General features: G+C 37.5%; 4 protein-coding genes and 1 long non-coding RNA gene across 11 annotated transcripts; 3 read left to right on the forward strand and 2 right to left on the reverse strand.

The window, feature by feature from the left end:
* Positions 1-45529: 45529 nt before the first annotated feature.
* Positions 45530-47464, reverse strand: LOC129059490 (uncharacterized). Its single transcript, XM_054555793.2, is given in 2 exon segments — positions 45530-47311; positions 47314-47464. Coding segments are annotated over 2 exon segments (354 nt in total). The 3' UTR covers positions 45530-47108.
* Positions 47121-226070, forward strand: MAN2A1 (mannosidase alpha class 2A member 1). 3 transcript variants are annotated; one of them, XM_054555791.2, is made up of 23 exons: positions 47642-48285; positions 49554-49661; positions 71420-71674; positions 74033-74177; positions 87284-87455; positions 108848-108975; positions 122884-123057; positions 125702-125888; positions 130126-130303; positions 136991-137193; positions 140378-140560; positions 144611-144725; positions 145136-145203; positions 172952-173117; positions 175322-175540; positions 175872-175994; positions 179387-179501; positions 196350-196483; positions 201428-201569; positions 204090-204223; positions 211561-211755; positions 221492-221602; positions 223300-226070. In XM_054555791.2, exons 3-23 carry the CDS (start codon positions 71432-71434, stop codon positions 223450-223452), a joined length of 3288 nt encoding a protein of 1095 aa, XP_054411766.1. In that variant the 5' UTR covers positions 47642-48285; positions 49554-49661; positions 71420-71431; the 3' UTR covers positions 223453-226070. The 3 variants fall into 3 exon arrangements, with proteins under 3 accessions (XP_002815820.1, XP_054411766.1, XP_054411767.1); XM_002815774.5 differs by lacking the exon at positions 49554-49661 and having other exon boundaries at positions 47121-48285; XM_054555792.2 differs by lacking the exons at positions 47642-48285; positions 49554-49661 and having other exon boundaries at positions 71546-71674; positions 74073-74177.
* Positions 49673-57574, forward strand: LOC129059491 (uncharacterized). 3 transcript variants are annotated; one of them, XR_008525425.2, is made up of 4 exons: positions 49673-52223; positions 55769-55958; positions 56387-56556; positions 57364-57574. It is a non-coding gene; the product is annotated as an uncharacterized LOC129059491 (long non-coding RNA). The 3 variants fall into 3 exon arrangements; XR_008525423.2 differs by having other exon boundaries at positions 49675-54149; positions 55769-55928; XR_008525424.2 differs by having other exon boundaries at positions 49675-52223; positions 55769-55928.
* LOC103890688 (cancer/testis antigen family 45 member A10-like) lies at positions 194237-194716 on the reverse strand. The gene has a single exon (XM_024247243.2). The coding sequence runs from the start codon at positions 194714-194716 to the stop codon at positions 194237-194239; it is 480 nt and encodes a 159-aa protein (XP_024103011.2).
* A 13911-nt stretch (positions 226071-239981) lies between the features above and the next one.
* On the forward strand, positions 239982-249226 carry LOC100458283 (uncharacterized). 3 transcript variants are annotated; one of them, XR_008525427.1, is made up of 4 exons: positions 239982-241240; positions 242385-242965; positions 243516-243735; positions 248993-249226. XR_008525427.1 is itself a non-coding variant. In XM_054555794.1 (2 exons), exon 2 carries the CDS (start codon positions 242961-242963, stop codon positions 243507-243509), a length of 549 nt encoding a protein of 182 aa, XP_054411769.1. In that variant the 5' UTR covers positions 239982-241240; positions 242385-242960; the 3' UTR covers positions 243510-244036. The 3 variants fall into 3 exon arrangements, 1 of the variants encoding a protein (XP_054411769.1); XR_008525426.1 differs by having other exon boundaries at positions 242385-243735; positions 248993-249157; XM_054555794.1 differs by lacking the exon at positions 248993-249226 and having other exon boundaries at positions 242385-244036.
* The last annotated feature ends 39132 nt before the right edge of the window (positions 249227-288358 follow it).

Raw genomic sequence — 288358 nt, forward strand, 5'->3', positions numbered from 1 at the left:
ATAGTGTTTATGTAAATATAAGGAATTTATCAAGATGACTGCAACAGGGATCCTGCCCTTAGGAATCTTATGTCTATACCTTCAACTACATAGAAATTAATATTTGCCATAAAAGGTACAGATACTATGAAATTTTATAAGAGAGATTGATTTTTACTTACACCAATTCCTAGTTTAGTAGCTTTCTGATGTTTCCTTTCCAAAATGATATTATTCTTAAATGTCTAAACTTCCTAGAGTCAATCTATTATGCATAAAAGGAAATAACTCATTATTCTAAAGTAATAACTCCAGATTTTTACTAAGGTGCTTCTCAATTCTTCAGTTCCACAAAATTGTCATTAAATAGTGTTTTTAGGGGCCAAATATATATGTTATAGCTCTAGATTAGACTCTTAAACAGGCACAGACTGTGGCCTTAACAAGCGGAAAATCTCAGTAGGACATCAAATAATTTATGTATATACATATAAATGGTATGGTGGAACTCCCTGATTATTTATAACAATGAAGTAAGAACTGACATAGACATCTTTAGAGGCTCTTCCATTACCGGGACCAATTAATTGGAGTATAATAAAGGGGAGATAGAGCCAGACTTGATACCAGGGAAAATATAAGAGTTGGGATTTTGGTTAATGCAAAGGGTAGAATAGAGCTAGCTTCAAAATGCGATTCAAGTGGGTACTCTGTCACTTTAAGCTAGCTCTAATGAAATAAGATGAATAGGTTCGTGTTTGGGGGGCATGGAAGAGAAAGATCCCTTTTTTTAAAACCTAGATTGAAATGCTCTGACATACTTGTAGTATGCACAGTTTTGCCACTTTATGATTAATGATGGATTTGGAAAGGGCTTCTCTCGGTACATCTTAAGAATGCATTAAGAGAACCTAATGGGAACTGACAACCCTGAGGTATGCCAATCATCTCTCCTCATACTCTGAAGAAATAGAACTCTATGACTAGTCCAATAGGAAAACACTGATTCCGAAGAGGAAAGGGCCAGGCCAAAGGTCTTAAACTTGTCAGATTCTATGCTTTGATACTTGTTTGATGTTCACTTGGTTTTCAAATGAAAAAATTCCCTTTGGAAAAAAAAAGTGTTAATTCTGTTTCAGTGAACCAATGGCCTGGGAATTGATTGATCCTCATTTCAGTCAGTGCAGTCAAGGAACATGATGGTGCTCAAGGGACAGGTAGTCATGGCAGCAGTAGCTGAAGCTTCCTTGGCTCAGACTCTATCTAGGATCCTTGGAGGCTTCGGTGAAACTGGAAGCAAAAATGCCAGATAAATGGGCTAGGAGGCGACGACAGACTTTTCTTCACCTGGGTATGTCCTTTACCAAGCAGCCAACATTCAACTGATCTGGGCTAAGAGAATGAGGAAAGGCTAAAGAAGAACAAGTAAAGGTGATTAGTTCATCAGAGCATCTTTGTCGAGAACTCAAGACTGATGCACTAAGAAGGTGTGGGTGGACTCTAGGGAGCTGCTAAGGAGAAAGCAACATGGTCAAGGCGGGGCAGAGAACTCCTCTAGGCAGCAGCATGAGCGTTTAGCATAAACCCTTTTCTCCTCGCATTTTTTTAAGGCAGGGCGAGGAAATCCTGTGGACTGCTGCTGTGAATCTGGCTGAGTTGGTTTCTAACACTTCATATTGTACATGTCATTGTCAATTTGGTAAACCAGGCAGTGACTGTAACCACCATTTCAGGAGTCTCATAAAGTGAAACTGCGTTATAATTTCAGCAGTGTTAAGAGAAACTGAAGTTTTCAACAAAATGAAACCCTGTAACTATAGATATCAAATTCTATGTTCTCTGAAAGTAGCTTTACATCATATAAAACCAACCTTCCTTTCTGCAATTAAACCAGAACAAGATAGATGTGTCTCATTCCTTGACGTAATGGCCTTGAGGCATCTTAATGGAAACACTCTAATAAAAGTTTATCTCAAATACTGACCAATAGTTTATCACTGGCTGCAGTGAGAATGGTGGGCAGCAGCCTTCAGCATTCAGCCTTATTGAAAAAGAAGCTTCAGTGTCAAAATGTGGCAATGAAGAAATCAGGATGAACTGTGAGAACCATGAGCACAAGAAAAACACAATTACTTCTGGCCTAAGCTGCTCACCTCACGATTTCAGAGAAGCAATATGTGATCTCTCAGCCAAAAGGTCTTCTGAAGACCTCCTGATACCATTGTCAAACCATCTATGGTGGCCAGAAGATGAATAGAATATTCTCCAATTTCTGCATTCTCTGAGAGGCATGTGAAAGAGAACAGGGCATTGCTGTGCTTCTTACACTGGAACTGAGCCATTTGAAAAGCAGATCTCTTTTTAATCTCTAAAAGAAAGGAAAAGAAAGGGAAATCTTTGAGCAGCTATAAAGAAAATCCTAAGAAGTGTTCAGAGGGAAAAGCACTCCCAGGAAATGCACTCGCTTGCCACCTCTTCGCATTAATATGACACCTTCAGCATGGATGGAAACCTGAATTTCATTTCCCTCGCAGCGTTTCCAAGCTTTGCCTCCCATAATGACTGCATTCCACAAACTTCAGGCCCAATTCACACATACATATTCTACTCTCCAAGTCTGTCCCCTCAGCGGGAGACTAGGGTTTGATTGATCCTCATTTCCTGTCAGTGCAGTCAGGGGACAAGATGGTGCTCAAGGTACAGAAACCAGCAATAATCAAGACGCCTTTATCTTAAAGGAAACCATGAGGTTTGGGATATGTTCCGTAGTTATTTTCATGTCCAAAATGATTGCTTAATATCTTTAGCTTTATTTACTGAAGGGGAAAGCAGACACGATGTACACTGAAATTTAGCAGCCCAAAATGAAATTCAATCACTAAATTCATTTTCTGTTGTTTATTTTTGTTTGGAAATACCATCTTTTAGTGCTGTGATCTGACCAGAAAAGCTATCTCTATTTAAATGACAGTCACTATTACTGGACTTTAGAAACTCACTCAGTTGTGGGTCAGGGCCTTCGAATTTTGAGTAAGTCCTTGTTTGAGTTGGTCTCAGTTTGGGTCTGTTTTACAAGCTACTGGCTATGCAACCTTGGCCAACTTATGCACCTCCCTAAATCTCAGGTTTTTCAGCTCTAAAATGGCAGCTATGGCAGCTACTCTACAAGCATATTGGGAAGATAAATTCAGACAATTGTTATAAACAGTGATGCCTGATTATCTAGTAAGTGCTCCATAAATGGTAGGTGTTATTATTAGCAGCAGTAGTATTCAGCTTCTCAGGCAAAGGATGTATAAACTAGGCAGGATAGGCTGAGACTAAAATATTCAATGTGTCTTCTGTTTCCTTTTGTTGTGTTCCACTTTCTGGCAATGAAAGGACATCAGTGAGCCTTTCAAAAAAGAAACAGACCCAATGTTTTTTTGTTTTTTTTTTTTTCTGTATTCAACTGGTGCCCTCTTTGTTTGGCCATGCACACACTGTGTCAGTGAATAATAAAAATTCTATAATGTTTTCACTCGACTTCTGCCTCTTGGCAGCCATGACCAAAATCACCCTGCAGCTGTCATTTACAACAGGGATCCCCAGAAAGTCACTTGGAGCCACCCTGCTGTGAGGGGCAGCTGCTCAAAAGTATTTCAAGCAGGAAAGTGACAGAGCCAGATGCTATCAGGAATCCCTCAATGAGTTTCAGGCATTAGGAAACAGTAAGCCTCACTCCCCAAAAGGATGGGGACTCCTGCTTCCAACCCATGCCAGGCAGCTAACCATATGATCTTTCTGAGATCTTGTTAATTACAACAGTGAAAACAATGAAAGAAAAAGGCCCAGATAGTTTACAGTGCCCAGAGCCCTCAAAATTAGGAGAAAACCACTGAAGCACAGTCATACAGTTTCAGGGAAAGGTAGTCTGTTATGACATCCTTTAAACCTTCCTAACAGGAGTTTAGAAATTTTAAATGCAAATATATTTGTGATAATAATGCATAACTTGAACATATATACAATGTTCTCAAATATATAACACATTCTCTCTTTAAAACACTCTGAATTCAATAACCTATTTAGGAAATCTAGGATCCTAGAGTTTTCCTCAAATTCTTCTTCCACTAGAATGGCCAAGATATCCAGAAAAGAGTTTTGAGAAATACTAGTTCTTGGACTGTCAACAGGTGTTACTCAAAAGGTATGCCTAAACTTATCTGGGTGAAATCAAATTAAATACTATATGATCCTTTATCTCCAGACACTCAGAGCTTTTAATATGCGAATGTGCCCTGTGTATAGCATTTCCTAAATATGTTTGAGCATGTAGTGTGTATGTGTGTGTGTGGCAATGGTAGGAACATGTTTTCTTTGCAGTGCACTTCAGGAAATGCAGCCCTATACTACAAGCAGCTTGAAGGCAAGGGCAAAATTTTATTTTTCCTCATTATTACTAGACTCTAGCACAATGCTTGTCATGGATTAGGTATTTAATAACATTTGTTGAATGAATTAATGAATGCTAAGGTGATTTCTCAAATCTACTGATAGATACTTATGCAGCATTGGGGAGAAAATAGCTGCTGGCCAGGCCAAAATAGTGGATGCTAAGACATGTCAACTAATGGAGAGCATAATTAATCGTACAGTAAAATTTAGAATAATTTTTAAAAAAGAACTTGATATTATGTCAGGAAACAAGAGCATAGTGAGCTACATTCTAGTAAAACAGAAATTATTTTATTATAAGAAATTCAATAGATGAGGCTATGCAAATGAGTTGTGTAGAATATCATCTTCTATCTGCCTATACACCGGCAATAGGAATTACCTAAAGGCCTATCCTGCCCCAAGGTAGGGTATCTCCTTGTTTGTCATCTCTCATTTCACCAGGATCACACGACAGGTTCTCAGGCATGATTGTCCTGTTAATTCCTAATGAATAGATGCTGGTGCAAGGAGAGTGAACAGCCTGAAGAAATTACATTTCTGCACTTGAGCTTCCCTTTCATGGCCTTGACACCCACAAGGACCACACCACACACCAGCCACTGCTGCCCCCGGCTCAGCCCTTCCCTAACCCACAGGCAGTATAAAGACCATCTGGACCACTGTTTGAAGGCTGTGTGGATGATGAGTGTCCCACCAAGTCACTGCAGATGTGATAAGGAATCCCACATGAGCTTCCAGGATACCAGTTGCCAAGCCTAGCCCCTTTCTCCGATGAAGATTTATGAGGGTGCTGGAGAGGAAAGCTGAGGACCTGTTCACACCTGGCAGGGTGGTTGATACAAGGAGATATAATATTTTCCCCATGTGATGGGAGAACATCAAACAACTGGATAGTTGACTGTGCTGGAGAGAATGTGGGGCTATAGGCACTCATGCATTTTTAGTAGAAGTGTGTCTTGGTAATGAGAAGTGATACATCAGTTTATGTTGTCCTGGGCACTGTTTTAAGCACATTACATGCATTTACACTTTTAATACTAAGAACAACTCATGAGGTAGATACTAATCACCCTCATTTTAGAGATGTGGAAACTGAGGCACAGAAAAGGGAAGTAACTATCTCAAAGACACATGGCTAGTAAGTTGTAATATAATCTCTTCAGAGGGCATTCTACAAATTTTAAATTTTTAAATGCTCCTACCACTTCCATATAGCTAGCTTAGGGAAACACTAGCAAATATGTATAAGGAAGCATGTAAGGATGTTAACTGTAGTAAAACTGGAAACAATCTAAATGTTTATCTATAATGGAATGACCAATTAAAAGCTATTATATTCATATAATGGAGTACCACAGAATAATTCAAAGGGATGAAATATATATGAACAAGGAATGATCTAAAAATTTTTGTTGAGTGAATAAAGCAAGTTTAAGTATGATGCACATTGTATAGTTCCATTTACATAAAGCCCAACCAAAAAAAAGTAATATATATTATCTGTGTGTGGAAAAACATATGCCAATCTTGTTAGTGGGGCAGGAGCAGACACCAAAATTAATAGTAGTAGTCAATGGAGATATTACCTTTCAAATTAATGTTCTGTTTATTTTTGAAAAGAATATATAAATATATTACTTGTATAATTAAAAACCCATACAGGCCAGGTGCAGTGGCTCATGCCTGTAATCCCAGCACTTTGGGAGGCCGAGGTGGGTGGATCACGAGGTCAGGAGATCGAGACCAGCCTGGCTAACACGGTGAAATCCAGTCTCTACTAAAAATACAAAAATTTAGCCGAGTGTGGTGGCACGTTCCTGTAGTCGCAGCTACTTGGAAGGCTGAAGCGGGAGAATTGCTTGAACCTGGGAGGTGGAGGTTGCAGTGAGCCGATATCACGCCACTGCACTCCAGTCTGGGTGACAGCACAAGACTCTGTCTCAAAAAAATAATAAAAAATAAATAAATAAACCATACAAAGTAAAAAACAATCAAGTGGCTCGTTAGGAAAAATTAAACAAAACACAAAACAAACCAAATAAACAAGAAGACAAACCAAATAGAGCAGCTGAGCTTAGCTTTCCATCACCATAATTTTTGGACTTGCCTAATGTACACATAAAGGAGCTCCTTCAAGTTTTATCCTTTCACTCATTTTCTGGAAACTTCATATTTTTATGAAGTTTTCACTCGTTTTCTTAAAATCTTATATTATTTATTTTCATCACTCATTTTCTTAAAATCTTATATTATTTATTCCAAGAGTAGGCTGGTTAAGAATTGTTGGTAGACTGGTAAATTAACTACATCTTGTGTTGAAGGCAAAGAAGGTGTTATTTGCATAAAGTCAGATAATTCAGTTGCAATTTTTCAGTATACTTTTAAATCTCTGGCAGAATATCTATAATCAAGCAAGTCTCCTCTTCCATGCCAGCAGTTGCTGCATTTTAAGTGCTTTCCTAGGGATTCTATGTTGCCAAAAAATACCATTACTTTTCAGTTACTTCAGAAAACTTTTAAACAAGCTCTAAGAAAATGTCAGAATCCGAAATAAGAATCTGCAAAGAAACCTGTTTCAATCACATCCATTTTGGCTGCGAGGTGCAAGCTTGGTGATTCCATCTTGATAGATTGTGTTTCATTTGCCTTGTAAGCACCATGTAATTTATGTCTGGAGTTGAATTCTCTCAGAGGAAATCTGAGCTCTGCAGGATTTGCTGTCGGGCTTCTCTTTGTGTAAGTTACCCCGTGAAGGCCTAGGATCTGTCTTTTGGTTGAGTCTTGGATCAGCTGCACACATGCTATAAATACAATGAATCTCCAAACTGATCTCACATAATTACAAAGAGGCAGTGGGCATTAGAGACTTCTAACAAACTTTCAAAATTTCTGAAATGGCCGTAGACTTCTATTTTCTATGATGATTTTCAAACTAGAAGATCACTCTCTCTAACAGAGCATAGGAAGATGGACAGGAAACCATATTATTCCCAGGGCCTTAGCTGATCTCTGGAAATGTGGAGAAAACTGAGACTGAGTGCCTACTGTGTGCTACTAATGCTACTTCAAAGTATCACATATGTTATCTTATTTAACAAACTTCTACAGTGTTGGCATTCTTCTTTCCATTTTCCAAGGTGGGACACTGAGGTACCAAGAAATTTAGTCATATGACATAATACAATGTATTATGTGTCAGAGACAGAATATGAACCTGGATTGGTCTAAATCCTAACTCCAGACTCTTTCCACAAAATAACCACGAAGTATTATATTAATTTAGTCAGTCTGTTCAGATGGTATTTGAGATACTATTGAGCTATTCTGTTCAATAGACAGTGATCAGAATAATTTACTGACTTTCTTAATATGCACAACCCTAATTGAGGACCAGGCAAGGGGAGAAAGTATACAGGACTGTTCTTGTGCCTGTGATTTCAATACGCTCATACACCTTACAAGGTAGTACGCTGAATTCAGGCAGCCGCCACAGGAAACCACCTGAAGCAGAGAGTTACGTTGGCATTGGGAAAGTGTGGCCCATTCAGGTGAAGCCCATGTTCATTTTTCATGCTGCACCACACTGAAGTGGGATGGATTTCTTTCAGCCCCAACAGTCCTCATTATCACCTGCCACTCCTATCAACTGTCCCTGTTTGCTCCCACTAGGACCAATTGCCCAGAGTGTGGGCTGCTTGATCTCATTATCAGAGGAAAGCAAACAGTAGTTGCAAAGGAAGAATGTGTCCTCCTTGTCCCCTTAAAGCCATGACAATCAATGGCAGGCATATTCTTCAATAACAAGCCCAAGGCCACACTGGCAGAACCTGAAGCTCTTATCAGGCCTGAGGCTGCTGCATCCTGCCAGAGGAGAGACTTGAAACAGCTCAGAAGAAAGTGCAAAGGATGGAGTGATTCATTAACTCACTCTTTCTCAGTAGCGACTGTGGCTCTGCTCTGCCTGGAATCTGAGGGCATTCAGTTTAGCATAAAACTGAACATCCTTTTAGGAGCTTCTGGGCACTTTAACATTCCAGCCATCTTTTATTAAAGTATTTATTTATGACATTTACAACGTGCCAGGTACTGTTTTAGGTACTTAATGGATATTCACCAAGGGGAAAATAAAAACAGTGAATAACCACTAAAAGGCATTCATGAAAATAATCAAAGTAATATACATTTGAGTTTGTGCTACAATTGTGACTATATAAGATATGTATGCACCAGGCTCAAGAATGCAATAGCAGATACACAACGGAAAATAATTATATTGGTATCCAGAAAGACAGTTGATTTTTTTCAACTTTTCAACAATTTTCCTTGATGTTGATTTTATATTGATTTTATAATTTAAAGAAAACAAACAAAAATAGTAGTCAAATTAGGCTCTCCAGGTAACTTGTTTGAACTGTATGTTGGGAGGGTCTCTGATTTTTTGATATAGTGGGGTGTAATTTTTTTATAATTTTAATTAGGAACTTGGATTATCTGAGTATTGGAACTTAGTGTCATTTGGAATAACAGCTGGGCGTGATTGTAGTAATAAATATATAAAGAAGAGAAAAATCTAGCTTCTGAAAGAAGCATCTATTGAATTTTGATGTTCATTTGTTATATTGTCAAATACTAATTTCTAATTATGGGGGGGATAAGTGGATACTGTAGCCAAGAATTACAAAATAGGGCTATGCATTGAAGTATATCCTCATATACTGTTGTCTAATTGAATTTATTATTTGAGACATTGTTGTAGAAACCATCCCAGGTTGCCCAAAATTTACATTAATGTATTGTTTCTGAAGAGCCTTTATGCATATGTTAGTTATGCTATTTAACCAGTCAAACATTATGTGAGTGTTATTGGCAAATAGATGATGATAAACTACTATATTCGAGTTTTGTGCTTTCTCTCCTTTACCATCATCTTTTCATCTGTGTGAACAGCAGCAGATATGGGATCATCCTTGAGGCTAAGTGCCATCTCATCTAGGTTGTTGGTTTTGTGTGTCATTTATTTAACAAGCAAAGATCCTGTACTGTTTTATTTATATATTTTGTATTAATGAAAGAATTAATATATTATCACCACCAACTCATTTGACCAATTTCTCGTTATGAATTTGCAACGTTTCTGAATATTAAATGCCTTCAAGCATTACATAAACGATTTCCAATTGAGCAGGTCTTCAGGAACTTTTATGTAGTACCAAACATCACTTTTAATGTTTTTCAGTTAAGTGTGTAGAGGTTTTTGTGCTATCCCTGAAAACAATCTGCTGGTTCATTTTACTGCATCTAGAAAGAATTCAGTCTCATACTATGGTTAAAAAAATAAATAAAATGCACAAAATGAGAAGCATTTCCATGAGTAATTTCACACATGCTGCTAAGTACCGCAGAGTATTGCCAAGCCTAGCCTTTAATCTCTATGGGAAGCCATACAGCTGTAAACTCTTATTTGCTGTCACATGTCTTTTGCAAGGTTATTAGAAAAGATAGGAGACCAGAAATCCTTCCATGTTACCTTACTTTATTTTTTGACCAGGTTTTATTATCATTATCCCTTTATATCTGTTGATAGCTCAACATGTGCATATTTCACCAGCCTCAGGCAAAATTATGAAGTAGGATTCATGAGGCTTTGGTGTTCTCCCCACTCTGCCTTCTGGGTCCTCGCTTGCATTCTCTCCCTGGAAGTTTCTCACTTTCTGAACCCAGCCCCTGCTCTCTGTCCAATCTACTTATTGACAATTTTAAGGGTGTACTTTCAGCCAAATGCAGACCAACGTGGTCCATTCATGGATCACCGTGTTTTGTCTCCCAGGTAAGAATCTCATGTGATAAAACTCGGGCTTGCTGAAGTGGTCCATCTCTTGGAGTGGGGATGCATACTTGTAGATCTTCAGCAGGCTCTAAATTTGCTTCAGCCTGTCTTCTTGCAAGACTCAACAGATATGCTTTCGAGTATTACTGAATTCCTTTGCCCTGACTTCTGTCACTCTGGGCTAAAACTCAAACTGCTGTGCAGTTTCTCAGCTTTGATGTTCCCCTCCTAGTACTGGAAACCGTTCCTGAAATCCTTTAGAACTTATAAGAAATAATAATTTCCACTGTTAACTATGTGAGGAGGGTAGGGTGAGTGGGGTAGGGGATGGTTTCAGCAGTGGGCTGAGCCTGGAGAACTGATTGTTAAATTTTCAGGAATTTTGTGAGCCAATTCCCATCACCTTGATAGCTTACAATCAGCCACAGGTGGGAGAATTTACACCACGAACTGGCAAACTAGCTACACAAACTAGCTGTCCCCCACCTCTAGCCAGTGTGGGAAGAGCCAAGATTGGCATGAAAAGTAGTGGTACTGCTTCCTCTCCACACCGTGCGCTCGGTGTGTCTAGCTGGCCTGCATCCATATTTCTCACTCTTGGACCCCCCCCTTGCTTCACACATGTTAAGCATTCATTAAGAATTTATTGAATGAATGAATCAGTTTGAGACAGAGGATATTTTTTTACACAGTGTGTGCTAGTTGTTCTGATCTTTGCCAAAATGTCAAAAACTCAAGGCCTCTTCCCTCCTTGCTCCTATTTGCCTATTTAGAAGTTCCCATGGTTAATTGCCTCCTTGCCTATGACTTCTATCGTTCTTTTATTCCTGGAATTAGAGTTCACTATCCACTGTATTTCCCCCTTGCTCACTCATATCCTATAGGATATATTCTAATAAGGTTAGGAAGAAAGAATAAAGGAATCTTAGCTTTTCAGAAAACCTGGTTTCTAGTCTCAATTCAGCCATATGATATCCTTGTGACCTCAGAGAGCACACGGCCTCTCAGATCCACAGTGCCTTCATGTGTAAGTGAAAATGTTGTTACTGCTATGCCCACCTCAGGTGGGCTCCTGAGGATCAAAGGAGTTGGTGCATGTGACAGGGCTTTGTAGACTATAAAGTGCTCCAGAAATGTTAGTTCTTGTTAAAAGTAGACAGACGCAATGAAGTATCATTGACTTCAGAAACAACAAGAGTTAGTTGAAATCCACCTCTATGATTGTAAGCAAAACTCACCTTTCCTGAGTTTCTGTTTCTTCATCCTCAAAACAGGAATAATACCCACTAACACTCAGGATTGTGACAGTTCAGAGAGACAATGTCAACAAAGGGCCTGACTAGCACAGTTTCCCAGTAACCTCTTCTCTTCTCTGATTTCCTGGCTCAAATGTCTTTGGGATGATATTATCATCATTGTTATTGGTCCATCCTTAAGTTTCCCCTGTCCTCAAGAAAGAACATTTATATATTATTATTGGTTATGTGCAGACTCTGGAGTAGGACTACCTGGCTTTAATCCTGGCTCTGCACTTGCTAATGCTGTGTTCTTGAGCAAGTCACTGTGCTTCTCTTGGCCTCCGTTACCTTTTATAGGGAACAGTACCTCCCTGAAGTGACAAACCATCCCAGTTTGTCTGTGACAGGACTTTCAGTGCTGAAATCAGGAAAGTCCTAAGCAAACAGGGATGAGCTGGTGACCCTATTACCTACCTCACAGGTTTTTTAATGAGGATGAAAGGAGTTACAAATGTGAAGTGCTTAGAACAACACCTGCAGTTAGTATTACGTCTCACTATTGTTTCTCTAGAAACAGTCCTTTGGTCCAAAAATTGAATAGTGGGTTTAAGAGCACAGGGACAAATCACAGTAGAGACAGAGAGGCCTCCTCAGAACCACTCATCCAAGCCCAGGCACAGCCACCTCCCCGGGGCCTGCTGCTGACACTCTTCTGAATCATCCTCTGCTTTCCGGGGTTATACGCAGAGGGGAACCACCGCAACTGCCATCCTTGTCTACGGCTATGACTGTCCTTCTGGTCACTTTGAACCTGCTGCCCAAAGGGAAGAGAGGGGGTGAAGAAAAAAAAAAAACTACCCGATTGTTTGATACTTCTTGTGAGGATTGACCAAGCCCTAGAGGGTGAGGGGAGGTGAGGCCAGGGTTGAGCTTCAACTCCCTGACTTCCCTATCCTGCCTCTGAACAGGCTCCAATGGGGGCCATGAAGTATATTTCTGATGCTGTATATTGGACATGATTGAGGGAACTTGACATATTAATTCTGTGCTTCTCCCTGGGTCTGAAATAGCACTGCCTGGAGTCCAGTCCTGCATCTGCCTCTGCTAGGTAGGTGACCTTGGAATTGTTATTTAACTTCTCAGTTCTTTCATCTGTAACACAGGGAATAGTAAAAACAGGACCAACACCATAAAAGTGTTGTGTTATATGAGATAATTTATGTCAGGAAATTTTCTCAGAGCCTGGCCTAGTATGGTAAACTAGGTAAAACTATGGTAAACTATAGTAAACCATATATAGGTACCGAGGGGAAATGAATATGTGTTTTGTTGGTATGCCTACATTTCCAAATATTAACATCTTCCTTTTAGATAACTTACATATAAAATTTATTCACTCATTTTTACCATCCCTTTGAAATTAGAATGTTAAAATTATGACAATTTTTTCCAGGCCTAATGTTGAAATGGAAATCCTGTGTGGTTTCTATGCTTTGTTAAGAGTTTGCTCATTGTCAATAACCAATAAGAATTTAAAATCTGAGCTTTCAAAAACTGGTTCCAGAAATTAGGTTTTAGTGTGTCATCAATTCTACCAGAAAGAATGCCAGGAATAAACATCAAACAATAAAGTTATATCTTGCATGTTTAATTGCTTGCATGTTTACCAAAATCACTCTTTTCATAACAATAAAATTCTTGCTCTTCTCCCTTATTAGTGTTTCCAAAGCAGTTTTAATTGTGACAAGGCAATCAAACAATGTCCTAAGTTCCTCGTTCTATTTTCCCCACCTTAGTGCTCCTCTGGGTTTGATTCCTTCATACTCTCTGGTATATTTCCATGCAGATGATCTTATGTTTGGAAGCACAACACAAGGCAAGGCTTTTGCCTTTAGACATGCTGTTGCTGCCAGAATCCCCTGTGAGCTCCCTTTTCCATTGTTTCCAAGCATAATAACAGGATCACCCAAGGGTCTTTGTTAAAGCATTGGGGCCAAGATTGTACCACCAAGAACAGCCCTCTGGACTCACTTTTTTATACAATCTGGTTCCTCTATAACAAGCTTTCAGGTTATGTCGGTGGTATGACTCACAAAGGGAAAAAATCTTCTGGCCTCCTGATGCATTGTCTTCCCAGAGTTAACTGATGTGCAGTGTGAATCCCGTGTTTCAGCATACATAACCTAAAATGAAAAGGATTATATATAGTGACCCTTGCCAAACTGTACTGTCTGAGTAAGTGCAGGCCTTTAAAGGTAAATACCCTTTAAAGGTAATTTGAACAATTATTTCCATTTCTGCTAGATCTCTGAATTTCCTCTATCCTTATAGAATTCAGCTTGCAAATTGAAGGTCAAAGAATGTTCATCTCTGAATTTTATGGCATCTAGGTTTAAAAAACTGCACCCGTTCATCAAACTTTAGACCAAAAATCTATGTGTACTACCCCGTGTAAATTAAACATCATTTTAAAAATGGGGTGAGGTGTTGATGGGGAGGAATGCCCAAAGATCAAGTAATTCAGAACCTCTTGGTGGTGGGGCCTGGATATGGGTATATTTTCAAAATTCTCCAGGTGACTCTAGTACACAATCGGCAGGAATACCCTATGATTAAGGAAAATTGAGAGTGGTTTAGGTTCAGGGTTTGGACACTCCTGCAATATCTGGACATATCTATGTCTCCTAGCACTGAGCTCCTACCCTCAACCTCAATTAGTATGCTACAGAAACTTCAGTAGTGCCATTGCCTTTTAAGCTGGTTGCCATCTTTCTAACCCTTTCCATCTAGACCGTCTAAAAATTTTATTAGGTATGCTTTTGTGAAGGGTATTTATAAAGTGGCAATGACCCCAGACTCTCTCCTCCTTTCATGGCCAGAATAAACACTGGCCTTACTATAAAAAGAAATGCATGAAAAAACTGAGCTTACTCAGGGAGTAAAATTATTATTTGAATTACAGCAAAACAAGTTTGACTCTTTTTCTTGCCTTGCTTCTCTTTTCCTGTCGCCACGGGACCACTTCCACATGACACATTTAGACCTAAGAAGGAACTGCTAGTTTCACACAAGAAGGAATGAACATGTTCACTGCAAACCACAGGAAGCATGACTGGCAGCTTCCTGGGCTAACCCAGAAATGTGGCTTGCACCAGGAATGATGGAATAGTTTGTATCTCTTCCCTCTGTCATGCTTTTTCTACTGGCAGAATTTTTTTGAAAAATGACATTCTTTGTCCCATGTCCTTGATCAGAATGTTCCAGTGGAACTGCTGGTTGCAGAAAAAAGTGTAATCTTCACAGTTCACCACTAAATGGTCTTACTCCTCGAGCCCAAAGCTACTAGTTCTAGCCTGATTTTCCACTATTTGTCTGCACTATTTCTTGCTGTTCCTTAAGTGAGTTCTTCTCTCTCCCATCCCAATTCTTTCCCTGTGCCTTATTCCTGGAATACCTTCTCTCCAAACCTCACTTCTCTTTCTAGCCTTGGTGTCCCTGACCACATCAGCATAGGCCTTCTCCTTTCCTGAAAGTTTAAGCCTGTATTCCTGCTAGACTGAGCATGAGCTTTGGACTCAGAGAGATCCACTTTAAAATCCTATGACCTTCAGGAAGTTCTTTCATTTTTTTATCTTTAAAAAAAGGGGATGATAATAATACTCCTGGGGGTGGGTTGCTGTAAGCATTATATGAGATCACATGTGAATGCACTTAGATGATCAATACATATTTGCCTTCCCTTTACCACTCAAATAGCATTGCTTTCTACTGTGGGTTTTTGAAAGCACATCTTACTGTCTCTATAAAAGCCTAGGGTCCTTGAAAGCAAGGGTTTTTTTTTTTTAATAACTTATTTGAATACTCTCTAACACTAAGAAGAGTACCTTGCATGTAGAAAGTACTCTACAAATATTTTTGATGGCTGAATAAATAAATAAATGAATTTTCTGGCTCTCTGTTGGATAAAAGATAATGGCATGGAGGGGGATATGATGGAGAGAGCCAGTTTACTTAAAATATAGTGCCTTGACAAAATGTTGTAATGATTAGCATCAATTATAATTATGGAAAACATATTAAATAACTTATCCAGTCATATACTAACCTATTTAGGCTTCCTGGGCAAAAAGAAATGTTGAATGTTCCATACAACAGCAAAGAGGTACTCAGGATCACACAAAAATAAATTCATTGACATTTGATGTTCTTATGCTTACAATGTAAAGAATAAAATGGGCTCTTGTCATTTCCTTTTTAAAAACTTCCCTTTAATAAACTGCCCACTACTGTGTGGTCCAGATGGCTGTTTGGTATATCAATGCGAAATAATGCTTTACATTCTGTGAGAATAGAGAGGAAGCACACAAAGGGATGCCTTATGGACAATCCAGGCAGAGATAGTGCCTCTCTCACAATAGGGACACACTTTTTTTTTTTTTTTTTAAAGATTCTGTATATAGAAAGGTTATTGCTTCATTATGAGGTGAACTGTTTGACAAAGAGATGATGCCAGAGAGTTCATATTCCTTAGGAGGAGACATCTTAGTCCTCTCTGAAGAGAGAAAGAAAAAAGAACTAGATGAGATGTTTTTGAGTATTCACTGCCAATGCTGCTAAAAAAGCACTCATAGTCTTATTAGATGACACAAGAATAGACTCAGTTTTATATTGCAAGGTAGAAATGGGTCATTTATTGATGTTTAAGATCCATCAAGACTTGCAGGTAAATTGAGACTCTTGACAGATGACCTTGAAACAAAACAGTGCAATATGATATTTCTCTACCACCAGAAAAAAAGACATTTTTGACAGCTGAGAAACAGTGGCCAGATCTTGAAGTCATTTTTATCCATCTTAGAGGAATTTGAAATATAAAACTTAGGACAGAGGTCACGTCTTTGCTAGGCTCTTCAAGAGCTTAAAGTAATATCAAGATCCCACAGATAAACAATGACTTCTAATCATTACCTTTTTAAGGAAAAATATGTGATAGGATTTAGTGAGAAGTAAATTTATACCATGTTTTAACAAATGCCTCATCATTTTGTATGTTTACTCAGTTGTGCCTACATTTTCATATCTAATACTGATGGAAAAATATAGGTTAATGTAAAAGTAGTTGATGTAAGTGCATGATAATAGTACCATAGTTATCTCCTCACCTAATAGTCTTTTGGGTAATAAGTATGACCAAAATTAAACAATGCTACAGTTTATTAGCACCTTCAGAAATTTTAAAATCTGGAGTATTCTTTCAGGCCTCATAAAACTATTTCAAAAGAGAGAAAATAACTTTTATATTAATAGTATATTAGAGCTAATGGACAATCAATTACACATTTTTCTTTTTTTTTCTTCTAGTAGGTTAGATTTGCAGCAGGAAGAAAATTTGAAGGGAAACAAAAGAATAAAATTCTAGGACCTATCACTCTCACCAAGATACAAAACATTTACCAAGAATCAACTGATGTAATGTTATTGTTACCCTCTTTACCAAATATGGATACTAATGCTAGAGATTTTTTCCCAGTTTCTTTCTAATCTAAGTCTGACTTTAAAACATAAATGAAGAAAAATATATCACAATGTGTTATTTTACTCTCTTACTGGAGGAAGGCTTTTGCTGACACCCTATCTGAAATGGATACCTTTTGCAGCATAAGCTGTGCTTCTGAACTTTTGTCTCATGATGTGCAAGCATAACAGACAGTCAAAAGACAGAGGATACAAAAATGGGGATTCATAGTTTAATGTATGCCCTTTTTCATATTTTTCTTCAATCACACACTGTCATTTTGAACCACATTGCTTCCCTAATCAATGATAGTGTAGATGGAAGAATTTTCAAAAAATGTTATACCTAAAACTGATAAAAATGTATTAGTCCATGTTTCTCCCTAATTATCCTAAATCAACACTGTTTTCTAGAAGTTTTCCTTTCTTTATTTCTTTCCTTTTAATCTCCAAGATACTCTAATTGCTTCCATATTATAAAGATTGTGAATACTGTCATGACAACTAAGGAAACTTTGCCACCAGAAGTTATTCAAAATACAATGAAATACTTACTGTGGGGTTTTCTAGTGTTGACTGAGATTATAAAAATGTGCTTTGTGCTTCCCACCTCAATCTAGATCAAAGTGTTTTGGACTAATTTGTCTGCTTACGTCAGGAAAAAGTGTTTGCTTTTAATCATTGTGTGGGTTTGGTTGAATATATTTTAGCTGTAGTAATGATACACTGAAGGAAAGAATGTTTAAGGCAATAAAACCTAATTACTTTTCACGGATAGGAAAGGTAGTGAACATTCAATACGATAAACATGCAGCCTGTCTTAAGGGATATGGAGCTTCAGAAACATATACCAAGATTTTAAAAAATGTGCGAGGCTAAACCATCAAATCTAGGTTTGCAAGCTTGGATAATAAAACTATAAAGCAAAGCAAGATGGAATAATTATAAAGATCAGGTGTGTGGCTGCTTTTCTGGGAAGGGAATAGCTGTGGTTGAGACAGTTCGCATGGAGAGGCTTTTGAGGTGACCTAGGAGGTGGTTAAAAGGACGTTTGTCTTATAATAAATTGTTAAGCTATGCATTCATCTAGCCTGCTCTATCTGCATTTATTTTACAATAAAGTGATTTTTAAAATGTTAAGGCTATGCAGCTTCAGATTCTGCGCATAACTCTGTAGGCTATTTATAATCTGGAGGAGGTTTCTTGGACTTTAAGCAATGCCTCTGCCTTCGTATGTCTCAATATTGTACTGACAGGGTTAGAGATCAGAGAAAGATTAAGAATTGCCATAAAGACAAAGACAAAATAATTTGAAAGTAAAATTTCAATTTAAAATTGTTTTAAAATTATTATTAAAATATTTGATGTAGGCCAGGCGCGGTGGCTCACGCCTATAATCCCAGCACTTTGGGAGGCTGAGGTGGGTGGATCATGAGGTCAGATCGAGACCATCCTGGCTAACACGGTGAAACCACGTCTCTACTAAAAATACAAAAAATTAGCCAGGCGCGGTGGCGGGCGCCTGTAGTCCCAGCTACTTGAGAGGCTGAGGCAGGAGAATGGCGTGAACCTGAGAGGCAGTGAGCCGAGATCATGCCACTGCACTCAAGCCTGGGTGACAGAGCAAAACTCTGTCTCAAAAAAAAAAAAAATTTGATGTAATAATTATACTTTTTCCTAACAGACACATGCTGAAGTATTTATAAATGAAATGAAATAATATAGTATCTGAGCTTTGCTTCAATAATAATTTAGTCAGGGTATGTACACAATGGAATACTGTCAAGCCTTAAAAAAGAAGGAAATCCTGTCATTTGCAACAACATGGATGAACTTGAAGGACATCATGTTAAGAGAAACAAGCCAGGTACAGAAAGGCAAGTGCTGCATGACCTTACCTACACATGAAATCCTAAAAAATTGAACTTACAAATTGAGAGTAGAATTACGGTTACCAAGGGTCGGGGAGGAGCGCACTGGGGTGAAAGTCAAGAGATACAAAATTAAAAAAAAAAAAAAAAGAATTGAGCTTATAGTTGAAACCATGTTGATAACCGGTGAAGCTGCATTATAGGTTCATGAGAGTTCATTATTTGATGCTCTCTACTTTTGTATATGTTTGAACACTTCCATAATAAAATAGTTTTAAAAGTAAAGTCTAAAGTATACAGTAGGAACATACATATTTTAAAGGTTGCCTTAGGATACTATAGTCTACATGGGGTTTGTGGCATTTCAATCAATTTTATATACTTGAATATGACTATTTGTAAAAATTCTAACTGAACAATCTTAGAGATTAGTCCTTCGTTTGGGACTAGTTCAATTACAAATTAGTGGCTTAACATAATTACAATAAAATAATCCTAAAACTGAAATAAAATAAATCTAAGTGGATGAGCACGTGGGCGTGTTTGCAGTTCCTGGCATTCAGAGAATTTTGCATTATTGTTAACCCACAATGAGGAAAGGAGACACAAGGAAAGACACAATTAAAATGGAGTAGAGAATTGGATTAATTTCTTAGGTAACTCACAGAGGAAAATACAAGAAGACAGTGACTGTTTCTAAAGAAGCATTGTAATTTTTGCTTTTTGTCTTCTCAAGATATATCTGTACCATGGAACGTGAAGTAGTTTGTTTATTCTCACATATCATCATTTATTTAACATAAAATGTTGAAGCTATATATAAATGTGCTGTAATTCACAATCTTATGTCCTTCCTGTTAAAATTTTGTTCATTCTTGAGCTGAGCTAACTCCTCAATGTAAGAAAATATCTGTCATCTATCTCCACATAGTGTGTGTATGTGTCTGCATATACATATTTTTTCCTAAACAATTTGAGATTACACATCATGCTCTTTACCCCCTGAATATTTTAATGTATATCTCATAATAATAGACACTTTTATATATATAACTGCAATATGATGTTCAACTTCAGTAAATATAACAATGAATTTTATCCTAGTCTACCATCTAGATCTCTGTTTTACCCATTAACATAATAACTAACATCTTTACAGCATTTTTTCTTGCAGTAGGTGGGGGTGGAGTTCAGTCTAGGATCAAATATTGCATTGAATTATTAACCTTTCATTAAAATATTTTCACAGGTTTTCTTTGTCTTCCGTGATATTGATGTTTTGAAGTACACAAAAATATACAATATTCCTTATTTGGAGTTGTTTGACATTTCCTCATGATTTAACTCAAATTATAAACTCCTGGCTAGAATATCACATAAGCAGTATTGTGTCTTTTTCAATGTATCACATCTGGAAGCAAATGATGTCTATTTGTCCTTCATTAGTGATATTAATTTTGATGACACAGTGAAGGTGTTACACTATTTGTTAACTATATAATTATTTTTTTCCTTGTAACTAATAAGAAACCCAAGGATTGCTTGAAAAACATCCTGCTCCCCATCAAAATTTCCCCTATGTTTAGCATTCATTGGTGACTTTTGCCTGAATCAATCTTTGCAAACAAATAATTATTCAACTCCAGCCTTTCTTCTACATTTGCCACTTGACACAATAGTCCACTGTAAGCAAGAGGCCTCGCTTTTTACTTGTGGATTTATCTATTAATATTTATTAGTAGTATGAATGCATGGACTTCAATCTTATAATTTAGTTTATAATTCATTACTATACTCACTTATTTTGTCATTAAAAATTTTCCAGATTTGGCCAGTATCAGCTCCTTCAAGCTGGTCTCCATTTTTTTTTTCCTAGTACTTTATTTTTGTTATAACAAAACATTGTAGGCTCATCTTGTACCTATCCCACTTCAATCTTGTAATCAATCATTTCTCTGAGAAGCCCTAGTTCCTTTTAGGGAGAAATATTAGATACGAAAATAGGCATGATAAGTGTGCTAATTGCTACTGTGGTGGCGTTATTTCTAGGTGCTTTCAGTGGCCAGAGCTAGGAAATATGTGCATGTAGGTAGACACAGTCATGCACACCTCTACATATACATATACATACACATGGGTACTTATATATGCCTATACACATATATGCATATTTTAGAAGTCATAAATTCACACTGATCCTTTTCATTTTAATTCATTCCCATAGAATTGTTTATTGTCTTTTTCAATTCTATATTTGTAAGTTCCTTCTTCCACAGTGAGAACTCTGGATCTCAACAACATCAGCACATTTATTCATTTGCTTAATTCTGTAATGCACCTAAAATGATCCCCAAATTGCTCTGCCCATATCACTACAAAATAAATAAATAAACCTACTAAACAGAATTCAGGATTTGTTTTTAGTATTTATTCCATTACATCCCCAAAGAAGACTGACAATACATAGTCAAATACTGTGTTTATAAATTACTTGAATTAGTTCTTTTGCCTGCTTCAGTTTAGCTATGGCATACATTTGAATTAAAATTGCAGTTTAATTTTTGTTTTAGTTTTCCCCTTCTCATCTTGGTTGATTTAATTTTATTTTTGATTAGTAAAACATTAACATGCTTCCAAAAGTTAAAACTACGTAAAGAGTATATCTGTATCCCTACTGTATCACTTCCAACCTATTTTCTGATCCCATTGTAGGTAACCAACTTGATTGCCTTCGTAGTCTTGAAAATTATTAAACTGTGTGACCTCTCTGAGCTCTTTTTTTAAACAGCGTTATGATAATTTGGAAAATATGTGCAGTTTGGTTGGTATGGTTCTTGACATGTACTAGGTTGCCAATAAGTGGTTATAAGAATCATCATTGGTAATAATATTTACCAGTAAACACACAAAATCTTTTATATAAGGAAGAGATCTTTTTCTTATGCCAGTGTGGAACTTGGCAGAAAAGGACATGAGAGAAGATTCAAATGGGACTAGCTCAAGGCTTCCTTTGGTGAAGGATTTGGGGGTTATGGTTGGAACCATACTATATGATATTTGTAGGTCTAATTATCTATTTGTGATTCTGCATATTCATTCCCCAGTGTGGATTCAGGCATTCTTATTTTCTTCTTTCCATTGTTATAACAAAGTTAGGCATTTTGATAATCTCCTGTGGTTTTCAACATGAATGCTGAAAGGAGTGAAACAGTTGACACATCTGATGATAACAGGCACAGTTTGGCCCAGTGCGGGTAAAGCAATGGAAGAGCTTCTCTCACCCTGAAGCCTGTCTATCCTTTTGCACATGTCACATGTTAAATGACCATTTGACATGCCACAAAAAATGTATATGTTCATTTGAAGTGTTTCTTTACCTTGTAAGAGTATGGTTGCAGCAGCTATTCCAATGAAAAGAATGTCTACATTTAGATGTCGATATTTTAGGTGGGTCATGAAATTAAATTTCTCTTCAGGAGTGAGCATATGTTGATAGTGCATGGCAGAGCTGTGTGTGCGTGAGTGTGGTTAGGAAGAAGGAAAAGAGGCCTTCTGTTTTTTAGATGCATATTCATAGGGAAACTCATAAAGTTCTTTGAGAAAAGTTCCATTTATATATTTGATTCTTGACAATTAAAGCAAATCGACTGAAAGGCAACCATTCGCTTCATAGTTTTGTTTGTAGTTTAATACTGCTAACACATGGCAACTTACGTGTTTAATGTATTGTTTAGCATTTATATTCTGGTTGTTTTAGAGTCATACGACATTTCTTCTTATTGAAAATTATCTCTTTTTTTGGACTAAATAATTATTTCACTTTCTTAAGCCTTCATTTTTTTCTTTGATATATTTGATATTTGCCGTTCACTGCATTTACAGATTTTGTATTAATTTTTTTCAGTTTTAAAATAGTTTATATTATGGTAATTCATGCTCATGGTTAAAAACCTCAAAGACATGAAAGTATATAAACTGAAAAGCACAAACATACTCCTTACCATGGTCTTACTCCTAGAGATTGTCACTGTTTATAATTTCTTGTGTATCCTTCCAGAAATAATCATACATATATGTATTTTCCTTTTATTAATTTAATTTTTTCTTTAGAGACAGAGTTTTACACTGTTGCTCCAGCTAGAGTATAGTAGCATGATCATAGCTCACTATAACCTCGAACTTCTGTGCTCAAGGAATCCTCCTGCCTCAGCCTCCGAAGTAGCTAGGACTACAGGTACATGCCAGCACATTCAGCTAATTATTATTTTTTTTTTTCAGAGCTGGTATTTTTCTTTGTTACCCAGGCTGGTCTCGAACTCCTGGCCTCAAGTGATCTTCCCACCTTGGCCTCTCAAAGTGCTGGGATTATAGGCATGAGCCACAATGGTTGGCCTGTATTTTTCTTTTAGAAAAGAGTATCAAACTATGCATATGATACAATAGTATAACTAGAATTTTAACATTTAATACCTATCTTGAATATCTTTCCATATCTGTGAGATGTATATATACATATATATATACTAATTATTCATGTGATTCCCATAACATTTTTAAATACATTTGTGTGTGTCTGTGTTATTTTAACAGCTGATTTGTATTCCATTGCATTGGAATTATAATTTTTAGTGTTCAATTTATGAAGATTTAAGATAGTTTAAGGGGCATTTTTTGCAAGATTACTTTCAATAAAAATGATTGACATTAATTAAATTGTCCCTCCTATTAGTGAGTAATGGACATCAACTGACCAGAAGAAAGACTTAACATTCACCAATACTCAACCTATGCCACCCTCTGTCCCAACAATAATTCATATGCTGCTTCTCTAGCAGTGTTAGGTAATCATCTAAGTAAGGCAAGTAAAATACATTTACTCTCTCATTTCTGGGTGACAGTTTGCTAAGATCTAAGAAGGTTAATTATTTTGATGATCAATTGTACCATTTCTTTTTGATGAGAACGAATGCTTCTCAGAAAGACATGGATCAGTAAGATCTCAGTGTAGCCTGTGTACATTGTAATTGTTCATGTCATTTCCGTAAGAAATGCAATAGCAGCAAGACAATTCAAAGTAAAAAAGAGGATTCGAAAATTATCTTACAAAATGTGCAAAAAGCTTCCCACTTATTTATTTTTAGGGAGTTTTTGTTGTTATTTTGTTTGGGCATTTAACAATTTTTAAAAAATTGTTAATTGTATTCTTCCCATTCTGTTAATGGACAGATTTCCCTTTTTTGGTTGACACTTCCCATTTTGCGATACCTATCAACATTAAAGTAATAGTAAATAGAAATGATTTTAAGTTTTTGAGCTTCTTTTCCTTTTCTTTCATTTCCTTAAGGCCTCAATTTCATAAATAGTCCTTTTTTCATATTTTTATTGTCTCTTTATTTCTGTTTATTTCTAAGACATCACTATTGCTGATATCCCATGATGCACTGGATAGCACAATATGTTACATGAACCACTTTTATTCTTCTTCTTTTAATAGTATTATTCTTACCTTTACCTTTTCTGTAATATAAATAATTCCTAATGCCCCTTACAGTGGGCCCCGCTAGTATACATAAATTGGTCAGCCCTTCTTTAGTCACTTCTGTTATTTTACTACCAGCCCTGAAATAGGCATTACCTTATGTTTCTTAACTATTCCTCTAATTCTGTAGCAGTATGTGAAAATCCTTACACTGTGAAAAAAAAAAAGACATGCTAGCAAAACAAAAAACAATATTTTATTTAGATTGACTATACATTTTTCAAGGTGTTCATTCTCACCACCTAGAGTGCAGTGGTGTGTTCCTGTTTCCTTAGGATAGGGCCTGATACTTAGCAGGCAGTCAACACTTGCTCATCAGGGGACTATTTGCTTTTTGGATGAATCCAAACTGTTCTAAGAGCAACTGCAAAATTATGGTTGAATATAGACAACGTCGATAAAGAATATAGAAAAATAATGGTTGATTTGTTAGGTGGGGGAGTAGTAAGTACTTTACTGCCATTTTTGTCTTTTGGTATTGTTATAGTGCTGATTGAAAAATAAAAAGTTCTCTTAGAGCTTGTCTGTTACAGGTCCATGCCTATGGATGACTGAAGTCAGCATGCTCCCTCTGTTTTACTATTGGCTGATCACATTGTAGCCTTCCTCTGACTTACAAAATTTTTTTAATATAGTAAAATTGAACTAAAATGAATATCCAGATTAAGATTAAGAACAATGATGAAAATAAAAGCCAATATTGCATATTCACTCATGGGCCAAGTACAATATTTAGCACTTTGCTTGTATTACTTCATTTAATCCTCCCAACATCGTTAGGAGGTAGGATTATTATTGTCTCTATTTAGAGATGAGGAAGGACAGACTCTGAGAGGCTAAATAACTTATTTAGAAAAACACAACGTCTTGAGTCTGTCTCCAAAGTTCTTGAAAGTAACTGTAACAGAGCCTGAGATAGTGGGTTAGAACTGAGGGCAGGCAGGCACATCTACTTTGCTCCCACAGGGATTAATGATTTGACTGACCACTATTTTTTTTTCAGAGATGGTGGCTGTAGCCTGTGCTTTGTTTACCCAAGACTCAGACAAGTCAGAATATAACTGAAGAACAAATAGGTGTACCCATCAGGAAAATTATTTGCATAAAAGACCAAGGTACTATCTGGGGAGATGAAAAATAAGGAAAACAACAAAAAATAACAAAAATCACATTTCACTCACAGGAATGAGAGAGTGAAGACTACGGATTTGATCTGAGGCTAATCACTCAGGATCACGGGAAAGGTCTGTTCAGATTCACAACAGTCCCTGAGTCGAAGGTCCTGGTGCTACAAGCAAGAAATGATGGGGCTCACTCATGCCATTTCTCCAAGACTTTGGGAACACTGCTTTTAAGACACATAACAACAGACCCCAGGTGGACTAAAGAATAGAGCGTGGGGAGAGGAATCCTTTACACTGCAGCCTCAAGAGTCATGGTCACAGAAAGCCAAAACAGGTGAGGAAAAAAACAGGTGAGGAAAAAAAAAAGAAAAGATTGGTTGAAGTCACAGGGTATCTGGGATGGATCTGCTCATGGGGTTCACGTGAGATAACCCTAGTGTTCACTATTCAGAGCTACCATGTTTCCTTCCTGGCCTTCTGACTGCTTCCCTGAGTCATGCCGCACAGGATAGGGGTCAGCCCTACCAGAATTCACTATACCCGAGGGACAGCAACATTTTATTGTTTTTGTCATTAAATATTGTTGTTCCAAGAAATGGTGAAGTCTTCAAGGGCAAAGACCATATTATTTTTCATATGTCTGGTAGGGCTTAGCACAATGTTGGGTATAGAGCAAGAAGTTGCTAATTCTTCTTTAACCTGATTTGACATTAATTTGGTTCTTATTGTTAGCCATTCAAAACTACAAGGTTGCAAAAAGGTATAAATGAAAAAAAAAAAATCCCTCCTTCCTGGCTATCACCAAGGACAACATTGCTTGGAAAGGATTGAAACATTTTATATCTCTACCAACCATTTCCCTGGGAAGCAAAGCCAAGCCTGTAATGCTGATTAACAATGTTAATGTTCTCCTGTAGGCGGACAGGCAACTCAGAGGCTTGCTTCTCACCTTCCCCCTATTCCTTAGATAGAATGACTTAACTCCTCTAATTTTTTAGAGAGAGAATGAGACAGAGAGAGACACACACACAGAAAGAGACTTATTTACAGTTGTGCAGTCTCTACTTGGTATAACATATATCCTACAGGAATTTAGAAAGCAGTGAACTTTAAACTGCAACAACACAAATACCTCGTTTACCATATCAGAATAAATTAGGAACCAAGAACTGAGAAGGCAACTGATGCTTTAGGCCATTCTAGGGTCTTCTTGCCAAAGCCAATGAGGCTTCAGTATCAGAAAAAGCTGCAGCCCATAGATTTCAGTGACTGTGGAAAGAGATAAAGTACCACAACACACCTGGCAGATTATAGTGTTTCAGCTCAGTTGTTTACTTACATTTGACCGTACACTTATTTGACTCAGAGACTCTGTTACTCTCACAAATTTTACTGCCAGACCTTATGCATTGCCAGGATTTCCCTGATGATGACTGGATATTTGTGAGTTTGTTCATCCTTTGACAGAATTTAAATGGTGGGATGATTTGTGGTTACAAATAAATTTGATAAAGTGTGTTTATCCATGGCATTAAAGAGTGAGCACTGGTCTAGAGGTCAATACATTTTAGCCTAATTCCATTCTGACCTTTGGCAAGAACCTCACCTCTCTGGGCCCCGTTTCCTTCCCTGTAAATTAGCAGGTTACACTAGCTTGTTTAGAGGATCTTTGCCAACTCTAATATGCTGTGCTCTTGTTTATAAGATGGGGTGTAACAGAGAGATGTCCAAACGAAATCAAGAAGACATGACTTGAAGTCCCTGCATTTGCCATTTACCAACTCATTAAATCTCTCTGAGCCTTGGTTTCTTTCATCTGTTAAGTTTCATTCCAGTTCTAAATTCTACGATTTTATGACATTGCTTATTGAGTCTGGAAATATCACAAACATAAGGTCTCAGAAATTACCTTTAAGATTTTCGTACTGCACAGATTGTACCACATTAACAACCCAATTTGATCGTCAGCCACCAGCATTTTTGTACAAACAAATGGTTTATCTGCACAACTGTGCAGGGGTGAGAAGATGTGTATTTTGCAAATACCATTCAGTAGTGGTGGTTTTACTTTCCCCATCATAACTGAGTTTTAAATCACCATTAATATTTAGCATCAATTACCACCACACGCTGTTGTTTTCATGAGGTTAAACGCCATGTCAAGTTGATAAATTCTATATTTTTAACACTGTGGATTGCCTGTTCTCTAGGATGGTGCTATTGGCAAATAGCCAAACAAACACAGATTGGTGCCTTCATACAATTGGCCCTAAGAAAATTGCATGCCTGTTGATGTGCTTTTGGAGTCTGCATCCTGCAGTAGGTTCCACTTTAGGGTTTAACCAATTCAGATCCTTCCTCCTCCGGAAAATAAATTGTCTCTTTTTTCTTGTATTAGCTTGAGTATGGCTAGGCTGATGTCTGAGATGTGAGTGTGCACTGAGCAAAGAATGGCTGTTTTTTTTTTTTTCTTGTTATTATTATTATTATTATTATACTTTAGGCTCTATGGTACATGTGCGCAACGTGCAGGTAAGTTACATATGTATACATGTGCCATGCACATGCACACGTATGTTTATTGCAGAATGGCTGTTTTTAAAGGAATATTGGTAAAATGCAGAGGGAGCTTACATTGTTTTAGGGTGTGACTCTGTGCTCATTATTTTCCATTCTATCTTATTGGCTTTCCTCTGAAAGCCAGAAACAGAAGCGTTGGCTGCCAAAGATGGTTTTAATCCTTGTCCGGCAGCTGCCAAAGTCAAAGAAGGAGGGAGAGATGGAAAGTAACATTTATTGAGCATCTCTTGTATTGCCAGATGGTTTAACTCATTCAGTGCTCATGAGGTTACATCAGATATGACAGAATTTAGGGACCTGGACAATGCACTCAGTACTCTGATTTTCTCCATCTCTCAGTTCTGCTTTTTCCTACTTGATTTCTTCTCAACAGGCTCTCTCCATAGGGTGGCAAGGCCACCACCAGCAAATCTACTCTCACATTCACCAAGTTGAGTAAGCCCAGAGATGGAGAACCATTCCATGCCTGTATTAGCAACCCCAAGGAAGATTCAGGTTGGCCTTGCTGCATCACATGTTGATGATGGAATCAGTCACTCTGCCAGGTCAGGCAAGCCTGTTCAGGAGTCAGGGTATGACGCACAGTCGGGGGGAGCCCCTTTGTGGAGTGGGGGAGGAGTTTCTTCAAGGAACTAAAGGAAGAGGGTGGCAACCCTTCTTAGACACAAATTCTTACCATACTCCATGGCAATGGACTACTTAAGAATACTGTTGATTTGAGTTGTCAGTTTGAATGTCTTCTCTGGTAGAACTGAATCAAGAACCCAAAAAGTAAAGTTAAGGGTAGTTTACCAAGTCTCAGTGGACATATACATTAACATATATTTGTCAGACAAGCTACATAAATCTGTCTTTTTTTCATCTTTCAATGACTCTTGCTGTGCAGTAGTGGCAGTTAGGTTTCTCTTGGATATGTATGCAGTCATCTAGATTTAAAGGCATATGGTCTGTCTTGGATCACTTACAGATTGCAAGATGGCTCTGAAGCCAAACTTGCTGCTTATTTCATGCCCTGCACATTTAATTACTGCTTGATGTGAATGAAGTGTTTTATCTGAAGATATGCGCCACTGAAATTTTAGCTGGGTAGAATCGTAAAACAGTTTTCAGCAGATTGAGGCAATCTTAGAGGGGACTTTGTAAAGAAAGTTTGCTTGAAGTAGCTCATTGTAGGTCATAAATGTTTTGAGTCAGTTTGATCATTGCTAGATACGACAACGAGTACAAGTGTTCCTAGTTTCCTAATTTCCTGGAAAACTCTAGGGATAAGACAAAATTCTTCTATTGGGGTTAAACAAATGGTAAATTGTTGATCATTATTCAGGTGGCTTCTGAAAGAAAGGTAGGGCATTTTCCCTAGGCACTTGTTTCTTTTGATTACACTTACCTGGTGCAAACGAATTTCTCTGCAATACAAGTTTTCTTAGTTTTTCTCTTTGGCTTACCTGCTGTGTCTTTATGTCAGTTAAACCAATTCTCTAGCTGGTCACGATAGGTAGTACTAGCCAGGGCTAGGGCAGTAACAATAACCTAGAAGCCTGTATAGCCTGGTATTTAAGCAGATAGACAAAGAGCTCAAAAGTTCAGGTTGCTCTATCTCATGGGTTTCTCTAGCAATTTCCAATTATGCAAATGTGAATGTCGGGAAATAGGTAGGCTTGTGGTGAGGATTGTACTAAATAATGCTAGTAAATTACCCAGCATATGTCCTTTATCCAAGGTGACTGCTGTGTTGTAATCAATCCAAGGCTACTGTCCATGCATATTCTTCACACTGAAGCATGTGGGAAGGTGGGAGGCTATAGTAGTTATTAGCCACATCTGGCTCCAAGTGATCCTTTGTTTTTTCCTTCCCTACTGCCTTCCCTTCTGTGCTAAGTAACTTGGTTAAAATGTTAAAACAATGATCAAAACTCTAATCTCAAGAGATGGAATGGATGAAGAAAGTAATTTTACCGACTTCTTTAAATTCTTCCAACGCATGGCATGCTCTCTCACCTTTCTGAGTCTTCACACAGACTCTTCCTTAATTCAAAAACACTTTTCCTCTTTTTTTGTTAATGAGGCTTCTCACAGTCAAGGCCCTAGTTTACATTTTCCCTCTCCAGAAAGCCTTGCCTCACCTCTGCCCCGAAGTCGGGGTTAGGTGTCCCGTCTTCTAGGTTTTTTATGCCTCCTACTAGTTGAACCTCTCTTACCAAAGGAGTGTTCTCACTGGAGCCTGGCTTGGCAGGACTATGAGCTCCAAAAGGGGTGGAAATCGTGCATACCTCATTGATCCTTATTGATCATCACCCCCAGCACCTAGCACCATGCCTAGCTCAGAGCAGGCACTCAATAAATATCCTTCCTTGGAAATATATGTGAGATCCTTTTCTGAGGGGGCTCAAGGATCATTTGCTTTGTTGTATTTACTCAGTTATCTGTTTCCTAGAGCAACAATGCTGTTATGGTGGAAATGTCACATAGCTCTGCTGGCAGTAGAGTAGCCACTAGCCACGTGCCACTATTGAGTGGTTGGAATGTGGCTAGTACAACTGAGGGGTTACATTAATTTAATTTAATTTAATAACCATATGTGGTGCCAGTGGCTGTCATATCAGCCAGCACAGTTCAAGGGCCTGAGGTTTAAATTTTTTTTTTTCAGGAGCCATAACTCTAGGAACTTTTGTGTTTTCAAGGAAATAGAATTGCCACAAAATCCAGAAGATTGTCAGTAATACTCATGTAGTTAATGTTTGGAACTGGGTTCCCAAATGACACGTATATCATGTCACTTGTTGGGTGATGCTGAGCATCTCAGTTTTAGGCAATGGAGGGCAGTGCCTTGGTTAGCATGTCTGCTCTGGCACCTTCTGGTATGTGCCCTTAACATTTTGTGTCTCAGTTTTTTCAAGTATAAAATGGAGCTGATAATAGTTTGTACCTCAAATAATTGTGTTAAATGGGAATGTGTGTGTGTGTGTGTGTCTATGTGTGTGTGATAAAGTACTTAGTACAGTGCCTGGTGCGTAGTATGCTCTCAAACATGCTAACTGCCATGATTAATCATTCCATTCTTCCATGTTTCTTCATCAGCATGGCATTTGGATACATGTGCATACATCCCAGTATACCCAGTAAATATACTTCACAAGTTTTGGTCAGGCAAAGTGAAAGTGAATGTGAGTGTAAAGTACTATGAAAAGGTCAAAAGATAGGTGTAATAGACTGTTAAAGTGGACCATTATTAGGGAAGATAACTAATTTTACAAAGATAAAGTATCTTGAAATGTTATTTTTAAAAAGCAACCATATTTGAAATGGGAAGTGGAGTTCCTGCTTGCAGGAAGACTTTGCTGCAAACATTTCTATACCTCTTTTCTATTTGTGTCACCTGTCCAGGATGCTCTTTTGCCATCCTTTCAATAGGCAAAATGTTTAGGTGCCAAGCACCACAGGGTGTGCCAAGCACCACAGGGGCTGATATGGGCTGAAGCAAGGAGTCTAAAATCAACCTTTGAATTTTACTATTCAAATCAATATGCTGTACAATGTGTGTATTCTTTGTTGCTCCAAAGCCCCATCAGGAAACTGTGCAAGCCAGGGAGGGAGATTGGGAGATGGTTCCCAGAATCAGTAGCTGATTTGCAAGCCTGAGGAGTTTGCATGAAAGGCAGCAGTAAAAGTCAGTCATCAGCTCTGATATTTATAGTGAGAGGGAGGAAAGAAAGAAGAGAAAGCTGTGAAATGTTATTAGGAAGTCAGGTAAATAGAGAGCTACTCAATGTAACTCATACCTTATTACCTGTTTTTCATTTTTTTTAATGTGTGATGTATATGTGGGATCTGTTTTTAGAAATGGAAGCAAGAAACTATCCTCTCTCTGATCAATGGTATAAAGTAAGTTACTATTTTTTTGATACACAAAATTGAAATGAACTAAACAGAAATTCAGGCAGATGAGATCTAAAAAGCAATATGAGGTTTTCTCTTCCCTTTTTTTAATGTCAGAAATTGGGGAATCATACTGCCTATTCCCAATACAAAATGTTGCATATTTTGCAAGTTTAGATACATTTTTAAATTATTTTATAAAATGTATTTGTATAGTGAGAAGATAGAAGAAATAAAGCAATTCTCACATGATATTAGAAGAGTATCTAACGGTTTACATATAAGTAACAATACAATATCGTACAAACAGAAAGCATTGATTTTATTGTGAATACAAATAAAGAAATAGCAGTAACAGTGAGGAACAAACACTGAAAACTATTGGAAATACTGAAATACCACAGAATTAGGGAGTTTTAATGTCCCCTGATGAATTGTCACTATTGTAGATTCAGTATTATCTGGCCATGTAGCTTGTTTCTGTAACTCTGATTTATTATTATCCTGGGAAGATTAGATCATGATGCTTGGAATTCTAATTGACCCTCAAGCTCGGAGATTAATTCCTATACAAACTAGCATCTGGGAGGCAGGACAAGCATTTGGGGGGAGAATAGCTCAAATATATAGTAAAGTGAAAAACGTATCTACGCATACTCCTTCTTTAAAAGTCTTCTTGGGTGTTTGTAAAAGCGTAAGTCCTAGCACTAAAACTACCCCTTGGATTAGAATTAGGATGCTTTAGGAGGGCTTATGAAAGCATTCATCTTTGTGAGACCACTGTGTTTCCACTGCACTGAGTTCACTAAACCAGCAGCAATCACAGAATATGAGAGACTGAACAGCAGCTCTCCTCTCACTCCCCTTATTCTTTAGGTTAGAAAACTGGAGTCCCAGAGATTGATGGCCTTGCCCAGGCTGCACACTGGTCAGAAGTAAGGCTGATTCTAGAGTGGCACCTTTCAAGCCTCATCCAGTGCTCCTCACCACAGCATGCTCCCTGGCAGTCCATGGTGCCTAGCACCTAATCCAATGCCTGGCACATAGTAGGCTCACAATAAATATCTATGGATTGACTGAATGGCATAGGAGCCTTACTATTTTTATAAATGATTTTAAATTAGCTAAAAGCACCAAACAGATCTGGTTTTAGGAGAGGCTAGCCAGTTGTTGACAAGGCCATTATGAACAAGAAAAGAGGTTACTGAATAACATAAACAGAAGGAAAGAATTCAGCTGTAGCCTATACTAAAAACACTGAAACTTATCTCATGGTAAGGGGCTGAAAAAGCTGGTAAAACTGTGACTGTATCAAAAGGGATAAAACATCCTTGGCTATGATGGAAAAAATGTGGTGTGAAATTCCTTTGCTTTCTGCTGCTATTTAAACAGCAGGTGTATGTTCAGAATACTTCTTTTAGAGAAAACGGTGAAATTTTGACATCAAAAGGTCTTGAGATAACCATAGTAATGAGAATGACCACTGGGGGAAAAGCATCCCTTTTTGAAAATACTGATTTAGGATACAGCTATTTTGAGCATTTTTATTCAAAAAAATGGAAATTTTGCTTAATTTCCATTTATCTTGTTCTTAGTCTGCAAAGCAGAGGCATGATTGATCTTAAAATGTCAATCTCTCACCTAAAGAGAGGAAGAAAAGATTTATTTAAAGAATAAAATGTCATAGGGGTTCTTAGGGGAAAAGCTCCGGGCTTGGATTTTCTCTTGACAGCCAGGCTTCTAGGTGAGCTACTCTCCCTTTCCATCCATCTCGTAGTAGCTCCCCAGATAGCTCTGAGCGAGACATCCAGGCTGGCAAATGTTTCCTTGTTTTAGTTTCCTTTTAGGCAGCTCATCTGCCTGAGCACTGGTTAGTTTCAGTAAAGAATTCTTGATACTGAAAGAAAAAAGTCCTCAGTATTTTGACTTTGAGGAGTTGATAAAATCATGCTCCTGGAGACACTCATCCCAACGAAAATGTGTCCACTAGGCTGTTGTCTTTGGATTAGTCCTGGAGGATTCAGGAGGCAGCTGAATTGCACGATTTGGAGAACTTACCTCAGTACAGTTTAATGTATAAGTTGGTACAGAAAATATGAACGGTTTATCAGAAGGTCCCAAGAACTCTCAGCGTCTAGATGCAGTCTGCACACTGCAGGTTTAATAAACGCACTATGCAGTATTTTCAGCATCTACAGCAGGTCCTACCTGGCATGTAATTAGGCATTTGAGAATCATTTGTTAAAATAATTCAGTGTTAAAATAAGAGAAAATCTCCCACTGGCTAAGGTATGAGCATAAATGTATATTGTTTATGAAAGTTTTAGCCATTGTTTTATGACCCTGTGAATTAAAAAACAAAACAAATAAAACATGAATTTAAAGACACCTTGAGGTGTTATCTAAGCTGGCCCCCTGTTTGAAAAAGAATCTTACTCAAATCACCCTAGATAAATGGGATCTATTCTAAAGATCTTCAGATGGAGAATAGCTTTATATAAAAGTCCACTGACTGGTGCCTTGGTTTTCTTCGTATAAGGGTGCATAATCCTTGTTCTTCAGGTTTTCTGTGCTTTTCTGTGGTGGGCAGGATTTATGGGGTTTGTTGCCAATGCTTTTGACTAGCTGGAGGGACTGCTCATCCTCCTGACAAAGAAGGTTTAAAACTCAACCTCTATCTTCACAGTCTTTACACAGGAGCAAAAGGCAGAGAGGAGATTCCCCATAGTTGGAGAAAACTGGACTAAAGAAGAATCACTCTACATAAGCGAATCTGTGGTCTTCCCTCTCACTCAGAGACCTCAGGGGAGCATGAGAAATGAGTCAGTCTCTCTGAGGACCCACCAAGCTGCCAGAGCTAAACAAGAGTCTTGTTTGAACTCTGAAGGGGAGAAGGGACAGAAGGCATGGATGAGAACACAGCTGCAGTTGACTTCCGTGAAACCATCTGGAGAGCATGGCCCAAGAAAGAGAAAAGGGCACGGGGACCAAATTAAGAATGTTCTTAGTTAATTTTCTAAAGAATGAGTCCATTGAAAAACCACCCACTCCTGGGTTCCTGATAATGCAAACTTCATTCATTTGTTTATTCATTCAACAAATGGAGTAGCTCAGACCAATATTATGGATTGGCTTGGAAAATACCTCTGGCTTCTTGGCAGAGAATCAAGCAAGAAACTTACATGTGATTTTGGTCTATTCTAAATAACTTCTCTAGGTTACATACTTACACGCTGATGGTTCACATATAAGGAGGACAAAAGGAATGCTAACAAAACAAAAATCACCCCTCAAAATTATTTAAAAGGCAGAAGATTTTAAATTGAAGAAATATCTTAGCATCAAGTCAGGGTATGAATGTACCAGAAAGGCTTTGTTTTAGCAAATTTACTTCCCAAAGGGCAGAATAATATATATGAAATGAAAAATGCACAGGCCTTTGGTTCTTTAATGACCTTGGGGGAATATTCTAATTTATTAGGAATCCGCCAAGAAAACAGTTTACCTCTTTAGTTGTCTCATTTTGTGTTTCTAAATTTATTTTATTTTTTCAGCCAGGGTCTCAATCTGTTGTCCAGAATGGAGTGCAGTGATGCAATCATGGCTCACTGTAGCCTCGACCTCCTGGGATCAAGTGATCCTCCCACTATCAGCCTCCTGAGTTGCTGGGACTACAGCTATGTGCCACCATACCCAGCAAATTTTTGTATTTTTTGTAGAGACGAGGTCTCACCATGTTGCCCAGGCTGGTCTTGAACTCCTGAGCTCAAGTAATCTGCCCATTTTGGCCTCTCAAAGTGCTGGGATTACAGGTGTGAGCCACTGTGCCCGGCCCATGTTTCTGAATTTTTAATACATTTTATTAATTCTTGCTGATCATTTTTCTGTGAAACACTAAGAAAAGTAAATTGTTTTATAATTTTGCCTCTTAATATCCTCCAAAAAATTAATTCTATTGCTTTTTCTTTGCATACTTCTTGGATACTATTTTCCTCCCTTTGTGTCAGTGACTTATCACAGGAAGAAAAAAAAAGTTTCCCCATCCATTCCTTACTTAGTATCTATAGGGCGGTAAGTGAAGACATTGGCTTTATCTACATACTGCTGCAGTCAGATTGTTATGGAAATAAGAATTAATTATTGTAGAAGCAGTATAATGATCTTCTTGGGAATCAGAGAATTAAAACCAGGATTCAAAGCAATACCCGTAAGGGAAAGTGGTTGGGGTTTATATCGGAATCATGGGGGTATATTATATTAAGGTTAAAGAGGGAGGATGAGATGGAAAGACAGAAAATCTCACCACAGCGTGTGGAAGTTTCTCCTTAGGAGAGCCTTGTGGCTCATTGTGCCTGTCAAGTAGGCTAATGTGCCTGTAAATTTCCTCTGACAGAAAACATATCACAGCAGCAGCACCAGAAAACAACACAACCAAACTGTGGAAGACTGAAAGCCCAGCGCTTTCAAGGGTGATCAGAATATGCCAGAGTAAAAAAGAAAAACAAAAACAAAAACCAAAAAAAAGCAAGGCATTGAAAATAAACAAAAGCTGGGAAGAAATGAGATCACTTTCCAAGAAATAAGCATTTATCATTCATAGGCAAAAGGAAATGCTTCTCCCACAGTCCTTTTTTAATGTATTATTGGGCAGTCTCAGTTCAAGGTCAAAAATGTCAGAGGGCAAAAGGAATAGGACTCAAGATTTAATGCTGTATTTATCATAACTGGCTTTGTAATTGCATAAATATTAAATATGTAGAAATAATTGTAAGCACATTATCTCCATATCTCCACACATTGCTTTAATTTTTAATGTAATCTTTTATCTGCCTTTTCCTGAGCTGGCTGTGGGTTTGTAATTTGCATAGCTAGAATGATCTGGTGCCATCAATTTAGTAATGAAGTCACTCATTGAGCAGAAGAGTTTTCTAAAGATTATACAAAGCTGTAGGAAAGAAAAGAACAGAAATGAAATTTTATGTTTCAAATAAATGGGAAGTTTATTTTAGAACATATTTTCCATTGTAAATTTAATGCAATCACTTCATAACAAACTTGGAAAACAGAGAAGATTGGGAAAAAGCACCCATATTTCATTATCCTAACTTATCAGTGTTTTGTGGTCTTTTATACCTAGGCACATATATTTTTAACATCGATGTAATCATAATTATGTGTGTATATATGTGTGTAATTTTACATCCTATTTTTTCTATTATTAATATGGTTTTCATAACTATAACTTTTATGACTATAAAATACTAATAAAAAGAGGTGTCTATAATTTTCTCACTTACTAAATTTCTTGTGGCTAGCCGAGCAGAGGGGTGGAATCAGATGGATTAAATTTCAGCTCTGCTATTGAACTGTGTGGATTTGGGCAAGTTAGTAAAAAGCTGGGCCTTAGTCTTCTCATCTACAAAATGAGGATAGTGATAATGCTTCTATTAGAGTGTTCTTGTTAGAGTTAAAGGAAGTAATCCAGCATTTAGCCTGGCTCTGTCATATAATAGGTACTAAAACTAAGTATTAGTAAAGGCAAAAATGTCAAATACATTACATTGGGTTTCAAAACTTAGGAAAAAAACTTAAGTCCTACAAAACTAAATTTGCTGGGATATTTCCATCACCCCCTTTAGAATTTTTTTTTAAATTTCTTTTTAAAGATGGGGTCTTGCTCTATTTCTCAAGCTGGACTCAAATTTTTGGGCTCCAGTGATTCTCCTGCCTCAGCCTCCCATGCAGCTGGGACTACAGGCATGCATAAGTGAGCCCTGCTTGCCCTCACCCTTGAAGTCTCCATGTGCCCTTTCCCAGTCACAACTCCTTTCTTCCACCATGAACTAGACATTGATGCTTAGTGCTTTGTTGCTTTCCTTTATGCTTTACATGTAAGTATGCTTCTCTAAAGATACAGCTTATTCCCTGTTATTGAACTTGATATAAGTGGAGTCACACACACACACATGCACACACACACATCATTCTGTATTTAGATAGCATGCAATCTAAGGCTTGGTTTTGTGATGAAAAAGCTTTAGACATGGAACCAGAGAACTGGGCTTCTAGTCTAGTCTCCTTGAGACCTCGGACAAATCTTTTTACCTTTCTCCATGTAAAATGTTTGGATGTTCTAAGTGTCTTTGAAGCTTTAGAGTACAGAGTTGTTAAGCCTTTCCTATTTGAGTATTGTGTGGCATATGAAAATCAGAGTCAAAGAGAATCCAGAGAAAGGCCTAGGTCTGGCTGGAAATAGACCTCCTCTTCCCCCAAATTAGGCCAATTGTAGTGACGGCAAACAAAGGGTTGTAGAAAAATGAAAGTGATGATCCCACATCACAAATAATTTTCTCATCTCTGATAAGTGCACATTTAGACATATTATTGGCCCTAATTATACTGTACATAGAAGATATTTTCCCCAGGATAAATCATAGCCATAAAGATTGTAATTTCAAGAGTTCAGAGTTCAAATAAGTAATCATATATTAGATATTATAGGTTTTTCTGGAAAGAAACAGTTTTAAACATTTTATTCCATTCTCTCTGTAGATATATTTGTATTTCTACAAATACTGCCTGTGGTAAGTACTGCAGGCTGGCTCACTCACTATCCATTCCCCACTCTTCTTATGGTGGCTTTTGTATTGCAGAGGCTGGAAACTTAAAACATTTCCTAGACTTCTTTGCACATAGAGCTGTGATATGAATTAGGTCTACAATTCGATACACTTATGCAAAACTTAACAAAAAAGAAGTTAAGACATCCTCCTGACCACTTCTGGTGGCATTTCTCTTAGAATGAAGGTCATAGAAACATTTTTCTGCAGCAGTGTTCCATGGTCCATTATTCAGCCTCCTGGAAGACAATATGCAGCTGAGGCCGTTGACAGCAGTAGGTTTTTGACTCCACCTTCTGTCATAGGGTTATGTTCTTGAACTCAGTGTTCCAGTAGTCTTCAGAGGTACTAGCTTCACTGACAGGTCGCTTGGTATTATACTGGGAATCACTTTTGGAAGCTTGGTCTAGAGCCCACTTCTTCAATCCTGACGTGGACTTTTGTAAGCATCCTCTATTAAATAACTTCTTGCTTAAAATACCTAGCATGATTTCTAATTTTTATACTTAATCTGAGCAATACACTTCCTAAATGTTATTTTCAAAAGTCTATTCGTTGTAATGCAAGGTATAAAGTATCATAATTCTATAGAATACTGCATCAAAAGAGGAGTTTTGAAACCAGAAAAACGAAGCTATACCATTTAGTAGCTAACTATTCTAAAGCAAGTTATTTAACTTCTCTGTATCTAAGTTTCTTTATATGTAAAATAGATGTTAATATACTAGTCTTGCAGAGTTATGATAATTAAATGAGGCAACATAAGTAAAGCACTGAGCATAGGTGCATTATATGGTGTTCATTTCTTTCTATCCCTATATTGGACTTCTTTTAGTGATCAAAATGATTAGTAAAATAATTTGGGGGAGAAATTATCTTTAAAGGGCTTTTTATTAAAGAAACGCTCACTTTATAGGAATATAAAGATTTAGTGCTGACTCACAAAGACAAAAGGAATAGCTTTAAATGTAGCTCAAGAGCCAACAGACATCTGTGACGAGCCAGAGCAACTCATAATGGGCACCACCAATCCACATCAACTGGTAGCTCAGGACCAAGATTAGTATTCACTCATTCAACAAATATTTATTAGGCCTCAATATTGCTAGACACTATTTTACTCACTAAGATACAATGTTGAATCACAAGGTCTCTGACTTGTAGCAGCTTGCATTCTATTGGGAGGATAGACATAAAATAAGTCAATACATAATTTCAAATAGTGAGAAGGGTTATAAAGAATAAAGTCCTTCTCCAACTCTCCTTCCCTTACCTTCTTATGTTTCTCTCAGCAGTGTATTATGCTACTTGACTCATCCTCTCTTGCAGCTTCCTTTCATGGGAAGAAAGGCACAGAAAGGTAAAGGTTATGTAGACAATATCAAGAGTCTCTGAGGTAGGTGGGTAATTTCAAGATCTGTAAAAGGTCGAGGGCTCACTACTGTTTCGTGGATGTCAGTGGAAAACACAAGACACCCCGATTAGAGACAAAGGAAGATGTTAAAGAGACAAAGGAAGATGTTGAGCCTGATGTCGGTGCTAGTTTCTCATGTCTCCCAGATCCCACAGGGTCTGAGGGAAAGGGTCCAGGTGGATGCAACATACACAGTGGATTTGTCACAGCAAAGGAATATTGAGCTTGAGGAATTTACTGCTTTACAGTGTGTGGTAAGTCAGTCTGCTCATTGTTTGGGAGAAGACATTACTCGGTTGCTCAAGGCTGCTCCCTGCAAACACAACCCTGAGAGGACACAAGTAAATAATGGTCAGGGCCTTGCATTCTTAGCATACCCAGAAAGAATGTGTAAGGATGCTCAGGGCTTTGACAGACTGATTTTCACAACAGGTTGAGTGGAGAAAAGGATTAAACCCTCATTCATTTATAGTTTTATGCAACCACAATTACAAAATTTTCTCAAGTTTTTAGGATTTAGAACTTTGTCCTACTCCTTTCCAATTTTTCCCCATTAGATATGATCTATTTAGGTCTTTGAGGAGCTCAGACAGACTTAGAGTATCAGTTGACAGAAAAGATAGATTTTCCTATTGTTAGCAAATATAAGCTGAGGCTCTTGTGCACATATAGACTTATCACCAGAAGCATGGTGCTAGACCTCATGCCTTCCAGAAACCTCACCCCAAGCACTCCTTCGAGACCTTTCCTATTCAAAATTACATTGAGTGCTCACTTTAACTTAATCTTCACTGCAAAAATGTATTTCAGTGGGTAGGAAAAATGACAGATATCTATGATATGCTCCCAACCTGGAGCATTCCTTGGGTGGCCGTTGTTCTTGCATCCTGGTAGAAGGGGTTCTTCCTGGATTATCCTCACAGTACACTTTTGTTGAGCTCTCAAGCCATAGATCAATGACAAGGGAGAAAATGGTGAACTTGCTCCATGACAAATCAATGCTGTCCAATTATCTACATGGACTTCCTTCTCCATGCCCCATAGCAGCTGTTTCAAATGTTCTCTCCCCTACTCACCTCTCAATTGCACCCATCTTTCTCTTTCCCAGAGTAAATGGAAGTATCTGGTGAATGCTCTCCCAATATGTCACTACCTGTGGTAATCATACAGCAAGGCTGAAAGATCACTGTTACTACCCCAATATAATATGTTGGAAAATGGAGGCTTAGAGATATTATGTAACTTTCCCAAAGTCACAAAAGCTTTATGTACTGGAGAAGCAATCAGATTTGAACCTCTATGATATGGGTTCTGCCCTCATGTACCTTCCCTTCCCTCTATTTTCAGTGTTCCTACAAAAAGCTCTAGCCTCCTGAGCCCCAGAAACACGTACACTATAGAGAATGTTTGCTTTCACTTTTGGTAGAAAATTTTGTCATAGCGTAAGGATGAAATCTGTAGCAATTTGTTTCCCTAATGACAGAGATAATTGCTCTGATCCAAAGGGAGGATAAAATTTCTCATATCTTTCCCAAATGAAAAGATTGTATCCCAGGATAAGCACCTAGGTTTGTTCTGAAGGTCCTGGGGAAACCAGAATGTCTGTCTGTCTGTCTGTCTATCTATCTATCTATCTATCTATCTATCATCTATCTATCTTTCTAACTATCTGTCATCTATCTCATCTCATCTATTTATCTATCCATCCTATGTATTTATCTAATTTATCTGTATATCTCTATCATCAATTTATCAATTATCTGTCAATCTATTTTCCAGCTTTATTGAGGTATTATTGACAAATAAAAATTGTATATATTTATGGTGTACAACATGAAGTTCTGATACATGTATCCATTATAAAGTGATTACCACAAGTAAGCTTATTAACTGATCCATCACCTCACATAATTACCATTATTTTGTGGATGATGAGAACACTTAAGATCTACCCTCTTAGCAAATTTTCAGTACACAATACAGTATCATTAACTATAGTCACCATGCTGTTTGTTAGCTCTCCAGAATTTATTCAACTAATAATTGAAGGTTTATACCCTTAGACCAAAATCCCCCCATTTCCTCCACTTCCCAGCCTCTGGCAACCACCATACAACTTTCTATTTCTATGAGTTTGACTTCTTTAGATTCCACATACCAGTATAAGTGAGATCATGAGGTATTTGTCTTCCTGAGTCTGGCTTATGTCACTTAACATAGTGTTCCTCAGGTTCATCTAAGTTGTTGTACGTAATAGGATTTCCTTCCTTTTTAAAGGCTGAATAGTATTCCATTGTTTATATATACCACATTTTCTTTATTCATTTATCTGTTGATGGACACCTAGGTTTATTCCATATCTTGGCTATTGTGAATAATTCTGCAATGAAAATGGGAGTGCAGCTATCTAATGAGATACCACTTCACATCTCTTGGAATGGCTATTATCAGCTTTTGGAGACATAAAGACTCATATGTTAGTAACAATAGGCAAACATACAGCTTTTTCATAAGTGATAGTAAAATCTTATTTCAGTAAAGTAAATAAGTGATCAAGATTATCCAAATTAATTTTCTGAAAAAGAGAAGTTGCTTTGGATATATACACAGGAGTGGGATTGCTGGATAATGTGGTAGTTCTATTTTTAAGTTTTTAAGAACTTCATACTGTTTTCCACAATGGCTTACCAGTCTATAATCCTATAAATAGTGCACAAGGGTTCCTTTTCTCCATTTCTTGGTCAACTCTTATTATTATTTGACATGTTTCTAGTAGCCATCCTAACAGGTATGAGGTAATATCTCATTGTGGCTTTCATTTACATTTGCCTGATGATTAGAAAACTTTTTTTTTTTTTTTTTTTTTTTTTCAGATGGAGTCTTGCTCTGTCACCCAAGCTGGAGGGCAGTGGTGCAACCTCTGCTCGCTGCAACTTCCGCTTCCTGGCTTCAAGCGATTCTCCTGCCTCAGCCTCCACAGTAGCTGGGATTATACGCACCTCCCACTACACATGGCTAATTTTCATATTTTTAGTAGAGAAGGGATTTCACCAGTGATCTGCCCACCTCAGCCTCTCAAAGTGCTGGGATTACAGGCAGAAGCCACAGTGCCTGACCTAGAGCACCTTTTAATATTAGCTGTGGGCCATTTGTATGTCTTCTTTGAAAAAATGTTTATCCAGGTGATTTGTTCATTTTAAGATTGGGCTATTTATTTATTTACTATTGAATTATGTGGGTTCATTATATATTTTGGATATTAGTCCCTTAACAAATATGTGGTTTGCAAATATTAGGTCGGTGCAAAAGTAATTGCGTTTTTTTTTTTTTTTGCCATTACCTTTAAAAAATCGCAGTTGCCATTACCTGCAAAAACCGCAAATACTTTTGCACCCGCCTAGTATTTTCTATCAGCTGGGTGGTTGCCTTCTGTATTTGTTTGCTAGGGATGGCATAACAAAATACCAAGGACTGGCTAACTTAAACAACAGAAATTTATTTTCTCAGTCTGGAGGCTAGAAGTCCAAGATCAAAGTGTCAGCGGGTTTGGTTTCTCCTGAGGCCTCTCTCCTTGGCTTGCAGATGGCTGCCATCCCAATCTGTCCTCACATGGTCTTTTCTCTGTGTGCATGTATCCCTGGTCTCTCTCTCTTCTCATAAGGACACCAGTCAGATTGGATTAGGGCCTTACTAACAGCTTCATTTTAACTTAATCGCCTTTTTAACTTAATCTCCTCTTTAAAGACCTTATCTCTAAATACTATTACACTCTGAGGTACTGGGGGTTGGGACTTCAACATGTGTATTTTAAAGAGAAACATTCAGCCTGTACCACTTTCCTTCCAGGGCCACATGATTGGTATGACCAGTCCCTGCAACAATCACTTTGCCCCTTTTCCCCCAAATCCTAACCATTGCTAACCCACACCATCTGTTTGGATTCATCTCTCAGTGACTCAGTGGTTTTGTCCTCATATAGCTTATACCATCCTAGAACATATCCCACATCCGAAGTGACCACTTTAGAGTTGTCATCTCATACTCAAGATCATTATCTCCTTCTCTCTAGTTCAAATATATATTATTAAGGCACCTAAAATACTTACTAATTCCTGCTTATCAGGTCCAGTCAGCATAATGATGTCAATGTAGTGGACCAGTGTGTATTTTATGGTATGTCAAGACAATCAACGTCTCTGTGGACTATATTAAGGTGAATTGACATACCCCCAAGACAATACTGTGAAGGTATCCTGTTGGCCCTAACAGGAGAAAGCCAACTGCTTCTGGTGGTTTTACAAATAGATATAGAGAAAACAGCATTAGCCACATCAGTAGCTATATACCAAGTGCCAAGTGCTGTGTTGATTTTTTTCAGTAAAAATAATACATTTGAGACAGCAGCAGCAATTGGAATCACTTCCTGATTAAGTTTATGAGTCCACAGTTATTCTACTAGATTTATTCTGCACTGGTGAATTAAATGAGAGTAAGTATCACCACCCCTACTCCTTCTAAGACTTTTATGATAGCACTGATTCCTGCAATTCCTCCCAGCCATGCAGTGTTGTGTCTAGTGAGCTAAGTGGAAGCTCCAAGAGCTGGAGCTTCCATTTAGCTCTCCCTAATAATGGCCCTCATTCTATGGCTAAATCCCAATGTGGGGATCCTGTCAGTTGCTAAGTATGTCTATTACAATTACTAGATTGGTACAAAAGTAATTGCTTTTTTTGCCATTAAAATTATGCCGTTAATATGTATTCCAATTACACTGGGAAAGTAGCCACGTAGTTGGTATGTGGATTAACAGTGGTGATTTCTGTCCCCAGGAATTAGCATCAACTCAGAGCCAGTGTTTAGTAAACCTCAAATGATCTGTGTATTTCCTTTTCGCCAATGCAGTGTCACTAGTAAATGGCCACGTCATTTTTGGGAAAGCTTGAAAGAATTTGCCATGTGTACTGTAGCCAAGGTGCAATATCCTTCTTAAAGAGGACACAGATTCTCTTTCAACCAAGGGACTATGGGTCTGTGAATTGACTTAGGTCTGAGAACTGAGAGACTGTGAGTATCCACTGTGGTCACTCAAGTCAGGTTTTGGCTACCTGACCTAGATCTTTTTACCTGTTATAAATATCAAGCAATAATCTATTTCAACTGCCTATTTTGTTCTCAGAGCAGCTCCGTAAGCCAAGGCAGTCTGATTTCCTCCTGCCCTTTAAGGTAGATGTGCCCACCTTGTCTTTGTTGGTTATGTGCTGCCTGGCCTCTGCTATTCTGAGATCGTGTCATCCCCATTGAAATCAGGGAGCCCATCTAGATAGTGGCATCCTCTATAGTCAAGGTTTTCAAGCAAGGCTAGTCTCTTTAGACACTGGAGGGCAACCTACTTCCACTGATAAGAGAAAGAGTTGGAGTGTTTAAGATTGTCGGTTTCATCTGGGTCCAACCCATTTCAAGTATTGAGATTCTATTATTAAAAAATAACACCATTTTACACGAAAAACTCAGAATGTGTGTGAATTTAATAGCAGTTATAATTCAGTAACATGAAAATTAAAATTTTGTTTGATTCTCAGCATAATTCTTGTTGCTACAATAAACCAGAGCTTTTAGAATTCTACAGAATATCTCTGGTTCTCATACCATAACTCTGAGAGTTAAAAAACCTGTGCTTGTCATTTCTCTTTATAACCACTCAAAAGCATGCAAAAGAATGCATCCCACACCAGTCTTTCTAGTCACCTTTATAACCATAGCAGTCAAGTGTAGCAGCCACTTGGGGCCCCAAGGCACAGGCTTCAGTTGGCACTTCATCAGGATCAACCACAGTTAATTGCTTAATTGAGATGCCCAGCATGTCATGAATTACATTTCCCTTTGGCAAGGAGCTCAAGCTCAAAACCTCAATCAAACTGACCTTTAATCCCATCTTTGCAGGTCTATTTCTTGGGACTACTCCCGGGACAGGGAAGGCTTAATAAAAAGAATTGTTAACTATAATAGAGGATTAGAGTAATGAAGGATTCACTAGCAAGAGGAGAACTTTAAAGAATATAGCAACAGCAGCTATAAGGAGTTAATCTTATAACTAACTCTTGGGCTGAAAGACAGAGTGCCCAATGAAGAACCTCCCCAATTCCTCCCAGGGCTAAGATCTAGACCTTTTTGGAGAGGGCATGACCTGGCTCACTGAATGGCAGAGAAGTCACCATTGGGCTACGTCTGCAAAGCTCGTGGAAGATGTGCCCTCTGCAACTTGCTGCAAATGCCTCTAGGGTGCCAGGGAAGTTATTCATGGGGTAGTGTCTTACCTCCTCTACAAAGCTCCTAGAGTTGGGCATGTGAGAGGAAATTGCTTATTACTAAGCACTATAGGACCTTGGCAGTGGAGAAAGCCAGGTATGCTGCAAAAGCCTGTCAATACACAGAAACCAGGAAGCAAAATCCTTTTTTTCCTGTAATGTCTCTTCAGCGCCCTCTACTGATAAAACTTCAGTCCCAGAAGGCAAACAAAAAACTGTTTAAAAGGCTCAGATCCGTTTTTACAGTGCAGTCAAAAAGGGCGAATTTGGAGCTGAGAGGCAATAAATCAATAACTGGCAGAAGCATCACTTCTCAGATTACACTCATGGATTTCGTAGTCAGATGTTTCTACATGTGCCTTGACGGCCCTTTGTCACTCTCCTTTCCCCCAGGTTTTAACAGGCTGTCACCAAAGGAGGAAATAGTGAGCCCGAAGAGAATGTGCAAGCCCTCTTCCTCCAGCCCTTCACTAAGTACTCTTCCAGGCACGCCAGGCCCGAGTGTCCTAGGATAGGAAACCTAGGCAACAAAGGGAAGTGGGGTGTAAGCTCAACCCCTGTTGGACCTGGGGGTGCTGGCGCCTGAACGCCCCCGAAGGCCTCAACTCCCAGAAAGCTGCCTGCCAGCTCACAAGAGCTCTGTGAGGTCTTCCTACCGCCGGGACACTGGGAGGCGGGCGCGGGGCGGGCCCGGCGGGCGACGCGCTGTGATTGGGCGTCGGGGGGCCCGCCCCCTCATCTCGGAGCGTCGGGAGGGGGCGGGGCCAGCTGCCCGCTCGGCTCAGGGGCTGAGGGCGCCTATTGACCCAGCGGCCGCCGCGCCGCCGCTGTCTTCTCCTGCTCGTGGCGGGCGGTGGTGGAGCACCAAGTGGCGCTGGAGAACCGGCGCTTCCTTTCGCCGCTTCCGCCGCCATCTCGGCGTTTGTGGGGCGGGAAAGAGGGAGGGGGCTAGCGGCTGCAGCTGGAGCGGGCTTCTCTCCGGGGACCTTTCCTCCCTGCTCTCCTTTTCCTTCTCCTCGCATTGCCGCCGCCCGCCCCCTGCGTCTCCCCGCGGAGCCTGGGTCCGGGAGGGGGAAGGTAGGGGCGGCGGGGGGCGGGAGAGGCTGGCGAGCGGACGCTAGCTCTGAGGAAACTCATCAATCCGTGAGCCCCGGAGTCCGGGGTGCACACCGGCCCAGCCGCGGCGGCGGCGGCGGCGGCGGCGGCGGCGGCGGCGGCGGCGGCGGCAGCTGCAGGAAGGGGCTCAGTCGCGGTAGGCGGGGGCGGTGCCGCGGGGGCGGGCCCGACCGTCCCGGCTAGAAGTTGTAGGGCTTGGTTCCTCGCGACCCTGTTCCTTTCCCCTCCGCTTCTCTGACCTAGCTGCGCGGCCCCGGCCCGGGAGCTGCCGAACCCGCGCCTCCCCTGGGTGAGGAGGACACGCCTGCCCTCGTCGAGAAAACTTTTCCTGCCGACTCAGTTGGGGCGGCGGTGGCAGGAAGTGCGGGCAGCGACCTCTCCTCCGCCTGCCCCGCGCGCCCTGCCGGAGGTCAGCGCTGAGCTTGCGATCAAGTTTGTGGGGGCCCCCCTTTCCAGTTGCCGGCGATTCTCGCCTCTAGAGGGGCGCCCGACCCCGGGGAGGGCGGCAGGCCAGGGCGAAGGCCAAGGGCGTGTGGTGGCGCCGGTGACTAGGTGCGGAGCAAGGCGGGGACTAGCACCCGCGTCCGAGAGCGCGGAGGTCGCGCAGTCCGGTAGAAGGGAGCCTCCGGCGGCTGCTTCCTAGAGTCCACAGTACGCTGTCTCCTTTGGCTGAGGACAGTGTCCTGGCCCCGAGTCTATCGAGGAAAATGAAGTTAAGCCGCCAGTTCACCGTGTTCGGCAGTGCGATCTTCTGTGTGGTGATTTTCTCGCTCTACCTGATGCTGGACCGGGGTCACTTAGACTACCCCAGGAACCCGCGCCGCGAGGGCTCCTTCCCTCAGGTAAGCACCTGGGAAAGGGGCGCGGGGCTCCGAGGGGCCAGGCGTGCGGGCCCCTGGTTAGCAGCTGCTACCCGACCTCTTCCTCCCGCCGCGGCCCCACACCCGTGCTGGGCGAGGCCAGGCCGGGGGAGGGTCCCAGCCGCCTCCAGCCGGGGCTCTGTAGCTCTCGGACGGCAATGACCACCTCCTGGGAGCCATCTCGCCCGGGCGCGCCGAGTTAACAAAAGTGCTGGGCGGCGTGCGGCGGCGGCGGCGGCGGCATCGCGCTCAGGGAAGTGGCCATGTTCCGGCGTTCGCACCCGGCCTGTTGGGGTGGCTTCGGGCACCTGCTGGCGGGGGAACGGGCGCGGCGTGAGGCGCTCCCCGCCAGCTCGGGTCCCGCGTATCGCGGTGGGGTCGTTCTCGGCTCTCACAGGGTTAAGCTGCCCGCACCAGCCCGGACCCCTGAGCGCACCGAGTCGCGGAAATGGATCAAACCGAACCTACCTAGGCTTTTTTTTTTTTCTTTTTCTTCCCCGCTGCCTCTGAAGAGAGAGAAGTTTATTTCGTGTTGCGGCCCTTTAGGTGTGAATCTCTAGGTTGATTTTAGTGTCGTCATTCTTCAGCTGTTACATCTGGTTTGTTTGTGGCAGACAGGGGGAACCGAGTGGGGAAGCGCGTGTTATACTCCGGCCGAAAGCTGTGGGGCGCTCAGTCCTGCGTCCAGTGGTTAAATTGGTAAATGAGTTGGGAAGACGACCCATCCAAAGTCTTATTTAAAGTTACCAAAAAAAAGCAAAGCGGACACAGTCTGTTCCCTTTGGAAGGGTACCCACCGCGCGGCATGTGCGAGTTCAGTTTCAAGTTATTTGCCAATAACCTGTGCACTTCAGAAATTGCGGTGAAACTGGGTGTTGTGTAGTGTGCTCTGTAACGAATGAACCTGAAGAACTCAAATCCTGACAGGGCAATCTAACTGTTCCTACCTGACTTACGAGAAAGAGAAGCCTAGACGTGAAGTTGATATATATTTTTTTCTCTTTTGTGATAACTTAAATGACCAAAGAATATCCTTGCCATTTTTTTGTGTGTTATGCTAGAGCAAATGGCTTGAATTTAATTGAGATTAAAGTAAAAACTTTACTGGAATTATTTTGAAAGTGAAAAAAGACCCTTTTATGGATGCTGTCATCAATACAGAGCACTCAACATGTTTTGTCGGTGAGAGGTTTTAAAAATCTTGCTGCAGAGAGATGTATCAAAATTTTAAAAGCCTCTGCTTCCCCTAGGTAGTATGACAGAGAAAATAGAAACAAGCACTGTGGGCATCTTTAAATCTTGAGCTCAGAGCTTGTCCAGTGCTTCTTGATGAGGTTGAAGAAAACAGTTGGAAAAAGGTAAGGAGTTTTAAGCTTAGCTTAATATGTTGTGTAATTTTGGGGTTGAAATTACTGTAATTTTATTCCCTCCAGTAACCTCATTTTCAGATTTTCCTCCATTACAGGAAAATCATAAAAAGTGATATATTTCACTTAAAGTGTTTTCTTAAATAATGTCCTTTGGCTTTGGCTTGATGATCACTTGAAAATGATTTATGCAAACATCTGGACCTGGGTTTTCTGGCAACCTTGACATTTTCTCTGTTTCTAAAGACATGAGTGACTCATTCAGTTACTGAGAAATCTTAGGCAAAGCTAATTCCAATATTGTAATATCTGTCCTTAGTCCTCAATGAGAGGCTGAAGTTCTGCTTTAAGTGTAAAGCATTTGATGAAAGGTGAAAGTGGCTGCTGGAGGGGAAGGCTGTTGGTACTCAATTGGGAGGTGGAACATTTTGTATTTAAGATTGCCTTTCTCAGATTTTCTGTACTGGATTTTCACTGCAGAAGGTATTCTTTAAGTGCTTGGAGGGCCACTGAATCCCCAAGCAGATAGACATTCTAAGACCCCTTTGTAAGCTTAACCATTATGTGTGTGACATTAGCCTTCCTATCTTACAGGGTAAAACTTAAGTGGCGAGGGAACTGAGGCACGGAGAGATTAATTAGCTTGCCCAAGATCACACAGCTGCAAGCTGAGAGTTGAACAGGTAGCCTTTGTAGTCCAGGCTCCCAGCCACTATGTTGTATTGCCTCTTAGGAATCTGTTGCCTACTGTTTAGGCTGCCATCTGCTTATGGAAAGATCTGATGTAAAATATAGAGCAGTGATCCTCAACCTTTTTGGTACCAGGGACTAGTTTCCTGGAAGACAGTTTTTCCATAGACAGGGGTGGGGATGGGGGGAGTCGGGGGTTTTGGAGGATGGTTTGGGGATGAAGCTGTTCCACCTCAAATCATCAGGCATTAGATTCTCATAAGGACCATGCAACCTAGATCCCTGGCATGCGCAGTTCACAATAAGGTTCATGCTCCTATGAGAATCTAATGCTGCTGCTGATCTGACAGGAGGCGGAGCTCAGGCGGTAATGCTTGCTGACCTGCTATGCCACTCACCTCCTGCTGTGTGGCCTGGTTCCTAACAGGTCCACGGCCCTGGGGTTGGGTGCCCCTGATATAGAGCATGTTGCTCTCTGGTACCTTAGCTTATGACTAAAGGAACTTTTATTCTGAAGCCATAATGAATATGGTCCTTTTTCTGAAACATTTACTGCTAGAGATTTATACCTTCCCAGAATGTCTTTGAGCTCATTTCAGAGCTAAACGTTATAATGAAAACCGTTAGGTAGTCCAGCATCCAGAACTTGAGTTGATTCTTTTTTTTTTTCACTGCTTCTAACTTATTCTTAATAACACCAAACATAGCAAAAGGAGGTTGCAATACATTTCTTTGGCAAGTTTGGGTATTGAATTCTTGAGTTTTAGTAGAGCCAAGCAGGTTGGTCACTATGTGTCATTTTTTGGTGTCTAGTAGAACGGTTTATTTAGATAGGTATTGGGTTCCTCTAAGTTGCCCATTTAGTTGGTTTCAGTTGATATGGAACCTTCACAAGGCTTTAGGTCTATCTTGTAAACACGATATTTTTAAAGACCATCCTAGATTGAGAGCAATCTGTTTGTTGTTTTTTCGGAGAGGGGCCTTTGTTCTTTTTCTCTTCTCTCACAACTCTGTGTTTTCCACCATTTGGCTGGACTCTGGGGCAAGAGTGGGCTGGCCGAGGGTGCTCCAGTTTCTCTCATCCCGGAGCAGCTGCCTGTTTCTGAGTTGTTCTTTGGGAGTCTATCCTGAAGCACTCCGAAGCCTTCCTTCTGCTTCTGGGAGGAATTCCTTGGAGGACTAGAGGCGACAGGGGGCCTAATCTGTTGAAACTTGTGTGTGTATTTCAGGGTTAATAAATCTCAGCTAAGAAAATTAATAAAAATTCCACTGTGAATGAGAGGTTGGTCAGAGACTAATGTCCTGAAAATGCTTTATGATAACCTGGAAGAATTTGAGCAGATGGAAAGGAGAAACTCTGTTAAGGTCTCCCTGAAATTAGTCATCACTTCTTACAAGCAGATTTCACAAGTTGCTTACTATCTATGGTGTGTATAATAGGGTTGTCTTATTAATTAGTCTGGTGTTCGGATCTACAGAAATAAATTGAGTCAGGTTTTGTATAACAAGTGATCACTCTTTAAATAATTAGTGTAGCGTATGACCGTAGAGATTAATATTAACTCTTAAAATATGGAAATTGAGACTCTGATGGAAGATGTGAAAGTGAAGTTAAAACTATCTTTTTGCCTATGTAACATCTATCAAGTGAGAAAGTGAGAAAGCCTTTAAATAAGCATTTGATTGAAAGCCATTAGAAAGTGAGAACTTGTATACCTTTTTTTTTTTTTTCTTTGGGACAGGGTTTTGCTGTGTCATCCAGGCTGGAGGGCAGTGATGGAATCACAGCTTACTGCAGTGGCCTTGAATTCTTGGGCCCAAGCCATTCTCCCACCTCAGCCTTCTGAGTAGCTGGGACTACAGGTGTGTATGCCACTGTGCCCAGCCAGTTTTAAAATTTTTATTTTGTAGAGACGGGGTCTTACTGTGTTGACCAACTGGTTCCAAATTCTTGGCCTTAAGCTATTCTCTTGCCTCAGCCTTCCAAAGTGCTGGGATTATAGGTGTGATTCACTGCTCCCAGTTGCCCTTTTTTTTTTTTTTTTTTAACTTACTGTAATACACATACAGAAATGTGCTTACATACTTTACATCAGTAGTACTTAAGAGTCCAGCATAGTATATGTTATTAATGAAAGTTGACCCATGGCAATACGTATAACTAGGACTTTGATTCCCCAGTTTTTTTCTTGCTTTCATAAATCTGTAAATCTTACTTAAGAATGACATATAAGGAAAATATGATCTCCTTCCCCTTCCTTGAGTGCAGTGTATTTATAAACAATAGCACTTGGTGCTGGGGTTTGTTCACGTTTGTATGAGGGAGATTGTCTTATTTTCTGGGATATAATGCTGAGATCTGTGCTTTTTGGGAAGTGATGGAACTTTGATAGTGCATCCAGCATTTAGGAATGCAAGAACAAACATTAGAGCCTTTTGAGGATGGTATCCTCTAACTCCTCTTCAGTCCAACAGCCCTGTGGGACTCTTCCTGATCAGCATTTTTTTCGCTAAGACCCAAACTTATTTCCTGTAAACCAGCTGGGCCAGATACTCATGACTGTCTGTGGTCCGAAGATAGTAGTTTATGTTTTTTTTTTTTTTTTTTTTTTAATTGAATTGGGTGTGTTGTTCCCAGATGAACGCTGTTATCAGGGCCTAAACAAATATTTTTGTCAGGGAGATGTCACAATTGTATTACTGGAAGGGGATTTTCTCTCTTAGCTTTTAATTTGCATTAAGAGGTGTCTGGGCTGTGGGCAAAATAGTGGCTAAAATGACCACTTTTATTTGTTTTTGAGTCTGCTATTGCTTTTTGTGATAACTGAAAACTTTAGTTTTTTTTTGAAGGACTGAAGTGTTGAGAGTTTCCTGGAATGAGTGGTTCACTAGCTGTTGCTGATCACCTGGTTTATTCTTAGCTGTTTTTTGCATTCAGGAGTCTTAGTTTTCCCTTGTTCTCCAACTTCTGTAATCTTTAAGAAAATGAAAGGATATTTAGCAGCTCTGATGACCTGTGTTTGCTGGATTGTAAAGTCCTTATTGCATTTTTTATCCCTTCTGTCTTGGTAAAAGTTCCTGATAGCAGCAGCTTTTATAAAAGTTTGAGCAGAACTAAGGCAAGGAGGAAGAACTCTAAAGTAGTGATTTTTGCTTCTCAGTTGTTATTAGTAGGTTAATCAGGAGAGGAAGTAGGACATTTTAATTAAAATGGGTTTCTGTTTCAGTTATCAAGCCAAGCTGCTATTTTTAAGGTTGAAACCATGTTTAAATTCAGACAGGTTTGAGGATTAATTGTACTGAAATGGAGCTCACATCTAGTGCTTTAGTGAGTATAGCTAAATGTGCCTATAATAGAGAGGAAGTAAATCATTTGGTTTGATGAACTCTGTCACTTGAGGTCATATCATAGCTTTTCTGAAAGAGTGCCCTGTTTAAGGTAATTATATTTTATGCAGACAGGTGGATAGTAGGTATCTAGTAAATATCTTTTTTTTTTTTTTTTTTTTTTTTGAGAGGGAGTCTCACTATGTCGCCAGGCTGGAGTGCAGTGGTGCAATCTTGGCTCACTGCAATCTCCACCTCCCGGGTTCAAGCAAGTCTCCTGCCTCAGCCTCCCGAGTAGCTGGGATTACAGGCACACGCCACCACGCCCAGCTAATTTTTGTATTTTTAGTAGAGACGGGGTTTCACCATGTTGGCCAGGATGGTCTCGATCTCCTGACCTCGTGATCTGCCTGCCTCGACCTCCCAACGTGTTGGGATTACAGGCATGAGCCTCTGAGCCTGGTTGGTATCTCTTAAATATCTTACTGTTAAATTTCTAAATCTAACGTACTGTTTTCTAAAGAATAGATCAACTTTAAAGTACTTTAGTTTAAAACTGGACGTACTCTACCATTTGCTGCCTCTATCCAGGCTTTGTAACCTTTTTGCTGTTGACATTTTGGGCCAGAGAATTCTTTCGTGTTAAGGGCTGTCCTGTGCATTGTAGGGTGTCTAGCAGCATCCTTGCTGTCTACCTGATATCTGCCAACATCACCGTTCTCTCTCTGTACCCCTAGTTGTAGGAACCAATAATGTCTCCAGACACTGCTCTCAGTATCCTCTGGGAGTGGGAATCATCCCTGTTGAAACTGTGTTGGCTGTGGCCTATTCTTTATACCTAGTACATGTCGTTAGCACTTCTGTGTTTTAGGAAGGAGTGATCAAAAGACTGAAGCTCAGAAAGCCAATTAGCATTTTTTGATGGGTGAACTCTGTTCTTTCTCAGGATGCCTAAAATTCACTTACACATTTAGGATTCTAAATTGTAATATGTTACAAAAAATTACAAGGATAGATTATGTTCATATGTAAGTTAAAGGAAAAAATGGAAGATTCTTATAATGGAACTTAAAAAAATTCTTTTCCAATTGGACATATGTATTCTGAGAAAAACATTAGGGTCAGGTCATAGTAAATAGATCATCTTTTACTTTCTTCCAGCTGAATTAGAGGTTGGCACTTATCCAGATTTATTCCTCTTGCCTTTTAGCATAGGAAGATAAGATATATTGATTAATAAGGTAATATAAAAATTGTCTGCAAAAATGTTTTGAAATGTCTGCAGTTTTCTCAGGCAGACTGTTTACTTTTCAGTGTATTGTTTTTATTTCTGTTAATTTTGATGATTCTGGTTACAACATTTTAAATATCTTCTTGAGATGGGAAAAAGCAGGGAAAGAAACTGGAAAATAAGGAGAGTGGATAGAGACTTTCCTCCTGATCATTTCATTTTGTCCTCTAAATAGCATTTTTTACGAAAGTGGGATGGAGGTGGGAGGGCAGGGAAAGAATGAAGTTCTTGACAAATAATCTTCCTTCTTTCGTCTGCAAGGCCTCTGGTTTTGAACTCTGCTAAGTCAGCTAACTATGAGTGAAATCTGCCTGCTACCTATCTTTATAGGGCCATGTGCTAAGAATGGTTTTTACATTTTTAAATGGTTTAATAATGTTTCATGACATAGCCATGATCATTCATCTACCAATTGTCTCTGGCCACTTTCACACAACAGTGGCATAGTTTAGTAGTTAAGACAGAAACTGGCTCACAAAACCTAAAATATTTACTATCTGGCCCTTTTCAGAGTTTGCCAATCCCTAGTTTAAAGTATATTTCTCTATTGTTAATATTGGAGGCAAATAGTATTGTTAGATCTGTTAAAGTAGATGTGAGTTAATTAAAGACAAACAAAATTCTCGTAAATTGGTTATTAGATAAGCATTGGTCATACTTTGTGTTTTTAGAGAGTGGTTTAAAACTTGTGTTATCTACATGTTTCATAGATTTCCAGGTATCCTTGGGGAACTTTGATGCTAGAGCGTCGACATGTTTGATGAGTTTGTTTCTCTTCTTTCACCTGCAGGTTTTGCACTAGTCGGACTGCTCTGGGAAGGAAGGTTCTGGGCCATGAACTAGGCAAAATTGATCCATAGCTTCAAGACTGAAAACCATGACTTTATGACTTTTTGGATCTGCTGTAATTCACAGATGGGCCTAATTCTGAGCCCAGTCTGATTGCTTGGGTTAGTTAGTCCTGAGAAGGGAGAGCTCAGGTATAGGTATCTTCTTCATAAGCTGTAAATAGAAGATGAAACTCAGCCAGTCTCTGGGATCCTGAGTGTTGCTCAGCTTGGAGGCAGGGTACTTTCAGGTTGTCAGCAGAGGTACTGGCCTGCTCTTCTGCTTATCAAAGAGCAATTCTTGCTAATTTTCATCATTTTCCTCACTTTTAAAGATTATATGTCACTTTCTTTGCTGTGACACAGGCCAACACCCCATTTGTGTCCTCACAGATTTTAGTATCATCTTTAAATTGCAGTATACTTAGTCTGAACAAAATGGGGGTAATGCGTCTCATTGAGTAGTAGTATGGTTAGTGTTAAGTAGAGTTTTTTAAGTATTTTTTTTTTTTGCCTTTAAAAATGTATGCATTTGTGTGTTTTTCACATGTAAATGGATTTACCACTGGCCTTCTTTGCAGGTGGTGCCTTTGGAAGTCCAGAGAAATTAAATGCTTTTTCCAAGAGCAGAGAAGACTCCAAATTTGACCCTGTCCTATGTTCTTGCTGGTGCACTTCATTGGCTTCAGTGAGGAGTCCAGAGAGCTGGGACTTTACCAATGATTTTTTTTTTCTTTTAAACATGTAAAAGGTATAAATGCACATAGAAATATATCAAATGATATAGAAAGGTACACATTGACAATAGAATCCCGCTCCCTTTTTTCCCCACCTTTAGTCCACTCTTCTCTGAGTCCCACTTCTGACCATTTCTTTATGTTCCATGTGTGGTTCCTTCTTTAAATATATGCATATACCTCTGTTTTGATTTTTGTTTCAATTTTGAGCTATTGTTTCCCTTTATAAGAGATGAAGAATTTAACTCAATACCCCCTGCTCTTCCCAGTTTTTAAAAAAGTTTTGTATTCAATTTCTGTTTGATATACATTAACAACTTTCAATGATGTAATTGCATTTGTTTTCTTGATTCATCAACTTTAGGCCTAAAGCGACTCCCCACTCTGTCAGTCAAGGAATTTGGTACTTCTCAGCCTTCTCCCACTCATTTGTTCTTCCTTCTCATTTCTCACCCTCCCTCAGCTATCAGTTTTTTTACATCAACATACCTTATATCATCTACATTTCATTCTGTGACTGAATGTGTTATGTGCTCTGACTATAGGTTGGTTACAAAAATTGAAAACCAGTAAACAAGGTTACGGAATTTTAGGTAGGAGGAATAAGTTCAAGAGATCTATTGTACAACATACTGATTATAATTAATAATAAAGCATTGTAGTTTTGAAAATTGCAGAGTAGATTTTAAGTGTTCTTACCACAAAAAAGAATAAATAAAGTGATGTAATGCATATGTTAATTAGCTTGATTTAGCATTCCACAATGTATGCATTTTTCAAAATGATATACTTGATAAATATATACAATTTTTATTTGTCAGTTAAAGAGAGCTCGTTTGGAGGTTCCAGCAGGAGAGTGCAGCTCCTTGTATACCCTTGACCGAAGACCAGTCCTCCTGTATCAGGGATAGTCATCCTCTTCGACTGAGCATGCAGCTTTGGGAGGGACTCACATAGAGTGGTGAGGGAGGAAGGGGACACCCGCCTAGCCAGCCAGATCAGCCGAATCAACCCTGGCGATCAATGGGGTGACAGATTTCGCAGCCAGATCGCCCTCCCATCCTATTTGTCAGTTAAAGAAATAAAAAATGTTAAAAAAAGAAAACCAATATATAGTGTTTTCAATTTTATGATGTTAAATACTATGCAATATATGTCAGGTAGTTTGGCTTCATAAGAAGGAGGGATAATCTTGATAATTAAACCTGTGCCACTTGAAGGAAATATTCTGAGCATTAGAGCAAGTGGAGTCTCTCATATTCCAGCTGGTGAGCATCATGCTATATTTCAGTTTCCTTCACTTCTGGACCATGACTTCCTTATAGGTAGTTTTTGTTTTTTTCTGTCTAATTCCTTTCCCTTTTTGTTAGTGTCAGAGGAAATAGAAGTTACTGATTCCTATCTCTTGAATCTCATTATTTAAAAAATCATTTTACAACTCATTATGCACCAACATTTTGATCCCTTGTGCCTACTCAGGATTGAAAGTATGAAGTTTTGTGGGTTTTTTTTTTTTTTTTTTTTGGTTGTTCACAACTACTATTTACTCAAACTGCCATGCTTCTTCTAGAACTGATAGTGCTCACAATTACTATTTACTTATTTACTCAAACTGCCATGCTTCTTCTAGAATTGATAGTGCTTTGTTTCCTTTGTGATGAGAAGCCTTTCCCTTCAGGGTGAGGACTTCGGGGCTGAAGATGTACTTTGCAGCAGTTCCCTTCTGTTTCTTCATACCACAGATGTAGAGGAATGTGGAATTTATGGGTCCTGGCCTTGGTGGTAACATTTTACCTGTAGAGCATCGGAACATTGAAGTCTGAGAATGTGGATCATTCTTAGAATCATTTTCTACATAAAGTCTTGAATTGGTGTTTTTAGAATCCAGTGAAGCAGTCATTTTTTTAACAGTCACCAGCATTCCAGAAAAGTCATACATATGAAAAATTCAGGCACAGAATTGTAGAGTAGGCTGGGTCCTTCCAGTTCAGGTAATTTTTAGTCTTTGATTTTTCAGGTAAGGGCACCAAGTCACACATAAACTAGACCTCAGCAATTTGCCCAGTCACAGGATACCTGGGACATGCATCCTGACTTATAATTCACTGGCCTTCCAGCTGTACTATACCCATATCCAGCATATATTTGAAAATTTACTGCGCTAGGTAATATGGTAATTATGGTGGACATATGTTACTTGTGTTGAAAGAACTTTTTAGTTATTTAGGGAAACAAAACTGCCGTTTGTGAAACTATTAGAGACAGTTAAGTGCTATTATTCATTAGAAGTTAAAGAGGTTAGAATGTTGCCTGGCATATAGTAAGTGCTCAGTAAATGCTAGTTGTTACCAATGGACAGAGATTTGTAGCATACCTATTATGTAGCAGGCACTGTTCTAGGTTCTGGGAATACAGGAGCTAAGACTAAAACAAGAGTCAATGACATTATTTTACATTCTTGATGTAAAGGCAAAGGCCTTAAAGTGAACTCAAAAACAGAAACAAGTTCTGGTGATGGCCTGGCTTAAGTTGACTAAAGGAGAGGGTAAAGAAGCTAAGCTTTTGCTATTGGACAATACTTTGAAGGGAAAAAGAAAATTGCTAGTGTAAAGTACGGTGCTTATGAAGGCTTTGAATCCTGGAGGAGATTGGCTTGATTTAGAATCTTTGGTGCCTGTGAAGAGTAGTTGGGAAAACACTGTAGGTAGTTCAGGATCAGATTGCAAATTGCCCTGAGAGTTTGTCTGAAGAGTTATGAGTTAGATGGTAGTGAACCACTGCAAGTTATTGAATATACCAGGAAGCTGCTTGAGAAAAGCAGTGTGAGAGAATTAATTTTGTAGAAAATTTTAGACCTGGAAAGGAGCTAAGAGAATATTCAATCTAGATTATTCTGGTAGCTGTGTGTAGGAAGACTCAAGTAGGAAGGCAGCTGAGAATCTGTTTGAGGTAATACAGACATAAGGCAGTAAATCCCTGTACCAGTATTGAATTGGCTAGAATTGAGAGGATGAAAAATGTGGAGACATTTTGTAAAGAGAAAGACCAGAGCTTTTTAACAGGCTTGATCAAGGGTAATGATGAGTGGCTTGAATCAGAAAATTTCTCCTACCTTTTTCCATTGGGGTGTTGGAGACTGGTTGTACTATTTGCAGAAGGGGATAGGGACAAGCTGATCTGGAAAGCCAAGTTCATTTTCATTTCTGATGACGTGGCTGTTAGTGGAAATAACCAAGTGGGCTGGAAAGCCAGTGAGAGATCAGGGTAGGGAGGTGCTGATCTGGTAGTCATCAGCATAGCCGAGAACGAATGAGCTCACTTGGGGACTGTGCTTAGTGAGGGCGGGGCCAAGTACATTTCTTATAACCAAAAGCTGCACATCTTACATTAAGAATATTTTGTAGCAGATGTTAATGAAATAAAGCAGCTTGTGTTCAAATTGTCAGAAACCAGCAGCTCATGGATCAGCTTACCTAAGAAAAGATAAGATGATCAGAAGGAAGGATTTCAAAGAAGCATTTTAGTAGGAGTTTAAAAAAGACCCTTCTCATCTTTGGCACAAATGATAGGACTGAATTATTTTTTTCTGGGTTGTTTAAGACAGAACATAAAGTGAGTGTGTGTGTGTGTGTGTGTGTGTTTAAGACAGAACATAAAGTGAGTGAGTGTGTGTGTGTGTGTGTGTGTGTGTGTAGGGAGGATGGGCAGCCAGGTGGTGGAGAGGGAGAGAGAGATTTATTAAGGATCAAAATGCAACACCCCAAATAGGGGGCTGAAGTTTGAAGGTTGTTCTGAAGGTCAGACAGATTTCTGAGAATACCCTCCAAACTGCCTCTTGTTGATAGTAAAGAAAAACCCCCTTCTGTTGGGCTGGTAGGTGACCCCATGAACTGGAGAAGTAAAAACTGTCTTTGACCCCGGGCTACCTCTGGAAAATTTGTAGGGTCAAATAACAACACTTGAGGTATAGGATACTTCTTGCGACTTTTAGGTAGAAGATCCAACCAATAATCGTTTTAAACAAAAGAGATTTGAGAAGAACTCCAGAAATTTGTATCCTTAACTCATCTTTGATAACCAATGGTATGATATTTAGAGGTTTGCTATTATTGTATTGCTATGTATTATGTTATGTCTTCCTACTGCATTTGTTGCTTCTGTGATATTTACTGTGTCTCACCTTGCCCTTGTAGACCAGTTGGTACAGATGGATTTTTATAAAGAAAGGCAATAGGAAAGAATTTGTAAAACTTTAGAGTGTGTAGTGCTTATATAAAGAGTAGTTTGGAAATTCAGAATTTATAATAATTCAGTTGAGACTTGCCTAAATACCTGTCCCCTGTGAATAAGAAATAGAAGGGACTTATTCAGGAAATGATTAGTATAAATAAGGTTGAAGGGGGGTTGATTATCTACTTAATACAACTCTGCCTTCAGAGGCTTTCCAAAACTTTCTGTATGAAAAACGATCTCAGACATGTCAGTTGCATTTATTTTAATAGGCCAACACTGTTTAGGTTGATTACTGACAGTTATTTTCTTTTTGTGTTGAAATTGTTTGTCAAAATTACTTGTTTAAAATTATAAGATGTTGACAGAACTTTTGTTAGCATATCCTAACATACAATACATGGCATTAATTCATGGTAAATGTGTTTAGGTAGTATAAATGGATAGTGCCTAATAACCTTGTGTACAAAGATAAGCATTTGTCAAACATGTAAGACAGATTACCAACATAGACCAGAAACCACTGCCTATATGATGTGTAACAACATGATCCTGTTTAGCTGAGAATTGTTAAGGCCTGAAAGTATATATATCACATGAACCTTCATGCAAGTTCTTGGGTGGGATACACTGTTGGCAGATTCTGTCAGAGTGCTAAGCATAAGAATATAAATTAAAAATAAATTTTAGAATTAAAGTTGGTGTGGTTTTTAAAAAAAAATCCTGCAAAGAATAGTGTTCCATAGAACAGATTGGGAAGTGCTGAATTAAAGAAAGAGTTCTGTTAGTCAACAGTTAATATGTTTAGTGCCACTTAATTGCAGTTATTAAATGGATTTGTAAGTAGTAAACCTGCATTTTATTAAAATTTTATAATCTACACACTTTGCCCTACTTATACACCCTTCTTCCACTCACTTTTAAGTGGTTATCTGTTTTGCATAGTCTCATTTTATGTGATAGCTTGGTGTCTAAAATGTTGCCTCAACAGGAGGTAGTTTCTGTGCAGCCATATTGGGCTGGTGCAGATAGGGCCATATGGTTCTAACCTAAACACACATCTGGAAACTCATAGGGTGGAGCTGGTGCTGTTTCCTGGAACCTGTAGAAAACGTCAACAACTGGAGTCCTGACCACATATTTGGAGGAGGGTGGTGAGGGAATGAGATGCTATTATTTGAGGTCAGGGCTTGGATCCTGTGTAGTGATTCTGGAAGCTACTAAGTTGGTGGCCCAGCTGCAGTAATGAGTCCCTTGAGTGCTCCGCCAGAACAAGGGATGTTGGGCTTGGAGTCCCAGCTTTTCTCTTTACAGTCATTTGGCACTCTTACCTGCATCTGAGCAGCCTCTGTTACTGTCATACCTAGGCAGGTGTGAGATTTATGAAAAGTGATTTGCCTGGGCAAAGAGTATATTGCTCCTGCAATTTGGTAAGGTATTCTGTAGCTACGTATTTTTTGTGCTCACATTGTGAGGGCATTTATTTCTTTGAATGGACAAGTGGCTGCACAAAGACAAATTCCACAATTTGGAAGAAATTCAGGCATGTTAAGCTCTGAGTGTGGAAAATACCATTAAAAGGTTATTTATAACTGGCTTGTGGCTCATTGACAGACAGGTGGAGATACATACAGAATTGTGGCTACAGCCCCAGTTCACACTCTTTTTGGCCTCAGCACTACACATCTTAAGGGGTGGAATGGGCGCTTGGAGGGTTACCTGTCATTTTATCAAACCCAAAAGCCTTCCTGTTAAGTTCCAGAGATCTGACTAAAGGCAGGGTTTTTCTGTAGAGATTGAATAGTGACTGACTGACCAGGGACTGCAACAATAACGATGACACCCCTGCTGGAAATACAGACTCTCTTTTACCAAATCGCAGTTCCTATATTTAGCTTTAATGCGGCGCTTCTTAACTGGAGGTGTGTGAGAATCGCCTGGTGAGCCATATTAAATTATAAAAGGCAGATGTCTGCGCTTTTTCTAGGTAATCCCATTTGTTCCCATTGCTTGAAATTCATATTTATTTTGGCCACTCAAGTTTATATATTTAGCCCTGACTTCTTTCTTGAGTTCCAGACTTGCACGTTCACTGACACCACCATTCAGCTCTCTAATAGTTTCAGAATATAACATTTGCCCTTCTGTCTCCTCCCCAATAACTGGCTTGTGGGCCTGTTCCTCTAAAATGCCACCCATAATCGTCCCCCTTGCCCTAGCAAAAAACTCAATGCCAATTTTTTTCCTTTCCTGCCCCTCCCATTCCTAGCTCATCTTTCTTGTCATTCTTTCATGTTCCTTCCATTCCTGTCCAAGCTACCATGGCTGTTACCTGGCAAACTGCAGTCTTTTACTCCATATGCCCTACTGTGGCTCCAGAAGGGCTTAAAATTTTTTAATTGATTGATTCTAAAACTCAGTCTAAGATAAAGATGTTGATGCTGCTTTTTCTGAAAATTACTTTGAACCATAAAGGGTGACTCTGTCTTTTCTTAACTCCTTTATTCAAAGTTAGGTGTAGAGCCTTGTTAGACCAAATTATGCCCCTGGGAGACAGTTTATGAGGTTGCACGGCCTCACCCTCCATTGCTTGGGCTCACAGCTCCTTAGGGTCATGGCTCTCCAGCTCTGATGATGGAGATTTGGGCAAGAATTTCTCTAAAAAGGACTAAGCATAAAAATATAAGCTTTATTTTTATAGGGCCAACTATTTGCTAAGTATAGTTTCTTATTGCTGCTATCACCACAAACTTAGTGGCGTAAAACAAGAAAAATGTGTTATCATACAGATCTTTAGGTCAGAAGTCTGAAACAGGCCCTACTGGCCTAAAATAAAGATGTCTGCAGAGCTGCATTCCTTCTGGAGCTCCAGGGGAGAATCTGTTTCCCTGCCTTTTCCAGCTTCTGGAGGCTGAGTGCATTCCTTGGCTCAAGGCTGCCTTCCAGCAATAGCATCATTCTGATTTCTTGTGTCCTCACATCTCCCTCTCTGGCCTGACTCTTCCATTTTCCTCTTTTCTCTTATGATTACATTGGGCCTACTCAGATATTCTAGGGTTTTCTTCCCATCTGAAAGCCTTAAAATTAATTACATCAGTGAAATTCCTTTTGTCATGTAAGGTAGGGTATTCACAGATTTCAGGGATTATTAGGACAGGGACATCTTTGACTAAACATTATTCTGCTTACTGCACCAGGCACTATTTAAATTTACTTGCATATACTAACTAATCCACATAACAACCCTATGAATTAGGTATTATTAATTCTCCCCATTTTACAGATGAGGAAACTGTGGCACAGAGAAGTTATGTAACTTTGAACTTGCCCAGAGTTACATAGCCAGTAAGTAGTGGTGCCAGAATTCAAGTTTCGGTTGGCTTCAGAGTCTGTTCTTAATTATGATGCATACTATCTGGAGGTGCATATTGTAGTACCCTTCAAAGTGATTTTTCAAAAGCCATACTTTTACTATGTAGCAGCAGCTGCAATAATACTTTCTTCACTGCTTACTTGTTGGCAGGTCCTGTGCTAAATTCTTGCACAGCCATTCCAAGCAGTGGGTATTAGTATCTGCATTTTGTCCATGAGAAACTGAGGCCCAGGATTAAGTTACTTCCCCAAGATCGCATGGCCAATAAGTGCGGAAACTAGTATTGAAAGCCAGATAGCCTGAACAGGAGCCAATGCTTAGCCATTAAGCTGAATTGCTTTCACCTTTATCTGGTGAAGGATGTCATTAAAGATAAAGGTAATCTTTGCTCTTACATGGTGGGCACATTTGATGACATAATCAGAGTCCAGAAAGAACTTGATGTGTTGGAGTGATATGTTGAATCTAACAGAATTAGATTTGAAGGAAAAAAAAAACATAAAGGTGGTATAGATCCTAAGTTTCAGATACATGCATACACTTTGGGGTAAAGTTTTGTTTCTTTTGAATGCTACTATTGGTGCGTATATTATAAACATATATATCTTCTACAGCTCTTATAACTAGAAACTTGATTTGGTTGAGTGCAGATCTTATATCACTACCATGATAGGAAATAGTCCAGAATTATCTTGGGGTTCTTTTTCCAAACTTCCTTCACTCTCCACAAGAGGTGAAAATAATAGTCTCTTGAGCCAGGTTAGTGATGGTAGTGAAAATGGAAAACTTTTGATTGGACTATACAGAATCCATAATCTTTGCTCTAGAAAGGGAGCCACATACTGTATTCTATTCACCAGGTCATGGTTGAAATCCTGTGGCCAACGTGGGTCACATTCTATATTATTTCCCAGACAGCCCATGAAAACCACCCTATTAATTAGCTCTTTCCTTCCCATTCTTACCTACTTTTTGGGATGCAGTGAAGACTTCTTTTGGATTTTCTTTCTTCAAAAATAGGGTGTTTTGTTTTTATTTGTATTATTTTTGGTGTGGGTTTATATGCCAAAACACTGAATACTTAGAAAAAAAGTTACATGCCATTTTTCTTTCTTTCCTTCCTTTTTTTCTCCCAATAAATACCTAAGGTCCTGCTGTGTGCTAGGTAGGTAGGCATCAGGGTACAGTACATTGAGTAAAACAGCTATGGTGCCTGTTGTCAATATAGGGATTCATTTAGTGAGGGAAAGAGGGAAGCAATACATGAATAAAATAGATAATTGTAATAACACTGTGGAGGAAACAAAAAATAAATTGAGATAAACCATAACATGAGGAGGCCTGTTTTAGACTGGCTGGGGAAGGCTATGCAGAGGTGACGTTTGGCATGAGAGTTGAAGCATTATGTCAACAGGGACCATGTATAAAGGTTTTAGGGTAGGGTGGGGAGGAGCTGGCTTGGAATGGAGATAAGATGAAGGTGAAGCTAAGTTGAGAGAAAGAGATATTCAGTCCTTACTGACTGTGGTGTACAATGTTTTGATTTTGAGGGTGCCTAACTAGAGATTAAAGCCTTTTACTGGAGATCTGAGGACTGTAGGTGTCTTTTTGAGGAGGATGATTTTTGGACTTAAGTTTGAAAGCCAATTTGAGGCATCAGGTAGGCATTTGAATATATGGGTCTGTTTTTTCAGGGGTGAGGTTTCAGCAGGAGATACAAATATGGGAGACATCATGGAATTTAAATCATGGAGTGGATGAGATCATGTAAGAGAGTATAGAGAGATAAGAGGCTCAAGAAGCTAACCTTGAGGTGCTCTAACATTTAGAGGTTAGGAGAGAAGGAGCCAGCAAAGGAGACTGATAAACAGTTGGCAGGAGGAAAACCTAGGGCATGTTGTACTGGAAATGAGTAAAGAAAACGTTTCCAGAGGGAAGGAGTGTTCCATTGTCCCTAATACTCCCTGGGATGATGGATAAGGTAAGGGCAGAGTGCTTTTCATCAGGCTTGAAACATGGGAGTCTTTGGGAACTTTACAAGGTCAGTTTTGGTGGAGTGGTGAGCAGGTGCTGATTGTAATGGGCAGATGAATGAATGGGAGTTTGTAAGGAAGGGGGTTAATGAGTAGAGAGAAACTTTTGATAATCCCGGTACATGAAGTGGTTGGGACCTTGGAGGGGAATGGGAATGTAAGATGTTTTATTCAGGGTTCTCCAGAAAGACAGAACTGATAGGACACACACACACACACACACACACACACACACTGATAGGACACACACACACACACACACACACACACACACACACACACACGGAGTTATTAGGAGAATTGGCTTATTTGATTATGGAGACTGAGAAGTTCCACTATAGGCCATCTGCATCTGCATGCTGGAGAACCAGAGAAGCTGGTAGCAGGACTTAGTCTAAGTCTGAAGGCCTTAGAACCAGAGAAGCCAATAGTGGAGCTCAGTCCAAGGTGGAAGGCCCAAGAGCCCAGGGACCACTGGTGTGAGTTTGGAGTCTAAAGGCTGGAGAACCTGGAGTTCTGACATCCAATGGCAGGAGAGGAAGAGCGGCCAGGCTCTTAGAGAGAGAGGGTGAGAATTTGCCCTTTCTCTGCCTTTTAATTCCATCTGGGCTCCCAGTTGATTGGATGGTGACTGCCACATTTAGGGCACATCTTCTCCACTTAGTTCGCTCACACACCATCTCCTCTGGAAACACTCTCACAGATACACCTGGGGCAGCTCAATAATTCTAATGAATTGCTAAACCACCTGGGTTTCACTTTGAGTCGATAAAGGATGGGCTCAGTGCCTGCTGAAGCGCTGAAGAATAATCAGTGTTTGACCAGCTATCTGGATATTCTTTAATCTAGTCAAGTTGAACCCCAAATTAACCATCACATGGGGTTAAGCACAGGAGGGTGGAAGCACAGGAGTTTGACTTTTTTAGATGTACATAGCATATAATAAATATTAAGTTCAACCTTACGAAATTGGTGATATTTGACTATGTTTTACCTATGAGAATGGCAATTTCGTATAGTTTGATCTAATAGAACATGTTACATTACTGAGAATGAGTTGCTTTTAGAAGTGGAACTTGATTGAGCAATATTGAGAGGGTTTAATCAAAAGGGCAAAGAACAAAGCCTTGGAGCAGTTGAGATAAATGGGATTGTTGCTCGGCAGAGGGTTGGCCTTTGAAGCAGGGAGAAGGAAAGGCACACACTTTTCCAGGAAGGCAGGAGAAGATATACAGATTCAGCCATGCTGGAAGGATCACAGTGAGGCCAATACCCAGCGGGTAGTGTCCTATTTGAGGCAAATAATTATGTAATAAATTTCCGGATTTAGCTGTAGATACACATTGATTGATTTTGTTCATAGGACTGAGTGGGTACTGATCCTGTTCTACCTTGTGGTAGACTGTAAATTTGTTCTCTCAAAGGTCTTTGATTTGTGATTTTTTGCTTGGTTTTTCTCTTTCACTAAAAGCGGAGTAAATCAAATATCATGACCTCCTTCCCCACTCCTGAGCAGTGCAATGCTGTGGCCTCCCTGTAGAACTGATTAGCAAATCACAGAATAAAGTAGTTTTCTCATAAGTGATTTTCTTGCCTTACAGAAAATTGTCTTTTTCAATGTTACTATCAGTATTCTTAGACTTCTCAGCATAATTGAAGCATTATCTATGATTTCTGTTTCTTTAATGCAAACTACAAGTGCATCCTTTTAAGGTCATTCCACTCTTCTCTGTCACATGTACAGAATTTGCTTATGAGGGTGTTCATTTCAAGAATTTCACCTCTTTGGAGGAAGACTTTATTCCACTGCATAATATAATTTTAAAAATGATGTTCTTTAGACCATTGTGTGCGTATATCCCTAGGCCATAATTTTCTCCATGTGCTTAATTCAGTACAGAATTCCAGGTTCTGATCATTAATGATATCTTTAAAGCTAAATGAGATTGAAAATCATCTTTAATGGCTGTAGGATCCTTTTTTCATGAACTATCTCTAATGTTTATTTTGAATAATACTCTTATCCATGGATTATGGGACCAAAGCCATAATAAAAATATTCCCAGGAAGGATTGTCTTCTTATTCAGTGTGTACTTGTTGAGCTATAGGCAGTTTTGCTGTGTATATGGCTCTAAAATGATCTTTTCCTCAAAGTACAGAAAGATCTGGAGAAATGTGGGCACTCATGTATGAAGTTTGTAGTATTGTAATATTGTAAGTATAAGATAAAATGTGGTATCTTTTTTTTTTTTTTTTTTTTTGAGACGGAGTCTCACTCTATCGCCTGGGTTGGAGTGCAGTGATGCGATCTTGGTTCACTGCAACCTCTGCTTCCCAGGTTCAAGCAATTCTTCTGCGTCAGCCTTCCGAGTATCTGGGACTACAGGTGCGTGTCACCACACCCAGCTAATTTTTATTTTTTTATTATTTGTCTATTTTTTTTGAGACGAAGTTTCGCTCTTGTTGCCGAGCATGGGGTGCAATGGCGTGATCTCGGCTCACCACAACTTCCGCCTCCCGAGTTCAAGCGGTTCTCCTAGTAGCTGGGATTATAGGCGCCTGCCACCACGTCTGGCTAATTTTGTATTTTTAGTAGAGACGGGGTTTCTCCATGTTGGCCAGGCTGGTCTCAAACTCCCAACCTCAGGTGATCTGCCCGCCTCGGACTCCCAAAGTGCTGGGATTATGGGCGTGAGCCACCGCGCTCAGCCGCTAATTTTTGTATTTTTAGTAGAGATGGGGTTTCACCATGTTGGCCAGGCTGGTCTGGAACTCCTGACCAGGTGATCCACCCGTCTTGGCCTACCAAAGTGCTGGGATTATAGGCATGAGCCACTGTGCCCGGACAAAATGTGGTATCTTTAAAAGCTCTGTGATGATGGCATTTTAGATTAAGGTAATGTTTTATTTTATGGAGATGTGTAGCTGTACTGCTGGTGAGATGAATCAACATGTTCTAATACTGCTTGTAATAAGAGTAACTTGATTTACCATTACCTGCTGTGGTAAATTTGTATCTTCAGTATTGGAATTATTCAACAGAATCTATCAGAAGGGATTTCAAAAGCTGCAGTCTGTGGTGTTGTGATAAGTGAAGAAAAGCATTTCTCCTATTTCAGACAGCCTTTGATAGCATATGTATTTAGGAAAATATATACAGATTCATCAGCTGTGTACCTGACTCAAATATTTTTAGCTTCTTTGGGTTGAACTTTGGGTTATGCCAAGGGATCCCCTTTGGTCTTTTCATGGAGAATCACTCGTAACCAATGTTGATGTGCACTTAGAAAGAAGAGTGTAAAGGTTTATAGGACGATACTGCTTGACAGCTCTGAGGATCTGGAATCTACATGGTTCAACTAGCTTCTGTATTTGAGCCCTGAACTAGTGTTGCACTCGTCTCTCGTTTCCTTTGCTTTGCCATTTCCAGTTGTAAAGTGATGTGTGCTCCCTCTCTTGCCTTTCACTAGGGCAGTGGGGCTTGTCTTTCAGGATGGGAACTGTGCTAAAACTTTTTCTTGTCTCTGTGTATGCTGATAAACAGGCTTTAGAGTTCTATCTTGTGGTGACATATCACCCCACCCCATCTTAGAGATGACAATTGCCTTTAAAGGACTATAGTTTTAATGTGTAGGGGGCTCTTTCTGTTACGTGCTTCTAAGTAGAGAGGCCTGTGAGACCATCTTTCAGGTCTGAGAAGGCACATGGCTGTCTTGTGCTCCTTTCTTCTCTAACATCAGGCTGTAGATATTCACCCCTAGTGTTGTATTGCCCCCAACCACTGCCACCCCCAGTGATTTGCTGCCAATTTTGGCTACTTTTTTTTTTATTCCAAAATCTGTTGCAGTCTCTTCGGACTTCTGCTAATTCTGGCATAGTTTGCTCAAATGATTGGCCTTTTCTTGGTAGATCTCAGTCTCTTAACTTCTCCCCTTCCGCTTGTTGAATGACCAATAACCTGTGAGTATAACCCTTAAATCTTGTGTGTTATATGGTCTTTCATATTTTTTCCTAAAGCATATCATGCCATACATACTATTTTTAAACTGCCTTTTCACCACTTTATCTTCTGAAAATACCTTTCCTTACTTTATCTTCTGAAAATACCTTTCCTTACATTTCTATTTTAAAACAATTTATATTTCTAAATTTTCAGTGGCCGACATCCCTTCCATGATAATGAATCTATAGTTTGACCAGTCCCCTACTTTTGGGCATTGGATATTTTCTATCCTTTTCTCTTTTCCCTTCTTCCCGCTTTCCTTTTTGCTTTCCTGTTATTTCCTGGTAATGAGTATCCAGAGTTGTTTGTTCACCATGCATATAGTTTTTAAAAACCTTAATGTGGGTTTTTTGAGGCTTTTGCTAGTTATAACATCACCTTGTGTGTTCAGACAGGGCCCATATCTTATGCATGTCTTCCTAGCTTACATGCCTGACACAGTGGCCATTCACTAAAGAATTATTGTTGAGTTTCAGAAATATGAGGGCCATTTGACAAATAAATGAGTACCTTCTATGTACTTGGAACCCAGGATATAGAGGTGAACAAGGTAAAGATTGTCGTTGCTCTCATAAGGTGAGGTATTATTTTGTATAACGAGGTTTATGTTGCAGAGATGGCAACCCTCTTAATGTGAGGATCAATGAAAAAAATTTAAGACACACAGTATAGCAAAAGCAGACTGAATGACTTAGGGTATGGTTACTTGGGAGATGTTCATGCTTATGGCTGAATTGACTAATTGATTTTTCCATAGATGATATTTTTTATTTAGGATTATCCACTAGTGTTAAGGGATTGAGATGGAATGATCTTTTTGAAGTTCATACTTTTTTGACCCTTGTGAGTAACTCCAGTCAATTATACTTAAATTAAAAATTTCATGCCTGAATATAATATGCTGTTGTACAGTGATTCCAGGGACCCAAAGATCTTTTAGGACTGAGTTTGGGGGGAACAGAAATATTTCCCAAAATATTTTTGGTCTTTCTGTTGCACGTCTTAAAATATGATTAAGCAAAGATTGCAGCCGTGGAGAAGATTTTCTGCTGTAAATTGGTGTTTCAACCCTGCCAGCTGTTCATGCTTTCTGCGATCCCACTTATAAAAGTGGAAAGTGAAGGGTGAGTGGCTGCCCTCGTAGGCAACCACATAATTTAAAAAAAAAAAAAATGTGTATGCCTCAGCAGATCTATATTAGTATTTCATATAGCTGCCTTTTTCTTTTTTATTGTAGGGCCAGCTCTCAATGTTGCAAGAAAAAATAGACCATTTGGAGCGTTTGCTAGCTGAGAATAATGAGATCATCTCAAATATTAGAGACTCAGTCATCAATTTGAGTGAGTCTGTGGAGGATGGTCCGAAAAGTTCACAAAGCAATTTCAGCCAAGGTGCTGGCTCACATCTTCTGCCCTCACAATTATCCCTCTCAGTTGACACTGCAGACTGTCTGTTTGCTTCACAAAGTGGAAGTCACAATTCAGATGTGCAGGTAATGTATATATTCGTTAATAATCACTGGCCTTTTTTTTTGTTCTTTTTAAGATTTGACCTGATGTCTGTTCTGACTTGGTAAGTCGCTTAAACTCTTTGTATTCTAGTTTCTCTTTTTGTAAAGTATTTTGATTAGTCACATGAACGTTAATGTTCTGTTTAGTGATAAAATTCCATAATTCTATTTTTCTCAGTTTATCTTACTATTTTACACTTACGTGAATACAGTCTTTTTGTATGCTTTTCAGGTCTTATTTTCTGTAATAGTTGAAAACCTTTAGAGGTTTAAATTTTGCCAGAGATTTTTTTTTACCTTCCTTTGGAGAATACAAGAAAATCCATGTTCTTATTATATATCAGTTGTACATTATAGCTTTTGTACAAAGTAAGGTTAGACTTTTTTTTTTTCTTAATATCCTTTTGCAAGAGGGAAGGGAAATATTCTAGAGCTGTACTTTCCAGTATGGAAGCCCCTGTCTGCATGTGGCTACTGAGCACTTGAAATGTGACTAATGTGGCTTGAGATGTGCTATAAGTGTAATGTCCACACACAGTGTTTCAAACGTAGTGTGCAAGATATCTTAATTCATTTATATATTGATTATGTGTTAAGATAATATTTTGGATATACTGGATTAATGAAATTTTAAAATTAATTTCAACTGCTTTGTTTTACTAGAAAATTAAAATTTGGCTTGTATTATATTTCTCTTAGACAGCGCTATTATAGAGGGCAATGGAGTCGAAAACCAGCGTTAGAAAGGACTTCTGCCTTTCTTAAACTCAGAGCGTTTCACTCACATTGGCTCTGCAAATTAGGGCAAGGCTGTGTTTAACCTTGTGCCTTAGACCAGAAACTGGATTTTGGGGGAAGGATCCTAAGGGGTAAATATTTTAAAGTTGGACAAAATTATTTGGCTTCTGGCCTCGTTTTCGAATATGTACTTTCCACTAACTGCTGAGGGCAGAGAACATGATATGATCTTGAGGTCGTGGCTCATAGGCCAAGCTGGAAGCTGGGGACAGTGGAGCTGGCCAGGTCTTGCACCTGCTACCTCATCAGCTAGAGTAGCCAGATTCTGATAGGATCAGAATCCTGTGCTTACAGGGATAGCTGTTTCTGTGAGGTTTGGCTTTATTTAGTTTTTTGTTGAGTACTTCTTGAGTACCTAGCCTTGTTGTCATCCATGATAAGGGAACAGCAAACAAACAAACAAACAAACAAAAAACAAATTATTTTTGTTGTGTGGTCTAAATCTGGGCTGGACAGAAAGGACTTGCAGAGCAACCATGGAAGTCAGGCAGAGCAAGTCAGGGGGGTACTGGGAGAGCTGCAGGACTGAAGGAAGAAACAGACACTGCTAACACATCCTCCTGCCCAGCTCGTTTCCAAAGATTTGTCAGCTCATCCTTGGGAAGATTTTATTTTATTTATTAAAGTCATATATTCCATAGGGAGAGAAATATTATTGGCTTAAAATACTTTGTATTGACTTTTATATAATTTGTTTGGCCTTTAAATTATTTTTTGTAACTTATTTATATATTTGGATGTGATTTTTGCAGTCGAGTTTTAACATAATTTAAATTTTACAAAAGGTTGTTTGGTTGTGTTGTCACATTTGGTATTATAGAGACAATGAAGAACAAAAGTAAAGTTTTAGTTTTTTTCCCACTGTTTTTTCCTTTGCATCCAAACATTATTAGCCAGAAGGAATACTGCATTGAAAAGCTAGAAAACAATAGGATACATAAAAGCTAAATCTCAATTTAAAAATTTTTCTCAGTATTTAGATGATTATGCCTGGTTGACCCTGTTGTAGTTTTACTTCTAGGATAAGATAGGTAGATATAACATATGCTGCATGGAAGAATAGCTATAGATAGATATATTTTCATTCAGGCATAGATTTTTAATATACATGAGATTTACTATAAAGATAGCTCAAAGTAAAATATCATTTTCAGAACTGTTTTTGAAAATGCTGAAATATCTGGTCATAATCAAATTTCATCAGAAATTTTTTTCTTGGTTCTTTTTCTATGAATTTCTATTAAATTGTTTTGGAAGTAAAGTAGGAGAAGAAGGAATAGAATGAACTTTTTTTTTATTAGAAGCAGATGGGAGGGATTATTTATCAGGGTAGTTTTGTAGCACAAATAGCATTTCAAGCCTTTGAATGGTGATAAAATATTTTCTACTCTAAACTCCTCAATTAATGTCTACAGAAATAGTTTTATTTTATAAAATATATATGCAGAGTATAGCAGTGAATAATTTTGAGCAAATATTTACCAACATTAAATTTAAATTAATAATGGTTAAACTTTAATTTTTTTTCTTTTACATTTTTAGATGTTGGATGTTTACAGTCTAATTTCTTTTGACAATCCAGATGGTGGAGTTTGGAAGCAAGGATTTGACATTACTTATGAATCTAATGAATGGGACACTGAACCCCTTCAAGTCTTTGTGGTGCCTCATTCCCATAATGACCCAGGTAAAATTTGCGCTTCAAAAAAACAGGAGGTTATTACGTTCCTTTAGGCCTAAAGTCTTTTAATGAGAATCTGGTAGAGGCCACTTCTCAAATTTTTGAGACATTATTCTCTGACTTTTAACATTAATATATTCCTTTTATGTGTCATTATGTTTTAGTGTTCTCATTTTATCAGTTTATGTGCCATTCAAGGATAGTATCTGTGCAGTATGAAATGGTAATAAACAAAAAAGAAGGGCTTGCCTTTGGGGACAAAACAGTATACAGTTTTAAGAGACTGCTTGTTCAATTTAGTAACTTTTTAAAAAATATTGCTTAGGAGAATTATTTTATGTCTATGAAGTCTACTTTTAGAAAAGGCAGAATACTCATGGGAAAGTTTGAATCTTTAAAATAGAAAAGCAGTATTAAATGCTTTAAGAACCTTGGTGTTGATTGGTTTCAGGCACATACAAATGTGAGTCTCAGCTCTCTGTATTTGTCAGTGTTAGATGACTTTAGGCAAGTTACTTAATCCCTCTGAGACCAAGTTTTTTTCCTGGTAGAATGAGGATAGTAGTATCTGTTTCAATAGGGTGCAAAGCGAAAGAATCATGTATGGCACAACAGTAGCTGCTATCATTATTGTTTCTACATATGATGGCATTTATTTATTGGGGCCACAGATTCCTCCCTTCCCCACCCCGACCCCACCCCTCCAAGATGAGGGGAAATTGTTTCAATTATAATGGGACATAGGATTTGATATACATATTTGTTGGTTTGAGTACACAGTCACAGAGAATTTAGTTGCAGCATTTTTTTTTGTGGGGATTGGAGAGGGGGGTGTATTTCCGAAGACTTATTTTGAAGGAGTGTGTTACTTTTCTTAATATCTCGATTTCATGATTACTGTCAGAAGCACTGGTAACCTAATAATTTGAAGGTTTTTTTCTTTGCTTCCAACATTCATTTATCTTCTACTTACATTTTTTCCCCATTAGTTTATTGGCAGATATTCCTATTTTTCTATTTTGAAGACAACAAAATATGTTACTTTAGGTCTGGACACATGATTTAGTGAAGCATTTTTTTTGTGCGTGTGTGCTGCTTTTGGATGTGAGAGGTAGTCTGCAAGCTTGGATATTGAAATGCTTGGATTTCTAGACTACTTCAATATTTAGTATGCACTGACATGTAAAATGTATGAAATCAATATTCTGGAAATTTGTGATGAGCAGTTACTACACCTCACCTTCTGACTTGATTTCCCTATCTTTGATCTTAATGTCTTTATCTTTTCCTACATATACCTGTTAGTGTTATGTTTTCCTCATATATATTTTAGATTGTCTTTCTCCTTAATCTTAGCCTGTAGCTTTTAAATAAAAACTCAGGGAAGGCTGGGCATCATGGAAAGACTTCAGGGATTTGGAGCTAGGCAGAATGAGGCGGGTATCTTGGCTCTGCTGTGTATTGCCTGTGTGTCCTTGGGCACATTGATTTGTGTATCTGTAAAATGGAGATCATACAGGTGGAGTAGCATCTTAAGCCAGGGTTAGTTATAAAGTAATTATAAAAGGTGATGAAAATTACATCGAATCCAAATTTCTTTGCTATTTATTCACTTGAGTGCAGATTAGTTAGTATATTTGCATTTAGGGGATGCATATGAAAAACACGTATCTTTGATTACTAGACTCACACTCAGTGAGGTGAGGTGCTCCCACTTAATGTAGGATCTAGATGGCTTATGGCACTGCAGATTTTTTTTCTCTATAAATCTCATAATCACTTGAATATTCAATTATTGAGTGAAATGGTGGCAGAGCCACTTGTAATATCTAAATTGTTCTCCCTTCTCTTTCTGCCAATCATGTTTAGTTTAATTCTTGTTACTTAATTGGGAGAGTGATGTGATTCCATAGTATAATCTTCCTTGTAGGCTTATAAATATACTTCGAAGTGTGTCTTGTGAGTCTTCCTCATATGAAGCCCACTTCTTCCCTTTTCTTGATTTTTTAAAAGACCTTTATTCTTTCCCTTTTTCTGCCACTTTTAATTCTCACCAATCTCATTTCTTGTTATTCCATACATGGGCACTTAACTGTAATAATAAAATCTATGGTTTACCAGGCAGAATGCCAAATGTTTTACAAACATTTAGTGCATACGCATGAAGGTTAGTGCCATGATTCACGATGAAGGTGTTACCAGGTTATACAGCTAACAAGGGGCACCAGAATACTTTCCTGACAATTTACCTGGATCTCCCACTAAAGTAAATTCTAGCGGCAAAGAACATATGCCTCCTATTAAACACACTCTCCTCATGGCCTAGCTGAACACTTGGCATATAGAATAATTGCCAAATAAATAAGACCTCTTTGACCTTTCTCGAAGCCCCTCCACCACATACTCATACTGCACACACACACCTCCACGCTTGCAGGTCTTCGCAGATGTAAACATTTACGGCACTTTTACTTAGTCTCCTCACTAGAATGTTAGCTCATTAAGGGCTAGAACTTTGTTTTATTCACTGCTGCGTTGGGAATGCCTAGAATCATAACTGGCACATAGTACTGAGTCATTAGAGTTTGGTTAAATAAGTTAATGAGCTAATGAATCTGACTCTTCAAACTAGGATGAAACATTTGACTTAATCTTTGGCCTAGGCTTTTCTTTTAAGTTCCCTCCTTCCTGATGGCTACTTATTTCTATTCTTAAAAAAAAAAAAACCAAACAAACTTATTTAAAGTACTCTTTTGTAATTTTATGTACTAAAAACAGGCAATAATAAGCTCTTTGAGGGCAGGGATTGCCCTTGATTTTTAGATTTTTTTTTGTTTGTTTGCATTACTATTCCTGCTTAGTTAGTAGGTCATCTTCTGAGTAGACATCCCTAATAAGTATTCCTGACTATAATCTCTTTTGATATCCTAGTAACTATAGCTGAATCTTTTTGGCTTAGTAAAAGATGTTAATGACCCTGACTCTCAAACCCTTCTGCACTTGGAAAAAATAATTGTCAGAAACAAACCTTTTAAAACTACAGTGATTTTTGCTGTCAAGCAAAATGCTAGAGAGAAGAATCCACTGACTTAATAATTTTCACTATTCCTTAACAAAAGTAAAATATTGACAAACAAATTATTCTGTGAAAAACTGAATTATTCACATCATGAAAAGCCATTCTTTTTAATGGAGGAAAAAGAGAAAAGTGTGTTCACATACACTCCAAGTCAAAATGTGACTCTGTAATGGGAAATCTTTGTATAATACTCCTAAATGAATGTGCAGTTAGGCAGTGTTCTTTCTAAATGAGATTTATAGAGATTTGTTTGCATTTTCTGCAGCAACAATTTAAAACAAGCTTTAGCATAGTCGTTTGTTTCATTGGTGGATTTCTGTCTATTGGGAATAGAAATACTTGAAATAGATTTTAAAAAATTTTCTATATTTAGTTCCCCAACTTTGTGAATTTATGTTGCTGTGTTTTTCTATATATAGATATTTTTCTTTTTGGACTGAGTTGGTAATCTCTCTCAAGAAAAGGTAAATTTCAAAATATGTTTGTATTTTAATAAAATTCCAAATTATGTTACAGTCTGTGAAAAGATGTAACAATTGTCATAAAATATTTAAGTGTTTTACATGAGTAAAAACTGAAATGGAAAAGAATTGTGAAGTAAATGCTGATAACTTTGTACTGTTATGCTTTTGAAAGTTTTGAATCATAGACCATGAAATTAAATGTTAGTTGATTGATACATGTTCATGTTGTATTTAATAAGCTGATTAAAACACAATTACAGCACCTTTGTATCTACAATCTTAATTCTTTGCTTCCCACTAGTTAAACTGCTGAAATATTTGGTTAATTTTACTTCAAAGAAGTCACAGTGTGTGGAGAGAAGATAAGGTATACTAAATGGAAGGTTGGACAGCATATTGTTAGTTAAGCAATTTGTGAAATGAACATTAGAAAATAATCCCCCTTGTGGTATGACTCTAAAATAGTAGGAAGACCTAGGCCCAAGAGTTACACTGGAAAATAATTTTCTTTTGTACATTTGCAATTATTTTGTAGAACTTTCTATTGACTCAGAGGGTGATTAGGACTTTTTGCTTTTTTGTGTGTGTAAAATTAAGAGACAGATGTTTGCATTTAGTATTATGATAATTATGTATCCTCTAAAAAAGTTTGTAAAAAAAGAATAAAAACATGAGGAAATCAGTGTAATATTTTCAAATATTTCTATTCAAATATTTTCAAGTATAGTTAGAATTTGAAAACAGTTCTGGTCAGCCATAGTTGGTTAATGTCTCTATCAGGAGTGTCCAATCTTTTGGCTTCCCTGGGCCACATTGGAAGAAAAATTGTCTTGGGCCACACATAAAATACACTAACACTAACAATAGGTGATGAGCTAAAAAATAAAATCGCAAAAAAATTTCATAATATTTTAAGAAAGTTTACAAATTCATGTTGAGATGCATTCAAAGCCGTCCTGGGCCACATGCAGCCCATGGGCTGCAGGTTGGACAAACTTGATGAGAGGTGGTGGAGACTTAGAAGTCTGGTTGCTAAAGGAACTTTACTGATCAGAATGAGATGGTCATCGGAAGGAGAAGTCGTATGTGAACACTGTTCAGAGAGTACTTTATTTGGTTTAGCTACTGCAGGGTAAAGTGGATTGTTTGATTTTGGCTGCCATGATGGGAAATTTTAGTTTCTGGAGCTAAAATCGTATGCGGAACAACTGAGATCTCGCATTTATTGCCTGTATGGCATCAGGGGAGTTGCAGGTCTTTGTTATTTTTTAGTTTGTGTAATTCTTTAATCCTGAAAAGTGGTAAATTAAGCCACATTTCACAGGTGACGGCAGCGAGGCTAAGTTGGGGTAATTTGTTCAAAGTCAGTTAATTTAATTATAAATTCTCAGAGGTTGGTGAATTGAAGCTCAGGATTGCCTGATTGTAAAATCTGTGTTTTTTCCATTTACCTCTTTTTATTGCCTCTTAAGATACTTTATTGCCTCTTAAGATACTTTATTTAGTTCAAATTATTCTATTTCTTTTCTTCTTGCGTTGTAGGCATTAGCCAATTTAACACATTTATCTGGACTTTGGATTGTTAATAGGGTTGTCAGATTTAGCAAACAAAAATATAGAATGCTCAGTTAAACTTGAATTTTCAATAACAATGAATATTTTGTGTGTGTGTGTGTGTGTGTGTGTGTTTGTGTGTCCCAAATACCACATGCAGCATGCTTATACTAAACATTTATTTGTTGTTTATCTGAAATTCAAATTCAACTTGGCTGTGCATTTTATCTGACAACCTTAATTGTTAAGAAAATTGTAGCACTTAAGAGTTAAATGGCTCTATATGGCTATCTAGAATTCTGTTTTTAGAGATCTCTAAAATGTATGTATTGAGATTCCGTTTTAGAGGAAGAATAGATGGTTTGGTCTCTCATTGGACTTTATTCTTTGAGGAGCACATACGTTAAGCAGCTGCTGAGAAATGTAGATGATCATTAAATAGCTCTTCTTTCTCCTCAGTTTCAGTTACCTTTGTCTGTCTTTCAAGCCTGGGTGCTTCAAAACTCTCCAGTGCCCAGGTAATACAAATAATTACTAACACTTAGGGAATTATGTTCTGTGCACTATTCTAGGCATTTTACATATATCACATCCATTACTCCTTTCAGCAACCTTATGACAGAGTCTGTAATTACCCTCACTTCGTAGATGTGGGAGAAGTGGCAGGAGAGAGCATAAGTGATCTGTTCATGGCAGGGCTAGGTTTGAAATCAAGTGATCTTTTTCCAGAACCAGTACTTGTAACAGTTTTTAATATATTGCCTTTTTTGGATAATTCTTCTGAAACCACAGGCTAAACATACAGGAGGGAAGTCTTTTAAGTATTTCCAAGCCAAATGTCAACTACTTTAGTATTATTAACCATAAAAAAGATTTTTTTCAGCTCTCTTGCAAAAGTGGACATCTCACTGCACTATCTCCTATCCTTCTTTTCCTTCTGATTTTTCTGGTTTATCTTTATTGAAATGAATGTCTCTGTCCCTAAATACTATATTAGTACATGAGATAGTGAGTGGTTTTCCTCATTGCCACATTTTCTACAATTAGAAAGTGATTTACAAGCAATATTTTCCAGCTTTTGTTTTGTTTTGTTTTGTTTTGTTTTTTGAGATGGAGTCTTGCTCTGTTGCCCAGGCTGGAGTGCAGTGGTGCGATCTCAGTTCACTGCAACTTCTGCCTCCCAGGTTCAAACAATTCTCCTGCCTCAGCCACCTGAGTAGCTGGGATTACAGGCACACGCCACAGTGCCTAGCTATTTTTTTTTGTATTTTTAGTAGAGATGGAGTTTCACCATGTTGGCCAGGCTGGTCTTGAACTCCTGACCTCAAGTGATCTGTCCGCCTTGGCCTCCCAAAGTGCTGGGATTACAGACTTAAGCCACTGTACCTAGCAATATTTTCCAGCCTTTAAGTTGGTTTCTTTTAGAGACTTTGATAATTTGCCCAGTATTTGTCTAAAGCTAAGTAGCCCCCTCGTGTACCCTAAGAGTAACCCACCAAAGAAAGTCACTTTTCTTTCTAACAGTGTCTGTCATATTTTAGACAGTTTTCTCATTATTTCAAATAACCAAGCTCTGTTTGGGGAAGACTTACTATGCCTGAAGTACTGTCAGTCAGCGTTAGATGCTCATAGATGGGATCATTAATAAGGGAGGGGAGAAGCTTTAGCACAGATTTAGAAATTATCTTGGAGATTGATCACACAATTGCAGCTATGAGAAAACAAAGTATGCAGGTCTTCTAACGGGCACTTAGAAAAGCAGTATAATAAGGGGTCACAGTTGGACATTGTACGTATACGGCTGCAGGATGAACAAAACGCCTGCTGTCCTAACAATAATGCAAATACGTTCCTCTGGTGTGGGGTAAAATTTCCAGTGACAGCATCTTCATATGGATTAAAAAAATGATCTCTCTCAAACAACTTCATTGAATTAAAGCTGATATGCTTAGAAAACTATTAAATGACACTGAATCAACTGGGAAAAACAGGTTAGATTATTTTGGAAACCTGGGTTCAAAAGCATTTAGAGGCATCAGCAGGTTTCTAGGTTTTCCAAGTCTCATAGATCTCTGGAAGCCTCAGCTTCATCTGTGACTGTCTTCTTACCCTCTCTTGGAAACTTAGTCGATTACTAAGTTCTCTTCATTTTGTCTCCTTGACCTCTTATTTCCCTCTGTTTGTTTCCACTGCAGTCCATAACCATTTTTTACAGAATTTTGCAATGGTCTCATTTTCTTTTTCTCTGCTTCTACTTTGCCTTTTTAGTCTTCACACTTAGTACAGTTATTTTTGAAAGCACAGGTCAGAAATCCCTCACGTCCTCCCTCCAAAGTTCTCTGTAAGAAACAGGAATGGTTTAGAAGGTTTTCAATAATCTGTCTCCCACTTCTATTTTTATATTTATTTCTCACCATATTTGCATCATGTACCCTGCAATGCAGCCATAACCAACTTCCTGTCTTTTCCATATGCTCTTCCCTCTATTTGGAACTACCACCCTTTTTCTCTCTCCAGATGATGACTAATCTAAGAATCTTTCTTCTTTTCTTTTGGTAAGACTTTACCATTTCTTTATTTCCATGGCATTTTGTTCATATTTTCTCTGTAGAATCTGTTTTCATTTAGCTTTGCTTTATTGCTTTGCCCTTATTAGATGCAAGGTACGTGTTTGAATGAATAAATCAGAACGTTAGTTAAAACTCTTTCACAGTTTATCAGGGAGGAAAAGCAAGCTTAACTTATAATAGAAATGTTGGAATTAAAATTAATCAGCAGCATATTTGAGTGATAGTAATACCATTTAAGATTGTATGTTACCCCCTAAGTATATGACTAGAAGTTGCAGTTGAATACTGAAGGATTAACGAGTGATGGAAGAAACCTGTTCGTCATTTTTTCATAGAAAATACCTTAATTACTAGATGAGAACAATAAACACTGAGGATTCTGAAAGGAGGGAGAGAGGGAAGGGGCAAAGGGTTGAAAAACTACCTGTTGGGTACCGTGTTCATTATTTGGGTGATGGGATCAATAGAAGCCCAAACCTCAACATCATGCAATATACCCATGGAACAAACCTAGAAATATACCTCTTGGATCTAAAATTAAAAAAAGAAAATAAATTATTAGATGAAAGAATATTTCTGTTTTTAATGAACTTTATTTTAAAATTTGAGAATATTTATCACATTGAAATGGAAAAAAAATCTTGAGGCTTAAGTTGCATGTGTTAATTGTTTATTACCAATGTATTATTTATCTGGATATAATTATTTTTTATTCAAAAACTTTTCATGTTTTCCTGAAGATTGGTGCTTATTTACCTTTTGAGTGGAATTAATATACTTTAAAAAATCATTATTAATAAAAATAAAAAGAAAAGAAAAAATCATTATTATAGCAATCAAAACCACAGCAGTGTAAACAATGCTTTGTGGAGCGGGGTGCCTTCTTAGGGATGGGTGTTTTAATCATCTTAGGGCTGACAGATCCTCTTAAAATGTAAATATTTTGGAAACTTAAAGATAATGGACAATGATTATTAGGTATAGCATCAGAACAGAGAGTGAACATATTAAAGCTAATAGTGTTGTATTATTTTTAGTTTCATTTCTAGTTGAAGTAATAAATTTGCATTTGTACTTTTTTCCCAGTCCTTTTGGCTATACCTTTCATTCATCTTATCAAGTACTTATTGAACTCTTGCTCTTATATGTTTGCAGTAGATACTAGATTAAGTTTGAGTGGTATGTGTGCTCAGGCCTGCTTCTAAAATTTGCAGGATCTGGGGCAAAGTACACAGAGGCCCACATACCCTGTGTTTAAACATTTAAAAGTTATAAATCAAAGTAATAAATTACTAAAGAAAAATAGGTCTTCTCCTCTTGCCTGGAGAAATAGCTCAGTGATCTAGAAGACCAAATGTAGGTTTAGATTGCTGTAGCTCTAGTTCCCCACTGGAATATGGTGGTGTGTATGGGGAGAGCCAGCCTGTGGGGCAGGCCAGCTGCCTTCTCCTCCCAGGCCTGGCCCTGTCCCAAACCAGGAAGGACGTTGCCTGAAGAGATCCTGGTGCCAGGTCTACACCCCTACGAACTACAGCCTCTTGGCCACTGTTTAGGCTAGAGAGGGTCCCATTTGTTAGGGTTAAGTGCCCTGATGGGGAAAGACTTATAACAGTCCCAGTAGGCTTCCAGTTTGGGGCTGTTTAGACAGATTTCTGGACCCTGGTACTCAGAAGGGCAGGGCAGGCTCTGGGTCAGTTTGTCCTGTGGATTTATCCAGTTGAAAGAGGTGTAGTCAGAAGAATAGGGAAGCCCTTCTAGAGTCCAGGGCTCAGGGCCAGGTAACTCTTGCCCACATCCTCGTGGTGGTGCTGTGTATGCCCTTGAACCAAATAAAACTAAATGTTCCTGAAGAGCATCAGAACTCCACGTAGTCTCTAGATTTCCACCCTATGGCTGAGAGCTCAAAATTTTAAAAATAAATTGTGATTTGTCTGTGAACAGTTACTAGGTGCTTAATTGTTCATGAACATTGAATGTAGACAATAGAGTTTCCAGCTTTATTAGCTTTTTTTATTTTAGAACTTAAAAAAAATTAAATAGTGGTATCGAATTTGGGTTTATGCCTGCTTTGTGGAACTTGTAATTATGCAGTCTTTGTTTTAAATATTTCCCCACTTATTTAAAATAGCTATTAGCTTTTTTATGGGTGGTAATAGTGTTAGAATGGAAAAGAATAAATTGAAAGGTATTCTTAATGCTGTTCTAGCCCTCGTTCAATTTTCAAGTATATTCAACAGAAAGAAAAAAAGCTGTGAATTGACCACTTAAGTAAATCAGTTTGCAACTCAGTGTCCTAAGATTATTAAATCTAGAGGTAGGAATATAATTTTATGTCATGAAAATTCATCCCCTACCACTTTTTATAAAATACTATATTTCTGGTTGGTATCATGTTAATATACAATTGTAGTTTTTACAGTAATTTAGAAAACGAAAGAACCAATTCAATGTAAAAGGGAATACTTGATTATTGTATAAGAGCAATAAAAGCTAATTTACTGTTATATTACTCAGTACTGAAAGCTGCAAGAGGCTATCTTTCAGTTCATTCTTCATTAATTATGCTGTATGGTGGTGATATCAGTATGAATTTTATGGAAAGCTTTCAGGTTGACATCTCTGAGCTTGTATTTTGGCTCACGTGAATGTCTTTACCATATTTTCCTCGTAATTGTTGAGGGGTGAATGAAGTGTTGAAGGCAAAATGGACTAATCAATCACTGTGATTCCTCTGTGAAAACTCCCATGATAAACTCTTTTTTGAAATGGTCTTAGTTCATTCATCACAGATTATAACTGTTGAAAATAAATAGTTGTGCTTAATAAAAAACACACACAAAAAATTTTACTTATCAATTTTCATAAAGACTAACCCTTAAAAATTTGCCTTTTATGCTAGATTGCTGGAGTTTTATTATCAAATTAATTTGGAGGCATTTCACTATTTATAGTTCTTTAGCTAGTAGCCAGATAATTAGGAATTAGCTTGAACCTTTAAATTTAGGTAAAAGATATTATGTGATATCTTAAGGACGATAATTCTAATAGAACCATTTCATTTACATGGTCCTTGTTGCACGTGTATAATAAAAGCATGGTACAGAAATAGATTTACTTAAGTACATTTGAATTTAGCTCAGTTTTGCAATATGTAGGTAGATAAAGTATATTCAGTTAAATATTATGTTGATATTTGATAAAATAAATTCTTCCCACATTGCAATCTTTATTTCTTGGATGGTAAAGACGCTGATTTGTTCTAGGGCTGAATAAGTTTGCTAGGGCTGCCATAGCAAAGTACCAGACTAAGTGGCTTAAACAACAGAAATTTGTTTTTTCACAGTTCTGGAGGCTAGAAGTCCAAGATCAAGGTGTTGGCAAGGTTGATTTCTTTTGAGGTCATCTCTCCTTGGCTTGTTGATGGCTGTCTTCTCCTTGTGTCTTTGCATGGTCTTCCTTGTGTATCTGTGTTCTAATCTCCTTTTGTTATAAGTACATCAATAGTCATGTAGGATTAGGGCCTATCTTCATGACCTCATTTTACCTTAATTACTTCTTTAAAGACCTGTCTCCAAATACAGTCACATTCTGAGGTGGTGAGACTTCAGCATATGACACAGATCTGTCCATAACAAGGGCATAGAGTGAATTCAGTGCAAACTGAAATTTTGGGTAACCAATATATGTTTAAGATGTGGAGCAGTTTATATAATGTTTTAATTGTACACTTTACAAATTGGGTGTTCAGAATATTTTTTATTTCCCCTTTACCTAATTTAATTGTACAGATGTGGGAAAGGGCAGTTAAAGACTGATGATGATATCAGTTCTGAGCACTTGATGTTTTTTAACTTGGCGGTGTTGGTATGGTCATCAGGGAGTTAGGGCATCCGGGTTGGTTGAGGTTTCTGGGCTATTCCCTGGGAATCCAGAGGTGGATCCTGGCTCAGTGCTCTGGGGGCAGTGCTCCAGGTTAGTACTTTGGTGAAGCTAGGTGGGATTCTTTGCAGACCACCATTTCATGAAATATCTTTGAGGTTTTAAAAATAGACACAGGCTTTTTTAGTTAAATGTGGAAAAATTGAAGTATCCAGGAAGTGTTCTTTGGTACCAAATCAGGTTAAAAGTGCCCCAGATCAAGAAAGTCCTATAAAGACTATTTGACATTGTATTTCTATTTGGCCCATAGCTTCATACGTGCCACATTGTGGGTGCTCAGTAAATAATTGTAGGATGAATGAGTAGATTTCAATTAGAGCAAGAGGAATAAATAAGTCATAGCTGCAGTGCTGTTTTCAAAAGCGCATATTCACATTGTCAGAATAGTTTTGTCTTCTCTGCCCTGGCAGACTTTTATTTTTTATTTATTTTTGCCAGCAAATATAGTATACATATTAATTTAACTGTATACAGATAAGAAACAGCCTTTTGGACCCCCTTACTCTTTAATTCCCTCACATGTAAGTTTGGAAACAATAGACCAATAGTTCAGCTTGGATATATAGAAACTTCTCCCTATAAGATTTTTTAGATGGGAATGGGTTATTTTTTAGGGGGTCTACTTTGCCTGCCACCAGTAGATGGAATTGGTGGCTGTGTACGCTTTTGCTTGGCCGTTTTAGTAGTCTGCCTTGTGGCGCTATGTTTGCACCTGTTGGTGTTAAAAATGTTTCTTATAGCCAAATTGCAACTATCTTTAGATAAAATTTCCAGGATATTTGGAAAGTATAGGAAAAAACAGGAGAACCAAGCTGTCAACATCTACAATTATCTTTTTGGAAAATTTTACCTATATGCATTCGCATTTGTTGTTTGATTAGTGTTACTTTGTGCTTCTAAGGAATTGAAGAATGAACAGCTTTTGGGAACAAATGCCTGTATTTTGCAGAATTCTACTTCTCAGTGTTCATATTTATGCTGTAATTACCTTATTGGTCTGCTGCAAGCTTTTAGGTATAGTTTATACTTGCGATCTCTTTTTTCTTAGTTTAACTTATTTAATGGGTGAAGAATTTTAGATGTGGCATGAGAGGATAAAATTTGGATCCCCTATTAGGAGAACAGTACTGCCAACTTATTAACACTGTTTAGATTTTTAAAATTCAAAAAAAATTCCTTAAACTAGAGAGAAAAAATTGAATTAGATACTATAATTATTAAGACATAAATAACTGCTTTTTGGTCTTAGGTCATCTATCTTATTTTTCTCATTTCTATCTGAATTTGTGCAGTTTTCAGAGTGTTTTCATTGTTTTAATGTTAGTGGGTTTCTGAGTCCCATGACAACTAAAATGGAGTTTCATTAATTGAAAACACCTGTTAAATTTAAAAATATGTCTATGAATGAAACTTCTAAGGATGTTCAAAGTAATGCAATGGAATGTGACTGAGTTGAAATTAGCCATACGAATTAGACCTTTGTGGTATATTTGTGTCTTGATTTAGGTTGGTTGAAGACTTTCAATGACTACTTTAGAGACAAGACTCAGTATATTTTTAATAACATGGTCCTAAAGCTGAAAGAAGACTCACGGAGGAAGTTTATTTGGTCTGAGATCTCTTACCTTTCAAAGTGGTGGGATATTATAGATATTCAGAAGAAGGATGCTGTTAAAAGGTTTGTTTTAAAACTTTTTTGGAATTTGGTAATATTAAAGCTTAATTGTACAATGAACTAAGTATTGAATTTTTAGATGGTGAAAATTCTTAGCTTTATATCTGAAACTTAAAATATTTCTTCACATACCATTTTCATTGATTTTGGTTCATCTCTGAAAAAGCCATTTGAAACTTTTCCATTTAAATCCTGTGTTACACTGGAAGCAGTGGCTCACTGCTGTAATCCTAGCACTTTGGGAGGCTGAGGTGGGCGGATCACCTGAGGGCAGGAGTTCAAGATCACTCTGGCCAACATGGTGAAACCTTGTCTCTACTAAAAATACAAAAAAATTAGCCAGATATGGTGCTCACGCCTGTAATTCCAGCTACTCGGGAGGCTCAGGCACGAGAATGCTTGGACCCAGGAGGCAGAGGGTTGTAGTGAGCCAAGATAGTGCCACTGCACTCCAGCCTGGGTGACAGTGCAAGACTCTGCCTTGGGGGAAAAAAATCCTATGTTCCAACTTTGTCCCACAAATGGAATTACTAGGTCAAAGTGGCTTAATAGTTTAAAAGTTTTTTTTTAAGCATATAATTAAAGTGATGCCTGTATAGTTTGTTTCAATGTATATTTCAATCTTCCATATAGAAACTATCAATTTATTTGCTTTTTAGTCAGCAGTATAATTTTTGAAATTGTTAGCCAATTTGATGGTTGAAAAATTTCATTTTCATTTTAATTTTTGATTGGTAGCAGTGTTGCATATTTTCTCATACAGGTTAAGGTTTTTGTGACTTGCTTATTGTACTTTTTTTACTGATTTGTAGGAGTATTTATATACATATACTCCTTTACTCATATCTTTCCTCAAATTTTTATTTTCATCTTTTAGTGTTTGATATACAAAATTTTAACACATTTATCTACTCAAATCTGTTATTCTGTTTTCTTCAGATATTGCTTTTGCTGTCATGTTTTAAAAAGTTTTCTCCAATCTAGAGGTCAAATAAATAGTGCTTTTTTTCTTCCTAATTTCATTTTTTACCATTCACTTTTTAAAAAACTGATTTAAAAAAAAATATGTTACGATGGGAGGTTTTCTGATCTCCATGTATCCCCTGGAGTTAAGAATTATCTTATAATGAATTGTTTTCTTTAATTTATTTAACGTCACTTATATAGCGCTTACTGTATTAGTCCCTGTTCTAAGCACTTTACAAATTGTAACTAATAATCTTCTAAACAATTCTGTGAAATAGGTACAGTTGTTATCCTTATTTTACACATAAGGACACAGTCGTCCAGGGTCACAGGGCAGCCTGGCATTCCATGTGGTCCAGGCTGTCCAGCTCCAGAGGCTGTCTCCTTTGCACACTGCGCCACCTGCCTTCCCAAGATTGAATAAGTCCATCCTTTTCTAGTGATTTGAAGTGCAATCTTTATTATATTTAAATATGCATTAGTTCCTGGGCATTTTGACTTGTTTCATGGACTTTTCTGTTTGACTGTGATTGATGTGCCTTTATAATATATTTCATTAACTGACAGTTGACGTTCCCTCTCGTCTTTTTGTTTTTAATGTTTTTAGTTACTATGGATATATAATAGTTGTACATGTTTACGGGGTACATCTGGTATTTTAATATAGGCATATAATATATAATCAGATCAGGGTCATTGGGATGTCTGTCACCTCAAACATTTATCATTTTCTTGTGTTAGGAACATTGGAATTCTCTTTTAGTTATTTTGAAATATATGATACATTATTATTAACTGTATTAAAAAGTTCTTTCAATGAGTGAACATTTAATTTTCCCAAAGTGCTTTGTAATTAATTTGTTAAATTCTTCGTACTCCATCAAAAAAGTATAATCTTTTTGGATTTTGATGAAAATTGATGTAAACATTTAAAGATAATTTGAGAAGAATTGAATTTTTATAATTTCCATTGGAGTTTTTTTTTTTCCCCCCCTCCTGATAGGAGGCTTAAAATGCTTACAGGTTTGGCTAGGAAGGTACTTTAAGTGAAGGGTGTATTTTCTACCGGTACTGGGATTAATTAACTACCTCATCCAAAGGGGCTAGCCACATCCACTCTAGCCATGTGCTGCCACTGAAACCAGAGTTTTCAGGATATCCCTCCAGTTACTCAAGACAAGCTAGAATTCAAAAATATTATGTAAAATACCTAGAGTTTTTACACTGAAATGTTAGTTATTAATTTAGGTTAATATACCAGGATATGCACACATGTGCATGCATAAACACACACACGCACACACACACGTGCAGACACACACACAGTGCTAAACAGATCACATCAGCATTTCTGAATCTGTAGTTTAGATACACTAGCTTGCAACCTTTTAAACATTAATAACTGTCTTGTAAAACCACATAAGCATTGGTATTTGTTTTATAAAGGCAATTTTTTGATTAAGTTTTAAATTTTTTGCCAAGTTCAGTGGCTAATGGCTATAATCTCAGTGACTTGGGAGGCTGAGGTAGGAGGATCAATTGAGCCCAAGAATTGGAGGCTATAGTGAGCTGTGATCATGCCCCTGCACTCCAGCCTGGGTGACTGAGCAAGACCTCAACTCTAAAAAAAAATGTTTTTTTAGATCTTTAGGTCTTACCTTACTTCTTGAGCATGAATAATATTTTGTATTTTCTAAGAAAATAATTTTATAGATACTCAGATTGTTTCTGATTTTAAGAATTTATCCCATCTGTAGTTATTTTTGCTTTTTTGTTACTTCTTTTGGGAATCTGATTTTTTTCTTCATTTTGATTTACTTAATTTTGTTGGTTTTTGCCCACCTTACCCTCCTAGAACCTATTTATATTTTACCAATTTTTACTTTTGACCTATCTGCTTTCGTCTTTCCTAATTCCTTCTACTCACTTTCACTAATGCTAAATGAGCCAGTCCACTTAATAAGTTCATCTGTGTGTTTACCTTTTAGCAATAGTCTGACTAGCTTTTATGTTTTTATATGCTATTTTCTCATTATTGTATTTTTTCCTAAATATTTAATAACTGTACTATTGTTTTCTTTTTGACTTAAGTATGTTAGAAAAATAATTTTCAATTTGCAAGTGCTATTTTTTCCCAGTTATACTTTATTATAAACTAGCTTTAATGTCTTATGGCCATAGAATATGGACTGTATACTTTTTTTTTTTTTTTTGAGACTAAATCTCGCTCTGTCACCCAGGCTGAAGTGCAGTGGCGTGATCTCAGCTGCAACCTCTGCCTCCCAGGTTCAAGCGGTTCTCCTCCTTCAGTCTCCCAGGTAGCTGGAATTAAGGCACCCGCCACCATGCCTGGCTAATTTTTGTATTTTTAGTAGGGACAGGGTTTCACCATGTTGGCCAGGCTGGTCTTGAACTCCTGACACCTGCCTTGAACTCTGGTCTTGAACTCTTGAACACCTGCCTCGGCCTCCCAAAGTTCTGGGATCACAGGCATGAGCCACTGTCCCTGGCCTGTATACTTTTTATTCTTTAGAGTTTTTTGATTTTTTTTTTTTTGTGACTTAATGTGTAATCAATGTTGATGAAGCTTCTACTGGTGTTTGAAAAGGTGGGATTTGTAGAATATAGAGTTTGGTATCTGCTAATTCAGTATTTTACAACTGCTATTTTTATCTTCGTACAGTCAGTTTTGCTGTCATATTGCATACACGTTCTTAAAAATCATGTTATACAAAATTGTGCAATATTAAACCCAGGGCTCATGAAAAAGTATAGTTAGAGCATAGCACTCTAAAACTTCATTAGTGATGTAGGCACACACAGAACATGGAAACCTAATAAAGATGCTAATCCAGTTTTACCTGTGTTAAATTGGTTAAAAAATGCATAAATAAATATGTCAGTTTACCTTGAAAAATGCCTAAAGTTTGCTTGTGGAAGGGTGTATTGGAAGAAATATAGATTCAAGTTATTACTGAGAAGTGATGGCAAGTAGGTTAGCTGAAATCTGTTGGAAAGTTGAATAGCAGATGTGGATGACTGTGGCTCATAACCCTTGATGAACTAAGGGAGCTGGTAGATATTTGAGGTGTGTGCGTGTGCCTTGTGCATTCCTTATACAGCTTTGTTCAGCTGAGTGAAGTTTTGTACCTTCATCTAATGTTTCTTGGAGACTAAATTGTGCATAAGCAAGGCAAAATTTATTTCCTCATGTAATCAATCACCTGGGAACTCATTCCCATTTTTGAAACAAGTGTTTATGGCAGAACTGACTGTACTTATTGTTTGCTACTGTTCCCCATCAGCTTTTATTTTTTGGGTATTTTATGTTTTTTTTTTTTTCCATTCTTGCCTGATCTTTGTTGGCTTCTGTATTAGCTCATTCATTCATTCAACAGACACTTCCCGAACATCTACTGTGGGGCAGGGACTGCAAGGTGGGCACTCCTAGACTAAGATTTATTTTTCTTCATTGTAAACTGTATGTATCATCATTGACACCATCTTTTCTCCTTTTTATAATTAATATTGTTATACTACCACTCTTTTGTTGTTCGTTTGCTTGAGTTTGCTGTCCTTTTTACTTGAAGGACAGTCAGCTTGGTGGTTCTAAAGGCTGGGAACTGGAACCAGGCCACCTAGGTTCAAATTCTGCCAAGTCCCATCTACTGTGTGGCTTTGAGCAAGTTATTTAACTTCTCTATACCTCAGTTTCTTCATTTGTCAAATGAGGATAATATTGAAACCAATTTTATTTGGTTTTTGTGAGGATTGAATTAATTCAAACACCATGCTTAGCACAATGCCTGGCACATTTTAAAATCCCAATAAACATTAGTGCTTTTTTAACTTTTATTTGAGACTGAGTATTTCTCCTGGATACCATATGTAATTTTTAATGCTGAAGTCTTCTACAATGGGAGACTTTTTAATTTTTAATTTTTATTTTTGAAACAGGGTCCCACTCTGTTCCCAGGCTAGAGTGCAGTGGTACGATCACAGCTCACTGCAGTCTCACCCTCCTGGGCTCGGGTGATCCTCCCGCTTCAGCCTTCCAGTAGCTGGGACTACAGGCGCACACCACCATGGTGGCTCATTTTTGTATTTTTTGTAGAGATGAGATTTTGCCATGTTGCGCAGGTTGGTCTTGAACCCTTGGGCCCAAGTGATCCACCTGCCTCAGCCTCCCAAAGTGCTGGGATTACAGGCATCAGCCACTGTGCTCAGTCCCTGTAATGGGAAGATTTTAACTATAATTCTTTTTTTCTTCTCTCTTAAAGCTTTCTTATATAATGCTTCATTGAAGGTAACTTTTTCCCCGTGCTCACTTACTTTATTTATGAAATTTTAAATTTTCACTAAGTTATATATCTAGGTATGTATAACTTTTCATTAAGATTTCCACCTATCGATTCAAATGTTTCTTTAGCTTATGTGTTCTGTACTTACTAATTTACTACTGCTTTTGTTTCGTTTGTTTTAGAATTCAAGTACTTTGTTATTGTGTCTCTAGTCTCTCTTTTTCATATGCATTTTTAATTTGTTGAATTTACTGTGTTTTGGGAGATTTTTCCCAAGAGTCTTCCCTGCCACCCCCTCAGTTCAGTACTCTGGTATTGAGTCTTTTCTGGCTTTGAGTGTTTGGTTCTAACTTTACTTCTGTGCTTTTTGTATTGTTGTCCATAAGTCCGAGTATTTCCCTCCTTTTTTATTTATCTGTGAGCAACAACAGCTGTATCCACACCTGGAATTTGTCCCAAAACATGGTGTAACTTGCCTTGAATCCCTTTCTTTTCTAACCAAATACTTTCAGCTTCCTTGCTGTGGGTATTAGTTATTACTGGCTGACCAGCATCTACTTCACCTGATTTCCTTTTGGGAAGTGGTCTCTCACCCAAGGAAGTCAGCTCCTCCTCCTTGTTGCCTAGCCCGCACAAGTCGGCTGTGACCTGAGCTCAGTTAATTAGCATATTATTTCCCAGGGCTTTGAATCTTTAGAGAGTGAAGTGAGGGCTGACAGATGGAGGGAGGGAAGCAGACACAGAAGAATGTTTACTGGTCATTCCTCACAGCACCTTGCATTTGCAAGACTCTTCCTGTGGTAAGATCCCTGTGTTCCCTGCAGCATGATTTCTCATTTTCCTCCAGCCCTTTGTTAAGCCTGGACTTTTATCCTGTCTTCAGTTCTGTGTGTTCAAGACAGTATCCAGAGTCAGTTTGTATTGCTTGCAAACCAGAAAGCTAGCTGATAGGAACTTACGATGTCTCCTTAGTTCCTCTGTTGGAGAATTATATCCTGCAAGATTATATGAGAATCAGGGATCAGCAGTTGGGGAAGGTGCCCTGGTTGTAAATAGGATAGAGTGAGAGAAGAGAGGAGCTGGGGCTATGAGAAGATCTGGAAAAGGAGTGCCCCATCTATGAAAGGTTTTCTGTTTCTTTGGTGTAGCTGCTGAGCCTGGGGGCTGGCTTTCTCCATCTAGCTTTGTTTCTGTGTGGCCTGTAAGCCAGGTAGGAGATGTGTGTCTGAAGGTGCTGCTTCACAGAGTCCAGCCACCTCAGAAGGAAACTGGGTCTGCTGCCTGCTGCTTGTGGTCAGGTGAGGCCAGCCATGCTTGGCTCTCTCCCAGCATGGCTTCATTAAGGAGACTGCCTCTGCAACAGTCACAGTGCATGGGCAGAGAGACTTCTGCAGAGGGGGGCTCACACAAGTGCCATGAGGGTGAAGAGTCTGTGATTAGTATCTGTCCCAAGACTCAGCTTTGCCTCAGCCCTTGGCCCTTCAGATTGGGAGCTGTTGACAGAATCTCTCAGAATCTTCTTATTTATGCTGGAATTTCATGCTGATTTTTCATGCAGGGCAGTTGCAGGTCAATACTTGAATTATTTCAGTTTTACTCGTACCATATCTGTCAGAAATGCTGCCAATTTTATGGCCTGTGGATGGCCTCTTTCTCCTGACTCTACCTGGATGCAAGTTTTCCCCCACTATCTCTTTTCTTTGTTCTGTTTGTTATTTTTCTTAGGTTGAACCACATAAAATTGCCAATATTTGACTACTTTTGATATACAAAAGTGGCAATTTCATGAATCAGTCCAATATTAAAGATAAAATATGGTAAGATATTGGAGGGGACTGCAGATTAGAATCTAGTGCTCAATCTTTGTCTCAGATTTGTCTCACTCAGACTCCTTCTGAGTGAGAACAGCTTTTTTGGCATTGGAAAATATTCTGGAATACAGGCTTGATCGTGAACAGTATCATTTTGCTTGAAGGAAAAATGGTTTTATAGCCAGATTAGTGCAGATGAATTCTGTTTCTGGTCAATGTTTGCTAAAGTTCTCTCTCTTCTAGCTATAATAATTCAGTTTTATTCACTTATTACATTTGTTTGTAGAACTAGGGTAATAGCATTCCCCCCCACTTACTTGAACAAAACATTCTTAGTGTTAGTTGCTTAAACGTATGTTTTCGGAGGAAAACTTAGTAGATGTTTAAGTTTGCTCCTGTTATTTAAATTCTAAGCTTGTACTAAGTGGCATTACTAATAGATTTTTTTGTGTGACTTCTAGTGTAATGCTTATGCAGTGGCTTGTTTTTCTCTTTTTGAAGATGAGCTATGGATTAAATATCTGTACCTAAATTTGCAAGCTAGCTGTTGCAGAGCAGAACCTGTTAATTCCAGCAGAGTTCCACATAAGCTTTCATTGTCCCTAAAGAATACCAATTGATTGTGGGAACTTAACAGAAACATAACTCAGATGATCCTTATAATCTATTCTAACAGTGACTTGTTTGATTCTTATCCCCTCCCCCAGCAGCATTATTATTCAACTCTATAAGCTTTTAAAAGTGAAAATCTAGTTAACTAAAGAGAGATCTATGTAAACAACATCTATATTTTCTGTTTTTTTGTGTGATCTGAAATAATTTAATCAATTATAATCATGGTACCTACTGGTAATACATATCCAGTGGATTTAAAAGAAGCTGCCTTCCATTAAATAATCACTGTATTGTCTTCTATGCTTGTTTTATTTTGAAAATGACTGGTGGTGTAATTTTTTAAAACTTTTTAGGCTTCACATTTGAATATTTTTGGCTAAATGCAGTTAAATACTGCATGATGTTTATAATACATCAAAATGTGAACCCTTATTGAGAGGCAGCTGAAACATTAGCCTTAGCGTTTCCTTTGACTAGCACACAGCATGTTACATATTCATTGTTCCTCTCTGGGCTCTGAGATATTAGAACAGCTTTTATATTGCATCTGCTCTTGCTATTGAGACCAGTGTTGAGTGGGGAAACCCATGAGTTATTAGAACCTAAGAACAGTTTGTATATTCACCAAAGTCTTGACCAGTTTCTCTTTGTGGATCTTTTAGTGTGAAAAGGGGCTCCAAATGTGTGCTGAGAAGAAGGTACCGTCAGTTAGTATAGTTTTTTTTATCTTCACCAAATTGGTGGGTTTCATTGCTTTGGCAAGAATGCATACTCTTTATTTATGTAATCTTTGTACTATCTTCTTACAATTTTTCCCCTAGGTTCATATTTAAGTGAACCTTCCACTGTCTTCTCAACTATCTCTGCTTGCTTCTTGAAATCAGAAAAATATTTGATGTTACATTTTAAAATAAGAATCCAAACTTAACTAATGTGCATCTTGGGTTTTCTAAGAAATTTGACTATTAATGTTCCTAAACAGACTAATTCATTATATGTTATATACAGGTTGGATTTTATGGTATTTAACTGAAGGTTGCTGTAAAATTTGTAGAGCAATGGGAAGTTACAGTGTGTCTTGTGATATTCAGAGTCATTTGCAGATATTTGGATTGAGTTTAGAATCTAAAGATATTTAGCATTTCATCAAAGCACTGAAAGCAATGCACCAGGGTCTAAAATAACTTTAGTTCTAATAGTCGAAGCAGTGGTTTACGTTTATTTTAGAAAGCATATGTTCTATCCCTACCTTTTCAATTCTAGTTCGTCTTGAGTGAGATGGCTATCCTTCCACCTCTCATTCCTTTCAACCACTGGCATCTATTTATGTCACAGAGACCTGTAAAAGCCATGAGGGACTTCTCAAGTGCTCCGCCCGTCCCTTGGATACTTTGTCAAGCCTCAGAGAGGATATTTTTTTGCAGCATTGACATCGACCACTCCATTCTCCTCGAAATTCTGTCCTCTTTTGGCTTTGAAGTGACCTTGAGCTCTTTCACTTTCAGGTCTATTCTGGCACTGCTGACCATTCATTTTTCATCACCTCTCTGATTTCCTCTTCTGCTTACTTACCAAATGTTCCTGTTCTCGCCTGTTGGGGAACACTGCTTAGTTTTCTTCATTTTGCATGCTTTTCCACACTGTTGTTTTAATTACCAGGCATTTGGACTACTTCCAGATCTAAAGATCCAACCTGGACTTCTTGTTCTCTAGTTAGTGGCAATAGTAAGAGATAAGCACTCGTTTATTTATTCAGCCAATCCTCTAGCATTCTCTTGAGTTAAGGTTCTTTATCATCTTCATTCTCCTGTTGAGGGATCTGAAGCAGAGGTGTTAAGGGAAGTGCCTAAGGTCACCCAGCTAGTAAGTGTGGAAATAGGACCCAAGCCAGGCAAAATAGGGGCAAGATAGTCTTCACCTCTGTGGTGCTCTGCCTTTCCACCTCCCTTCCCTGTGACATCCAGTTAGTCCCTGAGCTCTGTGACTTCTGCCTCTTCAGTGTCTCCAGACTCTGACCCCTGCTTTTCATCTCCATTGCTCTTGTCTCGTACTATTGTGAAAACCTCCAAATGGTCTTTCCATTTCCAGCTGTGCCACTTCTAAGTGTCTGCCATTTCATCAACAGAGTTAGTTTTCTAATATGTGAGTCCCACCATGTTTGCTTTAAAATGCTTTGTGGTGCTTCGTTCTCAAAAGGCACAGGCCACTATCCTTTGCCTGACACATACTGACTTTTTCTGTCTGATTCCTCCCAACTTGCTCATCCTTATCTCCAATCACTTCCTGCCTCACACTCTACTCTTAGGCATTCTGAGCCACGGGTGTCCTCAGACACATGCTGTTTTGTGCTTCTTAGGAATTTGCCTGTGTTCAGCTTGGATTTTAATTTTTTTCCTTTTGTGCACTGGATAATTTCAGTCTTACTCATTTTTAACACTCAGCTGAAATATTACCTCATTTCTGAAGCCTTCCCTTATTTACTTCTACCATTCATTCAGCAAATATTTATTGTGTTATGCTCCAGAAATGTAGGAGGTAAGCAAGACTGACCTGGTCCCAGCCCTCAGAAAACAGCAGGGAAGACATGTAATTAAACACAGTATAATAATAAAGGGTTTTCTTCTATAGAGGCAAGAAGGGGGTCTTGGAAGGCTTCCTGAAGCAAATGATCTTCAAGCTTAAACCTGAATGATGACTAGAACTAGCCAGTCAAGAAGTGCGTGTCAGAGGGCAGAGAAGGAATTTCAGGTTGTGAGAAGAGAATGGTGATTATGGGCCAGGGATTAACAAGGACATGTTTGAACACCTGAAAGACGTTTATTAGACAGCAGCAGTTGGGGAGGGTGCGCAGCGAGGGTGTGTGTGTAGAAGCTGGGTAAATCGTGGCCATCAGGGAGATACATATCAAAACTTCTAGAAGATACTGTTTCCAACCCTTTTAGAATGGCTAAAATAAAAAAGATGACAACGTCAAAAGTTGGCAAGAATGTGTAGCAACAGAACTCATATATTGCGGGTGGGAATGTAAAATGGGGGCGACTTTCTGAAAAGCCTCCAAAGAGTTTTCCAAACTTAAAATATATACCATGTGATCTGGGGGCTCCACTCCTAGCAGTTTACCCAAGAGAAATGCAAAAATGTTCACAAAAAGACTTGTACAGACATTTTCATACAGGCTTTTTCCTAGTAACTTCTAACTGCAAGCAGTTTAAATGTCCTTCAGCAGGTGATGGATTAAAAAATTGTTGTATATTCATACAACAGAATACCTAGCAGTAAAAAAATGATAAACTACTGAAATACACAGTAATATGGATGAGTCTTACAAATGTTAAGCAGAAGAAGAGAGACAGAAGAGTAAATATTGTTTGATTTCCATTTTATGAATTCTGAGAGGAGACTCAGCTGATCTATTGTGATAGAAATGGAATGTCAGAATGTTTTTTGGGGGCAGGGTGAGGGGGCGAGCATGGATTGGAACGGGGCATGAGGGAACTCTCTGAATTGGTGGAAGTAGTCTACATATTATTTTGGATAGTGATTACAGTTGTCACAATTCATGAGACTGAAAATATGTGTATTGTATATTGTTATATCTCAAAAATATTTTAGAAAATGTAATACAATATAAACATACCATACAATAAATACAATAATATAATACAATACAGTAAACATAATGATATATGTCTCTCTTGATATGGAAAGATGTTCATGGTATAATGTTAAGTAAATTAACTTGGTTAAAAACTCTGGCTACCATATAACCCTTTGTGCATATATATCAAGGTAGTGAGTTTTTAAATTTTATTCTTTAACGTCTTTCACATTTTTCAACTTATTTCGAATGAGTATTTTATGAATAAAGTATTGTTTACTATACAGTGAAAGATTTAAAGTACATCCCCTGCTTATTAAAACTGCAGAAATTATTGAACCGTATGAGAAATTTATTTTTTTTCTATTAAATTAAATTAATTAATTAATTTTAGAGACAGGGTCTTTGTCACTCAGGCTGGAGTGCAGTGGTACTATCATAGCTCACTGCAACCTCAAACTCCGGGCTCAAGTGATACTCTACCTCAGACTCCTGAGTAGCTAGGACCTACAGGTGCATGCCACCATGCCTAGCTAATTTTTATAATTTTGTAGGGATAGGTTTTACTATATTTCCCAGGCTGGTCCTCAAACCCCTGGCCTGAGGTGATCCTCCTGCATTGGTCTCCCAAAGCACAGGGATTATAGGTGTGAGCCACTGCACTTGGCCCCAAGACATTTTTAAATAAATTTTCATGACTATTTTTAAGCTACAGTTCTGTTACTTTTTTTTTTTTTTTGAGACAGAGCTTTACTCTGTTGCCTAGGCTGAGTGCAGTGTTGCAGTCTTGGCTCACTGCCACCTCTGCCTCTCAGGTTTAAGCAGTTCTTATGCCTCAGCCTCTCAAGTAGCTGGGATTACAGGCATGTGCCACCACACCTAGCTAATTTTTGTATTTTTTGTGGAGATGGGGTTTCGCCATGTTGGCCAGGCTGGTCTTGAACTCCTGACCTCAAGTGATCTGGCAGCCTCAGCTTCCCAAAGTGCTGAGATTACAGATGGGAACCACCGTGTCTGGCCTCAGTTTTGTGAGTTTTCAGTGCTTAGGAGACACAGGTTATAGCATTTATAGTTGAGAAAAAAATTTGGTTTAATTTACTTTTTAATATATGCCCCAATATATACAAAGGATGCACAATGAAAAGTAAGGTACTCAGCCACTCCTATCTCCTTGTCATTTTGCTCTTTTCACAGGAGGTAACTACTATGACCAGGCTCTTATTTATTTTATGGATGTATGGGAAAACATATGCACATGTACATAAAGGCATAGGCATGTATATTATACAATGATACCGTGCCATGCACATTGTGCTGGTTCTTTTTTTTTTTTTTGAGTGGGTCTATTTTTTAAATTGTAAATAAGCATAACATAAAATTTACTATTTTAACAATTTTTAAGTGTCCAGTAGCATTACAACATTTACGTCATTGTGCAGCTGTTACTACCATCCATCTCTAGAACTTTATCATCACCCCAAATGCAAACTTTGTACCTATTGAACAGTAATTCCCATTCCTCTTGCTCCTGGCAACCACTGTTCTGTTTTCTGTCTCTACAAGTTTGACTACTCTGTTAGGTGCCTTATATACGTAGAATCATATAATTTTTGTCCTTTTCTGTCTGCCTTATTTCATTTAGCATAGTATCTTCAAGGCTCATTCATGTTGTAGCATGTATCAGAATTTCTTTCCTTTTTAAGGCTACATGATGTTCCCCTGTATGTGTTGAAAGTAGTGACAAAAACCACAGTTACTTTTGCACCAACCTAATACATACCACAGCTTATTTATCCACTCATCCTTTGATGGACATTTGGGTGGTTTCTACCTTTTGGCCACTGTGAATAATGCTGCTATGAATATGGGTGTGCAGATATCTGTCCAGGTCCCTTCTTTCCATCTCCAGAAATGGTACTGCTGGATCACATAGTAATTCTATGTTTAATTTTTTCTTTTAATCACTGTCATTTAGGTGTATTTTTTTGGCAGAGTAAAACATTTAAACATTTTACATAGACATAAATGTGAGCATGATAAGCATTGACATGAAAATGGCAGTAATTCTGTATGTGTGCTTCTTGTATTTTTATCTTTTTATGTGATTTTTTTTGCAAAATACATTATAAACATTTATGAATTTCACTAGTTTTCTGTGATATCATTTTTAATGGCTGAATAATGTTTTGTCACTGTATGGATGAGTCAACTTGACTAATCTCTTACTTTTGGTGATCTAGGTAATTTTTTAACTTTTATCTTTGAAAACATCTGTTTGTATCCATGATCTCTATTTATAATCTAATTTTATACAAAGGTAACACAGAGCTGGGGGGAGAGGGTGGGTACAGCAGTTTCATTTGACTGACAATATAATCAACATTCAGCTGTATGATTTTGTCCTCTTTGTTGCCTAAAACGTTATTCTCTAGGGCTTTCCCCAAATTGGTTTAGAACAAGCAAGTGGACATGCCTTTTCTATAGGGTATACTGCCTGGGAATAATGTGGAATTGCACCAAGGAATCAAAGGGCAGTATAAGGACATGTGTAATACAAGATTCGTGCATAATTTTTTCATCACAATGCTGTTTTCCATACTACTGTACCGTTTTACATCCCACCAGCAATGCACAGATTTCCAGTTTCCTCACATCCTTATCAACACTTATTTGCTGTTTTATTATTTTAAGTAATAGGCATCCCTAATGGGTGTTGTACCAGTGCTTTTTAAACATATATCTTGGAGAATCTTTTAGTAAAGTCTGTTATGTGAATGGGACTTGTTATGTAACTACTCCCAATTTTATTTCTGGCCTCTTGGTAATATATTTAGTGTATCTTTTGTCTTTAGTGCATATAATGCTCTTATTTTAAAATACAATATTTTCTGACTTATTTTTAGTGAGCATGGATGAAAGTACATATACATTTTACAGTTTGATAGTTATTGCCAGCAGTATGTGAGACTACTTATGTCTACATCCTTAACATCACAGTATCATACAACTTTTTGATCTTTCTAATCTGATAGGTGAAAAGTGGCATCTCAATGAAGTTTTAACTTGCATTTCCTTATGAGTGAGATTAAATTTCTTGTCATTTTTATGAGCCAGTTATTTCTGAAATATCTGCATTGCATCTTTTGCCCTTTTTTTTTTGCCTTATTGGTACCCATTTCTTACAATTTTATGCTAATAGGAACAATCAGTGTTAAATGATGAACGAAACTGATGTGATTCCTGTGCTCATGGTACTTACAGCCTGTTGGAATAGAAAGATAGTGGACATACAAATATACAATTAAATTTTGTTGTAAATGTTATGGAAGAAAAGTTAGATTTTCTATAAGATAACAGTTTAGGCTGGATTTGGGTGGGATGTGGTGGCCAGTAACAGCCCCTAATGAACCTGTAAGAACCAATGAGGCAAATATTTGAAGGGAAAACATTCCAGGCAGATAGACAGCATGGACAGCTAGCTGAAAGAAGGGGATGTGGCTGGATTGCAATGAGGAAGAAATGAGAGATGACTAATTTGCCCTCTGTTCCTCATACACTAAATCTGTATAGATATGTATCAACAATGTTCAAAAGTATACAGTGAGTTTCTCCTATCATTATATAAGGGGCTTTAAAACAAATCTTCTTCCCTGCCTACTAGATATTCTCCATGAAAGGAATATGAATCAGACAATCTGATTAGCAGAATGTCTTTAGGGTATAAATTGATTCATTGGGAGTTTCTTCTGTGTTTTTGAATTTTTCATTTAAAATTTTTTTTAAATTTAAGAATGAAACACTGTATGTCATCTTGTATTATTTCCTGTTTCTCCAGATGTGTGATTAGAAATTCAACTGGTTTTCTCATGTGAAATTAATTTGTGATTCTTTGAAGCTTGCTAAATGATGCATTGTTTGCTACTAAGTTGTCTGTAACAATTTCCCCATTAGGGAGAAAAGCTCTTTGAGTGTGTCCTTCTGTGTGTGACCAAATTCCAAATGTCTGATGATTCTATATAGGGGAAAAAGTGACACTCAGAGAAAATGATTTGCAGCTTGTTGTGCTTTGCAGTAAATTCTGCATTTTAGGTATAAAATGAGGAACGACAGATATGCTCGCTTAGTTTTGATCAGTAATTTTCTTAAGCTTTCTGTACCAAATTTCTCATCATTGAAATAGAAACATGGTGGTATTTTAATGTCTTTTACCATTAGTTACAAGTCAACTCAGTGTAAAAAGTGAAAGACAAGTATTGTTAATTTGGAAAATTAGTTCCTGGTTTCTTAGTTTCTGGATTTGTTAGATAAATATATTCCTTTGTTTCCCTTACTTACCCAATATCCTTTCACTTTGGCCTTTAGATTTCATGTTTATTAGGAAATATCATGAAGTGTACATGTAAAATAGACAGAGAATGTCTTGGTAGAAACTAAGCAATAGACCCTATGGTGTGGACACATCTTTTTTTTAATTTTAATTACATTTTAATTTAAATTCTAATGTTTTTAATTAACTTTCTCCACTAATATTCCCCTGCTTGTCAGAGAAATAGTTCAATTGATACCTGTTGAACACTGTGAATGGAAATACTTGGAAGTGCCTGTATTCATGCTAAGTAAATTTTTCTATAGATATGGGTATTTCTCATTACTTTTAAAAAATTGTTAGTCTTGAATGTACAGCTACAATCCACCTTCGTCTTATTTTTATCATCACTAACAACAGTGGCTTTAAGTATGGTACTTTTTTAGGTTAACATAGCTTTTCTGTTATTGCTTGTAAATATTTTTTAAAGTATTTCCAGACATATTGTTTCTGTTATGACTTTTAGTCCTAGGTTTTGTAGTTATCACTAAATGATGATGGTTATTGCTATGCTTCTCAATAATTAGGTCGACAATTTTCTTTGTTTTTTGGGGACTGTTTCTTGTTTTTCTTTCACTCATCAGATGCTTCCTTAAGTGTTTATCATATATGTTCTAGAATTCAGGGCAAATTTGTGTCCTTCTGATGTTTTTGGGTTTTGTTGTTGTTAATGGCAAGTGTTTTTGCTCAACACAGTAAATATTTTATATCAGACCAAACCTTCCTGCTTGTAAGAATCTTCTGGTTTATTATCTGTTTTTCTATTCCTGTGGATGGGTTAGGGGGTAATACCCTAGGAAAAACAGGCAGTTCAATGAAATAGGAGTACTCACTAACCTGATTATTCTATCAGGTATCATACTATTACAATATGGTCCATATTAAAATAATGTTGTCTCTTTGCTTCCATGGGATGTTTGGTCCTATCTTATAAAAGAAACTATGCTAAGAGGAACTAAAACCTATGCGCTTTCTGGCCTACTATTATGATATCATTTATATATGATACGATATATTTGCCTATTTTTGACCTAGTCATGCAATTTTTCTGAAAAACCTGTATGAGCATAGTATTTTGAAATATGAATCCCTTCGCTTCCATGACATAATATCTTGGCATTTTCTTATGAGCTGGTTTTAAGTCACTCTGATTGAGTCTTAAAAAGAAAAAATATAACTCATTCTTTCTTCACTAAATCAATGGCTGTTTTATTGTATTTTTATATTTTTAATTGATGCAAATATTTGTACATATTTATGGGGTATATGTGATATTTTGTTACATGCATGGAATGTGTAATGATCCAGTCAGGGTTGGGGTGTCCATCACCTTGAGTATCATTTGTAAGTGTTGGGAACATTTCCAGTCCTCTGTTAGCTGTTTTGAAATATACAGTACATTGTTGTTAACTATAGTCACTCTACTCTGCTGTCGAACATTAGAACTCACTCCTTTTATCTAACTGCATGTTTGTACCCATTAACCAACCTCTCTTAACCCCTCTTCCCAATCCCTACCCTAAGTCAAATACTCTTCCCAGCCTCTGGTATCTGTCCTTCTACTCTCCACTTCTGTGAGATCAACTTTTTTTTTTTTTTTTTTTAGCTCCCAAATATGAGTGAGAACATAGGATGTTTGTCTTTCTATGCCTGGCTTATTTTGCTTAATAGAATGACCTCCAGTTTCATTCATGTTGCTACAAATGATATGATTTCATACTTTTTTATGACTAAATAGTATTCCATTGTGTATATGTATATACCACATTTTCTTTTTCCATTCATCTAAATCAACACTTAGGTTGATTCCATATCTTTGCTGTTGTGAATAGTGCTGCAATAAACATGAGAGTCCAAGTATCCCTTTGGTGTACTGATTTTTTTCCTTGGTATACTTGAGTTTTTCCCAGTAGTGGGATGGCTGAATCATATGGTAGTTCTATTTTTAGTTTTTTTTTTTTTTAATAAATCTTCAATGCCTATTTTAATAATGTAAATGTTTTTTAAAAATCTATTTTTCAACTTCCTATTCTGACTCACTGATGTGTTTATTTCTAAGTCACAGTTATGGTAGCTTTTTAATGGCTTTTACCAACTGGAAGGACAGATTGCTCTTTATTACTCTTTTCTAGACTGTTTCAGGCTAAATTCAGATTTATTATTTTTGTCCTTTAACATTTCTTATCTCCATTTCTCTTATATTTTCCTTCAGCTTGATCTTTGACTCTCCTTTTGCTTGTATTTTGTTAACTTCTCATCATTCCCTATTTTCTCTTTTGTTAATAGTTCTTTGAAACTTAACTTTTTAATTGGCCCCTTTTCTTAAACTTACTCTTCTTTTTCACTTAACTTCTTTTGGATGTCACACTGTCATCAAAAAGCCCTGTCCAAATTTATATGCATTACTACAAAGCGACTTCCTTTCTCAACACAATTGCACTGTCTGTGTATTAATACTACCATTCCGTTAGACACCTGGAATTAAAACACTAAGTCATATTTGCATTAATCTTTTCATCTATCTTCAGTCATTTTCTAATTACCATTGATACTTTTTCATGTGATGTCTCCCCTGTCTTCCTCCTCCTCCATATTTCATAATTACTACTACCATATTCTAGATCATATCATCTCATACCTAGATAATTGAAACTTCATTCTGACTGACCTTTCTCTATTTTATTTTGCAAATATCTGTGAGCTTCTTCTAATATAAAAACTGCAGATCAATACTAATATTAAACTGATGGCCTTATTCATTAATTCCTCATTTATGTAACAAATATTTGAATGACCATTATCTGCCAAGCAAGCTTCTGAGTGCCGGACATGCCAACGTGAACAAAACACATTCTAGTCCATGCTCTCTTGGAGCTTACATTCTAATGGTGGGTAGAGGTCGGGAGGGAAAGAGTGGAGATCTGACAATGAACAAGGTAATTTTGGTTTCTGATAAAGACTGTGATGGATAGAATGGGGGGTACAGTGGGATTGTTAGTTTAGCTTGGGTACACATGAAGGCCTCTCTGAGCTGAGCTATGAGGGCAGTTGAGACTAGCCAAGACTGGGAAAGATAGGGTAGAAGAAAATAGATAAATGCTGGAAAACATTTTAATAAGTGGGAAGTTTTTCATGCTTCCTCAAAATTAATAGACAGAATAGTCTTTAACCTTTAAGTACGGATAAGAATTCAGTCTTTGATGAAAGTAGCATCCCAGGTATTATGGGGAAGAAATGGATTATTAACAAACGTAGCTGGGAAAATTAGTTACTGTATATACTGTAATTCTTGGCTGGTTGACTTTCTTGAAGACCATTGATGCCTGTGGGACAGGAATTATGTTGTAAATTAAAACTGATATAGATGAAAAAAGAAAAGTTCTATCATTGGAGTAAATTTTTTCCACTTAATTTTTAGTTTTCTTAATCTGTAGTTTTTTTTCTCTATTCGAGATCAGCGAAGAGTTTATTTTTGATTTATATCTGAACTTATATCTGAAATTTTCCAAAAGATCTATTTATTGATATATTGAAATAATGAAGTCAAGTTTCCATATTTGATAATTAGATACTAAATCTCATACTGTCCTGACATCTCAGGCTGCGAAGCATAAGGCATAAGGGGCAGGTTTGGTCCATAGCCTCTAGACTGTGGCTAAATCAGGCAATCACCAGAACGATAAGAAAAAGAACTAATTGTATGCATAGGTCTATTGACAGTAAAGATGGGACCAGTAGCCTTGAATTTAGTTGTGTTCTTAAAGAAGGGCGTTTTTTAGAAATTTCCAGCTTCTTCATTGTAGGTTCTTGATTTGGGCCTTTGAGAAGCTGAAGTTTGATTGGATATTGTGTTTCTTTAGACATTCTAATGAGTCATCATATTCTCCATGTGAAATTATATTAGTTGGTGATCCCCATGGCAACATAAATTTATTTCTTTAATTTTTGCAGGGAATTTATTATTTGATTGTTTTTTAGAAATTATGTCCATTATCCACTCTGTTACTGGTTATATGATCATGCATATGTTTGAATTATATGTTGTGTTAATGTTGTGGCTTCTATCATATGCTTTGTAGGAAAATAGTTATTCATCCTCTGTGCCTCTGGTCTGCTTCAACTAAATTTGGCTTGAGAGTTGGCTGTTAGCTGTAGGCATCCAGTGATGTATGTCCTTTTTAAAGCTGCTTTGCTTCTTTCTGAAATTTTACCCCATTTTCCAAACCATCTTGTTGCAGGCTGGCAAGTCTGTGGCACTTAAGATAGATACTTGCTCAATTTTTTTTTCTTTTCTTTTTTCTTTTTCTTTTTCTTTTTTTTTTTTTGACACAATGTCTCACTCTGTCTCCCAGGCTGGAGTGCAGTGGCGTAATCATAGCTCACTGCAGCCTCAAACTCACAGGCTCAAGCAATCCTCCCACCTCAGCCTTCCAAGTAGCTGGGACTACAGGCATGCACCACCACACCTGGCTAACTTTTTAATTTTATTTTTTAAATATGGGATCTCCTTATGTTGCCCAGGCTGGTCTAGAATTCCTTACCTCAAGCAATTCTCCTGTCTTGGCTTCCCAGAGTGCTTGAACTACAGGGCTGAGCCAGACCTTGCTTAAATTCTTGACTGTGCCAGACCTTGCTTAAATTCTTGACTTTTATGCTTCCTTGGGCACTATTTCAAATTTTTAATAGTTAATGGTTTTTTTTTCTTCTCAGGGGAAAATATCTTCTCAAAACAATTTTATTAGGACTAGGGATCTTGTTACCTGGTATGGTATTATGGCAAAGGAATACCCAATAGACAAGTAATGAAGCTGTTAGAGCCTTTCACTCAATAATGAAAAATAAACTGTATAGCCTATATTTCAACTGAATCTGGAGCAAAGTACTTTATGATGTTATCTGTATTCCCAGAGTCATGTGGTATTTACTGGCTTTACCCTTGTTATTTTTTTAGGGTAGTTTGCATGATTAACTTATCAGTGTCAGAAGGACTAAAGTAAATATTGATTTTTTGATAAAAGTGTATTGAAATAAATAATGCGCTGAAAATGACAGCCCTCCAATAAACACTCATCAAGCATTTACTCTGTGTAAAACACTTTTCTAGGTGCTCTGCAAGATTCAGAAATAAACTAGATATGGGCCGGGCACGGTGGCTCACGCCAGTAATCCCAGCACTTTGGGAAGCCGAGGCGGGTGAATCACCTGAGGCTGGGGGTTCGAGACCAGCCTGACCAACATGGAGAAACCATGTCTCTACCAAAAATACAAAATTAGCCGGGCATGATGGCGCATGCCTGTAATCCCGGTTACTCGGGAGGCTGAGGCAGGAGAATCGCTTGAACCTGGGAGGCAGAGGTTGCAGTGAGCCGAGATTGCACCATTGCACTTCAGCCTGGGCAACAAGAGCGAAACTCCGTCTCAAATAAATAAACCAACCAGATGTGGCTTTTGACATTAAGAATCTTTGAGGCTGTATGGGAGTTTATACCCATGTGGAAGGAACCTCCAGAATGACCTGCGTGGCTTTTCCTGCAGAAGGGCAGGTTTCACCTGAGACACTGGGTGCTATCATGAGGTCTTGAAGTTGAAATTCATTCACTGGTTTAAACAAATTTTTTGACAACTAGTATACATACTGGTTATATTTAAAGGCTGTTCTTAATGTTTATGCTTGTTTAGTTTTTCATTTGAACTTTTCTTATATTTATTAATGTAGACTCTTGTTATTTTCTCTCTAGTTTAATAGAAAATGGTCAGCTTGAAATTGTGACAGGTGGCTGGGTTATGCCTGATGAAGCTACTCCACATTATTTTGCCTTAATTGATCAACTAATTGAAGGACATCAGTGGCTGGAAAATAATATAGGTATGTATTGGTATATTCTTTATTTGGGCTATTTTGGACAGTTAATTTTCGGGATGTGAAGTGAGGTTCTGTTCTTTTTTCGGGTAAGTATTTTCCCTGTTAGTCATTATTGTTGAATAATTTACTCTTCCTTAATTTACGATATTTCTTAGCTCATAAACTGAGTTACAAAGATTTACTATAGTCACTTTTAGGATCATCTACCTTGTGTAACGTATTATTTATCTATATTTTTGTTGGTTTTGGGATTATTTTAATTGTATGTTAAGACTTGATGACAAGAGGCAAAAACCTAATTATGGTAGCTTAAGTTTTTTTTTTTTAGCAAAAAAAGGAAAGAAAGATATTCATTATGTCACTGAGTGTTCCAGAGATATGGTAGCTTCAGGTATTGCTGTATTCAGGGATCCAGGGGACTTAAATTATGTTGTCTGGGCACTGTATCTTTGAGTTCTGCTTGTTTTGCTGGGTTTCTTTACAAGGTGAGTAAGATGGCTCTAGGCAGCCGAGACTAATTTTTCCAACCTAGCAACAAGGAATTCTCTTTAATACTTTATCTAGTTGGCCCAACTTGAGTCAGTTGCTTATGTCTGAGCCAGTTACTGTGTGCAGAGGTAAAGGAGTTCAAATCACTGAGGTCTAGTCATTTTGGTGGAAATGGTCTTGGGGGAAAGGGAATTGTGGAGAGCAGGGTCAGCTGCACCTAAAAAGCATGAGAATGGGTCCTCCATATGAATGGCCTCATGGAATGGGTCCAGTTCAACAGAAGAATTCTGTTGCTACAAGAAATGGGAAAAAAGATGCTAGACTGATAGAATCAGGTGTCCACTATAAAAACTTGGGACTAATAGAAAACTATGTGATATTTAATATTTGCGTTTTGTAACATGGTGTGTAAATCCTTTCAAATATTTTATATCTCAGTATAATAATGTAGTTTTTTAATGTAAGTGTATGTGTTTTTTATTGAAGTTATTTTTAGATATTTCCTTATTTTAAAAAATTGTCCCTTAGGGATAAAATTCTTCTCATCCCTATTAATTTTTTTGTTACTTTTTATTTTGAGATAATTGCAAATTTGAAGAAATGTATAAGAATACTACAAAATATTCTCATAAACCCTTCACCCAGATTTACCAGTTGTTAACATTTTGACACATTTACTTAATTTTTTCTGTTTTCATGTTGTTGTAGTGGTGCTGGTATTTCTTATTATCAGAACCATTTGGAAGTATGTTGCAGGTATCATGCCTGTGTAGAAAATAGTTAGCATAGCAGGTCTGCTATCCTTAGAAAGGCCTTGCTTGCAAGATTGGCCCTTGGTGAGTGTCTGGGAACATGGATATCCTAATGATAAGAGTGGCTCACTGTTTTTAATCTGTTTGTACAAACCATATAGTTTGTGCTAAACAATTGCTTTCCTTCTGGGAGTCTGAATTCTTAGTATGTGCTGAACAGAGGGTGCCTACATGACCAGCCCCCACCATTGGACACTGAGTCTGTAATGAGTTTCCTGGTCAGCAGCACTTCACACATACTGTCACAGTTTTGTGTTGCAGCATTTAAACACATCCTGTATGACTCCTTGGGGAGAGGACGCTTAGAAGCTTGCACCTGGTTTCCTCTGGACTTACTCTATATGCTTTTTCCTTTTGCAGATTTTTTTTTCTCATTTCACTGTAATAAATTATAGGTATGAGTACGACAATATGTTGAGACCTGTGATTTTTCTTAACGAATCACCAAACCTGAAGGTGGTCTTGGGGACCCTCTCTACACAATGCCCTTTTTCTTAAATACTTGATATGCTAACCCAAGAATATTCACTTCATAAACTTCAGTTATGAATGTTTTTTATGTTTTTATTGAAGTGTAATTTACATGCAGTGGAATATATAAATCTTAAATGTAGAGGTCAGTGAGTTTTAACAAATGTACATACCCATTTAATCTATACATTTATTACCCAAGGTCTCTCATCGCCTCATCTTTCCACTTCCAGCCAGCTGCTCTTTGATTTCTGTCATTGTCCATGAGTTTTGTTTGAAGAAGAATTTATTAATATATGAACTCACATAATATTATTTTGGATCTTGTGTCTTTTGCCCAGTGTAATTTTTTCTTACAACTTTATTGAGATATATTTCACATAAATTCATAGATTTGTGCAACCATCACCACAGTCTATTTTTAGAACTTTTTTCAACATCTCCCAAAGAAACCTTATACCCAGTAGTAGTCACTCCCCTTTCTAGCTTCACCCTTCCCTGCCCCAGTCTCAGGCTATCACTAGTCTTTCTGTATATATGGATTGGACTATTCTGGACATTTCACATAGATGGAAGCATGTAATGTATGGCCTTTGGTGATTGGATTCTTGGCATAATATTTTCAAGGCTCATCATGTATTATAGCATATATCAGTGCTTCATTCCTTTTTATAGCTGAATAATATTCTGTTGTATGGATATACCACATTTATTTATCCCTTATTCAGTTGATGGGCACTTAGGTTGTATCTTCTTTTTGGCTACTGTGAATAATGCTGTTATACACATTTATTTAAAAGTTTTTGTGTGAATCTACCTTTCTTCCTAGGAGTAGAATTGCTGGGTTATATGGTAAAAATGTTCAGCATTTTGAGAAACTGTCAAACTTTTCCAAAAGAGCAGTATCATTCTACCTTCCCACCAGCAATGTGTGAGGTTTCTATTTTCTCCGTATCTTCACCAACATTTGTTACTGTCTCTCTTTTTTATTGTAGTCATTCTGTGTGAAATGGTAATCTCATTGTGATTTTGATTTGCATTTTCCTAAAGACTAGTGGTACTAAGAATCTTTTCATGTGTATATCAGCTGCTTATAGATCTTTTAAGGATAAATGTCTATTCTAATTATTTTCCTATTTTTCAGTAGAGTTATTTGTCTTTTTATTATTGACTTAGAATTTTTTTATATATTGTGGATAAAAGTTCTTTGTTGGATAGTGATTTACAAATTTATTTTTTCATTCTGTGGTTTTTTTTTCACTTTCTTGAAGGTGTCTTTTGGTGCACAAGTTTTAATTTTGAGGAGGAAGTTTTTCTTCTGTTGCTTGTGCTTTTGATGCCATAGTAAGAAACTGTTGTTTAATCCTGAATTATAAAGATGTACTACTGTTTTTAAACTAGTTTTATGGTTTTAGCTCTTACATTTATGTCAGTGATCTACTTTTAGTTAATATTTGTGTATGATGTGAGGTAGAGTTTCATATTTATTTTTTTTGCATGTTGATACCCAGTTATTCTAATGCCACTTATTAAAAAAGATGATTCTTTCCTCACTGAATTGTCCTGGCACACTTGTTAACAGTCAGTTAACCATAATTATGAGAGTTTATTCCTGGACTCTCAGTTCTGTTTCCTTGACTTATATTTATGCCAGTACCATACTGTCTTGATTACTATAGCTTGTAGTAAGCTTCACATTGGGAAGTCTGAGTTCTCCAACTTTGTTCTTTTTTTAAACTTGTTTTTTCCACGTGAATTTTAGGCCAGTTTATCAATTTCTGCAAAAATATCAGCTAGGATTTTGCTAGTGGTTGTATTAAATCTGTAGGTCAATCTGGGGGAATATTGCCATTTTAACAATGTCACATCTTCTGATATATTAACATGGGATGGCTTTCCATTTAAGTAGATCATCATTAATTTCTTTCAACAGTGTTTTATAGCTTTCAGTGTAAAAGTCCTGTACTTTTTTTGTTAAATATGTTCCTAGGCATTTTTTTGTTTTACTGCCATTATAAATGGGATTGTTTTCTTAATTTCATTTTAGTATTATTCATTGCTAGTATGTAGAAATACAATTGATTTTTGTTAGTGATCTTATATCCTGTCACCAGCATGAAGTTTTTGAGATTCATTCTTGTAGTGTATGTTGGTAATCCATTTCCTTTTATTATTAATCCAGTTTCCTGTTGAACATTTGGGTTGCTTTCAGTTTTGAGCTATGGTGAATCATACTGTGATAAACATTTGTGCACAGGTCTTTTTGTGGGCATATGTTTTCATTCTCTTGGAATGAAATGTTTACTAGCACTAGAATTGCTGGGTTATAGGATAAGTTTATGTTGCAGCTTATGTGAACTTTGAAAGAGTTTTCCAAAGTGGTGGTGCTATTTTATATTCCACCAACAATGAATTAGAATTCTGATTGTTCCACATTTTTGCCATTGTTTGGTGTGTGAGTCTTTTTTCTTAGAACCATGCTAGTGGGTATATAGTGATATTTCACTGTTATTTTAACTTGCATTTCTATGATAACTAATGATGCTGAATATGTTTTGTTGTGCTTATTGGCCAGTGGTATACCCTATTTTCAAGTTTCAAGTCTTTTGCCCATTCTTTTTGTTTGAATTGTTGCCTTTTATATATATATATATACACACACACACATACATACATACACTTTAAGTTCTGGGATACATGTGCAGAACATGCAGGTTTGTTACATAGGTGTACAACATGCCATGGTGGTTTGCTGCACCCATCAACCTGTCATCTATGTTAGGTATTTCTCCTAATGCTATCCCTTCCCTAGCCTCCCAGCCCCTGACATGCCTCTGTGTGTCATGTTCCCCTTTCTGTGTCCATGTGTTTTCATTGTTCAACTCTCACTTATGAGTGAGAACATGCGGTGTTTGGTTTTCTGTTCCTGTGTTAGTTTGCTGAAAATGATGGTTTCCAGCTTCATTCATATCCCTGCAAAGGACATGAACTCATCCTTTTTTATGGCTGCATAATATTCCATGGTGTATATGTGCCATATTTTCTTTATCCAGTTTATCATTGATGGGCATTTGGGTTGGTTCCAAGTCTTTGCTACTGTGAATAGTTTTGCAATAAACTTACACGTGCCTGTGTCTTTATGGTTGAATGATTTATAATCCTTTGGGTATATACCCAGTAATGGGATTGCTGTGTCAAATGGTATTTCTGGTTGTAGATAATTGAGGAATTACCATACCGTCTTCCACAATGGTTGATTTATACTCCCACCAACAGTATAAAAGCATTCCTATTCTCCACATCTGTTGTTTCCTCACTTTTTAATGATCGCTTTGCTAACTGGGGTGAGATGGTATCTCATTGTGGTTTTGATTTGCGTTTCTCTAATGACCAGTGATGATGAGCTTTTTTTCATGTTTGTTGGCTACATAAATGTCTTCTTTTGAGAAGTGTCTGTTCATATCTTTTGCCCACTTTTTGATGGTGTTGTTTTTTTCTTGGAAATTTGTTTAAGTTCCTTGTAGATTCTGGATATTAGCCCCTTGTTAGATGGCTAGATTGCAATAATTTTTTCCCATTCTGTAGATTGCCTTTTCACTCTGATGATAGTTTGTTTTGCTGTGCAGAAGCTCTTTAGTTTAATTAGATCTCATTTTTCAATTTTGGCTTTTGTTGTCATTGCTTTTGGTGTGTTAGTCATGAAGTCTTTGCCCATGCCTATGTCTTGAATGGTATTGCCTAGGTTTTCTTCTAGGGTTTTTATGATTTTAGGTCTTAAGTCTTGAATCCATCTTGAGTTAATTTTGTATAAGGTGTAAAGAAGGGGTCCAATTTCAATTTTCTGCATATGGCTAGCCAGTTTTCCCAACACCATTTATTAAATTGGGAATCTTTTCCCCATTTCTTGTTTTTGTCAGGTTTGTCAAGGATCAGGTGGTTGTAGATGTGTGGTGCTATTTCTGAGGCCTCTGTTCTGTTCCATTGGTCTATATATCTATTTTGGTACCAGTACCAAGCTGTTTTGGTTGCTGTAGCCTTCCTTGTAGTATAATTTGAAGTCAGGTAGCGTGATGTCTCCAGCTTTGTTCTTTTTGCTTAGGATTGTCTTGGCTATATGTACTGTTTTTTGGTTCCATATGAAATTTAAAGTAGTTTTTTCTTATTCTGTGAAGAAAGTCAATGGTAGCTTGATGGGGATAGCACTGAGTCTATAAATTATTTTGGGCAGTATGGCCATTTTCACAGTACTGATTCTTCCTATCCATGAGCATGGAATGTTTTTCCGTTTGTTTGTGTCCTCTCTTATTTCCTTGAGCAGTGGTTTATAGTTCTCCTTGAAGAGGTCCTTCACATCCCTTGTAGGTTGTATTCCTAGGTATTTTATTCTCTGTAGCAGTTGTGAATGGAAGTTCACTCATGTTTTGGCCCTCTGTCTATTATTGGTGTATAGGAATGCTTGAGACTTTTGCACATTGATTTTGTATCCTGAGACATTGCTGAAGTTGCTTATCAGCTTAAGGAGATTTTGGGCTGAGACGATGGGGTTTTCTAAATATACAATCATGTCATCTGCAAACAGAGACAATTTGACTTCCTCTTTTCCTATTTGAGTACCTTTATTTCTTTCTCTTGCCTGATTGTCCTGGCCAGAACTTCCAATACTATGTTAAATAGGAGTGGTGAGAGAGGGCATCCTTGTCTTGTGCCAGTTTTCAAAGGGAATGCTTCCAGCTTTTGCCCATTCAGTATGATATTGGCTGTGGGTTTGTCATAAATAGCTCTTATTGTTTTGAGATATGTTCCATCAATACTTAGTTTATTGAGAGCTTTTAGCATGAAGAAGTGTTGAATTTTGTCAAAGGCCTTTTCTGCATCTATTGAGATAATCATGTGGTTTTTGTCATTGGTTTTGTTTATGTGATGGATTATATTGATTCATTTGCATCTGTTGAACCAGCCTTGCATCCCAGGGATGAAGCTGACTTGATCGCATTGGATAAGCATTTTGATGTGCTGCTGGATTCGGTTTGCCAGTATTTTATTGAGGATTTTCGCATCGATGTTCATCAGGGATATTGGCCTGAAATTTTCTTTTTTTGTTATGTCTCTGCCAGATTTTGGTGTCAGGGTGCTGCTGGCCTCATAAAATGAGTTAGGGAGGAGTCCCTTTTTTTCTGTTATTTGGAATAGTTTCAAAAGGAATGGTACCAGCTCCTCTTTGTACCTCTGGTAGAATTCAGCTGTGAATCTGTCTGGTCCTGGGTTTTTTTTTGGTTGGTAGGCTATTAATTACTGCCTCAATTTTAGAACTTTTTAATGGTCTATTCAGGGATTCGACTTCTTCCTGGTTTAGTCTTGGGAGGGTGTATGTGTTCAGGAATTTATCCATTTCTTCTGAATTTTCTAGTTTATTTGTGTAGAAGTGTTTATGGTATTCTCTGATGGTAGTTTGTATTTCCATGGGATCAGTGGTGATATCCCCTTTATCATTTTTTATTGTGTCTGTTTGATTCTTTTCTCTTTTATTGTTTATTAGTCTTGCTAGCCATACTACTAAAGAGTTGTTGCCTTTTTAAAAATTTGTAGATATTCTTTGTATGTTCTGAATATGAGCACTTTGTGACATATATGCTATATGAATATTTTTCCCAGTTTGTGGTTATTCGTTTGTTTTTAGTGGTATCTTTTTCATTTCTGTTAATCATTTAATACCAGTGTATAAGAAAGTTTTTCATATGCATGTATATATGTGTGGTCTAAAATTGTATAAATCCTAACTATCTTTTTATTATAAATATTTTGTATAATTTCTTATTAGTTATAAATATGTAATAAAATCATAAAATGAAAATTATCTTTTTAAATACTTATAATATTTAGACTATATGTCTGTTTAGTATTTTATTGCATAGATAACATCTCTTATAGTAATGATGTAGGGTAGTGGTCTTTCTTGTTCCAGATTTTTAATAGAAATTGTTTAGCTGTTCTGTATTAAGTATCATATTATATAGTATTTTTATGGTAGGTGCTATTTATAGTGTTTAGAAAATTATTTTCTTCTTAGTATTTTTCAGTTAACAGTGAATACAGAATATTACTGGTTTTCTTATAGCCATCTATCAATACTGTATGGTTTTTCTCATGTTTCCGTGGATGTGACAGCAGTTTGTTCAGTTAAAAAGTCATTGACTTCCTGGAATAAATCCCTTTTGGTTTTGGTACTATTGAGTTTAATTTATTTAGTGGTTTTATGATTTTATATCCATTTTCATAAGTAAGATTAGTTTTGTTTTTTAATGTACTACATTTATATGATTTGTTTATCGGTTTATGATACTTAATAAAATGAATTAGGTAGTACTGAATTCTTCCTTGTATTCCGTGACAGCTTATGGACATTTGAAATAATTTATTGCTCAGAACCTAGGCTTAGAGGGGTCTTTTATTGGAGGTAGATTTTTTGATAGTGTTAAAAATTTCTCCAAAGTAATTAATATCCAATTTACATCTAAAATGTAAATTGTATTATTTTTGTTGGAAACCCAGCCTTCTTATCAACATTTTAATTACTTGGAGTATAAAGTAAGAATTGTATATAGTATTCTTTGTTTTAAACAGTATTTTATTAAATAATATACAGTCAATGTGGGAAAATAGGAAAAAATAATAGTAGCAGAAAGTAAGGAGAAATCCTTCTGTACCATTTAGAGATAACCTGTTTTGTGATATATAACATTATAGCATTCTGGACTTTTTCGTATGTATATTTAAACACAGTATAAGTTTTTTTCCACAAGGATAGGATAGTATTTTAAAACAAATTTATTAGAGATAGTAAAGTATTTAAAGCTGTCTTCTCTACAACTTTTATATCTATCTTCTTTATAGTTTTCTGTAGGGCATTTTTATTTGACTGTTAGTCTGTGTTATTTATTTTTTAAAGAGCAGGTTAAAATTTTGTAAGCTAAAAGGTATTTTGTGTTTCTTCATGCTACCTTATCTTTATTTTCTTCTTTCTTTGCTCCTTTTGTCTGTTTTTTGTTTCTTTTTCTCTCAAGGAGTTGACAGTGGGTGCATGTGCACACATACATACATTTTGGCTCATTTGTTCTTTTTCTACAACGTGAAGGTGAGTGGCAGCGAGGCGTCTTGTGAGAGAGCATACCCATCCATCTCACTCATCCTGTGGAGTCAGCATAGGCAAACTGCTGAAATGGAGTTGGAGCTCATTTCTGCAGTCCAGGCAGAGGACAATGGCAATGTGGCAGGGTCAGTCTGAGAGTGTATGTTCCTCCTACCTCAAGGTGCCCTGGAGAAGATCAGTGCTGGCCTTTGATGTGCTCAGGGGATGTACTTATGACTCTTAGCATGTGATATGAGGTATCTCACTTCACTCTTTCCTCCATCCCAAATAGTGAACACACTTAACAACACTTACAACATCGTAAAACTGTTCAGTTTTGGAAGTATAACTGTCAAAAGCACAATGTGAACAAATGCAGCTTAAAGATTGAATTGGCTTTATTAAGCAATTCATGAACAGGGCAACATCCCATCTAAAAAATAATATTCTGATGAGCAAAGCAGAGAAGATTGGCTTTATAGGCAGCAAAAGGCTGCAAAAGCAGAAATAGGGAACAAAAAGTAGGTTGGTTATTTTAAAGTTACTTCCCTTACAGGGTTAAAACAGAGGAGACTTCGTTATCATGCTGGCTCAAGTAGACCAGGCCCCTTCTGATTGTGGATCAGATTGCTTCGAATCTCCTGGTTTTTGTTGTTGTTGTTTTTTAAACTGGTACATATTCAAGTTCAATTTGATTATGTGGCACCTAGCACAAGTGACTGTATTCTGGTTTGATGTGGTCTTTTGGGGTGTACTGCAGCAGCTCAGCCTAATACAGTGGGGTCCCATAAATTTTATTTAACATAGACCTCTATGAATTTAATTAGTAGGCTTTTGAGCATCAGAGTGAGACTCACTACATGTTCCATAAAGCTGAGAAAAGCCAGGTTCAGGGAGATTTTCCCTTGGCCCAGTTACTTTCTTTTTAAAGATAATGAACATATCTGAGGATATGACATTTCTTTGTATTGTAGCTTTGGCTGCATCTTATGAATTAGTGTCCTTGGTTTTTTTTTTTATTATTTTTATTTATTTTTTATTTATTTTATTATTATTATACTTTAAGTTTTAGGGTACATGTGCACAATGTGCAGGTTAGTTACATATGTATACATGTGCCATGCTGGTGTGCTGCACCCATGTAGGGACATGGATGAAATTGGAAATCATCATTCTCAGTAAACTTGGTTTTGTTTTCTAAAGAATTTAGGACATGTTATTTTGGAGACTGTTTTTACATTTGATTATGGGATGCATTTTTAGTTGTTTAATCTTTGGCTATTAATGCCTGCTTTTAACTTTATTATAAAAATTGACCATTATAACTTTTTTTTTGAGACAGAGTCTCACTCTATCGCCCAGGCTGGAGCACAGTGGTGCCATCTCAGCTTGCTGCAACCTCCGCCTCCTGGGTTCAAGTGACCCTCCTGCCTCAGCCTCCCTAGTAGCTAGGATTACAGGTGCTTGTCACCGCACCTGGCTAATTTTGCATTTTTAGTAGAGATAGGGTTTTACCATGTTGGTCAGGCTGGTTTCGAACTCCTGACCTCAGGTGATCCACCCACCTCTGCCTCCCAAAGTGCTGGGATTACAGGCATGAGCCACCGTGTCCGGCCTATTATAACTTTTTTGAGCTTTTAAAGTTGTCTTTTGACTACCATATCCATATTACAAATATATTTCCCGATCCCTCTTAAACTATAGTATTAAATATACTTAGAATAATCCAGTTTTATTAGGTACTGTTCGTATTACTCATGTTCTAATTTTTAAACCTGTTAGGTTTGCCAAAAATGGACTGATGTTAATTCTTCTTAATTATTGTTTTCCATACTTTGTTCTTGTATTTTGAACAGTTCTTACTTTTATGTATTTTGATAATCTTATTCTTGCATGAAGGCATGAAATCTTTTTGATGAGCTTTCCAGTTTTATTAGCAAATGTGCCCTCTTTATAAAATTTTGGATTTTTCTTATATTGTACTTTTTCCCAAGTTTGCCCCTTACCCTCCTTTTAAAAAGTATTGCCAAGAAAAACTCTAGCAGGACACTGGGTTCCTTTTTAAGTCTATCCCTAGTTCTCCACTCCTTTCATATCAAAGTTTTAAAAAATATAGTTTATACTCTCTCTTTTCTACATTATTTAGTCTCAGGGACTCTTTATTCCATTGCAGCTAGGTTGCTACCCTTCTGGATCCAATGGTTTTGATGTGGAAAAGATTACCAGTGATGTTATAATTGTTAAATTGAATGGACACTATAAACTCTTTGACATCACTACAGTGTTTGATATTGATTTTTATCTCTTTTTGTAAGCTTATTCTGTCCTCGTTATTTGGACAATACATACTTCTTTTTTAATTTTATAACTTAATTTTGATATAATTTTTAACTTATAAGTGGCATCATAGTACTTGGGAAGGACTCCCGTATATCTTGTACATTGATTCATATGTATATTTTTCTGAATCATTTGAGAGTAAGTTGGAGGTACCCTGTACCCTTATCTCTAAATACTTCATTGCATATTTCCTAAGAAATAAGGACACTTTTATATGTAAATAGAATAAAGTTATCAAATCAGGAATGTTAACAGTGATAGAGTAGGACAGTCTAGTCCACAGGCTGTATTCAGATTTTGTCAATTATTTCAATAATGTGTTTTATAAAAGCCGCTTTTTCCCCCACCCAGTCAAGAATGGAATCCATGGTCATACATTGCATTTAGTTGTCATGTCTCTTTAGTTTCCTTTTATTTGAAACTATTCCTTATTCTTTCTTTGGGGATTTCTTGATTTTTATATTTTTGAAGAGTAGATCCACTTTTGTAGAAGTCTCTCTATTTGACTTTGTCAGTTTCTTCATGATGGGATTCAAGTTATTTATGTATTCTTCCTATCTACCTGTTTGTCTGTCTAGTTACAGTATCACTGCAGTAATGTGATGTCCCGTTGTCCTCACTGCATCATATCGGGAGGCATGTGATGTCTCTGTCCCAGTACTGGTAATACTAGGAACAACTAGTTAAGGTTTGTCTGCTAAGTTTCTCCACTGTGTTAAATTTTTGCCCTTTCTAATTAATATGTGGGAGATACATTGGGAATAAATATTCTATACCTCAGCCAACTCTCATGTTTTTGTTTTAGTGTCCATTGATGATTTTCTAATTCCTTCTATAATTGCTAGTTGGCATTCTACTAAAGAGAAGAGCTTTCCATCTTATTTTCTGTTTATTTATTTATATCAGTGTGGGCTCATGGTTAGTATTCAATGGATTATAATGCATTATTTATTTTCACACCTCATTTGTCCCAGATTTGGCCATTAGAAGCCTCTTTGGTCTTTTCCTGAGTTATTTTAATATGCCCCCATGATTCCTTGACTGTCTCTTTACTTTATGACACAAGAATATATTCCAGGCTTATCATGTACTTTCCTGGCTTCAGCCTTGGAATAAGCTATTTCTTTCCGGTTTTTTTTTCTTTGTGAAATGATTGCTATGTAGAGGCCAAGATGTGAGAGCTAAGGTGTGGTCGTTGGTACTAAGGTTTTATTGCATCTAGGTCCTTCAAGTGCACTGAGTTGGAAAATTTGTGTATGTTTGTGAATATACATACAGATACCTATATCTATATTTTTATATTTCTTCATGAAAAACCATAAGTTAGTACCGATATCTCCTGTTGTAATGCAATATCGTAGGGTACATTCCAGTCTTCCACATTTGTAGTTACTTATCTTACCGTGAAAATTATGGCTCCCTTGTTCTCATTTGTTCAATCTTAGAATACATGAAAGCTACCTTCAGAATTGTTAAATCCATGCTACCACAAAAACCAAAGTTACTAAATAGAGTTCAATATTTCTTTTTAATTTTTGGATGGTAAATTACATATGTGAAATGCACAAATCTTATGTGGTCAGTTCTTTTAGTTTTGACATATGCCCTTTTTGAGTTTTGACTGTATACTCTTGGTCCCCTGTAGATCCTGACTTTTCTTTATTGTCCTTTACTGGCTCCCCATCTCTGTGTTCTTCTTTAGTATTGTTTACAAAGTTCTAGTTCTCTTTGTTGTCTTGTGTGTTACTTTGTGTTACACTTATTTGAATGACAGGCTCTGCAAACTAGAGTCAAGATCTAGTTTAACTCGTTTTTGTAACCGTGGGGTCTTTCATCATCTTAGGTAAGGTGCTTAAAAGGTGTTTGAATGAAAAAAAATACACAGCAATATTACTTATGTCAGTTTATAAGTTGTAAGTAGACACTTCATTTGAGAATTCCAAATAATTAAAACATCAGATTTTTATAATGCTAGATGAACAATCTTATTCTAACCTGTACATTTATTATCTTATTTTTTTTTTTTACATTTTATCCTCTGTGAAATTGAGATATATCTTTAGTCAGTAGCTCGCATTATTGGTGGCACCTTTCTAGGTAGAGTGAAAGCACCAGCATCATAATGTCTTAAGATTTAATGAAATATGGTATAGTTATTTTGGCCTGTTCTGCCACTGTATCATAAGATGATTTGGGGCTTTTGTAAGGTGTAAAAGACTAAAAAATCCTTAATGTTGGGGTTGGGAAATGTAAGTTGAAATAGTTATGTTACTTTTCTTTATCATGTAATAGTTCCAGGGTTATCCAGCTCCACAGATCACAGGACTGTGAGATCCTTCCAGGAAGGGCCCTGGTCCTGTTTATTCTCTACCTCTAGTTAATGGCAGTGGCTTTATAATAGGTAAAAGATGTTAATGGCTAAAAGATGGCAGTATTTATTTCAACTCTAACTGATTAATTTCAGTGAGCATCCTCTGCCTATGTGGATAGGCAGTAGCACAATCCTCCCTTCATGATATCTTGCTGGGAATACTTGGCAGAGGATAATGCGGGTAGGTCCTTGGTCTGATATCTCTAGGAGACTATATAATGACAATGAGTCTGAATGTGTTGTGACTTCTTTTTATTTCATATATCAATTAAAAAAATAACACTCATCATCTTTATCCACAGGAGTGAAACCTCAGTCCGGCTGGGCTATTGATCCCTTTGGACACTCACCAACAATGGCTTATCTTCTAAACCGTGCTGGACTTTCTCACATGCTTATCCAGAGAGTTCATTATGCAGTTAAAAAACACTTCGCACTGCATAAAACATTGGAGTTTTTTTGGAGACAGAATTGGGGTATGTAGGGTTTGATGAAAGTTGATCCCATTTGGCCTAGATACTATTTCACAAGGGTTATGAACTCATGCCACTGTGGGTTTTGTTCACTGTCAGTCTTGAAAAATCAGGTGACCTAAAGATAGTCACTCTCGTAATTATTTTTCCCATGTACCTGTGTCAAGATTCTTTTAAGTAATAATGCAGATATTTATAGAGCATAGGAGAATCTTTTTGTGACTAAAGAAAGTAGATAAATACAAGGAGTTAGTATTTTGCCAATGATGCTTTCACTTGCTTCTGTTTTAGAAAGCACGTTTTATCACAAATTTGAACATGCATTAGAACTGATATCCAGTCATATATCTTATATTCAGCCAGCGTTCCTTCCTTCTGTCTCTTGTCTCTACATCTTGTAAGAATTGCTTTTTAAAGCCTTAATGCTGTCCTCCTAAAACAGCCCTAATATCAAAATACCACCTGTCTTCACAGTGTGTTCTGTGGCCATGCAGGCATTCTAAGGATATACTTCTGCAGCTCTTTATTAGGAGAGAGGAGAAAAGATCTAGGCCTCTTGGGAGGCCTTTGCTTTTCTCAACCCCTATTTAATTCAGACCACCTTATTTTCTATTTATTTTTCGAGCCTTTATTATGGGCCATGTATTATGTTACCTCTGCTTTATATTCATTCTCATTTAATCTTTTTAATATTATTCTTTTTTTATGGTGAAGAAATGGAGGCTTAGATATAAGAAGCCATTTGCCAAAAGTCATATAGGTCATGCATAGAGAGCAGAGATTTGAATGTAGTTCTGTGTAGTTCCTGAAGCCCAGGCTCCTAACCTCTGTCATTGTGTTCTCAGTGAACTTCCATCTGAAAGAAATATTTTATTTATAAAACAGTGTTTGAGAAATTACTGCATTACATTATACTTGTTTTCTTGTGTAATCTAGACCCCTTAAGTGTGTCAGAAAAATCATTTGTAAATCTAGACAGTAACTTTCTTATATGTACTCCTGTTTTTTTCAGTAAGGAAAGCATTAGCTATACAGTTTCTTAATTCTAGAAAATTAAACCTGTAGGGAGAACAAGAACTTGTAGGGGATTGCATTCCGTATAGTTTGATCAAATGCTAAGGAGCATATTAATTTGAAAAAAAGAATTTGAAGAAGCCCTACTTAAACAATTATCAGTTAGTAAGAAATTATTGAGTACTTTTATGTATTTAAATATTGTACTAGGAAGAAATATTGAAAACATCCTTGCTTATAGGGGAATTCCAGTCTAATTTGATAAAATACAGATACAGCCAAATGTAGCAGATAAAATTAAGTATGCAAATTAGCTGCAAAAGAGTAGAGCATAAGGAGAATTAGTGGAATATGGAGTATGTCCTTATCCATAGGAGAGAAGAGTTTTAAGACTTGTGACAACCTTTTGTGACGACTCTATGCTCATAGCAAGCATTAGTGACCAGCATCTACAGTGTCACAGTTGGGAATATGATTCAGTGAAACAGCTGACAGCACTGAAATAGATAGATTTTAATAGTTTTAAATTTGGAAAATAACAGTTAACTAAATTGATAAAACTGGAATATTTTAGGACTTACTTGATAAATTTGAACATGTTGCTTTTTAAAAAATGTTTTCGAATTAAGTTGAGCTTGTTCATGTGTTCGAGTTCTTAATGAAGCAGTTATTTTCACTTATTAAAAATGTAAATTTTTTTGTCTTTCTGTTATGTAAGCAGTACATACTCATTGCTGAAAATTGGAAATCCATACATACATAAAGGGCGAGGGGCTATTTAAAAGCTCAGGATCATATTCACAAAGATAGCTCTTAACTACTAGTTAGGTCCTTCAGTCTCACTTGTTGGTAGGCTTCTCACTTCTCCAGGCCAGTGGTATCAACATGTGATAACATTGTAGTTTTAATTAAAAGTAATTCTGCATCAGGAATCAGTGCTCATTTTCCATATCTTATTTGTTTTGTTTTTATTTTTGTTTCGCTTTTTGAAAATTACTTTCTCTTTTCCTGTGCTTCTTTGTTGGTGAAAAGTCCCATTGACTGACTCATTCTTGGTAAACATGGGGTGAGACTGTAGATTCTCCTGGGTTGCACATCCTCTCCTCACCATAAGAGGAAATTTTCTCCAAGAGTGAATTTCTCCAGTGTTTTTATAAGTCTATGCTCCACACTTCCTTTGTTCTTCCATCCCTTTTTTACTCTTTTCTTCTCACCCAGCCTCTGCAGCTAATATCATGGTATCTCTCAGTGAATCCTGTTACCTGAATTGGGAACAGTTACGGCAGGAACTGGCAGCCAGGGATGGACATAGTTTTGGATGAGCCAGCTGTAACTTTTACTACTGCTCAGTTTGTATCCCTCCTGGTCAGCTGGCGCTGGTTCATGCTGGGGCTTTCCTGTCTCTGCTATGCTTAAATAGAAGAGGTAGATAGAGACTGAGATGTGTGAGTATCTTCCTTCATACAGGTGGCCATTAAATACCGCTGGGGTATGTGTACTGGAAGTTAAAGGGGCTGCTGATTTAGGATAGAGCTAAATCAGCATTACTTTGTGTAAAGTAATGACATTTTGAATATTTTTTGGGAAAACAGATTGTATAAATGCAGGTTTGTGTGTTGGCTCTTTATTTCAGATCTGGGATCTGTCACAGATATTTTATGCCACATGATGCCCTTCTACAGCTATGACATCCCTCACACTTGTGGACCTGATCCTAAAATATGCTGCCAGTTTGATTTTAAACGGCTTCCTGGAGGCAGATTTGGTTGTCCCTGGGGAGTCCCCCCAGAAACAATACATCCTGGAAATGTCCAAAGCAGGTATGAAAATGCATATTTCGTAAGACAACATCTTGAATAAAGTAGCCACTCAGCTGCTAGTTGCTGAAGGGTTGAACAAATGGGCTTTAGGAGCCAACATTATCCTTGTTTGAAGTATTCGTTCAAACCAGATCTAAAGCAACTTAAAAATGCCAGAACCTTGAGTATGCCAGTTATGTGTTAGATTTTAATGGAAAGTGAACAATACTAGATCAATATACAATGGATAACCTATAATACACTATTATTACCATCTCCTTTGCCCTCATTATAAAAGCCTTCTACTGTGTTTGATTGATTTCATATACTTTTGTTGAATAAAACTTCTGGTCCCTATTGTACAAATTGGTAAGAAAAGCAGTTCAACTGCAAAAACACATTTATTTAAATGGAGCACATAAAGAATGTAATTATCTGTTCCCTTAATAACAATTTCAATAATAGTGAATGCTTCCCAGCTCTGGTATATACACATCTTTGCATCATTCTGATGTTTTTGACTTACAGTAAACTTTAATTAGGAATATTTATACTTAAATGCATTTAAATAAAAATCAAAGGTATGAATCATTTCTTTAGAAGAAAATTGTGCTAATGATGGAAGCATCTCATTAAACCAACTTACATGTAGTTTCTAATATTGGTACTTTTAAAGTTTAATTTCTTCACTTAAAAATTAGTAGTGTATTAAAATAAAACATTGTGATGTAATATAAAAACACTAAACTCTGCTAGGAAAATAATATAGCCCATTAAATAAATTAAATAAATAAATTTTTGCACTATTAAATCAGTTTATTTTCAAAAGAGAAGTCACTTAAAAAATGTGTGTGAGGAAGAAGGTGAAATGAGATCTTTTTACCTTCAATGAGTCCTTAGAATCACAAAGATTTTCTTTGTGAGCCTCTCACTGTGGCAGACATGAAGGTGTTTTAGCATGGCAGCCTTCTTAAAGTCATGGAGCCCTTCTATCAAAATCTGACTTTAATAGTTGTTTAGAAAAACTGCCCAAGGTTAGGGATTGACTTGATTTCATTTTCTTGTTTCCTACAGCCATGAGAACCACTGAGGAATTCTGAACAACCTGCTTTCTAGCTAGGGTTGGGCTAAGTAGGCATAAGAGAATAAGCCAGTATATTGTGTGGCGGAAGGTGTAATGAAAAGGAAGGGTTGAGTGTCGGGGCACCCTGGCCTGTGTAGGTGGGCAAATAGCTGTTTATATTTACAGGTATTTACACTACTCTGCTCAGGTGACCAGGGATGGGGAAGTTCTTAAAAGTGAACCAGATGTTTCAGCTGGGGAGTCCCAGTGCATTCATAGTATTGTGAGCCCTTTGTTCTTTTTTTTTTGGGGGTGCTCCTGAGACTACCTGAGGCACATTATTGAGGAAAAAAAGACTTTTTTATAATCCTTTTGCTATGTCATCTAACCTTTCAACAATTGCCTCCAGGATGATACCTTGTGCTCATTTAGTTCCAGTGGTTTTGAAAGTGATTTCCAGGCACCTGGGGGCATACTGTTGAATGAGTCTATATAATACTTAGAGATTTTTTCTTTTTAAACTTCCTGGCCGGACGCAGTGGCCCATGCCTGTAATCCTAGCACTTTGGGAGGCTGAGGCAGGCGGATTTTCTGAGCTCAGGAGTTTGAGACCAGCCTGGGCAACATGGTAAAACCCCGTTTCTACTAAAATACAAAAAAATGAGACAGGCGTGGCGGCGTGTGCCTGTAATCTCAGCTACTCGGGAGGCTGAGGCAGGAGAACTAATAGAACCTGGGAGGCGGAGCTTGCAGTGAGCCGAGATCTCCCCACCGCACTCCAGCCTGGGTGACAGAGCGAGACTTTGTCTCTAAAATAAACAAACAAACAAACTTCTTACAAGTCTTGAAATGTTAACTCTACTGGTTACCTCAGATCCATATATCACCTTCTTTTTGACCTGATGATGAATTGAGATCAAACACAGGCATTCCAGCTCACTGACCCCTTTCAAGCTCCCCACTTTTTTTGAGACAGGTTCTCTTTCTGTCACCCAGGCTGAAGTACAATGACAACAATAGCTCACTGCAGCCTCCATCACCTGGGCTCATGCAGTTCTCCCACCTTAGCCTCCTGAGTAAGCTGGGAGCACAGGTACATGCCACCATGCTCTACTAATTGTTTTAAAAAATTTTGTAGTGACGAGGTCTCCTTGTGTTGCCCAGGATAGTCTTGAACTCCTGGGGTCAAATGATCCTCCTGCCTCGCCCTCCCAAAGTGCTGGGATTACAGGTATGAGCCACCATGGCTAGCCCTGTTCAATTTGTTAACGTCCCAAAGAAAATGAAATTTAACCATAATGTACAGATGGCATCTTTTGATATGTCCAGCTCAGCAGGTTCTTCTACTTTGCAAGTAAAGAAATATCATTCTTTGTCAAGTTCATTTTTGGTCAAGTAGTATATATTTTAAGTTGGCTTTTTCTGTTGACCGTCACGTGATTTGATGTTTCGGGGATTTTCTTTTTCTTGGTTACACTTAAGTTGACATTTCTTACCTGGTAAAATAAATCAGTAGCAAATTGCATCTGTATGTTTTCAAATGTGATGTTGGGTCAATTGATTTGTTATTGGCTCACCATATATTTAGTGAGTGTCTTCTTCCTGCCAGGCGTTACAGGCTGGTTACTTGGCTTTCCCAGTGTTGACACTTTCTGGACAGGCTTGAGAGTTAGGATAGATGTGAAGTGTTAAAGGCACGCCATTAACGTTTGTGATTTCTTTTCTCTATATGTGCTTTACACATATGTATACAAGATACTCTATATCTAATAGTAAATCCTTTTTTATGCTGGCTACCTAGGAAATCTAGTTGGAACTCAATTATATCTTATATCTATGATTTATATATTTGATTATTTTTACTCATTTTTTTTGGTAGCCTTCTTTCTATGTGGTTAATCTCATTCTTCATGTGTTTTTTATCATAAGTAACCCAAAAGTGTTTTGGCAAATGTGGAAGGTTAGTAAATTACTAGTAAAGATGAAGTAATGTGCTAATGTCAGAAAACTAAGCATTATATGTTACATAAGGACGCTGTGGTTATATTTTACTCACCAAGGTATTATGTTGCTGCTAAAATTTTATATTTGCAAAGCAATTTCAGAGATTATAAATGTAAAAAGGACCATATGAGATTTAAATTTAGTTAAATGTTTATAATTTTTATAAAATGCTTCATTCCATCATTGGTGTTCTTTGAGATACTTTCATAAGTTTTTATATTGTGAATTAGAATTTACTTTTGGATGATCCTTGAAGTGAAAATTATAAAAATACTTGTCGTTTAATCACTGATTTCTTAAGCTTTGTCTTTGTAAATATTGTGAACTGCTCTGGGTTCATCCACTTGTATAATTTCATTTTCACAAGCCCTTTCTCTTAGTTTGTATTCTCAGACTTTCTTAAATGATGCCCTAATTCAGTGATTTCCAAAGGACATTCTGCAGAATACTATAATAGAATATGAAATACAAAAGCTATTCCATCAAGCTATTGGTTAGAGTCCAGAGAAGTAGAAACCAAAATAGCTAATTCAACTCCTAATCCTTATCTGATGGTCAGTGTTGAAAAGGGCACTGTGACAAATACTCGGATTATTGGTGGCAGGTGACAAGTGTGTTGGTTTTTTTTTCTTTACAAGAGGAAATATGACTCTATAAAATGTTATAGATTAACATTTATTCCCTTTTGGTTTTGTTCAAAGTACACTTTTTTCTATGTTTAATCAGATAATTTTAGATTAGAGAAAGGAATATTAAGACAAAGCAAACTTCAAAGTCTGTATATGTGGGAAGTCCTTATTGTCTTACTAGATAAATTATTTTAACACCTGGGCTATCTGGTATTCAATCTCTGTGGCTGGGCTTTAGGAAGTCATTGGTACCCCACTTATTATATGCCAAGTTGGTACATGACCATATTTCTCCAAAGATAATCCATTGGAAACCTATGAGCTTTTCCTTCTGATAAGAATTTATGAATATTTTTAAAGGATAATGAAAATTAGTATGATAGTTTAAAAAAAATCTGTCTTTAAATTGTACTAACCTTGCAGATAGATAAAATATACATTTTCTTTTAATATAATGTACTTTTGAATTCGGTTATTTCCTTTTTAATCAATTGTCACATTCACTTTTTCTTAGTCAAATTCATATTTTCTGTTTTTTTTTTGTTTGTTTGTTTTTTTGTAGGGCTCGGATGCTACTAGATCAGTACCGAAAGAAGTCAAAGCTTTTTCGTACCAAAGTTCTCCTGGCTCCACTAGGAGATGATTTCCGCTACTGTGAATACACAGAATGGGATTTACAGTTTAAGAATTATCAGCAGCTTTTTGATTATATGAATTCTCAGTCCAAGTTTAAAGTTAAGGTAAGGAGAAAATATTTATGATTCCGTATTTGAAGTTGAGCCTTTATTATTAAATGAGACTATAAACAGAAATCCTTAGCTTCTTTGTCCTACATCACAGTGCTTCTTAGAATATATAATTCTTGTGTAAAAGTATAATCCATTAGGAAGAAAATTATTATATGCTGTAGTTGCATATCTAAAGTTGTCTCGTTCCTAACACTCCTTGAGGATTAAAGAGGAATTTACTTTTATGTGATTGAAAATATGTACCTACGAAGTTGTGATATTTAGTCTTCAGGGACGTCCTGTTTTTGTTGTGCTTGTTTTGTTTTGTTTTGTTTTTTTACCAACATCGAAAGTCTGTTATTTCTCTCTGACAGCTGCATCCTTGTGATTTAGTAGCATGACTGGCAGATGCAGATGAACATGTCATGAATTTTGCAAACAAATGTCCTATGTCCAGAGAATACACTAACATTTTTTTTTTAAGTGAGAAGACTTCTAAAATTAATCATTTGCCTATGGTTCTTACTCTTTTTTTTTCTTATGGAAAATTTAAAATATACTGTAAAGTTCTGAAAATAGCAAAAATTGTTCCCCTTCTCCCCATATCCATGGCTCAGCTGCAGCATTCTTCAACTCAAGACCACTCTTGTTTCAGCCATGCCCCACTGCTGTCTCACTCTTCCCCACAGGATTATATTGAAGCCAGTCTCAGGTTTCATATAGTTTCACCTGTAAATATTTCAGTATGTATCCCTAAATTATAAAGGTTCTCTTTAAAAATATAACGATAATACCATTATCACACCTAAAAAACTAACAATAATTTCATGATACATATCTGGGCAGATTCAAATTTTCCTCATCTCGTAAAAAACAATTCTTTTAACACATGGTTTGTTTGAGTCAAAATTCAAGCAATAATCATATATTGCATTTGATCAACAAGTTTTTTAATTACAAAATTGATTTTTTATTGATACATAATTATATATATTTATGGGACACCTATGAATTTTGATACATGCAGAGAATGTATAATGATCAAATCAGGGTATTTAGGATATCTACCACTTCAAACTTTTATCATTTGTTTGTGTTGGGACAACAGGCTTTTAAAGTCTTTTTTTTTTTTTTTTTTAATGTGTCTTAGAGACTCTACATAAGAAGATTAATTATTCAGCATGTTTATTATTTCACATATTGACATGTAAAAGTAGAACATCTGTGAAAATACTATAGAAAGGAAGTGATATTACTGTTTAGGAAATTTGAAAGCTGATGGTGAACTATAGTTTAGTAAGAATTCAAGTTTATTAAATAAACCTAAGTAATATCAAATAGATAAATAAACCTAATAATATATCAAGTTTATTCAGGGTCGTTACAGCTGAATTTTTATCAGATTATGAACTCGGATCCTAGGGGTATGTTTAAATTATCCGTGTATTTTCCTGAGAGATGATGCTCATACATGAATATGTGATCAGAGGAGGGGATATATATATGAGTATCTTATCTGTAATTACATCTTACTAGGAAGTGATTTTGGTTCATAGAAGCATCTGGTCTCCTGTCTGACTGAAAAAATTAGACCCTGATTTTAGTATTCTACCTATTTCATCCTTTGCCTACTAGAACAGTTTTTTAAAAGTAATTTAAAAAATTGAAGTGCCACATACATAGAAGAAGTGGACAAACCATAAGTGTGCATAGAATTTTGCAAGTTTAAAAGTCTCCATGTAACCATCATCCATATTAAGGCTTAGAACTTTTGTTGTCCCTCGGATCTCTTTCCAGTCATCACCAACTGCTGCAAAAGCAACCACTACTTTCACATCTGTCACCATGATTACTGTTGCCTATTCTTGAATTTTATACGATGGGGACCATACACGTGTACTTTGTGTCTGGCTTTTTCTTTCCACATTATGTTTGCAAGAGTCATACATTCTGTTGCTGGTAGCAGTAGTTCATTCCTTTTTAGTACTGTATAGTATCTCTAGTATTCATTTTTTCATGAATATACCACAGTTTATTCATTGTATTGTTATTGGGTATTTGGGATTGTTCCCAATATCTATCTATCACAAATAGTCTATCACAAATAAGTCTGCTTTGAATATTTTGTCCATGTTTTGGTTACTTGTTATGAATTTACATGGGTATAAAATGGGATGTAATTTTTTGGCCATTGAGTATGCACATGTTCAGTTTTAGTATATATTGCCAAACTGTTCCAAAATAGATGCACCGATTGTGTTGTACAAGAGTTTCGGTTGTTCCACACCCTTTCTCAGTTTGTATTGTCAGGATTTTTGTTTTCCATTTTTATCCTTTTGATAGATGGGATGGTTTTATTTTTTATTTCTCCTGTGGTTAATGAGGTTGAGCATCTTTTCATATGTTTATTGCCATTTGAGTATCCTCTTTTGTGAAGTACCTGTTTAAGTCTTTTGATGATTTTTTAATTAAATTGGGTTGTCTTTTTCTTACTGTTTATAGCTCTTCGGTACATTTTGAATTCTACCTTTTTTCATATAAAAGTTATGCAAATGTTGTCTCCTACTATGTAGCCTGTATTTTCACTTTCTCATGCTGTCTTTTGATGAACAGAAATTTTTAATTTTAATTAATCAAATATAACTATTTTTCTTTATGTTTAGAACTTGTTCTGTTTAAAAAATTTTCGTTTATCATTTGGTTGTGAAGCTACATTCTTATGAAGCTATCCTCTAGAAGCTTAATTGTCTTGCCTTCAACATTTAGGTCTATAATCTATCTGAAATGGATTGCTGTGAATTGTGTGAGGGTAGGGATCAAGATATATTTTGGCTTATATAGATATCCAGCACCATTTATTGAAAAGACCATACTTTCTTCCACAGCACCACAGTGTCATCTTTGTCATTAATCATGAATGAGACTGCATTTGTGTGTGGGTCTGTGTCTACACTCTCTGTTCGCTTTTATTGGTCTGTTTGACTCATCTCACACTGTCTTAATTATTAACACTACAGTTTTATAATTGGTTTTAATATCTGATAGTAAAAGTCTTCCAGTTTTGTTCTCCTTCCCAAAATTGCATTGGTTACTGTTAGTCCTTTGTAATTCTGCATAGGTGTAGGTCATCTTTTATTTTTTATTTATTTATTTTTTTTCTTTTTTTTCTTTTTTTTATTCTTTTTTTTCTTTTTTTCTTTTTTTTTTATTGTTATACTTTAGGTTTTATGGTACATGTGCGCAATGTGCAATTATTAACACTACAGTTTTATAATAGGTTTTAATATCTGATAGTAAAAGTCTTCCAGTTTTGTTCTCCTTCCCAAAATTGCATTGGTTACTGTTAGTCCTTTGTAATTCTACATAGGTGTAGGTCATCTTTTAAATTTCTACCAAAAAAAAAAAAAAAAATTGAACGGAATTTTGATTGGGACTGCATTGAATCTTTGGTTTGATTTGAGCACAAATAACTACAATTATTGGGCCATCTAATCGATGAACGTGGTGTATTTTGTGTATTAATGCAATTGACTTTTGCATTTTAGCCTTGTATCCAGTAACTTTGTTAAATTTATTTATTATTTTTAGTTATTTGTGGATTCTTTATGGATTTTCTATGTATGAATAATGGCATATTTATGTCTTCCTCTCCAAAGCTTTAAATCTTTCCATCTACTTTCTTACCATGTGCGATGGCTGTGTCCTCTAGTATAATGTTGAGTAGGAGTGGTGAAAGCAGACATAATTTTCTAAGAGAGAAAACATTCGTTAGTCATCATGTTTGCTGTAGAATTTTGTAGATTCCCTTTATCAGATTATGGACTTTTCCTTATATTCCTCATTTACAGAGTGTTTTTTCACGACCAGATACTAAATTTCATTATTTTCTTCTTCTAGGACATTGCTTTCTGTTAGGCCTTTATGTCTTGTGCAATGATTGGACCAGTACCCCAAGATGAAAATTCGGTAGAGTATAGGGTCCACCTTAATGCATTTTCTTTCTCTCCAACATTTTTGTCCCTTAAGTTCTGGCTGCTTTAGTTCTTTAATGTCTTCAAAGCTTTTTCTTTCTATAGTTTATCTAGTTATATCTGTTTCTTGTGGGATACTTAAAGTTACTTTGTCTGAACTGGAAGCATAAATTTATTGTTTTCTTTTAATGAACTGGAGAACAAAAGTAAATAACTGAGTTCAGATGGCTGAAAAATTGACATGGAATAGCCAAGACAGTCATTTTGCCATTTGATCATCATTTAACAATTTTTGTAATTTTTCTTATGTGTTGTCCTGATAGAATTCTTACATTTAAGATTAAAGTTGTTGCCTTTTAATATAAAACCATATGAATATTTTTATTTGGTTATTTTTAAAGGTGTCCTAAATATTTACTTTTTGTGGGCTACCAAGAGACTTTCTAGAGAAATTTACTTTAAATAATTACTTTAAAAAATACTCTAGCACAGGTACTGAGTTATTTTTCTACCCTTAAACATTGAATTAAGTTTTCGAGAAAGCCTACTAGGCTACTTATCTAAACTGCTCTGGGACATTGCCAAGAAGGAAGTATTTTCATCGTGGCTCGTATCAAAAACTAATTGAAATATTTTCAAAGGGTATACTTTATTGTTAATACTAATTCTGTAGCATGCTATAGATTTCTAAACTTTGAAGTTCAAAATGATTTTTATTATCTAAATAAAATCCTTTGTTTTATATTTGAGGAACGTGAGACTCAGAAATATTTAGATCGTAGACTATTTTGTCACTCTTATTATTTATACTTTCCTGAGCTCATCTGTATCTGCTGGATATGAAGTTAATGCCATATTTCCTTATATTCGTGACTCATTTCTTTTATGGTTACACACACACACGCGTGCACACACATACACACACAGTCTTCTTCCTAGTAATGCTTGTGAGTAATAATACTCTTAGTGTTAGCTAAAACATATTGAGTGCATATTATTTGCTGTAAATTGCTTAAAGTACTTTATTTAACTTATTTAGTTATCTGAACATTTTCTGGTAGGTCCTATGATTGTTCCCATTGTAGATGAGGAAATTGAGGCACAAATAGATTAACTTGCCCAAGATGATTCTCTGTTTGGTGAAGCCAAGATACGTTGGCTACACCAAATTGAATACAGTTGAGAATTGCTTATCTTTAATATAAACATAAGGATTTAGAAATAATCATCTATTTTGCTGTAAAAATATGTTGCAACACAACTAGATTACAATCACTTATATTTGCCTTATCAGTATCATTGTTGTAAATGTTCCAGTCGCAATTTTGTCTTTGCAGTGAAGAAATGATAGCTAAAGCTTATACCATTATTTGCCAGTCATGGTTGTAAGTTTTTTGTTTGTTTGTTTTTGTGATGGAGTCTCGCTCTGTCACCCAGGCTGGAATGCAGTGGCGTGATCTCTGCTCACTGCAAGGTCCGCCTCCTGGGTTCATGCCATTCTCCTGCCTCAGCCTCCCGAGTAGCTGGGACTACAGGCACCTGCCACCACACCCGGCTAATTTTTTTTTGTATTTTTAGTAGAGACGGGGTTTACTGTGTTAGCCAGGATGGTCTCCATCTCCTGACCTCGTGATCCACCCGCCTCAGCCTACCAAAGTGCTAGGATTACAGGCGTGAGCCACGACACCCGGCCAGTTGTAAGCTTTTTACTTAAGAGCCCTATTCACTGTAACGTGGATAGACAGAATTTATGTAATATGCTCAAAACACATGTCAGATAAGTGGTAGAGATGGAATTCAAAGCTATGCTATTGCTACCTTGAATCAAAATGACTTGCAATATCTGTGTGTATGTGTGTGTGTGTGTGTTTGTGTATATGTATGTGTGTAGGAAACAACAAAATCAGCATCTTTCTTTTAAAAGGAACACATTCCCTGTTAAACAATCTATTTATTTTTGACAGGACTGCCTTTTAATATCTGTTTACAAGATTTAGTATCGTGTTTCTTTTTGTCTTTGATTTGTAGAATAGTTTGAACTCATAAAAACGAATTTCTTACTGCTGATTTAAATCATTAGTCAGAAAGACCAGTGTGTTTAAGCAGCCAGACTTGCCATTCTTAGCACTCCTTGGATTTAACTTCTACTCAGTGTTACCTACTGGTAGAGTAAGTTCATTTTTTAAAAATGACCTGCTGTTCTTAAAGTCCCTTCTCCTTCACAAGAACTCAACTGAGGGAAAAGGGAGATAGAGGAGGGTATGATATATGAAATACCTTATGGCTAACAAAATTATTCTTCTAGACTTTATGGCTAATAAAACTGTTATTCTAGACTTCTGGAACACTTTAATATGTCTTTTATTTTTGCTGCTGCCCTCATCTTTCATTTATCTGGATTAATCCATGCCCAAATCATTGTACACTTTGAAATTCTAGAGATATGTAGGAGTTTTCATATTCACTGATTTGTAGATCTGAATAGCTCTCCTTTTAACTGCTGAAGTGTATAAGTTTTCCCTTAGTTTAATTTGGGCCTTAATGTAAGTAAAAAAAAAGTCACTATTATTTTCTTCCTTGCTTCTGATTTTTATAAAATCTGAGCTATGTATTCATCTTAACTTGGAAACACATCTTAAATATTTATTATTAACTTTCCCTAACAGTGTAAGAAGTAAATAATTTTAAGGTAGAATGAATAATTGAAGTGCATTTTTTTTTAAACTAGATACAGTTTGGAACTTTATCAGATTTTTTTGATGCGCTGGATAAAGCAGATGAAACTCAGAGAGACAAGGGCCAATCGATGTTCCCTGTTTTAAGTGGAGATTTTTTCACTTACGCCGATCGGGATGATCATTACTGGAGTGGCTATTTTACATCCAGACCCTTTTACAAACGAATGGATAGAATCATGGAATCTCATTTAAGGTACTTTTACCTTTCTATAGCTACATGTATTTATTCACTTTCTTTATATTATCATAACCTTTTTGTAGAGTTTTGCATAATATACATCATTCATGTAGTACATTATGTAGTGTTAAGCTCTAATTAAGCACTTAATGTAATTGTGAAATTTTAATGCAATCAGAAATACGTCTCCAGACTACAATCAAATTATTACATGGGTTTTTGTTCCGGAAGAAAAAATAGTTTATTTAATTAGATTTTTAAGGAGTTGTATCCTACATTTTGTATTTTTCTAATTAATTTACCTGTGTTATTTGCACACCATATTAATATTCAGTGACACCATCATGAGTGTCTGCAGGCTAGTAATCTGATAGGCTTCTCATTGGAAACATAGGTGAGCATCAAAGAAGGAAATAGGGCCTCCCAGCAGCCAAACGTGAGCTTCAAAGTTCACAATCCAAAACTAATGTATTTTGTATGTGGGAGAACTTTAGACTAGGCTTCATCTCAGTTCTTACATACTTATTTGGAGCACATTTCTATAGGCACAGTTATCTGCATAGAAGAACAACATTTGAAAAAATGATGACTGATGGGGCAGATAGTGATTGAAAATGTAAATGGATACAGAGAAGACAGAAAAGTCTGTAGAAAACATAAAAACACTAAACTGATACTATCCAGGAGAACTTTCAATCGCTGATAGAATGTTCTATAGTGATAGGTTCTATTTCTGCACTGTCCAATATGGTAGTCATTAGGCACATGTTACTATTGAGCACTTGAAATGTGCCCATTTAATTTTAATTAATTTAAATGTCAATAGCCATGTGTGGCTATGGCTGCCATATTGGAGAGCATGGTCCTAAGTAACTAACAGAGGCTGATTGTTGATAAAAGTTAAAACTACTCTAGAGGCTCCCAAGGTTTTCTCTATGTATAGACCAGTAAAGTAATTCATTTTCATGATGAATCTCGATGTTTGAGTTAGATTGTACTTACTGTCTTTTATATACTAGTGGACACTGATTACATTTTGGAAAGGCTTTTTATTAAAAATTATGAATTTAAGAGTTGTATTTTTATATGGTAGTGTTTTTTTATTGTTAATATTGTGCTGCTATTAAATACTATTTCAAAAGCCTAACCTTTTACTGTTACTTGTAATATGTCAGAAAAATATGTCTCATTTAAAAAAATTATTTTCATTATTATAGATACATATTAGTTGTACATATTTATGGAGTACATGTGATATTTTGATATAAGCATACAGTATATAATAATCAAATCATAATTTGTATATTCATCATTTATGTGTTTCAAAATAACTAAAAGTAGAATTGGAATGTTTCTAACAAAGAAATAACTGCTTGAGGTAATGGAATATATCTTATTAAATTTAAAATAATGTTTACATATTATAGTAACTATCCATTCTTACCCTACAGAATATCAACCAGTTATCTCTTATACTGTTTTAAACTTTTCTGTTATAAAGTGGATTATATTCTCAATAATGTAGAGATCGTTTTGGACCACTGAATTAGTGATTTTTAAGTGCCAAGTATTTTTTAGTGGCAAAAAGAATATTGGTTTATCTTAATTTATTGAACATATTCAAGGCATTGTGGTTACTGCTAGTAATATATTTGGAAAATTCTGCTGCATTAAAACAAACCAAAAAACCATACAATAGTTGTGACTTTCCAAATGTATTGATTTATACGTAAGTTTGTCTGAAAATAGTAATATTTCATCCCTATGCTCATTTGTAAAATGTGGATAAAATGTAAAAGTATAGGGAAGACAATATTTCCCAAATCTTCTTAACATTTTAGACTATCTGGATATGCATATGTACTCCTTTTAAAACCAGGAATATATGCCATGGATATATGTTAACATAGATACACGATTTAGTTAATTCAAGCTTAGTGATTGTTACGTCATGATTTTTGGAAGGATCAGAATTTAAAAGTGGAGATTGTTTACTCTCCTTTGATTATTTCTACAGTTTAGAGAAATTCATCATTTTACAAACAAAAAAAGTATTTCTAGTGTCTCCTCTTTTCCGAATCTTGATAACATTTTCAAGTTGCCTTGATTCTGTCTCCATTGTCCTTAAAACATGTTTCGTGTATAGAACCTTCTTATACTTTTTACTTCATCAAGCCATGTCTCCTTTTAAATAAGTTTTTAAGAAAAACTTATCTTGAGCCATATCCTTTGATGAAAAAACATAAAAGGTGGAAATTATAGCCCCCATGTTCTTCTTAGACTAAAGGTTTTTTCCTTTAAAATATACTACAAAGGACATTTTTTTTTTTTTTTTTTTAAGAGACACAGTCTTGCTCTGTTGCCCAGGCTGGAGTGTAGTAGTGTGATCCTAGTTCACTGCGGCCTCAAACTCCTGGGCTCAAGTGATCCTCCCATCTCAGCCTCCTGAGTAGCTAGGACTATAGGTGCATATCACTACACCTGGCTAAGATAGAGTCTCTCTATGTTGTCCAGGCTGGTCTTGAACTCCTGGGTTCAAGTGATTTTCCTGCTTTGGTCTCCCAAGATGCTAGGATTACAGGCATAAGCCACCATGCCCAGCTGACATCCTGTTTATCATTTTTCAGTTTGTGTTGTTAAATTCTCTGTATTTGTTATATGTTATCATTCAAAACTGAAACTAACCCTTTCCCCGAACTATTCTTGCATCATTATTTTCTGCCTCTCCTCTCCTCTGAGTGTCCCGCTCATCGACCATGCCTTTCTTTCTCATTTCTCTTAATGTGTATATGTGAGAGTAAATGACATTCTGGTGATGTTCATGGTCTATGTGTGTGTTGCTCTTGGAGAGAAGAAAGGACAGAGAAATTTATCCAATTTTTCAGATTTTTTTCACTGTGCTATACATAAATAAGCCTGTCTTGCTGCCAACAGCTACTGGCTTCTTTTCCAGGATCATCTAGAACAAGGACCCCTGACACCAGTGTAGACATGGTATTCTTTGATGATTGAGAATGTAAATGTGTTATATGGGATACATTGGTTGTTTTATATGAATTATTATTACCAATATCTTTTTCATAAATTGCTTGTACTGCAATTATGGATTAAAAAATTTGGAAAGTATCAATGTCACATGTTTTAGATTATAAGCTAAAGTGTTTGTTTTAAAATAAAAATATGACTTTTATGCAATTAGGGCTGCTGAAATTCTTTACTATTTCGCCCTGAGACAAGCTCACAATTACAAGATAAATAAATTTCTCTCATCATCACTTTACACGGCACTGACAGAAGCCAGAAGGAATTTGGGACTGTTTCAACATCATGATGCTATCACAGGAACTGCAAAAGATTGGGTGGTTGTGGATTATGGTACCAGGTAATCTAATTATAGAAAAATCATCTTTAAAAAAATCATTAAAATTATGGGTAATAAGATTATATCTTTTGGTGAAGTTGTTAGTGTATATCAAACCACATTAACAATGATATCCCTCGTAAGTATTACTGTATCAAAACAGCACTGATATTCAAATACTTTTTAAGAAATCTGTCGACAGAGTCCCAGCTGCACCAACTTTTTATTGCAATGCATTTCTGCAAATAGCGTAGTAAAATATTATTACTACTGTTTAAAGCTGATCCTATTTTCTTCTAAATAACAGTGTGGAGACTGGAGTTATCTTCTTGACCAAGGACTTGGCATCAAATAAAACATAGTTATAATCTAGAGAGATAAAGATTCCTACTTCATTGTATGTCAGTTTAATCTCATCCTATTTCATATCCAATTGTTCTTGTATACTTCTTTTTTTTTTTTTTTAAGAGGTATATTGACATAATAAGCTGAGAAGCATAGCCAGGAAGGAAAAAGACCTATAAACCTTATCATATGTGGATGATATAAGCCATTGGGAATGAGAAAGGATGACCTGGGTGTTGGTATCAAAGCCATCTTTAACTCATTGAAGGGCTGTCAGATGGGCGAGGGAGTAGGAGCTAAGTTATTTCTATATTAAAGACTTTGAAACAATGAGTATAGGCGTGGTCTGAGATAACAGAGGACTTGGCAAACAGAGGTTCCTAATAATGGGGAAGAAATCTTACCTTTTGTAGTAGGGAGTTCTCTATCCTCATGCCAGCCTTTGGATAACCATTCATTCATTAGGATCAGTGCAGGAGGCATTCCTAGATTGGGGAAGGAGTTTTGACTATTTTATTTACTGTAGTTTAGACTATTCTTCCTGATACTGTTTATCAGCAATGTTGTGCTTTGATAACATTTTAAAGTCATTTAAAATATACTGTGATTTTCTTAAAGAATAGATTTTAAAAGTGAATATCCTTATTACTACTCCTTGATGAGAAAAGCGTATACAACACATAAAACCAGTCTTAAAAAATTGACTCACGACTTATATTACTAATTGTAGTAAATGTTAATTAAATTTTTAGTTACAATATTTTGACTGGCTTTCTAGAAATTGGGGGAAAAAGATATTCTTGGGTTTTCATTAGTTGATTTCAGTCCTTAAAAAATACATTCAAAGTAGTATCTTGAATATCTTCTCCATTTTTTAATGGCAAATATATTTGACACCCACCTATCGAGGTTGATCTGGGGTTAAAGTAGAAAACCCTCATTAGATGATAAAGATGGTATTTCTTCCACAGAAAGCATTTTTGAAGGTAAGGTCAGATCCTCCATTTTTCCTTCTAACCTGCTCCTGGCCTGCTTGGTTTGTTGAGAGTTTAAAAGTGAGACTGCTTAGAATTAGACCAGGGTAGAGCTCCTAAGAGGACTTGGAAAAGTCATTTTCCTACACCGCCCACTTGCTGTCTCTGGGTGCCATATCGAAAGAGATTTGCTTATAGGTCATGGAGCTTTGGCTACAGAAGATTTTTTGTATCTTGACCTGTCTGGAAGAGCTATCATTGGTTCCTCCATATGTTTTGAGTTGCTTTTAGCTTATAAAAACTTCCCCGTGTAGAATTGCGTGTTAGAGAAAAAAAGGTAGTAATTCTCAAACTGTACTTGGCATTTGTAAATTTGCTATGTAAGTATTTCACACTTCATTGAAAAGTCATAAACAATTACCTAGTCATTATCACAGACATTTTAAGGAGGAAATTTCAAAACACAAGTTAGAGAATTATTAACAAAGAGGTAGTTAGTATTGGGTGTTCTCTTGAACTTGGACTGATGACTACTATTCATTCAAATTTGGCAGAAATATCGCTGTGAACAAGTTTATGAATTAGGGGTGCATTTGGCTGCGAGTAATAGCAACCAGAAGCAGAATAAATCCTGTCCTGCTTATTTTTATGTCATATGAAAAAAATCTGTAGACAACTGTTTCTGGTATGGCAGCTCTGCAGTGTCATCAGGCATTCAGGCCCTTCTTTCTCCTCTGCCATAGCAGGGGAAATCTGAGAGCATGCTGTCAACAATAGATGGAATGTGTATAAAGTTACAAACTGGAAAGCAAGAATACTTCATGGCATATTTGGAGATTAATTCTAATCATGGCATGAAAAAAATGAATTGGATTGGGACAATGTTTGTAATAGACAGTCAGCTTAAAAGTATTAATAGATAATGTGGCTTATGTAGAAGGGAAGAAGAAATGGTAATGAGGTCATTTAGAGAAATGTTTTTAGAATTCTGCTAATTATTCCTAACTTGTAATTAAGGTAGGTAGGAGAAAACGGAACACAGGGTGAGCATGAGGGTCCTAAAATGTAGACAAACTATATAGTGGCAGACATGCTAACATCTCCTTAATACAACAGCCATAACAGCAAACTAAGAAACTGTGATTCCCAAGTGATTTTTCCCGAACCGTATTCCATATTAATAGGATAAGTGCATGTTCGGAAATTAGAGGCCCTGAAAAAAATCCTGTATTAATGAAATGTTGAAACACTTAGAATTTTGTTTTACCCAACGTTTCCCAAATGTACTGTGTTTCATTTTGTTTTGTTTTAAACAAAACAGCTCTATACATCCTGAGAAAACATTTGGGGAGTGATATACTGTAGTCTTTAGTACTCACTCATCTTATGAGAAGGCTGCGTGTGTGCCTTTAGGATGCAGACATTGATTCCTGGCTTTCACTCAGTTTAATTAGGACTCTTTAATACATCTGTGGTTTTAGGTGGTGGAGAACATGACTTTCACTCTGCAGATTCAGGCTGCCTAATAAAGATAGCCCTGTAGACAATAGAAAGGAACTTAGATTGAGGGTCTTACTGTCATAACTGAACCATATTCGTATGGTGTTTTAGTATGGTGAAAACACTTAACGCTGTCTAGGAAAACATTTGAATATATTGGGAAGTTTAGTTAGATTATGGCATGAACTCAAATCCATAAGATTTTAGCATTAAAATTATAGATTTGCCATGTAAATGTATTTAATTAATAACATTGATCATGATCACTTACATCTCTGAAGGAAATATTAATGCTCTGCAAAAAAGAAGTTAACTTCTTTTATAGGTTTTTTTTGTTGTTGTTGCATGACAACAAAAATGTCTTTAAGGCATAGATCCAAAGTTGCTTTCTGTATTGGAAAAAATAATATAATTGAAAACGTGATTAGCGAGGAGTTTCTACATACTTCTCCCATATGAATTTGCCTATGGATGCGTGGTCTGTAAAGCCTTCAAGAAACATAACTGAATTAGGAAAAAAAAAATCTTCAATCAAATTCTTTTTCCATGAGTAGTGCTTCAGCAGTAGCTGGTGATGTACTGAGGATGTATTTCAGAATTGGTCTGGAATCAATAGACTTTTGATTCCTTAGACATAAAAATACAATTTGAATATAGTTAGTAATTTCAGTGACCAAAAAAATTAACAGGGATGAAGACAATTTCATTATTCACATCTGTCAAAAACTCTTGTTCTGGTTCTCTTGAACAAGAACATGAAACTAAATTAAACAAAACATCTGTTTTAATTCTTGGGGTATGACTTGTATACTAATTGAATTTTCTTGTGAACTGAATTATCTCATGTTTTTATTCATTGTTAAAACCCTTGTTAGAGCTTTTTCTAAAGTAGCAAATCGTTGTTTTTTTGATAGAATGCTTCGAAGTTATTGGGGTGATCCTACTGGATATTATTATTTGGTGCGATATTCACAAAAAGTATACATAGTTTGATTATGTTTATGTGTTTCAAGTGTGTCCAGAAAGCTTTCGGTTTTAAATGGATTCTTGTCAGTTATATCTTCTGATTAACCATTTTTCTAAGTACTTAGTTCTAGGGGAAAAAAGAGCAGATTTGTCATAGATTCATTATAGGTTTCACTTTGAATACAAGATGAAGATACTGGTGGTTTGGCTATTAGTAATGAAACCGAAAATATTGTATACAGATTTTTAAACTGTTTCTCAGACTAATAAAATTTTTGATTTACAGACTTTTTCATTCGTTAATGGTTTTGGAGAAGATAATTGGAAATTCTGCATTTCTTCTTATTTTGAAGGACAAACTCACATACGACTCTTACTCTTCTGATACCTTCCTGGAGATGGTTAGTGATTTCATCTATGGTCATCATAAAAATGTGTAATTCCATTGTTCTTGCATTAGCAAAGAGGATGAGAAGCTTAATGAAAAGAGACATTGAAATATAATTTTTTGTACATTATTTGAAAGAATTTTTATCGCTTCATATAAATTACCTGTATGTTCATCTTTTCTACAAATATTTCAAAGTATGTGAAATATATAGGGTTTTAGAATACTATTAAGATGTTAGTAAGGCAACTGGGCATTATAATTAGTTGTTTTGCTTGGTTTTCATTAGAAAGCCCTTGATATTTAAATTTTTATAAGTCCTTAATCTATTCCTGCTAAACTTGAATTTGAATGGTCTTCTGGTTTCAGGATGAGTCCATGGAGTGTTAAGTAAAATTTTAAAATTACTGTTCATTTTTATAGGATTTGAAACAAAAATCACAAGATTCTCTGCCACAAAAAAATATAATAAGGCTGAGTGCGGAGCCAAGGTAAATTCATAATTTCTTACAAATGTTTACCACTTTCTGCCTTAATATTTTTTGGTTTTATGGTTCTGGTTTTTAGTTAGCATATATTTTGAGGCAATCAATTTATTAATTAAAAAACTCCTAAAAAATGGATTTTCTTTCATGACTGTGTTGTGCTCAGTGCTAGTAGCTAACACAGTGCTTAGTACATTGACTGCTGAATAAATTATTATAACAATATTTCTCACAGATACAAGGTATAGCATGATAAATATATAGCTTATAAAACATTTTCTTATCTCTGTAAAATTAATTTCAGATTATATCCTTTCTTGATTAACCTTTCATTTAACTACCTTGTTTTCATTAATCCCTGATCCTATTTTTATATGAAAGAGGAAACTTTATTATTATTATTAGATCAAGGTTTCTACTGTAAATTGTTTTTTAGATAACTGTCATTTTGCTGGTGAAACAGCCTTGTTTTACCACTATTGATTTATGCTAAAGTAAATGGGAAGGGTGTTCAGTGACCTTAAACCAGGGCGTTTAATTGGTGGCTACCTAATAATTATAAAGAAATGCATTATGTTTTATTGGTATTTCTTTAAACAGCAAGGTATCTTGTTTTTAATAACCAAATATTTGTTGGTCATTTCCCAGTTGACCCAGGCACACGTGGTTATTTTTTGTAATATAACCTTTAACTGTCAGAATCGAGATATTTAGTACCCCCTCTTACCAATTATAGGATAAAACAATAATTTCAAAGAGTAATTCATTATTTCAACTAAATATATTTTATTAAAATTATTTAAAAATAAATGGAATGAATGTATAAAGAATTTACAGTTGCTAGTAAAGTTGAGACTTTTTGTTAAGCATAGACTAAAGTCTTAGTTGTCTAAATTTCTTTAGTAAGTAGAGACATAAGATATATACAGCTTATTCCTTAGAACGAGATAATAAGTTTTTTTTATTTTAGTAATACTAATGTTCTCTGTAACACGGCAGAAGCCTTAGGAACTCTCAGATTGCCAGGTCATAGTTAGGATGAAAGGATAATGACACTGAAAGAAATATTTCTTATAAAATTACAAAATGTTTTCTTTGTCTTAAAATAAGTTATGTTTTGATGCATTTGGGGTTATATGCCTGTTCCTTAAATATTGTGTTCCTAGTAAACTCTGGCATTAGTAAATCTATTTGGCTTTAGGCATAGTTCTCTCATCCATTAACTTTTCTTTCTTTTTATATTTTGGTGGAGGAAGATGTTTGTTTTTGCTGGTTATAAGAATAATATATGCTGCTATGAGTGATTTGTGCCCCATCTCTGGGTGCTCTTATGGTGGGTGCGGTGAGGCAGGGCTGGTACCATAATAGGTCAGAGGAAAAGATGTTCCCTTTAGTTTCTCTCCTTCCTTTACTGTCTTTGCCTTAGCAAGCAGTAATTGATAATTTCGCCTTTCTAATGCCAGAAGAAGAAAGTTAGGAAATATAGTATATTAATGAAAGAGAAAAATATTTTCAAGCTTTCATATTGAGGAGTTTTAACTACAGGTAAACATAAATGGAATTTCGGGGGCTATTAGTAAAATGATTGCTTTTTGATATTTCTTTGTAGATAGTTTTTATTTAAATAGTATAGTGTTTATCTTCCTATTACTTCTTTACAGTTCTTTTTTATCAGATATTGACTTTACTATTTCTGTAGGTAGGTAAATTAGGAATACTTCTGATTGGCAGATTCTTATTTATTTTTATGCTTATTATCCATTTTATAGGTTAGGGCTTCTTAGATTTTAGGTTTTAAAATCTATATTTTACTTGTTAGCCGCAAATTATTTTAGTTACTGATCTCTCAGTAAAAATAGATGAACAATGAAGGAATGATAGTGGCCTTTAAAATGGAAGAATTTGATTGTTTTATTTAGCAGGTACTGAAAGTAAAATAATTGCCCTTTTCAGTTTTTAAATTGGAAGCCTTAGAAGTGTGGCTATGAGTCTTTGTCATATTCTTCATGAGTTTTCTTTAATGTTGTAAGGGTTGGCTTTATTTTAGTTATAGACACAGTTCCTGTTTGAGTAACAAATTATCTCTCTAAATAAACCATGCATTCTCGATGGGGGAGATATTTTTTCCAAGAGAGTAAAAATTGGTTTTTGGGGATTTGAAGAAAATCTTACTCTTTTTAATATATAAAGCACAGATATAGTACATAACAGGTAAACAGTTTGTGTGTGGCATTAAAATTGTATGTGGGTGATTAGTAAATGTCTAAAAAGAGTCCTTAGGGAGGTGTTAATGTAAAAAAGATTGAGAAATGCTAGCTTAAACCCACAGAATATAAATAATACACGTAAATTTGATCATGCTGTTGGCAATATTAGTTATAGCAATAAACCTAACATAACTTTGTAAGTATTTAAAAAGTAGTCCAAGATCTGTTTAAAGTGACATTAGTACATGTTGATATGCCTAATTTGGTTCACACAGTTATGTGAGCTATATCATGTGTGGATTCATAGTTTTTGTGTGGAAAACAGATACTTCAGAATATCAACTAAGATATAAAAAGAAAAGCCCTCCCGTAACCCATTGCCATTGGCTTGTTTAATGGTTCACCCTGGATGACCTCCCAGCACCAATAATTTAAGTTCCTCTGATTTTCTCCATACATGCTTTCCTTTTGGATGCCAGTCTTGATTAAGAGTATTGTTATCTTTTTAGTTATCTAGGTTCTGAAATCCCAGAACCTACTTTGACCTCTACCTTTTATTATTCCTCAAATTTCATCAGTTGGAGAGTCTTTTTCTTCTCATCTGTGAAATGCATCTTCTCTTTTCCTGTTACTTTTTGGTTCTAAGCCATACTTAGTGCTTGAATTACTTCAACAGCTTCTTACCCTTTTGTCTTCAATTTCCTATGCCCCTTATTTATTAACATGAAGTTATCAGAGGAATCTAGCCAAAAACAGAGCTCTGAGAAAGTCACTTCTAAATTCACCATTCTCTAGGTACTTCTTCTTACCTATTGAGGGAAGTCTGACCTGATGGTCAAATGTTTTAGTAGACTATTGCCTAACAAACTACTCTAAAACTTAATGTCTTAAATACAATTTATTATATTTCCCACGTTTTTGTAGAACTGCTGGTCAGTTCTTGCTTGGGGTCTCTCATACCATTGCAGGCAATTGGAGATTGGGACTGGAGTTCCCCAAAGATTTGACTGGGCTCAGTGTGCAGGAGGGCTCATTTACATTGCTGAAAGTTAATGCTCCCTGTTGGCTGAGGGTTCAGTTGGAGCTCTTAGCTGCCAGTACTTACACATGGCCTCTCCATATGACTTGGGCTTCTCTAACCATAGTGGCTGGTTCCAAGGGGGAGTGTCTTAAGATTGAAAGTCTCAAAAGTGAGTTTTCTGGGTAGAAACAGCAAGACTTCTTAAGACCTAGCTTTAGAAGTCCTAGAAGGCCATTTTCATTACATTCTATTGGTCAAGGAAGTCATTAAGGTTAGCCAAGATTCAAGGGGAGGGAACTACTCTCCATTTCTTGATGTGAGGAGCATGTATAGGAAGCAATGGGAATGATGGTAGTCATCTTCGGAGACTAGCTATCACAGTTCACCAATAGACTACCTCAGTTCACATACCTTTCATGTACAGAGTAACCTCACCCACCTCCCAAGATGTCCAAAGTCTCATCCCATTGTGCTATTAGCCCCAAATTTCTACCTAGATCAGGCCAAAATGGGTCACTCATATATGGCTGGCAGTTAATGCTGGCTTGTTTCTTCTAGTATAATTATTTAAAGTTAATCACAGTAGATTGTAAACTCCTGGAGAGTAGGAATTATTTCTTTGATTATTTCTAGCATCATGCCTGTGGTATTATATACAATGTAGCAAGAATAATTACAGATTCATTGAAATACATTTAAAGATCGACTGAAGAGAGTATTAAGCTTCAGACACCAGATATACATAGAACATGGTTCACATTCTATGTGAAAATGTGGTATCCGGGTATATATTCTCCTCAGGTAGTTATTTGGTCTCATATTTGGAGGTTGGATGCCAGAGTGCTTCTAAGTAAACTTTAAGACCATTACAAATAAAGATAAACCATAATTCAGTAAAGCTTGGAATTTGTATAACTGTCCATTTAAGATTTTAGTTTTATACCATGAGACCTGAAAAATTTCAGATTGCATCTCAGCATCATTGCATTCTTACAGTTAACTTCGTTAAGATTGGATTTTGGGTGGCTGTTCAGAACGGATGGATATAAAAGATAGTTCCAAATAGCTGACTGAATTGGCTTTATCAGATTGGTTTTTATATGTAAGACTTACTGTTATGATCAACATAGCCTGATTCTACATTTTGTATTTTTAATATTGTTATTGTAAACAATTCTTCTGGCACTAATTATCTGTTAGTTTAATGGGATTCAAGGCTAGCTTTTTTCTTTTCATATGTTATCAACATATTTTTATACCAAGTAAGAATGTGTCTTAGAAAATATCTAATATCTCTAACCAGTTGTTTACGCATAAGTTTTAAATGAAGAAGCCAAGCTCACAACCTTATTTTTATTGTTTGGAAATGGAATTTCTAGGAAAATAGAATTCTGCCCATTCAGATTGTGGCAGCATTATTTGATAGAGGCATTTGGAGCTTAAGGGCGGAAGTGAGATTCCATGACTTGAACCAAGGCAGCTCTAGTCTGAGAAGTGAGTCTGGTGAAAGAGCTGTCAGTATACAGAGGGAGCGCACTTTGTGCTCAACTGTGGAGGAGATGGAAGTGTTAGCTGTGATAATTAGTCCAGGAACTGTCCTTAATAGCTCATGGATTATGATGGTTTAAGCTTAAACCTTGACATATACTAGAAAACTAGTATATAGAAATGTCTTTCCATTAGTTAACAGAAAAATGAGTGTAAAAAGTCAGTAAGATGAAAGGTTTTCTTTCTTGAAACTGGTTGGCTATATTTTTTAATTATCCTAAAGAATTCAAGGCAATAATAGAATACAGGATTTGACACCCTGGACCCTCTCCAGCTTCTATTATTTTGAGAAAAACTGAGATATTTTTACCTTTTAAATAAAGCTGTTTTGAACTTTTCTTTTGTTGAGGGAATTAGTAACTGATGGTCCTAGAGACTCTTAAACACATAAAAACTAAGCTATTCTGTATTCCAGTCTAGTTTAGTTGTATCTAGGCATTAATAGTACAGTGTATTTATGAATTTTATTGGATTTGAAGGATGAGTTTATAAACTGTCCTCTAGGATGCTTTTCTGTTTAAATATATATTGCTTGTAAAAGGTATTTGTATATTTTCACCTATGTTCTGTCTCTGTTATGTGTTAACTGTGATTTTTTTCAAGGTATAGGTTGGCTAGTTCCCTGATTATCCAGAAGCACTTTTCATCTTGTCTATAGTCTACTGGGGTGTTTTCAGAAAGGATGCTTTATCCAAAAGACTGGATAGAATATGTTATATTATGTAAATAACCAAAAGTTTCTTAAGGAATTCAAGGTACCTGTAAGATGCTGTATTAGTTAATTTTATGTTAAAAATTATTTGCATTGACTAGTGGTTAGTACTAGTGTTGGAGCAGTCATGGCTTGGTAGCAATACAAAATAATCTTATTTGGTGTTTGCCATTCCAATTCAGTCATCACAGGATTACATTTTGCCTAATTTTTCAAGAAAATATAAAGGCCTCTTGGGGAGGAAATGAGGAGAAAAGGCTCCACCTTTGTTCCAGTTCCCCCCACCCTTAGCATTTCTATTTATTTTATGACATCGGGAATGATGAGTATTAATTCCTGAAATACTGTTTCAACCTCACATTGACTGAAATGAAATAACATCTATTATATTAAAAAAATAGTTGACACTTCCAATTTACGTGATGGCTGACTAGAGACCATGAGACTGACTCTTAGTTTCCCATTAAAGCTCATATGAAAATGTAGAAGATGATGAACAATTGTAGGAATACCAAAACCTTGGCTTGACAATCAATGTATTACCACAATCTAAGATGTCCACAAACTACAAAGCTGATAGAACTGGTCTGAAAAATGCAATTACTTGCTGATTAATGATAAGCAGTTAGAAATAAAAGCAACCTGCATGTCTTTTAAAGCAAGTATGGAGAATGATTCCTTTTCCTTTTCATAATGTCTACCCCCAAGGCTTTGAAATTCTGGTATTATATCAACTAGAAAAGTGAACAAATATTTTTGTACTGGAAGAGTGCTACTTTTGAGGCTATTAGGAAGTTAGGTAGCTTTTCTTTTTTTTATCTTCTTCCTCCCTGCCTAAGGTCTCTGTTGACCAGTCTTCATTTAATTGACCAACTAGATCAACTGACACTCTTCATTCCTTTTCAGTGCTCATGGCAATGTGGCCTTGTAGCCAACAGGCTGTTAGCTAGCAGGCCAATGTACTTCCCTCCTTCCAGTCTCTCAGTTGTGTGATTATCATGAATCTGTTATTTATTCCTAAACAAGTTGTTGTTGTTATTTTTTTCTCATAAACCATTTTATTACGCTGTTGAATTATGTAAAAACCCTTTTTTATGAAGTTGAGGACTTTGGAAATATTCAGCAAAGGTGAGTCACTGATAAATATTGGCGAGATGACTGCAAAAGATTTGGGAAGAAATCATAAAAATATAGAAGCCGGCTGCACTCAGATTTTCTTAAAATTTTTGAGTTTAAGTTCTTGCTATACTTTAGAGAAACCTAAGCTTGGAACCACAGAGGATTATCACATGTTTGGTTATGCAGAAAATATGACAACTCCAATTACTGGTTCCATAGTCAAAGCAAAGGATTTGCATATTTTGAATATGATACATGTATATATTTCATGGTAAAGTAAAATATTAAGAATAACACATACATATCATAATGATCTTCTACTTTAACGTTTATTTTCAGGTCAACTTTAACTCTTTCTGTTAATAGATCTATTGCCAGCCTTGATCACATTGATGAAAAGGCTTCCACTGTGTCCATATTTTGCAATCAATTTGGAGACTAAATCTGCCAGAAATAAAGTAGGCAGGAACAAGGGAACTTACAATAGATCATTGAGCTAGGAAAGTCTGCTCAAGGAAATTGCTGTTGGTGGTGGCATGGGCCAGAAGAATACTGTGATATTCTTTGTTGAAGAAAGAAGCCTTCCCTTTGTTCAGAATCAGAGCTGGTACAGAAGACTGAATACCAATCAGGCACAGCCACCTTGGATATTAACCTTTTGGAAACTTGTGATCAGGCTGGATCCATGCATGCGAGCCTATTATTCACCCACTCTTTTTCTCCATCACTGAATCCTCTTTACATCCTTCATGACATTATTAACAAACTGGCCATGCCATTTATTCTTTATTGTGTGTCCCCCTTGGTAGAATAGCAGCTCCATGAGGGTAGAGAGCTTGTTTGCTTTTGCATCCCCTGGCAAATACCTGGCACACAGTAGGTGTTCAACAAATATTTGTCAAATAAACTAACTACGTTAGAGAAGGACTTCAGCTAATATCAAAATAAAAAGGACCAAGGGTAGTTTTAGCAAACACAGAGTCTAGGTAAATGTCTACTTCTTTGAGGATAAGTGATTGAAAGGTTATCATAGGAGAGCTGTGAAAAAGCTCTACAGACTGATTTAAAAATAGGGTGCAGCATGAAGACTCAGAAGAGTAGCTTACTTATTAAAATGATTTATTACAGAGACTAGATGAAAATTTTTTTGAAAAAGAGGACCTGGAACTCTCAAAAAGTTTTGAGTTATAATCTCTGAGAAATATGAAACAAGGTGAAACACTGAAACAAAAAGATGACAAAAAAATGAAAATGATAATATTTGGAAGAGGAGAGGAGTGAGATAAGGAGAGATTGTTGGAGGGGCAATAACAGACCATCTTCACTAGTGATGCTGAAGAGTAAAGCTGACACTGAAAGAGGGTATTGATGTGAAAAAAAAAGTCCACGAGATACTTTTTTAAGAATGTAGACAAAAGGAAGACAAATGCCAACAATGAGAAGGAAGATGATGATAGGTATGGAGGACAAGATTCCAACAAAAGAATTTAAAAACTTTAGGAAAAAAAATACAGCAGAGGCAATGATCAAAGATATAATTGATGAAAAGTTTTCTGAGCTGAAAAGGCCTCCCTTTATAGATGAAGAGGGATAAGTGCTGGGTAATAAAAATGAAAAAAGCCACCCCGAGTACACCATGGTAACTTAGTTCAATTAAAAGGAAAAAGGACATATTAAAAAAGTGCCCAGGCAGAAAGACTATATTGTATAATATAGAACAAACGCTAGACTGACTTAGACAGGAAGACTATGAAGTTTTGAAATCATTTTATACTCAAAGTTATCTTTCATATGTGAAGGTAGTAGAGAGACATTTTCAGATATGAAAACACTTATAAAACATACCACAGGCACACTTCCCATATTTTTAAAAAGAAATTTTAAAAATTTCTTGATGAAGTCAATTCAGCTGACTGATAGATGAATTAAAATTAACAATTAAAAATGAAAAATTAAAAAGGCATTGGAAACAATTAGACGTAGTGAAATCTAAATCATTATTGTCAATTTTATTGTCAAACTAAAGGTAGAAGTGTCCATTTAGTTTTGATAGAATTTAGCAGCACCATGGATCTGCAGCTTCAGGTTATATTAATGCCTGAAATAGGTGGAGAGGCAGGAGCATATAGGAGATCCTAAATAATAGTTTTTCATCAAGAAGATTTAAAAAATACCAACTTTGGGTGAGAGTGATATTTCCTATTCCATTGCCTTCACTTACTATCAGTGTACTGTTAACTCCTCAAACATCTGTCTCTGCTGAGAAAAGTCTCCTAAGTTCTAGACCCACCGGCCAAGTGGATAGCTCTCTTGGGATGGCCCATTAGCAGCTCCATTTCACCGTGTTTAAAACGGAACTCCTCTTCCCTGCTTGAACCTGTTCTGTAGTCCCAAGCTCTTTCAATTTTAGAGTGACCAGGTATGACAGTTTTTTCACTATTAGCCTCTTTCACTCTCAAAATTAGTTTGGACAATAAATTATGGGGCTACCCTGATCATCTTGTCTTTTTTACTTTGAACTCATATCCAAACACATGCTAGACCTTTTCATTCTGTGTTTTGTTTGTTTTGTTTTGTTTTGTTTTTGAGATGGAGTATCGCTCTGTCGCCCAGGCTGGAGTGCAGTGGCACAATCTCGGCTCACTTCAAGCTCCGCCTCCCAGATTCACGCCATTTTCCTGCCTCAGCCTTCTGATTAGCTGGGACTACAGGCGCCCGCCACCACACCGGGCTAATTTTTTTTTTTTTTTTTGTATTTTTAGTAGAGACTGGGTTTCACCGTGTTAGTCAGGATGGTCTCTATCTCCTGACCTCGTGATCCACCCACCTCAGCCTCCAAAAGTGCTGGGATTACAGATGTGAGCCATCGCACGCAGCCTCATTCTGTTTTTTAAATGTGTCTCAAATTTGCCCTCTTCTCTTCATCTTCAGTGCTACTACCCTGCTTCAGACTGCTACTGTCCCTCCACTGGGTGATGGTAATAACCCTGTGACAGGTGTCCCTGCCTCACTCATTTGTTGGAGGGGTTATATACGGTTATATGTATGAACTTCATAGCATGGGACCTAGCGCTTAGCAGGCACTTAACTAATATTAGCAATGATGATGTAACTTAGCTCAAAACCTTCTTTTTTCCATTACGCTAAGGATAGACTCTAGACTCTTTAATGTGGCTTGTGTGCCGCATTTTTGTCTCTCTCGCATCATCTCTTGCATCAGCTCAGTCTGCACTGTGTACTCCAGGCCCACAATGACTCTATTCAGAACACAACAAGTCAGAGAACTATCAATTCTTGGACACTCCATTTTCTGTTATATTACCTCTACATCTTTACTGCCTGGGGGGTTAAAAAAAAAAACAAAAAAGCAGGCCAGGCACGGTGGCTCATGCCTGTAATCCCAGCACTTTGGGAGGCCGAGGCAGGCAGGTCACCTGAGGTCAGGAGTTCGAGACCAGCCTGACCAATATGGAGAAACCCCATCTGTACTAAAAATACAAAATTAGCTGGGCATGGTGGCGCATGCCTGTAATCCCAGCTACTTGGGAGGCTGAGGCAGGAGAATCACTTGAACCCATGAGGTGGAGGTTGTGGTGAGCCGAGATTGCACCATGGCACTCCAGCCTGGGCAACAAGAGCAAAACTCTGTCTCAAAAAAAAAAAAAAAAACAACACCAAAAAGCAAAAGAACCAAACCACAACAAAAAATCTCCAGTCTTGGCCGGGCATGGTGACTCACGCCTATAATCCCAGCACTTTGGGAGGCCGAGGTGGGTGGATCCCCTGAGGTCAGGAGTTTGAGACCAGCCTGGCCAACATGGCAAAACCCTACCTCTACAGAAAATACAAAAATTAGCCGGGAGTGGTAGCATGCACCTGTAATCCCCACTACTTGGGAGACTGAGGCAGGAGAATTGCTTGAATCGGGGAGGTGGAGGTTACAGTGAGCCAAGACTGCACCACTGCACTCCAGCCAGGGCAACAGAGTGAGACTCTGTCTCAAAAAAAAAAAAAAAACAAAAAAAAAAACCTCCGACTTCACCTCCAGATGCACCCGAATGTGCACACACACAGACATGCACATGCACACATACACCATTTGCCTGATAAATTTCTGATTGTCTTTTAGAACTCAGCTTAGATGTTACATCTTACATCCTCTGGAAACTTGGTTGAGATCCTTGAAGCTAGGTGGTGTTCTCATATGACTCCATGGGACTGTGTTTACCCACTAACTGCCTGCATAATAGTCCTTTGAAGAGACTTGCTATAAATCTCTTGCAGGTATGGGTTGGTCTTGTTCATCATTCCAAAATGGTGCCTAGCAAATCTTTAAGGAAAATGACCTACTGCCAGTAGCATTTGAGCTAGGAATTGCACTAGAGGGAATCTGTCCTGCAGAAATAATCAGATACAGAGGTGGAGAGAACTTTGGACAAGGACATGCATTTCAGCTTTGTTTATCATGTGAACAAATATTTTAAAAGACTTAAATGTTTATCAGTAATAATGAATTGGTCAAATATTCTACATTTGTAAGTTATATAGAAAGATTTTTAAAAGATGCCTAAATTAGCATTTCTTTTTGTGATAGAGAACGTAGGGCTGGTAAATTCTGAGATTTTAACTTAAGTTTTTATGAAATCTGTGTTTTCAAGTTTTATGGAGTAAATGAAGATGACTTGTTTGAATTGAAGTTGTGAATGGTTGAAATATGGAAGAAGTGCTTGGTACATAGGAGGTGTTTGCTAAACTAATAACTAAAAATTGGAGGTGGAGAGAGTGAAAATTATGAGAAAAAGGTCACGTAATCATTAGGCAATTAAATAATTTATCCATAGTGATTAACCCTTATGGGAAAAGTTTTGATTTAGAATCATCTCGCATTCATTGTTTTCTTCTTTATAGGTGAAGTTTTTTGTACTTGTTGGCTTTCCTTTGTTACCCAATATGACTTCTTGTATGTATAGTGTTTCATTTTGTATTGCACTGACCTGCATACAACAGAAACCTTATTACAATGGCTTCTGAAGAAAGCCTTTTATTATTCTTATGGAGAAGTTTCAAGGTAGGTAGTCTAGGGCTCATGATGGGTTCCATGGTGTCATCAAAGATCCAGGCTGCTTTTACCTGTTAGCTCTACCACTGTTAGCCTGTGGCTCTTGTTCTTGTGAACTCAGGATGGTTCCTGCTTCTACATACATTACATCTGTGTTTCGTCCAGAAAGAGGGATGAGCAAAGGATGAAGGTCATGGCAGTTGGGATAAACTGGGGACTCAGTAACTTTCTCAGAATTTCCACATACTGGAATTCTAATTACATGTCATTGTCCAGAACTATGCCACATGTCTGCATCTAGCATGGGGAAGCAGTTTTTTGTTGTTGTTCATTTTGATTTTGTTTTTTAAGCTATGACTGTTGGCATCCTAAATAAAATTGGCTTTATATCAATAAAGGAGAAAGAGATAATGGTTGTTGGGTAGGAAGGAGCAGCACCTGCAAATTAGATTCATTAACTAGATCAAAAAGCAGCCACCAGATTTTCTGTCAGCTACTCTTCCTTGCCCACTTTGGCTCAGGGACTGGAGTTGTGTTCTGAATACTCTAGGAACAGGTCTATACTGAATAAATCAGTAATGGTTGTTAGAAATGTCTTTAAAACATGTTCTCAAGACTTATCAGTTAGGAAAATCATACCAAACACAATGAAACTGAAAAATTTTCTACATATTCTAAAACCAAAACATAATTAGATGCTGCAAAATTAAAAATTTAAAGAGATAAAGAAAAGCTCATAAAATAAGAGCATATATATACAATTGAGATTTGGGTTATTTAAATATTAAGAAAATAGAATATTTATTCTTAAACATTTCCTGTTTATTTGTAGGACTATGTGGGCCTATGTTAAAATATAGTTCCTTGTTCTTTGATTCATACATTCATTCATTCAATGACAGATTTACTTTGCATTTCTGTGTTGGGCAGCACTGTACTGGTATGTGTTCATATTTTCTTGCCTCTTTCATTTCTTCTTGATTCTTTCTTGCTCAGAACCTACACATACAAGGTCTCTTTTCTAAGTGACCTGTGATTTATACTGTACTGTGTAGACTGCCCATAAGACAAACCCTCATTGCCTTACCTGAAATCTTCAGGGGTAGATGTATGTGAGGGTTCAGAATTCTTTTTAATTTTAGGAAAGTACTGTGCATATGTGGCATATTATTGCAGAGTCTCCTTTGAAATTTCTGAATGTTCTGATCAAATGAGATAAATAAAGATTCTATAAAGCTTCATGTCAGTTCTGTTTAGATTTACTACCAAATGAGTTACAAAAAAGCTTTTGATTTTTTCAGAGCTTTTTGGATTTCACAGTTTAGAGATTGTAGTTCTGTAGAGTATTGGTTTGGGAGAATTATGAAATTGCTTAAAATAATTAGCAAGCTTCCTAAAAAGATGCATTGTAGCAGAAACCATTTTGACTCTTCTAAATGTCATTGACTGTTACTATCATCCATACTTGGGTGCCTCAGCTTTTCTTTGTTCTGATTCCCATCATTTCAAAAATCTGTTCAAAAATGTCTGTCTCTTAAGAAAGCTGAGCAGTGCTTTTCACCCTTTTGTACCACATTCTCTAAACATGTAGGTATTTAGGTGTTGACTTTTTTTTTCTTTGCGAGAATTCATTCCTTGACTTTACTGAGTGTTGTAGCTTCCTAATTATACTTCAAGCTTCCCTCATCATCAGAATTCATTTTTTCAAAAAATTTGTCGTTCTATTCTTGCATCTCCTAAAATAATGCTTTTTGCAATTCTTGCATCAGGCAGTTTAAAGTTTATGATAGGCTACCTAATACAATATAATTAAATATGTATTTTTACTGTCATTTAGAAGTTCGAAGAAAAATGTTTGTCATTAGGCTATTACCAGTCTCACACATTGATTTTTAAGTGATATACAGTGTGGGATTTGCCTTAGTGCTTTAACAGCATAGGATTTTAAATCATTCTTTTCTTTAATTTCACATGAACTTTAAAAGAATCTTCCTTACCAGGCCCTTATAATTTAGTCTGCTGTGATTTTGTTTTTAGATACAAAATTCTTTTAGATTTTATTTGTGAAAGTAATTAAACAGATAGATTGCATTTAAAGTTATATTTTTTATTTCTTGAAAAATAAAGGCAGAGTAGCTTAATGTTCAGAGACCACCTGCTAAATTGCCTGGTTAGTCTGTGTTTTAATTGATTTTATTTATATTTTAAGTCAAACTTTCTTAATTAACTAATTGCATGGTTCTAGTTTATTGTCAGATTATTATACAATGAATTCAGTTTGCAAAGTGTGTTTTAATTGTGTGTTTTGTGTGGTGAGATTAAAGTTATTTTGCTTGTTTCTTATAAATAACATCTTCATCCATCAAGGACCATAATCAGGAGAATGCAGATGATGGGGAGGAAAAACAGGTGCTCATATATATAGAATTATGATGAGATATTTTGATATATTAAAATATGAAGGCAGAATTGTCATGGGAAGTACCACATTTAATGGGTAAAGGATTATAATAATTTCTAGTTAAGATATTTGGAAATACATAACTGTATGTAACTGAAGAAAAACTTTGAAAAGAAGATGAGGTGGTGTCAAAGAATAGCTGGTGTTAGTTCTGGTGTGTTTGCTAGATAATATAAATTTTGAATGATTCTGTTTTGCTATTGCTGTAGCACCAACATTTGAAGTTGTATAAAGTAGTATGAAAATGTTAAAGTAAACTAAATATCTGGAGTATGAGTGATTTTTAAAAAATGATTTCTATTGGGCTGGGAGTAATCGATGGTTACGTGAGATTCCTTCAGTAGCTTATTGTTTTCACTTTCTTGCAAACTTAGTTCTCTGTCCAATTTCCACTTCTTTTCCTCCCAGTGTCCATCATGTCTTCTGAAATAGTAACATAAAGCTAATTATTAACCCAAAGCAGTTCAGAACATAGACTAAAGTGATGTGGCATATTTCAAAGTCTTCCACTCTTCTGAACTAGATTTTTTTTCCTTCTAAATGCAGATTAATAAAGCGTGCACAACAAGAGGAACAAGGAAAAGGATTTTAGTGAAGGTATCCTGATCCTGAAAAAGTCAGGGAGGGCTTCAAGCCCATCTTGGACTTCAGAACACTTCACAACTTTGTGGTAAAAGAAACATTTTAAATAGAGCCTTTGGACTTATTTATTTCATCCTTATTCAGAGAGTAGCGCTTTTTTTTTTAATTTTTATTTTTTTTAGGCAAGACAATTGTATGTGAAATCGCGTTACTTTTCAAACTGAAACATACCTGGGTTTCAGATTTGTTGTAGGTACTTAATATATACTCAAAATATTACAGGTAGCTGGTTGGCTTGTGTGTTTTTCTTTGAAATGTGTTCTTTTATCCCTTGTGACACTGTGTTTGCATTCACTGTGAGTGATGTTTTCTCTAGTGTTTTGTATCTTTAATCGGTTCATTGGGTTGTATAGTAGGAAGTCTTTCCTAGGACCAATATTGTTTCTAAAAATACTTTGAAAGTAGAAAGTGGTTTGTGTTTTATTGTTTTCATATTTTTTACCAGTCATATGATGGCTTACTAATGTGAAGAGATGTAGCACTAGTAAAAATTTGTTGTTTTCTCCTCTATTCACCTGGAAACCTCACACAGGATAGATTTCATTTGTCAACAAAGATACAGACAGTGAATACAAACATCTTTGCCATTTCTGTCCTTAACAACAAAAGAGTCTTATTTTACTGTGTTAACTTTTTAAGGTCCTTTTTATTTGTGAAAATTAGGTTGTTTATGTACTATGTGTTCTTCCAAAGTTACAGAGTTATATTCATTGGAGAAATGAAATTTTCTTCCAGTAGATGAAAATTACATTTTGATTGAACATCATTCCTTATGCAGTCACCCATAAATATAATGTCTTTTGCTGTCTTTTCAGAAAATGGCTACAGATGTGATTTCTGAATTGACAAGGAAATAGAACATCTTAATGTTTTAGGTAAAACAGATGGTGTTTTTGTTTGAGGCAAAACTCTCTCAGAGAGAAAGCAACTTAATTGGTGACAAGACTCTTGGGGTCAGCCAAATTGTATACAATTTGTGTTTGTTTTTGTTGCTTTAATATCAAAAGTTTTAGAATACTTGGAATATTTATTCTTTTATTGACTTTACTATTTTCTGTTGCGTACTGGAAATAGTTGTAAAATTTTTCAATCTTTTCTTTATAAAAATTGTAAGTCCACATATTTATTCTGCTTTGGTTACATTTATGGTCTTAGAAATGCTTTTTGCATTGTGAAAAGTTCCTGAAATTTGTAGTTCTACTTTTGAGGGTTAACATTTTCATTTGTAGTTTTAAGTTGCATTTGCAACTACAAATTCTGTGGACATTGATACCAACTCTGTTCTTTCCATGCCATTGAGCTCTAGGCAGATCTCACTGTCAGATGCCTGGAATTTCCGGAGCACAGTGTTGTGAAGGGAGCCTTGCATTGAGAGTCAGAGGACTGATTCTAGCCCCATCTCTGTCACTAACCAGCTCATATTTTTGGAACTTCAGTTTCATTTGCTCTCTATATTTGGCGGGTATTAATAGGTAATCCCCGAGGTCACATCCAGTTAACATTTGGTTTTCTTGTCTAAGTATTAATCATTTATAAAGCATTCATTTGGATAAGCACCAGGAAAGGAAGTTTTGAGGAAGAAACTACTCTGGACAATAACCAAGTGTTTCCAGTAACTGAGACATAAGATAAAGAATCTATCTTCCAAAATATCTCCAGTATTCCAAAATGAAGACCTGTTATGTAGCAAATTTTCTTTTTACCACCTCTTACAGAAATTCAGAACTGGGTAGTGAAACAACCGCTTGTGTTGTCATCATAGCAACCAGGGGAAGTAGCCTAATCCTCACCTCCAGGAAACCTCCTTTACCCCATTCCTGCCACTGCAGGTGGGGAAGCTTTGGAGTGAAGGTTCTCTGTTGGGGTGAATATAGAGCAGTCTGATAAGGCTCTGTTCAGAGAGGCAGGGGGAGGGTAATGGGATTCTGAGTGCTCTAGTTGCTGCATCAGTGCTTCTAGCACGTGCGCCCTGACTGCCGTACCCACTGGAGGGAGACAGCAGGTCACCTTCCCTGCCTCTGACTGCCTGACGGATTGAGTTTGAATCCTGGCTGTACCATTTCAATGGCTACATAACCATGAGTAGGATACAGAACCATTCTATGCTTCTGTAAAATAGGCTTGTAAATAACTGCTCAGCACTGTTTTAAGGCTAATTAAGTGCTAGCTATTGGTATTATTATTATCATCATAGTTGCTATGATTACCGTAACATCTGAAAAACCCTGCTACAAGCTAAGTCATTTACTTAAATATAGCAAAAATATTCCTTTAATACAGTTTTATATTTGACTTACTGCTTTGTCTGTTAGTATTATAAACAAACATAACTGTCTGCCCCAGTAATATTTTCTAACATAGAGCTTTCTAGAATATTTACTTAATAATATCATACTTTCCTTACCATTCTTAGTTTAGAAACTAAAAGTTTATTAGTAATATTTTGTGGAATTCTTGCATTTGAGGAGAATAAGGTATTTGCAGCAATCACTTAGTTGCCAACAGCAATTTTAGGTACTGTGGTCATACTGTTTTGTGAAGGACAACTTTATATTTGTATTTGATCACACATGCAGCATGCTTGTTTACCTTCCTTTTGAATCTTTTCCTTGGACAGATGGCTCTCCATGGGATGATAGGCTCATAATATTTTGTCCATGATTTTAAGAATGATTTCTCCTAAATATAGAGAAAGGTGTGAAATAAACTTTCATATATTAAGAAGATAGGGTAACATTTATGTACTACTATATCCAAGTAAAATCGTAATTTTTATTGCTGAAAGAGTGTTCTGTACCTTAGCGTTGAATTTTTTTTTCTTGTAAGAGCAGGCCATATTTGTTATTTAACCAGCTAGTAGCTTCCAGAAACCATCATTTAAAATTTTTCCCTTGTGAATACAGGAGAGAGGGCAAAGGGCTAGACCCACTTCATTTAATCTTTGCTTGGTCCCAGTTCCAAGGACCCCAAGCTCTTCTTGCTTGTTACTCTTTGCCCACCTCCATCCTGTTTTCCAGGACTCAGGATTTTCTTTTATATATCCTTGGTGGTATGAAACTGGAAGTTATTCCTCATTTTCAACAGGAATATTGTAACCTGGTGTATTAGTTTCCTGTTGCTGCTATAATAAATTACCAACAAACTTAATTCTACTAAAAAATACACACAAATTTATTATCTTATAGTTTTGGGGGTCAGAAGTTCAAGATCATTTTCACTGGATTAACAAAATAGTGGTAGGGCTGGTTCCTTCTGGCGGCTCTGAGGGGAGAATCATTTCTTTGCCTTTTCCTTTTCTAGAGATGACCTGCATTCCTTGGCCTTTGGCCCCTTCCTTGTATATCCCATCCACTTGGTTCTGTTGTCACATAGTCTTCTTCTCTGTTGGATTGTCCCTCTAATAAGGACCCTTGTAAATACATTGGGCCCACCTAGACAGCCCCGAATGAGCTCCCCATACCGTGAGCTGTAATTTAATCACATCTACAAAGTCTTTTCTGCCATATAAGGTAGCATTCATAGGTTTTGGAATTAGGACATGGACATCTTGGGGTCATCATGCTCCCTATCATACCTGGAAATCTGATTTTTAAATTTCCAGTGGAAAAATGGATCTATCTGTCTTCACCTTTCCTGCCTAGGCTATCAACTTGAAGCTATCTACTTCGTCTTCCTGCTTTGAGCTTTCACCCATTAAGTTCTTTCTCGACCTGGCAACTAGAAGTAGGTATTAAAAGAAAATTTGACCATGTTAAACCTTTTCCATCAACTGCACAAAAAGCTCCAAGCTCCTTGTAATGACTAAAAGACAACCCACTCCCCACTATGACTTGAGTTTTATCTACTTTTCTAACTTAATATAACTGCATTTTAGAGATGCACTTTACTGTGTAGCTTCTAGTGGTAGTGGCCTGTATATCTTGAAAATAACATTATTTCCCGTATATCTGTGTCTTTATTACTGAAAAGGATTTCCCTGCTTCCTTTGCCCTTTAAAAAATTTGTTTGTTTTTGATGTTGTTATTGTTCTGAATTTTTCTAATAAACACGTAACTTCCTGTAGAATAGTGTTTACACCCAAAGCTATTAAAAGGATTTCTAGCATATTCACTGATAACCCTAGAACCTAGAGGAGGTAACTATTAACAAGAGTTTCTTTTTAGAATTTTATATATTTTTATATTTCACTGATTATTCTTTGTATATAATTCAGAATATTCTTTTGTGTTTAATAATGCAAGAAACATTTTCTTGTATTTAAAAAATTATTTATGGCTATTAGTATTCTAATACATAACTGTACTTTTAATTGTTAATGTGTTCCCTCAATTTAATATTATATTGATTAGCTAATATAATGTTTTGAATAGTATTGTTTAGATATTTACATTGCTTAGCTGTGGAAATAGTTTAAATTTTTTTGTTTACTATATTTCTGTTTTTCTCCTTACACTAAATTTTTTTTTTTTTTTTGAGACAGAGTCTCACCCTGTCACCCAGGCTGGAGTGCAGTAATGCAATCTCGGCTCACTGTAACGTCCACCTCCTGGGTTCCAGTGATTCTTGTGCCTCAGCCTCCTGAGTAGCTGGGACTACAGGCACGCACCACCATGCTGGCTAATTTTTGTATTTTTAGTAGAGACAGGATTTTGCCATGTTTGCCAGGCTGGTCTCGAACTCCTTACCTCGCGTGATCTGCCTGCCTTGGCCTCCCAAAGTGCTAGGATTACAGGCATGAGCCACCACACCTGGCCTCCTTACACTAAATTTCTAGAAGTAGGAATCATTGGATTGAAAGACAGAGACTATTTCTAAGTTAGTTTTTTCTGATTATAAAATTATAAATGCTAGATATAAGAAATGTATAAAGTATGAAAAATAATTATAATGCTGCCACCTAACGATAGGTATTGCTAATATTTTGGTAAGTCATCAAGTTATTTTTCTCTTCTTTCTTGCCATCTTTTATAGATGATTTTAATATTCTTTTAGTATTTACATAGAAAAGCATAGATGACTTCTTATAGTCTAATTGAAATTATTACTTTTGTGTTTTTTTGTGTTGTCATTTATATTTTCTTATATATTTACCCCTCTTTGTGCTCTTCATTTTTCCCTGCAGTCTCATGTTTCCCTCTAATATTATTTTCTTTCTGTCTGAAGACTTAACATTTCTTTCAGTACAAGTTTGCTAGTAACCCATACACTCAGTTTTTGTTTCTCTGAAGGCATTTTTATCACTTTCTAAGGAAATTTTTACTGGATATAGATTTTTAGACTGGCAGTATTTTTTTGATTCCTCACCACCTCAAATATATAATTCCATTTTCTCCTGGCTTCCTTAATTCTTTTGATATGTCAGCTGATGATATATTGTTGCTTCTTTGAACAGTGTAATCTTATTTTTACTGACTGCTTCTCAGATTTTGCCTTTTCATAGGGGATTTAACATGACACACCAGGTGTATTTTCTCCATTTGGGGATCACAGAGTTTTTTGTATCTGTGGGTTCGTCCCTTTCCTTAGTTTTGGAAAATTCTCAGCTATTCAGGTAATTATATTGTGCTATTTTCTCTTTTATTTCCATCTACACACATCCTGTTTCACATATTAGATCTTTTCACTGAGTTGCCTGTGTCCCTAACGTTCTTTTCTATATTGCGTATTCTTTTTTTCACCACTTCTGTTTGTATATTTTTTATTGACCTCTCTTTTGCTGAGTTAAATATATTTATTCTGCTATTGTTAAAGACATCTTTGGAGTTTTTAATTGTAAATATTTATCCTTTTATAATTTCATTTGATTATTTTGTAATATGTTAATTTCTATGGTAAAATTCTCTACTTTGTCCTCTACTTGATTCATGTTTTTCTCTTTCCTTGGCCATATTAATTATAATTTTAAACTCATGTCAGTTAACAATATCTGGGTCATGTATGGTTCTAGTTTCTTTTTTTCTTGGTGTTTAGTCACATGGCTCTGTCTTTTGTGATGCCTCTTAATTTCATATTGAGTACTGGACAATTGTGCATAAAATTTAGAAAGACTCTAGAAAATATCTTCTTCTAGATAGATATTGTTCCAATCAAGGACTGTGTTAAATTGAGACTGATTTGTTCAACCTGTTGTTTACCTGGCTTTCTAAGTAATTTTTCAACTAACAGCCTGCTTATATTCTGTAGGCCCTATCCCCTGGTGGGTTCTGGAATGTCCATGAGATGTCTCTGCTCTACTTTTCAGAAGCTTTCTGTTTAGGTTTCAAGCTTCCCTTTCTGCGCAGCCTCAGTATTTGGCCCTTGTAATGAAAAAATCACCTGTGTACCTGAAGCCTCCCAAAGTCTCCACAAAATGCTCTTTTGACCTCTTTGTTCCCTAGTGATTTCTTCCAGACTTTCCACTAGGTTTTGCATGGAACTCACAGCCTCTCCCTTCCTGAGAATTGGCATGCCCCAGAGTGAAAATGACTGCAGAAGGCTGGTCACTTTTCTGAAGTTTTTTCCTCTCTTCAGCAGTTTTTCTGTTGCCCTCAGGCAAATGATTATTATTTTTTATCTGGCTTTTCTAGTTGGCTAGTAGAAGTGAGAGCTCTTGTTTGTTGACAGCTACTCTGTTTCCCCTGCAAGTGGAAACATAATTTATTTCTCAACTTCAATTTGACAAAAATAAAATGCTCACCTTTTTTTTATATGAGTGTTTATATTTCTGTTGATTTATAAGAGCACTTTACAAGTTTTACTAATTTATTTATTTTTTTTAGTTTTTGTTCTTTAATCTTATTTTTAAGATAGAAAAATTTTTAGGTTTTTGTTACCAAATCTGTCAGCCTTTTACTTCATTGTATTTTTCAGTTATGGCTACAAAGACCTTTTGTACCACAGATTATATATTTATTTTTTCTACTAACTTTGTATCTTTTTTATGTTTCAAAATTTACGTTTATCTGGAATCAGTGTTGACATATTGTTTTAATGCATCTAGTAAGCATTTGTCTTGCTCATCTATTATTAAGGATATATGCATATTATAGAATTGTTTTGCCCAGCTCATGATCATTTTCCTTCCCTCACCTTTCTTCCAAGAAATGGAATTCAGTGGGATTTTGGTTGGCACTGCATAAGACTTATGAATTAATTTTGGAAGAGTTGTGCTTTTGCATTATTTTAGTTTTCTTATTTAGAAAGATATGTCTCTCCATTCGTTTTTATGTTCTACTAAATGACATTTTTTCATTTTCTGCATATATTATACATTCTGCTCATTTTGTATAAAATTAATTTTCTATTTTGATTGGTCTCCTGAAGATTCTTAATCTTCCTAACTGCCGTGTATGTGTGTGTGTGTGTCTGTGTGTGTGTCTGTGTGTGTGTCTGCATGCGTACGTATGCATCCCATGACATGCTATTGCATACCTTTGTCTTATTGCCTACCCTGTTATATTGAACTTACCAGTTTGTTTCTGTGCCTCCCCCTCCTAAACCGTAGGTACTTTTTTGACTGGGATTATGTATTCACATTCATAAGTTTATAACTACACATACCATACAGCATCTTTCTCTCCTTTCTTTGCTTGCTTTTTAATTTAGCCGTAAGCCATGTGGTTACTTTGAATGTGTATTCTCACCACTACCATGTTATCAGAACTCTTGTTTCAAGATATCTGTATTATCACATGTCGTTAATTTCCTTTATTTAGATTTATACATGCCTTACACAAAAAAAGGATTTATGACAGCTCATTGACCTGGGTTTGTTAAATCATTTACTGTACTACCCAGTGTGATGATGTGCCAGGGTCCTTGGTCAGGATATCATGAGGGTCTTGTAAGGGAAAGGAGAGAAGTGAGTTGTTATTGAGATTCTTTTTTGTGCCTGGTCTGAGCTAGGTGGTTTTCTAAACATTTTATAATTTAACATTAACAATAATCTTGTTTCCCGATTTTATAGATGAGGATATTAAGTCTTGGGGAAGTGAAATAACTTGTCCAAAGCCTCTGAAACTCTAAGTGACATGGTGGGGATTTGAGTTTGAATGTGTCTGACTCAAGAGCCCAGGAATCACACAATTGTGATTTTTGAAGATCTAGTATAACTCAAAAAGACACTCTTAGTTTTTAATGTCTTGAATTTTTTCCTGTCAATATGGCAAGCAAAACCTAGAAAACAAAATGGAATATATCAAAAGAACTTCAGATCTAGATATTGCAACTTTTGTTAACATGTGAATTCATATGTTTCCATATTCAGAATACTGTATAAAGCTTAATATTTTTCTTGAGGTTATATTCCACTAATGAGGCTACTTAGAGAAGGTGAATGCATTCTTGTTTGAAATGATTTTTTTAATATGTTGTCATTGATTAAGAGTCAGACAAAATGAGCTCTAGTTTTTGCTTTATTCTTAACTTTCTTTGTAATATTGAATGTGCCATTTGCCCCATCTTTACAAAGGGACTAATTATATAATTTACATTTTTGAAGAATTGAAAAGCACTTTTTAAGGAATTGAAATAATCAAAATGGAACTGCTCTGATAAAACTATAAAGCCCCACATTAGTAGATACTATTTACAAGTAATAAATTCTCCTAGTGGTATTTTTCTGCACTGATGATTCATTAACTATTGAACATTATTCTGTGCTAGGTACCTATGGTAAGCACATGAAATTACAGTTATTTTTCATATGCCTTTTGGTGTTCGCTTAACTGATTTTAAAGTGCACTTACAAAGAACTTGAAAAAATATGTATTTTTAAAATCTTCATTACACAATCATAAAAATATGTAAGTTGCTTTTAAAATGTTTCCTCAAATGTTGTTTTTGCTTACTTCATGCAGTGAGGTTATAAGATGAACTCCTTAGTATATATTGCAAGTTTTTTTCTGTTCCAGTGTTCCAGTATATAAATCTTCTTTCACAAATATAATATACGTGAAATGTAAATAGCTTATTGCTTATCTGAGCTTCCTGAGGAGAGAGGCTCTCTGGGGATATTGGCCTTGCTGAGGAGAAAGTTCTTCACATTTGAATTTGGATGGAACTAAGGGAATCTCCACAGGAAACTTCAGCTGTCACAACTGTCGCAAAGATCCTTATATGCCTGGCCTGTGAGTGAAGTAGTTAAGAAGATGGGTGTGGAGGTGAAATTGCATTCTAAGGCCTATTGTGGCACTTTTTAGCTGGGCCAGTCTTGGCAACATTCCTGCTCTTGTTGAACCTCAGTTTCCCTATATGTCCAGTGAGAAGGATGAAAGGTTGCCTCACACGGGGTTGCCCATGCAGGTCTGAGGACCAGCCCAGGCATGCAGGATGCACTCTGAATGAAGGTCCGTCTGACCAAGGGGTATGTTCCTTCCACTTTGTACTGCAGCCAGTCCTAGAAGGAAGCCTGTGTGGTCCTAGTGTGTTGTTCACATTTTAGTGGGCACTGATTAGATTTACCTCAAAGAGAAAACTCAGTATTCCATAGTTGTCTTTTTAAACATGATATGAATTACTTCTATGAAAGGGGTGAAGGAATTTTTAGTATACTCATCCTCGGTAGAATCTTCAAGGACAGCCACGTTTACACTGGAATTCTTCCATAAAGTGATTCCCAGTTTGATAGGAGCGTACAGATGTTCTTTCATTTTTCTCCATTCCTTTTTCTCCAGCCAAAGTAGATTATCTTCTGCCCTCTAGTTTGATTGGCAGGTAACATATGAGTGCTTTTTCTTCATGAGGTGAGAGTTATTCCTTGTATGTGGAGAACTGAGATAATTTCTCATAACCCTGAATTGTGGGGGCCCAATGTCCCAGTGAGAACTAGGAGGCTGGACGTGACTTGGTGACAGATGATATGTAAGAAGCTAATGCTGATGTGGTGGAAATTGGAGAAGAAAAAAAAAGCACTGACCTTCCAGCTGAAATTGAAATTAACCCTCCCCATTCTGAAGATATAAACATAATTCTTTTGTTAATGTGGATCAAATATTGTTAATTTTCAGTAAGTGAGTATGATATTATAATATACTGAAACCTTTTGGTTTCATTCACAACTAGAGGGCCTGAAAGGACTCATGTTTGGGGATATTGGCAGTATAACAAATGTTTGACTACCAAATGTGATGACAATGAAAATTAGGTTATTTATGATTGTGTACTTATTTCCAAAGGAAATATCTGTATATGATCATCCTTTCTCTGTACTCTTCTTAAAATGTGCATAGATAGGGGTTCGTGTGTCAGATAAATCTGTTCTGTGATGCACATAAAAAACATGTGAATCTCTAATTATGTTAAAAATTATTTTCTTAGTGCAGCATTATACTCATTATATACTCTACACATTTAGTTTTTGAATAGATTCCTGGCATGATAATTACATAATCATTCAGTACAGTAGAAACATCATTATGGTCAAATACTAATTAGCTACTAAAATGAAAATAGAACCTAGTTCACAGCTTATTATAAAAAGTGATTTAATAGGGTGCAAAACCAAATATATGGTTAAAATTATTGTTTGCATTAAGTATGAGTACTTTTTTTTCATAGAAGGAATTAGTGTTCTGGATGCTTATTATCTAATTTATTGCTTGGGCACACATTATAGTATCACAGTCTTCATGACCTTTGGCTGTAGTGGAGCACCCAAAGAACATGCCAGTAAGGATTCTAGATTTAGTGTGCCTAGGTATGCCTCAGGGCTACTACAGAATTAGGAGATTGGCCAAAGTTTTCAGGCACCATTTTCTCAAGTTCTTTAAATACTGGCTGTGTAAGCCTCTGGGAACATGGGTTTCAGTAGTAAATCACTCATTTCTGGGGTTCTGGTTTGAACGTCTTTGGTGCAGAGAATGAGTGATCCACCACTGTTTTTCTTCCCCAGTGCACCTTAGAAATATAGGACAGTCCCATTGGTGATAATGAATCCTGGCCATTTCAGTTCGCCAGGTGTATTTGTGAATGGGGAACAGTTAGGCGAAATGTAATCTCTGGTAGGAGGGCTGTGGGAGGCTGCAAATAGATTGACAAATCTCTGAGGTAAGTCTGTTGAGCATACCTCTCAAGAGGGCATCACCCTCCCTCGCCTTGATAATTGCTTCTGTACGTAAAATGGGATTTTATCTAAGTAGTAGGAGGATTCATTGCTCTTTGTAATATGTTTGTGACTATGTGGTTTCATCTGTTCATCTCTTGTATACATATGGAATCTCAGTGAACATAAGTAATACAAGTTAGGTCCTGTTATCCTGATGCATACTGTAAGTCTAATAGGAATTAGAGACATTCTTAATGTCATTATCACCTTTGGTATCTCAGAATGTTGCTTTAACATAAATACTTCTGATGAACAATTTGTAAGTCTAGTGTCACGGATTTTGTCTTATATCCTCTTTCTTTTTCTTCATTTTTCCTGTTGTCTTTTTTCCTTTTAGTTTTGGCCCCTGTAGGTATTTATTTTATTTCTTAATGAACAGTTTGTAATGCAATTAAAGCAAAAATATATAGAACACATATACAGGATGGAAGAATACTGGTAAGCTTGGTGCTACCTAATCTATAGCTACAATGTGTTGGGGAAGAGGTGGTTGTTATCCAACTATTCAGTGTGTTCCTGCAGTTACAAAATTGTATAGGAAAACAAAAATATTTCAGATCATGAAAATATGCACTAGTGAATCAGTGAGTTGTATTATTAGTCCAACTTCCTCTTTGAAATACTCTTTATTTGAAGACCATATGATGCAAATTGATTATAAATTATAAAATCATAAACCTTGCAGAGGATGCAGATTTCATGAAGTCTGCAGTGTGATGGTCTAGAACGTCTCTACTCACCGCAAAGCCATGAAAGAATGACAATCTGGCAGAGTTATGCTAGTAAGAAAATCAAGGCTGTTGGGTACCTCAACTGAGAATTATTTGAATATCAGAACTGGGAGAGGATTTTAGGAAAAATAAAGTCCTTAAATATTTTTTCAAATATAGTTTATTAATAAAACCATCATGTAAAAATTAAATGTTATGTGAAGGATATCATAATATGCTGGTATAAAATATTGGAAAAATTGTGTCCCAAATTTCAGTTCATTTATGTTTTTGTTCATACCAAAAGTTGCGCGTAGTTGCAAATATTGCCTAAACTTATTTTAATAGTTTGCATTTTGCTTTTTCTACCTAATCCCAATCAATTTTTTTTTCACCATTAGTTACTATAAACATTTGGGGCCCTGTTACAAGTGGATTCGCTTCAAGTGACCTTTTTTAGAATCAACTGTCTTTAATAATAAAGTCCCATTGTATATAAAATATATGTGTGAATTATGTGATTTTCCGTATATAGCCATACATTCTTAGTGGTCTAAAATGAATATTAGATTTTTAACTGGAACTAATTGTGACGAAATTGCAAACAAATTGTGAATTTTTTTTATTCTGTGAGATTAGGTAGAAATCAGGGTATTGTATGGAGCTGATTCTTTTAAACAGATGAATAAAACCGTATTTATATAAGTCTTTCTGAGATACAGAAAAGCTTTATTACACATCTATGAATATCTTCCATTTGTAAAGCATTAATTCTTTAGAAAGGGCTTCTGAATCATTATTTAATTACCCTTTGTACTGTGTGATATTTGTTGTGATGAAATTGCCTGTTCTCTGAAAGTTCTCACAGAATGTTGCTGTTAATTCTTCTCCATGAGTTGACTCTATGACTGTCCATGAACTGAAGTATTATGAAGGTTTTGAAAAAAATTAGCCAGATGTAGTGGTGTGCACTACACCTGCTACTCCCAGCTACTCAGGAGACTGAGGTGGGAGGATTGCTTGAGCCCAGGAGGTTGAAACTGCAGTGAGCTATAATCTCGCCACTGCACTCCAGCCTGGGTGACAGAGTGAGATGCTATCTCAAAAATACATATGTATATGTATATGTATATGTATATGAAAGAAGTAAAAATATTTTGAGATCCCAATAATGAAGCAGCTGTTTTTGCAGGTACCTTGTGGTCTATAATCCTTTAGAACAAGACCGAATCTCGTTGGTCTCAGTCTATGTGAGTTCCCCCACAGTGCAAGTGTTCTCTGCTTCAGGAAAACCTGTGGAAGTTCAAGTCAGTGCAGTTTGGGATACAGCAAATACTATTTCAGAAACAGCCTATGAGGTATGTTGTAGCCATAGAACTTAAGGAGGCATTGTAAAACAAACCTAGCCAGTATATAATTTGTGTATGTACAGTAGCCCCCATTTAGCCATCATGTTGGTGTATGTGAGGTGATGAAAGTTGTAAATACCAGAGAGTTTAACTGGTTGGTTAAATGACACTAAAGGAAAAATGATCCTGTGTTCCCTAAAATGTTAATTTCTTTGTTAGTATATATATTGTATCTTATTATATGTTGTTCATATGTATATTGTATATCTTTGTAAGGATGTATACTGTTTATTCTAAGGTAATGCAGTAATTATTACTCATAACATTTTGAATGTTTTGCTCTAAGTGAATTTAATGATAATTATGCATATCGAAAGTGAGATAAATATCACCCTTAGTAACTTTGGATAGTTTTAGGTTTTCATTGCAAAGGTGACATAACACACCATGGAAGAGAAATGCCCTAAAATAATTAAGATGCTTCTTTTGTGAGATATAATTGTGGAAAATCTGTACTCAAGTAATAGGTATTTTTTGTGCCAAAGTTTCTTAAAATAAGCAATATTAAACTGATCAGTGTACCACTAGAAAGGTTAGACTTTTAAAATCTGGAATGTAATTTAAACGGCGCTTCTGGAGATACAGCCATAAACTAGGAACTCTAATAACTGTTTCTACTTGATAGAAGCTATTGCTAGCTACTTTTATTATTATTTTTGAGACAGAATTTCACTCTTGTTGCCCAGGCTGGAGTGCAATGGCGCGATCTCGGCGCACCGCAACCTCTGTCTCCCGGGTTCAAGTGATTCTCCTGCCTCAGCCTCCTGTAACTGGGATTACAGGCATGTGCCACCACGCCTGGCTAATTTTGTATTTTTAGTAGAGATGGGGTTTCACCATGTTGGTTGGGCTGGTCTCAAACTCCTGACCCCGTGATCCACCTTCTAGCTACTCTTAAATATGCATAATCTTTTAGATAGAAAGGTAAACTATAATAAAAATTTTGGTCAGATTTTACAGGAGGGTTTCCATCTAGAAAATGGAACAGCAACAGCTCCTGAAAAGCAAGGGTCATGTCTTAAACTGTGTGCATCCCCCATGCTCTGTTCAGTGTCTGCTGAACCTCAAGCATTTGATGGCTAATGCTAACTTGTTTAATATTTATATTATGTTTATCATTTTTATTAACCGAAATATCATAATATTGCAAAAAATTTAATAATTAGGAAATGGCATTGTTGTAAAGCCCTTACATTCATGGAAAATTTCCTTCTCTAGGCATTCTAGAGTACAGCCAAACAATTGAGAATGATCATACAAGTTCACATATTGGATAAAAACATTAATGCTTTTTATAGGCCTACCAACTTTAGGTTATTAGGTTCTCTGGATAAACTGAGACGTGTATGGTTTACCCATAAGATATCAAACATTTATAGAATATTGTTATACAGCCATCCCTTGGTATCTGTAGAGGACTGGTCCCAGGACCCTCTGGCGATAACAAAATCTGTGGATGCCCAAGTCCTTTATATAAAATGGCATAGTACAGATGATCCCTGACTTACAATGGCTCAACCTAGCTTTTTCAATTTTATGATAGTGTGAAAGTAATGTGCATTCAGTAGCAACCGTACTTCAAGTACCCATACAACTATTCTATTTTTCGCTTTCAGTATAGTATATAGTAAATTACATAAGCTATTTATATTTAGTATAAAATATGATTTGTGTTAGGTGATTCTGCCCAACTGTGGGCTAATTTAAGTGTTCTGAGTACATGGAAGGTAGACTAGGCTAAGCTATGATTTTGAATAGGTTAGGTGTATTAAACACCTTTTTGACCACGATATTTTCAAATTCTGATTGGACATAACCCAATCATGAGTTGAGGAGCATCTGCATTTGCATATAACCTACACACATCCTCTTGTGTATTTCAAATCATCTCTAAATTACTTGTAACATCTGATACAATGTAAATGCTATGTAAATAGTTATTATGCTATAGTTTTTATTTGTATTTTTTTTTCAAACATTTTTTATCTGTAGTTGGTTGAAACTGTGGACATGGAACCTGTGGATATGGAGGGCCAACTGGATTCTCTTTTTAAAAAATATGATAGTTTGTTGGTTTTACCAAAAATATAAATGGTTTGCCTCTCAGTAGATAACATTTATCTTTAATAAATTCCCTTCCCTATCTTTTAAAGATCTCTTTTCGAGCACATATACCACCATTGGGACTGAAAGTGTATAAGATTTTGGAATCAGCAAGTTCAAATTCACATTTAGCTGATTATGTCTTGTATAACAATAAAGTAGAAGATAGAGGAATTTTCACCATAAAGAATATGATAAATACTGAAGAAGGTATAACACTAGAGAACTCCTTTGTTTTACTTCGGTTTGATCAAACTGGACTTATGAAGGTATGTTCTGAATAGTTCTAAAATTCATAGAATGCTTATCATTTTTGCTACAATGCGTGTAGATTAATTAGGCAAAAGGGGAAAAAAGTCTTAAGTAGAGCTGTATCAAATACTCTTGAGTAAAAGGATGCATGAGCTTTTTGTACCTTCATTGACCACTTGCTGCTCACATGTATAGTCTGTGGGTGGCACTGCTCCATGGGTTGTGTGTCACTGGTCCACAAGATAAGTACAGAAATTATTTTTTTAAATTGTCATATACATAGAACCAGATGCAACATACTTAACATCTTAGTGGTGAGTTGCTTATTATTTTGTTTTTAATCTTTAGCAAATGATGACTAAAGAAGATGGTAAACACCATGAAGTAAATGTGCAATTTTCATGGTACGGAACCACAATTAAAAGAGACAAAAGTGGTGCCTACCTCTTCTTACCTGATGGTAATGCCAAGGTAAGTGGTACTGATGAGATGACAAATGGAATAAACACTTATTGGAAGAGTATTGAGGAAAAAGATAAGTGAGTGTCATTATTTTATCATCTGTTGATTTATTAGGGATAGATGAACTTTTGGTTGTAGTATTATCTATCACCTTATTGATACTTAGCAATTTGTAGTCGAAAGTTAGATAAATGGTTGGGTGCAGTGGCTCACACCTGTAATCCCAGCATTTTGGGAGGCCAAAGAGGGTAGGTTGCTTGAGCTTAGGAGTTCAAGCCAGCCTGGGCAACATGGCAGAACCCCTTTTCTACAAAAAATACAAAAATTAGGCATGGTGGCCTGCATCTACAGTCCCAGTTACTCAGGAAGGCTGAGGTGGGAGGATGGCTTGAGCCCGGAAGGCAGTTGCAATGAGCCAAGATCACGCCACTGCACTCCAGCCTGGGTTGACGGAGCAAGACCCTGTTAGATAAATAGTTTTGTAGAGTTGGAATTTGTTAAGATGCTACAATGAACAGTGTTCAATTAGGATAAACAATGAACATGGGAAGAAACTAGATTTTACGTAGAGTTAGGGAGCTTTATATGTATGCATTTTATACAGACACAAAACCTCTAGCTGTATGGGAAAAATAGATTTTCCACTGTACCATTTTTCTCCTTAACTTTCAGCCCTTTAAAAAACAAATCTTTCTCACTCTTGACTATAAAGGTAGTAATACGCAAACTCTGGCACATTTTGAAAATGCCAGAAACTGAAGAAAACACTAAAATTTACCAACAGGTGCACAATCCCATGAAAACCATTGCCAACATTTGGATGTATTTCTTATTGTGTTTTATTTTATTCATATCCTTCTCTCCCCGTTCTCAAGTCTTGACTTATTGCATGTACATATTTTGTTTTTCATTTGTGACAGTGCTTACAATCTGATGGTATGTTTTTTAAAAATCCAATTTTAATATATACTGCTGTGTTTAAGATGTTGCATATATTCTTTTTCTCCCGATTCTTCACTACCATAACATTGTAATAAGCTTTCTTTGTAGCATTCAAAAAGAATGCTACAATGCAATTCTGATTAATTTCTGAGAATAACTTTCTAGAAGTGTCATTTTGTGTCAGTGTCTGAAGTCTTTTAAGGACTTTTGCTGTATACTGCTTATCTTCCCTCTAGAAAGACTAGGTAAATGTTCAATCCCACCAGCATTTTTTGAGAGTAACTCTAAAATCCCACTCCAAGCACTGAGAATTGGCCATATTAAAAGCTTTGCCTATAATAGTAAGTTAGTAGAAAAATATTTTTCTGTTAAGATTTTTGTGATTACTAGTAAGGTTGAACGTTTTTGTACTCTCATTTATCTTTCATATTTCTTTTGTGATTTTCCTATTTCTATTCTTTGACTGTTTTTCTGTTGGTGTGTCCTGATGATCTCTGAGCACTCTTTATATGTGGTAAAATTAATCCTTTTCCCTAAATGTTGTAAAATTTTTCTTATTGTGTCATTTAGTTTGTTAATTATTTTATTGTATTTCTCATTTATAGTGGTTCTAAATTTTTGTGTAGTCATTTCTTTTTTTTCTTTAGAGTTTCTTCCTTTGCTTTTATACCTTTATAGGTTTTCTATACCTCAAGGTCAGTGAAATATTCTCCTAATTATTGTCTTGTTAGCTAGGGACCTATCTCCTGAAAAAGTAACTTTTGTTCCACAAGTTATGAAACCTGCTAACTAAAAATCCAATACTGGATTTTAAGGGATTGTGTAGGCTACAGTAAGAACTCTAGGTTTTTTGTTTGTTTGTTTGTTTTTGGTTTTGGTTTTTTTTTTTTTTTGGCTGTTTGGGGTTTTTCTTCCTTTTTTTTTTAAGTCAGTGAAGAATTAAAGACAAACTATAACTCATATGAGGCATTCCAGGATAGGCAGTGAGTCCCAATTATGAGCTGTTTCAATGTTTTCTCATTCACCAGCTTTTGTCATTGGATATTTTATTTTGATTGACTGTATTTATACTTAAAAAAGTAGTTGTGCTATAGAATTTCATGCATACATACCAATAACTAATTTATTTAAAACCATTTTATCTTTAAATAGCTCTAATGTCAGATAGAAAGATAAAACAATTGTCATTTTTACAGAGAGAAAATAAAAAACATCAGGGAAAGAGGCAATCTAGTGCATCAGAAAACGGCAAGAGCCCAGAACTCATCATCCCAGGTTCTCATCCCCTCCCTCACTTTCTAGCTATTTGGTAATTAGGTACAAGAAATTTGTAAACCATTAAGCATTTTAATAACTCCAGAAAATTTTCCCTAGCCAAAGAGGTAAATTTGGAAGAAAATTACACAATTCTGAAATTTTTTTTTTTTTTTTGGAGACGGAGTCTCACACTTTCACCCAGGCTGGAATGCAGTGGCGCGATCTCAGCTCACTGCAAGCTCCGCCTCCTGGGTTCATGTCATTTTCCTGCCTCAGCCTCCCGAGTAGCTGGGACTACAGGTGCCCGCCACCACGCCTGGCTAATTTTTTGTCTTTTTAGTAGAGATGGGGTTTCACCATGTTAGCCAGGATGGTCTCGATCTCCTGACCTTGTGATCCGCCCACCTCAGCCTCCCAAAGTGCTAGGGTTACAAGGCATGAGCCACGGCGCCTGGCTAAAAATCTTATACTATTTAAGTAGTTCATATTGCAAGCCTAACTTTCTATGCTATTGTTGAGCTAAGGTATCTAATACTTTAAAAATATAATTACTCATAAATGTTTTAAATTTGCTTCCACGTCACGTAAGTTATGTGCTTTATTACCATTTTTTTAAATTTAAGTAAAAACTAAACTAGTGGTTTCCAAGTAGTTTTTTCAAGTTTGTGAATTTATATTCAGCTGGTTCTTTCAAGTAAAAGGGCAGAATGTTTTATAGTTTAGTAAACTGAGCTATGATTAAACTATGTTTCTGAATCCTGCTTTCAGTTTGCTTAGATGACTCCCTGTAGTCATCCTTGCCATCTGTCCCAAACCCTGAACATTAGGGGGCTGGGACCGTGGTTATAATAATTATTTACCTGGGAAAATGTAACTTCTGTAGAATGATTGCTGTTTCTAATAAGTAACTATATGGACAAATAGAAGGATTTTAGTTAGAAATATGTATAGCTGGGAGGAATGCTTTCTAGACCAATGAAGTTGTAAACATTTTTATTTCCTATTTTCAGCATTTTTAAAAATAAAAAATAAGTTCAGTTTTTATCACATGCATATTATGTTACCTTATAAGATCTGGTTTACACTTAAAATTGCAAATATCAGGTGATACATATTTTCTATTTTTGAAACCATAATAAACATATTCTTTTAAAAGTTTGGAAGCCAAAATATTTTTCTTAAATATATTATTTTCTTTTCAGCCTTATGTTTACACAACACCGCCCTTTGTCAGAGTGACACATGGAAGGATTTATTCGGAAGTGACTTGCTTTTTTGACCATGTTACTCATACAGTCCGACTATACCACATACAGGGTAAGAAAATAGGAATGCAGTTAATGAAACATATGTATGCTGGTTTTTGAATTCTTGCTTTTCTTATGCCATTCTTAATAAATTAACTGTTGGTTTTTGTAGATGATGTTTTTCTAAACTTGACATATTTTTAATATGATTTAAAATATGAAACTTACCCTTTGATAATAAAAATGATAAAACATTTCAATCCCTACATATACATGTTCCTCTGTATGTCTTCTCTTAATTGTTGCCATATTGGTCTTGAGCTCATTAACTGGTAACTTTATTTCTAACACCTGAAAACAATACAGTGTTTTGATTTTATGAAATGGAAATTATATTAAATACAACTTTCAGTTAATAGACCACACACATACATGGGGCCTGCTTCCTTAAATATAGCCTGTATCACTGGAATGTAACTTTAAGAGAAAAATGTTCTAAGCTAGTTCTGTTTGTTTACAGCTCTTTACCCAGTAGAGTATAAAACCTAGCAATTGTTTATCATTTTTAGAACAGTATTGAGCAGCATCTTTATGAACCCAAGTGGTAGGAAATAGGCTTTTGATCCTTTTGAGAACTTAACCCTGGGCAATGGAACTGATTCCATGGGGTCTGAGTGGAGCCGTGGTTTCCAAAGACTTGGACGTTTAGGTTGGTTGATTTAGAATTCATTGTTTTTAGAATGGTGTGCTTTTCCAACTACAGATTTAATCCTGATAACCAGGGTACTTACCATATTATCAACACTCTTAGAAAAAGACCTCATAAAAATGCCATTTAAATTTATCTTTGCTGTTAGCTAAGTTGAACAAATTAGAAAAGAAAAATACTTTTTCCCTGAATCTTCATACAGGTAAAAAATAAAGGATTTCACAAACTAAACATAAATGTATAGGCAGGCATGGTTTCTTTTTTAGGTATTGTGGGGAAGCAAAGGGATACTATGTTCAGGGAATTTCTTAAATAACAGAAGTTCAATTTTCTGATTTCATAATTAAATTTAATTTTGCTTTTATGTAACTTTTTTATTAACTTCAAATTTCATTAGTATTTGCTTTTTGTTAGAATTTCAGGTATGGACAAACTTTCTCATGCAACGTCTTTAAGTAATAATATGATAGGTTTTTCAGAATAACCCATGATTCATAGGATGAATCAAGAAGTAAAAGTTCTCTGGCAGGTGGGAAAAATAATGCTAGACACTAATTTTGTATCCTAAATGTGACTTCTGAAGTTATCTGTGATCACTTTGCTACCTACAGGAAAACCTGTAGTTCTGAAATAATCTTTTATTGAGTTTCTCAAAACTTCCGGTAAGTCAGAAACTGGTTTTGATCATCTGTTTGTACTCTTGTGTAAGCCATTATTTAATACCCCTGAAAGCTCTAAGTTACATTTTCAGCTTTATAGCATTACCACACAGAAGATATGCTGATCTATTTTTAAGTTTGCTTTAAACTATTGTTTTTTAGTGGAAAAGTTTTTCCTGGAGTACAACATGGCACACACTTTGGCACAAACTTGTGTCATCAGGTTTGATTTACCATTGTTTTTTCATCAGTTATATTTAGAGATGGGCTATGTCTCAGAGGAAATGCTGTAGCAACTCTTCCTAAAATTCCAACTTCTCAATCAGGTATATTTGCATAATTGCTTTTGCTTTTATTTAATCATGTCACTGTATCTTCTGGGTTTTCCTTGGATTATCCAGGACCTCTAGTTCTCACGTCATAGGGCAGTTTGTGTAGACTAGATGGCCCTGTTCTGCTGCTGGTGGCTGTAGCTTAGCTTGCCAGAGTACTTAGTGCTTGACTTGGAAATTAATAGACTCTGACTTGCCTATTTACTTATTCGAGCAAACTACACTCATCAGAACTAAATGCTTGTCATTTTTCCTTTCCCCCTCTCTTCCTGTTTCTCTCTGGGCGGTGAACTGTCCAGTGGCTAATAGTGTTAAGCAGGAGCCTGGGCCACTGAGGTTTTGACTGGCTCCTGGCCTTCCAAAGGGGCTCTCAGTGTAGCCCATTTCTATTTGCTGGTCTTGCCTCTGCCTCTTTTCTCTTTTTTATTCTTTAGTTTTCTTTCTTTCTTTCCTTCCTTTTTTTTTTTTTTTTTTTTTTTTGACAGAGTCTCGCTCTATTGCCCAGGCTGGAGTGCAGTGGAGTGATCTCAGCTCACTGCAACCTCTGCCCCCCTGGTTCAAGGATTCTCCTGCCTCAGCCTCCTAGGTAGCTGGGACTACAGGTGTACACCACCACGCCTGGCTAATTTTTGTATATTTAGTAGGGATGGGGTTTCGCCATGTTGGCCAGGCTGGTTTCGAACTCTTGACCTCAGGTAATCCACCCGCCTTGTCCTCCCAAAGTGCTGGTATTACAGGCATGAGCCACTGCACCTGGCTTGATTTTCTTTTTTCATGTGTTTCCTTTCTAGATTATTTGTCTTCTCTTCCTTGGTGTTCTCGGGCATATGAAAAAAATAATAAATGATGGATAAATAAGTGTAATGCAAACTTAGAGTGCCTCACTGATGAGTTTTACAGTGCCTCACTGATGAATTTTACAGTAGTTGCCTGGATTAAACGAGAAGCCGTCATGTATAAACTGGACGTAACATATAAATCTTTTTTTCTTTCTTTCTAGTCCAGATCATTTTTTTTTTCAACATGAAAGCAGTTGGTAGGAAATAGAGATACCAGAATCACCTGAAATGCTTTCTTCCAAACTATATACCTTCCCATGTTTTGTATTTGAGCTCCTCTTAACAAATCTCCCTCTGGGAAAAGATAAGCCCAGTTGTGGAGAGAGTCTTTCCTTAGTAATCTTCATGACTCACCTGTCTCTCCTGTTTTTCACACACCATTGCCTGAACACTCGGGTTGTCTCAATCCTGGCTTATTGGAGTTTTAATGAAATCACTAATCAAGGCCCATGATAGAGATACGAAGTCTTCAGGGTATTTGGCTCTATCAGCGTTCACGCTGCCTGAAAGGGTGATCAGTCTTCAGGGATCTGTTATTTAGTGCCAAGTCTTCTATATTAAGAAATACTGGAAAGTTGTTTAACATTCTAAACTTTGGCCTCCTGTAAATCAGACACCTGGATGATTGATCAAAATGCATAGACAAAATGTGGCTTTTCATTTTAGATGCAAAGAAAACATCAGCCGACTTCCATGCTGTTGTAGACTGGCTTTTAGCTAGTATTGCATAAAATAACAAAAAGTATTTATTCTTGAATTTAATTTACTAAACTAGTTTTGGATATATGCTACTTTTGCCCCCCTTAAACCAACCAGATGCAGTTATTTGGATGAGTATTAATGAATAGAGCCTATTTGTTGTTAGTACCAGATTTTCAATCCAGGAAGAAATGAGGGTTTGGGGAGAGAGACTATTAATGTTTTATGATTACATACTGTAATTGTATTAGGTTACTAAACCAGTTAATTATACAAAAGATTTTGTAATCTCAGCAACAAGGAATAAAGAAACAGAAAATGAGTTAGTATTAAAGATTGTCTTTGTTGGGTGTCCGTTTTTGTTCAACCTTACAAATCCAATTTAAAAACTAAACTAATGCATACCTGACAAAATATTCTTACATTTCTCAATCTCTACTTTAGTTGTTCTTTGACCCTTTTCTCCCCAAAGTAACTATTGCCCAAATTAAGCTTCAGGAGAAAACAAAATCAAGAACAAAAATCAAGCAACATTTCCAAAATTATATAAACTCTTTGGTTCTTAATGATTTTGAAACAGAGTTGAGAGGCCTTATTGTTCAACCTACTTTTGTTTTTGGTTTGGTATTTAACTTTTGTTTCTCTATTTGCGTTCTCTCCAGATTCTGAAAATGATCAGAAGTGCAGTTGAAGGGCTCTCTCTTTCTTAACATCTTTTAAACTAATAAGAGAACACTCTGTTTTCCTTTTCATTATCGTTCAGACATCGCATTCAAAAGGTTTCTAAAAATACTAAATTAGAAGAAATCTTGTGCTCACTAGCCTTAAAAGCTCTACAAGATCAGAGCAGTTGAGAATTTCTAATGAAGGCATGGCACGGTGGCTCACACCCGTAATTCCAGCACTTTGGGAGGCCAAAGCAGGCGGATCACGAGGTCAGGAGATCAAGACCATCCTGGCTAACAAGGTGAAACCCCATCTCTACTAAAAATACAAAAAGTCAGATGGGTGTGGTGGCACGTGCCTGTAATCCCAGCTATTCAGGAGACCGAGACAGGAGAATCGCTTGAACGGAGGAGGCGGAGGTTGCAATGAGCCGAAATAGCGCCACTGCGCTCCAGCCTGGGCGACAGAGCGAGACTCTGTCTCAAAAAAAAAAAAAAAAAGAAATTTCTAATGAAATATAATTTTTTGCCCATGTCAGGTTTAATAAATCCATTTTATAGCACCCATAATTTAATGAAATGCAATTTATTTCATTTGTAGAAAATAACATTCTTCTGGGGGAAAAGTTGAGGGAGGTGGGAATTAATTTTTATTGCAGTATAATCATCTTTCATTTAATTGAAGCTTTAAACATTACCATATAGGCTGCTACTTTAGCGTTTTTGGTTAATCTGTGATTAGAAGATAGAATATAATACAAACAGAAGCTCCTGTATCCTCTTGTGTTTTATTTAATACTGCACCTATAAGGAAAGTACATACCTTGCAATAATATAATACCAGTAAATGACATTGCTAACTGTGGCCTTATTTGTCTTCAGAGCTGTAACTATTGGACTTTAGTGTCCTAGTTTCTGATATCAACAGCTACTTTGAAGAATTAGGTCACTGTGGGTAACCAGTGTGTCGTGTACATTTCATTGGTGCAAGGACTGTGTTCTCCTAGGCAGGTGTTTGTTAGCGAGTGAGTATGTATATGTGTGTGAACCATGTTTTAACCCTTAGGGAAACATCTTAAATGCGATACTTCTGCCCTGTTTTCCACCAACATATTATGAAGTATTATATGTAATGGATCTTACTCAAAGAAAACAAGTAGCCTGGAGGTAAAATGTAATGAACTGACATCAAAAAGTATGGAAGAAAAGACTTTCCTTTGACTGAAATGACTGATTTCCTTGCATATTTAGCAATCGAATAGAGTTGCTTAGTTTTTCTCTGAGCAATTTTGAATATATAAACATAAGTGGATTTATAACCTGACTCTTGGCTTTTAGAGACTCAGAATGAGCTTCATCTAGTTAAACATACTAGGGGACTTCAAAAAGTTTGTGGACAAATGGAATTAAAAGATAAAAATTAAAAATATAAACTATTTCTCAACATAAGCTTCATCAAGTTCATGACACTTTTGTAAGCAATGAGTCCAGCTACTCAGTCCATCCCTAAGGAACGGAGGGTCCTGGGAATTTAACCATGTCATTTCAGTCTACTTATATCATTAAGTAAAATGAGTGCCCATTAAATTTTTTTTTAAGATTAGGAAACAGAAGTCAGGAGGAGCCAAACTAGCACTGTAAGTGACTGCCTAATGATTTTCCACTGAAACTGTCACAAAATTGCGCTTGTTTGATGAGAGGAATGAGCAGGAGCATTATGGTGGAGAAGAACTCTGATGAAACTTTCCTGAGTGTTTTTCTGCTAAGGCTTTGGCTAATGTTCTCAAAACATTCTCATAACAAGCAGATATTACTGTTCTTTGGGCCTCCAGAAAGTCAACACACCAAATGCCTTGAGCATCCTGAAAAGCTGTTGCCATGACTTTTACTCTTGGCCAGTCTTCTTTTTGCTTTGACTGGACCATTTCCACCTCTTGGTAGCCATTGTTTTGATTGTTCTTTGTCTTCAGAATCATACTGGTAAAGCTGTATGCCATCTACTATTACAATTCTTCAAAGAAATGTTTCAGGATCTTGATCCCACTTATTTAAAATTTCCATTGAAAGCTCTGCTCTTGTCTGCAGCTGATCTGGACACAATGGTTTTGGCACCCATTGAGTGGAAAGTTTCCTCAACTTTAATTTTTCAGTCAGAATTGTATAAGCTGCTAATTGTTAGTTCTTTTCAGTTAGAGCAGGAGCAAACTTAATTTTTTTCTTGAAAATTGGTGTAGTCTTCGTCTTCAACATTGTCTCATCCCTTCTTAAAACAATTTATCTGTTTTGTAAAGTGCTGATTTTCTTGGACCATTGTCCCCATAAACTTTTCATAAAGCATCAGTGATTTCACCATACTTCCACCCAAGCTTCACCATAAATTTGATGTTTGTTCTTGTTTAAATTTTAGCATAATTTATATTGCTCTGATAGGGGCTCTTATCAAATCGAAGTCTCACCCTTCTTAGTGCCTCAAACTAGATCCTGTTCAGACATGTTACAATAAGTATGAGTTTATTTTGATGAAATCCATGCGTAGTTTTTTCACGATATGCATTTTCCATGAAACTTTTGAAGACCCCTCTTATAAGGGAATCACATTGGGATTTAGAGATCCAAATCCTTAGTTTTGCCTCTAAGCAAACTAGAGGAGTATGGGTTTGTCCTTTAATTTCTTAGGGACTCAGTTTCTTAATCTATAAAAAAGGTATAACTGTCAAAGTCTTCATACAACTTAGTTTCACATAAAATCTCTTGTGCCTGACTCCCTGCTTCTAAATTCATCTTCTACACTTGGTCTTAGCCAAAAGGCCAAGAAGTGTTTAAATTCATCTTCTAAGAATGCCTGAATCTTGGGGCTTCCATCCCTGGAGTCTGCACCACTTGTAAACAAGGTCTCAGAGCTTCACTGAAGTTCTTTTTATTTCCATAAAAAGATTCATGAGGACATTAAGATGGTTTGCAATCAATCTCTCACTTTTTTCCAGAGCTATATTCCATATTTAGTTTGATTTAAAAGTAAAAAGCATTAAGTAAGTTATAGCTAGGCAGGCTTAGGTAATTAAAACATTTTTGGAATATCACAATATGCAATTGACTGCTAAGGATTTTTTTCTCTGTTAATTGGAACTTTTAAAAATTGAAATAAGTAGCTATGTGTCGAATCTGATTATTCCCTACAGGCATGAAAGAGAAGGTTATTTTAAGGGACTGTAAGCACATTCTGGTTACACAGATTCAGAACTTAGAGGTTATCTTTGGGGCTGTTTGAGAGCAGCTCATTGTTGAAGCCATGACTCCTTAGCAAAGAAGCATCATCCCCTACAAAGATGGGTTGCACTGAACTCAGGTGAAGGGCACAGGGATGGGAAACACAGGAGATGTGTAATGGCTCAGAGTTGAGACTCCAGAGCCAGTTCTCTTGTGTTTTATTCCCAGGCCCATCCCAGCTCTGCCACTTAGCAGCTGTTTGACCTTGCACAGGTTACTGCCAACCTGGCTTTGGTTTTATCATCCTGAAATGTTGACAGTAGTAAAATCAGCTTCAGAGGATGTTTGGAGTATTCACCGAGTAAATATACAAGGAACCTTACCCATAGTGAGTGTTGTATCTACTTACAAGAGTGAGTGAGCCAGATGGGTTAGATAGTTGAGTGTTATAGGACAAAGCATGGTCATTAAGGATTGGGGGAATTGGGGAGGATTTAATGAAGGAAGTGAGTCATTGAGAGGCTAGGTCTTAGAGAATGTCACATGAAAGGCAGAAAAGAGGAAAAGAATATCACAATGTGTGAAATAAGATTGTTTAGAACCCCACTATAAGGATTTGAAGAACTCTTTGTCCCTTATATATTTTTTAATTGACTTGTAGTTTTTCTTTATACATTTAAATAATTGCAAAGGTTGTTATTTTGGTGTATTGTACATGGTGACTTTTAAAAATAAGCATATCCAATGGGCAGTGGTACTAAATCATGTGTTTTTTAAAAGCCTGCACTAGCTTTTTCTTTAACTGTCAGAAACTTCACATCATTATTTTCTCCTTATAATTACATTCTATTTCTCCGCAGAATGTTATCTTAATGTAGTATTTTTGTGGTTCAGAGCCTTGTTATTGGTCAGTCTTTCATTACTTCTCTAAAACAAAAATCGTGTGTGTGTGTGTGTGTGTATTTATATATACAGTTTTAAAAGTCTGTTATAAGGCTCTAAGTATTTTATTTCTTCTGGATTGAGATATAAAAATTATTATTTGTATGCAGTTGGTCAAAAAACATAAATATGTTCCTATTTTAATAATTTTATTTTATAAATTTTAATGAAAACATTTTTCTCAGTGGGTTGTACCTTTTTAATTCCTAATGGATAATGTATCCATTGATGAATGTCACTCATTGCTAGAATGATATATGATTTTATTCTTAATTTTTGTTTTTATAAATATCAGTGCAAAGGAAAGTTGTTCACATAAATAAGTAGCTGGTAATGGAAGGAGTTTTCTTATAGGAATATCTTTCAGTACTTTGAACTCCTGAGTTAGATGCCGTAAGTCACAGACTGATCTATCGTCAAACATTAATTTTAATCAATTATTTTTAAAGATCTACTGCCTGACAACCTGATTAGGTGTGCTTTCAATTTTGGTGAAAGCAAGCAATTGGAAACCATGTGTTTTGCAGAAATATTTGTTACTTAGTCATTAAAGTCCAGTCAGACACCAATATATTGAACTGTCTTTGTTCAGTACCCACTAAAGAGGGTGAGAGATATGCTGCTGCTTGTTTTATTTTTTTTGTAAGTTGGGAGAAGAAATAGAGTGGTGGAAAAGAAAGAAACATCTGTCATGGAGGCAGATCATTGTGAGGAATCTTTTCCTGCCTAAAGGTGCCTTAGAAAGGAGCATGTTTGGGAAAACAGGAAGTAGGTAAGTTCAGAGTAACTGCCAGTGCCACAGATGTGCAGATCAAATATCATGATTAGTTCAGCCAACTTCTCTCCTCTGTCCTAGACCAGCCCAAGCCTGGGACGTGGGGAAGGCACTAAAAAACTCCAGTGTTGTGAGCTATTTTATTCACCTCGTAGGGGAGTGTTTTAGTTAGACCTTATTTATTTTATCTATTTTGAGGTTAAAACTGATGTCAGTGTTATGATCCCTCCAAAACAGAGCTTCCAAAAAATTCTGTTGTTTCATAACATTAGTACTTAAAAAAAAAACCAAAAAGCCTTTCAGTTTTGTTATATGTTTTTCATTTATTATGTCTTCTTCAAGTATATCATATTTTATTGGTATAATCTTTACCCAACATTTGCAATTCATATGATCAAAATGCCATACCTTTCCTATTACAGATTTAGTTTTTGACATTTTCATGAGAATTATTGAAATGAAAAGCATAAAATAGGTACACTAGTGCCTAACTCATAAGTTATTGGTAAGTAATAGTAGCTGTTTATCTAGTAGTGTTTTATGAGTGGCACAAAGCAGTATATCATCATTTTCTTAAATTTGTGACTTGGAATGAAATTTACTAAAATTTGTATTCATGAAAGCAGATGTTAAAATTTTCACTTGTGGAGAAATAATCAATATGAACATTTACAGACCCAGAAATCGGCAGTGACTCAGAGGATAAATTAGATCTTATAATGAATGGTAAATTGAGTGAGTCAACATGGAAAAAAGGTCATCCAGTAGTGGGAATTATTACCATTTTTATTTTGATACTTTCAGATATAAGTACAGTTTTTTTTTTAAATATGGTCACAATAATATTTTCTTTTTAGAAACATTTAGATGTTGACTTACTCAGTTTGTCATTGTTGTGAGAATTTCATATAAGCATACTTATTGAATTAAGCAGTATATGTTAATTAATAACCATAAGCTTGAGCTTTAAGCTAAGTTGGATAAAGTTTACAAAAACATCACTAAAGTAAGTGCATAATAGCAAAGGTATTTTTAAATTTTTGATGATTAAAATACAAAACAAAATGTTTCCCAAATTGAAGAGGGAATATTCAAAATCAGAAGCCCTGGTTTTTTACGATAGCTATTATTATCCTACTTCTGCAACAAAGTGATGATTCTGTCATCCTCTCTGCTCAGACACAGATTGGAGGAAAGGAGATGAGAGCAACAATTAGATAAATAACAAGGTTCCCTTTGCCTGAGAGCCAGTATTTTTAAGACACTCGGACATTTCTTTGAATCTTAGATGCGTGTTTTGGAGATTTATTTTATGTGATTTGATAGCCATGTTAAATTTCAGTTAAACTTTTATTTGCAGACTTAAATATGCCTCTTAGGATTCTTGCCATCACTTGTCTTTTTCCTGGGTGACCGTGGGCCATTTGCTATTGTCCCTCTTGATATAATGAGTTGTCCTAATCACATTAGGTGCCACTGATAAGATACTGGACTTTGCTGGGATATGAGTGAGGTTCTTTTTTGTCCTTTTTCCCAAGTTGTTGCCTCTCACTCCTATAACTGGTTGAGTGTGGTGAGAATGGTGTATGATTTATGAGTATATTCCTTGGAAAAGTATACTTTGCATTTCAAAATAGCTAGAATAAGATGATCTGGAGAGGTGGAGAGGGTTGAGCTACCTCTGAGACTCTGCAGTTCAGGGTTGAATTACGCAGCTTCAGATAAATTGTTGAAGGATCTGAGAGAGTTGGTGGTACAGAGGAAGTAAAAGCCTGGGATTTTCCAAAGGCTGTCATTAGTTGTTGCTCAGAGCTATGACTCCAGGGTTTCCATTTGCATTTTTTGGAGTCCTTACACCCTCCTGGATGTTTCCTTTGCCTCATATTTCAGGCATGGCATGTGTTGGGCTTGCCCTCCAGTTTTTCTTTTAATAATAATGATAATAATTTATGGCGCGATCTTGGCTTGCTGCAACCTCTGCCTCCTGGGTTCGAGTGATTCTCCTGCCTCAGCCTCTCAGGTAGCTGGGATTACAGGTGCCCACCACCACATCTGGCTAATTTTTGTATTTTTTTTTTAGTAAAGATAGTGTTTCGCTATGTTGGGCAGGCTGGTCTCGAAATCCTGACTTCACATGATCCACCCACCTCGGCCTCCCAAAGTACTGGAATTACAGGCAGGAGCCACTGCACCGGCATACCCTCCAGTTTTTCTCTCCCCACACGAGGGAGCATGCTTTTTGGTTTCCTTAGACTGGTGGTAAGCAGCAGTTAAGAGGGTGATGCCTTTTGTTTTCTGTTCTCTCTCTCCTGATCCACCCAGTGGAGGAAGGCTCTGAGAAGAGCAACATCATTTTGAGAGTGGTGCTAAAACCCTGTAAGCCTGAGTGTTCTGTCCTCCCAAAGCTGTGATACGGTTCAGCCTCCTGACGGTAACCTACTTGGTTTTATTTCTTCTTGCTGTCTCAGAAAATATTCTAAAGATGCTTAATATTATTTTATAAATACAGGTATAAATAATATATATGTGTACTCTTCTGACAAATTTCACACATTACAGATATAAAGTAAAATTCCTCTGGCATCTGTGTCTGTCTCTATCCACTTTTCAGGAGAGGAATTCAGATATATGTGCAAGCATACATGCACCACACGGTCTTACAACTGTAGAAAAGTATAGTATTGTGTTTGTGTCGATTTTCAGCATAGTTTATCATGCTATACAAATGCTACATTTAGCTTTTTTCTTCTGATGTTTCTCTGCCAAGAGAGACAGTTACCTCATTCTTTTCATTTGTGACACAGCATTCCATAACATGGGTGTATGTGATTTTATTTATTCATTTCCCTGTTGAAGGGCATCAGCATGTCTTCCCATTTTTTTGTTCCTAGTGCCAGTATGCAGTGAACATGCTGGTGCATGCCTCCTGGGCTCACCATTATGTACATCTCAGCTAGGTACAGTGGGGAGGAACTGCTGTGCAATAGAGTATCTGTCTTTGATATTAAATATGTATTACTTTCTTGGCTTCTAAGGTGAGTGTGCCATTTTAAAAGAGAGTTTTGGGTTGTTCTAAAGACTTTTTGGGGTCTGGAAGCCTCTTGTGCTTTATTTCACTCAAATAGCTCTTGCAGGATATCAGATTTCAGTTCAGTGCCCTCTGCCCTTAAAAACAAAAACAAAATTTGGAAGTCTTCTCTCTACTCACTTACTACAAGGCCTCTCCCAGCCCTTGGTCCCAGAGTAACTTGAGCCTTCTCCAATAGTTGGTCTGCAGTGAGACATGATGATGTAGTGGTTTAGTCCTGGTTCTGCCAGTCTTGTCCTTGGGCGAGTGATTTCTTCCTCAGCTTAGGGTCAGGACGAAAGGAGTCATTATATGTAAAGCTTGTAGTAAACATATGGTACATAGTAAGCATCAATAACTCTTGGCTCCTGTTATTGCCACATAGCTGCCACCCTTCACTCAGCATACGTTTACCACCCTTCACTCAGTATACGTTTATTGTACATGTCTACGTGCTGGGAACAAGATAAATAAGACATGGTCTCTAGCCTTAAGGAACTTATATTCTAACATGCATGTAACATGTATGTAAAATGAAAGTTCTTATTCTCTCATCTTTCCAGCTACTTAAACTTTATCCATAGCCCAGTTTACTTTCCTTCCATGTCAGCTAACTTGTGCATGATAAAGGACAGGCTTTCATATCTTAGCTATTTCTGTCTAACAGTGATTCAGTACTTACCATGTACCCCAAATGTTGTTAAGAACTGGAATGCAAAGATGGTGTGTAAAACAGTCTGTATCTATGAGAAGCTAACATTCTGTAGGGAGATTAAAAAAAAAGAAAATCCTAGCTCTGGGTGTGAGACTGGAATCTACAGCATCTATAGAACACTCTGATGTAGTGGGACCTTCTGAAGGACTCTTTTTGGCCTTTTTATTACCACTTTTCATCTGTGAACTGGCTCTGTTCTACCTTGCGTTGCCTGTGCAAATAAGGATAAACAAACTCCATTCTCTCTTCCAAGGAGGAGAGAATTAGCAGCAAGAGGGTACATATTTCTCTTTGTTGAAACCTGGGAATGGCATCACTCCTTTCTTTCCCTAGTGACTAATCTTGTAAAGTGTTAAAGAGAAACCAGAGGGACTTAGAAAGCCCTGGCCATTCATGCCCAGGTGGAGCCACTTTAGTAAAAAAATAGCATTTTTGCTGCCATGTGATGCACAGGTAAAACAGACCACTGGATACTGCTGGTTTGCATTCCTGCTTCCCGGGAAGTTCTCCCTTCCATTGCATGAGCCTCTTTGGGAAAGGTACAACTTAGGGAATTACTGACACAAAATAGGAACAGTTGGCAATCCTTTCACTCTCTCACATATACTGATCTTTAAAAAAATAATAAATTATCATTGAGAACTCAGGGATACCTCCTTGCTTTTATGACCATTACAGGTTTTGTTTGGCTTGTTCATAATAAGCATATTAAGTTTAATCTTACTTTAAAAGTCTGTCCTGATACAAACTTTAAATTGATATCTTGATGAATTGTGAATGGACATAAAGGCTCCTTTTAAAGAGCTTTAAGTGTTTGTTGCCACAACAGGATCTGAGTATAATACTGAGCTTGAGAAAGATGATTTTCTCAACAGAAATACTTTGTTATTGCTAGAGGTAGTATGAAATTATTATTTTTTCCTTGAAGCATGTTCTTTTATAAATGCTTTCTGGAGATACATAAATTAAAATTAATGATGTTCTCTTTTGTTAAGGCTTTATTTCATTTCATGTGTTCTGTTGATCTTTGAGAGAATATCTAATCTAGAGAGAAGAAAACATAAAATAGTACTAAAAACCCAATGAATGCTTTTAGTAAATTAGAGTTTACTCCTTGTCATCAGCCATGCTCCCTAGTATTATGTGAATACTATCATGCTTGGTGCTACATTTTGTGTTTTGGATGTTTTTGGTTGATTTGTAGATGCTTATCTGTTGTTATTAAAATTCCATGTACATTTCATTTTGGCTTTACAAAACTATTTTGGTTAATGTAAACATACTGAAAAGAGGGTTTGCATTTAGAGTAATGCATTTCGTAGGTCAGAGAGGATACCGTAATTTATCATCAGCTATATATGTGATTTCTTTTCCAGCTTCCCAATAGTGGTGGAGATATTTGGGTCATCTATCTTTGCAGGTCCTTGTAATAATTGTCATCAGGAAATGTACAGTGTAGGTAACTGGCAGGGGTTAGTGGTTCAGACTGTGGCCATTAAAAAGAAAAAAAAGGCATTAGCTAGGTGCAGTGGCACATGCCTGTAGTCCCAGCTACTCAGGAGGCTGAGGTGGGAAGATTGCTTGAGCCCAGGAGTTCGAGGCCAGCCTGAACAACATAGTGAGGCCCTGTCTCTTTTTTTTGTTTGTTTTGTTTTAAATGACATTCCGCATTTCCTCACCCATGGAGATGGTACTCATAATAGTTTTATGAATGTAGGAAGAAACTGAAGTTAGCTCCATTCGAGTTGGAAGAGCAGTATATACCAGAAAGAAATTCAGTGAGCATTCTGAAAATTCTGATCCTAGAGGCTTCAGCCCATTTAAATGTTATTTATCACTAGATTGTTATTTTTATTTTACAATTTCCATTGTACTTTTCAGATAAATCTATGGTGCCTACACTAACTGCATTTACATTCCTTTTTTTTTTTTTTTAACAGAAATGTCTTAGCCTCTGGAAGGCTATTTTATTCACTAACACATGCTAGGAGGCTTCAGCAATATCCTGCTCCATTCTAGAAAACAGCAATTTGATCCTTTTTTCCTCCTCAATCATTAACAAGATTATGCATTTGCGGTGAGATGATCCTTCTTGAACAAGTAGCCAGAAATCATTTATTCCAGTTTCTTCTCAAGGTGCTGAATTAAGTCTCGTCTCATAAATCTTGTGGCTTCCTTGATGATGGATTCAGAAAATCATTTCTTGACTTCTATAGGTCCTTGCAGTCCTTCAAGCAATTTGAAGAGTTTTTCATATTTTCGTCTAAAGTGTCGAATTTCCTTCACTAATTGACATTTTATATTAGCATTAATTTCTTCTTGGCATTTTGGAAAAGGGAGTATTTCTGTGACTTTTAGGTCATCTCCAGAGAAATTGCTGGTAACGATTCCTCCTACAGGTGCATTTCTACCAGGTTTCTGCATCAGCCCATCTTTGCTGCAACCACTGAAGTCATCAAATCGAGAATCCAATTGGCTTGGTGGAATACCATCTACTGCCATAAGCTTCTTTTCCTTGGACATGGCAGAGCCTCCAATAAGACTGTCTCCTGCTCTTTGTTTCCTTAACAACAGGGCCATCTTCTGCCTTTTCTGAGATGAAGGACTCTCAGATTCCCTGGGACGTTTAAACACGTTTTCAGGTTCTACAGCAGCCTTCTCTGCTTTATCAGTCATTGTTTCCAGAAGGACTGATCCAGTATGGCCCAAGGGGGATGGAAGGGAAACTGCCTGCTATGGTGTACCCTGCCCCAGCCAAATACTGGGAACACTGGGAACCTGTGTGGTGTGCCAGAGTCCTGAGGAGAAGCCTTGTGTTCAGTAGGATCATGGGTACCAGCCTTGACAACCATGGGGCCTGTGTTTACACTCTTTCCCACAAACCTCACAGAGTTAAACTTCCTTTCTTTAACTCTTTGCTTTCACCTTCTGCTAAGCTCTGGGGATTCTACTTGTCTCCTAGGAAAAAGTCTTCCTTACTCCTTTCCTCCCTTCTGCATTTTTCCTTTTTTCCTTTCTGAACCTCAGAAAGCTTCAGCTTTATTGAATAGAATAACATCACTCTTTCTTCTTATGACCACTTTCCTAATTGCTGTCTTTAGAAGGTCCTGTAATATCTCTCACACACCCTTTTTAAAAAAAATTTCCATAGGTTATTGGGGTACAGGTGGTATTTGGTTACATTAGTAAGTTCTTTAGAGGTGATTTGTGAAATTTTGGTGCACCCATCACCCAAGCAGTATACACTGCACTCTATTTGTAGTCTTTTATCCCTCGCCCCCCTCCAACCCTTCCTCCCAAGTCCCCAAAGTCCATTGTATCATTCTTATGCCTTTGCATCCTCATAGTTTAGCTCCTGCATATCAGTGAGAACATACAGTGTTTGGATTTCCATTCCTGAGTTACTTCACTTAGAATAATAGTCTCCAGTCTCACGGAGGTTGCTGCAAATGCCATTAATTCATTCCTTTTTATCTCATACACCCTTGATCTGTATTAAGTGTGTTGGATTTCCTCTTCTCTATCTATGAAATTGACCCAAGGCCTCACTGAGGACCTGAAGATACAATTAAAGTAGAATGACAGAAACTAGTAAACACTTGAGGCTTATCCAAACGAATGTTTGATATGTAGAGGACTTTTTAAAGCTGTCCTCTAAACAAAGGACAAAATGGATCATTTCATAACAAGGGGTCCTAAGAGATACTAAACTCAACTAAAATTGATTTAACTTCTGGGGAGCTTTCCAGATTATAGTCCACAAATACTAATATGTTAATATCACTTTCAGCCATAAACCATCTCATTGGATCTCCTGTCTCTTTTCCTAGCAATAATACACTGTCACTTGAACCAGCTGAATGTAAACTTTACTGGCTCATAATTTCTGGTCTATAAGGAGAGAATGGTGAAAAAGTGGGCTAGAATGGCTCTTTGGGGAATGGTGGTGCAGATGAGAAGTGGATTGGCCTGTAGCTGGGCAGCCCTTTTCTCATTTCATGTCCTGTTTCCCCTCTAGAACTCAGAGAATCATTTACATGTTATACATCATCTACATTTTTCTCATCCCAGCTGCTTCATTCTTTAGTTGAATAATATGCTCCTCAGAATAAGTGCTATCTACCTTCTGATAGTTTTTAAAAAGAAAAGTTAAATTGTTATAGCATTTATTATATTAGAGATGTTAAGACAGGAAGTAGAAAACAAGAAAATGTATGTAACTTTGGAAAGAGTTCTGTGTAGTATATTTCAAAAAGGTGAGGCAAGTAATTTCTTTCTATTAATCCATATATATTTTTTTAAAATTTAGGAGTAGAAGGACAGTCTGTGGAAGTTTCCAATATTGTGGACATCCGAAAAGTATATAACCGTGAGATTGCAATGAAAATTTCTTCTGATATAAAAAGCCAAAATAGATTTTATACTGACCTAAATGGATACCAGGTAATTTTTCCTTTAAAATGTTTAAGTAATGGTTGTATTGGTGTGTAATTCTTATATATAACAATGGCCCAGTTAATTTTAGATCCTTTGAAAAAGTATACTTAAAGTTGCAAATTATTTCTAAAATAAAACTGAATTTTGACAGATAATTTCGGGTTCTACAGTTAGAACAAATATTTGGGAGACCATTTTTTTAGAACATCTTTTTGTAAGGATTTATTTGTTCAAAGGGTAGATTTGGTGACCACTGTGAATGTTGAATATCTTGATGCTAAAAAATATATATATGACTTTATCTACCAGAAAGGAAACATAATTAGGGATTGATGGATTATACTTACTGGGGTTTTTTTTTTTTTTTTTTTTTTTTTTTGAGACAGAGTCTCGCTCTGTTGCCCAGGCTGGAGTGCAGTGGCATGATCTCAGCTCACTGTAGCCTCTGACTCCCAGGTTCAAGCGACTCTCCTGCCTCAGCCTCCCAAGTAGCTGGCACTACAGGCACACACCACTACACCCAGCTAATTTTTGTATTTTTAGCAGAGACAGGGTTTCACCATGTTGGCCAGGCTGGTCTCCAACTCTTGGACTCAAGTGATCTGCCCACCTCGCCCTTTCAAAGTGCTGGGATTATGGGCATGAGCCACTCTGCCCGGTCTGTTTTTGTATTAGTCCATTCTCACACTGCTATAGCGAAATACCCAAGACTGGGTAATTTATAAAGGAAGGAGGTTTAATTGACTCACAGTTCTGTGTGACTGGAGGGTAGCCTCAGGAAACTTACAATCATAGAGGAAGGGGAAGCAGACAAGTCTTACATGGCTGCAGGCAAGAGAGAGAAAAGCCCAGGGGAACTGCCATTTATAAAACCATCAGATCTCGTGAGATCTCCCTCACTATCAAAAGAACACCATGGGGGGGAACCACCCCTATGATCCAGTCTCTGCCCACCAAGTCTCTCTCTCAACACCTGGGGATTATAATTGAAGATGAGATTTGGGTGGGGATACAAAGTCTATATCAGTTGTCCTCATAAGGAATTGATCCATACCTGTTAAGTTTGTTCCTTATATATTGGTTTAATGTATGATCTAATAATGGGCTCTTGTAAATTTCAGGAAAATTCTTCCTCCATGTGTGTGTGTGTGTATACCATTATACATACACAGACACACATGTATACATATACATAGGTATATCTATTCAGAAATGGGCAGGTATATATTTAATCAAAATTTTCATGAAATAGTTTCAAATTGTAGTAAGGAAATTGATTTATACAATCTTATCAGGTTGTCAATTCTCCAATTTAATAGAGCACTTCTGATTGTTACCTAAATCTCTGTTTTCTGAGTGTATGTGTTTGATAACATATCTTTGAAATACCATTAAAACCATGAGCATGTTTTTAAAACAAGTGTTTTAGAAATTTCTGGCTGTGAATAGAAATAATTTTACCATAAACACTTTTACTTTGATTTTCAACTGGGGGTGAGTGAAAAAGATTTTAATAATTTTCTCTTCTATGATTTCCTGCAAAAGTTAAATTTAAACTTTTTCCAAAACATAAAAATTGCAGCATACATTCTGAATTAGCATGTTAATTTGACTACAGCCATTTGGATTCCAAATAAAATCTAAACTTTATGGTGATTCATTTTTTTGTGTACAAAAGAAAGTCTTTTCTTAAAATTATACAAAACCAGTTATTTGTATTTTTGGGTGTAGACATGAATGAGAAACTTAGTAAAACTGAATAACTAAAAATGTGAATTTTCTTTTTGAGGATGGAACGTTTGACTGAAAAAGAAAATATTACTTTTAAGTCTGTAATATTTCTGCTTTTAAAATTGACCATTTTTTAAGCTTTGGATATATTAGTACTTGGGCAAAACTAGATATCTAGCTCCACCAGTGGGGAATCAGGCTAGCAACAACACGATTGTGGTAGTTTTACATTTTTTAAAATAAGTTTCCAAAAAAGAGCCTGCATCGCCAAGTCAATCCTAAGCCAAAAGAACAAAGCTGGAGGCATCATGCTACCTGACTTCAAACTATACTACAAGGCTACAGTAACCAAAACAGCATGGTACTGGTACCAAAACAGAGATATAGATCAGTGGAACAGAACAGAGCCCTCAGAAATAATGCTGCATATCTACAACTATCTGATCTTTGACAAACCTGAGAAAAACAAGCAATGGGGAAAGGATTCCCTATTTAATAAATGGTGCTGGGAAAACTGGCTAGCCATGTGTAGAAAGCTGAAACTGGATCCCTTCCTTACACCTTATACAAAAATTAATTCAAGATGGATTAAAGACTTAAACGGTAGACCTAAAACCATGAAAACCCTAGAAGAAAACCTAGGCATGACCATTCAGGACATAGGCATGGGCAAGGACTTCATGTCTAAAACACCAAAAGCAATGGCAACAAAAGCCAAAATTGACAAATGGGATCTAATGAAACTAAAGAGCTTCTGCACAGCAAAAGAAACTACCATCAGAGTGAAGAGGCAACCTACAAAATGGGAGAAAATTTTCTCAACCTACTCATCTGACAAAGGGCTGATATCCAGAATCTACAATGAACTCCAACAAATTTACAAGAAAAAAACAAAAAACCCCATCAAAAATTGGGCAAAGGATATGAACAGACACTTCTCAAAAGAAGACATTTATGCAGCCAAAAGACACATGAAAAAATGCTCATCATCACTGGCCATCAGAGAAATGCAAATCAAAACCACAATGAGATACCATCTCACACCAGTTAGAATGGCGATCATTAAAAAGTCAGGAAACAACAGGTGCTGGAGAGGATGTGGAGAAATAGGAACACTTTTACACTGTTGGTGGGACTGTAAACTGGTTCAACCATTGTGGAAGTCAGTGTGGCGATTCCTCAGGGATCTAGAACTAGAAACACCATTTGACCCAGCCATTCCATTACTGGGTATATACCCAAAAGTTTATAAATCATGCTGCTATAAACACATGCACACGTATGTTTACTGCGGCACTATTCACAATAGCAAAGACTTGGAACCAACCCAAATGTCCAACAATGATAGACTGGATTAAGAAAATGTGGCATATATACACCATGGAATACTATGCAGCCATAAAAAATGACGAGTTCATGTCCTTTGTAGGGACATGGATGAAATTGGAAATCATCATTCTCAGTAACCTATGGCAAGGACAAAAAACCAAACACCGCATGTTCTCACTCATAGATGGGAATTGAACAATGAGAACACATGGACACAGGAAGGGGAACATCACACTCTGGGGACTGTTGTGGGGTGGGGGGAGTGGGGAGGGATAGCATTAGGAGATATACCTAATGCTAAATGACGAGTTAATGGGTGCAGCACACCAGCATGGCACATGTATACATATGTAACTAACCTGCACATTGTGCACACGTACCCTAAAACTTAAAGTATAATAATAATAAAAAAAAAAAGGAAAGAAAGAAAAAAAATAAGTTTACATTTACAAGTTAATTGGGTTTGGAAAGGAGAAATAGAGAATTCTTTTAAGGTAGCTTTACTTTTTTTTTTTCTTTTAACATTTTACATTTGTAACTTTATCAGTTTATTAATTTCCCAAGGCTGCCATACAAATGGAATCACGTAAAACAACAAAACTTTATTCTTTCACAGTTCTGGAGACTAGATTTCTAACATCAAGGTGTCGGCAGGGCCATATTCCCTCCAAAAGCTGTAGGGAAATAACCTTCCTTGCCCTTTCCCAGCTTCTAGTGGTTGCCTATGCTTGGCATTCCTTGGTTTGTGTATGCATCACTCCCGTCTCTACCTCTTTTGTCATACAGCGTTCTCCCTGTGCCTCTTGTATCTGTCTGTCTGTGTCCAAATTTCCCTCCTCTTGTAAAGATGCCAGTCATTAGGTTAGGTCCCAACATGATCCAGAATGACCTCATCTGTTTCTGCAGACGCTCTATTTCAAAATAAGATCACATTCATGGGTTGTGGGTGGACAGGAATTTGAGAGAGGGAGGCATTATTCAACCTAGTCCAACCAGTAATTTGAGGGAGACATTACAGGGTTTTTGGGAAGATTAAAGATCAGATTTGTGAAATACTCCGGACCATGCCTTTCGTTAATGGGCACTTAATACATGTTAACTATTACGGTAACTTTGTACCTCTTCTTTTCTTCACTTTTATGTCCAACTTTCATGAGTTTAAATGAGGAGATGACATTTTTATGTGATATCATTAAGATTCACTGATAATAGGGTTCTGAGCTTAGAGTCAGTCACTGTGACCCAGATGGGCTTTGGGGTTACCGACAGTCTTTCTCAAAAAGTAGAGTCATATTTTGAACATTCAGGTACTAGCCTACAAGGAATTGGAATTTGGAACTATCTGCATTGAAACTAATCAAAAAGAGTAAGCACTGAATGGTTTTTAAATATAAATATGCATTTGATTATAATGTAATATCTTAGAAGATTTGGTGTGGAGACCTGTGGTATTTATTAAAACCAATTCAAGAATAATAAGAGATATTTCTTGAAAGGGGATAGAGAGCTATTATACCTAGCATTCATTACAAAAACAGTATGTTAGATTTAGATGGGAAATGAATACTTAATACCTTTATAATTTGTTTTATGCAAATATTGGAGAGCTAGAAGACTTTTAAACATTTTTATTCTGAATTTAAATAGGAATGCCTATTTTAAAAATCTGGACAAGTTCTACCTTTCCCACCTAAAAATTGTTTTCTAATATCCTTGTGGTTTTTCTTCATATTGTTTTAAATAATGTTTTAATTTTTAAATTATTTCTTCCACTGAATAAAAAGGAAGCTTTGTCTTTTTCTCTTGGGAAGAAAAATCACCTGTCCTCAAGTTTTTAAAAGAACATATGTAAATATCACTTTTTGTAGATGGAATTGTTGTGTTTTATAGATTCAACCTAGAATGACACTGAGCAAATTGCCTCTTCAAGCAAACGTCTATCCCATGACCACAATGGCCTATATCCAGGATGCCAAACATCGTTTGACACTGCTCTCTGCTCAGTCTTTAGGGGTTTCGAGTTTGAATAGTGGTATGTATTGCTTACACTCTTTTTCGCTCTGAAAGGTTTCAATTCCAACTGTATACTTTTTCTGTTGGTCAGATGTGGTATAATCTCTAGTTAAAACCTCCCTGTCTTCTTTGCAGCTTTTTTCTTTCAACAACCAGACTATTTAGTTAAGTTTGGGTTTTGTGAGAACAGCATAAAAAGATGAATCTCCTAAATCTTCAGATGAAGAACAGGAGACCTAAAATCCATGTCAAGATTTCTTTTTAAAGATGATTTGCTTCTCCTAACAGTGTGTATTTTGCAGAAGTCTCCATCATCATTATGATTTAACGGATGTGGAAACTCAGATTCAGAGGTTTAGATAAGTTGCCTACGTTTGCAAAGTTGGGAAGTTGTGGTTCAAACTTATGTCCTTCTCTGAATCATGGTCTTTCTATTCTGCTACCACCTGAAAGAAGGAAGGGAGCAGAAATGATAGAGATATGGGGATAAAGAGGTGTGGCTGTAAGGATTCCAAAAGAGAGAAAGTGATGCACAGAAAGTAAGAGAAAATAGTCAATAGACACTGATTAATTTTTGCAAGTCTTTCTATTGAGAGACTTTGATCCTTTATAATACATATTTTTAATTGGTTATCATACATGGTATCATTGGTCTTCTTACATTCTAAGAGTTGGTAGAGATAAATATATGAAGGAGCCAGATAATAAGTGAGTGCAGATTCCTGTTGTGTCCTTTGACACAAGCCCACTTTTTACATGAGGCGTATACATGCATTCTGTAACTTACACACACACACACAAACTGCTACTTCTCATTTTTCTTTGTGGCCTTCATTAGATAAGATCATGTAAACTCATGCCATAAAGACATGAATTTGGTTTTGAAAATAGTAATGGCTCCACATCAGGGATCCAGTAGGGAGGGTTAGAGACTTGAGCAAACTGAAGAGCATGTTCCCGATGTGCAGTGGGGCAGCATTGTTGCTGTGTGGTTAGGGGCCCAGTGTTGCTAAATTCAATTTTTGAAGAAGAGTCCAGAAGTCTGGAGTTTTACGTGAAGTTGTTCAATCTGTAAAATATTGATATAATTTTTTAAAAAACACTATGTTGAGAAAACATAAAACATCTTTGTGCCGTACGTGACTCTTGAGCCACTCATTTTTAAACACTGCCTTAAATTCTCAAAGCTGTGCCCTAAATAGAGGACTAGATAGTAAGACTCAAGCTGTGATTAACAAAGCGGCATTATCTCACTTCCTGGTAAAGACAAGCTAAGAAATAAAGTTCCTCTGTTTCTGCTATAGCCACCAAATACCTTAGTATTTGAATTAAAGCAATTCGAGTACAATCCAGGAAATCACTAAGTGCCAGTCACATGTTATATGTACCAACATTTGGAGACAGGAGAAGAGTTAGAAATTACCAAGACGTTGATATGCCAATTTGGGTGTGAAGTGACAAGCTGTAGATAGGTATGATCTATCTACAGCTTGTCACTCCCCGCCCAATTTAATCCCTGCGCCTGGGGACTAAATCTTGGACAATTGTCTTTTAAATTATGAAGGTAGTGACAATGAGATTTCTACTCATCTCTGGTAATTTTAGGTACTAGATACATAAACTCAGAAGAAAGAAGCTAAACAGAGTTGTTATGACTATGTAATAGTAGTAATTGTTAAAGTCATTTGTGTTTGTTATTTCCCTTTTGTACCAAATGATCATTTAATATAGCAATGGATATGAATGAATATGTATGTATTTTTAAGTATATAACTTCAGTTTTCTAAGTCTTATTTGAGTATTAGCTTAAATGTGTGTGTGTGTGTTTATATATGTACACATATGGCTCTAGTTTTTTTTTTTTAAATTTCATAATGTAATGATTAGCTTACAACTTGAGCTAGAGGAAATATGGAAATATTGCATAGCAAATGAAGGAACCAGGTATGACCCCTTTTAAGCCAGAGAGGCAGGACAGTGGTGCTGCCGCTAACACAGTATCAGAGAAGCAAGGGAGTATATCATGAGTGTGTCCACATTCTAGGGCTTCTTCAGAGACCTGCTTCATATCAAGTAACCTAAATTTTATTTGCAAACCTTTTTTAGACCTACCCATCTGTGTGTATTTTACTACTCTGTGTGATGTACATTTCCTAATAAACCTTATAAGCATTTTTTATTCCAAATGGTGCTACTAAAAGTTTTGGAGAACTTAATTTACTCTTCAGGTTAATGTTTTGGAAAAAAAGTTTCATTTAAATTTTGATCTGTCCTGTCTCATTTTAAAATTTCTTATCAGGTATTGTGAAACATTACTAAAGAAACACAGAAATACTATCCTGTTTTATGAATTTGTGGTAGCTACTTTGAGCTACTATCAAGAGAAAGCCCATGGTGTAGTGAGTTGTATAAATCCACCTCCTTGACTAGAGGGGAAATTTAGAGCAAGACATCATGACTGCTACTTAAGTGATGCTCAATGAATGTCAGTATTAAATTATTCTGGTCAGTTTTGCTTGTTTGTTTGTTTGTGTGTTAGGTCAGATTGAAGTTATCATGGATCGAAGACTCATGCAAGATGATAATCGTGGCCTTGAGCAAGGTATCCAGGATAACAAGATTACAGCTAATCTATTTCGAATACTACTAGAAAAAAGAAGTGCTGTTAATACGGTATGAAAAAATAACTAGCATGATCTGATATTGATTTTTTTTTCACCCAAAACTTGAAATTATGACTTTCCACTTTTAAAATTTTAAAAATCATTTCCAATATTGAGATTTCTTTATAGTAGATGTGGCCCACATTCACAGAAAGAGAACTTCAGTTGTAAGTATCGTGTAAGATGTGCACTTTGGTCTTTTTATTTTTTATGTTTGCTTATTATGTAGATAAAAAATAATGACAGGAAATCAGTTTGGGTAAATATTCCTGAAATTATTTTGAAAGAAATAAGAATTGAAAAATTGAGCTAAATAAAAGTTAAAGAATAGAGCTTAGTCATATACTTAGGACATTAAATTTGGTAAACTTTATTTGAAATCTTAGTAAAATTTGTTTGAAATCTTAGTGTACTTATGCTAGTCTTAGACTCTTCAGTTGAAAATGTATTTATATGTAGGTTTCCTATGTTTGATTTTTATTCTTCAAAGCAAAAATCTAGTACTCTGTGTTGAATGGTCTGGCAAAAGCCCAGCTGGACCTGAATGACCTGACGATATGCTTGTTCAGGCAAAGTTATCTTCAGAGTTCTCCATAAGTCATTGATCCACCCACCTTGGATAGCCCTGAACATGGGCTTTTTCTTTTTGCTCTATTCTCCTTTCTGCACCTGACCATTGCAAGTCCTTTCTGCTCTTTTCAGCCAGTGACCATACCTTTCGCTTTATAGAGAGAACAGCCATTAGACAGGGCTCTCTGTTCCAGTTATCTAACATCTACTCCCACCCTTCCCATCTTTCCTCCTGTTACATTTAAAAGAGACTTTACCATCCATCATCCTAGGCAGGTCCCACCACTTGTCCTTGGAACTTAGTCTCTTCACCCACCTCAGCATCCTTTTACTGTTCATTCTCTCTCTCTCTCTTTCTCCCTTGCTCCTCATATCCAACACTTCCTGGGAGATTCTTTCTGGTAGCTTTTGAACACTCTTTGTTTTCTTCTATTAAAAATAGAAATGGAGTACAGCCTTCCTTCAGACTCTTATTTGCATTTCCTGTAAGCTACTATCCTCTTCTCTTCTACCCAATTGAGCCAGAGTTTATGAGATGAGTTTATTTCATCACTTCCTTCTCACACTCCATTTGTTTCAGTCTGGCTTTAGCCTCCATCATATTCTGAAAGACCTCTTTCCAACGTCAGTAGATCCGGTGGATATTGACTTTCGTCATCATACTTCACCTTTCAGCAGTATTTGACGCTGGCCATTGTCACTCTGTAAAATACCACCTTGCCAGGGCTTCTATGGAGCTATGCAGCTTGGTTTTCCTCTTACCTGTCTGGCAGTTCTTTATCTCTCTAATAGTTCTCTACTCAGCCATTAAATCTTAGAGCTCTCAAAGCATGTCCCCTGGCCTTCTCCTTTTCTTATTTTTTATGCTATCCCTTGGCAATCTCTTTTACTCCTCTGGTTTTGTTTGCATCCTCCGCACAGGTAGAAGCCACTAATACATATCTCCAACTTAGGCTTGTGTCTGACCTCCTGATTTATCTATCTAATTGCTTCCTGATATTCTCTTTTTAGAAGGACACCTCAAGTTTGACATATCCAAAACACTCATTATCTCTCTTCCCTCCCAAACCTGGCCCATTTCCAGTGTTCCCCCCAGTCAACAGCCACTGCCATCCATACAACTCCAAGACAGACATGAGTTCTGCCTGATAGACACTTCTCCCCATCAGCCTTTTCTCACAGAGTAATTGCCATCACCTATCTATCTCATTGCCTGAATATTTCAAATTTATAATCTTCTTTACTTCCACCACCCTAATCTAAAGTGACTTCCTGTATTTCCTGGGTCTAGCCTATACACATCCACCCTGTTCTCTTTCTGTCGTATGTCTGTTCTTAAGACAGAAGTCAGAATGGTTTTTTTTTTGTTTTTTTCAAAGCCAAATCTAACTTTATTGCTTCCTGTTGAACCCTCTGATATCTTCTCATTGCTATCAGTATAAAAGTCAAAATTTCTTACCATGGCCTCCAGAGCCCCTCATGATATGGGCCCTGCATGTCCCCTAGGCATTGGCATTGGCATGCCTTTTACTGTGTCTGCTTTAGGCCCACTGGTTTCCTTTAAGTCCCAAGTACTTTCCATCCCCTCCTCCCCACAGCACTTTTGCACATGGCCGGTTATCTTCTGCCTTAGAGACTCTTGGTGATAGTTCCGGTTAGTGCTTACTTCATCAGCTGCTTCTGGACCAGGTTAAAAGCCCTTCCCCTATGCTGCCTGCAAACTCTGCATCTCACCTTCATGCAAGTGTGCAATTATTTGATCCTGTCTTTTCCCTCCTTTAGACCATAAACTCCATGAGAGTGGGGATTGTGCCTTTCTCTGCTCCTAGGATTGTTCCTGGCAGAGGACATGCCTAATATATGTCATATGAATGAATATCCAAATGCATAGATGAATGAGGTGTTAGAGTACATTTTGCCACTGTATTTATTGCAATTTCTGCCTATTACCTTGTCTTCATATGCATGTTGCTTTCCTCCTACTAGATTCCAGGGACTTGTTGCCTTCATTTTCATATGTCCTTATATTTGGTAGACATTCTTTAAACAAAATACTAGTTGATTGAATGAAGTGGCAACAGCTAATTAAAGCAAAAATTCTTCCAGTATTTAGAATATTTTAGAAAAAAGAATTAGTATCCACTTTAGATGTCAAGAGCCATACCATTCTTGAGACTCATATTTTAAATCAATCACTGACAAGATAGCTTAGTTTTAAGGACTAAATCTGCATAGGAAAATCGTTGTCTGAGTGCTGACAGCTACTGTCTTTTGCTCCTCCTGAAAAAGTTTCTGGCTTATATGAATTTATATTGACACTAATCTACAAAACTTCTGTTAACTGCAACAATAAAAATTTTCACATCAAATCTATAAAGCTTTGACTTAGAAGTGAAATAATTTGTTTATTCCCATTCAGAACTCCTTGGATAGTAATTGATTTAAATTTAATTTAATGTTTTTATGTTGATTAAATTTTTCTTTTACTCAAGTATAGATTCTGGCTCTTCAATTAATGGTTTCTTTTAAATAAGAAATGAACTAGAGAAGAGAAAATACATTTTAATGTCTAGTGAAAATAATTAAAAAGACAATTGATGAAAGTTAATACCATGTAACTTGAATTTTCTAGAAAGCGTTCTTAATTTCAACTCAGACTCAAATATCTAAAATAATGATGGAGGGAAGTGAAGTAGGGGGATACTCCCTGAATAGGAAGAGATTTTAATGGGAAGCCCTGAGCATGACAGAGCCTCATGGAAATAATCCCGAGCTGACTAAGTGGAAGTAAGTCCTGTCCTCAGAGAATTCTGCAGAGAGCCAGTAAAAACAAGGACTTGGATGATATCCACTGTGTGATATGTCCAGGTGTCCAGTGAGGACTGTGGCTGCATGAGGTTGACCGTCATTTATGCTAATCATCCTCAAAGCCAATAGAAATGGAAAATAGGATTCATCTCTTTGGCATTGCCAGGGTTTGAATGTGTCCCCCAAAAGTTCATGTGTTGAAAACTTGGCTACCATTGTAGTAGTGTTGGGAGTGGGACCTTTGGGAGGCTTTTGGGTCATGGGGGATCTGCCCTCATGAATGAATTAATGCGATTATCATGGGAATGGGTTAGTTATTGCAGGAGTGGCTTTGTTGTAAAAATGAGCTCTCTTGCATGCACTCTCTTGCCTTTTCACCATGTGATAACGCAGCAAGAAGGCCCTCACCAGATGCCAGTGCCATGTTCTTGGAATTCCCAGCCTCCAGAACTGTGAGCTGAATAAACTTCTTTTATAGATAAATTATCCAGTCTGTGGTATTCTGTTATGGCAGCAGAAAATGGACTAAAAACAGGCATTGACGGCTTTAGGATTTGTTTCTTTGACCGTTTATCCTTACCCCTTTCCTGCTACTGGTTGGTTAATGAGGCACTGAGCTAGGAACCCTGTAAGTGTTCAAGTGTTAAAATTGTGTTGTTTTACCTTTAAATATAAGGAGAAGAAATTGGGAGAGATCAGATTAAAATATTAAATACTTATATGGTTTAGAAAAGTGACAGCATAAGGGAGGTCAACCAGGTTTAAGGGTAAATACTTAGGTGACCAGAAGATCTACAGTAAACTTGAGGACACATCCCACTAAGACCCACAACTCAGCTCCAGCTGATTGTTTCCACATGGGACTGAATGCCTGCCCAGGGTGACACAGATTTCCAGTTTCTTGGGTAAAAAACAAAAAATGTGTTTTGGGTTTTTTGGGGTTGCTTTTTTAGTATGAATTTTTTATTAAAGAGTTGGCTTAAAAACAAAAAAACATTTTAATACCATACAGACCTACCAAAATGTGTTATCTACAAATTTGCCCCACAGTCTTCAGTCCTGGGCTGCAGATACTTACCTCTAAATGTTATGATTCAATGTATTATTCTTCATTTTCTCTCCTTCTTCCTCTTTGTCTTTCTTACCCCACCCTTCCTCTCTAGTGTTCTTCTTTCATTTATTTATATTGCATTTGCTTATTAAATTAATGGATTTACTTCAACAGACATTTATTAAGTTCCCACCATGTTTCAAGTCAAACTGAATAAACAAGAGTAACTTAAAAAATGGTCTCTTACTATCTCACCATGATTTAACAGGATCGTTTAACTCAAAGTGAGCTTAATAAAGGGCACCAAGAAGTCTGGCAAGAAGTTCTGACTCATGGAATAACGGCTGGAACCCAGTGAGGAAGAGCTGTACTTTGTGTGGTTTGGATTAGAAGGTGCTAGAAACTTTAATGTCAGACAGGCTGCAGAAAGCTACACTTACACAGTCTGAAACCTTCCAACCAACAAGAAATCAAATAAGGTTTATAGTACTAGATTAGTTAAGTACAAGGCTGGGGAATTCATTTATAACTTAAACACATAAAATTTCCTGTAGAAAACATGTTTTTAAAACTTTGGGTTTATCATATGATTTACAGTGGAAAGATTACCTTTGTAGAGATTAATTTAAATATTGGTGGTTCAACAGTTAATATCTTGTTGAGCCTCTTGTTGCTGTAAATATGATAAGAAAGTACATGAATGGCGGAACTATGGGTGAGACTTTGCCACTCCAACCTGGCCAGCCTCCAGCAGTGTTATTTTTTCATGGTGCTCTTAGGGTAGTGAACCACAACTCTTCTATAACTTCCTTATCTTTCTAAGGACGGTAAACTACACAGTTTTTAAATTCTTGAAGTCCTTAATATCCATGACATTGTTTCCTTTTAGAAGACTCCCATCAAAATGTCTTTGAAACCGAATCTTGTTTTTCTAATGCAAAGGTAGTTAAAAGGTAAAGCTTATCTTTTGATTCTAAAGGGAGCTCTGTTTTCTCTATAAGGTTGGATGTCTGGGGTGGCAGTTCCCAGCACAGGGTCATGGAGCAGTGTGCGGCTGACTCCATGAAATTCACCTGGGGAGGCTTTTCAGCTTTGCATTTTCAGGACCCCACCTCTCAAGATTTTGCAGATTTGGGATAGGACCCAAGAATCTATGTTGATTAGAGGTGCCCCAACTCATTCTGTTGTGTGGTTAATTTGGGGAAATACCAACGGTTAGGAAGAACTAATCTGGTTTGGAGGATTGGTATATATGCACGTTATTGCTTCTGGAGTATAGAAGATTAATCAGGAAGTGTTCTGGCTACACACTGGAGTGGTGAGGAATTACTCCAAGAGTGTGGAACAAAGCCAGAGCTTTCTCTGAATGTTTCTTGACCTAGAGTGGACTTAATACTTCCCAAATTTGATGAGGGAGGTGTTTTCTTTTCTGTTTGAATATTTTATGTTTTATTACTTGTGAGTGACTTTGTCAGCAATCCTAACCTAGATTATGAAGTCCTTTGATCTTGGAGTACATTTAAAATATCTTGTTGAAATTGTTCCCTCTTTATTCATGTTGTTCTACAAACTGCATTAAATTTCAGTATTGTTGGAGAATATTATTTTATATGCTTTATTTAATCTTTTAATACAATTCATTCAGACCCGATTTTTTGTCAGTATCTTAATATTGCAGTGTCCCTCTGCTGTCTTAAAATTTTTTTTTTCTCTCTCCATGGTCTGAATTGTAATGACATCTAATGTTAGCTTCTGGCACGATGCTAGTCACTTTTTGCTAGCACCCTTCTGTGCAATGCTAATCTGACATTCTGAATTTTAAGCTCTATATCTCTGTAAATCCTGTCTTTTCACACAGATCAGTAGCCAAGCCTTTTATCTGAGCCTTGTAATACAAAAAGGATGCAAAATCAGAAGATATCAATGGAGTAATCATTTTAAAAAATAAGATACAAAATTAAATTTGGTTCAAATGTAACTGGTGATCAAAGGACCTTTCTGCATAAATTATTTTCTAAGTTATTTGTGTCTGTTTTTACTCCTTAGGTTAAGATTCTACTCAGTCATTGATTTAATTTTGCATGTCATCTAGCATATTTAATCTACCAACATTAGTAGATTATTTAATGTTTGAACATACAGAAATATTGCCTTTAACCATATACCATAGCAAAAACTAAAGCGTTTTAAATTATATGGAATAATCATATACTATGTAAGTGTGTGATAATTATTCAGTAACATATTTAACACTTCTACTTTTGGAATAAAATAGTGAAACAATTGGCAATGATTTACCAAGTTGAAAGAAAACAATCAGATGATCTAGGCATGCCACCTATGTTATTTATATTTAAAAATTGGATTTATTTTGAGAGTTTTGTTTTCTTTAAATTCTGTCATTGGGTAACATTTAGTTCCTATCAGTTGGTAACATGGATGGACTTTAGCTTTGAATCAGTACATGCCTTTATGGTCTTGTTAAGGTGTATAAATGAAACTACAAGAATATGGTGGATGAAACCTGAGAAGGGAGATAATATTTGATGATGCACAACATATAATCTATGTACAGCCCAATCTTTGTAGTTTGAGAGTTTTGTGATAGGTTGAGAATTTTCATAAAAAGGTATGCCTTGTCCTAAAATGGTTGTAGGAAATGTTTTCAGTATTTTTAGTATTAAATCAATGGAAGAGATATTTTAAACATATGAGTTAGATGTGCACTGTTTATTTTCTTTTATTGCTTACAACTAAACTTGGTAGTTTATGGAGTATTTTCTAAGACTGATATTTATAAAATATAATAAAACTAGATTATTCATGTATTTTTATATTAAACCCTCTCAGATAATTCTGTTAATATGGTGAGAACTGGAAATATAGAACGCTTAAACATTTTTGTTTTTTCTTGATAGGAAGAAGAAAAGAAGTCAGTCAGTTATCCTTCCCTCCTTAGCCACATAACTTCTTCTCTCATGAATCATCCAGTCTTTCCAATGGCAAATAAGTTCTCCACACCTACCCTTGAGCTGCAAGGTGAATTCTCTCCATTACAGTCATCTTTGCCTTGTGACATTCATCTGGTTAATCTGAGAACAATACAGTCAAAGGTATGTCTCAAAATATATCTTATAAAAAATTACTGTTTATTATGTACTTGTTTTAAGGGGGTAAGGAAAGAAGAAAAAAATAATGTATGCTTTACTATGCTTTGAGGAATTATTAACAGGACTTCACCTTTAGCCAAAAGCTTCATGCCTTTCATTTGACTATTGCTCTATATTTTAGAGCATATCCTGATACTAATTTACTCTTAAGTTCTATATGGCGAGCAGGTCAGGAAATACCATTAGTAGGTGGGCAATCTGGGCCTTAAGTTTAGCACTACTGACTTTTCCCATTCATTTCTCCTTGTTAGACAATATCTCTCAGAAGCTAGAGAAATAGTACTTAGTTATTTCTGTATCAGAGGCTTTGTATTTTCGTACCTTTCTCTTGAGAATCACTGCAACTCAGTTTCCCATTAGAAAACCAACTGTTTAGAAGACATATTAGAGGAAAAGCATGGGGAAGTTTTATTAGGTATGAAATTTAATTTAGTTAGACTGCAGTTATATACATACCTGTTTTTAACATCAAAAAGATTGCATTTGGAAAGAATAAGAATTAGACATTTGACATTGTCCTTATGTGTTGCAAAGCTGTTTTGATATTGCAAATTGACATAGATTTAGCTGGAAATAGTAAGTGGTTATGGATTCTGTGGAAAATATCTCATGGTAAATGGCCTAAGTATGAAAAGAAGAGGATGCTCATGTTTAAAGACAATATAAGAGGTGAGAAATGTTTAATTTAGAACAAAGAACTAAAGCAGTAAAGTAAGGATAAATGCCTATAATTTGGACATTAGAGATTTACAACTTTATGTCTAAGATATAGGAGAAAAAATATAATTTCTTTTTTTCTTTATAGGTTTTTAGTTGAGACACTTTTGAAAGCAAAGGTCAGATAAACAGGGGAAAAAATAGCAATAGTATATTGTACATGCTATACCCATCACTTGGGAGAGGCCTCAGTTCAAAAGTATTTTTTTCCCAAGGCAGTGGTTTTGGTACCTTGCCTAAATAATGTTTTAACAAAGAGCCATAAATCCTCTAGAGACAAGACAAAGAAGAAAGCATCTTCAGGCTTCCAAAAGGCAGGAAAATGTGGGAGGATAAATTTATGGGAAGAGTGAAGTCTGCTCCTAGATGCTCTGGCACTGCTGTCTCTTAGCTGATTAGCAAGCCTTGTAAAGGGGCCTGTCTTTAGACAAGAAAAGGCAGAGAGGAAGGGATGAAGACCTCTTGTATTTGTAAATTGCTGTCCTGCCATCAAGCAGGCAGAAGAAGGGACAGAATGGTCCCCTGGTTTTTTTCCTTCTTCAGCTCAATAATCCTCAGTTTTTTGAGAGAGAAGTATTTTGGTTTCCTTCAGAGATAAGGAACTTATGCTTGGCTATGCAGGCAAACGTATATGACTTATAATAATGACTACAAGTAAATGCTTGAGGCGTGTGTGTGTGTGTGTGTGTGTGTATTGAAAGGCTTTTTAAAATCATATCAGTGAACTTGCAGGATTTATTTCCTACCCACTACATGCCAGTTACTGCCATAAAACACACAAATGCCCCTGCCCTTCTAGAGCTTAGATTCTAATGGGAGGAGAAAAATAAGAAAAAGTAAGATAAATATGTAATATGTTAGATGGTGTTAAGTGTTATGAAGGAGTAAAAAGAGAACAGCCATTCAAAGGAGGTAACACAATTCTGATTAAGGTGTGTAGAGAGGGCCTCACAGGGGTGATAATGGAGTAAAAATCTGAAGAAGGTCAGAGAATAAGAGACTTCTGCAGATTTCTGGGTGTAGAGTGCTCCAGGAAAAGAGCAAGTGTGAAGGCCCTGAGGCCGGAGAGATATGTGGCCAGAACAGAAGCTCCATGAGAGCTGTGCTTGTCCTTTATTCATTGCTATATCCCCGTGAAGAACAGTGTCTGCACATAGGATCTCAAAAACTATTTTGAATCGGTGAATTGTGTAGATGTTTTTTCTAGGATTCTGCTGTGGTTTTTTGTAGGTCTACATTTTGGCTCCCCGAGGTGTCGTGTCATAAATTCATGAGCCAAAAGAAACGGAAAGAATAGAGTGGAGGGCATCAGATACTCTGGGCTTGAGGTTACCACCACCCAGCATAGATGGTAGAGGACATCAGCGACCTGAAGAACCCAGAGGCTTCTGGGGAGGATGGGCAGTCACCATCGCTTAGCCTCACTTCTAGGTGGCTCCTCCACTGTAGTTGTTTTAAATGTGATTGTTTTCTGGAAGCAGCTGGAGCTGACTAGAGTCAGTGAGCATAGGGTTTTACCTTCTGTAAGCGAAGCCTGGAACTTGTTTTTTATGTCACCTTTTTTTAGTGGTCACTCACTTCTTCACATCCTTCCTGCTTTTGACTATTTTCTTGTAATACAAATCTAATCACTTCTCAGATGAAAAATCCCATTGCCTACTGAATTGGTTCAGACACTGAGCATTCAGGTCCTCTGCAGCCTGGCCTCTACTCACTGCAGCCACCTGGCTTCCCGTTGCCCTTCGTGCCTTTGGACAGGTGGGCCACCCTCTCTACCTGTGGGCTGAGTGACTGCTGACTCAGCTACCATATATAACATGAGGCTAATGTTATGTATTGCTGTGTCAGGTCTTTTGCTAAAAACAGATGAAATCCTATTGTGAAAGCCTTTTGAAAACAAAAGCACTCTGTAAACATACCTTGTTATCCTAATGACACTTACTCCAAATTGGTTGCAGATTAGGGTTTTAGCGGAGGGAATAGAGAGCAACTTAACAACATAAAGATTTGACCAAGAAGATTAAAAACTGATATGTTAATAATGCCTATTGATAACTACCATACTGGCTCATATTCAGAACTGAATACTTGGCAGTTTTGCATTATCATATCAGTTGGTGCCAGTTCTTGTGTTAGCCTTTGATTCTGAGCACATATTTTTAACAGTTGTTTAAAAGCCCACTAGTAATCCAAGAGGAAGGATTGGTCCATTCAAAACCACTTCTTTAAAGAATTCTCTAACCTGATAATAGAAAGATAATCATTGAAGGTAACTGTTGTGGGTATTGATTCAAAGAAAGCTGTACTTACAAAGTGTCCAGTATAATTCCATGCTTATACTAAAAGAAAGACCAAAATGACTCAATGAATAAGTGCAGAAGCCAGACCTAAGCATTTTGGTTTGGGTTCTTGTTTCTGTGTGCTAGAAGCTTCCAATGTGCAATAATGGGCTGTTCATTTGGAGAATGCAACTCATTTTTCCCCTTGAAATAATGTCAAAATAGACATAGGTTCCAAGCAAGACCTGAAGTCTGCATTGGCCTGTATTTAAGTAAGCATATTCCTAACCACCACAGTATTTCATGAGAAATGTGTCTGAAGGCCACCTTAGCATGATAAGGACACATGTCTTCCTGCCTGACCAACTCCTTCAGCACCATGATAGAGAGTGCCCTTGCTTGGCCCTCCTCTGGGCTGCTGTCTAAAGGTTTCTCAATTCTAAACCTCAGTTGGTTTTCTTGACTCCTGGGATAAGGGGTTATAGATTCGAAGAACAGTGAGGGAGGCGAGTTGCAGGCTGCAGGTATGATAACCCACTGAGGTGGTTCAGCAGTTCCAACTACTAGTCCTCAGATTCACTGTCCAGATCACACAGGGGAGATTTTAAACTTAGAGACTTTTACAGATTTCCAGATCTCTGAGATTCTGATTCTATAGGGCTGGGGAGGAGAGCCTAGGAATTTGTAATTTTTAAAAATGTTTCTCATGAAATTGCTGAGTTATCTCCATTTCCTAAATTAGGAAAGTAAGAGTTAGAGCTAAGTTAAATGATAAAAATAAAATCACCCAGCGGTAAATGGCAGAAGCAGGCCTTCTGAATCTCAGGCCTTCTGAATCTCAGTGCTGTGTGTGGCCTCAGAGGGTAGCATTTGACTTTTTTAGAATTACTAAATTTGTTTCTAAAAGTCCAAGCTTTCAGGGATTGCTCTATATTAGCAGATGAGTTTACATTTTATATAGACACATCTTGCTTTTAGGCAGACATGTCTTGCTTTTCTGCTTTATATCAATTTTTGGAAAAGATTATATGCCGTATATTTGTATTCAGATGAAAAGGGGAACAAACATCTCTTGAAGCCCTGCCTCACAGCGTGCTGCGTGGCCTTGCCCATTCCAGCCACTGTCTACAAACTTACCCATTAGCCTTCCTATTCTGTTGGCCTGTCTTTCAACTCTTTTCCTTGATCACCCCCTTTCCCTACACTATGAAGAGCTTGAGATACTACAAAGAAGCTTCTGTAAAGGTTTGAAACCTAGGGAACATGAACACTACTGAAATACACTAAATGCAAAAGCCTTGTCATCAGGAAAGGACCATTATTTAAGAAAAAGGGAGATTGGGTAGAGAAGATGCTGGGAGGATCTCATGGGAGGACAGATGATGAGTCAGGCTTCTGAAGCTGGAGCTGCAGGTTCAGCCTGGAATAGAGGGACAAAGAGGAAGCTGGATAAGCTCAGCTTCATGGAGCCATTCTACTTGGAATACATACTTTAGAAATGTGATATGTACTTCAGCTTTTTTTTTTTTTTTTTTAGATTATTTCCACAGCTTTTATATTTAGACATATTTATTTTATATAAACATGATATATATATCTTAACTCTTTCTCTATGTAATTTATTTTGATTTGTGTTTAACTGTTTCTTGCAAATAGTTAACCATCATTTCAATATCAGCACCACTTACTGAATAAGATTTTATCTCTCCACTTGTTCATTCTGCCTCTTCTTTTCTTATAAAAGGCAGTTTGAGGATTTTACTTTATTTTTCTTTCTTATAAGAATTGAGTGGTGCTTTATTGATCTCCCTAGCTTCTGGAAAGGTGAAAATTGTGAGAAAAAAAAAAAAAATTCCTTTGTTGTATGTATCTAAGAACAGCCATTTACCTTCCCTTTCTTTCTGTCATTTTATCTTGTTGATCAAAACAGGATAGCTATTATTGGACATTTTAATGAGCACCCTAAAAAATGAATTTCTACTGGTTATAATACCATCTTAGGATTTATAATGAAGCATGTAATTTTCTAACCTTTCCAGCTGCCAGAATGCACTAGAGATGAGTGTTAGGTATTTTCAAAGAATCTGAGTGGGTTGGAGAAATTTTCCCACCAGATGTGTAGCCGTGCCTTAATCTATGTGCACCTTACTAACCGTGTGAGGAGGGTGGGGTCCCATGAGTCCTGGAGAATTTGGCCAAAGTTATGGCCCCTGTCTTCCCCACAAACGGTGGTTGCACACGTAATGTTTACTACAGTTTCCAAAAGTTTACTGTTTCTTTTGGTGCGAGAGAGGAATGACATAACTCACACCTTAAGATCTTCGGTAGAGGACTGTTCACCTGCTTTTTTCCTTAAAAGAGACTGTCATGTGTGTATAATTTTCAGAATGGCCTTAAATCCTATTTGAAGTGGGGTGAATGGATAGGTGGATAGGTGGTAGATGGAAGGAAATTACAATTTCCAAAGCTTGGTTTCTGAATTGATATATTTTTTGATAAGTTATAGTTTTATCTCTGCTGGAACCATCAGTCAATACTCTCCTTTTTCAGCCATAAATTGGAGGGGTTATCTCCTTTAGTTTACAGTATTTTATTTTACATCAAAAATATTTTTTATCTTTTCTCTCCTGGCTAGGTATCTATGAGCACAAATCCATAGCTAGTGCAAAGGTAGGAGAAGGAAGCTGTTAAAAGCTTAAATTTTGGAGTCAGATGTCCTGGGTATGAGCGTGTCTCCTTTGCTTTCTAACCATGAGACTTAGAGCAAGTCACTTAGCTTTCTGAGTCTCAGGCTCCTCCTTAGTAACATGGAGATGGTAATAATACTCACCTTAGAGATGTTCTGAGGATTGGAGATAATTTTAGTGTTAGTAAAGCACTTAGAACAGCGTGTGGCACATAGTAAGCCCTTTGAGTGCTTGACAAGTAAAGGTTCTCACCTGTGATAGTTCAGTCATGAACAATGGCGATTGTCACTAATAATGAGGTGAAAACATTGCCAGAGTAAATCTTGATGTCACTTTGACTTATTCCTGATATTTTAGGTTGGTACAAAAGTAATTGCAGTTTTTGCTATTAAAAGTAATGGCAAAGCTACAATTACTTTTGCACCAACTTAATACTTTGTTAATAATTCCTCAGATATTTAAAAATAACATATCTAAAATTGTCTGTTTGCCAGGCATTGTGCCAAGTGCTTTACATGAACTTTATTTAAAGCTCTCACAACAACCCTAAGAAGGTAGGCAATATTTTCATCTCATCTTACAGAATAGGAAAGTAACTGACCTAGAGATATGATAGATAACTGTCTAGGGCACACAGCCAGTAATGTGGTCCTGGGAGCACATGCATGTGTGTCTGAGTCCAGATGGCTTCTCAGAACCTTATACTGTCTTGCATGGGAACAAGAAGGGAGAGGGAGCCCTGAAAATGTGAGGGAATGCACTGTCTGTTTTTCTTGTGTCTTCAGTAATAATAGGACACCTACGGAAGGATATCCCAACCATTGGCGGGGGAAGACTAAGGGCTAATCCAGGATCGCTGGTGGTCATTGCTATTTGAGTATAAGAGAGAATGCTTTGTGATAGAGATTTTCTCATATATTTACATATTTTAATACAAACTCATATACCACCTCAACTATTTCAAAGGTTGTTGTGAGATAAAATGAGTTAATTGATGAAAAGCATTCTGCACAGGATATGGCACACAGCAAGTGCTCAACAGGTATTAGCAATGACTGATACTGTCACTGCGGTTGACCCTCAGTCTTCAGAGGGACTCTTCACAGGTCCAGCTTAGCTTGCTGAATTTATAGAGGTTTACTCAAAGTCACATAAATGGTTCATGGTAGAAAAAATCATTGGTCTGATCCAGCTTTCTCTAAGCCCAGCTTTATCTGATGGCTTCATTCTGCAAACCAAATCATCTTTCCCCATATTCCACCAAGTTGCTGGAAGAGCCTCAGAGGCCCAGCTTAGTCTATGAGCTGAATGTTGGTTTTATCCCCTGAATTAAGTTTGCAATGGGTTTTCTCTGTGCAACTTTTGAATACGCCAGCCTTAAGTAATTCAGCCTCGAAAGTGATCTAATCTGTTTTACAAAGATAGTTACCTACCACAGTGCTTGGCACAATTTCAAAAGTTGTAAATTTTCTTCCCCACATCCTCCCATTTTATGGAGTCCAGATATTACTAATGCATTAATGAATGTAAAAGCAGTTCTTCCGAAATCTGTTTACTCTCCCGGAGCATACAGTGTGACTGCTTGAAGGTATCTGTTTTCCTGCATGCATATTCAAGTTAAATTCACAGTTTCCCTACTTTGAAAAACAGTTTTCTTGGAAATAAAATGTCTAGACAGACTTTGAAACTGAAAAACTGCTGCTTTGCCTCAGGTATTTTTGCTTGAAAACTGATACTTTCATGAATATTTGATTTTTTAAAAACTTGGACAAGATGATTGCTATTCCAGTTCGTTTTTATGAAAGTGATGTAATTTTAGTTTTGAGAGAAAGTATAACTTTTTCTATCAGTGAGAGTTAATTTTTATGACTTTTATCTCTATTTTTATATTGTCGGTTTAAATCTCTTGTAGAATTCAAATGTAGAATTCCAAAGGTGTTTCCCTCCCCACATTTTTTGTCCCCTTCTGTTGCTATAAAGGCCTTACGAATTCATTTTTCCAAGAGCAAATGTGTTGCAGGAATTTTAGCAATGCATGCTATCAAGTGATATGTAAGGATGGACCCATGAGTTAAAATGGCCAAATGCTTTAGGTTAATAGTGATAGGTGCTTTTAAAAGAGCTTAATGAAGATGGTTTCTAATCTGTTAATCTGAATGCAGACTTTGTTATGATTTTGATGTACAACTCTAGACATATAATTTAGGAGTTCCCTGAGTCTTTAGCTACAAAGTTGTAATGTCAATAAAGGAAATTTATGCTAAGGGCTTCCTGTGTGCCAGACACTTGGCCAGATCTTTGTTAAGCTATTTCATTTCATTTCATCTTCATTTTATGGAAAAGGAAAACTTGGTTTTGCTGAAACCCACAGCTAGTAAATTGCAGAGCAAAGATCCAGATCTCCAGCTGTCTGACTCCCCACTCAGGCTCTGAACCGCTCTTACTACATAGCTCGTGCACTAGCGCATTCTGCCCTACAAGGCAGTGCGAAGCTACTTACATAGTATTTTCAACAGGTTAATCCACACAGTGACTCCATGAAGGAAATAATACAAGCATTACCTCCATTTTACAGGCAAGAAAATAGATATTTAGGAAGAAGAAATTACTGTCCTAAGGTTTCACAGTTGGCGTATGATAGAGTCCTCTTTGTTATTCTTTTGGAGATCTAATGATACCATAAATGAAGGGTTTTCCTATGTGTTATTTTTATACTACATGGGGAGGGTGTTTTAAATGTATTGAAATGAATTAGAAATTTTTATCATATGATTTAAAATTGCTGTGTGTATCATGTGGTCTTGTGATGACTCAGAATTCCTTAAATGACTTTTCTCTTCCTTCAAACAAAATCTTAGCAGTACCACTACAAAATATCAGTGTGAAACATCATAACATAGGTTATTCCAGCCAAGACTCTGAGGTGAGGACAGCTTTAAACTGTTTAGGCACATTAAAATCAAATCAGTGGTGGAGATTCTGGCAGCTATTCAGGAAAGATGTCTCTTTAGTACATTAAAAAATCTTATCCCCTAGTGAGGATGATCAAGTGTTTGGGCATATTCCTGTCTGTGGCCAGAGAACAGAGGAAAGAATCAGTTTTATCACAGTGTCAGTGCTGAGCAGCACATGACTCTTTTTACAAAAACTGTATGTTTCTTAATTTTTCCAGGGATTTTTAATTCGTTTATCTTATCATAAACACCTTCCAACTTTAGGAAACATAAAATTTATTAAGATAATTGTATTTTAAAATATTCAGAGGCCTAAACCATTCATGACATTGATACTTAAATGGATATGAGAAATTTTATTGCAAGGAAAGGTATACTGACCCTCTTAGCTGACTTGTCATGTTTAGTATTTTTATTTTCGCCTGCCTATCAACAATAGCTTCTGCAGTATCAATTTAAATGATACATCAAGCTGGTAAATGTGAGCTGGCCTACCAAGTGAAAGCATAACTAAATTTAAATAGCTGTAATATAAAAATAATGAATCAGTATATCAAAGATTAAGAATGCAGTTAGCAAAAATTAATGTTCAATAAAGAAGCATGTGTGACTTTTAAGTTAGATGGTATATCATTCAATGACCAGATAAGGACTAAGTTCAGGTGCAGTTTATTCAACTGATGTGTGTGTTTGAAAAATAAGATGAAAACACAATGCTTTATTTGAAGAAACTTTAATAAAACAATATATAATGTATGGACATAAGGAAACCGAAGTCCTTGGGGATTATAGGGGAAACCAAGGCATGAGGTTACCTAACAAGTAACCTTAGAACATAATCTTACCTGGCTCAGTACAAGTAGGAGAGGATGGTAGCAGGTGAATGGGCAGTGAGCATGGACCTGAGGAGAAATGAATTTGCCTAACTTTCTTGCTAAATAAATGTGCTTTTGGATGCTGACATCAAGAGAGTGGTGTGTGAAGTACCATAAATATTTGCTTTATTGTCTGCGTGGTGTGACTGCATTCTGCTCATTTGCAGGTGGGCAATGGGCATTCCAATGAGGCAGCCTTGATCCTCCACAGAAAAGGGTTTGATTGTCGGTTCTCTAGCAAAGGCACAGGGCTGTTTTGTTCTACTACTCAGGGAAAGGTAAGTTGAAAAGGTTATTTTTGCTTACTGTTAGTGTGCTTTGAAATCCTCTTTCTGCAAAGGATCTTGACAATAAGATCATGTTTCATTGCCTCTTTACTGTCTCAGTTTCGTCAGTCTGCAAATTAGTTTGAATCTCCCCATCTGAAAAATGCACTTTCTCAAAACTTCAGCCTCCTTTGCTTGTCAACATCAAAAGGCATAGCTGGAATTTATGCACATTTGAAGGCAATGCTCTTGTTATTTCCTAGGCCTTCTATTTCCAGCCTACGAAGTGCCTTGCTCCCAGTCCCCCAGTTTTCTCCTCCCCTGAACCACACATGCTCACATATCATCTAGTTCAGCATTGGTAAACCTGAGTCCTACAGAGGCCAAGGCAAGTTTATAATAACTGAAGCTTATAGAGGTAGCCATAAAGAAGCAACTGGGAAAATTGAGACTGTAGGCTAGTGGGATAATCCACCCACAGCCCAGGAGGCAGCTGTACATAGTGCCAATCAATTGTTTTCCCTTGGGAAATAAATGTAGGTCTTGGTCTTCTGATTAATGCAGATTTGCATATGAGTCAACACTGTGCAGGCCAAACAGATCCTTAGTCTGAACACAGCTTGCTGGCTGCCTATTGTTTATTTCTCTTCAAGTTGGTCTTTCTGGCAGTTCCGTCAAGCCTGTCCTTGAAAGGAAACAAACCTCCAATCTCCTGCCTCTGTCACTGAAAGGGCCATGACTCAGAGAAGGCAGCTGGGCTGATTTAGGTACACAGGCAGGTCTGCCTCACCAGGCAGCTCAGCAGACCCAGCTTTCCTCCAAAACCTCATAAATAATGCTGTAGACCAGACTCAAGTGATTCAGTTCCAACCCTACAAATTAGCATGTGTGTGGGGTCCAAAAAGATAAGAAAAATGTGGTAGGAGCCCTGAACCTACTTAGATAGATTAGCTTCTACATTTCTTTTACCCTACCCTGCTTGGAGTTGGTGCCAAGAAAGCACTGATATTTTTATTACTTTTTTATTATACTGTATTTGCACTCTATTTTATTGTTGATGATCTAAGTATACTTGGTTCTGAGCATTCTAACATTAAGACCTTGAGTCATAAGGGGGTTATCAAATCCAGAGAGACAGATAACATGGCAGTGGTGAGGGAAATACTTTCCAAATGACCTGTCCACCTCTATAGACTGGGACTCAATGATGTAATGATCCTTCCTTGTAGTGAGCCTGTATGCTCTCTCTTAACTCTGTTGGAACAGGAAAAAGTGGTTGAGGACTACTACTGTTAGGGATAAGTATTGACTAAAAGAGAATGAGGATGTTTTTAAAGCTTCTTGGCCATTGGATGTCCTTTCTTTTATTGAAAAAGCCCCTGTGCATGATAAAATTCTCAAGCAATACAAAAAGGAATGCAGAATATGTTGCTCATGACCATTTCTGGTTTCCTGTTTCCTTCCAAGGATAGTCTGTATGTTCAAGCATGTATATATGTATATTTAATTCACCCTTTTTTCTGTGAAAGAGAACTTATGTATGTATATTTAATAACATATATGTATATTTAATCCACCCTTTTTTCCTCAAAAGAGAACTTCAACATACAGTTTTATTCCTTCTCATACTAATTTTCACAGAATATATACTTGTGCTGCTAATCTTCAAAGTTGATCTAAATATGTAAATTTTATCATTTACTTTTCAGATATTGGTACAGAAACTTTTTAACAAGTTTATTGTCGAAAGTCTCACACCTTCATCATTATCCTTGATGCATTCACCTCCCGGCACTCAGAATATAAGTGAGATCAACTTGAGTCCAATGGAAATCAGCACATTCCGAATCCGGTTGAGGTGAACCTGACTTCCACATTTGGATTGGGAATCATTGGCTTTTATACCTTTCTTGGTTTGACGTGCAATAAAGAAGCACATTATTTTAGCTTCTGGCTACTGTGAGAACATGAATTCTGTGATTCTGTGAGTTTTTTCTTTTTTCTTTTGCCAGTACAGTAAAAAAAAAAAAAAAAAAGCCATGCTATCAATCAAGTTTCTTTTTTTTTAAACTTCCTCCCATGAACTACCACCATCAGTATGAATTGATGCAACAAATGAAGAAATATTTAAAGACAGCCTCTCAACAGATTGTATCTCAGGTTAAATGCTAACTAATTATGTCTGTGTTGGGGGTTGCAAAGAGATTCTTAAAAGTATCTGTGTGCTGATCATTAGTTTTACAAAAACACCTATTTGGCTGAAATGGAATAAAATGTTTGTGGGTAAAAGCTAATAGCCAGAAGGGTTGCAATCATTCATACTAGTTAGAAAAATTATGTGTTGAAATAAGTGGAAAAGTGCAATCCATCCACCCTTATGATTAACGTAGATGATTTTTATACCTTTTTCTGGTGTACTTCTTGACCTCCTTCCCTTCCTACGCTTTCTAAGTATTTCCAGAAATACCTGATTTTGAATCATTCAACAGTAGAAAAAGAGGCATATTTTCATTACTTGACAATGTGGGATGGGTGCAATTTATTCCATCTTCACTAAAATAGAAGCAATTCCATAGGTACCATAAACCTATTTTAGGTACCACAAGGTGTCTTTTTACACAGCTCATTTGAATACAGGTGTTCTGAGAGGGGGTTTCTATTTTAAAATTACCATATCAAAATAAATGTGCCTTATTTTTTTATAAGTCTTGTTAAATCAGTGTCCATATTACTGTTTGGGGAAGGGGAATGTTGCGGGGTCGGGGAGAGGGTGGGTACTTTCTATGACACATAAATTGTGTAATTTTTGCCTGACAATGCTGGCCACATTCTGATCTGTTTCATTAAATTTGTGGTGATGTTACTCTAAACATTTTGACTATTTGAATGTACTGAGATGTCAGAAAACAAAACAAGGAAGGAAAATATTGTTAATTAAAATATGCTGCTGCCAAGGAAACTGCAACTTGAAGCAAGGATTTTGTAAAATGCAAAATCCAGCTACTGTTTCCATTTCACAGTAGTTAACTATATTAAAGAGAGAATGCTTTAAAATTGGTCTTGTTTTGAAACCCACTTTTATGTAGCTCATCATGGTTTATCTTTCTAAGGAATATGTTTGTTCATTCAATTCTCAACTTTTGTATGTGCTAACCTTAAAGTGAGGTTCTGAGCCCATGTGCCATTACAGTGCTTTTAATAAAATTTATTTGGGATTATTGTTTCCTTGACATTAAAATAAGAGCGACATTTAGACTATTCAGTTTTAGCATAGAAAGGAGTCTTTGAGTATGTACAGTTTTGAAAATTCTCTTTGAGATAATCGATTTCATATTCTGTGGCTTTCAACCTCAATTTACCTCTTGTCATTCCAACATCTTTATAGAGAAATAAAAACCCAATTTCTCTTTCACCATTTAGTTTGATTATCATCTGGATTTTCACTCAAGATGCAGCTCCTAAGATTATTGTTATGTTAAATTCATAAACTCCTTCACCTTTAATAATTAAGGAAACAATACCAGTGTTGATAAAGATATTACAAGGGGTAATTTCATGCAATAAACATGTACTGTAAGTTTTCTTCCACATTTTTTGGGAAAAAACTAAAAAAAGAAAAAGGACTTCCTTTTTGTGGACATCTACAGATGTTAGGGTTGCCAGAAGCAAATCCCAGGAATGAGATCAGTATTTTCATTGCATCTTAAATGTATAACCTTCCTGTGGGAGTTCAGTGTGTTCTGTGGTTAAGTGGGTGTGCTTAATCATTCTTGAAATTCTGATCAGATGAAATAAAAAAAACATCTTGATGCAATAACAGTGGTTTTGCCACTTCTGGTTGTTTGAGATGGATCTGTCCCATGTCAGTCTGGGGTTTTATTCAGCTTGTGTTGCTACCAGCAGTTCACAGGTAAAGCAGAAATTCTCTTTAACCAGCAAGTTTCTGCTTTTTAAGGTTACTTTTAGAATAAATCATCAGGGAAATAGAGAGGATGCTTTTGCTTTGGGTTGTAGTCAAAAACTGATTAAATAATTTAATGTCTGTGGCACACAGTAAAAACCATACACTTCAGTTGTGATCTCAGTGGCATATTTATTTGGTTAGATTTCGTTACATTTATTATTACAGATGTTCAGTTGACCAAGTAGTTCAGTGTTTTATTTCCTTTTTTTGGAAATTTTAGTTTGAGTGTGTGACTGCAGTGTTCAAGAACTCAGCATCCTTGTTTTCTACAAATACTGATTAAAATAAAATGCTGTAAAATGTGTTGTAAAACATTATCATGATCTTCCCATGCCTTTGTTGTACTTGTGCCGAAGTGTTTTTATATCCTTTGTCTGGAAGAAAATGTTTGCTTTCATTTTGATCATTTTGTTCACCTTGGAATCAACAGGTTTTGATATTTTCTCTTGGAAGATTTTATATCTTTTTGGGAATATGTAATATAAGATCTCTAATAAAAGATAATCTTATCATGTACATGGTGCTCTAGAGTAGTTCTTAATCCTATTTTGTAAACATGTATTAAAACATAATGAAGGGGTAGAGGGAGTAGTGAGGGTCTGTTCTTTGTTCCTTCATGATGGATTGCTTTTTTTTTTTTTTTGGACACAGAATCTCGCTCTGTCACCCAGGCTGGAGTGCAGTGGTGCAATCTCAGCTCACTGCAACCTCTCTTCTCCTGGGTTCAAGCGATTCTCTGCCTCAGCCTCCCAAGTGGCTGGGATTACAGGCACCCACCACTACTCCTGGCTAATTTTTGTATTTTTAGTAGAGACGGGGTTTCACCATCTTGGCCAGGCTGGTCTTGAACTCCTGACCTCGTGATCCACCCACCTCAGCCTCCCAAAGTGCTGGGATTACAGGCATAAGCCACCACACCTGGCCTGGATTGCTCTTTCTTTAGTCCAGTTGTAGTTAGAAAATGTAGTTGTAGAGTGAAGATTGTAGATGGGTGGTGGTAAGTGTTACATCTGAGTTTGGAGGCACCTTTCAGCTTGAAGTCTAGGGACCTTCCTAGAACCTGTGTCCCACGGGGCCTTCTGAGCCCGTTAGGAGGTAGGCAGATTGTGGTCAGATTCCATATATAAGCAGGACAAAGTTGCGGAGGGGAGTAAGCTCAGACATGAAGCTAAGAAGGTCCATGTGAGTTGATCTAGAAGGGAGGGTGGGTTGAAAGAGTCGGATCTGGAGGCACCCTCCAGCCTGCTGGCCCAGACTACTGCACAGCTTCAGTGACTTTAGAGGAGTCCCCTCAAAGCTGAGAGGCAGGCGCAGGTGGAGAATAAATATTCAGGGAGGTACACATGGGTTAGCCAGGTAAACAGTACATGTTAACTAGGAAATCTGCACTTGGTTTGGATAACTTATGCAGTAAAGAAATAATCCACTTAAGGCCAGGTGTGGTGCCTCACGCTTGTAATCCCAGGACTTTGGGAGGCTGAGGCATGCAGATCACTTGAGGCCAGGAGTTTGAGACCATCCTGGCCAACATGGTGAAACCCCATCTCTACTAAACATACAAAAATTAGCCGAGCATGGTGGCAGGCACCTGTAATCCCAGCTACTTTGGAGACTGAGGCAGGAGAATTGCTGGAACCCAGGACATGGAGGTTGCAGTGAGCTGAGACTGTGCCACTGCACTTCAGCCTGGGCAAAAAGAGTGAAAATCTGTCTCAAAAAAAAAAAATAATAATCCAGTTATGTACACACAGGAGTGTAACAATCTATAGAAGTCAGTAAAAATAGATGTCATTGAGAAATAATGAGACTTGTCTTTGGCCCCACAAAATTAGATCATTAACATGTTAAAATAATTTGAATATTAAAATTGGTAAAGAAAAATTTAGGTGGGCATATGTTCACAATGCCTTTTACAAACCTTCGAGTCAGACTAACAAAGGGCAGTTATGATGTTGGAAAGTTGGATCACAGGGCAGTTGAAAGAATTGGCAAGTACTCTGTTACTACCACATATCAAAGCAGAAAACAAACGTCTTAAGAGAGGTTGTAAAGGGCGAGATTTCTCCAGCACACACTAGATGGAGCAAAAATAGGAAACTGTAACTATCCAGTAACTAATGTTCAAGGTAGATAGCACTCCAAATACAGCTATTGCCGTGTATGAGATGCCATCTAAGCTCTGTCTGGATCTCTTGGTTTTTCTTTCCCCTGAGTTGTCCTCATTCTTGGGCGAGGTCTGCCCACTGAATGGCAAAATGGCTGCCAGCAGATCCAGACTGGCATCCAGACAGCTCAGAGACCTCAGTGGAAAGGGTACTTTTATCTACACTTTTGTCTAATTTTTTCAGCAAATGTCCTGGGATTAATGTCACTGGCTCTCATCTGGCTCATGTGCTAATGATTATGGCTAGGAGTATAGACTTAGCTTCAACTGAATCGCATGGAGAAATGGGTGAGAAGTAGTGCCCCACCCCCAGCCCAAAGAAAATGGAGTTCTACAACCAGAGAAACAGGAGTTGGATGCTCAGATACTTTGGATACTAGGCAGGCAAAATACAGTAGAAATACATTGCAGAGGAAAACCAAATGGAGATTGTGGATTTAAAGGAAGCTGAAAGCAACACCCAGTTTGAGTTTCAGGAAAGGTCCCATAGAAGAAGTGAACTTGAGATAATTAATTCTTAGAAGACTAATTTGATTTTAGCAGGTAGAAACAATATGTGTCCCCTGTTAAAAAAAAAAAAAAAGGCGGAGCAGCGGGGGGAAGACATGATAACAGCAAATCCTAAAAAACTAGAAGTAGTATCTTCTGTCTGAAGCAGTGCTGTGCTATAAAGCTTTCTTTGATCATGGAAATGTTGTTTATATTTGCTCTGTCCAGTGTGGTAGCTACTAGCCTCTTTTAGCTCTTAAATATTTGAAATCTGATTAGTGCAACTAAGGAACTGAGTATCTTAATTAAATGTAAATAGCAATACGTGGCTACTGTGTCTGGAGTGCATAGTTACATATAATACATTAGTAGAAAGTACAACTGAAAATACAAGTTAAGGCCACATTTTGCTAGAATCCTGCTACTCAAAGTGTGGTCCTCATCCCAGAAGCATTGACATTGCCTGAAACATGTTAGAAATGAAGACTCACAAGTCCCACCCCGGACCTACTGAATTGGAATCTGCATTTTAACAAGATTCCCCCAAGAATTCATGTGCTCATTAAAGCTGCCCTAGCACATTTTTCAAGAAGTCAGATCTCTGCCTTGTCAAACTTTTCTAAATAAGTCTTAAGTCCCACCCTTACAATCTCTACTGCCTGAAAACATCCCATAAAATCTGTGCACTTGTCCTAACACCAACCAATTACAAGCTATTTCCGGCCCTGCCCACTTCTAAAAAGTGACATTCAAAAATCTTCCTTGTTAAAAATCTTCTGTTTATCCTGGAAAAACGTAGACGCCTATTAACTTGGATTAACATAGAAACTTTTGCCATGGCCTAAAAGCCCTACCTGGCCTGGTCCCTGCCCTTCCACGTATGTGAACTTTATTGTGTGTGTTGCTTAAAAATGTATTTCCTGACTCAAGCCAGTCTTGCCTTCTACCACTCTCCCTCTTACTGACAGTTGTCTAGGATTTTCTGGGTCTCTAGCTCGCCAAGATCATTCCTCTTAAGGGCCTTGTGCTTCCCTCTGCATCAAAGGCTCTGCTCTCAGACCTCCCTATGGCAGGCCTCCTCCTATCCTTCTCATCTTAGTTCAGTTGTCATCTTCTAAGGCCCTCTTCTCTTGACCAGCCACATTATCAGAGTCCTACCTCCACTCCCTCACTGAGTTATCTCCTTTTTCTTACAGCAGAGCCAAACCTGAAATTTTGTTGGTTTTACTTCCCCATTAGAATGTAAGCTCCTCTGAGGGCAAGAACTGTAGCCATCTTGCACTGTATCCCCACGCTTGGAACAGCAGGGGTTCCATAAATATTTGTTCAATAGATGAATAGTGATTACCACCTGTAAATGTAGAGAAACAAGAATTATAATTTCAGAATATAAGGCTGCAAAATCTCTTACATCTAAATATTTGTTTGTTCGTGTTATTTCCCTGCTCAAAACTCTCAGGGAATTCCCATGGCCAGTAAAGAATGTATAAATTTTCAAGCTGTATTCCTAATCCCCTCAAAGGATATGACCTTGTGGAATATACTGAAAGTTATTATCAACCAAAAGCTGCCCCTTCACCTTCTTCTTCCTAACAAAACTCTGATTTTACTCTCAAGTATCAGGTAGCCGTGGGTCTCAGAGGGTGAATCGTGGCTGGTCTAAATCGATCATGATAATTTCCTTCTCCAGGCTGGATTATTGATTTAGGAATTGACATGTGATACAATTCTGGCCAATCCAATTAGCTATCATGGAAATTAGTTGGGAGCTTCTGGGACAAGCCTCTTTCCTCCCTCTTAAAAAGGGGAGAGCATCTTACTCTCGCATGACCATGTTCAAAGACAGCATTGGGTAAGTGTTAATGATGGAGCTGCTGCAGCCATTTTGTAACCCTGCAGGGAAAGCCTGAGGACGAAAGTCGACTGGATAAGTAGAGCCTTTGTCCCTGATGATGCTGAGCTGGTGAATGAACCAATTCCAATTTTCTCGTTATATGAAGTAATTACTCACTTGAGTATTTGGAGTTCAGTGTTACATGACAAAGAGCTAAAAGCATTTAAACCAATGCTCTTGGGTGTCACCACTGCCCCAGCACCACGCTCTTACTTATGTAGATGCTTTGCTGAATGGGTACATGTGGACTTGAGTGACTAAGTCCACTCAAATGGACTTGATTGCAGTCAGTCCCTCGGAACATGGCCTCTTACTTTGTCTCTCCTCCCCTCACCCCTCGCACATTTTGCTCAAAAATTTTAATAAACTGCACTTTATTACATTGCAGTATCTTTTTTCAAACATAAGGTGTGTAGATGGGTTTTTAAAAATGCAAAGTGAATTAAGCATGTGGGTACTAGGGAAATGCCTGAAGATTTTAGAGTTCCTTTAGCATATACTCAGAGAGTGTTTTAATTCAGATGTGGAATTGGGTCTGGCTCCTGTGTGGCAAGATGACCCTTCCAAATGTCAACCAAAAACTGGAGGTAGAGGGGAAGAATAAGTAAAAGGGGCTGGGGTGGGAGCAATGAGTCAGTGGCAGGTAGTTTCTTTGAAGTATGTCAAGTAACTCTTTCAAGTACTTTGAGACTTTTTCAAACATCATTGAGAAGCTGTCTGTGAATTTCTAAATCTACAAAGGAGGGAAATTGTAACACTATTTAAAAAGGCCTTTTTTTTTTTCAAATTTATTGTTAGATTGACATTGTAAAAGGGCCTATTTTATGGGCTTTACATGTAGACTTGGGTTCTTGGCTCCCAGATGTTTAAATTCACAGTTTAGCCTTAGGACTCATTTTCTGGTCTCAGAGCTAAATGACAATGCTAGCAAGCAAGATGTACCTATAGGGTCTGGATGTGTGAAACACCAGTAAAATAAAACGGAACCCTCACTGGTTGGCGTTCAAAGCTTGATCTGAAGTTGGGGGTAGGTCTTTGTTTGGTCTGAAACTCCCTCCTAGAACTGGAGACTCAGAGCCTTTGTGTTTCTTGGGATGGATTTTTCAGCCATGTGCAGGACTGAAATAATTTCGGACCGGCTATATGGAAGTGAGTGTTCCAGAAAAACCATTTGAGTCATTCATTTACGTATTCATCTTCCTAAATGAATTTTCTAAGTGCAGTTAATAAGATTACTTTGAGGTTAAAATATATTTTCTTAAGTAAAATCTGCAAATTCATCCTCACTGAATTTGTGGGGTACCTTTAAGAGGAGCCTGAAGGCAATCAGTTTTCACTTTTGCGTTGCGCCATCAATGAACATTAACTGAATTTATCATTGAAGCAGGGCAGTTGTGCCAGGCTCTGAGAGAGGGGGATTCTAAGAATCCTGCCCTCCTATTAGTAAGGGAGATAAATCCCAGTGCAGTTAAGGCGCCAGAAGATGAGAGCAAGAGGGTCACATTAGTGGCACAAATGACAGATCCTCTGGGAGTACAGAGGGAAGGAGACTTTCCTTCCATCTGGAATGATGAGGAGGGAAGGCAAGGAGGTAGGAGAATTAGAGCTGAGCCTGAAGGATAAGTGTATCACCAAGTGGGTGTGTGAGAGGAGGGTGACTTGAAACCAACAGCACAAAGGCAAGAAATCTCATTTCTCATAGAAGTTTCATGAAGGGAAATTATTGGAAGTTTGGCTGGAAGTGTTTTTGATTAAAGACTCTGCAATCTGCATGTAGAGTTCGGATTCTACTCTACAGAAGAAAATGGGGGTGTGGCAGTGTGCCCATTAACATTGATCTGGAAACACATTTAAGTATATGAAAGGAAAAAAACATGTTTATGGTTTTCAGGAAAACTTAATATAACCACACAATTACAAATAATTGTGAAGGAAAGGGCAGATATATCTCTGAATTTGTGATTTTTTTTCCTTGCAGCCCCACGATACTTAAGGAAATTATGAAATATAAATTTCTTATATATGAGCCTGTTAGCCCCAGAACTCTATAGTGATACAATGAAACCTTATCAGTGAAAGAGCAGAATCTAATCTAAGTGTGGACAGAACATTTTCCATAGTATTAAAGTAACTAGCCCTTTTCATTAGTCCACAGCTAATCTACTTCAGAGCCATCTGTAGGGTTTAATTTGTTAACCATAAACTCAGGAATATTTGTCACCCAGAAAAGAGGTTAAAGAATTAATGAGACACATTATTAAAATACTTTTAGCTTTAAAGAGTTCTATTATTTTAAGGTTTAGTAGAACCTTGTCATCATGCAATCTCTTGGGCCTGTGTCATTGAAGTGTAATAATGATGAAGTTTTGTAATTAAGTGAAAACTACCCTAAGTGAAAGAGTAGGGGCACCTTATTCTGAATCTCACCCTGTCTCCACCATGGGAAATGAGTGGGATTTCTACAGAGTTGTGGCACATAAGCACATGCCTTAGTTAGTTCTTGTAGCTTTGACAAGTAGAGGAAACATGAAGCTCTTTGGAATACAAAATTTCAAATTAGAGGGTAACACAAGGGGCAGAGTGGCACCAGAAATAATGGTTGGCGTTTGAAACTATGCACCTGGCTTCGTTAAAATCTCTAGAAATAAACAATGAAAATAAAAGCTGTTCTAAGTTTAAAAAGAAAACGTTTGAGCACCTGGTTTCAAGGAGCCAGGCAGGAGGCTATAGGAATTCAGAATTTGCCAGGGTTCCAAATAGAAGGCAAACTGTCTGTCTCAGGCATGCAGAGCCCTGGGAGCCTGGAGTCTGATGTTGCCATCTGTGTGATTGTGACAGTCGCCTATCTGATGAAGTTTGTAAACCATTAGAGGGTGGCTCATGGCAGTGGGTAAATCTTGACTTGTCGGGGGCAGGGGAAAAAGAAAGGATTACTAAATGGTGATACCTTTGTTTCTCATCCTTTTTCAGAAGGCACAGTCAGAAGTTAAATAATGATGATAATAATGATAACAGCTAACATTTTTTGTGTCATGTGCCAAGTAGGTACTATAAGACATTTAGCATACCTTCTGTCATTTAATCCTCACAGCCACCCTATAAAGGATATGCTATTGTTATCCCCATTTTACAGAACAGGAAAGTGAAGGCTGATGAAAAACTTCTGTCTATCCAGGAGTCTGCGTACTATAGTCCACAGGCCAAAGCTAGCCCACTGCCAGTTTTTGTAAATAAAGTTTTACTGGAACACAGTGATACCATTTGTTTACGTATTTTCTGTGGCTGCCTTATGGCTGCAAAGGCAGATTGAGTAGTTTTGACAGAGACTGTGTGGCCTGCAAAGCTGAACATATTTACTAATGTTCCTTTACAGAAGAGTCGCTGCCATCTTGTCTCTCTGTAGAGGTTGGGTTCTTAACACTATCCTTCCACTTCAGATGGAAGTCCTAAAGCTGTCACTTCAGGGAGTATTTTTATTACAAAAGAGAATGGAAATGATGCAACAGTAATGGAGAGTACACCAGATTGGGATCTGGTGATCTGGATTTCAGTCTCAAATTCTGCAAAAGTAGCTGTGGGACCTTGGAGGAGTCACTACACCTCCTAAGAACTCTTTTTTCCTGGTCTACTGATTAAAGCCACACTGCCAACTTTCCAAATTAGAAGGTTTCCTAAAGACTTTTTCTGGTTGCAAAAAACTATTTTAGCAGATGAAATAAAATGCATTTTAACTGGTTCTCCATGGCAACGCTTACAGCTCTTTCCAGTAACCTTTTGAAGTCTGACGTCTCCATGTTGTGGTTATGGCACCTTTGGGTAAATAGGTATTTGGGGATGGGAACAAAATGATCTGTTTAATGCAAAACTTACTTTGGTTTTGTTTTGGTTTTGTAAATGCTGGGGTTTCTTTTCCCAGAAACAACATAAGCCTGAAAAAAAAGAACGTGAAACTTTATCTGGGGTGGTTAAAGCCCAAATTTTAAGAGTAATCTGAAAAATCTTGAAAGGATTACATGAAAATAGCTGAGTTTTGACCAGGGAACCAGCAACCACAGCTCATAAATGCCTTTGGCTTCAGATCAGTGTGGGGACCTGCAGAAGAGGAGATTCTCTTCAATTGAAGTACTAAGAGGAGAAATGTTTTTAGATCTCAAGAAATCTTAGTTTTTGGCTATCTGTGGTTAAAAATCAGTCCTGGTGTGGCTTTGCCCTGAAAGATTAAGGGAAAGGACTGCTTAGGAAAATATAATGACTGCTTCTAAGAAGTGCCTGAGCAATGACTTCCACATAGGGTGGATTTGCTAAGGTGTCTGGCGACGGGACCTTCACCTTGTTCCACAATGCATCATGGTGGTTTGAAGCAGGAAGCATGTGTAGTTTGGTGATGCTGTCTTGACTCTTCAATTTAGAGTATGAAGATTTGGAGTGGGAGCAGAGAGGAAGTAATTAAATGTATATCTTTTTAAAATGCAACCTCAGTCAAGTTTGAATCTGACAGAAGTTATGTGTATATTTTAGGAACAGCAAAATGTCAGAACTTCAAGCCCATCATTTGAGAGTGAGCTCCCATTTGGCTAATTCCACTGTGTCCTGTTGAGTCTCAGGTTGGTAAAGCACTGCAAGCACAGAGCCCGTTTACATTTACTTCCTCTTAGGATATGGGGCACAAGTAGCGACTTGAGTGGTGGCTCCTGAAAAGATATCTCCATGCCCTAATCCATTGAATCTGTGAATGCAACCTTACTTGGAAAAAGGGCCTTTGCGTATGTGATTAAGTTAAGACCGTGACAGGCTATCATCTGGATTATCTAGGTGGGCCATAAATCCAATGACAAACATCCTTATCGGAGGCAGAATAGAAGAAGACACAGAGAGGAGGCAACATGACCATGGCGGCAGCGCTGGGAGTGATGCAGCCGCGAGGTAAGGAATGCTGACAGCTACCAGAAGCTGGAAGAGGCCAGGGAGGAGTCTCCCCTAGATTCTCCAGAGGGTATGTGGCCTGGCTGATAGCTTGATTTGCAATGTCTGGCATCCAGAACTGTGAGAGAATAAGTTTCTCTTTTTTTCAACTACCCATTTGTGGTAATTTGTTACAACAGCCTCAGGAAACAAATCTAGTATCCAAAATACATTCAGCCAACCCATCCCACGGCCCCTGTGGAGAAGCACATCAGAGCTTTCCCCACCTCCCTGTGATCTTGCCAGAGAATAAAGGGCTGAGGGACTGTGCTGACTCCTGATAGACAAGGTGGTGTGCCAGGATGACAGAGGCACAGAACTAGCCAAGAACCGCTCTAGTATTGGATTCATTTGGCGGGACTACTTATTCCACCTGCTTGGAATAAAAACAGGAAGATGTTTTCATTGATTTGCCTCCATTTACCACAGAATGTTACTCATCCAGTTCCAGTTGATTTGAGTTATCTTCTCAAGATGAAATAACTGGATACTTGTCGATAGTAGGGAATATGAATAATTTTCACTTCTCAGAAACTTTTAATTATTAGGGCACTTTAAATGCGCAGATCAGTTTGCGCTCTCGAATCTCACAATAACTCTGTGAAGCAGGTCAGACAGGTATGATTATGAATCCTTTTAAGCTGTGCAACTTAAAGCTAATGAACAAAGCCAGATTGAAAGATAATTTTTCCTCATCCAGTGTCCTGCTTAAGTGGCTTACTCTGTAGGGAATGACTGACTGATTCAACAGAGAGTTGACAAATTGAAACCACATTTACCTGGAAATGTCCTTGCATGAGAATGGGGGAAAAAAGTTTTAAATAGGAAAAAAAGAGATACACCCTACCACACGCTGAAACACACGTATATTATACATCTATTCTGCCTAGAATATAATAAAGATTGCATTTCACCTTGGTGGTAAAGAGGTAGATCACTCAATAAATAGTATAGTCTTCATATGGAAAAAATTAAATTGTTTATCTACCTTAAACAGATACAAAAAATTTTATAGATTAGATATTTAATTGCAAATATATATATACATATATACACATAATAGAAAAAATACAGGAAATGTATTTTAATGACTTGGGAGTGGAGAAGGCCTTTCTACGCATAAAATGAACTTAAGAGCTGCAAAAAAAAATAGACAAATTTGGTTATAAAAATTAAAAATGATGTGGTCAAAGATGCTATAATAAAGTTAACAGAAAAACAAAACAATATACAGTGGTAAATGTTTGCAAAATATGTGCTATTTATTGATTATATTCAGCAAAGAGTTTTGGAGCGCCAGCTATGCACCAGACATTGCGGTCAGTGTTAGGCACTAAACCCTGAATAAGACAAGCAGTCATCATGACCTCATGGACCTTGCAATCTAGCCCGCATTGACCAAGTACTTTTGAGTATAATGAGTATTACAAAGGTCAAGCTGGATGCAATGGGAAAGTGTGATGTGGATAAGTCTTGATAGGCAAGAGTTAGCATCTCTAAACAACTGACAGAAATCAATGAGAAAAATATTAACCTAGAAAAGTTGAAAAAAGATATGTACTGAAAATTCCCAAATGAAGAAATAATAGTTCACCAATAAACACAGGAAAAGATTTTATCCTTATGAACAAAGATATTCAAATCAACATGACATGTAATGTTTTACCTATCAGATTACTAAAGAATCAAATGAGTTACAATAGAAACTGCAGGTGCTAAGAGGTAGGAACCTGGGCTTTCTCTCATTCTTTGTAGGAGTGTAAATTGTAGAAAATCATATAATGCCTATCAAGATTTACAATTTAAAAATCGGTTTCTCTATTCAAAATGTTATGGACTGAATGTTTGTGTTCCACCCCACAGCAAATTAATGTATTGAAGTCCTACCCCTCAATGCGATGGTATTTGGGCATGCATCTTTGGAAGGTAATTAAGGAGGGATGAGGTCATGAGAATTGGGGCTTGCATGATGAAATTATTGCTCTTATAGGAAGAGACACCAGATTTTGTTTTTCTTTTTTTCCCTCTCCCTCCACTCTATCTTTCTCTGCCATGTGAGGACATACCCAGAAGTCCTGTCTGCAGTCTAGGAAGAGAGTACTCACCAAATCGGTAGGCACCTTGATCTTAGACTTTCAGCCTCCCAAACTGTGAGAAATACATTCCTGTTGGTTAAGCCACCCAGTCTTTGGTCTTTTGCTATCACAGCCTGAGCAGACTAAGACATTGTTCGTGTGTGTGTGTGTGTGTGTGTGTATGATTTAAAAGCAAGTAACAGGAGAAGTAAGAAAAAAATGTAAGCACTGCAGTATCAATCAGAACATTATACTGGGGATTGGCAAACTCTACAGCCCATTGCCATATCAAGCCCACTGCCTGTTTTGGAAATAGAAAATATTGGAGCAGAGCCATACTCATTTGTTTATGTATTGTTTCTGGCTGTTTTTATGCTACAACAAATAGACTTGAGTAACTGCAACAGAGACTGAATGGGCTGCAAAGCCTAAAATATTTCTTATCTCTTCATTTGTTGACAGTTTGCCAATGCTTCTATTGAGATTAAAACCATAAACAACTTAAATATTCATTAATTATGTTTAATTAAAATTATTTTATATTCACAATGTGGAGTATTATGCAGCAATTGGTAGACTCTTACATATAGACATGTAAATATGGCTTAAGATATTTTGTTAAATGAGAGTTATGGCTCAATATGTGTAGCATAATTCATTTATGTAAACAATATGTATAGAGATACATACATCTGTATGCTACCATTTATAAAGTGCTAAAGTACTGCCCTAAGCACGTAACATAATTGTCTTATTATATGATTTATTACATATAACAATCATATGTGTTAGTAATATTATTTAATTTTAAATATTAAATAATAGTAATATTATTTACTATTTTGCAGAGAAGAAATTGAGGGTTAAAAGACTAATTTGTCTAATCACATAGCTAGTAAGTGACAAAGTCAGAATGTGAATTCACACTTTTCACCACTGTACTGTGCATAAATGTTCAAAAAGGGTAAACACAAACAGTTTTTACTTGCGGAGTAAGGAAGAGAATAGAAATGGAATTATAAGGGTCTTTAATTTTCTGATATTGTTTATTGTGTTTACTGGTAATAAATGATTGTTGTTAAAGATTCAAAGGTGCTTCCATTTTGGAAAAAAAAGAATGTAGGAAATAATTTCATGAACTTTGTCTGTTTATAAGTCAATGTTACTGTCAGTAAATTTTGATACTGTCACATTAATGCCAAATACATTGAAACCTGTCATTTGGGATCATTTTCTAACCATTTTAATTAAGTATGAAGAAATGATAGTTCACCAACAAACATATGAAAAAGATGTTTATCAGAAAACCCATTCAGTTTATAAATGAAGGAAAGAAAGCTTTAACTTCAATTATTTTTTAGGAAACTTGCGAAACAGGGAAAACTAAAATGTCAAAGTCTGGGGTAACCACCATGGATTCTCTAAGTTTGCATTATTCAAAGGGATATAATTTTCCTGCCATATCATTTGACAGGCATAGTTGTGGCTTGGTGGAAATAGGTTTACACTGAAAATAAATTAGATTGAATTAAATTAATGATCCGACTATAAATTTTGGCCCTGTCCTTTTACTAGCTAGGTCATTCAATAACAAATAAATTATTTAGTCTCTTGAAATTTTACTTTATATTTAAAATGGGGATGTTGGTCCCTAAATTTCTGGGTTTACATACATTAAAGCCTCTAATACATCCAGCACATTGCCAGTTATTTGCCATTTATTAAGCATCACTTAGTAGGTGCTTAATAAACACTGACTATATCTACACAGATAGAATTTAGATGGTCAAGTAGCAAGTTAAATTGGTCATCCCAGATATTTCTGTCCTCAGCTCTACTAGTCCAGAAGGAAAGTGGTTTTCTCCCACTCACTAGCACAAGCTGGCAACAGCACCATCCGGACTCAATGCTCATCACTATGGTAACAACCGTGGTCTCCCTGCTTCCCACTCAGTGTTTATTCTTCCATTTTCTCCCCACCCCCCTCAGAACCAGACTCAGCCTGTGGCTCCTACTCAGAAGGTTTTCTGAAAAGAATAGACAAATTATAGAAAACGGTAATTGGATATAATCTCTTTTTCCCTCAAAGTAAGATACCACTATGATCCACTTTTTTTTTTTTTTTTTTTTTTTTTTTTGGTAAAAGGAGCCTAACTAAATATAGTACTTCCATTCTTGTAACAACACATGATTCCTGTGTTTGATGGAGATAGAAACAGGAGGCATGCTTATTGATACTCGCTTAATCCTCATGAATTTGCTCGCTAGTCTTTAGAGCCCTACTGCCTGGGGGCATCCCATGGAGGGGACTGTGGGAGCAAAGACACAGATATAGAATTGCAGTTGGTGGATCTGAAGGTCCATGGGTCTGCTGGCTTTGTAGGAAGAGTAGGTTGACACGGGTGAGGAGGAGGAAGTAAGGCTGGAGTGCTAGATTGGGCCAAGTTGTGAGATAATTGATACTGTTAATCTTGTCCCTTTCCTAGGAAAAATCATCTCTCTTCATTATACCAAATTTCACTGTCAGGATCACTTAGGTCCTGCATTCCTTATGTTTCTATGATTGTAGCATCTGCAAGAGAACCAAATATATGTAAACTCAATGATACTTGATCTTAAGCAGTTTGCCATCTATGGCCCTTGATGCAACAGTTATACTTGTATAACTTATTTTCTTAGCTTCCGGCTTTCCAAAAGCAGACCTATCTAGATAATTATTTTTACAGGAATAATATTTTTGCAAATGTTAAGTTGATGTTTTTCATTTTCAGAAATCATGTTGCTATGCAGCTCTGCACTTATTAAATCACTGGACTTCATTTCATGGGAGGTTGGAACAGAGAAGTCATTTCTTGGCCATCAGTGGAAAACCATATTTTAAAAAATTCACAGTGAGAACATAATATTGAAATCCAGGCTTTGTTGAGAGGGGAAAAATATTGTTTAAATTTGCCAAAATTTCATTTACAAATCAAATGCTAAGCCTAGGGAATCTGGATCACTGAATTTTACTATAAGCCATTATGTAGAGAAGACCGATAATATGCTGCAAGGGACATTTCTATCTAAGAATAGGGAAAGCCCCTTATATTTCTGAGAGGAGATGGTTGGGAGGAGTAAAGAGAAGAAAGACAAGCCATCAGACGTGATTATGCCAGCTCTCTTGTCCCCTTGGGGTAGTAGTTCTTGGAAGATGGAAGACCATCTTGGAAGATGGTCCAGGACAGCAGGTATATCCCAGCTTGTGCTTCAGAGCATCCCACAGTTGGCGTGGCACTGCATGTAACATGGTGCCAGATTGGATGGTAGAAATGGCTGAGTGAGCTGTCTAGAGGGCTGAGCTTTAGATATCACCTCATTTCTTCATATCCTCCAATATTCTGTATCCTTGACATGAATGGGAAATGGAAGAAGCAGTAGACCAGAAGAGGACTAAAGTTAGAAGGAAGAGGTCATGAATGTAGCTATGACTTCAGCAGGGATGCCAGCATAGCATTTGAGGGAACCAGGTGGGACAAACCACACCTCTGTGGGCACCACCACTGTTTCCTGGGCACCAGACCAAAGAAGCTACAACGTGTCTCAGACCAGCAAGGACTCAGAGGCAGTATCTATCTCTAAGGACAATTCATTTATTGTATGTGTGATACATAGGCCTACCTGTATGTCCAGGTGCCAATTTGGAAAGTATGAGAGGAAGGGAATACTTAGAAGGAGCTTAAACTTTGGACTATCCAAAACTGAGGTATCTTTAAATAGCAAGTAGAGAATAAATAAAGTTATATTTTCACTCTGAGTGTATAACTTTTGAACCATAAACATCAACATTCTTAACCACATGGAGAACTTCCTGGAGGCCTTCTGAGGGAGTACACATATGTTTAGCCAAGTAACAGAGAAAACTTAGCAACTCCTAATAGTAGACCTAATAATATGATAGAATTAGAATCAGAATCATAGAATCTCATAGTGATGGGAATCTTTCAGTCCAACCATCTAAGTAACCTGAACCAGAGTAAAAACAAGACTACCATGTCCAGCCAGCAGAATGCTATAATATGCTATGATGACTGGAATCCTTGTTAACCAATTCCAGCACCCAGTGAGTATGGATTTCAAATAAGATTATATTGATTGAGCACACTAGATTTGGTAAGGCACCACGTATTCTCTAAGTGAGCGATAAACAGTTGTGATGGACAAGAACAGAAGAGAGGGTTAAAATTGCAAGAGACCTTAGAGGTTGTGTATTTTAATGTTTGTTTTGATCATCTGAATCAGAATCAGCTTAAATGTATGAACATGCAGATTCCTGGACCCTAGTCTTTTATCAACTGAATCACAAATCTCTAGTGATAGACTCTGGATATGTTTTTATTTTTTATGTATTTTTATATTTTTTTAAACCAGTAATTTTTATTATGTAGTCATTTCCAAAGTTGACAAAGAAATAGATTAACTATCCCAATTACTTGTATTGACTGCAGAAAATGTTCACAACCATGTTGTAGAAATTGTTTTTTTCTAAATTAATAGGATGGTTGTACTAAATATTTGGGATAGACACATCATGTTTAAATATTTTAATCCCTAAGCATAAAAAAATAATCAGAATCAAACTAGGACTGAGCTGTCAGTCTGGGATTTATTATTGAATCAGGGTAATCTCCTCCTACTGGGCTGTCACCAGCCTGTCACCTCTCCCTTGAGACCAGCATGAAGGTCGAAGTTCACACCACCTCTGCAGACTCATTTCATCCCTCACCTGTCCATGGTCACCTGTGTGATTGGTAAGTCCTTGAGCCCGCAAAGGCCTAATAACGTAGATGAGTTCAGATCCAGAATCATCAGGGATCTGTAACTTCGGAGTGAGAAATTGGTTTTCAAAGCAAGAACCCAGCTGGGGAAAATCTATAATGGATAAATATTTAAACGACGCAAGGGTTTTAAGAAATTAAAAGAATGTGAAGTGAAGTGAGTTGTGAAAAAAACCTCCGTGCCCCTCTTCTCCGTGTGCCTCAGTTACCTGACAGCTTTGCCCACGGAGCCCAGGGGACCCTCAGCGACGGCCTGCTGTGGTCGTCAAAGTTATGGCCTCGGTCAGGACTCATTCAGTCCTCAAAACAGGCCCGAATTTCGTCTGAGCTTTCACCTTAAACCCCACACGGTCGTCCTGGCAGATCATGGTAAGATAGAAAGCCTTGCAAATAAGTCAGGTTATCTGATCTGAATTTTTCCCTTGTCAGCCCGGGCCAGAAACAAATACCCAAATGCAGCATTTGAGAGATTTCTACTTGTCTGTTGCCTCCTCGAGAACAGCACGTAACTGCAGTGCAGCCTGTACAGGAGGACAGAGGGAAGGAAAAGCCAGAGCCAGGTCTTGAGCTGAGGAGGGCAGAGTCTTGTGGACGGCCCTCAGGACTGGGTGATGCTGTGAGGGAGCATGAACCCCGTGTCCCCAACGGTTCTGAGCGCTACTCGGCCGTTGAGTCGGATCACCAGGTGGGTGATGCTGCCATTGTTGAGGGAGCAATGGAGCCAGCCTTCGGGAGGAAACTGCAGCGCTGTGCCCTGTCATCTGCAGCGAATGACACTGGCGTGACATCGGAAGATCGCCTAATTATCCTCCCCGTGCTTGGCATTCCCCGAGGGATGCAGTTTCGGAACGCTCCCTCGATCCGGACTCCATCTTCATAGCACTCCCAGCGGCCGCTTCCAGTGATACGCTGCCAGGCTGGCTTGACGAGGAAGGTTCCCGCCCCGGATCTGTGCGGACTTTGCAGACGATTGGTGGATGCCTGTTGCTGAAGCCAGTGGCTTCTATGAGGTGGGTCATGGAGGAATGGACGATTTTATTAAACCTCAACTCCAAGCTTGCAAGTCGGAGTCCAGTTAGTTCGACCTGTTCACGACCCAGTGAGTTCAGACAGCAGTCCTTTTCCAGGGAGCCGTCCACATGGTATTGGGAACGCTTGACGAGGAGAATGTGCCCTGTGGCCTTGGCTCTGCAGTGGTCCAGCCTGGAAGCCAGCTCTTCTCCAGATTCCACGTTCCTCTTCCTTAGGTTGTTCAGAGACAGTGGTTCTTGCCTGTCCCGGTCGGGGTCCCAGAGGCTGAGGCTCGGCCACGTGCCCCACGCCCAGGCCCGCGGCTCGGCTGCGCGCGGCTTCCCCACTGTGCCAGCAAAGCAGAACCCCGGGACCAAGCGCCTGGCCAGCCCGCAGGCTGCCAGCCTGAGCACCTGCTGGATCCCGGGGCCGCCCGCTCCCGCTCAGGTCCCAGGCGCTCAATGCCTGGCAGGCGTGCCGCCTCTGGATATGCTTTTAAATAACAGAGTTGGGCCCGGCGCGGTTGCTAACGCCTACCTGTAATTCCAGCCATACAGGAGCTCCACACCAGCCTGGGCAACATAGCGAGACTACAAAAATGAAAATAAAATAAATCGGAGTGTGGTGGCACGTCCCTGTCATCCTAGCTACTAAGGAGGCTCAGGCGGGAGAATGGCTTGAGCCTGGGAGTCCAAGGCTGTAGTGAGCTATGATGGCGCCTCTGCACTCCAGCCTGGGCGACAGAGCAAGACTCTATCTCAATAAATAAGTAAGTAAGTAAGTAAGTAAATAACTGATCTGTTTTGTGCCACCTATACCACTTTTCTAGTCCTAGACTTCATTTAGCAAATGAGAAAACCAAGGTGTAGAAGAGCAAATGATTTGGTCCTGATTACTCCACTAGTTAGTGGAAGAGCCAAGATTGTATCTAATAAGTCTTTCACAATTTGTTAATTGAGAGGGAGAGTGGAGAGATGATGGGGATGGTTTATGAGATACACCAGGCTGGTTAATCTTGTCTTTTAGTCACAGGATGCTCATTCCCTTCCCATACTCCACTCTCTTAAAGTTATTGTTCAAATGAGTGTGGCAAGGTTCGTGAACTCTTTTAGCTGGGGGTGTGAATTCTCAGTCCCTTGACATAGGAATTTTCAGCATATCCCAATAATTAGATTCTGGAAGAACTTGTAACCCAAACTCATACATAGGACTGCTTTATATTGGAACACCAACTTTCTGCATGTTATGGAACACATAGCTCCAGAACCGAGATCAGTTGTCCGTCTACAAATGTCACTCCCTTTTATTTGATGAATTGACTGAGGAATACTTATTTCCATATCAGCAGACAACTCTAAATATATAACATATAAACCTCTGTGTTTATATGTTTGTTTTCCCCCAGTAAAGGAAGTTGGCTTTCAGTCCAGAAATTATTATTATTATTTTATTTTTTGAGAGACAGAGTCTCACTCTGTTGCCCAGGTTGGAGTGCAGTGGCATGATCATTGCTCACTGCAAACTCGGACTCTTGGTCACAAGCAATCCTCCTGCCTTGGCCTCCTAAAGTGTTGGGTTTACAGGTGTGAGCCACTATGCCTGGCCCAGAGATAATATTTTTCATAAGACAAGTTGGAAGCAGATGCAGTCACCAGAGGTCCCTTTAGTTCTACTCCGCTATTTTCCTAAATGCAATGCAGATTCTTGCCTTTGTATCTCCAGAAGATTTTCACGCTTTCCAAATTTCACTTCTCTTCAGTGAAACGCTTTCTTATTTCTAGAGTTATTCTACAGCCGGCTTTCATCTACCTGTTTATATGTTTATGCTCATTTTTATGTCAGCATTGCATTGAACAAACAAGGGACAATCAAAACAATTTTTTTTTGACAACTGCTGCAAGCACAACCACTCTGAGGGCAAGTTCTTCTCTGTCCCAGATGAAATGAGGGGCAGGTGCCATTGACTTTCCTGGTTACTCTTAGAAAATAAAATATCATCTAGATACTTTAATCTCCAGAGTAATCTCAGTTTAGTAACCTGGATGTCCAACCAAAACTCCAAATTTCATCCAAAGTTAAAGTTTCTTTCCTCCTCCAGCATTGGCCTGTCAGGGCCCAAGGTGGAAAAGCAAGCGGGAAGTGATTGGCTTCATGACTCTGTCACTTCTCCCCTGCCCTCCTTCCCAGGTCCCTGACAAGGTAAGAAGAAGGCAGGGGAGGCAAGAGGTTGGGAGGAAGCCTTATTGACTCACATCAATCTATGATAGACATTTACAGTTGATTTTGTCATGGAGAATTTTCATAGGTTCTTTCGGGACATCCATTGCTGGAAGTCTCCCTTGATGTGGGCACGTGCTTCTGCTAATCACTTTGCCTTTATCTCACAGCCCACTGGGTATATTGTGGTACACCTCCATTTTTAAATGCCATAGCTTCCTAAGATGTAGCCCATTTTTCCTTTGAGCACCTGGTAGGCATCCAGCCCTAGCCATAAAATTAACCTTTCGATTTATCAGGCACTAATCACATAGCAGTCTGGTATCAGAGGTCACATCACAGGTTCTCCTGGTGGTTGATTTTGAAGTCTCCTCACTAGATTTGAAGTCAGGAGAAGGCAACATTCATCCCTTTCCCAATCAGGAGTGGAGAGTGCAGAAAGAGTTGAGACTCAGCACTATACCCATTATTCCTAAATACATTTTTTTCTCTAATTGCAATTTTCCAAGCATTTAATTTCATTTTCTATTCTTTTTTTGAGAGAGACTAAGGGTTGCAAAACCAGATTTAGACTACATCCATCACACTTTCTCCATAAATAGCCTTGTATATCATTTTGGAACCTGGAAGCAGTTGTTTCTGCCTATTGCCTTGGGACCTCAGCCTAAACTGGGACCAAATCTCATTTTACCTTCCTGTTGCATTCAGATGGAGACGGATCTGTACAACTAGCTGGAAATGGTGCATACTTAACTTCTGAGCTCTCACCTATCTCTGCAATTTCCTTATGTTTGGAACTTTCTCTTTTCCCCTCCCCTCCTACCTGATAAGGGCCTCCACTTTCTGTGAAGTCACCCCCATAGTATCTATTTCATGTCATCACTCATTCTTTGATTTTGCAGCTCTTTCCAATTTGATATTTCCTTGCTTCATATCCCTCCACCCTCAAACTTAGGGATTTTTAACTTCTGTTTGTGCTATCAATTCAATGCAAGATTCCTGTTTAAAAAAAGGTAAGGACTATAGTTCTTAGAAAGAGATGTTAGAGAAATTTTTCCAATAACCTGGGCCCTTGGTCCCCTTGGTACCTCATCATCCGGGCCCCTGCAGATTCCTGCTTTCTTCAAGGGAACTCTGCCTGCTTGCAGAGACAGAGGAGACCCTTTGGTTTGTTGCCTACATAAGTGTGGTATCAATTACTGAAAGGAAGCACGTTGTGAATTCTGTTTGCCAGTTGTATTTCAGCTTGTATGTACTTACTTTGTTCCACTTCTTTACTTGCAGCAGAAGAATAAGGCAAACATTTTTAAAAATTCCTTTGATGAAACAACACAAAACAAGCATAGCCATTTATTTCAGACCAAAATTTTTTGAAGTATTTTATTTATTGTCAAAAAGAAAATAGTGGAAATAAATTAAGATGATGTAGATGCAGAGCTAAGAAGACAGTCAGATCAATACACTGAATTATATTGTTATCAATTACACATTTGGCCATGTGATAAATGTTATAAATGCTTTCAACTTTCCTCTAGATCCCAGAAAGAACGTTTCATTAGACTAATATACATTGGAAAATAATTTGAATTTAGGGAGCTAAATATTTAGAACAATTTTGATTAGGCTGCATGTTAAAGAGGGTTTATATATTCACCATTAGTAATTCCCAATCTAATATTGCCAATGAGGAAACTCTGAACAGCTGTCATCTAGAATTCTAAAATATCACTCGTTGATAAATGTGCAACATAAGCACCATGGCTCAACAAAATGAAGTGCAATTTTCTCTTCAGTCAGAGAAACGAGCAAGTTCAAGATTAGTTATGCATTAAACAGTCCATTTGGGAAGGCTAATTAGGGAGAGAGAGAAGACCTTGAAATAGAAGTCACCAGAAAAAGCTAGCAGATGAGTCTTTTTGGAGACTTAATTTGTCCTTTGTCACAGACAGAACACCTGTGAAAAGTGCATGCTGCCCTCTTCCAAAGTCTGGTTATGAGGTTCAGAAGGTTTTCTGATGCCTGATGAACAAAACAAAACAAAACAAAGCAATAGTAGTTCATGAAATTGTCTTTAGAGGTGCTGAGGCCTTTTGGACATCAGGTTTCCAACGTGATATAATAGGTGTGCAAACTCAATTACAAAAAAAGGCATGGGCACAAGATTTTGGCTTGTTCTTGTTTTCCGCAGTACTTTAGAAGGCCTGAGAATGAATAGAACATACTGCATTTAAGAGAGTCACATTTTGACAGGAAATCTAGCACATGGAAAAAAAATCTAAATTCTTTCCAATTTAAATACACTCAGATTAGTATAGCTCTCATTCCAACCAAATACCAGTGCTCCCAGAAGCTGCCCCAGTTTAATATCACATGCTATTCTTTATAGAACACTAATCAAGGACAAGAAAGAAGTTATTCTTGTGTAAGTTGCATTTACTTTAGCATCACTAATGTGTTTCTTTCTTGAAAATCTAGACAATGTTTCTTAACGAAATTGTTTTAGAGTTTTGGTATCCCGGTTCCTCAATATTATCTCATACAAGGTAAATGAAACAAAAAGTTCTGGAGGAGAAGGGTAAGAGTGTTGGTTGTCTATTATTGGAAGAGGGGGATCCCAGAATTAGTGATAATTCTATGAAATATCTCTGAGCAGGTTGTCCTAGACCTGTCTTTACTAAGGAATGGAACAAATGCCCTTAAGAAAAGACCAGAATCTTAAGTTAAAGTGTTTCTTCTTAGAGCCTTTTTTCTGAGCAGTTAACAGTCCAGCCTTGAAGCAAGATATGCCAAAAGCTGTGCTCTTAAACTCTGTCAGTGTCAAGAACTCTCAGATGATCTATTAAAATCCAAGGCCATGTACATTCTCTTAAGAAAATCTGTTTTTTAAAAATCTAGTTCTCTTTTTCATTTGCAAGTAGCAGGGCTAAGGAAGGCCACTTCTGATGATTTCATAATGAGGCTTAGTGAGCGGTTGAACTTGCCTACTCTTCTGAGCTCAGGTTAGGCAGTGTCTAGAAGCTACGAGAACTGCTCTGGGGATCACGCTACTCACTGATCTTTAATCCTCTCCTCAAGTCTTTTTTCCCTTATAAAGGGAGATTTCTTGGTCTCATGGGAGAAAAATATCCTGTCGACCTGAGTGTGTGTGTGTGTGTGTGTGTGTGTGTGCTGTAAGTATATACTTCTTGCAAAAAAGTTCCAAATCTCTACAGTCTACAATCTCAACCATGGAAATCATCTTGTTCATCTTTTATTCCCACAACCGGGGATAATATCCAAAACATTTAACAACTAATACGGCTTCTTCACAGGTTATCCAAATGGCACTGGCAATAGTGCTGGAGTAGAGACCTGAAAGCCCCATTTGTGTCTCTGGTTGGAGGGTAATGGAGAGGTGTGGATAGATGGCCGTGGGAAACACTGGGTGGGCTCCAGAAGTGGTTATTCACCAACTCGTAGTAAAGTATTTTAATATTTTAACCATCAATACAGCTGTTAGCGCTGTGCACTGCCTGGGTAGAAGCCCAGTTCATAGCACTATGAGGTGGAGATTATAACCTCTGTTTTATAGCTGTGGGAACTGAGGCTCAAGGAGATTAAGTAATTTTTCTATGGTTACTCAACTAGAAGGAAACAGGGAGAAAGGGAAACCTGAAGGGTAAGCCAGGCTTATAAGATGACCAAGCACAGGCGTTTCCTGCTCCTCTATGCAGCACCTGTTAACCAGGCCCACATTTATCCAGCTCCTCAGTATCTGGTCTGTTAAATCAAGTTTAGAAATAACCTTTGACCTTCTCTCATTCTGTGAGGTTGGCCTGGCTGGAAAAGTCTGCAAGAAGACCATACAGGTGGATGCACCTCTATAAAGTAAAGGTTGTTACTGCCTTACCCACTCCCCTCCAAGCTTCAGGAGACCCTGGCTGTTTTCAGGCTGTACAAAACCCCTTTAATGGCTGCTTTGCTGAATGACATGGAAGTCTGTGAGACCATCTTTTCTAAGATTGCTTTGGCAACAAGAAGTTGAAATATACTCTCTAGAAAGGATTTTTTCCCTTTTTCCTTTCCTTTCCAAAGATCAATAAAGTATACAAAGGAAATACATTTTCTTTATTTTAAAAATGTCTCTACATTTTAAAAAATTTGGGGTTGACTATAAAATTAACTAATACTTATTGTAAGCAAGTGTGAAAAAAACTGGTTTGCAAATTACTTAATAAAATTAGTTACACCCCTACTACCTGTTATTTTATTATATTTACTGACATATATACTCCTGGAATCATATTTTTCAGCATTTTAAAGTTTTTTTAATTATTAGTTTTTAAAAGTCACTTTGAAATAATTTTATGAGTTTTTTCCTTTTTTATTACATTATCTTTGAAATTTATTTAATTATTCCTTTACCATTGAATGTTAAGGAAATTTCCAGTTTTTCCTCATTATATATAAGACTTCATTCAAATCCCAATATCATGAATCTCTTACTTATCATGGACTGTTTCCTTAGGTAAAAATACTAAAAATTGAGATTATAGGAACAAGAGAATTAATATATTGCACAGTTACTTTCCAGAAAGACAGTGCCAATCTGCACTTCCACCATAGTATATTAAAGCACCTGTTTCACCTCATTCTTGCCAGCACTGATAATTTCTGTGATAAAAAAATAGTATCTTTTTTTAAAAAAAAGTTCAGTTTATTTTTATTTTTTATTTTTTTAGACAGAGTCTTGCTCTGTCACCAGGCTGGAGTGCAGTGGCGTGATCTTGGCTCACTGCAAGTTCCGCCTCCCAGGTTCAAGTGATTCTCCTGTCCCAGCCTCCCAAGTAGCTGGGACTACAGGCGCATGCCACCACTCCCAGCTAATTTTTGTATTTTTAGTAGAGACGGGATTTCACCATGTTGGCCAGGATTGTCTCGATCTCTTGACCTCGAGATCTGCACACCTCAGCCTCCCAAAGTGCTGGGATTACAGGTATGAGCCACCATGCCTGGCCAAAAGTTCAGATTTTTAAAGCACTAACTATAGCCAGTTTACTGGGCTTAGTATTTTTAACCTGTTATTTCCCTTTAATATTGACTAAACCTGGTGGAATAATTATTGTTTGTATTCTAGAGATGAGGACCTTGAGGCAGAGAAGAAGTACTTGGCCTGAGGGCATACCTGCAAAAAGGGCCAGTGTGAAGGTTGCGCTGGGGTGCTTTCAGGGCTGGTTCTCTCAACCTCTCTGCTGTGCTGCTTTTCTCTGCACTACTGTGATCTGGTGAAGAGCAACACATTTTTAACATTCACTTTTCCCCCAATTACAAAAGTATTATAAGGCCATTGAAAAAGAGTGGATGTCCAGAAAACCCTAGAAAAGCAAAAATCAACCTATCCAGAATCAACTACGTGTATTACACATATTTGTATACTATCTAATTTCTCTCTCTCTGTGTACTCTGTGTATACATATATGTGTGTTTGTGTGTGTGTATGTGTGTATGTATATACAGTTGATTCTTGAACAATGCAGAGTTTAGGACATCAACCCCCTGCATAGTCGAAAAATCTGTGTGTAACTCTTTATTCCCCCAAAAGATGACTACTAATAGCCTACTGTTGACCAGAAGCCTTATTGATAACATAAGCAGATTAACACATATTTTCTAGGTTATATATCTTATATACTGTATTCTTACAATAAAACAAGCTAGAGAAAAGAAAATATTATTAAGAAAGTCATTAAAAAGAGAAACTATATTCTCCATTCATTAAATGGAAGTGGATTGTCATGAACATCTTCATCCTCATCATCTCCACGTTGAGTAAGCCGAGAAAAAGGAGGAAGAGGAGGAATTGGTCTTGCTGTCTCAGGGGTGGTGGAGGTGAAAGAAAAACCACATATAAGTTGCATATAATAAGTGTATCATATAGTTCAAATCTGTGTTGTTCAAAGGTCAACTGTATGTATATATTATGGATATTATCACATTGTTTAAGTTGCTTGATGACCTGAAGTATATGTCATTCAATAGTCTTGTACAAAATGATTTTAAATGGATACTTAGTAAAATAGTCCATTTTCACACTGCTGATAAAGACATATCCAAGACTAAGTAATTTATACAGGAAAAGTGTTTAATGGATTTACAGTTCCATGTGGCTGGGGAAGCCTCACAATCATGGCAGAAGGCAAAGAGGAGGAGCAAGTCATGTCTTACATGGATGGCAGCAGGCAAAGAGGGAGCTTGTGCAGGGAAACTCCCATTTTACCATCAGATCTCGTGAGACTCATTCACTATCATTAGAACAGTGCAAGAAAGACCCACCCCCATAATTTAATCACCTCCCACTGGGTTCCTCCCATGACATGTGGGAATTGTGGGAGCTACAATTCAAGATGAGATTTGGGTGGAGACACAGCCAAACCATATCACATAGCATTTTATTAAGTGGAATACCAAAATTTAATTAAATAATTCCATAGTGTTGTACATTTAAATTTTTACAATTTTTTCATTTATAAGTATCTTCAGTAAAGATATGTATAATGAGGAAGTTCATTCTAGCATTGATTGTAAAAGTAACAAAAGTTTAAACCACCTAAATGCTCACCTACCACAGAATGGTTAAAATTAAGCTAAATTAATATATATGCACTTGTTTAATAAATGAAATAAATCAACATGTGTTTTTCTAGGAAGAGGTGTACAATACACACAACCCTTCATCACACACACACACACACACACGTATATCTATGTGTCAACCCCTCTTAACACACAGACGTATATCCCTTGGATATCTTAGGCCAAACCTGTGCTTTAACAACTATAGCTTTCTACAGGTTCAAGAAAGTTATGCTATCAGTTACTCTTCTTTTTTTCCAGCAAGTTGTTTGCTTCCTTTCTACTCGATTCTTTCTAATGATATTAAATATGTCAAAATCTTTCCTATATTAAAAAATGATGGGGGAAAAAAAAGCTCCCTAGACCCCTCATCTCCCTATAGATTATCTCCTTATTTTTCTTCTCCCTTTCATAGCTATGATAGATTGGAATATTTTTCTTACCTACTGTGTAATAGAATTACATATTCCTTACCATCATGTTATGGTCCTTTCTTTTGTGCCTACTGAAGGAGGACTATGTGTCTCTCTGTTGTAGATGAGCATTTATTCATAGGTAGTTTGAAGTTTTGTTATTTTTACAATCAATGCTACAATCATCTTCCTTATACATACATACATCTTTACTGAAGATATTTAGAAATGAAAAAATTGGAAATACTGAAATGTGCAATGCTATGGAATTATTTAATTAAATTTTGCCATGACCTGGACTTTGGGCTTGGCCATTTGCTTTGGCCAAGGCCACATTTTCCTGTATTAGCAGAAGCTTTAAATGCCATGACTTGGTTTGTCTCATATTTCTATCCTCCACTGTGACCACAGAATATCCCAGTAGCTTCTCCTTCAGCTTGGATCCCAGAATGGAAATACATGCATAGTTGAGTGGAGCCCAGTCAAACCCAGCAGAACTATAGCTGGTCCACTGAAACAAATGTTTTTTGCTCTAAACTACAAGGATCCTGAAGATGTTTATTATCACAGCAAAAGTTGATTAGCACGATAGCTAAACCTCTTCAAAGAATTGTCCATATTCACCATTTTTATTTCATTATTTCCTGGTCTTTTTTCCAATTCACTCCATATGACTTTGGCCCAATTGTCTCACTGAAATAGCCCTTGCTATAGTCAGTAATAAACTCAATAATGCTATATGCAATGGATACATTTTAAAACTCACTAGGCTTTTCACCTACCTCAATGGCCATTTTGTTCTGTATCTTTTGCAGGCTCTTCTCCTTCTACCCAGAAATTACACGTTGACATTCTTCTCTTAGAGTCTCTCCTTTTCTCATTTCATACTTTATTCTTAATCTCAACCAAGTTCAAAGCTTCAGTTACTATTATTATGTAAATATAATATTTAGCCCGGACTTATACATTTAACTACTAGAAATAAAAGTTTCTCACTTGAACATGATCAGGACTGAATCCATGATCTTCCCTTAAACTGGTACTTTTCCATTGTTCTTACTGTGATGAATGGTACCACCTTCTATTCATTCACTTGCACAGGAATAAAACTTAGGCAATGTTCCTTTCCCTTACATCATCCCCATATCCATACTAAAAGCATTGTTGGTATCACCTCCAAAAAATCTGTTTCATTTATAAGATTGATGCAATCACCATTTTAGCCCAAGGTACCATCATCTCTTGTCTAAGTAATGCTTCTGTGCTTAATTGCCATCTTCTCCTGAGGAATCCATTCAAAGTTTCAATTGGATTTTAACACATCCACTGGGCTTGGGATAAAGAATAAAGACCAAAATCCTCAGTGTAATGACCAAGGCTCTTCATGCCTAGATGCTACGTCTTCCTCAAGCTTCCTCTCTTACTCTCTCTCCTCATTTTTTATGACCAAGTCATACCAGTCATTCCCAGTTTCTGAATGTGCCTTCTCTTTCCTAACACAGAGCATTTGCAATGGCCATTTCCTGTCTTTTGAACGTTCTTTTCCGTCTCTCTACTTTCACTTAAGTTCTTTTTTTTTTTTTTTGTAAACATTTCAAAGTGTATATTTATTGAAAAATAGCTTTTGGCTGATTTCAACACTGAGATATTGGATTATATTGAAGTATATATATGGAAAAAGAGGTGACTGGAGCTGTTGAATAAATACACAAATGTTCTGCTTAATGCAAAACACCCACGAACAGATTTTTTATAATTTTTAGTGTTTATTGAAGTATAATTCCGGGGTTTTTTTAAAGAAAAATTTATACGAGGTGATTTTGATCATTGTAGACTTTACTAAGTGTAACTACCCTTACTTATGTATTTGTTTTTATTTTATTTTATTATTATTATACTTTAAGTTTTAGGGTACATGTGCACAATGTGCAGGTTAGTTACATATGTATACATGTGCCATGCTGGTGTGCTGCACCCATTAACTCATCATTTAGCATTAGGTATATCTCCTAAAGCTATCCCTCCCCCCCTCCCCCGGCCCCACAACAGTCCCCAGAGTGTGATGTTCCCCTTCCTGTGTCCATGTGTTCTCATTGTTCAATTCCTACCTATGAGTGAGAATATGCGGTGTTTGGTTTTTTGTTCTTGCGATAGTTTACTGAGAATGATGGTTTCCAGCTTCATCCATGTCCCTACAAAGGACATGAACTCATCATTTTTTATGGCTGCATAGTATTCCATATATTTCAGATTTAATTTCTTTAGGGAAGCCTTCCTAACTCCCCACACTTGGGATCAGTTTCATTTGTCTTATGACCTCATAAGACAACCTTTTTATCCCTTGAGATGATTGTTTTAGTCCATTTGTGTTGCTATAAAGGAATACCTGAGGCTGGATAATTTATAAAGAAAAGAAGTTCATTTGGCCTATGGTTCCGCAGGCTGTACAAGAAGCATAGTGCCAGCATCTGCTCTGGTGAGAGCTTCAGGCTGCTTCCACTTATGGTTGAAGGCAAAGTAAAGCTGCCATGTGCAGAGATCACATGGTAAGAGAGGAAGCAAGGGAGAAAGCAAGAAGGCGCCAGGCTTTTCTTAACAATTGGCTATCATGGGAACTAAGACAGTAAGAACTCACTCACTACCTTGATGATAGCACCAAGCCATTCATGAGGGATCCACCCAGTGACCCAAACACATCCCATTTGACCCCATACCCAACCCTGGGGATCAAATTTCCACGTGAGGTTTGGGGGAACAAATATCCAAACCTTAGCACTTATCTTCATTTGAGAGTCTACATTAATATTAGTTGACTTATTTCTGTAATGTCTTCCTTCTTTGTTACATCATAAACCCCACAATAGTAAACTGTTTTTACTTACCACTGTATTCCTTCCCTTTAGTAGATATGCAATAAAAAATTGATGGATGAGTATATATACTTAAATTAAAAATAAATTATAGAAGAGTGTGAACTGATTGTATTCTTTTTAAAATAAATGCATATGCATATGTGCTGGTATCCATCACTACCTGCAACTTTATCATCCAATATAAGAAATAGAATATATTCAAATGTTAGGGGATATTTGCGTGTATTTTTGTGTAAAATATAAAAAAAGTCTTGGGATACCAAAAAAGTCAAACGTTTGTAAATGTCCTCTCTAAATAATTAAACTTTAGTGAGAATCTTTATCAATCTTTAGACAAATCTCTGATTATTTCCTTTAGGTAAATTTTGAGAAGCAAAATTACTAAATCTAACTGTGTCTGCTTATTTACGTTCATGCATATTGCCATTACTTGTCTAATGATAAGGAACCCAGTGACTGGGCTAGCCCTAGGAATCAATAGGAATAAAAATAAAAATAAATATAGAAAACACATAAAATAAAAAATATACGTATTTTGTTCTATTTTGATTATTATATTGGGTAATTCCTTAAAAGTCACTCCACATCTAAGGATCTGATAAATATTAAATATATTTCTTCTCATTTATTTGAGGTGAATTTTAAACCTTTCACTCTTTAAGCCATCAGAAGTTTTATTTGCTTGAGGTTACTTTTTTCCCACTAAATAGTGATCTAATTATCCCTGCACTGTTTATTGAAGAGTCATCCTTTTCCCCATTAAGCTGTGATATTACATTTATCTTACACTAAATCATTATATATACTAGTGTTGGTTTCTTGGATATTTGTTGTGCCCTATTGATATTTGTAATTTCATGAACCAGTACATACTACTTTATTCATTTAAGCAAAGATCACAGGGTTACTATAAAAGAGTTACTACCTATGCTTTAATCATCATTAAAAAAACTTACTTGTTTTAAGTAATTGAAAAGTTACTAAGATATATAAGTATATGATTTACTTATTTACCTTTCATTACCTCCAAATTTGAAATATTTTACCGAAATGTGCATTGTACAATGGAATAAAAATAAATGAAAACATTTGTAAGAATTGAGATTAATTTAGGAGTGAGGTTAACATATGAAATCATTTCCATAAGGAACTAGAGTTACTTTAGAATAGATCATATATTGTTTCTAGATGTGATCAAAACAAAGAAAAAAAAATGTGACCAGTTACAAGATTCCAAGTTTATCCTTAGAGTAATTTTTTTAAATTATTATTTTTTGAAGTCCCACTCCCCTGGTATTGAAACCCAAAAGTGGTGGTAAGCAGCTTTGATTATACCCCTGCAGTTGGCGGCGAGTTTCTCTCTCACTGTACTTCCGAAGCATCTTGTGTCACTATCCAACACTGACTGTGTCGTGCTACAATAGTCATGCACGCTTTGCTCTGTCCTCACCAACATGACCCTCCCAATCCCAGCCTGTAAACTTCTTTGATGCCTGTTTTCATAGCCCTTGTGTCTGGCACAGTGCTTGGAACAGGAGAGGGTTCAAAATTGTGGGGGAAAAGGGGGAAGAAAAAGCAAACTGAGAGATGGGAAAGAGGGAGGGAAAAGGAAGTTATCTAGGATTCCACATGGATTTGTTTGAAGTTAGCACTAATATGTTGGTGCCTCTGCCTTCACATTGCATGCTTCTAACTTATCCCTGGAACCACCCTGGTCCCAAATTCTGTTCCCATCCCTCAGAGCAATAGAAATGGATTTTAACCTCTCTGCTTACTGTCCCCAATCCCAGTCCTGACAGTACACTGTCTATGCTCATATTAAATAGCACAAGATGATTTTTATTGTGAACGTGATGGGATTTCAGGGCTAGAATCATTTCCAGTTAATAGTGTGACATTAGGAGTTGATAGATTTAGCATCAGCCTTGGGAGCTAAGTCGAGCTCACTCATCTGCTTTTAGCGATGCTGTAACTTTGTTCAAAAGGACCACTCAGAAAGCAGAGCTGCCGGCTGCTCGCTCACAGCTCCTTAGATAAGGCAGGCCCATTCCGTTGGCTTATTTTCTGAGCATAATGTGCTCATAGCATCTGTCAAAACTCATTGCTTATAAAAGACAAGGACCTACCTTAAGCCAGCTTAAGTATGAAATGAAACTCATGTAACTAACTTGTGTAACTCATGCAACTGAAACCTCCAGGAAAAGTTGAGCAGGGGCTCAAATCAAACCGTGACATCAGGGCTCTCTCTCACTTCTGTTCCTCTGTGCTGGTGTCATTCTTAAGTAAGTCCTCTCCACATAGTGAGCCCAGCATTTTCAGCATAACAACCCTGGCAGAAAACATCTCTTTTCATTTTATTTTCCTCTTTTCAAACAGTTTACAGCCAGAGTCCCAGGATCTGAGACTCATTGGCGTCTCTCAATGTCAGTAACTCTATTCAGGGCATTGGAATACTCTCAATGTCTATTCCTAGAAATTCAGAATTGGAGTCATCCCTAGCCCACCCACATAGACTGCTCATGGGCAAGGGGTGGCTCCCCAAAGGAAAATTGAATCACGGAGCAGAAATAAGAAGGAATGATGTTGGGCAGATGTGAGGTTCATTTTATGTGTCAACTTGACTGGGTCAGTGTTTGAACAGATATTTGGTCAAACATTATTCTAAGGGTGTTTTTGGAAAAGAGTCACATTTAAATCGGTAAACTGAGTCAAGTAGATTGCCCTCCCTGATGTGTGTGGGCCTCACACATAGTTGAAGCCCTGCATGGAACAAAAAGGCTGACCCTCCTCTAACTAACAGAATTCTTTCTGCCTGACTGCATTTGAACCGGGACGTTGGCTTTTTTTCTGCCTTTGGACTCAAACTAAAATGCCAGCTCTTGTCCGGGCATGGTGGCTCACGCCTGTAATTCCAGCACTTTAGGGGGTTGAGGCGGGCAGATTGCCTGAGCTCAAGAGTTCGAAATCACCCTGGGCAACATGGTGAAACCCTGTCTCTACTAAAATACAAGAAAATTAGCTGGATGTGGTGGTGCATGCCTGTAGTGCAAATTACTGAAGAGGGTGAGGTTGGAGAATTGCTTGAGCCAGGGAGGTGGAGGTTGCAGTGAGCCAGGATTACCGCATTGCACTCCAACTTGGGTGACAAAGTGAGACTCTGTCTCAAAATAAGAAAGAAAGAAAGAAAGAAAGGAAGAAAGAGAAAGAAAGAAAGAAAGAAAGAAAGAAAGAAAGAAAGAAAGAAGGAAGGAAGGAGGGAAGGAAGGAAGGAAGGAAAAAGAAAGAGAAAGAAAGAAAGAAGAAAGAAAGAAAGAAAGAAAGAAAGAAGAAAGAAAGAAAGAAAAATAAAATACCAGCTCTTCCTGAGTCTAGAGCCAGCATGCATTTAGGCTGGAATTTACACCGTTGGTTCTCCTGGTTCTTAGGCGTTCTGACTCAGACTGGTGCTACACCATTAGCTCTGCTGGGCTTCCAGTGTGCTTTCTCACCCTGCAGACCTTGAGGCTTGTCTGTCTCCCTAATCATGCAGACTAATTTCTTACAATAAATCCCTTTCTATATATGCATATAATCTTTTGGTTTTGTTTCTCTGGAGAACCTTGAGTAATACAGAAGGCCAGACAGTAGAACTACACTCTCCATGTCCTCTTGCTCTGTCTTTGAAGTCCCTGTGTTCTGTCTACCCACATCTTCTCCTTCCAGTCCTTGAAATATATGTGTGGCCTATTCCAAAGCTCATTCTTATCCTCTGCTTTGAAGCCCTTCCTTATTTTACTCTTGGAGAACTCAGCATCATCCACATTATCGTTTCACAGAGCATAAGTATTTCCCCACCATTTTCTCATTCTGATTCCACATGGACTTCTATAGCTTCCCTACCTTTAAGGGAGAAGAGATGCTTTTTTGTGCACCCACTATGTATACAACCCTGTGTTAACGGTTTATGGAATATGGATAGGAAATACAGATGCTACTTGACTTACAATGGGGTTATGTCCTGATAAATTTGTTGGAAGTTGAAAATATTGGAAGTTAAAAACTCATGTAAAGGATAAGTCATGATTGTGGACTGTGAATGTCCCAACTCACGTGTGATGGCCATTACTGGCCTGCTGCCTTCATGCTGGGCAATTATCTTGAGTTTCATCTCAAGAGTAATTGCCTTCCTCTTCTTCTCACCAGAAGCAGGAGACACAGATGGGCATTTTGTAGACATGATGGATGTGGAAACAGGATATCCAAAAATTGCTGGCAACACAGCACACTGTCATCATGTGCCTGACTGGGAGCTGCATTTCACTGCCACTGTCCAACACCTCAAGAGAGTATCCCACTGCATAACTCTAGCCTCGGAAAAGAGCAAAATTAAAAATGAAAAATGTGGTGTTTACTGAATGCTTATGGCTTTCATGCTACTGTAAAGCCAAAAATAGTAAGTTGAACCATTGTATGTCAGGGACAAAGGTACTTGGTTTCTTCTCTCAGAGTGAGAATTAGATAATCATGGTCTTCTCCCTTCCTCTAAGCCTTACTTTCTGACTCATCTCTAATTAGGCAGTTCACAATATTTCTTGAAGACACACATTATCCCCAGAACTGTTGTTAGGGTAGTGATTAAGTTCAGTGACTGGTGACAATAAACCAGAGTGATGACAGGAAAAAGCAATGAAATTAGCTTGAAGACAAGCTAGAGGCAAGTCATGCCAGAGGTTGCCCCTTAGGGTTGGTGCCTGCCATAGCAGGAGCAAAACCAAAGATGGTGCCATTGCACCTGACTGAGGCATCAATCACAAATGGCCCATCCCCCAAATTATCTGGTTCATCTTGTAGAAGCCAAGTTGGTATGCTATAAGTGGTCAGAAGTCACAGGGTGAAGATGCGGTGTCAATGTTTACCTAATGTGAGACCATGGGAGGCCACTTTACTTCTCTGGGTTGTTTCCTCCTCTCTAACTTGAGGTACTGCAAGGCTGACTTCATGGTCATGCAAGCTCTGTGCAGTCCCAGAGGAGCCCACATGTAGAACAGCCCCACACTTGGCTTAGTGCTTTGCTGTCACTGTCTTGAATTTCTTAATGATTTTTAAACAAAAGGCTCATCATTTTCATTTTGCACTGGGTAATTATGTAACTTGTCCTGTGGGCCAAGTCAGTGATTCCACAGGATTCCTGGGATTGGTCTGTGGACTAAGGTGCCTAAGGTCCTATTTGTTTGGGAAAAAGGTGGGTTAACCATTAAACAAAGATAAGTAAGTTTCCTTACTGAAGGACATCTCAGAGTGTTTACATGGCAATGTTTTTGTCACTCTCCAGAAAAAGAAGATGAAAATCATCTTTTAAGCTTATTTGACCACAAAGCTCTCCAACTTTTTTTTTCTCAAGAAGCATCTCATATAACAAGTGACACGCAGAATATATTTTGGAGAATGTTGGCTTCACTGTTTGCTTAGGTGTCTGTGAAGTCTTACAACCTATACTTTTTTTTTTTTAATTGTAATGAGTCATGGATGGAGACCAGGAGCAGGGGAAGGGGAATTAAAGCTGGAATTAAGGAGTGGAAACAGGGTCTAGTTCCACACTCAAAGATGAATAACGCTATTCTATGGCCCAGGGCTCTGTTGCAAGAAAGAGTTACACTGGTCTTGTCTCACTGAAGCCCACATAGACCTACCATTTATCTCCTCTGAATTTCTGTTTATGCTGCTTTGTCTATGTAAATGCCCTGCTTCACCTCAGTCTAGTAAATTCTTGTTGTTTCTTCCTCCAAAATGTATCTTGAATTTATCTACATTTATGTCTCCCAGCTTCACCATTGTGTAAAACACGTTGTCACAAATGGAGCAATGCTATAGTTTTCTAATTCACCTCCCACATCCACCCCATTCTCCACTTGGTACTCTGACTTGACTTCTCTTTCCAAATTGCAGACTGGCCTCATGCCACTTCCCAGAATAAAACCTGTCAAAAGTCCTGCTGTTTTTAGAAGAAAATCAAGACTTCCACTCACAACTAACTGCCTTGCAAGATCTGAACCCCACCTGCTTCTCCAACTTCGTCGCAAGCTAGCCTGCCTATTGCTCCTATTCTCTGAACACAGCGACCTTTTGAGACTTTCTTGAGAGCACCAAATTATTTCTCATTTTAGGAAATGTTTACTTCCTGCTTTCAGTCTCATGAATATTCTTACCCTTGCTATTCAAATGGCTGGCTCCTCCTCAGTCTTTAGGTCTTCAGTAAAAATCACTTCCCTTGCAAGATCTTTCTTGACCACTTTTCTAACGCACCTCCCCCACCCCCACTGATACCATATACCTCCTACCCCTCTTAATACTGTCAGTTCATCCTGATCATTCCATTCTTAATATCCATACATGCTATAATTAGTTGCTTACTTTCTCATTGCTAGAATGCCAATGCCTTGAAGGCAGGGACTGTATCCCTCTGGTATATCCGATTCTTAACAAGTGCGTGGTACATAGTAAATGTTCACTATGTATTTGTTGACTGAATGACCAAGTGAATGAATTCCTAAAGGTCTGTCTAATGCTTGTTTCCTATCCATGATATCTCTTCTGATTTTTCCCAACCAGAAAGGATGTCTCCTTTGTCTGAATTCTCGTAGTTCTTTACCTATGACTTCTTTATAGCTCTTGTATTCAGCCCCTTGGCATTATTTGTGAGTTTATTGCATCCTTCTTAAGTTCCTGGAGTAGCATCTTACAGATTTTTGTATACTCCAGCTGTTCCTGGCACAGAATAGGTGCTCAATAATTCTGATTGACTTGATTTGAATAATTGAAAGAGCTTTCAATAGAACAGGCACCTAAAAAGTTGTTAAAGAAGATTATTTAAAAATAAAACAACAACAAGCCAAAAATGGGCACATTTCCCAGCCATTTTAGGAGTCTTGGAGAACGGCCTAAACACCAACCTCCACTGATCCAAATCGGCTTCATTAAACACTCCCTGGGCCTGTGAGATGGATGGCATCTGAGCAGAGCCCTGACAGGCAGGAAGAAAAGATCTCCACCTCCAGGTGCTCCTCCACTGCTCCTGGCCCCAACTGATGGCCCTGCCATGGAAACTTTCAAGGAGGAAACTGCTGTGAGCATGAAGACTGAGCAGTGCTCCTTTTTTCTGGCCCTTTAGGAAGTTTCCTCCAATTGAGAATTAGTCCTGGATATATATGCATAGGTGAGATTGCAGTAAAGACTTGGGAAAGAGGAAGGGGTGTTTCTTGGCCAGGACACTCAAATATGAGTGACTATTACCATTCTGAGTTTATTTTGTTTCATCCATAGAAGTAATAATGTATACCTGACAGAGTTGTTGTGAGGATAAAATAAGATAATATATGTCTTAATTTTATGTGCATATAGTAGATCCTAAATATGTGTTAGGTTCCTTCCTATCTTCCCTTCCTTTTCAGGTAAGAGCTCTGTGTGTGACCTCCAGGATGGACCACATCAGGGGACATAATTTGAATTTATAGAAAGGGGAAAGTTAGATTGAGTTATATGTGTATACACATGAGTGCATATAGCTCATGTATATATGTTATCTGATGGGAAGCTGGTACTTGCTACGCATTTTGATGTGATAAGTGAACAGCAAACAAAATGACGTGCACCCAGAAGAGAATGCAACTGGAATCTTCATCTCAACCTGGACAGTAGTGCCTTGCGGAGATACTGTTAGTTTGTGGGAAGAAAAGTTATACAGCCTTAAAGGGGCAAAGGGTGAAATTTTCTTCTTCAAGCTAGGAATAAGAACAAGTTTCATCTGAAGCAAACTAACATCAGAAAAGTCACAATTTCTTTTTTAAAGTTTGTTTCATAGCCAGGGTGAGGAATTTCCATTGGTAGAACTAGAAGACTTTTCATATCAGTCTCCATTATTTATTAAATGAACTTCAGAAATAGATGGATAAAGTAGTATCTGACACTTGAAAGTCTCTGCCAGATGCTGTGTTCCTAGCCCAGCAAAAGAGGGGCCAGATTACATTATGATGTCATTTTTCTCTCTTCCTTTCTGATAATCATTTCCTGGACACAGGGGTGGAAAACAGATTACTTGGAAACAGAACATGTCTGTTCAGGAAATACCTGAAACATAAAGGATTTTTTGCCGTAAATGTGATGTGACAAGTTCACCTGTGGACCAAATGAAGTAAATGCGTGGAGGACCATAAAGGCATCCATTTATTTGTTTGAGAATTATCCACACAGTAACCTGATTTCAGTTTTCAGATGCCTCTGGAACATTTGCTGTAGCCTTGGGTTTTTTTCATCTATATCCATGGTATTTTCTTCACTCTCTTATTACAAATGAGTAAGAGATCTAAGGAGAAAATCAAAACTAAAAGAAAAAGAAAAATACACAGAATCCCCCTCCCTCAAAATGCCCATGTTTACAAGGACAATGGATGGAATGGATAGAATTTCAGATAAATCTGTCACAATGATAGCTGTCATTTAAAATAGTTGTCTTTAAAATTTTGTTTAACTGACTTTTTTTTTCTCTATCATCCAGGCTGTAATGCAATGGCGTGATCTTGACTCACTGCAATCTCCACCTCCTGGGTTCAAGTGATTCTAGTGCCTCAGCCTCCAGAGTAGCTGGGATTACAGGCATGCACCGTCACACCTGGCTAATTTTTGTATTTGTAGTAGAGACAGGATTTTGGCTTTTTGGCCAGGCTTGTCCCAAACTCCTGGCCTCAAGTGATCTGACCACCTCTGCCTCCCAAAGTGCTGGGATTACAGGAGTGAGCCACCGAGCCCCGGTGTGTAACTGACTTTAACATGGCCTGAAGTTTATTTTATGATTGTAAGTTTTGGAAAATAACACATATTTTTGCTTTGTTGTTAATGAAAGCTTACTTTAAAAAGATGCAATGAAAAGGAGATTCACTGGGAAAGAGGGCCATCTTCTCTGACATTTAATACATGAAAACACAGCAAGACGATAGGAAAATAATACACGTTCCAGAATGTTGATGTCTCAGAGACTCCTCCCCAACTATTTATTTGTTTCTTCTCTCCTCCATCCCACTAACAGTTGTTGCAGTGGCACAGCAGTACCAGGGCCATTTATTAGATGAGGCACTTTATTAGAATGGTGCTTCATTGGAATAGAGACCCACACAGTCCTTGAGTGAAGACACATGTTGGCAATGGGAAGAGGTTATTTTGCCACAAGTCATATTAAAGATGACTGGGTGTTGACACAACACAGAAAATCGCTGGTGAAGGATTTTAACCTTCTTTAGCAATGAGCAGATCACCTCATGGAAAGATAGGACAGAGTTTTCTGAAATCTTCCCAGGAGCTTAACGAATGGATTTGAGCATGATTATAAAAATGGCTGCATAAATATTTTTCTTTGCTCATTTCAGAGCATGGTAATCAGAAAGGCTCTTTGAAAACAATATTTTTATTTGCACCTCAGATTCATCCATACCCATTAGCTGCTGAATTAGGCGAAACAAACTTTAAGTTGCACGCCAGGGGCTCAATTTAATTTGCCTGGGATAAGCAGTGGGCCATAGCTGTGAAGCCCTGTGTTTTTAGAAATTATGCTAGCGTATTGAAGGAAAAACTCTTAAAATACAGTGTGGAAATTGAAGCAGACCATAGTTCATATTGTGTGGGAAATTAAAAGAGCTCTAATAGCCAGTAAGCAGGTATGTGAGTCACATCTCCCTCATGTTGTTCACATTCCAGTTGCTTGTTTTTTCACTCTAGTCCTATGGATTCTAAAGTAGTACAACTCAAGTGACATCAGTTCATGAAGACAAAAGAAGCTTTTTGTTTGATTTTGGCTGGGTGGGTGTTTTGTTCAGGCAAGTATTGAGCAGAAGAAAAAATGTCTTTATAAATCCTTAGCCTAATGGATTTTTAAAAAATCAAATGTAAATTCTATTAAACTACTTTTCAGTTATCATGTAATTTACTTAGGCATTTCTGCATAGCAAAATATATTTGGCCTGAATGCAAAGGGAAAAAAGTGATTTAACTTTGCAAGAAACTGTTCCTTTGTTTTTTTAAAAAATAAGTATTTTTAAATTTTATGGGTACATAGTAGATGTATTATTTATAGGGCACATGAGTTATTTTGATATAGGCATACAGTATGTAATAATCACCTCAGGGTAAATGGAGTATCCATCACCTCAAGCATTTATCATTGCTTTGGGTTACAAACATACCAATTATACTCTTTTAGTTATTTTTAAAAGTACAATAAATTACTGTTGACTATACTTGTCTTTTGTTTTTAATCATTTAAAATAACATCCAAGACACAATTCTTGTAAAAAGGAAAGTTAGAAAGTTGATTCTTTACAGCATGTAAAGTAAGTATATTTAGGTATGTAGCACCTTCCTGGAATAATAGGGGAGTCAATAGCAAAGGCTGTGTCCATTGTGTGTCACTGATGCATGTGTTGTGTAGAAAATCAGGAGGAACTATGGATAGGGCTCAGGGTATGAGTGCTGGCTCCGATCCTGATATTAGCTGTGTGACTTGAGACAAGTCACTGGACTACGCTGTCTTAATTTTCCGGTATGTGAAAAAGTGAAAGAAATAATATGACTTATTTAGCCCACAGGGTTGTCTACAGCAGAGGAGGAAAAGATGAATGTGATTAACATATTCAGCTGGGAAAATATGCAGCAAGTTTCAAATGAGAGCTGTGAGGTACAAAGAGAAGAAGGTTGAGAGAAAATTTGGAAATGAAGAGCTAAGGGGCCCATAAGTAGTGTCTAGAGTGAGAAGAATAGGCTAGAAGAAAAATAGCAGTGGGTTTGATGCATAGAGAGATGCTGGCATGAGCGTGGACAAGATACCATCACAGCAGAAAACATGGAGCCACTTGGTGATGGGTGGAGTCTTCTACATTGACCTTACTGCAGTGTGCATCTTCTGTTAACCATCCCCATGCTGCAATCTGTGACAGGATGGAATTTGTTGTGAATCCTTATAGGGTCAGGGCCAGGAATCAGTGAAAATGACTGCATTGTGTTGATACTTGAGTCCCCTGCCAAGCCTGGTAGATAGGAACAGTCCGCGTGGTGGCTGAGAGTGATGAGGTGATAATTGAAGAGACAGAGTAAAATGAACAGAAAACCACTGGGTGTTCAGTGCACAGAACTTCTTGGCATGCTGGATTTATCCAGCAAGAAAAAGAAATAGAGGGAAGACATTGGCTGATGATCTCTCGCTTGTAGACTTAGTTGCTTAATTGCCAATGAGGGAGAGAGGCTGCTTGCAGGTGAGTTGCCAAAGTGAATAAACATGAGTTATGTTAAGAAATTAACAAAAGATAAATTTCAGGCAAGTTTCTGGAAAACACAGACTGGTGATAAGATCCACTGGACTGTGAAAACGCCTTACCTTTGTAAAGCGGAGGGAGTGCCATCATTTAAGATATTTAAAACAAGACTAGCTAAAGCATCTGCTAGAATCTTATCCAGAAGGGAAAAATCCAGATCTGGCAAGAGATGAACTAGCTGATGTCTGGGAGCTCTCACACTTCTCATTCTTGATGTTGAAAAGCTGTGGTCAAATCCCTGTACATTTTCCCGAGCCCATTTAAGACTGGGAGCTGTGTGACTCATTAGTCATTCTGGTAATCTCTAGGAGGCAGTGCCAGCTGTGGAGTTTTGAGCAGATGTGGCAAAACAGCAGAAACCACCTTTTGGATTCATATCCTCTTGTCTCTCATTCTTATCCTTGGAAGAATCTGAGCATATTTTTAAAGGGCAAGTTAGGTGGTAGTAGAGTTGTTTAAAAAAAAAGAGAGAGAGAGAGAAATCTGTTTGAGACAGAGAGCTTCCAACTTCCTAATTTATATTAAGGGGAGAATAAATGTAAATGCCCAGATTTAAGTAGAGTAAACTATGCCTTGATCTAACCCTTATAGGACTCTGCCCAACCCAGAACAATTATCAACTGTTAATTATGCATTTGAGCATAAGGCCCAGCAAACTGATAATTCCAGACCATCTTCCCTCTGCTGCCTATCTGTTTCTAGCCTGTCCCTTGGCTATTTGCTAGCAGAATAAACTATATCCTTGATAAGACTGCCATTTGAGAAAAAATGCATCTGGAAGGACTGGCAGAATAGAAGGGATAGGAGTGCTCCCTTGATAAGTCGTAAAGACCATCTGTCAGTTCTGAATCTCTGATCTAGGCTGATTGGGGAAAAGACAGGTGCAGATTGAAGTTGAAAACACTTTTTTTGAATGAATTTGTCAAAATTTGCCTTACTTAATTTCCACGAGATTCTAAACCCGTGGCTTTCAATCGGCCCCTGAGAGTGACATTTCCATTGCCTGACTCTGACACACATGTTGTGTGGAGAGGCAGCAAGAACCATTGATAAGGCATCAGACGCTCAGGGAATGAGGCCTGGCTGTGTGTGACATTGGACAAATCACTTGATCGTGTTATTTTAGCTTTCTGGTATGTGAAAAGGTAATAACTCTCTTTTAGAGTTAACCCACAAGGTTGTATTTATTTTATTTTATTTTATTATTATTATACTTTAAGTTTTAGGGTACATGTGCACAATGTGCAGGTTAGTTACATATGTATACATGTGCCATGCTGGTGTGGTGCACCCATTAACTCGTCATTTAGCATTAGGTATATCTCCTAATGCTATCCCTCCCCACTCCCCTGACCCCACAACAGTCCCCAGGGTGTGATGTTCCCCTTCCTGTGTCCATGTGTTCTCATTGTTCAATTCCCACCTATGAGTGAGAACATGTGGTGTTTGGTTTTTTGTCCTTCCCATAGTTTACTGAAAATGATGATTTCCAATTTCATCCATGTTCCTACAAAGGACATGAACTCATTATTTTTTATGGCTGCATAGTATTCCATGGTGTATATGTGCCACATTTTCTTAATCCAGTCTATTATTGTTGGACATTTGGGTTGGTTCCAAGTCTTTCCTATTGTGAATAGTGCCACAATAAACATACATGTGCATGTGTCTTTATAGCAGCATGATTTATAGTCCTTTGGGTATATACCCAGTAATGGGATGGCTGGGTCAAATGGTGTTTCTAGTTCTAGATCCCTGAGGAATCGCCACACTGACTTCCACAACGGTTGAACTAGTTTACAGTCCCACCAACAGTGGAAAAGTGTTCCTATTTCTCCACATCCTCTCTAGCACCTGTGGTTTCCTGACTTTTTAATGATTGCCATTCTAACTGGTGTGAGATGGTATCTCATTGCGGTTTTGATTTGCATTTCTCTGATGGCCAGTGATGGTGAGCATTTTTTCATGTGTTTTTTGGCTGCATAAATGTCTTCTTTTGAGAAGTGTCTGTTCATGTCCTTTGCCCACTTTTTGATGGGGTTGTTTGTTTTTTTCTTGTAAATTAGTTTGAGTTCATTGTAGATTCTGGATATTAGCCCTTTGTCAGATGAGTAGGTTGCGAAAATTTTCTCCCGTTTTGTAGGTTGCCTCTTCACTCTCATGGTAGTTTCTTTTGCTGTGCCGAAGCTCTTTAGTTTCATCAGATCCCATTTGTCAATTTTGGCTTTTGTTGCCATTGCTTTTGGTGTTTTAGACATGAAGTCCTTGCCCATGCCTATGTCCTGAATGGTAATGCCTAGGTTTTCTTCTAGGGTTTTTATGGTTTTAGGTCTACTGTTTAAGTCTTTAATCCATCTTGAATTAATTTTTGTATAAGGTGTAAAGAAGGGATCCAGTTTCAGCTTTCTACATATGGCTAGCCATTTATTAAATAGGGAATCCTTTCCCCATTGCTTGTTTTTCTCAGGTTTGTCAAAGATCAGATAGTTGTAGTTATGCGGCGTTATTTCTGAGGGCTCTGCTCTGTTCCATTGATCTATATCTCTGTTTTGGTACCAATACCATGCTGTTTTGGTTACTGTAGCCTTGTAGTATAGTTTGAAGTCAGATAGCGTGATGCCTCCAGCTTTGTTCTTTTGGCTTAGGATTGACTTGGTGATGTGGACTCTTTTTTGGTTCCATATGAACTTTAAAGTAGTTTTTTTCCAATTCTGTGAAGAAAGTCATTGGTAGCTTGATGGGGATGGCATTGAATCTATAAATTACCGTGGGCAGTATGGCCATTTTCACGATACTGATTCTTCCTACCCATGAGCATGGAATGTTCTTCCATTTGTTTGTAGCCTCTTTTATTTCCTTGAGCAGTGGTTTATAGTTCTCCTTGAAGAGGTCCTTCACGTCCCTTATAAGTTGGATTCCTAGGTATTTTATTCTCTTTGAAGCAATTTTGAATGGGAGTTCACTCATGATTTGGCTCTCTGTTTGTCTGTTATTGGTGTATAAGAATTCTTGTGATTTTTGTACATTGATTTTATATCCTGAGACTTTGCTGAAGTTGCTTATCAGCTGAAGGAGATTTTGGGCTGAGACAATGGGGTTTTCTAGACATACAATCATGTCATCTGCAAACAGGGACAATTTGACTTCCTTTTTTCCTAATTGAATACCCTTTATTTCCTTCTGCCTAATTGCCCTGGCCAGAACTTCCAACACTATGTTGAATAGGAGTGGTGAGAGAGGGCATCCCTGTCTTGTGCCAGTTTTCAAAGGGAATGCTTCCAGTTTTTGCCCACTCAGTATGATATTGGCTGTGGGTTTGTCATAGATAGCTCTTATTATTTTGAGATACGTCCCATCAATACCTAATTTATTGAGAGTTTTTAGCATGAAGGATTGTTGAAGTTTGTCAAAGGCCTTTTCTGCATCTATTGAGATAATCATGTAGTTTTTGTCTTTGGTTCTGTTTATATGCTGGATTACATTTATTGATTTGTGTATATTGAACCAGCCTTGCATCCCAGGGATGAAGCCCACTTGATCATGGTGGATAAGCTTTTTGATGTGCTGCTGGATTCGGTTTGCCAGTATTTTATTGAGGATTTTTGCATCAATGTTCATCAAGGATATTGGTCTAAAATACTCTTTTTTGGCTGTGTCTCTGCCAGGCTTTGGTATCAGGATGATGCTGGCCTCATAAAATGAGTTAGGGAGGATTCCCTCTTTTTCTATTGATTGGAATAGTTTCAGAAGGAATGGTACCAGTTCCTCCTTTTACCTCTGGTAGAATTCGACTATGAATCCATCTGGTCCTGAACTCTTTTTTGTTGGTAAGCTATTGATTATTGCCACAATTTCAGCTCCTGTTATTGGTCTATTCAGAGATTCAACTTCTTCCTGGTTTAGTCTTGGGAGGGTGTATGTGTCGAGGAATTTATCCATTTCTTCTAGATTTTCTAGTTTATTTGCATAGAGGTGTTTGTAGTATTCTCTGATGGTAGTTTGTATTTCTGTGGGATCAGTGGTGATATCCCCTTTATCATTTTTTATTGCGTCTATTTGATTCTTCTCTCTTTTCTTCTTTATTAGTCTTGCTAGCGGTCTATCAATTTTGTTGATCCTTTCAAAAAACCAGCTCCTGGATTCATTAATTTTTTGAAGGGTTTTTTGTGTCTCTATTTCCTTCAGTTCTGCTCTGATTTTAGTTATTTCTTGCCTTCTGCTAGCTTTTGAATGTGTTTGCTCTTGCTTTTCTAGTTCTTTTAATTGTGATATTAGGGTGTCAATTTTGGATCTTTCCTGCTTTCTCTTGTGGGCATTTAGTGCTATAAATTTCCCTCTACACACTGCTTTGAATGTGTCCCAGAGATTCTGGTATATTGTGTCTTTGTTCTCATTGGTTTCAAAGAACATCTTTATTTCTGCCTTCATTTTTTTATGTACCCAGTAGTCATTCAGGAGCAGGTTGTTCAGTTTCCATGTAGTTGAGTGGTTTTGAGTGAGTTTCTTAATCCTGAGTTCTAGTTTGATTGCACTGTGATCTGAGAGACAGTTTGTTATAATTTCTGTTCTTTTACATTTGCTGAGGAGAGCTTTACTTCCAAGTATGTGGTCAATTTTGGAATAGATGTGGTGTGGTGCTGAAAAAAATGTATATTCTGTTGATCTGGGGTGGAGAGTTCTGTAGATATCTATTAGGCCTGCTTGGTGCAGAGCTGATTCAATTCCTGGGTATCTTTATTAACTTTCTGTCTCGTTGATCTGTCTAATGTTGACAGCGGGGTGTTAAAGTCTCCCATTATTATTGTGTGGGAGTCTAAGTCTCTTTGTAGGTCACTCAGGACTTGCTTTATGAATCTAGGTGCTCCTGTATTGGGTGCATATATATTTAGGATAGTTAGCTCTTCTTGTTGAATTGATCCCTTTACTATTATGTAATGGCCTTCTTTGTCTCTTTTGATCTTTGTTGGTTTAAAGTCTGGTTTCTCAGAGACTAGGATTGCAACCCCTGCCTTTTTTTGTTTTCCATTTGCTTGGTAGATCTTCCTCCATCCTTTTATTTTGAGCCTATGTGTGTCTCTGCACATGAGATGGGTCTCCTGAATACAGCACACTGATGGGTCTTGAGTCTTTATCCTATTTGCCAGTCTGTGTCTTTTAATTGAAGCATTTAGTCCATTTACTTTTAAATTTAATATTGTTATGTGTGAATTTGATCCTGTCATTATGATGTTAGCTGGTTATTTTGCTCGTTAGTTGATGCAGTTTCTTCCTAGCCTCGATGGTCTTTACAATTTGGCATGATTTTGCAGTGGCTGGTACCAGTTGTGCCTTTCCATGTTTAGTGCTTCCTTCAGGAGCTCTTTTAGGGCAGTCCTGGTGGTGACAAAATCTCTCAGCATTTGCTTGTCTATAAAGTATTTTATTTCTCCTTCACTTATGAAGCTTAGTTTGGCTGGATATGAAATTCTGGGTTGAAAATTCTTTTCTTTAAGAATGTTGAATATTGGCCCCCACTCTCTTCTGGCTTGTAGAGTTTCTGCCGAGAGATCGGCTGTTAGTCTGATGGGCTTCCCTTTGTGGGTAACCCGACCTTTCTCTCTGGCTGCCCTTAACATTTTTTCCTTCATTTCAACTTTGGTGAATCTGACAATTATGTGTCTTGGCGTTGCTCTTCTCGAGGAGTATCTTTGTGGCATTCTCTGTATTTCCTGAATCTGAATGTTGGCCTGCCTTGCTAGATTCGGGAAGTTCTCCTGGATAATATCCTGCAGAGTGTTTTCCAACTTGGTTCCATTCTCCCCATCACTTTCAGGTACACCAATCAGACGTAGATTTGGTCTTTTCACATAGTCCCATATTTCTTGGAGGCTTTGTTTGTTTCTTTTTAGTCTTTTTTCTCTAAACTTCTCTTCTCACTTCATTTCATTCATTTCATCTTCCATCGCTGATACCCTTTCTTCCAGTTGATCGCATCAGCTCCTGAGGCTTCTGCATTCTTCACGTAGTTCTCGGGCCTTGGCTTTCACCTCCATCAGCTCCTTTAAGCACTTCTCTGTATTGGTTATTTTAGTTATACATTCGTCTAAATTTTTTTCAAAGTTTTTAACTTCTTTGCCTTTGGTTTGAATTTCTCCCTGTAGCTTGGAGTAGTTTGATTGTCTGAAGCCTTCTTCTCTCAACTCGTCAAAGTCATTCTCCATCCAGCTTTGTTCCGTTGCTGGTGAGGAACTGTGTTCCTTTGGAGGAGGAGAGGTGCTCTGCTTTTTAGAGTTTCCAGGTTTTCTGTTCTGTTTTTTCCCCATCTTTGTGGTTTTATCTATTTTTGGTCTTTGATGATGGTGATGTACAGATGGGTTTTTGGTGTGGATGTCCTTTCTGTTTGTTAATTTTCCTTCTAACAGACAGGACCCTCAGCTGCAGGTCTGTTGGAGTTTGCTAGAGGTCCACTCCAGACCCTGTTTGCCTGGGTAACAGCAGCGGTGGCTGCAGAACAGCAGATTTTCATGAACCACGAATGCTGCTGTCTGATCGCTCCTCTGGAAGTTTTGTCTCAGAGGAGTACCCGGCCATGTGAGGTGTCAGTCTGCCCCTACTGGGGGTGCCTCCCAGTTAGGCTGCTCAGGGGTCAGGGGTCAGGGACCCACTTGAGGAGGAAGTCTGCCCGTTCTCAGATCTCCGGCTACGTGCTGGGAGAACCACTGCTCTCTTCAAAGCTGTCAGACAGGGACATTTAAGTCTGCAGAGGTTATTGCTGTCTTTTTGTTTATCTGTTCCCTGCCCCCAGAGGTGGAGCCTACAGAGGTAGGCAGGCCTCCTTGAGCTGTGGTGGGCTCCACCCAATTCGAGCTTCCTGGCTGCTTTGTTTACCTAAGCAAGCCTGGGCAATGGCGGGGACCCCTCCCCCAGCCTCTCTGCTGCCTTGTAGTTTGATCTCAGACTGCTGTGCTAGCAATCAGCGAGACTGCATGGGCGTAGGACCCTCCGAGTCAGGTGCGGGATATCATCTCCTAGTGCACCATCTTTTAAGCCTGTCGGAAAAACGCAGTATTCGGGTGGGAGTGACCTGATTTTCCAGGTGCCATCTGTCACCCCTTTCTTTGACTAGGAAAGGGAACTCCCTGACCCCTTGCACTTCCTGAGTGAGGCAATGCCTTGCCCTGCTTCGGCTGGCGCTCGGTAGGCTGCACCCACTGTCCTGCACCCACTGTCTGGCACTCCCTAGTGAGATAAACCCGGTACCTCAGATGGAAATGCAGAAATCACCTGTCTTCTGCGTCGCTCATGCTGGGAGCTGTAGACCGGAGCTATTCCTATTCGGCCGTCCTGGCACCTACTCGGTTGTATTTATTAAGGGAGGAAAAAAAGGAAGCAATTAATGTATTTTCTTCCGAAAGAAAAGCATTTAGATTAGAACAATTTGTCCTATCAAAAGCCAATTTCTCTATTCACTTAGTAACTGCAGCTCATCTCCTTTTACTTACTTAACTCCAGAAGTTCATCTTGTGTTCTGTATCATTAATATTCCCATCAACTGGATCATTCCCATGGGTATACAAAAACTCTTAATATTTATCATGTTAAAAGAACAAAAACAAAAGAACTTTAATTCCCAGTCCCATGTCTTTCTCCACCTACTGCCCACTTGCACTGCTCCCCTCCATGACAAAACACTCAATGGAGTTGTCTATGCTCTGCTTCCGCTTGCTCATCTTCCAATCTGTTTTTAACTCATTTCATCAGGCTTTGTTCTCAACACTCTTTTGAACCTATACTGGTAAAGTCACCAGTGACTTCCACATTGCTGAATCTAGTGATCACCTTACAGCACTCATTCTTCGTGAACTGTCTGCGTCATTTGACACAATTTTTTACTTCTTGAAACACTCTTCACTTGACCTCCAGGCTGTGACAATTTTCTCATACTCATTCTATCTCCTCAACTACCTCTCAGGCTTCTCTATGGGTTCCTTATCTTGTTTCTGACCACTGTTTTGGAGTTTTGGGGGGCTTATTTATCAGATTTTTGTCTTCTCTGTATTGTTAGGTAACTCCACCAGTTTCATGGCTGTAAATATTATCTCCAGCCTCAACTTGTCTTTTGAATTCCAGACTCCCATCAAGGTGCCTCTGTGGCATTGCCAGTGTCTATCTAATAAGTTTCTCAAACTTAGCATGTTTAGTACATCTATTCATTTAGTCAGGCCAAAGTTCCAGGAGTTAACTTTGAATCTTCTTCCTTCATATCCTAAATCCTACCCCTCAGCAAATCCTGTCCATTCTTCATATTACATATCTAACTATTCTCCACCAAGTTTATGACTACTATCCTATCACTTGATCATTGTATTAAGTCATTAATATCCTATCCTATCATTCTATTAAGTCACCATCATCTTTCATTTGGACTGGGGTGAAAGTCTTGTAATGGATTTTGCTTTCACTCTAGACTGCCCAAAATCCAGTCTCCACACATCACCTTCAAAGATCTTTTAAAATCTCAGTGAGATTCTTTCACTTCTCATTCAGAATCCTCCAATTCAAATTCTTTATACTGGCCAATAAATCTCACATCAGATTTAATTTTATTTTCTATTTTTGTCCCCATTACACATTCTGTTCTGGTCATGAGAGCTTTCTTGGGTTCCTTAAACATGCCAGGCTTATTTCCTTCTCAGGCTCTTTGCAATTCCTGTTTCCTCTGCCTGAAGTTTCTCTTCCAGATTTTGAAGGAGTTTGTCCGAAGAGTCCTTCCCTGACCATCTGACCTAAAATGGTCCTTGAGTCCCTACTGTGTTGCCACAATCTCTCAACTTGATTAATTTTCCTTTAGAGTGTCTATTGGTGGCTAAAGTTACATCATTTATTTTTTGTTTTTAACTTGCTTGGTTTTTGTTTTCTCAGTCTTTCCAAGTAAAGGTAAGTTCCCTGAAAGCGAAGTTTACTGTTGTATCCTCAGTATCTGAAATAAGACTAGCGTATAGTAGATGCTTCATAGTGACTTTAAAAAATCTTATTAATTCACCATACCATCTAAATTTCTTTGAAAATCTCTTTGTCATGTTTAACTTTTGATGCATAAGGACATCAGGTCTTCCTTATGGAATCAGAAAATGCCTGCTGTGTTGGCTCACTCCAGAGCACTACTGTTTGTTCTCACAGTGATGTTCAGTTGCCATGTTTGTGTAGTTGCTGATTCTTTATAACTCCTGCAGTTTTTTTCTCCCTCAGGAGTCCTAGATATGCCAATACATCACAAGGATACACCACAAGGGAAACTGACCACTTGGATGTGTTTTGGAATGGGCTTTTGGGGCAAAATTGAAAAAGCAAACCAACAAACAAAACAAACAAACAAAAAACAACCTGGGTTCTTTTGTAATTCACTTTCCTGAAACAGAGATGTGTCAGTGTGGGGACTGCGGATGGTAGCAATTAGGGTGAGAATGGAGGTGAGCTGGTGAAAGAGCAAGCCAGGGTAAGAGTTGGCTCCAGTACATTGAAGAAAGCAGAACTGGGAGTCAGGGGCACAGACTGATACAACACCTGGAGGCAGAACAGAAAGGCCCAGTGCTGGAAGGTGGGGGGGCTACTGATGGTGACTGGCAAGGTGAGGAAGGTGATCACAGAGCTAGACCACGGAGATAAATATCTATCTGCAGGAGAAAGGGGATAATGTTAAAGGAGAGGCTAACTTCTGCTTAGGGAGTCCTCAGCTCATCCTTTCTGGGGCACTAACCACACTCTTTATTCAACTTAATTATTTAGGAATTTGTTAAATGCCAGTATGTGACAGGCTCTGCGCTAGCTACTGGAGATAGGAAGCTAAAAAGGAAGCCCCCATTCCCATTTTATGCCTTTGAAGTGCTTACAGTCTGATGTGTTGTTGGTCTTAACACAAGACACAAGAAATCTTTTTAAAATCAGATAAATTTGCATTAATTTCAGGGAAAATAATGATGGAAATTAGTTGAGGTTGGGGGGGAAAGAAGATGGAACAGAAAGAGAAGACTTGAAGAGGTAAGGTACTTCCCTGAAAATATATATTTTTTAGTATTTATCAAATGTTTCATCAGTGTAATAAGCATTTCACTGTCAGTAGGGGATTTTTTCTTTTTTCTCCTTTTTCATATCAGCATAGGAGATCGGAGGATGGAATAAGAAATATTAAGTCAGTTACATAGGTATGTTATTTCCCAGAGTGTCGAAAAATTTTATATTGGGGATTCCAACATAGGCAAACATTTATAAATGCTGTTCTTATCTTCTATGCTCTTCTTTTTTTTCCCTAGGACTCCTTGGAGAAATTCACATGACATTCTGTTTGACGTAAAATCAGCATGTGTCCCAAGTGAATCAACAACAGCTGTTTTAAATAGCAGATTGTATTTCAAAATATCATTATGAACCAGGGGAAGAATTGCATGGATGCCTGTGTCTCCAGATTACAGTGATGGAACCTAGCATCTGGACATTGTGGCCGTGGGCAGACAGATCTCAGAGTGGGCTGGAAGATGGTGATCTATTTAATGAAACAGTGATCTTTAGGGGGAAATTTTTTTCGTGATCCATGAGTTAAAAATGCCAGCAAAAAAGAATGAAAGGAAAAAAGGCTCAGTTACATTCAAAGGAGTCACGCTTCTGTTGGCTGAAGCTTCTGCTCAGAATCCTGTGCATTTCCCTAAATGCAGTAGCAAAGCAGTTTAATACCAGTTTGTTCACTTCCAAAGTAATCATACCAATAAACTAAGTAAGATTCAGTACCCATCCCGCAAGAGTTCTTAGATAACATGATGGACTAACTGTATTACACTGCGTCACTAAGAAAGTGTAGATTCTGTGACCTAGAGGTTGTTCCAGGCACAGGATGGACCTGGCTGCACTTTTCAGTCTCTCTCCTTGTCCCCCACTGGTTAAAATTCCTTTGGCAATGCCAGCAGCACTTCTCTCTGCTCTGATTTCAGGCCTCAGAGGAGAATTTAGGCATTTCCCCTTCACCTCCTAATAAATGCTTCTTTGAACAACCTGCTTCCATGATGCTGCCGAGTGAGCCGTTCCTGTTGGCACAACCCCACTGAGTTGCAGGGCAACGGCTTCATCCTGTGGTGGCACATGCAAATCTCAGAATCTCCATAGCTGGCCCAGTGTGCCTGACCCAGGTGGGCACCCGTTTCCTGGAGAGTCTCCTGTGTTATTTGCAGGCTTGCTGAAGGGTCTGTCATTACATTACATGACTGAAAGTGCAACTCTCATGACTCATGGCTCTCTGCAGGCCTTGTCCATTGTGCACAATATTATGAGTTCTGTGGTCAGCCTTAGTACCTCAGGGAACTGCTGGACTTGATCTCATGCTCTAGATTCACTATGGCCTCACCATGCTGTCTTTAGATTGACAACTCTAGCAGGCTACCCTGCTCACATATCCAGTCTCTAGGCCCAGGTGCTACCTTCTGTACCTATACTTCCAGCCTGCAGAGCAACCCCTCTGTAAGCCTCTAATACCGAGCCAGAGATAGCGCTGTGGGCCCCCTTCTGCTTTGGGACAGGAGTTTGAACGTATCTCCATTGGTCACATATCTCCCAAAAAAGTTACTGAAAAACTTCTGTTTCTATCACTTATATCTGAGGTTGTCAAAGTTTTGCCTGTTGTAAGTGAAAATGTGAATGCAGAAAGTTCATGGGTCCAGCGTGTGCTTTCCCACTGTCTGGTGTCTTCTTCTTTGAAATACTTGCTCGCTCCAGGCCACTCTTGCCACACAGTGAAAATTCATCTGAAAAACAAACAAACAAAAAAACCCACCTATTTATTTTAGAATATTTACTGTAAAAATAGAAAGCTTACAAATTACAATGCCTCTGAAATGCTTTCCAGATAGGTCCAAATTATACCTACCCTTTAAAGCACAGCTCAAATGCCAGAAGTAATCAATAACTTCCCCTCTTGAATTCTCATAGCATTTTATCTGAAACACTCTTAAGACGCTTATACTTTTTCCCCTAGATTATTGTTACTGACACATAACCACCTTCCAAGAAAACTCTGTATAGTATAGGCTATCGTATTCCTCTATCTCCCACAATGCCTATGCATGGAAGACTCTTAATATATGTTTGCTGATACAAAATACAGAACTCCTTGAAGGGGTTATGATACTCTGCAAAATAATGACAACAAACACATTGAAAATGGCCACATTTCTGGCCAGTAGCTCCTGGTTGCTGCAGATATCTATGGACAAGGGCAGTAGGGCCTTTTTAACTCTTTCTAGATTGTCCTCCCCAGGCAGCTGGAAGCCTGACTCCAAGAGTGAAGTTGCTAATGAGACAAATGGAAAGTGATTGTAACCATTCACCCAAACCATGATGGCAGCTAATTACCAAGCATGGTTTTGACCACCACGTGAGAATATGAGCTCACACATGTGGTGCTAACCTTGCCAGGCAGACCTTTTGAAGGAAAATGGAATCTCACTGAATGGCAAAAATGTTCATTCCACAGAGAAAAGCATCCTGATTGTTTTAATCTAGCATAGGCAGGGAGCTCTGTTCAGCAGGGAGATCTAGACTTCACTCTTGAACATGAACAACAAAAGCCTCTTGAGCTTTCAAAGTACAATTCTGTCTTCCACTCTTGCCTTCTAACTAACGCTGAAGGTCAGAGAAAGGAGATGGTATATATGATGTAAAAAACAATGAATACCAAAGTTGCTACTTTTCTCTCCAAGGTTAATTCTGTTTAGAATTTTCTTCACAGTGGACCTTTGAGACAGCACAAAATAAAACCAAGGGAAATAGCGTGCAAATTGCTCTCTCTCCAGGAGAAATTTTGACAAATCCTTTATGGAACACTACTGAGCAAAGCATTCTTGTTCTCTTCCTCTTGTTGTTAATAGGGTTACATTCTTTCGACCTCAGAAGCAGCCAGCTTACCCCACCTTATATCGAAATCCTAAAGGTATTTTTCAGTGCCTGTCAAAACCAATAAATTTGGAAAGCACATTATTCATGCTTTCTGATTTGCAGTTTTACTGTGTAATATTGAAGAACCAGGGAGTATGTGAAGCTGAATCCTGAAAACTGGGCCTCATAAGGCATTTTTGGTGTGGCATGTAGGTTTTCACTTCATAAGTCCGCTGGATGGTGCTTATATACACACAATTGCCATCACTATTCAATATTCATTTAAGTGCCAACAATAAGCAAAGTACAAAATATAAGCTTAAATAACATTTCTGGCCACAGTGAAATGCATGGTGAATACAGAGCAAAATGATTAATAAAGAAATGCAGCGTTTAGAAGATGAGGGAAGCAACAGGGTTCACTCTATTTCTCTTTTACTGGAAAAGCCTGGCAGAAACCATCTTTCTTCTTTTTTCGTGGATCTCCTCCATTCTCCACCTCACAAGCCCAGCCCTTCTTTTGCTCCTACACCAGATATGCTTGCAAACTTTAGGACTGGCTCTGACTTTTCTGAATTCCTGAACCATATATTTAAATCCTTTGTTTTGAAAGGCACTTGAGTTGTTCCACCACAGATACTGTTTCATACTCAAACCTTACAGTAAGTATTTGCTTGGGGGGCAAAAATGAAAATGCCCAGAAACGGCCAATCTCACCTGAGTATAAACTAATTCTATCATGGTCAGAGAGCTGGAAAAGTGTATTCAGGTATGTTCTGTGGTCCAACTTGTGTAAGATGATTAAAAGGGCCTTGGGATTTCCCTGTAGAAGATACAAAGGGCTGTGGTCCAGATTTATTTGGGAACATCCAGTTCTGCCTTGGGAACCCCTACCCCCTACAGATTTGATCTGATTACTGAAAGTGAGATAGTAATACTGAGATGCTCCATTCATTCATTAATTTGTCTTTTCAACTAACATTTATTGAGCATCTGCTATGTGCAGGTCTCCATGCTGTGTACACATGAATATGAGCTGGGCACACATGAATAGGAGCTGGGCCTTATCCTCAATATGCAAAACTGATCAAACCTTTCACTCCTTTCACGGAGCTTACAATGACCTTTTCTTATCCAGCTCTTCATCTTTGTTTTAACCTCTCCTCACCAGGTATGACCGACCAGTTTGGGATTACGTGAATGAACTCTATTCTCTCATGCCTCTGAGACTCAGTACATGCTATGTTTTCCACTAGAGTGGCTTGCCTGCACTTGAGTCCTAATAAATGCACATCATTGAAATCTATGTTCAAGAGCTATCTTTTCTACAATGCCTTCCTTGATATATTCAGTCAGTTTGGATGCTCCTTCTCCAATACTCTTTTTTTTTTGAGACAGAGTCTCGCTCTGTCTCCCAGGCTGGAGTGCAGCTGAGTGATCTCAGCTCACTGCAAGCTCCGCCTCTTGGGTTCACGCCATTCTCTGCCTTAGCCTCCTGAGTAGCTGGGACTATAGGCGCCGGCCACCACGCCTGGCTAATGTTGTTTTTTTTTTTTTTTTTTTTTTTTTTTTTTTGTATTTTTAGTGGAGACGAGGTTTCACTGTGTTAGCCAGGATAGTCTCCATCTCCTGACCTCGTGATCCTCCCACCTCGGCCTCCCAAAGTGCTGGGATTACAGGCGTGAGCCACCACGCCCGGCCTCTAATGCTCTTGAAACACTTTATATACACAGTCTCATAAGCTTGATAAAAAAACATGTCTCACTCCAAAATTATAAGTTCTTTGAGGGCAGAGAGCATGATTTTAGTTACTCTATCTCTATTATCTTCCTCAATGGCTTAGTATATGGTTGACAAATATTTGGTAATTAAATACATTATTTAATGTAGAAAATGATAACTACTCTAAGAGAGGTACCGATGAGTGGCAGCTGCCATTTATTGACTGCTTATCCTATAGCAGGCGCTGTGTTATGCTTTCTATATACATGATTTTATTATTTCCCACATTATAGATTATGAAACTGAGCCTGGAGAGGTTAGTGAAATTGCTCAATCTGACATTGCTAAATGTGATAGAATAATATTTGAACACAGTCCTGTCTGGTCCCAAAGATTTGCTCTTAAGTGCCACATGGTGCTGTCCTCACTGAGGCAAAGCTGACCCAGGAAAATGAGCCTATAATTTAGAATGCTATGGCTCTTTTTAAAAACAGCAATCATAACCCCTATGTATTATTGTAAACGTATGGCCCATTATTTCTGAGTCTGACCTGTAACCTCAAATGATGGTTGAAGAAGGAAACGAAACCCTTCATGGTGAACAAGCATAGCACAAGCACTGACTTTTCTTTCGAAGTTAGGTCACTACGTAATGCAGTGTTTAATTGATGCCTGATCAAATTCCAATGTCATCTGAATGTGGAAATTAAAGTTCTCTACAGTGAACTCTGAGGGATTTTGTCAACATGAGATAATTCTCTTCCAAGATAATAACTAAATTTAATCTCACATAAGCCTGATAACAGACAATTCTCCTGACAGCCATGAGGCTGTTGGGCTTGTGTGTGAGTGGTGAGAAACTGAGCAGTGGACAGAAGTCCTGAAGTTTGGGATGTGAAGAAAATGGTGAGAAGAGAACAGGACATCTCCAGGGAAAAGAAGGCCCCAGTTAAACACTGCTGTGTCTGAGATAGGACTCTTAGAGCAAGGCTAGCCCTGCCAAAGGCACGTGAAAAGATCTTATTTCAAGTCCTAGAGACATTTCTGGATGCATTTATTTCCATTTGTTGTTTTTTAATGCTTGTATTTCTCTTCCTAACAGTACTGCCCCTGTGATACAGTTAGGCTTTGTGTCCCCACCTAAATCTCATCTTGGATTGTAATCCCCATAATCCTCATAATCTCCACTTGTCAAGAGAGAGACCAGGTGGAGCTAATTGAATCATGGGGTGAGTTCCCTTATGGTGTTTTCAAGATAGTGAGTTCTCACGAGATCTGATGGTTTTATAAGGGCCCTTCCCCCTTGGCTCAGCACTTCTCCTTCCGGCTGCCTTGTGAAGAAGGTAAGAAGGTGCTTTGCTTCCTGTTTATCTTCCACCATGATTATATGTTTCCTGAGGCCTCCCCAGCCATGCTGAACTGTGAGTCAATTAAACCTCTTTCCTTTATAAATTACCCAGTCTTGGGCCATTCTTAATAGCAGTATGAAAATTGACTAATACAGAAAATTGGTACCACAGAGAGTGTGGTGCTGCTGTAAAGGTACCTGAAAATTTGAAAGTGACTTTGGAACTGGGTAACAGGCAGAGATTGCAACAGTTTGGAGGGCTCAGAAAAAGACAGGAAGACGTGGGAAAGTTTGGAACTTCTTAGAGACTTGTTGAATGGTTTGGGCCAAAATGCTGATAGTGATATCAACAATGAAGCCCAGGCTAAAGTGGTCTCAAATAAAGATGAGAAACTTATTGGGAACTGGAGAAAAGGTCACTCTTGCTATACTTTAGCAAAGAGACTGGCAGCTTTTTGCCCCTATCCTAGAGATCTGTGGAACTTTGAACTTGAGACTTAGGGTATTTGGCAAAAGAAATTTCTAATCAGCAAAATGTTCACAAGTGACCTGGGTGTTTTCAAAAGCATTCAGTTTTATGCATTCACAAAGAGATGGTTTGGAATTGGAACTTATGTTTAAAAATCTGGAAAATTTGCAGCCTGATGACGCAATAGAAAAGAAAATCTCATTTTCTGAGGAGAAATTCAAACCAGCTGCAGATATTTGCCTAAGTAATGAGGAGCCAAATGTTAATTGCCAAGACATGGGGAAAATGTTTCCAGGGCATGTCGGAGACCTTTGCAGCAGCCCCTCCCGTCAGAGGCCCAGAGGCCTAGGAGAAAAAAAATGGTTTCCTGGGCCTTGCTGCTTTGTGCAATCTTGGGGCTTGGTGCTCTGCATCCCAGCTATGGCTGAAAGGGGCCAACTTACAGGTCAGGCCATTGCTTTGGAGGGTACAAGCTCCAAGCCTGTGGCTTACACATGGTGTTGAGCCTGCTGGTGTACAGAAGTCAAGAACTGAGGTTTGAGAACCTCTGCCTAGATTACAGAGGATATATGGAAACACCTGGATGTGCAGGCAGCAGTTTACTACAGGGGTGGAACCCTCATGGAGAACCTCTCCTAGGGCAGTGTGGAAGTAAAGTGTGGGGTCAGAGCCTCTATGCAGAGTCTCTACTGGGGCACTGCCTAGTGGAGCTGTGAGAAAAGGGCCCTTGTCCTCCAGACCCCGGAATGGTAGATCCACTGACAGCTTGCACCATGCACCTGGAAAAGCTGCAGACACTCAATGCCAACCTGAGACAGCAGCCAGGAGGGGGCTGTACCCTGCAAAGCCACAGGGGCAGAGCTGCCTGAGGCCATGGGAACCCACTTCTTACATTAGCGTGACATAGATGTGAGACATGGAGTCAAAGGAGATCATTTCAGAGCTTTAAGATTTGACTCTCCCATTGGATTTAGGACTTGTATGGGGCTTATAGCCTCTTTGTTTTGGTCAATTTCTCCCATTTGGAATGGGTATATTTACCCAGTGCCTGTACCCCCATTGTATCCAGGAAGCAACTAACTTGATTTTGATTTACAGAATCCTAGGTGGAAGGTACATGCCTTGTCTCAGTTGAGACTTTAGACCTGGACTTTTGGGTTAATACTGGAATGAATTAAGAATTTGGGGGACTGTTTGGAAGGCATGATTGGTTTTGAAATGTGAAAGGGACATGAAATTTGGGAGGGGCTGGAGGGACAATGATATGGTTAGGCTTGTGTCCCCACCTAAATCTCATCTTAAATTGTAATCTCCATAATCCCTTGGTCCCCATGTGTCAAGAGAGAGACCAGGTGGAGGTAAGTAAGTCATGGGGGTGGTTTCCCTCATGCTGTTCTCATGATGGTGAGTGAGTTCTCCCAAGATCTGATGGTTCTCCCAAGATGTGAGCTTTTCCCCCTTAGCTCAGCACTTCTCCTTCCTGTCACCTTGTGAAGAAGGTGCCTTGCTTCCCCTTCACCTTCCGTCATGATTGTAAGTTTCCTGAAGCCTCCCCAGCCATGCTGAACTGTGAGTCAGTTAAACCTCTTTCCATTATAAATTACCCAGTCTTGGGCAGTTCTTTATGGGGGTATGAAAATGGACTGATACACCCTGGGAATTTGTTTCTTAGGACAAAACAAAAGATACAATATTTCCCTCATCCCATGCTCCAATCTAGAAACATTTGAGCCCAAATATGTATTGTCTATGATGGATCCAGTGCAATGAAATTAGCCAGTGACCAAGTCTCTAGATCCCTTTAGACTTGTTAAATAAACTTTTATTTTAGGTTCAGAGGTACAGGTGCAAGTTTGTTATACAGGTAAATTGCATGTCACGGGGGTTTGGGGTACAAATTATTTCATCATCCAGCTAATAAGCATAGTACCCAATTCGTAGTTTTTTGATCCGCTCCATTCTAACACCTTCCACCCTTACGTAGGTCCCAGTGTCTGTTGTCCTCTTCTTTGCATTCATATGTACTCAGTGTTTAGCTCTCACTTATAAGTGAGAACATGTGGCATTTGGTTTTCTGTTCCTGCATTTCTTTGCTGAGGATAATGGCCTCCAGCTCCATTCTTGTTGCTACAAAGGACATAATCTCATTCTTTTTATGGCTGTTTAGTATTCCATGGTGCATATGTACCACGTTTACTTTACCCATTCTACCATTGATGGGCATTTAGGTTGATTTCCTGTTTTTGCTACAGTAAATAGTGCTGTGATAAACATATATGTGCATGCGTCTTTATAGTAGAATGATTTATATTCCTTTGGATATATATCCAATAATGGGATTGCTGAGTCAAATGGTAATTCTGTTTTAAGTTCTTTGAGAAATCATCACACTGCTTTCCACAATGGCTGAACTAATTACATTGTCACCAGCAACGTATAGACATTCCCTTTTCTCTGCAATCTTGCCACTATCTGTTCTTCTTTGACCTTTTAATAATAGCCATTCTGACTGGTATGAGATGGTATCTGATTGTGGTTTTGATTTGCATTTCTCTAATGATTGGTGGTGGTGAACATTTTTTCACATGCTAGTTGGCCACCTCTATGTCTTCTTTTGTAAAGTGAATTGACCTACTTATTTATTTTTAAATATCCTCTTATTTGGACTCTGCTAGGTCCTGGCTTTGAATGGATTTTCTCTCTTTCTCTTCCTCCTCTACCACTGAGAGTGAGCAGGGTCCTCAAAAGCTGCCGGGCTCCTGGGGTATGAGGAAGGTTGTGCCTGCATGGGTATGGAGAGTAGTGTTGGGGATGGGGATTGCTACCTTTCCGTCATTTAGGGCTTTTACCTGCAAAGGCCCATAGAGCTAGCTTTATTCAGCGTTTCATTGCAAAGCCTCATTTCTACTTTCCCCAACTCTTCTCTCAACCAGTCCTTGCCTCCAAGGACAGCCATAGAGTCCTTGTGGTCATTTCTGGTGGTGATCAGCCTCCCAGGGCTCATCCCTGCAGCTGCAGCAGGTTCCTGGTCCTACTATTACCTCTTGCAGTTGGTTGGGGCTAGATCAGCCTTTTGGCTGCCAAGGGAGGAATCAGGAGCTGCTCCACATTTTGGGCTGAAGGAAAGACGTTGTAATTATGGATTGAAAGCCCCCACGGTTGGCATCACTGACTGCTCCCTAAGCAGAGGATTACATAGAAATAGACAGCAGGGACACCCAGATGGACGTGGCTCACCCGACTTTTACTGGCTGACCGCGATCACCTTTTTCTGACCTTTATAAAATTAAAGAGTGCTGTGTTCTCCTGACTCAGAGTGTGACTACTGGGGAAGGGTGGCTGAATAATCATGCCCTGGGATGTTGCCTTTTTATTATTTTTTTCTTTTTAATCTTAGCACACAATCCAGGAGTGTGCTAAAATGATTTGGACCCTGTCCTTGAGGAGTTTAGGATATTGAAGGATGCAATATGAACACAGACATAATAATTGAGAACAACATAAAGGAGTCTATAATGGCTGCATGATTGTGTGCAATTGCTTGATGGGATAGTAGGAGGAGCCTTGAGGGCTGTGGGAGCAAAGAAAGCCTTCAAGAAAAAGTAACTTAAGCTGTCTTAGAGAATGGAATGTGCTGGATTTGAGTAGGGAGATGGAAGGGCATTCTAGGAGCCAAGACCAAAGGGGAAGGGACAGGAACTGTTGAGTAGATGCTAAAGAAAGCAGTACAAACCTGGGGCATGGAAGGACAAGCTGGGAAGGCCTTTAACTGTGAACCCAGGTCCTGAAGCTCAGGGGTGAATCTGATCAGGTGTGAATCTCTCCTATGCGGAAGGTCCACAGAGTGATTCCTCAAGGTCACAGAGCAGCCGTGGTGCCAGATGCTGTGGTGTGTCTGTGCAGTCATAGGCTCAAAGCACTTCTCACTCAACGACATTGCATTTGCTCACAACTCATAACCCCTTTGAAGCTTGCCAAAACACAGGTGCACTTTTGTTTTGAAGACAAACTCTGAGAGCTGTTGATGGGACTTTTTGAGGCCACCATTGCTTCCGCAGCTGCTCATATCCTTCAAAGAGCTGAGGCCTTAGCTGCAGGGGCAGGGGAGCCGTTGACTTCTGAGGTTTAGGTGGCAGGTGCCTTTTCTGCAGTTGCTCCCTCCCTCTTTGGAGCAGAGGGTGCTAGCCTCCTACAGAGAGGACTGTGAGCTACCCCTTGTCACGGATGGCCCTGCAGTGCCAAGTGCTGACAGGAGGTCGTGGCTGCTTTCAGCGGAGCATTAGCCCTAATAGGTTTGGCAGGATTTTAAAATAATCAAAACAAAGCAGGTTAAAAGGTTTGATGGGGGAGGGATATGGTGACTGCTTGAGCTCAGATCACATGGTATGCCCAGCAGCCTGTCCCAGAACAGTTCCAAGGCCTGATGCCAAGGGTCTGGGCTGAATAGAAATCTGAAGTGGCTTTATCAGAGAAATTAGTCTGTGATTAGAGCTGAGAAGAGTCACGAGTCTTCTATTTAGCACTCCAAGGTTAAGGTGTCCCGTGTGGTGCCAAATTATTCTCTCTGGGCAGTCTAAAGAATGAATGGGATGCTTATCCAGGGAGCACGGTGGAGGAAAGATGTGGGGGCTGGGTGGAGGTTGTGGGGTGAAGAATGATGCAGTGCCATGGAGCAAGCTGTAGACAGACATGCTTTGGCTTTGTCTGGGGGTGGGGTAGGGTGTGAAATACTTTCTGTACTGATTTCTGTCCTGCGATCAGATACCTAGGACATGTGTTAGAGCCAAGAAGAGACAGAACTTGACCAGGTTGGGTACTGCTTGATTTTTTTTTTTTTAAATGAGGTCTTGCTCTGCCTCTCAGGCTGGAGTACAGTGGTGCAATCAGCTTACTGCAGCCTCTACCTCCTGGGTTTAAGCAATCCTTCTGACTCAGCCTCATGGGTAGCAGGGACTACAGGTGTGTGCCACCACACTCAAATATTTTTTTTTTTTTTTGTAGAGATGGAGTCTCCCTATGTTGTCCAGCCTGGTCCTGAACTTCTGACTCAAGTGATCCTCCTGCCTTGGCCTCCCAAAGTGCTGGGATTACAGGTGGGAGCCACCATATCTGGCTGGTATTGCATTTTTAATACAATTGGAATAGTATATTAAATATTTTTGAAGGAAAGAATAGACCTTCAATGTAGTGGAAATGAAAGGAGTTACCCACCTCATTTTCCTTATGGTAGAACATTGTATTCCAGCCACCACAGGCACTCCAGCCTGTGGCTTTCAGTTGTGAATGACAGCCCACTGAAGTGACTTGTCCTTGCTATCTTTGTCCACGGCAATCCCTGGTTTTGCTCTCACTTTTGCCAGGGCCTATCTTCTGCACCCTTGATGCCTTTGTCTTCCAACTCTGAATGTTTTTGGCAAGGACAGAGATGTTAAAAAGCTAGCAGGAGGGGCTGGTTCTGACAAAGGACAGGCAGGCAGTGCACAGGCGGTGCATCCTAACCTAACAAAG

This window comes from Pongo abelii, chromosome 4 (assembly GCF_028885655.2).
Source record: "Pongo abelii isolate AG06213 chromosome 4, NHGRI_mPonAbe1-v2.0_pri, whole genome shotgun sequence".
Taxonomy (NCBI): domain Eukaryota; kingdom Metazoa; phylum Chordata; class Mammalia; order Primates; family Hominidae; genus Pongo; species Pongo abelii.

Bases quoted from the DNA above. Each gene is read 5' to 3' on its own strand.
- MAN2A1 (XM_002815774.5), top strand. From the start codon at position 48,151: ATGAAGTTAAGCCGCCAGTTCACCGTGTTCGGCAGTGCGATCTTCTGT. The intron at 125,889-130,125 runs GTATGAAAATGC...GTTTTTTTGTAG, and splicing joins CCTGGAAATGTCCAAAGCAG to GGCTCGGATGCTACTAGATC. The intron at 137,194-140,377 runs GTACTTTTACCT...TTATGCAATTAG, and splicing joins ATCATGGAATCTCATTTAAG to GGCTGCTGAAATTCTTTACT.
- LOC103890688 (XM_024247243.2), bottom strand. From the start codon at position 194,716: ATGACTGATAAAGCAGAGAAGGCTGCTGTAGAACCTGAAAACGTGTTT.
- LOC100458283 (XM_054555794.1), top strand. From the start codon at position 242,961: ATGAGGTGGGTCATGGAGGAATGGACGATTTTATTAAACCTCAACTCC.